At 48.9% G+C, this 282,861-nt stretch overlaps 5 protein-coding genes, 2 long non-coding RNA genes and 1 pseudogene across 32 annotated transcripts; 4 read left to right on the top strand and 4 right to left on the bottom strand.

Moving 5' to 3' along the window:
- Nucleotides 1–26,471: 26,471 nt before the first annotated feature.
- Nucleotides 26,472–38,181, bottom strand: LOC135968772 (uncharacterized). The gene is made up of 3 exons (XR_010583740.1): nt 38,151–38,181; nt 27,646–27,699; nt 26,472–27,480 (listed from the first exon to the last, which is right to left on the bottom strand). It is a non-coding gene; the product is annotated as an uncharacterized lncRNA (long non-coding RNA).
- Nucleotides 38,182–45,361: 7,180 nt separating this feature from the next.
- Nucleotides 45,362–46,324, top strand: LOC102144113 (heterogeneous nuclear ribonucleoprotein A1-like; annotated as a pseudogene).
- A 4,170-nt stretch (nt 46,325–50,494) lies between these two features.
- ACOT11 (acyl-CoA thioesterase 11) lies at nt 50,495–152,152 on the top strand. 15 transcript variants are annotated; one of them, XR_012419812.1, is made up of 16 exons: nt 50,495–50,832; nt 91,030–91,237; nt 92,210–92,279; nt 99,289–99,349; nt 100,701–100,799; nt 101,282–101,417; nt 103,943–104,099; nt 105,887–106,006; nt 107,836–107,980; nt 109,226–109,281; nt 110,421–110,487; nt 110,655–110,967; nt 111,543–111,676; nt 113,614–113,745; nt 114,421–114,547; nt 115,422–116,793. XR_012419812.1 is itself a non-coding variant. In XM_074005949.1 (16 exons), the coding sequence occupies exons 1-16, from the start codon at nt 50,569–50,571 to the stop codon at nt 152,133–152,135; spliced, it is 1,878 nt and encodes a 625-aa protein (XP_073862050.1). In that variant the 5' UTR covers nt 50,495–50,568; the 3' UTR covers nt 152,136–152,152. The 15 variants fall into 15 exon arrangements, 10 of the variants coding, with proteins under 10 accessions (XP_073862050.1, XP_045226467.2, XP_045226473.2 ...); XM_074005949.1 differs by lacking the exon at nt 115,422–116,793 and adding an exon at nt 152,118–152,152 and having other exon boundaries at nt 110,884–110,967; XM_045370532.3 differs by having other exon boundaries at nt 110,884–110,967.
- On the bottom strand, nt 76,118–81,561 carry LOC102116185 (uncharacterized). 2 transcript variants are annotated; one of them, XR_010578314.2, is made up of 3 exons: nt 80,844–80,955; nt 79,315–79,540; nt 76,118–76,661 (listed from the first exon to the last, which is right to left on the bottom strand). It is a non-coding gene; the product is annotated as an uncharacterized lncRNA (long non-coding RNA). The 2 variants fall into 2 exon arrangements; XR_012419845.1 differs by lacking the exon at nt 76,118–76,661 and having other exon boundaries at nt 77,392–79,540; nt 80,844–81,561.
- On the bottom strand, nt 115,642–130,588 carry FAM151A (family with sequence similarity 151 member A). 3 transcript variants are annotated; one of them, XM_074006000.1, is made up of 9 exons: nt 130,339–130,588; nt 128,652–129,722; nt 126,886–127,029; nt 122,178–122,330; nt 120,835–120,994; nt 118,917–119,141; nt 118,033–118,172; nt 116,875–117,018; nt 115,642–116,406 (listed from the first exon to the last, which is right to left on the bottom strand). In XM_074006000.1, the coding sequence occupies exons 3-9, from the start codon at nt 126,992–126,994 to the stop codon at nt 115,733–115,735; spliced, it is 1,605 nt and encodes a 534-aa protein (XP_073862101.1). In that variant the 5' UTR covers nt 126,995–127,029; nt 128,652–129,722; nt 130,339–130,588; the 3' UTR covers nt 115,642–115,732. The 3 variants fall into 3 exon arrangements, with proteins under 3 accessions (XP_073862101.1, XP_005543336.3, XP_005543335.3); XM_005543279.5 differs by having other exon boundaries at nt 128,652–128,761; XM_005543278.4 differs by lacking the exon at nt 128,652–129,722.
- An 868-nt stretch (nt 152,153–153,020) lies between the features above and the next one.
- On the top strand, nt 153,021–212,462 carry MROH7 (maestro heat like repeat family member 7). Of its 5 annotated transcripts, XM_015435470.4 has the most exons (22): nt 153,021–154,325; nt 168,985–169,058; nt 172,704–172,787; nt 174,307–174,386; nt 174,577–174,706; nt 176,868–176,963; nt 177,481–177,585; nt 177,796–177,931; nt 181,351–181,463; nt 181,869–182,045; nt 182,512–182,666; nt 185,861–185,999; nt 189,452–189,642; nt 194,876–195,013; nt 197,418–197,532; nt 202,255–202,395; nt 203,077–203,256; nt 204,021–204,176; nt 204,554–204,676; nt 208,647–208,749; nt 211,222–211,284; nt 212,142–212,462. In XM_015435470.4, exons 1-22 carry the CDS (start codon nt 153,095–153,097, stop codon nt 212,381–212,383), a joined length of 3,972 nt encoding a protein of 1,323 aa, XP_015290956.3. In that variant the 5' UTR covers nt 153,021–153,094; the 3' UTR covers nt 212,384–212,462. The 5 variants fall into 5 exon arrangements, 4 of the variants coding, with proteins under 4 accessions (XP_015290956.3, XP_073862045.1, XP_015290949.4 ...); XR_012419788.1 differs by lacking the exon at nt 189,452–189,642; XM_074005944.1 differs by lacking the exons at nt 172,704–172,787; nt 174,307–174,386 and having other exon boundaries at nt 154,006–154,325.
- Nucleotides 212,463–217,972: 5,510 nt separating this feature from the next.
- TTC4 (tetratricopeptide repeat domain 4) lies at nt 217,973–246,736 on the top strand. Of its 2 annotated transcripts, XM_005543273.4 has the most exons (11): nt 217,973–218,130; nt 218,724–218,841; nt 219,601–219,762; nt 223,397–223,474; nt 224,911–225,035; nt 231,818–231,904; nt 232,763–232,846; nt 234,999–235,213; nt 237,065–237,146; nt 241,409–241,491; nt 245,848–246,736. In XM_005543273.4, the coding sequence occupies exons 1-11, from the start codon at nt 218,020–218,022 to the stop codon at nt 245,948–245,950; spliced, it is 1,248 nt and encodes a 415-aa protein (XP_005543330.3). In that variant the 5' UTR covers nt 217,973–218,019; the 3' UTR covers nt 245,951–246,736. The 2 variants fall into 2 exon arrangements, with proteins under 2 accessions (XP_005543330.3, XP_005543331.3); XM_005543274.4 differs by lacking the exon at nt 232,763–232,846.
- A 9,466-nt stretch (nt 246,737–256,202) lies between these two features.
- PARS2 (prolyl-tRNA synthetase 2, mitochondrial) lies at nt 256,203–267,865 on the bottom strand. 4 transcript variants are annotated; one of them, XR_001485079.4, is made up of 3 exons: nt 267,336–267,865; nt 260,447–262,213; nt 256,203–259,486 (listed from the first exon to the last, which is right to left on the bottom strand). XR_001485079.4 is itself a non-coding variant. In XM_005543272.5 (2 exons), exon 2 carries the CDS (start codon nt 262,182–262,184, stop codon nt 260,757–260,759), a length of 1,428 nt encoding a protein of 475 aa, XP_005543329.2. In that variant the 5' UTR covers nt 262,185–262,213; nt 267,356–267,865; the 3' UTR covers nt 259,918–260,756. The 4 variants fall into 4 exon arrangements, 2 of the variants coding, with proteins under 2 accessions (XP_005543329.2, XP_005543328.2); XR_012419844.1 differs by having other exon boundaries at nt 267,822–267,865; XM_005543272.5 differs by lacking the exon at nt 256,203–259,486 and having other exon boundaries at nt 259,918–262,213; nt 267,356–267,865.
- Nucleotides 267,866–282,861: the final 14,996 nt, after the last annotated feature.

Genomic DNA, 282,861 nt, shown 5'->3' with positions numbered 1-282,861 from the left:
ACACTGTACGGCCCCGCCTCTTTGGTCTGCCATGCCCGCTCCTCTCCTTCCCTTCTAGGTTGGGGTCTGCAGGCTAGCTTTCTCCTGCCCTCCCTTCCTCCCTCCCTGCAGGGCTCCTGCGGCCGCCCCTCCCTCCTTCCCCTCCCGTCTCCCCTCCCCTTCTCTCCTCTCCTGGCAGGCGCAGAGCTGACTGCGGGAGGGAGCGGTGGGCACGGAGCCAGCAGAGCGTCAAGTCAACCCCTGGGGAAGACGGGGCGTGGGGGGCTGCTGGCTGCTGCTGAGGCGCTGTCAGAGGCTGCAGCTCTGCGCTGGCGGGGGCAGAGTCCCTAGGGGTTATTTGTGTCCAAGGTAACTGGTGTCCGAGCTTGCTGCTAGCCTCCTCCCTGTCCCTAGAGACCAGGGGAACTGCTCTGGGAGTCATCTGGAGACCTCCCTCTCCCTCACTGCCCACGAGCAGTCAGGCATCAAGTCTGGGCCTTTCTCCCCTTAAATATCTCTCGTCCGGTTTCCTCAGCCACTGCCTTCTGATCTCCCAGGGGCTCTAAACTGTCCCCTCCAGGCCTTCCTCCAACACTGGGAACCTCTCCTGTGAAGCCCGGCCTTCTGCTGCCCTCATGGCCAACCCTCTGGCACCTGGGCCTGCCCGCCTGTGCAGCCTCATTTGGAGTCTCTCCCTGACACAGATGTTCTGTCCTGGTGACATTGCATGTGAATTCTGGAGCCTGCCATGCTCCCTGGGCTCACACACGTCATCGGTCAGGTCCTGCCCAGCCTTGGGGACACTGAGGTGAATAACTCCAGTCCTTCCCTGCAAACAGCCCACAGACCTGTGGGGGAGACCCCCGGCCTGGTCACTGAATGATTATAGCAGAATGGGGTCTTAAGAGGACCCTTACCCACCCTGGGGGGAAATCAGGGAAGACTTCCTGCAGGAGAGGGGGCTTGTGCTGAGTGCAGAGAGAGGAGTAGAGGTAAATGGGGAAGACTCCAGAGAGAGGGAGCGTGGTGGGTAGGCATAGTTCTGAGAGAGCATGACTCCTAGGGCAGTGATAAGAGTGTAGCTGAGGTGTAGAGAGAGATAAAGCTGGAGGGAGGCAGGTCCAGGTGGTCCCTGTGTGTTGGCCTAAAGCACCGGGACTTCCGTGTGCAGATCACTGGGAGCCACAGCGGGCCCTGAGCCCTGGGCTGGACTGCATGTTGGGAACACTCTCCCTCTGGTTTCAAGAGGGAGAGTGTTCTGGGGATACAGAAATGACTTTTTTTTTTTTTTTTGAGACAGAGTCTTGCTCTGTTGCACAGGCTGGAGTGCACTGGCATGATGATTTCAGCTCACTGTAACCTCTGCCTTCTGGATTCAAGCAATTCTCTCCTGAGTAGCTGGGACAAAGGTGCCCGCCACCATGCCTGGCTAATTATTATTATTATTTTATTTTTATTTTTTTTTTGAGACGGAGTCTCACTGTGTCACCCAGGCTAGAGTTCAGTGGCGCGATCTCGGCTCACTGCAAGCTCCGCCTCCTGGGTTCGCGCCATTCTCCTGCCTCAGCCTCCCGAGTAGCTGCGACTACAGGTGCCCGACACCATGCCCGGCTAATTTTTTTGTACTTTTAGTAGAGACAGGGTTTCACTGTGTTAGCCAGGATGGTCTCGATCTCCTGACCTCATGATCTACCCGCCTTGGCCTCCCAAAGTGCTGGGATTACAGGGGTGAGCCACTGCGCCAAGCCTAATTTTTTTTTTTTTTTTGATATGGTGTTTCACACTTGTTGCCCAGGCTGGAATGCAGTGGCACAATCTCGGCTCACTGCAACCTCCGCCTCCTGGGTTCAAGTGATTCTCCTGCCTCAGCCTCTCAACTAGCTGCGATTACAGGCACTGCCACCACACCTAGCTAATTTCATCGTGTTTATTTATTTTTTTGAGACAGAGTTTTGCTCTGTTACCAGGCTGGAGTGCAGTGGCATGATCTCGGCTCACTGCAACCTCTCCCTCCCAGGTTCAAGCGATTCTCCCGCCTCAGCCTCCCAAGTAGCTGGGACTACAGGCACGTGCCACCACACCCAGCTAAGTTTTTTTTTTTTTTTTTTTTTTTTTTTTTTGAGACGGAGTCTCGCTCTGTCGCCCAGGCTGGAGTGCCGTGGCCGGATCTCAGCTCACTGCAAGCTCCGCCTCCTGGGTTCACGCCATTCTCCTGCCTCAGCCTCCCGAGTAGCTGGGACTACAGGCGCCCGCCACCTCGCCTGGCTAGTTTTTTGTATTTTTTTTAGTAGAGACGGGGTTTCACCGTGTTAGCCAGGATGGTCTCGATCTCCTGACCTCGTGATCCGCCCGTCTCGGCCTCCCAAAGTGCTGGGATTACAGGCTTGAGCCACCGTGCCGGGCCAAGTTTTGTATTTTTAATAGAGATGGGGTTTCACTTTGTTGGCCAGGAGGGTCTTGATCTCCTGACCTCATGATCCTCCCACCTCCACCTCCCAAAGTGCTGGGATTACAGGCGTGAGCCACCGCGCCCAGCCTGTATTTGTTGTTGTTGTTGTTGTTTTGAGACAGAGTTTCGCTCTTGTTGCCTAGGTTGGAGTGCAATGGCACGATCTCAGCTCACTGAAACCTCCGCCTCCTGGGTGATTCTCCTGCCTCAGCCTCCTGAGTAGCTGGGATTACAAGCGATTCTCCTGCCTTGGCCTCCTGAGTAGCTGGGATTACAGGCATGCACCACCACACCTGGCTAATTTTGTATCTTTAGGAGAGACGGCGTTTCTCCCTGTTGGTCAGGCTGGTCTTGAACTCCTAACCTCAGGTGATCCACCCGCCTTGGCCTCCCAAAGTGCTGGGATTACAGGCGTGAGCTACCGCGCCCGGCTATACCTCAATTAAAAAAAAAAAAAAAAAAAGCCAAGGGAGCAACTAAAGCTTATAATATTCCTTATGTCTGAAAAAACACTGAGAAATAGTTATTTCGTTATTACAAAACAAAAAACAGAAGCACAGTTGGTGAGGGGCGGGCCCCTCAGGTACATACTTGACACATGTAACCTGTCTGTAAAGCCCTTGTTGGCCAGACCTGATTCTAGTCCCCTGTGCCATCTGGAGGGCCCAAGGAGGCCTCCCAGGGAAATGTGGTCCTTACAGGATGGGGGGCCCATCATGCTGAGAGAAGGTGTTCAAGGAAGGTTTTGTGAAAGTCCACGGCGTGTCAAGGCCAGAAGCTTAGTCTAACATGGTGTCATGGTTAGAAGCATGAAGGCTTCTATGTGGTGAGGCAAGACTGCCCAGATCAGCTGGGTCCAATTGTGGAGGGCACTGAATGCTCAGATAGAGTTGGAATTAGTGTCCAGAGCCAATGACTCCCATAGAGCACTGACCTGAGCTGGTTTTACAGGAATCAGTGCTTTGGGGGTGGAGGGTGCTGATTGCCGGCCAGTATTTGTTGGTCTGGATTTGGAGGGGCCAGAGCTGAAGGTGGGGGGCAGCCAGAGGCTCACAGAGGCTCACAGAGGAAAGGTGGAGGCTGCGGCAAAGGCTAGGGTTGGAGTCCCAGCAGGGCCAGTGGATACCCGAGGCCACAGCATCAGATGGAGAAGAAAGGCTGGCTGGTGTAGCCAAATCCAGCATTCAGCAGAGATGGTATTGGGGTGAACTCAGGTAGGGAGGAGGCCAACAAAGTAGCCAAGGCCTGGGTCAACACCTGGCCCTTCTGCTCACTTCCACAACGGTGTGACCTTGGACAATATAAGCCTGTTTTCTCTGAAAAAGTGGACATACTAATAGAACCCACCTCATAGAATTATTCCAAAGATTAAATGAGCTGATACAGAGCTCTAAGTGCTATGCCTGTCTCATAGTAAATGCGTAACACATACTGGGTTTTTACCTCTTCTCACCCCCTCCCATCCCTAGTCTCCTCTTTCTATGAGCGCTCACTCCAGCAAATCTCACTTATGACCTTAAATATGCATGCATCTTGGTAAAAGATGTTGTGTTGTTTTGGGTGCTATAGGTCTCCTGTAGCATTTTCCCCCCGACTCAGCTCCGTGTGTTTGAAGATCTCAGTGTTGCTTCCCGTTGCTGTAGAGTTTCCCGCTTGTACATTCACTGCATTTTACTCATCCATTCCCCAGGTGATGGACATCTCGGCAGGTCATGGTGGCTCATGACTGTTAGTTATCCCAGCCCTCTGGGAGGCTGAGGCGGGTGGATCACTTGAGGTCAGGAATTCAAGACCAGCCTGGCCAACACCACAAAACCCCATCTCTACCAAAAATACAAAAATTAGCCAGGCGTGGTGGCATGCACCTGTAATCCCAGCTACTCAGGAGGTTGAGACAGGAGAATTGCTTGAACCTGGGAGGCGGAGGTAGCAGTGAGCTGAGATCACGCTATTGCCCTCCAGCCTGGGCAACAGAGCGAGACTCCGTCTCAAAAAAAAAAAAAAAAAAAAAGATGGAGATCTCTGTTGCCTCCAATGTCCTCATCTCACTTGGCAGAACACCCTTGGACGTGGCCCCTGCGGACCTGTGTGAGAACTGCCCTGGGATATGCAGGGGCGCAATTGCTACGGGTGGGACATGCACATACTTAATTTTACTCAATATTGTTAGGCTGCTTCAAGAATGATGGAATCATTTTGCACCCCACCAGGAGTACATGAGGGCTCCCACCACCCCACATGGCTGTCAGCACTTAGTATTATCCACTGTTCTAATTTCTGCCATTGTGATGGGTATAAAGTGCTAATACATTAATTTGTGTTTCTTGGTTTATTACTGAGTATTGCCCAACAAATGTATGAAGAGGCACTTACACTCACTAAGAATCCAGAAATTGCTTGTTATTCTGTGAATTACTTTTATGTCCTTCGTCCACCTTCTGTTGGGTTTCATCATGTTTTCCTGTTGGGTGCTCCACAAACAATTGCCATTGAAGGCAGTCTCTGGCAGCTGCCTCAGAGCAGGTCGGTCCTCTGGCTACAGGGTGGTCAGGTTGGCTTCATGGGCCTGAGGTCGGGCAAATGATCCACCTTGATCCAAATGGCATCTGCCATCTGAATTGCTGTTATGAAGAGTGCCCTGTGTAGGCCCCCAAGACCCAAATAAGTCAGACTGCCCTGCTGCTATGAATTCACAGTGCAGTGAGGGAGACAGACTAGACAGAATAGAGTTACTCTAAAGATTAAATGAGATTATGGATCCAAAGCACTTCTCCACTAGAGACCCTGTCCTACTAGATGGTTCTGGCTCGGGCAATGGAAGAAAACATGTATCACTGCACCAAGGAGTCCACACCAACCTACTAAGGAGACTAAGGAGGCAGCTCTGAACTTGGAAGACCTTCGGTTTATGCTGAGCATCCTGAAGGGTGCCTGGGGCTGAATTCAGGGCAAGGAACCCTGGAGAACTGCTTAGCTTAGCTGACAATAATTTGAATTGGGGTTGGAGTTGGGAGGAACAGGTGGAGAGAGGAGATAAGAGCTAGGGTGAGGTATGCGGAGTGAAGAGATCCAGGCATAAACCTCGGCCATGAACAGGGATGTCTAATATTCCATTTCAAGTCACTTGAGTTGCTCCTCTGTCTCCTTAAGTCCTTAGCAGAGCCCACATGCCCTCATTTGCCTTAGGTGAACATTTTGTGGAAACTGAGGAAGGGATTGAGTTTCTGTGGAGGGCATGTGGCTTGTGACAGAGTCAGCCCCCACAGGATGGTGAGAGAGTCCAAAAATTGATCAAATACAGCAGAAGTAGGAATTTGGAATCAGAGGTGATCATGGAAATATAAGTCAGACCCTGGGGGACTTGCAGAAATGGGGAGGCGTTAACTTGTAAAGGTGAAGGGAGGGTTTCAGGTGGTCTTATTTAGATCTAAGCGGGTTTTGTAGCAAATTGTATTTTCCCAAAATGGTCACAATAATGTCTCTCATCTCACATGGCTCCTCTTTCAATGTGACTTTGACACCACCATCAAATCAAGAGGCCGGGGCTGTGTCTCCTCCCTTTGAACCTGGGTGGAACTTTAAGATTGCCTTGACCAACAGAGTGTGGCAGAAGTGGCACTATTTTTATGACTGAGGCTGGGTCATAAAAACGCTCTGTACTTCTGCTTTGTTCTTTTGGGAAATTCACTGTGGCGGAAGCCAGCTTCCAGGGAAGCACTTTGACTGCCCTGGAACCGCCATGCTGTGAGGAAGCCCAAAGGAGTTTAGAGAGATCACATGGAGAAGCCCAGAAGCTAACCAAAGAGACAGTGCCCAGCCTTCTCCAGCTGCCCTGGCCTCTGCTGTGCCGTCTCCAGTCACTGTCTGACTGCAGTGCATGGGAGACCCCAAACTAGGGCTGCCCAGCCATGCCCTTTCCCAGTTCCTAACCCACAGAAATCATGAGGGATTCAAAAACGACTGGCTATTTTAAGCCACGAAGGTTTGGGATATTTATTATACAGCAGTAGATAATCCAAATATGTTTATATTTATTCTGTTATCAGCCTTTCCTAGTAGACTCTGGTTACTGTTTTCCACTCTATTTCTAGCACTTAGTTTGAAACATACTAAGTGCTCCACCTATATGTGTTGTATAAATGAACGAAAGTGAACAGACTATATCATATGGTGTTAGGGGGAACCAAGGGGGCTGTGGGAGCCATAGGGGTCTCCTAACTTGCTGGAAAGATCCAGGGAGGCTTCCTGGAGAGAGTGGTGCTGCTCCAAAGCCCTGGGTAGGAGAGGCACACAGGAATACCTGTTTCTCTTCTCTAGGTGCTGCTTGTTTGTTTATGGCCCACATGACACTTCCCAGCGTGGTGTGTGTCCAACAGGCCGGTCCCCATGTCCCCATGTCCACAGGGGCTCTCCTTCCCTGCTGCTTCTCCTGCTCTCTTTTCTCCCTCCCTCTCTGGGCCTGCAGCTCACTCCTCCTGCCTCCTCTGACTCTGGGTCTGGCTAGAGAAAATTAAGTCAATGGGGAGGGAGGAGTTGACAAATAGACGTCCAGTAATTGAATTTTTTTCTCTCTCTCCCCCTCTCTCCACCCCTCAGAGAGCAGGAAGAATTAGCTCTCTAGACAGTGGTTTTCCACGCATAAGGAGCTCTGGTGGTTGCACCACCCCCTCCCCCACCTAGACCAGCAGGAAGGAGAGTAGAATGGCAGGCAAGAGCCTTCTTAGGCTCCTCCAGGGCTAAGCCTTGTACAGAGGAGGAAACTGACGCCCAGGGAGGGGCGAGACTTGCATCAGGCACTCAGGAGTTTAGAATTTGGTTGGGACTAGAAGGGAAAGGCCACCTAGGCCAGCTCTTGCACTGCCCCGGGAAGGCAGGGAGCAGAGACTGGGAAGGGTTCACTGTCCCACAGAGACACAGGGTTTGGCCAGTGGCAAAGAACCTGGGGCTCCTGAGTCCCACGCAGGAGGCAGCCCTTTTGCCACAGCAATTGGTTGGGGTTTCTTTGGCTGGGAGCCCTTGGATTTGGTAGGCGCCAGCCTGTTGCTCTGCACATCCAGCTGCCCTGCAGCATCTGGCTGTGAACAGGTCTTTTTTTCTCACAGAGCACCCTCTAGGGGCACAGGTGGGGGCAGCCAGCTCAGTACTAACCATGGGCAGAGGGTACCAGGACTGAAAAATAATTGGCCACAGGCTCCAAGACTCATTATGGTGAAAAATGGAGATGGCAGTTTGGATCTCACCGGGCTGCAATGAGTCAGGGAGGGCACCGGCACTTAGTTGGCCCTCAGTCAACGGTGTGTTATTGGTTCATCGTGGAGATGAAGATACCGAGGCTCCGAGGAGACCCCGGTTCTAGGTAGCAATCTAGCCAAGTGACAGTGCTAGGATTCCGGCGTCCTGGGGCTCCCAAGGCCTCTCTCCATATGGGCAACTTGACTCGGAGCGAGGAGGTGGGGGACGAAGGCGGCGGCGGGATGGGGGTGCAAAGCGTGGCTCCGCAGGGCAGGAGGGAGGCAGGCATTCTGGACCCGCACCCCCAACCCCGCCTCCGCCACAGTCCCAGCAGGGGTGGGCGCCGCGGCCCCGCCTCGCTGAGCGGCGGCGGCTGCCGGGCTCCGGGAGCGCTTGATTTATTAAGCTAATGTTCTAGCACATTTTCTCCATCCCGTAATGAGCTGTTTCCACCAGGGGGTGTCTGCAGAGCGACTGCGGCTTCCGGCTGCTCCAGGAGGGAGCAGGGCCGGAGGGCGGGCGGTCTGCGGGAGGCTGGGGGCGTCTGGTCGCCCGGGGAGGATTGGGGTTGCAAGGTCTGGGTAGAAAAATCACCTCTGGTGGGGCGCCTGTGAGGGGAGGTGGGAAGCGGAATGCCTGTCCCTCCGCGCTACAGCCTAGGAGCGAACCCCACACTTACCCCTCTGCCATCCTGCCAGCTTCCCACCAACCTCAGGGGACCTGAGAGGGACCCCTGCCGGCATCCTGGCCTGGTGCTTTCCGTGCCCCCTCCCCCGCAACGACCCCTCAGCTTGTGAGGATGCTGAGCTCAGCCTGCCTGCCGCGTGCTTGTTATCTCCCCAGAGCTGGCATTTCTGTGCCTTCAAGCGTCAGTTATGTCCTTTGCAGTCAGACAGATCTAGGTTCAAACCCCAGCCCAGCCACCTGTGACCTCCGGGGAACCTGTAACTGTGACCTCCGGGGAATCTCTGGGCCTCAATTTCCCATTTGATGGGGTTGTTGTGAGGATCTGTGATAATGTATGTGATAATGTATGTGGTAATGCACAGTGATAACCCTGTTGATGTTGGTTGGGGTGGATCTGCTGGATGCATAACTCCGCCCTGGCTCCTGGGGTGCACAGCAGAGACACCTGGGCACCATATCCCAACACAGGCAGCCTGCGCCTACAGCCCTTAGGTGCTGACAAGCCCCACTCCAGAGGCTTTGCTTTCTTCATGCCGGGCAGGGACAGTAGGTGGTATTTGGGCTTTAAAAGACCAACTTCATTTTTCCTCAACAAATTCACATCCCCCAGAATCTGGACTTGCTGGTGGATTGGGGGACCTGCTCAGTAGTAGAACTATTGCACTTAGTGCTCGTTCTTTTTTTTTTTTAAATTTTTTTAAGACGGAGTTTCACTCTTGTTTCCCAGGCTGGAGTGCAATGGCGCGATTCTCGGCTCACTGCAACCTCCGCCTCCCGGGTTCAAGCGATTCTCCTGCCTCAGCCTTCTGAGTAGCTGGGATTACAGGTGAGCACCACCATGCCCGGTAGTTTTTTGTATGTTTAGTAGAGATGGGGTTTCATCATGTTGGCCAGGCTGGTCTTGAACTTCTGAGCTCAGGTGACCACCCGACTCGGCCTCCCAAAGTGCTGGGATTACAGGCACGAGCCACCACGCCTGGTCGGTGCTCTTTCTTGTGTTTTTAGTTTTTTTTTTTTTTTTTTTTTTTGAAACGAGTTTGGCTCTGTCACCCAGGCTGGAGTGCAGTGGTACGATCTCGGCTCACTGCAGCCTCCACCTCCTGGGTTCAAGCAATTCTCCTGTCTCAGCCTCCCAAGTAGCTGGGACTACAGGCGCATGCCACCACACCCGGCTAATTTTTATATTTTTAGTAGAGATGGGTTTCACCATATTGGTCAGACTGGTCTTGAACTCCTGACCTCAGGTGATCCACCCGCCTCGGCCTCCCAAAGTGCTGGGATTACAGGTGTGAGCCACTGTACCTGGCCTGTGTTTTCTAGTCTTTATTGCTGTGTTTTCTTTAGCATGTGCCTGACACCTAGAAGGTGCTCAGCAAGGGGTAGCTGTCACTGCTCTTCTCATTGGAGAACATACTGACTGTCCCACTGACCCCATCCCCCAAGAAGGACAGTAGGATGACTATGGGCCTCTTGGGATTCATACCCCATTACACAGTGCCAAAGTCCACTCACCCTTCCTAGGAACTGTCACTCTATGGTATAGGGCAGAGTGGTTGAGTGCCTTGCCCAAGCACCCAGGATATAAATGGGAGAGCAAGATTGAAACACTGTCTGCTCAACTGACGCCCAAACCAGTGCTACCCCCACTCCTCACTGGAGGCCACTGAGGGAGACTCCTGGCCGTTAGCAGGCCCTTAGGACAAAAGTGACTTCTGTCAGCTTCTTCCTTGCAGAGGGCTAACCAGTCTTGGCCCCTGGATGAATATGGACTTTTGTGGAACCTTTTCAGGAAGGGCTAAGATTGGAGTCGGATGGGCTTGCAGGGGCCTGCCCGGGACCCCACTGTGTACCCACATCTGTTCTTTGGTTTTTGTTCTTCACTGAACTTCCCTGACTCCTTTCCCACAAGAGAACTGAGCCACCCAAAAGCATTAATGAGCAAGTGGGATGAACTGAACATTACAGCAAAGATGGACAAGGCCATTTCTGTTCATGCCCTACAGCAAAGAACCTAAAGATAGCCACCTTTGTTTTTTTTGTTCTCCCATTCTCCTGCTCAGCTGCCTGTCCTGGGGTGGCTCCCCTGACCTCACACACCACTCCCTGCCTTGCTGGGCTCTTTCTCTCCCGCCTCCCTCACCAGCCTTTGGTCTCTCCTTGTGGCTTCCCTCTGCATGGCTGGTGCCTTTAAGCATTTAATCCTCTCTTGGCCACCTCCTTCAGGAGGCCTTCCCTGACCGCCTGATCCAGAGAAGCTTCCAGCCAGCCCCCATCACATTACTAGCATCTGTTGTCTTTGTGGCATCGTCTGAAGGTTCCTTATTTATTGCCTGTTCCCCTCTAGGATTGAAACTTTGCTGCCTGGTATCCAGAACGTGCCCTGAAACACAGTAGGGGGAATATTCCACTTTCAAGCTCTTTCTTCTCAACTTCACCTGTGCCTCAGCTCCTGGCTTCAGACTTGCATGCCTCAGTTTCCCCCAGGACTCCAGTTAACAGGGATTTTGTGTCAACAGCGTCGTTTTCTGACTCTTGCTAACACTTGGGTGTTTGCTAGTTAACAGGCACTAAGTCCTTCCCATCTACTAACTCAAGTGAATCCTTTCCACAGCCCAGTGAGGTGGGTACAATTATCATCATCCCCACTTTACAGATGAGGAAACCAACAGCAGAAATAACCAGCCCAGTCTCCAAGCACAGTCAGTAAGTGGCAGGGATGTGGCTGAAACTGAGATGGCTGGTTCTCAGGAGCCCCCACTCCAGACTACTGTTAGAAGCAGCACGGTGCTCCTATCTGCCTCTCAGAAGGTAGCCTCCCCACTTTGTGGAATGTGGACAAGCCCTTGGAACTTGTTCTCCCACGTCCCCATCACACTCCAAATGGCTTTTCAAAGTATTTCTTCCAGATACATATGGTGTTTCTTCCAAACTAGACATGTTTGGGAGAACAAAATGTCCTCCATTTTGTTACACATTTAACAGAAAGCAGCTTAACTGGCCAGGCATGGTGGCTCACCTCTGTAGTCCCAGCGACTCAGGTGGCTGAGGCTTGCTTGAGCCCAGGAATTCCAGGCTGCAGGGAGCTCTGACCGTGCCACTGCACTCCAGCCTGTGTGACAGCAAAACCTTGTCTAAGAAAGAAAAGGAAAGAAAAGAAAGGAAGGAAGGAAGAATGTGCCAGAGGCATGTGAACCAGAGCAACTCTGTCTTGAACAGGAGCTGGGTAAAATGAGGCTGAAACTTATTGGGCTGCATTCCCAGACGGTTAAGGCATTGTAAGTCACAGGATGAAATAGGAGGTCAGCACAAAATACAGGTCATAAAGACCTTGCTGATAAAACAGATTGCAGTAAAGGAGCCGACCAAAACTCACCAAAACCAAAATGGCCACGTGAAGAAGGTCATCTTCACCGCTACACTCCCAGCAGTGCCATGACAGTTTACAAATGCCATGGCAACGTCAGGAATTTACCCTATATGGTCTAAAAGGGGAGACTTGAATAATCCTCCCCGCCTCATTTAGCATATCATCAAGACATAACCATAAAAATGGCCAACTAGCAGCCCTCTGGGCTGCTCTGTCTATGGAATAATCTTTTTTTTGAGATGGAATTTCACTCTTGTTGCCCAGGCTGGAGTGCAATGGCGTGATATTGGCTCACCACAACCTCCGCCTCCCAGGTTCAAGCGATTCTCCTGCCTCAGCTTCCCAAGTAGCTAAGGTTACAGGCATGTGCCACCATGCCCAGCTAATTTTTTATTTTTAGTAGAGACAGGGTTTCTCCCTGTTGGTCAGGCTGGTCTTGAACTCTCCTTTTTTTTTTTTTTTTTTGAGACAGAGTCTTGCTCTGTCACCCAGGCTGGAGTGCAGTGGTGCGATCTCGGCTCACTGCAACCTCCGCCTCCCAGGTTCAAGCAATTCTTCTGCCTCAGCCTCCCGAGTAGCTGGGACTACAGGCACCTGCCAACACGCCCGGCTAATTTTTTGTATTTTTAGTGGAGATGGGGTTTCACCGTGTTAGCCAGGATGGTCTCGATCTCCTGACCTCGTGAGCCACCCGCCTCGGCCTCCCAAAGTGCTGGGATTACAGGCGTGAGCCACCGCGCCCGGCCCTGGTCTTGAACTCTCAACCTCAGGTGATCCGCCAGCCTCGGCCTCCCAAAGTGCTATTACAGGCGTGAGCCACTGCACCCGGCTGCCATTCTTTTATTCCTTTACTTTCTTAATAAACTTGCTTTCACTTTGCACTGAGAACTCGCCCTGAATAATTTCTTGTAAGAACCCTCTACTGGGGTCTGGATGGGGGCTCCTTTCCTGTAACAAAGGAAGTCGGGAAGGAGGGAGGGAGAAGGAAGGGAGAAGGAAGAAAGGAAGAAAGAAAGGAAAGAAAGAAAGGAAAGAAAGGAAAGAAAGGAAGAAAGAAAGAAAGAAAGAAGGAAAGAAAGAAAGAAAGGAAGGAAGGAAGGAAGGAAGAAAGGAAGAAAGGAAGGCAGGCTAGGTGCTGTGGCTCATGCCTGCAATCCCAGCACTTTGGGAGGCCAAGATGGGCTGATCACTTGAGACCAGGGGTTTGAGCCCAGTCTGACCAACATGACTCTACTAAAACCCTATCTCTACTAAAAATACAAAAATTAACTAGGCATGGAGGGCACAGGGCTTATAATCCCAGCTCCTTGGGAGACTGAGGCATGAGAATCACTTGAACCTCAGAGGTGAAGGTTGCAGTGAGCCAAGATCACACCACTGCACTCCAGCCTGGGTAACAGAGCTAGATTCTGTTAAAAAAAAAAAAAAAAAAAAAAAAAGAGGCCAGCCGCTGTGGCTCACACCTGTAATCCCAGCAGTTTGGGAGGCTGAGGCGGGTGGATCACGAGGTCAAGAGATCGACACCATTCTGGCTAACATGGTGAAACTCCGTCTTTACTAAAAATACAAAAATTAGCTGGGAATGGTAGTGTGCATCTGTAGTCCCAGCTACTCGGGAGGCTGAGACAGGAGAATCGCTTAAACTCGGGAGGCAGAGGTTGCAGTGAGCCGAGATTGCGCCACTGCACTCCAGCCTGGCTACAGAGCAAAATTCCATCTCAAAAAAAAAAAAAAAAAAGAAAGCCAAGCTGGGTGTGGTGGCTCACACCTGTAATCCCAGCACTTTGGGAGGCTGAGGTGGGCAGATTACGAGGTAAAGAGTTTGAGACCGGTCTGGCCAACGTGGTGAAATCCCCGTCTCTACTAAGAATACAAAAATTAGCCAAGTGTGGTGGCAGGTGCCTGTAATCCCAGCTACATGGGAGGATGAGGCAGGAGAATTGCTTGAACCTGGGAGGCGGAGGTTGCAGTGAGCCGAGATTGCACCACTGTACTCCAGCCTGGGTGACAGAGCAAGACTCCGTCTTGGGGGGGAAAAAAAAGAAAGAAAGCTGGGCACAGTGGCTCATGCTTGTAATTCTAGCACTTTGGGAGGCCAAGGCAGGTGGATCACCTGAGGCCAGAAGTTTGAGACCAGCCTGGTCAACATGGTGAAACTTCATCTCTACTAAAAATACAAAAAATTAGCTGAGTGTGGTGGCAGGCATCTGTAGTCCTAGCTACTTTGGGATGCTGAGGCAGGAGAACTGCTTGAACCTGGGAGGCCGAGGGTGCAGTGAGCTGAGATCATGCCACTGCATTCCAGCCTGGGTGACAAGAGAGAAACTCCATCTAAAAAAAGAAAAAAAAAATTTGCCAGCTGTGGTGGCACACACCTGTAGTCCCAGCTACTTAGGAGGCTGAGGCAGGAGAATTGCTTGAACCTGGGAGGCAGAGGTTGCAGTGAGCCGAGATCATGCCACTGCACTCCAGCCTGGGTGACAGAGCAAGACTCTGTCTTGAGAGGTCGGGAAAAAAAGAAAGAAAGAAAACTGGGCACGGTGGCTCATGCCTGTAATCCCAGCACTTTGGGAGGCCGAGGTGGGCGGATCACCTGAGGTCAGGAAGTTCGAGACCAGCCTGGTCAACATGGCAAAGCCCCATCTCTACTAAAAATACAAAAAATTAGCTGAGCATGGTGGCAGGCACCTGTAGTCCCAGCTACTTTGGGAGACTGAGGCAGGAGAATCGCTTGAACCCAGGAGGCGGAGGGTGCAGTGAGCTGAGATCATGCCACTGGACTCCAGCCTGGGTGACGAGAGAAACTCTATCTCAAAAAAAAAAAAAAAAAGAAAATTTTGCTGGTCGTGGTGGCACATGCCTGTAGTCCCAGCTACTCAGGAGTCTGAGGCAGGATAATCACTTGAACCTGTGAGGCGGAGATTGCAGGGAGCCAAGATTGCGCTACTGCCCTCTAGCCTGTGTGACAGAGTGAGACTCTGTGAAAGAAAGAGAGAGAGAAAGAAAAGAAAAGAAAAGAACTATGTTTAAAGGGGACAAGAGCCTCCTGGATCCAGGGGAACCAGGTCTAGAGAAGGCATGGAATAGGCTGGCAGAGCCACCTGAACGCGTTTTGTCTCTCGGTGCCCCTCTTTCTTTTCTTTTCTTTTTTTTTTTTGAGACAGAGTCTCTTGCTCTGTTGCCCAGACTAGAGTGCAGTGGCACAATTTCGGCTTACTGCAACCTCTGCCTCCTGGGTTCAAGTGATTTTCCTGCTTCAGCCTCCCGAGTAGCTGGGACTACAGGCGCCTGTCACCTCATGCCCAGCTAATTTTTGTATTTTTAGTAGAGACAGGGTTTCACCATATTGGCCAGGCTGATCTTGAACTCCTGACCTCACGATCCGGCCGCCTCGGCCTCCCAAAGCGCTGGAATTACAGGCATGAGCCACTGAGGCCGCCTGGTGCCCCTCTTTCTTTTCCTTCTTCATGCTCGTCCCTTTTATTTGCCTCTCTGCAGCCCAGTTTCCTCTGTATTTTCTGGGCTCCAAGGGGACCATAACCTCCCCTGCAGCATTTACACATTCTGCATCTTGGAAGCATTATTCCCAGGGTAAGAGAGAAAGTCCGATTGGCAGAGTGTGGACCAGGGCCATCTGAATCCCCTGTGATGAGGGAGGGTGTGTGGGGTACACACAGGAAAGTGGTGGTGGTGAGCTGAGCAGGTAGCTCTGCAGGCACCCACCATGGGCATGAAGAACCTGGGCACCAAACTAAGGAATTGATTTTTGAGGTGAGGAGAGTTTTAAGCCAAGGAGTAGCAGAATTCAGCTTGCAGTTTTGCTAGTTCTGGTGACTCAGTTAGGGTGGAGGAGGGCTGGAGGGGCCAGCAGGGACACAGCAAGAAAGCTGCGCCTCCTGTGTAATGTGGTGTTTGGGGGCACAGAGTCCCCTGAGGAGGAAGCAGTGGCCACCCTGCCTCCCCTCTGGGCCATTTTTGCTTCCCCCACCCAGGCCTGCTCTGACTCATTCATCCACTCATTCTGAGAACTTGCTGCGCACCAGGCCCTGTGCTGGGGCTGAAGCCTGCCCAGGAGCTCACTGCCATGGGGGAGACAGGACAGGGACACAAACTTCAAGCACGTTAGGAGGTTGGTGTGCGAGAAAGGAGGGTCAGAGGAAGCGCCACAGGAGACCCAAGGGGGCCAAAGTCAGTCGGGGGTGGGAGCAAGGGTCTGGGCCATATCCCGCAGAGTTTTGATGCAGGCCTGGAAGAACAGGTAGAAGTTGAAAGCATGGAGCTGGGATGAAAGGCTTTCCAGGTGGAGGAATGGCACAGGCCAAGGAACGGAGCTGGGAACATTTGAGGCGCGGCTGGGGACGCAGGCAATTCTATTGCAGGGTGTGTGGAGTGGAGTGATGGAGACGAGACTGGAGGAAGGTAGGGAGCTTCTTCTGTGGAAGTTCATAGGCACAATCATAGTGGCTATTCATAGGCACAATCATAGTGCACTATAGTCTTGAAGTTCAGAATTCTCCCACCTCGGTCTCCTGAGTCACTGGGACCACAGGTGTGCACCACCACGTCTGGCCTATGCTGTGGCAGTGGGGAGCCACTGGCTGTGAGCAGAAAGGGATGTAGTCGGTGTTTCCCTTCAGGACGCTGATGGCATGGGTTCTATACATTAAACCAGGGGGAGAACCCTCGGGCCTTCAGAGTGCCAGGGTCTTGGGGAGATGCCCACAGAAATGCCCATTGCTGTGTCCCAGGGCATTTGGCAGCACGACTGGGGGTGGTCGATGAGGCCAGGAGTAGTATGTGCAGGTACAGGGTAGCCGTGGCAGCCGTCACATGGCGGAGGACCTGCAGAAGCTGCTGATGGCTGGAAGGTAATTAACAATTGTAATCACTCCTGTCATGACATCATTAAACTCCAATCGTGCTGGCTGGGTGGCTGATAGATGGGCCTGGGAGTCACAGCTGGGGGCGGGGGACAGTCAGCATCATTTGTCAGCAGGCAGAAGACCAGCAGTGGGGGCCAGGTCTCTCTATATGGGGGCGCTGGTGGGCCCTGAGGTGCACCCTCTACAGGCCCAGACTCCATAGTGTCTGATAGTAAGTCTGGGCTGGACGATTTTGAGAAATCATGTAGTAGAGGTGTCCTGGGTGGGGGTGCTGAGGGAGGGCAGAGGTCGTGGGGCTCCAGGCATATTCCCTTGCTTCAGACCTCTCAGAATTCTTTTTACTTTTTTTTTGAGACACGGTTTCACTCTATTGCCCAAACTGGAGTACAGTGGCACGACCTTGGCTCACTGTAACCTCCGCCTCCCAGACTCAAGCGATTCTCCTGCCTCAACCTCCCAAGTAGCTGAGATTACAGGTGCACACCACTACCGCCTGGCAAATTTTTTTTTTTTTTTTTTTTTGAGACAGAGTCTCACTCTGTCACCTAGGCTGGGGTGCAATGTTATGCAATCTCGGCTCACTGCAACCTCTGCCTCTCAGGTTCAAACGATTCTCCTGCCTCAGCCTCCCAAGTAGCTGGAATTACAGGCACCCAATGCTACACTCAGCTAATTTTTTTTTTTTTTTGAGATGGAGTCTCGCTCTGTCGCCCAGGCTGGAGCGCAGTGGCCCGATCTCGGCTCACTGCAAGCTCCGCCTCCCAGGTTCATGCCATTCTCCTGCCTTGGCCTTCCGAGTAGGACTACAGATGCCTGCCAACATACTAATTTTTTGTATTTTTAGTAGAGACAAGGTTTCACCATGTTAGCCAGGATGGTCTCCATCTCCTGACCTCATGATCGGCCCACCTTGGCCTCCCAAAGTGCTAGGATTACAGGTGTGAGCCACCGCGCCCGGCTACACTCAGCTAATTTTTTAGTTGAGACAGCGTTTCACCATGTTGGTCAGGCTGGTCTTGAACTCCTGACCTCAGGTGATTCACCTGCCTCAGCCTCCCAAAGTGCTGGGATTACAGAGGTGAGCCACCACGCCTGGTCCACATCTATTTTTTCTTTCTCTCTATTTTTCTTTGGGAAGGGAGACAGAGTCTTGCTCTGTTGCCCAGGCTGGAGTGCAGTAGCATGATCTCAGTTCACTGCAACCTCTGCCTTCTGGATTCAAGCAATTCTTATGCCTTATCCTCCTGAGTAGCTGGGCCTGCAGGTGCGCACCACCATGCCTGGCTAATTTTTGTATTTTTGGTAGAGATGGAGTTTCACCTTGTTGGCCAGGCTGGTCTCAAACTCCTGACCTCAAGTGATCCACCCGCACTGTAACCCCAAAGTGCTGGGATTACAGGCGTGAGCCACTGCACCCACCCTCCTCTTTTCTCTTTCTAAATGGAAATATCATTCCTGTTGATTTTACATAATTATTGAGAAAGAACTCCAGACAATATGAAGGAAGCATAAGTCCTCTATGATCCCATTCCCTAGCCATAACCATTGTTAAAAGTTTTGTTAATGTCCCAATTCCAAGGGTTCCCGGAACTACCATCCAGATTCATGCCAAGATCCTTACTGTTCTGTGGGGCTATCTCAGTAACCTCGCAAGAAATCTCCCTGTTCGGTTAAAAATAGGTTGATGCTTTTCCTTCCAGGTGTGGTCAAACTCAAGAAATAGGAGACTTTCCCTCCAGCTGCAATCTACCCACTTCCACCCTATCCACACGAGGCTGGTTGCATAGGTCGAAGCCTGCTATTTTCATTCAAGATAAGCTCAGGAACAAGCTGTAATGTCCCAGCTTCATGCTGGTTCTTGGTGTTGCCAAAAGTGGAAGCTGGACAAGAAGGCTCCGTTTCGCCAGGTTCCTGGCTTGATTGCTTGGGTGGTGGGGAGGAAGGAGAAAGATCTAAATTGCATAAAGAAGCAGCAGGAAGGCTGAGTGCAGTGGCTCATGCCTGTAATCTCAGCCCTTTGGGAGACCAAGGCGGGCAGATCATGATGTCAGGAGATCGAGACCATCCTGGCTAACATGGTGAAACTTCGTCTTTACTAAAAAATACAAAAATTAGCTGGGCATGGTGGCATGCACCTGTAGTCTCAGCTACTTTGGAGGCTGAGGCAGGAGAATTGCTTGAACCTGGGAGGCGGAGGTTGCAATGAGCCGAGATTGCACCACTGCACTCCAGCCTGGCAACAGAGCAAGACTCCGTCTCAAAAAAAAAAAAAAAAAAAAAAGCAGCAGGAATTGGGGATCTGTACCCAGCTGGGCAGAGGGTAGAAAGAAAAAAGGCATAGGTATGTAAGCGTGTGTTGCAGGGGTGTCTCCTCCTGCCTCTATTTCCCCTTCTCGGCCCATAGTTGAAGGTATGTTGGAATGAACATTCTCAGTCTCTCTCTCCACTACTCTTGTTTATTCCACATTTCATTGATAAAATCACAGGGAGGCAGGTGAGCTTGGGGTAGAATCACTGCTTTAAAATGTGGTGTATTTGGGCCAGCTGTGGTGGTTCACGCCTGTAATCCCAGCATTTGGGAGGCTGAGGCTGGTGGATCGCAAGGTCAGGAGTTTGAGACCAGCCTGACCAACATGGTGAAACCCCATCTCTACTAAAAATACAAAAATTAGCCAGGCGTGGTGGTGGGCGCCTGTAATACTAGCTACTCAGGAGGCTGAGGCAGGAGAATCGCTTGAACCCGGGACGTGGAGTTTGCAGTGAGCCGAGATCATGCCACTGCACTCCAGCCTGGGTGACAGAGCGAGACTCTATCTCAAAATAAATAAATAAATAAATAAATACAATAAAATAAAATGTGGCGTATTTGGAGCCAGGCGCAGTGACTACGACTGCAAACCCAGCACTTTGGGAGGCTGAGGCGTGCGAATCATTTGAGGTCAGGAGTTTGAGACCAGCCAGGCAACATGGCGAAACCCTGTCTCTCCAAAAAATACAAAAATTAGCCGGGCGTGGTGGCGTGCACCTGTAATCCCAGCTACTGAGGTGGGAGGATCACTGGAGTCAGGGAGATCAAGGCTGCAGTGAGCCAAGATTGTTCCACGCACTCCAGCCTGGGTGAGAGTGAGACCCCGCCTCAAAAAAAAAAAAAAAAAAAAAAAAAAGAAAAAAAAAAGCCGGGCGCGGTGGCTCACACCTGTAATCCCAGCACTTTGGGAGGCTGAGGCCGGCGGATCATGAGGTCAGGAGATCGAGATCATCCTGGCTAACACGGTGAAACCCCGTCTCTACTAAAAATACAAAAAATTAGCTGGGCATAGTGACAGGCGCCTGTAGTCCCAGCTACTCCGGAGGCTGAGGCAGGAGAATGGCGTGAACCCGGGAGGCGGAGCTTGCAGTGAGCCGAGGTGGCGCCACTGCCCTCCAACCTGGTGGACAGAGCGAGACTCTGTCTCAAAAAAAAAACAAAACCAAAAACCCCAAACCAACCAACAAACAGAAACAAACAAAACAAAATGTGGTGTATTTGGAGAGAGGGGGTATGTGGTTATTTTGTGCTTTGTATCAAGTTAGCCCAAAACTTAGTGGCATAAAACAATCAAGCATTGTTCTCGCAGATTATGTGGAACTGCTAGCTGGGCAGTTCTTACTTGGAGTCTCTCCCTTTGATTTATAGGCCTTCAGGTGAAGTGCAGGCAGCCTCTAGACGGCAGATTCTGTCCTTTTTTTGACGGTTGTTGGGGTCAGAGGACTGTTGTCCTGCAGTCTGTGCCAGTAGCTGGGGATAGGTAGAAGGCCCCCATTGACCAACCTAGCCTGATTAATAATACAGCCGATTGTTCCCTGCAACCTTCCCAGGGCTCCAGAGGCCCATGGGCAGCAGGTAGGTGATGGGGCTTCCCTACGGACAACATGGGTGAGGAGGGAAGGGTTAGCAGAGTCCTGTGAGCTTGTGAGAGGAACATGGCCTGAGAGAGGGACACTGTGAGGGGATGGCTGATTAATGTTCCTGACAGTGACATCTGACAAGGGCTTTGGAGACATTTCCTGCTGCAGACCCGTGTGCTTCTTACTGCCCTGAATTCTCAGAATACATGACTACACACAGTAGTCCTGAGGACTTAAATTACGCTTCCTGTGGTAGCCAGCCTCCAGGATGGCCCCAGTGACCCACACGTCCTTGTGTAGTTCTGTCCAACACTGAATCAGGGCTGGCCCTGTGGGACCAATAGCATAAGATGAAAGTGAAGATGTAACCCCCAAGACTGGGTCATAAAAGGCATTGTAGCTTCTTCTTTGGATCCTTGGGTCTCTTGCTCTGGGGGAAACCAGCTACCATGCTATGAGAACACTCAAGTGACCTTGTGGAGAAGCCCCCAGGGAGAGTAGCGGAGGCCCTTGGCCAGCAGCTGGCACCTTCCCGCTAGCCATGTGATTGGGTCACCTTAGAAGTACATCTTCGGGTCTGGTCAAGCCTTCAGATAACTGCACACCTGGCTGACATCTGCCTGCAGCCGCATGAGAGGCCCCAAATGAGAAGTGCCCAGCTTCCTGAAGTCCTGACCCACAAAAATTTGTAAGCATAATAAACAATTGTGTTATATCACTCAAATTTGATATTATTTGTTGCACAGCATGTGATAACTGCATACCCCCTTAGTTCAGGCTGCTATAACAAAATAGAGTAGGGTAATATATAAACAATAGAAATTTATTGCTCAAAGTTCTGGAGGCTGGGAAGTCCAAGATCAAGGGACCAGCTGATTTAGCATCTGGTGAAGGCTCTTGGCTTTTTTTTTTTTTTTTTTTTTTCAGATAGAGTCTTGCTCCGTCGGCTGGAGTGCAGCAGTGTGATCTTGGCTCACTGCAACCTCTGCCTCCTGGGTTCAAGCGAGTCTCCTGCCTCAGCCTCCTGAATAGCTGGGATGACAGGCACGTGCCACCATGCCCAGCTAATTTTTGCATTTTTAGTAAAGACAGGGTTTCACCATGTTGGCCAGGATGGTCTCGATCTCCTGACTTCGTGATCTGCCTGCCTTGGACTCCCAAAGGGCTGGGATTACAGGCATGAGTCACCATGCCTGGCCCAGCTCTCTGCTTTAAAGACGGTGCCTTCTTGCTATATCCTTACATGGTTGAAGGGGCAAGCTAACTGTCTGGGGCCTCTTTTTTTTTTTGAGACGGAGTCTCACTCTGTCACCCAGGCTGGAGTGCAGTGGCGCAATCTTAGCTCACTGCAACCTCTGCCTCCCAGGTTCAAGCAATTCTCCTGCCTTAGCCTCCTGAGTAGCTGGGATTACAGGCGCCTGCCACCACATCCAGCTAATTTTTATATTTTTAGTAGAGACGGGGTTTCACCATGTTGGTCAGGCTGGTCTCAAACCCCTGACCTCGTGATCTACCCACCTCGGCCTCCCAAAGTGCTGGGATTACAGGCATGAGCCACTGCGCCTGGCCAGGGGCCTCTTTTATAAGGGCACTAATCCCATTTATGAGGGTAGAGCCCTCATGACCTAATCACCTCTTAAATCCTCCACCTCTTAAAGTTATCACACAATATTAAGGATTCTGTTTTAACATACGAATTTTGGGAGGGGACAAACATTCAAACCACAGCACCCCTGTTTCCAAATACCCCAGAGGAAGATTACCCTTGAGAGGGAGAGGGAGGGGAGGCAGATGAAGGGGACAGAAGGATAGAGTTCCCATATCCCCCATGATGCTGGGGGAGAAATCCAGTACTCAATCAGCCTGGACCCCTTTGACACGGTCCTCTCCAATGTTGGGTTCATGCAAGAGGGTTCTGTAAAGTTTCTTAGGATGAGAGAGGGGTGAGAATTCCTGCAGCACAATTAGGCCAAAGTTACATTATCAGAGAAAATATGTAGACACAGTGAGGGTTTTCAGCAGGAAACTAGTTTTTGAGGTGTGGGATGTGTCTGATTTTTTTTTTTTTTTTTGAGACGGAGTCTCACTCTGTCGCCCAGGCTGGAGTGCAGTGGCCAGATCTCAGCTCACTGCAAACTCTGCCTCCCAGGTTTACACCATTCTCCTGCCTCAGCCTCTCAAGTAGCCGGGACTACAGGCGCCCGCCACCGCGCCCGGCTAGTTTTTTGTATTTTTTAGTAGAGACAGGGTTTCACCATGTTAGCCAGGATGATCTCGATCTCCTGACCTCATGATCCGCCCGTCTCGGCCTCCCAAAGTGCAGGGATTACAGGCTTGAGCCACTGCGCCCGGCCAAGGGATGTGTCTGATTTTTTAGATGCATGCAGAGAGAGCCAACTGCAACCCATACTCCATGGCCTCCTCCATTACCACCCACAGGACCCAAAGCTTCTGCCTCCCCTCAGTAGACAACCTGGCAGAGGAGAAAATGCCTTTGACTTAGAAGATGCCAGGGACTGTGAATTCACAAGATTTAACAGGCGATCTGGGACATTTGGGACTTAATGGGAGCAAAGGAGAGGAAAGGAAGAGTCCTGGAGTGCAGGAGTGGGGAGGGGTAAAAACAAAAGAGACAGGGAAGAAAGGCATTTGAAAAAAGGGTTCTACTAGAAACATACTTGAAAATCATCTATCTAGATGAATCCCTTCAGGCTTCCCCTACCCTCGTTTTGTAGAAGAATGGGGGGTGCCTTAAGTTGTGTTTTCCCATAAACAGATCCCACTACAAGGATTAGAATGCAAGCTTGTTTGGGACAGAGAGGGGCAAGTAAGACGAAGGGAAGACAGTGATGAAGGGTGTGTGATCAGGCTCATTACCATATTGGGGCTCTGGGTAAAACAGACCCTACCTTGTAATCCCACCCAAGAGGCAAAGAAGCTGGGGTATATATCCTCCAACTGCCACTCGTCATTGCTGAGAGCTGATTCTGGACCCTTCTGGCCTGCCCTACAGCATACCTGGGGCAGAGAGAAAGCCCCCTGGGAGATGTGAGTTGCAGGCTTTCAGCTTGTTCTGGAGTGAGGACAAGATGGGATCCTGATGCTTTGTACAGCCAGCTGGCTCATATCCGTGTGCCCAGCCTTGGAGGTCTTTCTCATGCAGTCGGTAGGCCCATATCCTTGGCTGCAGAAAGCAAAGCCTGAAGAAGTTGGTGTGTCAAAGATTGGATGCCTGGTGAGTATTGCTGGATGCTTGCTGCGGGGAAGGGCTCAAGGTGGAAGTTAAGTCAAATTGGCTCAAACCCTGACTCAATTCCTTCCTCTGTAATTCGTATTAGGCATATCTCCTTTCTCAGCCTTAGCTGCAAAATGGGGTCGATAATCCTTACCCTGCTTGCCTTTAAAACTTACAACACTTGGCTGCTCATGGTGGCTCACACCTGTAATCCCAGCACTTTGGGAGGCCGAGGCAAGCGAATCACTTGAAGTCAGGAGTTCAAGACCAGCCTGGCCAACATGGCGAAACCCCGTCTCTACCAAAAATACAAAAATTAGCCGGGCATGGTGGCGTGTGCCTGTAATCCCAGCTACTTGAGAGGCTGAGGCGCGAGAATCACTTGAACCCGGGAGGCGGAGGTTGCAGTGAGCTGAGATTGCCCCATTACGCTCCAGCCTCGCGAGACAGCAAGACTCTATCTCCAAAAACAAACAAACAAACAAACAAAAAAAGAAAAAAAGAAACCTTAGAACACTGTAGTGGATATTGGTAGTTTGCCTCCTGGTCCCTATCCAGTCCTCCTCCTTCTGACATTTAGGGGTCGCCACTCCGTATTGTCGGTCCAAGTGGTTTGGGTGGGAGTCCACCCCTGGATCCAACCAATCTGAACATACCATTCTGCTGGCTGTGGTGATTGGCTCAGAGATAAGCATGTGACCTGAGTCCATCCAATCAGAGTGAGTCCCAGTGCTACCTTAGGCACTCTTGGAAAAGCCCCAGGCCAGGCTCCGTGGCTCACATCTGTAATCCCAGCATGTTGGGAGGCTGAGGCAGGTGGGTCATGAGGTCAGGAGGTTGAGACCAGCCTGGCCAATATGGTGAAACCCCATCTCTACTAAAAATACAAAAATTAGCCGGGCGCGATGGCGGGCGCCTGTAATCCCAGCTATTCGGGAGCCTGGGGCAGGAGAATTGCTTGAACCAGGGAGGTGGAGGTTGCAGTGAGCTGAGATCGCGCCACTGTACTCCAGCTTGGGTGACACAGCAAGACTCCATCTCGAAAGAAAAAAAAAAGAAAAGCCCCTCTTTCCTGGTGGACTTGACTGAGATGTGATGTGAAGCTGGAGCCGCTGCTGCCCTGTCATCATTATGTGGATCCTTAGAGTGAAGCCAACACACAGGGGCCAGTAAGAGAAGGGGTGGAGAAAGACGGCTTGGTGACTTGGCTGGAGCCCCTGAATCAGCCATGCCTGAAGCAGCACAACACCCCTGGGCTTCCCAGTGATGTGGGCCGGTGAATTTCCTCTTTGTTGAGGCTTGCTTGTGTTGGATTTTCTGTTACTTACAACAAAGATTTTTAACTGGTAGTAACGGACACCATGTTTCTTTGTTTTTGTTTTTTAAGAGATGGGATCGGCCGGGTGCAGTGGTTCATGCCTGTGATCCCAGCCTTTGGGAGGCCGAGGCAGGCGGATCACCTGAAGTCACAAGTTCGAGACCAGCCTGGCCAACATGGTAAACCCTATCTCTACTAAAAATACAAAAAAAATTTAGCAGGGCGTGGTGGCACATGCCTATAATCCCAGCTACTCGGGAGGCTGAGGCAGGAGAATAGCTTGAACCCAGGTGACAGAGGTTGCAGTGAGCCAAGATGGCGCCATTGTACTCCAGCCTGTGCAACAAGAGTGAAACTCCATCTCAGGAAAAAAAAAAAAAAAAAAAAAAAAAAAAAAAGATGGGATCGCACACCTGTAATCCCAGCACTTTGAGAGGCTGAGGTGGGTGGATCACTTGAGGTCAGGAGTTCGAGACCAGCCTGGGCAACATGGTGAAACTTAGAACTTTAAAATTTAGTACTTTAAAACTCTATAAAAAATACAAAAGTTAACTGGGTGTGGTGGTGCATGTCTGTGGTCTCAGCTACTCAGGAGACTAAGGTGGGAGAATCACTTGAGCCTGGGAGGCAGAGTTTACAGTCAGCTGAGATGGTGCCACTGCACTCTAACCTGGATGACAGAGCCAGACCCTGTCGCAGAGAGAGAGAGAGAGGGGGAGAGAGAGAGAGAGAGAGAGAGAGAGAGAGAGAGAGAAAGAGAAGGAGAGAGAGATGGAGTCTTGTTCTGTTGCCCAGGTTGGAGTATAGTGGCACGATCATAGCTCACTTCAAGCTTCATCTCTCCTGAGTAGCCAGGGCTACAGGTGTGTGCCACCATACCTGGCTAATTTTTGTGTGTATGTATGTATGTATATGTGTATATATATATATATATATATATATATATATATATATATACACACACACACACACACACACACACACACACACAAATTTTGTATATATATATATACACACAAAATAGTAGAGGCGGGAGTCTCACTATGTTGCCCAGGCTGGTCTTGAACTCCCGGGTTCAAGCGATCTGCCTGCCTTAGCCTCCCAAAGTGCTGGGATTACAGGTGTGAGCCGCCTCCCCCAGCCATGTTGATGTGAGCTAAGACTGGAACTGCAGGGTTTTTCTTTTCTGTCGAAACATGATCTCATTCTGTTGCCCAGGCTAGAGTGAGGTGGTGCTATCACAGCTCACTATAGCCTCAACCTCCTGGACTCAAGCAATTCTCCTGTCTCAGCCTCCTGAATAGCGTGCCACCACACCTGGCTAATTTTTGTATGTTTTTGTAGAGATAGGGTTTCTCCATGTTGCCCAGGCTGGTCTTGAACTCCTGAGCTCAAGTGATCTTCCCACTTTGGCCTCCCAAAGTGCTGGGATTACAGGCGGAAGCCATTGTGTCTGGCAGGTTTTTTTTTTTTTTGAGACGGAGTCTCGCGCTGTGTCACCTAGGCTGGAGTGCAGTGGCGCGATCTCGGCTCACTGCAAGCTCCGCCTCCCAGGTTCACACCATTCTCCTGCCTCAGCCTCCGAGTAGCTGGGACTACAGGCGCCCGCCACCACGCCCGGCTAGTTTTTTTTTTGTATTTTTAGTAGAGACGGGGTTTCACCATGTTAGCCAGGATGGTCTCGATCTCCTGACCTCGTGATCCACCCGCCTCGGCCTCCCAAAGTGCTGGGATTACAGGCTTGAGCCACCACGCCCGGCCGTCTGGCAGGTTTTTTGTTTTATTTTTTGCTTAGAAGATTGTGTATGAGACCCATCAGTCCTAGGCCAGAGGAATGCTCTGGAGTGTTTATTGAATAGGTGAATATGTGAGTCATCTGACTTGTGGTCTTCTATTATCACTTTGGTGAATGGACATGAGAGTAGCTAAAAGGAGAGGCTGGAAGAGATTGTAGAATTTTGTGGAGAAAAATTCATTCTTTTCCTGAGGGAAGGCCAAAGCCTGCAGTCATGATGGAGTTGGAGAAAGGTGTGAAGGGCCAGGCCAGGAGCCCAGGGAGAGGAGGCCTGAGAGAGGAGGGCTGAGAGAGGAGGTGAGAGTTCCTTGCAGGCAGCCCAGCCCCTCCCAACTGCAGCAGAGGGAGGGAACCTAGAACAGAAAGAGCTTGGGCTCTCCATCTGACAGCCCGTTCAAATGCTTGCTCTTTTGGTGACAGAGCCTGTGTCACTCTGCCTCACATGGCTGTGAGGTTGGATCAGTTCACCTTGTGTCCCTAGCTGCCTGGCACAGAGGGGGCCTCAGAACCAACTCATGGAGTAAGGTGGCTGCTGACTGGGCTAGTCCCTTCCCAGGGAGAACGGCATTTGTGTTAGAGTCCCAGTTGCATGTCTCTCTCTTCTATCCATCTTCTTTCTCATCAGTATTCAATTTTTCTTCTCAGCCCTGTGGAACAAAGCCTGTGAACAGCCCATTTTCACTCCTGAAGCAGTTGGTCCCCCACAAAAAAATTATTTTCTCCAAAACAGATGAAAATCCCCCTTCCCTTCCCCTGCTCCTGCAGCATATGGTCATGGAGGCAAAGAAATCAGCCCTTCCTCTGCCACTTACCAGCTGTGTGGTCCTGTGCAAATGTCTTAGCTTCTCTGAGCCTCTGTTTCCTTTCTGTAGAGTGAAGATAATTCATTATTTGTGAGATTATGTAAGGATTAAATAATACTGTATGTGGAAGGGCTGAACACAGTACTTGGCACAAAGTTGGGTGCAATAAGAGAATTCCCTTCTTCCAGCCTCCATCAAGCATAGCACTGGACTAAGAACGCTTCTGTGAATTGATCTCACATGATCCCACATGTCCATTACTTGTGTGTGTCCATGTGTGTGCACATCCATGTACATTGTACCTATGGGTATGTGCGTGCTATGTTTGTGTGCATCTGAGTGTGGGTATGTGTAATCAGACACATGCTTATGTATGCTTGTCTGTGCACATGATCGTGTGTGTGTGTGTGTTTTCCCAGCACTATTAGTAGGAAGCTGTAATTATACTTTATGGCAGCAGCAGCAGCAACAGCAGTGGCGGTGGCAGCTCTGTTCCCCCAGCCATTAAGCTGCCTCCCTCCACTCATCTGGGGGTGGGGAGCTGGAGCCACTGCCCGCCCTCCCCATCCCTGCATGCTGCATGAGCACCCAGCCACCCCACTTTCTCACCATATGCCTGTCTTTTACAGTTCTTTGGTGTGTGGTGCTCATCAAGTGGCTAATTAGCTAAATGAATTAATTGACATCCATACGTGTAATTAGCAAATGGTTATAAGCAGCTATTCTCCTTGGGATGTCTAAAATTCTAAGGGTCAGATGCTGGGAGGGTTACTTTAGTGAGTGAATAAGAGATAAGAGCAGCCAGTGTAAGTGCCTGGGGGGCTCTATGAACTTGATGGCCTGGCTGTGGGGGGATGGGACCCAGGAAGGAGGGAGGAGGTGCTTATGAGCCTGGTAGGGGGAAACTGACTCCATTCACCAGGAATCAGGAGCCTCAGGTTCTGGCCCTATTTATGCGACTTTCTCTATGACCTTGAGTAAATCCCTTCCCTGCTCTGGGTCACAGTCTCTGCTTCTGATGGGGATGGACGGGACCAGCTGATCTCAGCACTCTCCCTGCTCTGATATCCTTCCTTGCCTTAAGCCAAAGTTTCTAATAAGAAACAGGGCTGTGTAGAGATGGGGCGAAGTGCCCCCTTTCTTTATTCCATGGCATACCACTACTGTGCTCTCCCACTTGTAGGTTTTGGTACATGCTGTGCCCCAGCTCCTAATGCCTGGTCCACCTTCTTTGCCTTTAAGATCATGTAGAGCAGCGCTGTCCAGTAGAATGTCCTGAATGACGGATATGTTCTGTATCCCTACTACCCCATATGGCAGCCATGAGCCACATGTAGCTGCTGGGTCCTTGAAATATGACTAGTGCAACTGAGGGGTGGAATTTTTAATTTATTTACTTTTAATTCATTTAAATTTAAATAGCCACATGTGGCTTGTGGCTATCGTATTGGGCAGTGCAGCTCGAGCTCCTTTAAGATCCAGTTCATTCATTCATTCATTCATTCATTCATTCATTTTCTAATTAATTCATTCATCCAACAAATATTTTTTGAGTATCTGCTGTGACAGGCACTGGGGAGACTATTGAGAATAAGCAGGCATGACCCTTGCCCTCATGAAGCATTTGTCGTGGGAAGGGATAGGAGAGACAGGAGAGAGAACAAGAACTAGACAAAATAATTGGAAGTTATAATAAAAGCTAGAAAGAAGCAAGGGGCTGAGACAGAGAATAGAAAGCCTGGGGCAGCCTTTTTCTTTTTTCTTTTTTTTTTGAGATGGCAGCCAGCCTTGGTCAGAAAGGTGTCTCTGAGGAGGAGCCATTAAGCTGAGACCCAGGGGTGAGAAGGAGCTTTCCAAGGACGGTGTGTGTGTTTATGTTGGGGGGTGCAGGGGCTGCTCCAGGCAGAGGGCCCAGCAGTGCTGCGGTGGAGGCAGGAGAGAGCTGGGTGAGTCTGAGGAAATCAGTGGGGTTGGAGTGTAACGAGTGTGGGACGAGGCCAGGAAAAGAGGGGCAGGGGCCAGAGGAAAGACCATGGGGAGGACTATGGATTTTGTCATAAGGGCAGCAGAGGTCACTAAAGGGCTCTAGACAGGGGCACATCTTCGGAAGCTGACCTGGCCGCTTGCTAGGGCTGGGTTGGAGGGAGCCCTAAGTGAAGGTGGGTGATGGTCGTCTAGGGAAGGGGAACTGGCCAGGGTGGTACAAGATGCCACTACAGGGGCCAGGCGTGGTGGTTCACACCTATAATCCCAGCATTTTGGGAGGCCAAGGTGGGCGGATCATTTGAGGTTAGGAGTTCGAGACCAGCCTGGCCTACATAGTGAAATCGTGTCTCTACTAAAAATACAAAAAAAATTAGTTGGGTGTGGTGGCACACACCTGTAATCTCAGCTATTCAGGAGGCTGAGGGGAGAATCGCTTGAACCCGGGAGGCAGAGATTGCAGTGAGCCGAGATCGTGCCACTGCACTCCAGCCTGGGTGACAGAGCAAGACTCTGTCTCAAAAAACAAAACAAAACAAAACAAAAAACTTTGTTGGATTTGTTTCAAAAGAAAAAAAAAAAAAAGATACCACAACACCTCTACCTGGAAGCTTTCCCTGGCTTCCCCGGCCTGGACCAGGCTCCTCTCTGTGCTCCTGCCACCCCCAGGCCTGACTGTGTCATGGCACTTTCACCCCTTGCTATCACCATTTATTAAGGTCAGACCCACCACATGTGGGCCTTCCCCCACGTGGCCATGTCTGATTCTCTGTCTCCACCTCGGTCAGCCCCGGCTCTGGTGCAGAGCAGTGTTAAGCAGACACAACCTCTCCCCAGCTCGGCCTGGGGGTCCTGCATCTGCTGGGAAGAGGCTGCCTGGGAAGCTAGCAGTGATGATGGGAGAGAGGCCTGGGTCTTTGCCAGCTCTGCAACCCTGGGCCCCTGCCTTCTCCGCTACCTCACCTGCCTTGTGGCAGCACTGTAGAGCTTATAGAGCCTCTTTTCCATCTGTGGCCTTAGCGACTCTCCAAAAAGCCCTGAGATGGAGGTGAAGAAGTAATCCTTTTCCCCATTTTACAGATAAGCAAACAGGAGCCCAGAGAGGCCAAGTGCCTAGGCCTAGAGCAGGGCCCCTCCAGCTCTCTGAAGGCTACCAAACACAGAGGTTAAGTGTACAGCTTTGAGGTCAGAAGCCTGATTTGAATGCTGGCTGTTACTTTCTTAGCCGTGTGGCTTCAGGCAAGGTACTTAATCTGTGTGAGCATGAGTGTCCTCATTCAGAAAATGAGTTTTTTAGTAAAAATACAAAAACATTAGTTAGGCATGGTGGCACAAGCCTGTAATCCCAGCTACTCGGGAGGCTGAGGCAGGAGAATCGCTTGAACCTAGGAGGCAGAGGTTGCAGTGAGCTGAGATTGTACCACTGCACTCCAGCCTGGGCGACAGAGCAAGACTCCGTCTCAAAACAAACAACAACAAAAACCAGTGCTAACCATAAATGATTGGTATAAGCTGGGCATGGTGGCTCATGCCTGTGATCTCAGCCCTTTGGGAGGCTGAGGCTGGGAGTTCAAGGTTACAGTGAACAGTGAATTATGATAGCGTCACTGCACTCCAGCCTAGATGACAGAGCAAGACCTTGTCTCTAAAAATACATACATACATACATACATACATACATGCAGACATACATAGAAGATTGATATAGTTGACTACATTAAAACCCAGAACTTCTTTTTCTGAAAAGGAATCTTAAAGTACAAACACTCCAGAGGGCTGGGTGAGGTGGCTCACACCTGTAATTCCAGTATTTTAGGAGGCTGGGGCAGGAGGATTGCTTGAGCCCAGGAGTTTGAGAACAGCCTGGACAACATGGTGAGACTCTGTCTCTACAAAAAAAAAAAAAAAAAAAAAAAAAAAAAATTAGCCAGACCTAGTGGTGTGTGCCCGTAGTCCCAACTACCCAGGAGATTGAGGTGGGAGGATCTCTTGAGCTTGGGAGTTCCAGGCTGTCCTGCACTGTGTTATTGCTACTGCACTCCAGCCTGGGAGACAGAGAGAGACCCTGTCTTAAATCAAACAAACAAACACCACAAAGAAGATGTTTGTAATGCATACAACCAATAACAGATAGGTATCAAGAATATGTAAAATTATGTCTAGCCTTGAAAAAAAAAAGACTGGCCGGGTGAGGTGAGTCACACCTGTAATCCCAGCACTTTGGGAGGCTGAGGTGGGCGGATCACGAGGTCAAGAGATCGAGACCATCCTGGCCAACATGGTGAAATCCCGTCTCTACTAAAAATACAAAAAAAAAAATTAGCCAGGCACGGTGGCGTGTGCCTGTAGTCCCACTACTCGGGAGGCTGAGGCTGAATAATCACTTGAATTCAGGAGGTGGAGGTTGCAGTGAGCCAAGATGGCACCACTGCACTCCAGCCTGGGTGACAAAGTGAGACTCTGTCTCAAAAAAAAAAAGACTATAGTAAGAAAAAACAACCAGCCCAGTCAAAAAAAAAAAAAAAAAAAAAAAGACTATAGTAAGAAAAAACAACCAGCCCAGTCAAAAAAAAAAAAAAAAAGAAAAAAGACTATAGTAAGAAAAAACAACCAGCCCAGTCAAAAAAAAAAAAAAAAAAAAAAAAAAAAAAAAAAAAAAAAAAGGCAGTGGGGGAAAAAAATGACCAAATAGTTCAATATGTATAACCAATAAACTTCTGAAGAGATGCTCACCTTACTAGTAATCAGGGAAATGAAATTCAAGACAATTAAATACCATTCTACATCTGAATGGCCAAAATTGAAAAGTCTGACAATTAAAGAGGCTGTGGATCAATGGGACTGCTTATACATTGCTGGTGGGAGTATAAATTGGTACGACTGCTGTGAAAACCAATTTATCATTATTATTTTATAACACTGGACATTTTTATATATCCCAGGAATTCCACTCTAGATGTACTCAAGAGAAACTCTTGTACAGCACCAGGAGCCATGTATAAGAATATTCCTTACAGCAATCTGTGGTAGCAAAACAGCAATAACAAAACTCCCAACTCCATCAGGGAAAGAGAATAAGAAATATGAATTCAGGATAGTGATTCCTTGGGGGTGAGATGGGGAGAAGAATATAGGTAGATTAAATTTGTCACTGATGCTATAAAATTTTGGTGGTAGGTTCACAGATCTTCATTATATTATTAAAAATAAATGGGGCTGGGTGTGGTGGCTCATGCCTGTAATCCCAGCATTTTGGGAGGCTGAGGTGGGAGGATCACTTCAAGCCAGGAGTTTGAGACCAGCCTGGACAACATAGTGAGACCCTGTCTTTACAAAAAATCAAAAATTAGCTGGGTGTGGTGGTGTGTGCCTGTAGTCTTAGCTGCTCAGGAGGCTGAGGTGGGAGAATCACTTGAGCCTGGGATGTTGAGCCTACAGTGAACTGCCCTCCAGCTGGGACAACAGAGTGAGACCCTGTCTCAAAAAAAAAAATAAATAAAATAAAAATTAAAAATAAATGGATGCAGGCCGGGCGCAGTGGCTCATGCCTGTAATCCTGTAATCTCAGCACTTTGGGAGGCCAAGGCAGGTGGATCACAAGGTCAGCAGATTGAGACCATCCTGGCTAACTTGGTGAAACCCCGTCTCTACTAAAAATACAAAAAATTAGCCAGGCGTGGTGGCGGGCACCTGTAGTCCCAGCACTTTGGGAGGCTGAGGCAGGAGAATGGTGTGAACCCAGGAGGCAGAGCTGGCAGTGAGCCGAGATCGCGCCACTGCACTCCAGCCTGGGCGACAGAGCAAGACTCCGTCTGAAAAAAAAAAAAAAAATAAATAAAAAATAAAATAAAATAAAATAAAATAAAATAAATAAATGGATGCAGATGGTTGTGGAGAAGCTCTCTTGACAGGATCCGCAAGTTTGCCGCTGACGCAGTGAAGCTGGAGTGGATGCTGACAGAACAAATGTTCAATGCACAGAATGGAAAGTAGTGCAGCCCTGAGGCTGGACTCCAGTTCTGCACTGCCGGCCAGCTGGGGTCTGACTGCACATGGCTTCTGATGAATCTTGTGTTTTTTACAAATTGGAGCAGGGACAGATCATAGATTTCCGATTTTATGTAAAATTTTGCCATACATTAAAGCAGTCACTTAAAAAAAATGGATGCTTGTCAAAACCCAAAGAATGTATAAGAACCCTAATGTAAGCTATGGACTTTAATTAATAGTAATATATCAGTATTGGCTCATCAATTGAAATAAATGCACCCTACTAATTCAAGATTTTAATAATAAGGGAAATTGGAGTGGGGAATAAGGGTATATGGGAACTCTGTGTGCTTTTCACTCAATTTTTCTGTAAACCTAAAACTGCTAAAAAAGTCTATTAAATAAATTAAAAAGTGGATAAACAAATGAAGAATAAATAAATATAAAAGACAGCTATGAGTGTGTTGAGCCAAGGATTATGATTAATCCAATTCTATGCATCTGAGAGTTATTAAAAACAAATAAGTAAATCAAAGACAAGCAGATTCCCAGAATGGAACCCAGAAATATCTAACATTATGAAATAAAAGTAAGATCCTATGCTTTGCACTCAGATATCAATTATGTAAACAGAATGTGGAGATTAACAGGGATTCATATAGGAAGAGTTCTAGAAGTTTTCATTGATAATGCAATGATCTTTTGTTGTTTTTATTTTTTAATTTTAATTTAATTTTATTTTATTTTATTTTTTGAGACGGAGTCTCGCTCTGTCGCCCAGGCTGGAGTGCAGTGGCCAGATCTCAGCTCACTGCAAGCTCCGCCTCCCGGGTTCCCGCCATTCTCCTGCCTCAGCCTCCTGAGTAGCTGGGACCACAGGCGCCGCCACCTCACCCGGCTAATTTTTTGTGTTTTTAGTAGAGACGGGGTTTCGCTGTGTTAGCCAGGATGGTCTCGATCTCCTGACCTTGTGATCCTCCCGTCTCGGCCTCCCAAAGTGCTGGGATTACAGGCTTGAGCCACCGCGCCCGGCCTTAATTTTTATTTTTATTTGAGACAGGGTCTTGCGCTGTCGCCCGGGCTGGAGTGCAGTGGCGTGATTGCAGTTCACTGCAAACTCTGCCTCCCAGGCTCAGGTGATTCTCTCATCTCAGCCTCCCGAGTAGCTGAGACCACAGGTGGGTGCCACCATGCCTGGTTAAGTTTTGTATTTTTTTGTAGAGATGGGGTCTTACCATGCTGCTCAGGCTGGTCTTGAACCTCTGAGCTCAAGTGATCCACCTGCCTTGGCCTCCCAAAGTGTTGGGATTACAGGTGTGAGCCACTGTGCCTGGCCTGTTGTTTTTAAAGATGACAAAAATATAGTCTTAGGCTGTTTGAATATTATTACTAATTGAGTTTAAAATGGTGTTCTGACAATATTTATTTATTATTATTTTTTGAGATGGAGTTTCACTCTTGTTGCCCAGGCTGGAGTGCAATGGCGTGATCTCAGCTCATTGCAATCTCTACTTCCCAGGTTCAAGCAATTCTCCTGCCTCAGCCTCCCGAGTAGCTGGGATCATAGGTGCCCACCACCATGCCTGGCTAATTTTTTTGTATTTTTAGTAGAGACAGGATTTCACCATGTTGGCTAGGCTAGTCTCAAACTCCTGACCTCAGGTGATCCACCCGCCTCGGCCTCCCAAAGTGCTGGGATTACAGGTGTGAGCCACTGGGCCCAGCTGACAATATTTATTTATTTTTAAAATTTCCCCTTCTTAACAAGACTACACTAAAATGACAGCAAAGAAAATAAAAAGGTACAAACCCACAATAATGAAGAGGCTGGAAGGGAAAGATATCAGTAAATAAGAAATTTCAACAAATTGTAGCAGTTAACCAATATAAAAGACATAAAAGAGATAGAGGAGTAGCCTAGCATACTGCGGAGGTGGATGCAGCTAAGGAGGAAGGTGGTATGTCTTGCAGAACTGACTGACATGGTTTGGCTCTGTGTCCCCACCCAAATTTCATCTCGAGTTGTAATCCCCGCATGTTGGAGGAGGGGCCTGGGGGGAGGTGATTGAATCGGGGGGTGGTTTCCCCCATCCTGTTCTCATGACAGCGAGGGAGTTCTCATGATATCTGGTTGTTTGATAAGTGTTTGGCAGTTCTCCCTTCACTTTCTCTCTCCCGCCACCATGTAAGACATGCCTTCCTTCCCCTTTGCCTTCCTCCATGACTGTAAGTTTCAGGAGGCCTCCCCAGCCATGAGGAACTGTGAGTCAATTAAATCCCTTTTCTTCATAAATTACCCAGTCTCAGGTAGTATCTTTACAGCAGTGTGGAAATGGACTAATATACCAATAGTCACAGGACTGAAGGTGAGGATAAGACTTGGGCAGAGAGTTAGGGATTCAATGAAGGTCCTGTTGCATCTGAATGCCCAGAAACTAGGTATCTACCACACAGGAACACCATTTGAAGACTCTCCTCCAAATAAATTGGATAGTCCCAGAAAAAAGACCTTTGTAAAAAGCCCTCTGGGGTCTCCCAGCATCATGACCTGTTTCCTACCCCAAATCCTGAATCTGCCTACTAGTAAGCCTCACCCTATTCAGACAGAGCTCCCAATCTATTGTCTCATTCTGAAATATGAACTGACAGCTCATCAGCATACATTTGAGAAAAGTCTGCATAAAGCAAAGGTCAGAAATAACCCTAGAGGAAACAGAACTCATTCAGGAGACAGAAGAGAACTCTAAAATACTTAATGTCTTCAGAGAGATTCAAAGTCATGCTTGCTTTGGCAGCACATATACTAAAATTGGAGATTCAAAGCCATCTTTGAATAGATGCTTTGAAAAAGGAACAGACTGGCTGGGCCCGGTGGCTCACGCCTGTAATCCCAGCACTTTGGAAGGCTGAGGCGGGTGGATCATGAGGTCAGGAGTTCGAGACCAGCCTGATCAACATGGTGAAACCCTGTCTCTACTAAAAAAAAAAAAAAAAAAAAAAAAAAAAATTAGCTGGGCATGGTGGCACTCGCCTGTAATCCCAGCTACTCAGGAGGCTGAGGCAGGAGAATTGCTTGAACCCGGGAGAGGCGAGGTTGCAGTGAACAGAGATCACGCCACTGCACTCCAGCCTGGGCAACAGAGAGAGATTCCGTCTCAAAAAAACCCAAAAAAACAAAAACAAAAAAAAACCCAAAAAACAAAAACAAAAGAAAAAGGAACAGACTGGCCAGGTATGGTGGCTCACACTATCCCCAGCACTATGGGAGGCCAAGGTGTGTGGATCACCTGAGGTCAGGAGTTTGAGGCCAGCCTGGCCAACACGGTGAAACGCCATCTCTACTAAAAATACAAAAATTAGCCTGGTGTGGTGGTGTGTGCCTGTAATCCCAGCTACTCAGGAGGCTGAGGCAGGAGAATCGCTTGAACCTAAGAGGCGGAGGTTGCCGTGAGCCGAGATTGCACCACTGGACTTCAGCATAGACGACAGAGCAAGACTCCGTTTCAGGGAAAAAAAAAAAAAAGATAGAAAAAAGAACAAACTAAACAAGAATGGCAACCAAAAGAAAGTATCCTTGAAAAGTAAAAAGTATGACTGCTAAAATAGAAAAGTAAAATCATCTTTTAATGAAAATCAAATATTCCAGAAATTAAAATGAGACAAAACAATGGAAATAGCAGTGGAAAGATAAGAGATATAAAGAGTTCAATAACAAAGCCGGGTGTGGTGGCTCACGCCTGTAATCCCAGCACTTTGGGAGGCCGAGGCGGGCGGATCACAAGGTCAGGAGATCGAGACCACGGTGAAACCACGTCTCTACTAAAAATACAAAAAATGAGCCGGGCGCAGTGGCGGGCGCCTGTAGTCCCAGCTACTCGGGAGGCTGGGGCAGGAGAATGGCGTGAACCCAGGAGGCGGAGCTTGCAGTGAGCCAGGATCGCGCCACTGCACTCCAGCTTGGGCGACAGAGCAAGACTCCGTCTCAAAAAAAAAAAAAAAAGAGTTCAATAACAAACTAATAGGCATTCAGGGATAGAACAGAGGAACTTATCAAATAAATAATATAAAAGAATTTCCAGGCCGGGCGCGGTGGCTCAAGCCTGTAATCCCAGCACTTTGGGAGGCCGAGACGGGCGGATCACGAGGTCAGGAGATCGAGACCATCCTGGCTAACACGGTGAAACCCCGTCTCTACTAAAAAATACAAAAATCTAGCTGGGTGAGGTGGCGGGCGCCTGTAGTCCCAGCTACTCGGGAGGCTGAGGCAGGAGAACGGCGGGAACCCGGGAGGCGGAGCTTGCAGTGAGCTGAGATCCGGCCACTGCACTCCAGCTTGGGCGACAGAGCGAGACTCCGTCTCAAAAAAAAAAAAAAGAATTTCCTGGACATAAATCTATAGTTGGAAAGGGCCTACCAAGTGCCCAGAAGAATGAATGAAATGAGGCTCACATCTAGAAACATCATCAAGACTTCAGAAAACCTATGATAAAGAGAAACCCCTAAAAGCTTCTGGAGAGAAAAAAATAATCCAGATTACTTACTGTGTTAGGATTAGTTTCAGTTGCAAGAGACAGACTTCCTCAAATATCAATGGCTTAAGTAAGGCAAATGTTTACGTAATAATAAGGCAAATAAGGTAAAAGTCTTCCTCTTTCTCACATGCAGTAAACACAGGCAGTTCAGGCTGGTATAACATCTCCATGACCACCAGAAACCTGGCTGCTTCTTTCTTGAGTTTCCACCATCCCCAAAATGCTGCTTTCACCTATGGTCCAAGATGGCTGCTTGGGCACCTGCCAACATGTTTATATTCCAGGTAGCAAGGAGGAGATAGCAGGGGAGAAAGGCATGACCCTCCCTGCTTTAAGAATGCATCCCAGAAGCTGTATACACCACTTTCATTGACATCCTACTGGTCAGATCTTGCTTATCTGCATATCTTCTGGTCACACTTAGATGCAGGGAAGGCAGGCACATGCAGTCTTTATTTTGAGTGACATATGCACGGTTAAAATTCAGGATTCTAATAGTGAAGAAGAAAAACAATAGATATTAGGGGATGATCAGAAGTCTCTGTGTCACATTTACAAAGGAAAATAGTCAGAATGGATTTTTTTTGGAGGCAGAGTCTCACTCTGTCACCCAGGCTGGAGTGCAGTGGCGAGATCACAACTCACTGCAGCCTTGACCTCCCAGGCTCAAGCAATCCTCCTGTCCCAGCCTCCCAAGTAGCTGGGACCACAGGTGTGCACCATTATGACTGGCTAATTTACAAAAAAAATTTTTTTTGTAAAGATGGAGTCTCCCTATGTTTCCCAGGCTGGTCTCGAACTCCTGGGCTCAAGAGATTCTCCTGCCTTGGCCTCCCAAAGTGCTGAGATTACAGACGTGGGCCACTGCATTTGGCCCCTCCTTGATTTAAATGTGTGTATCTTGGTCCAGCAGCCTTTGTTGGGTGTGCTGGTTGTTTTCCTATAGTCTCCCAGCTCTAAGCTCACCCTTGTGTATTATGGTCTGTTTTGACCAAAACTCAGCAAACCACCATTTCCCAGGTATCCTTGCCAGTTGGCTTTCTGTTAGATTCTTCCACTGGGAGGAACTGGCAGATGATCTTGAGGTAAGAGGAGAAACAGGACTTCCCTTCAGCAACAAGGGACAGCGATGGCTTCAGCCTCTGGCTTCTTTTGGCTGTCTCAGCACCAGCCATATCCAGTCCCCTCAGAAGTTTCAGTGCCATCTGGCCACACCTCTAAGCGGTGTGAAGACCATTTCCCCAGAGGTCACATCCCCAGCTACTCAGATGTCCACACACCAGCCGTGTGATGCCCCTTCAAGGTCTGTAGCAGCCATCCAGGGCCTCCCCTCCAAGCACTTAGGTTCTGGTAGCCACACCTCTTCCATTTTATTCCCCTGATTTGGCACTTACTATTATCTGACTACTTCAGTCCCAGGAGTGGCAGCTGCTTTTTGCAGTTACTAATATCAGGGTGATATTGATATCCCCGTTTTGTTTTTGCAAACTCCCAATATCTGTGTAACACCAGTTCCCTACATTAAATCACCTGTGTCTGAGATTCCTTAGTTTCTGTTTTCCTGGACCTGATACAGTGGGAAAGCCACCTCTTTAGCTCCCTTTCTCGGAATTATTTTGTCAGTTGAAAGATTTACTGGATGCTATACTCTTTTTTTTTTTTTTTTTTTTTTTTTTTTTGAGATGGAGTCTCGCTCTGTCGCCCAGGCTGGAGTGCGGTGGCCCGATCTCAGCTCACGGCAAGCTGCGCCTCCCGGGTTCACGCCATTCTCCTGCCTCAGCCTCCTGAGTAGCTGGGACTACAGGCGCCCGCCACCTCGCCCGGCTAGTTTTTTGTATTTTTTAGTAGAGACGGGGTTTTAGTAGAGACGGGGTTTCACCGTGTTAGCCAGGATGGTCTCGATCTCCCTCATGATCCGCCCGTCTTGGCCTCCCAAAGTGCTGGGATTACAGGCCTGAGCCACCGTGCCCGGCCGGATGCTATACTCTTAACTGGACCTTTACTGTGAGATGCTGTAATGCATTTAGAGGTTTTATTTTATTTTTTTGAGACAGGTTCTGCTGCCCAGATCATGGTTCACTGTAGGCTCAAACTCCTAGGCTCCAGGGGTCCTGAGTAGCTGGGACCACAGGTATGCCACCATGCCTAGCTAATTTTTAAATTTTTTTGTAGAGATGGGGGTCTCACCATGTTGCCCAGACTGGTCTTGAACTCCTGGGCTTAAGTGATTCTCCCACCTTGGCCTCCCAAAGTGCTGGGATTACAGGCTTGGTCCAGTGTCTGGCCACACTTAGAGGTTTTAACAAGAGGGTGACGGCAATACTTCTGCTTCTGCTTAGGCTTTTTTACTCAAAAATCCCTTCATGTTCATCTGCTACAGATTGAGATTGAGAAGTAATCCTATAAATCCTGATTTCTGGATTCTTTCTGTTTCATTTCATTCTTGCTGGTAAACTGGCCAATTATTTTCTGAGGCTAATAATTTTTGGAGTACCTTGCCAAATATAGCCAACAGCAACCAATACACACTACTAATGTTCTGTTGCTAGCCCCCCCCCTTTTTTTTTTTGAGGTGGACTCTCCCTCTGCCATCTAGGCTGGAGTGCAGTGGCATAATCTTGGCTCACTGCAACCTCCGCCTTTGAGCTCAAGCGATTCTCCCACCTCAGCCCTCGAGTAGCTGGGGCTATAGGTGTGCACCACCATGCTTGGCTAATTTTCATATTTTTAGTAGAGACAGCGTTTAACCATGTTGGCCAGGTTGGTCTTGAACTCCTGACCTCCAATGATCCGCCTGCCTCGGCCTCCCAAAGTGTTGGAATTACAGGCGTGAGCCACCATGCCTGGCCATATTTCAGGTTTGGTTACAGTGCCACTCCACTTCTGGTACCAATTTCCACATCAGTTGGGAGAAGCTAGGTTATGAAGAGTTAACAAACACCCCCATAATCTCAATGGTTTACCACCAACGAAGGTGGTAATGAATGAGGGTATTTGTGAACAGCACTGATGATCACCATACCAGTAAACTTAGAAAGCAACCAGGCCAGATTGATTAGGAGGATGGAGGGCTCTGAGAAGATAAAAAGGGGATCCATTAGACCATCTGACATGATAGAGCACAGAGAAGTGCAAGTGTCCAGACCTAATGAATGAGAATAACTTAAGGAAAACAGTACAAGAGAAAAGAAAGTGGAAACTCTGGGAAAAACAAACTGCTCTATAAGAAAGGAAGGGAAATGATAGTACCTAATTTGTCTCTGAAGTAAATTAGTTATTTATCAGCTATTCTCGTAGCTGATAATAATGTAAATGCTGCCAGGTGTGGTGGCTCGCGCCTGTAATCCTAGCACTTTGGGAGGCTGAGGCAGGCAGATCACTTGAGGCCAGGAGCTCGAGACCAGCCTGGCCAACATGGTAAAACCCCATCTCTACTAAAAGTACAAAAATTAGCTGGATGTCGTGGCACACACTTGTAATCCCAGCTACTCGGGAGGCTGAGGCAGGAGAATCACTTGAACTCAGGAGGTGACGGTTGCAATGACCTGAGATTAAACCACTGCACTCCAGCTCTGTGCAACACAGCGAGACTCTGTCTAGAAAAACAAAAAACAAAAAACAAAAAAAAAACTAGCCGGGCATGGTGGCGCACACCTGTAGCTACTCGGGAGGCTGAGACAAGAGAATTGCTTGAATCCAGGAGGTGGAGGGTGTAGTGAGCCAGGATCATGCCATTGCACTCCAGCCTGGGCGACAGAGCTAGACTCTGCCTCAAAAAAATAAAAAAAAAATAAAAAAAGAAATAAAAATTAAAATAAAAAATAAAAATAAAATAAAAGTAACATACATTTTGTTTTGTTTTGTTTTGTTTGAAACAGGGTCTCACTCTGTCATCCGGGGTGCAGTGGTGTGATCATGGCTTACTGCAGCCTCGACCTCCGTGGGTTCAGGTGATCCTCCTACCTCAGCTTCTCAAGTAGCTGGGACTACAGGTGGGTGCCACCACGCCCGGCTATTTTTTTGATTTTTTTGTAGCGACGAGGTTTTGCCATGTTGCTCGGGCTGGTCTCAAACTCGTAGGCTCAAGTGTAGTGAGCTGGTTAGTAGCAGAACTGGATTCAAACACAGGTCTTTTGACTTTCAGTCTAGGTCTCGTCTCGCTTGCTCCACAAGCTACTCAATAAACATTTATTGAGCACATACTTTGGTCGGGATATGGTGCCAGTTGCTAGGGCCAAGATGAATAAGTCCTCTTGTATTGTTCATAGATTGCACACAGTCTAGAGCCTATTTTTTTAAATTGACCCATAAAAATCATATGTGGCCTGGCATGGTGGCTCATGTCTGTAATTCCAGCACTTTGGGAGGCCAAGGCAGGCAGATCATGAGGTCAGGAGATCAAGACTATCCTGGCCAATATGATGAAACCCTGTGCTAGTAAAAATACAAAAATTAGCTGGGCGTGGTGGCATGTGCCTGTAATCCCAGCTACTCGGGAGGCTGAGGCAGGAGAATCCCTTGAACCAGGGAGTCAGAGGTTGCAGTGAGCCAAGATTGTGCCACTGCACTCCAGCTTGGCAACAGAGCAAGACTCTGTCTCAAAAAAAAAAAAAAAATCATATGTATTTATGGTATACTACATGATAGTTTGAAATATATATACATTGTGGAATGGCCAAATAAGCTAATTAACATACATATTACCTCACATATTTATGTATTTGTAGTGAGAACATATGTCATTGGTATTTTGATAGGGGTTGCATTGAATCTGTAGATTGCTTTGAGTAGTATGGACACTTTAATAATATTAATTCTTCTAGTTCATGAACATGGGATATCTTTCAATTTATTTGTGTCTTCTTCAATTTCTTTCATCAATGTTTTTAGAGTTTTCAGTGTACAGCTCTTTCACCTCATTGGTTAAATTTATTCTTAAAATAAAATAATACAGTTAGAAATAATGCATGGGTCAAGAAGTCATAAGAGAGATAAGAAATTATTTCAACCTGAGTGAAAATACAATGTTGGCCAGATGCAGTGGCTCACACCTGTAATCCCAGCATTTTGGAAGGCTGAGGTAGGCAGACTACTTGAGCTCAGGAGTTAGAGACCAGCCTGGGCAACATGGCAAGACCCCGTATCTACAAAAAATGCAAAAATTACCTGGGCCTAGTAGCATACATCTGAAGTCCCAACTACTCAGGAGGCTGAGGTGGATCACTTGAGCCTGGGAGGTGGAGGTTGCAGTGAGACAAGACTGCACCACCGCACTCCAGCCTGGAAACAGAGCCAATATGGTCTAAAAAAAAAAAAAAAAAAAAAAAAGAAGAAGAAGAAGAAAAAAGTTAATTCAGCTAAGGCAGTGTTTGAGGAAATTACATAGCATTAAACACTTAAATTAGAAAAAAGGAAAGGTCTCTTATAAATTACCTAAGCTTCCATCTTTACAAAACCAGAAAGTGGCAGAATAGAGGATATAATAAAGATAAATGTAGAAATTAATAAACATAAGACAAAAAGGCAATAGGAAAAATCAATGAAACAAAAATTGGGTACTTTGAGAAGACTAATGAAATTGAGCAACTGGCTGATTAGGAAAAAGAAAGAAGACATAAATTATCAATCTCAGAAATGATAGATTTCTACAGATTGATGGACATTAACTAGGTAATAAGGAAATACTGTGAGTAACTTTATGCCAATAAATTTGAAATTTTTGATGAAGTAGAGAAAGATACAAAGCACCAAAGCTCATTAAAGAATAGGTAACTTATATAGCTCTATATCTATTAAATAAATTGAACATGTAGTATAAAAATTTCCCATGAAGCTGGGCGTGGTGGCTCACGCCTGTAATCCCAGCACTTTGAGAGGCCGAGGAGGGCAGATCGTGAGGTCAGGAGATTGAGACCATACTGGCCAACATAGTGAAATTTATTTTTAGATTTCATAGTCTCTACTAAAAATACAAAAATTAGCTGGGCGTGGAGGCTCGTGCCTGTAATCCCAGCTACTTGGGAGGCTGAAGCAGGAGAATTGCTTGAACCCGGGAGGCGGAGGTTGCAGTAAGCCAAGATCATGACACTGCACTCCAGCCTGGTGAAAAAGCGAGACTCCGTCTCAAAAAACAAACAAACAAACAAACAAACAAACAAAAGTTTCCCACGAAGCTTACTTCACATAATGATGACTTCGCTGGTGAATTTTATCAAACATTTAAGGAATAAATAATAACAATTCACAAACTCATTTGGGAAACTGAAAAGAAGGTAACACTTTCCAACTCATTCTATGAGGTTAGCATCACCCCAATACCACAACCAGATAAAATTATTACAAAGAAAAAAATCTGCAGAACAATATCCATAATTAAATAGATGCAAAAAATTTTAACAAATCAACACCACTAATATATAAAAAGTAAGATACATCATTATACAATGCATAATCCCAAGAGTGAAAGATTAGTTTAGTATTTGAAAATTATTCAGTGTAATTTACCATGTTAATTTACTAAAAAGGAGAAACCACATGATCATCTCAATAAATACAGGAAAGCATTTGGTGAAATCCAATATCTATTCATGACAAAAACTTGCAGCAAACTAGGAATAGAAGGAAGGGAACCTCTGAAACCTGATAAAGTGCATCTACAAAAAAATCTCTCTCTAATGTTATGCTTAATTATGAAAGAGTGAGTGCCCTTCTCCCTTAGATCAGAAACAATGCAAGGATGTCCTGCTTTTCCCACTTCTGTTCAACGTCATGCTAGAGTGTGTAATCATACTATGGAACTGTGATAATGAAATCCAGAATAAAGAAGATGCTATCCAGAATAAAGAAGGGAGTTAATCTCTACACAATAAATAAATTTCTAAATTGGGAGAAATCTAAAAATAAATAAATGAATAAAAATAAAGGCATACAGAGTGGAAATGAAGAGGTAAAACTGTGTTTGCAGACAACATGGTCATCTATAAAGAAAATTCCAAAGAATGTACAAAGTACTGCTAAAAGTATGTGAGTTTAGTAAGTTTCAAGACACATACTCAACATACAAAAATCAATTGTATTTCTACATGCTGATAACCTTCTGCTTGAAATTGAAATGTTAAAAGTACATTTATGATAGTATTAATATGGGAAATACTTAGTGACAAATTTGCCAGAAGATACGCAAGACCTGGATCATTAAATTCTCTCTTCCCCCTGCCATCATGTCTAAGTCAGAGTCTCCTAAAGAGCCCAAACAGCTGCAGAAACTCCTCACTGGAGGGTTGAGCTTTGAAACAACTGATGAGAGCCTGAGGAGCCACTTTGAGCAATGGGGAATGCTCATGGACCATGTGGTCATGAGAGATCCAAACACCAAGTGCGCCAGTGGCTTTGGGTTTGTCACATATGCCACTGTGGAGGAGGTGGGTGCAGCCACAAATGCAAGGCCACACAAGGTGGATGGAAGAGTTGTGGAAACAAAGAGAGCTGTCTCAAGAGAAGATTCTCAAAGACCATGTGCCCACTTAACTGTGAAAAAGATGTTTGTTGGTGACATTAAAGAAGACACTGAAGAACATCACCTAATAGATTATTTTGAACAGTTTGGAAAAATAGAAGTGATTGAAATCATGATTGACCGAGGCATTGGCAAGAAAAGGAGCTTTGCCTTTATAACTTTTGACAACCATGACGGCGTGGATAAGACTGTCGTTCAGAAATACCATATTGTGAATGGCCACAACTGTGAAGTTAAGAAAGCCTTGTCAAAGCAAGAGATGGCTAGTGCGTCCTCCAGCCAAAGAGGTTGAAGAGGTTCTGGAAACTTTGGTGGTGGTTGTGAAGGTGGTTTTGGTGTGAATGACAACTTTGGTCGTGGAGGAAACTTTAGTGGTCATGGTGGCTTTGGTGGCAGCCAGGGTGGTGGTGGATATGGTGGCAGTGGGGATGGCTATAATGGATTTGGTAATGATGGAAGCAATTTTGGAAGTGGTGGAAGCTATAGTGATTTTGGCAATTACAACAATCATTCTTCAGATTTTGGACCCAAGAAGGGAGAAAACTTTGGAGGCAGAAGCTCTGGCCCCTACGGTGGTGGAGGCCAATACTTTGCCTAACCACAAAACCAAGGTGGCTATGACAGTTCCAGTAGCAACAGTAGCTATGCCAGTGGCAGAAGATTTTAATTACTGACAGGAAAGAAAGCTTAGCAGGAGAGGAGAGCCAGAGAAGGGACAGAGAAGCTACGGGTTACAACAGATTTGTGAACTCAGCCTAGCAAGGCCTAGCTGCTACAAAGAAGACATGGTTTAGACCATACTTATGTGTATGGGTGAAAAACTTGAGGACTGTATTTGTCACTAATTGTGTTAACAGGTTATTTTAGTTCCTGTTCTGTGGAAGGTGTAAAGCATTCCAACAAAGGGTTTTAATGCAGATTTTTTTTTGCACCCTTGCTGTTGATTGCTAAATGTAATGGTCTGATAATGATGCTGAATAAATGCATCTTAAAAAAAAAAGATATGCAAGACCTGTAGCTTGAAATCACAATACACTGCTGAGAGAAATTAAAGAAAATCTAAATAGATAGAGAGATATACCATGTTCATGAATCAAAATTATTAATCTCAGTTCTCTCCAAATTAACCTATAGATTCAACATAATCCCAACCAAAATCCAAGCAGGCTTTTAAAAAAGAAATGGATGAGCTGATTCTAAAATTTAAGTAAAATGCAAAGGACTCAGAATAGTCAAAACAACTTTGAAAAAGAAAAACCAAGTTGGAGGACCTACACTACTTGATTTCAAGATGATAGAGTAACCAAGGAAATGTAGTATTGGCTTAAACATAGACATATAGGGCCAGGTGACGTGGCTTACTCCTGTAATCCCAACAGTTTGGGAGGCCGTGGCAGGTGGATCACCTGAGGTCGGGAGTTTGAGAGCGGTCTGGCCAACATAGCGAAACCCTGTCACTACTAAAAATACAAAAAAATTAGCCAGGCATGGTGGTGCACACCTGAAGTCCCAGCTACGTGGGAGGCTGAGGCACCAAGATTGCTTGAACCCAGGAGGCAGAGATTGCAGTGAGCTGAGATTGCACCACTGCATGCCAGCCTGGGCGACAGAGCAAGACTCCATCTCAAAACAAAACAAAACAGTAGACATGTAGATTAACACAACCAAAATACAGAGTCCAAAAACAGACCCAAGCAATTGAGTCTATTACTCAAGACTTGAGCTCTGTGCTTAAGCAGTCCTTGTGCCTCAGTCTCCTGAGTAGCTGGGACTACACGCCACTATTAGGCACTTATTTAAGACAAATAAAAGTACACGTCTGCTGGGCGCAGTGGCTCATGCCTGTAATCCCAGCACTTTGGGAGGCCAAGGCAGGCAGATCACCTGGGGTCAGGAGTTCGAGACCAGTCTGACCAACATGGAGAAACCCCATCTCTACTAAAAATACAAGATTAGCCAGGCGTGGTGGTGCATACCTGTAATCCCAGCTATTTGGGAGGCTGAGGTGGGAGAAGCACTTGAACCTGGGAGGCGGAGGTTGCAGTGAGCCAAGATCATGCCATAGCACCCCAGCCTGGGCCACAAGAGTGAAACTCCATCTCAAAAAAAAAAAAAAAAAAAAAAAAAAAAAAAAAAAAGCGCACGCCTACACACAGATTTGAACACAAATGCTCATACCAGCTTTATTTGTATGCTAGCCAGTAACTAGAAAAAACCAAAAATCCATTATCAATAGGCGAATGGATAAGCAAATTGTTATATTCATACCATGGCATTCTGCTCAGCAATAATAAATGAGAACAAATTATTGATATATGCAACAAAACATATGAATTACTAAATAATTATGCTGAGTGAACAAAGGCAGACAAAAATAATACATACTGTATGCTTCCATTTATATAGAATTCTAGAAAATGAAAACTAATCTAGGGAGAGAAGGCAGATTGTTATTTGCTTGGGGATGTGGGGAAGTGGGCAGTGTAGGGCCATGAGGAAACTTTGGCAGTGATGAATATGTTCATTACCTTGACATGGTGACGAATGAGATGACGGAGATATATACATATATATACACACACACGTATATATATGTAATTTATATGCATATGTATATATTATATAAGTATATCAAAACTCAAATTGCACACTTTAAATATGTGCAGTTAATTAACTATATCTCAATAAAGCTATTAAAAACAAAACAGGCTGGGAGTGGTGGTTCATGCCTGTAATCCCAGCACTTTGGGAGGCCGAGGTGGATGGATTACGAGGGCAGGAGATCGAGAGGCCGAGGTGAGTGGATCACGAGGACAGGAGATCAAGACCATCCTGGCCATCATGGTGAAACCCCGTCTCTACTAAAAATACAAAAATTAGCTGAGCATGATGGTGAGCACCTGTAGTCTCAGCTTCTCAGGAGGCCGAGGCAGGAGAATTGCTTGAACCCGGGAGGCGGAGGTTGCAGTGAGTCGAGAAAGAAAAGGAAAGCGATTGGCTAAATAAATGGAAATAAATCCACATAAAGAAATACTGTGTAGCAATAAAAATCATGGAAAGGCTCAGCATAATGGTTCACGCCCATAATCCCAGCACTTTAGGAGGCTGAAGAGGAAGGATCACTTGAGGCCAGGAGTTCAAGTCCAGCCCGGACAGATGGGTAGATCCCATCTCTACGATTGAAAAAAAAAAAAAAGAAAGAAAATCATGAAAAGATAATTGTTTAATATTTGATAATTAAGAGAAAAAGCAGATTACAAAACAGTATACCCAATATGGTTAATCTGAGTATTCTCAGGATTCACCACTTGATGAGAGTGGCACATTAAAATTAAATCATGGTTTATGCAGACCAGATTCATCTTGCCAGTGTGGGAATTCCCCTTCTCAGCACAGTCCACCTGCCCCATATGTTTCTGGGTGTTCCCACATGTGCCTCACTTGCACTTGGAAAGTGATCTAAGATGTCCTTTTGTAACAGAACGAGCCACAGACAAAACTCCTTAGGCACCGGATTAAAGAAGGAAGAGGTTTTTATTCGGCCCGGAGCGTAGGCACTTTGTTGTTGCTGACACCTGGGGCCTCTGCTGAGTTCAGACTCCAACACTGATGAGGACAGCTGAGCAAGAGATGGCTGGAGTGGCCATCCAGGGTGCTGCCAAAGCCCTGCGCACGGGGTGTTCATCATTCTGCCATGACACTGAACCCTTACCGTGCTCTCAGAAGATGGTGGAAGCAAGTGACAAAGGCAAGGCCCCCGTTTTGGTTACACTGAGAGGCCCTCCACAGGAGGACTGCTTGGGCCCCAGGTGGCCAAGCTCAGAACGGCTGCTCTCTTTGTACATAAATTGCCCTTTTCTCCCCAGAGTTGCCAGGGCAGGATGAATTCAGGTGCCAGCCTCTGTGGGTGCCTGGAATGCCTAGCCCCCTCTGAATCCCTGGTTCTGGTGTGTGGAATGCACTCTACTTGCCAAGTGTCTCCTCCTCCGGGGATTCACTTCCTTCTTAGAAGGGATCACCACTGTGTTTTGTCAGGACCCTTCTAAGTTTGCCAGCTGAGCCTAGATCCCAAACATGACAATGATGGACGTTTTTCTTTTTCTTTTTTCTCTTTTTGAAACAGTTTTGCTCTTGTCGCCCAGGCTGGAGTGCAGTGGCGCGATCTCAGCTCACTGCAAGCTCTGCCTCTCTGGTTCAAGCAATTCTCCTGCCTCAGCCTCCCCAGTAGCTGGGATTACAGGCGCCTGCCACCACACCCGGCTAATTTTTTGTATGGTTAGTAGAGATGGGGTTTCACCATGGTTGCCAGGCTAGTCTCGAACTCTTGACCTCCGGTGATCCACCTGCCTCGGTCCCCCAAAATGCTGTGATTACAGGCGTGAGCCACCGCGCCCGGCCTGATGGACGTTTTTCTGCGCGGCTCTTTTGAGACGGTGATCACACATTGTAGATTTCATATCATCTCTTACATAACAATACATACACGGGGGAGGGAGGGGTACCACCGTCTCTTACCAACCGCGTTTGCGTCTGCCAGCTCTAGTCTAGCTTCTCTCTGAGGAAAGACATGGGCGGTATGCATTTGTTTTGTGCTGTGCAAAACTATCCACTTTTTTTCCCCCTTTCTATCAACACCCATGAGGGCAAGGACGGTGCATCCTGCTCGGAACGTCATCCCAGGACACAGTGCAGGGTCTGGCCCATAGTAGGTGCTCAGTCAAGGTGTGAACGAATAGCAAATATCCCTTTGGAAGGCTGAGTGGCCGGCTCCGCATCGCAGAAGGCGGCTCAGGGGCGCTCCGCCCGGACCTTGCCTGGTGCGGCCGCCCGCGTTTCCGCCTGTGCCCAGCGCCCGGGGATTGACGCCTTGCGGGTGGGGAGCCTGGCGCCGGCGGGGCCCGGGCCTGTGTGATGTGCAGGCTGGGCAGCACCGGGTGCCGCACCCGCGCCGGGGAGGGGCCGGGAGGGGCAGAGCCGTCCAGGAACTCTGCAGCGCCGCCGCCTCCGCGCCTCCCTTCAGCCTGTCCGCAGCTTCCTGCCTCAGGCTGTGCTCTGGGACGTCGCACCGGGCTTGTTTCTGAGCCCCTCCCCGCGGACTCGCTCCCCCGACGCCCCCAGCGGGCTCCCTCGGCCTCTGCCCTGCACGCCGCCGGGGCGGAGCCTCCCATCCTTTGGGTAAGAGCCGCTTCCCTGCCCACCGCCGGGGAAGGGCCACGTTTCTTGGGCTCCTCCTCCGCTCCAGCACGCTGCCTGGGAAGATCAACCTGTAACCTGGCGCTGGCCTCCAGACAGACAGGTGCTGCCTTGCACGGTCTTGCTGTCAGGCTGGGGCATGAAGCACCCTGGGATTTACGCTGGGATGGGTCTCTCACTAGGGTTGGGGCGGGCTGGGGTCACCCGGCACGACGCGCTGCAGAGGCTAGCTCCGGAGAGGACCTGGGGGCGCAAGACTCAGAGGCCAGAGGGTGCAGCCTCTGCTGACTCATCTGGGGACGGGACGGCTGGGAGGAGTGCTAGCCCCCGTTGTGAGCAATTCGAGAGCCAGTGCCAAATCTGGGAAGTCACTCTGGATCCAGAAGGCCAACTGGGCCAGCGAGGGGATTCCAGTCCCCAAAGGAGGAGGTGGTGAGAGACGGAGAGGGAGGGCATATCTGAGGCCCCTAGGCAGGATGAGTTCAGGGCTGGGCCCCACAGCCTGCTCATCCATCCTGAATCTGGCCTCCCGGACTTGGCGTTCCCGCCCTCCATCCCCACCAGGCTGTATCTTCTTTCCCCCTCCCCTGGCTTCTCACTGCTCTCCTTGCCCCAGCTTCTCCATAAAGAAACGTGGCTGTGAGGAGCGCCAGGCTTTGAAGCCAGGTCACCTCCACTTCCTCTAGTGCTGGTATCACTAACCCCTTCCTCTATCCTTCCTTCCTTTGTCCCCCTCCCCCACATTTATCCCACAACTTCCTTTATTCTGTCATGCCATGCCTAAGGGGCCCCTAGGAGGGGGCCAGGGGCAACTGGGAGTTTTTAGTTTGGAGAACAGGAGGGAATGAGAACGTTGTTGCGTCCACACATTCACTTGAGCATGCATTTACACATGCATTTACTTCTTTTCACTCACACATACATTCCTTCATTCTTTTGCAGTTACTCATTCATTCATTTTCTGGACACTTACTGAGCCTCTACTATGTTCAAGGCCCTGAGTGTTCAGGCGGAGGGGCCAGGATACTCTGATGGGTCAGTCCCATCCCTGATGCTGGCTAGCTCAAGGTCAAAAAGGGGGAATTACCACAAATCAGTCCAATTTAAGAGAAAATGCTCCGAGAAAGGGCTGTGAAGTGTGTGTGTGTTGTGTGTGTGTGTCTGTGTGTGTGCACAGGCGTTGGGGCACATAGCGGGAGAATGTAATTCCACTTGGGAGGGGCCAAGAAGGCTTCCTGTAGGCAGTGGCATTTGAGCTGGCCTTGATGGTGGGCAGGGTTTAGATGTAGACTTATTAAATGGGCATCGGGGTGGAGGGAACAGAAGAAACAAAGGACACTCCAGGGGTGTGAGGGAGCAGTGGGCACTTCTATTAATGGCATTAGGGGATCAGAAGAAAGAAGTCTGGACAGGGAGGCCAGGGCTGAGTGGAGGACAGGAGAGAGGAGCAGCCTTGTTCTGAGCAGCCCAGAGCCACAGTCATGGCAAGACCCTTCTGGCCCTTGTGTGTGTGTGGAGCTGTAGGTTCTGGTAGGAGCTGCAGGAGTTCGGCTAGGACAGTACTGTAAGTGGAAGTTGGTGTAGATGGTGTCAGAGGTCCCTCCTCCCCAGAGAGTCTGTGGTCCTCTCTGGGAAGGCCAAAGACCCAGGAGAGGGAATTCCTGGGAGTTTGGTTATTTATTCACTCATTCATTTCCTCTTTTGCCCTTAAACCCACTCATTCATTCATTTATTCTTCACTTAGTCACTAAACCCTTCCTCTGGGCAGGCCTTGTGCTGGAGACTCAGATGACTCAGAAGAGGTCCCTGCTCATGTGAGCTCCCAGTCTGGTGGGAGAGACAGACCCGTGCCTGACAGCGACAACCCAGAATCACTGTGGAATATAAGTGGAGATAATTTCTTTGTGTTTTGTCACTGAGTGGGGAGGCAGAGTTAAGACATGGACCAGAAGAATTAATGCAGATGTTTGGCCTCCAGCCAGAAAGGCCTGATCCGTGGGGCCAGGTGAAGAAGGTTGTAGTCTGGGAAAAGGAGTGTTTGAAAGAGAAAATCCTCTGGGTTCACAGGTGTGAAGAGGCAGGCTTTCTCTGGATGTGAGACTCCCCAGAGGCCCACTCAGGGACTGGGCCTTTGGGCTGAGGGCACCACAAGCTCCCCTCACACTAGAGATGAGCCTGCGGGATTTGGGAGCCCCTAGAGAATTTTTTTGGCTGGTCAGCATAAGCTGTAAGCAGGTTGAGGAGGGTGGTGGTAAATTTGTGGGCTTTGGACTTAGGTCAGGGTTCAAGTCCCGATGTTCCCTACCCATTGATGTGACTTTGGACAAATGACTTAATACTCTTTGCCTCCATTTTTTCCTCTACAGGAAAATAATAATCATAGTATCTTCCTTTTAGGGTGAGGCCTAGAGGCAATAACATACACGATGTGCTTGCACAGTGCTGAGCATTGAAAAGGGCTGTAATGACAGGGTTATAATGACAGTGACTATGATGATGACAGTGACATACCATCAAGTGCTGCCTTTAAAATCTCTGGGCCTTGGCTGGGCATAGTGGCTCATGCCTGTAATCCCAGCACTTTGGGAGGCCGAGGTGGGCAAATCACTGAGGTCAGGAGTTCGAGAACAGCCTGGCCAACATGGTGAAATCCCATCTCTGCTAAAAAATATTAAAAAACAAAATTAGCCAGGCCTGGTGGCACGTGCCTGCAACCCCAGCTACTCAGGAGCCTGAGGCAGGAGGATCGCTTGAACCCAGGAGGTGGAGGTTGCAGTGAGCTGAGATTGTGCCACTGCACTCCAGCCTGGGTGACAGAGTGAGACTCTGTCAAAAAAAGAAAAGGAAAGAAAAAAAAATCTCTGGGCCTCATTGTCCCCGTGTGTAAAATGGGAGGGCTGACCTAGCTCGCCAGTTCTCCAAGCGCGGTCCCTGGATCAGTGGCATTGGCATCCTTTGGGATCTTGTTAGAAACACAAATTCTTGGGTGCTACTTCAGTTCTACGGAATCAAAAACTGTGGGGACAGGGCCTAGCAATCTGTATTTTAACAAGCCCTCCAGGTGATTCTGGTGCAGGCTGGAGTTTGAGAACCACAGACCTCTTCTTGATCCACTGTTCCGGACTGTGATCCAACCATGTGTGTTTCATGCCTCTTGCACAGAGTGTCCGAGTCTGCAGTGTGGAGGCAAGGGGCACAGAGATGGGTAAGATGTGGTCCAAGCCCTTGGGAGGTTCCTGGAGGAGTTGGAAAGGAGTGAATATACCCATGGGAACATTCACTGGAGTAACAGACTGCACAGAGCTGTTGCGGTGACACAGGAGTGAGCTCTGTAATAGACAGCGGAGAGAGAAGAGGGACCTTCGTGGGCTGCAGGGGGCCCTGTTGAAAGATCTAGCTCTCTGCTGCTTGTTCCTGACACTAAGATTGATTCAGCCTTTCTGGAAGTCCTCTTGTTAGTCTAACGGAAGCCTCTCTCATTTCATACCTTGCTGTGTGGGGGGTGGACAGGGCTCTGGACTTGAGTTCAGGAGTGTGATTCTAGCCAACTTCCTCACTGTGTGTCTTTGGGAGGCTCACTTTCCTCCGGACCTCAGTTTAGCCATAAGTAAGATGTGGGGGTGAGCCAAATCCAGTGAGTGTGAGGCATTGCAGTTGTCTGGAGAGAGGGTAGGCTTGGGGGCCAGGAGCTCTCTGGGTTTTCGTTCCTCCTTCTGCAGAGGGAGGATTCTGAAATTGCCCTGGCTGCCTGTCAAGCTATCTTGGGGACCCAGTAAGATGAACTGTCCCCTCTTTGGGCTGGTTTCCTTACCATCCAGGGAAGTCTCATGATACCTGTCCAGTCTACCTCACATGGCTTTCCTCATGTCGAGTGTACTCATCATTCCGTCATTCTCAGAGGCTCCTTGATGCCTAAACCCCAACGTCTGGCATTCGAACCCTCCATGACAGGTTCCCAGCTTTCCTGCAAGGCGATGCTCCTCACAGCCTGTGACTGCCTCCTGTTCTGTGCCTGTCAGGCCTTCCACCTCACCCCTCTTCTTAGCCTATCCAAGCCCATTCAGTCTTCAGGCCAGGTCTAGCACTACATCCTCCAGGAAGCCTCCAGGATTGCCCCAATCCTCAGGGCCATCCATGGGCCATCTTGCAGTCTTTTAAGGTGTGACTTTAATTTCTCATTTGTAGACACGGAATGGCTGACCACTGACAAGCTGTTTGAGGGCAAGGCCTGAGCTCATGGGGATGAACATTATTAAAGTCCTTGACTTATGGAGCAGGGAGGCCCAGAGAAAGGAGGGAACTTGCTCAGAGTCACGTGGTACATTAGTGAAAGAAGGAGAACCCAGGCCTCTTAGGCAAGACAGGCCCGGAGGAGGCATGATTAGATCTGTGGTGAATGAGCGAGAGGCCCTGAGGATGGAAGGAAGGCTGTGGCCTCGGAATCCAGCTGGGCTGTCTCAGCTGGGCTGTGCACTCACTGGCTGTGCCACCTGGGGCATGTTACCTACCCTTCCTAAGGAATCTTGCCAGTGGGGTTGGAGGAGGACCAGTCCAAGGCCTGGCACACGGCAGGTGCTTGGTTATTACGGGGTGCATGCTATTACTTTCCATGTACTTGTCCATCCCAGCCCCCATGCCTGAATCCTTTCCCTGCCCCCCTCCCCACCCCTCACTTCCCTTAGCCACCAAGCACTCATTGTCCTGTCCTTAGTCCAACGTGAGTGTCAGGACCTCCTGATCAAGCCTGTGGGCAGAAGTCAGAGAGAGAAGGGAAAACGCTGGTGGTCTCTCAGTTGGTGGTGGCTACAGAGAAACTGGAGTGGGTGTCCCAAGGGGCTGAAGCCTGCATGGCCCCTGGGGTGGAATTTGGCAGGTGCCACTTTTAGAAAAGTCACACTGCCTATTTAAAGGAAGTGAGGGGTGTGTCCTGTCCCCAAACAGCAACTGCTGGATGCCTGCAGCCTGGAGCTGAGAAGCTGGTGGGCAGCGCTCCCAGGGTGAAGAATCCTAGCAGATGGGTCTGGTATCTCTCCGGGAGGTTGCTGGCAGCTCCCTGGCCTCCTGCCACCTTCCAGCCTGACCCCTTGTGGATGGATGGAAGCCTCATGGCTGTTTTGCCTATCTGCTGGCTGGGATGAGGGACCTGGACCCCCCCGCCAGCCCCCTTCCCCGGGAGTGATCACAGAGCCAAGAGACACTGTTGGCAGGATGATGGGCTTTGGGATTGGGGGTGCCTGGAGTTTGACTGGGGCTGGGTGCCCAGTGGGCGGGCACAGGCTCCTTGACGTGTCTGTGGCCTAGCTGGCAGCCCCGTCCTTCTTCTCCGCTAGGCGGGCACTGGAGCTTTCTGTGCAGGGCTCCTAGGAGAAGGGGGGCTGAGGGCAGTCTGAAGAGAGGCGGGACGCGGGGTGATAACAGCTGGCTCTGGTGGGCGGGCAGGAGCTGGGGAGGAGGAGCAGGAGAGGCCCACAGGCTTCATTTGGAGCGGGGCCTGGCTGTTGCTCAGGTGACCAGCTTTTGTCTCTGGGAGGGTGCTGCTTTCCCCGGCCACCCGGCGCGATGATCCAGAATGTCGGAAATCACCTGCGACGGGTATGGAGGGTGGGCTGGGGCAGCGGGAGGGCTCTGGAGGCTGGGCACCCAGAAAGAGATTGACGTTTCCATTTTAACTCATACGCTCTGCATCTCCTCACACTCTCCACGGGCCATTTTCTAGCTCTTTTGGAAGGAGAAATCGCAGAGCCCCTGGGCTGGTTTATTATCAGCAGCAGTCTCCAAACAGGCCCCAGGGGCTGTCAGATCCCCTACGGGCTGGCTGTGCTCAGTGGAATCACCTTCAGCAAGTGTTGGCCTCTGGAATTCTATTTGGTGGGCGTATGTTTCTCCCTGCAGAGTTCTGTACGTGTTTCTGGGGAACATCTGAGCTCCATAGCCTTGCGGTGCTTCATGCTCAGAGCTCAGGACCCCCAAAGCTACAGAGCTGGTGGGAGAGACAGGGTGTGAGGTATGTGTGGGAGTGAGTATGTGTGGTGGGGTGAGGTGGGCGTTCTCGGGGAGTGGAACCTCTTTGGGAGAGCAAGCACAGGATCACATGAGGGCTGCGGAAAGCTGTCCTGCAAAGTGACCTTGAAGAGAACTTTTCTCTGCACTTTGGAGCTGAGATTAGGTGCGGAGGCACACAGCAGACCTAAGTGCCCAGCAGCGCCTGGCAGTGGATGGAGTGTATGGAGATGGGCTCAGGACAGACTGCCAGAGGTTGTAATGGGTGTAGTGTGGCTGACCTCTGAGGATATTTCCAGGAAAAGCCTTTTTATTTATTTATTTATTTTTTTTTTTGAGACGGAGTCTTGCTCTGTCGCCCAGGCTGGAGTGCAGTGGCCGGATCTCAGCTCACTGCAAGCTCCACCCCCGGGTTTACACCATTCTCCTGGCTCAGCCTCCCGAGTAGCTGGGACTACAGGCGCCCGCCACCTCGCCCGGCTAGTTTTTTGTATTTTTTTAGTAGAGACGGGGTTTCACCGTGTTAGCCAGGATGGTCTCGATCTCCTGACCTCGTGATCCGCCTGTCTCGGCCTCCCAAAGTGCTGGGATTACAGGCTTGAGCCACCGCGCCCGGCCGAAAAGCCTTTTTTTTTAAAGGGGCTGGAACAAATAAATGTCTTATCCGTCCCCTCCCTCCATCTGCACAGCCACTGCAGAACTCAGCATCCGCACCGGACCCTGTGCATCTTGTCTCCCGTGGCTGCCCCATCCCATGTCAGCCCCTTTCAGTCCACTCTCCACACTGGAGGGATGCTTCTAAAAGGTAAATGTGCTGACTCCTCACCTGCTCAGACAGCTACCTGAGGATGATTTTCACATTCCTTACTTGAGACAAAGGGATATTGGCACTCTGGCCCCTGCCCACACCTCCATTTTCCTTCCACCATCCCTACCCCTCTGTTGTCTCTGCCTCAGCCATATCAAGCTGCTCTCCGTGGCCTCGGTGTCCCACCTTTGTTCTCTCCTCCGGGATGTTGTACTTGCTGTGTCTTCTGCTGGAGCTACCCCCAGCCTTCCTGCATCTCCCCAAACTTGTCTCCCTGGCAAGTTCCTTCTGAGTCCTCAGATCTCAGCTCAGGTGCTGCCTCCTCTGGAAGTCCTTCCCAGATTTCTCATGGCACCACGAGCCTCTGCGTTAACTCGTTTTCACACTGGATTGTGTGCTAGACTGGCACATACATTCCTCCCACCAGCCAGGGAGCAACACAAGGCTGCTCTTGGTGTACCCAGCACAGGGATGGGTGTGGCCAGAGGCCAGGGAATGCTTAATGAATGAATGGGGACAGGCAGCTTTTCAGCAGTGAGGCCAAGGGTGGGATCTGAGTAGCAGGGCCGCTTGCTCTTGTCATCTGAGTGCAGGGCAGAGTGTCTCCCAGGTGGGAGGGGCTGCTCGTATCTTCTCCTATGCCTTGTTGTATTTAACCCTTTATGACTTTTTCCTTCATCAGTAAATGGGGGCAAGGCGCTGGGGAAGAGACATATCATTATCACTGTTTTACAGAGATAACAATGGTAACCAATCTTCACATAGCTTTTTTGCATATATGAACTCATTCAGTTCTCTATGAGGTAGGTGCAGTTATCATCCCTGTATCCCAGATAAGGAATCTCACAGAGGGTAAGTGACTTGCTCAAGATCACACTGGTAGGAAGTGGCAGAGCTGGGATCTGAACCCAGCAGTTTGGCCCCAGAGTCTGAGCTCTTAAGGAATCTGAGGCTCAGCCAGAGGAAGGCGCAGATGTGGGATTCCAACCCACATGTCCCGACTCTGAGCCCAGCTGGCATTCAGCTTCCTTGCACTGCCTCTATTGAAGGGGGTGGAGGTGGGTGTTGGGGGTGGAAGTTGGGCTCTTGAGGACACAGGTGGCCTCCTGTCAGCTAAGAACACTCTGGCCTTGATTGCCACCTCTGCACCACTGCCTGGATGGTGGATCTCTTTGGATTTCTCTCGAATTCCCTTAGTTCCTCTGGAATACAAGAGGGTTTAGGAACATTTTCTGGCTTGGTGCCAAAGCTGTTTTTAATGAAAAGCAAACAAGCAAACAAATAAACAATCCCTGGCCAGGCATGGTGGCTCACACCTGTCATCCTAGCACTTTGGGAGGCTGAGGCAGGTGAATTGCTTGAGCTCAGGAGTTTGAGACCAGCCTGGCCAACATGGTGAAATCCCATCTCTACCAAAAATACAAAAAAAAAAAAAAAAAAAAAAAAAAAAAGCTGGGCATGGTGGCATGTACCTGCGGACCCAGCTACTCGGGAGGCTGAGGTGGGAGGATCACTTGAGCCTGCCTGGGAGGTGAAGGCTGCAGTGAACCAAGACCATGCTACTGTACTCTAGCCTGGATGACAGAGTGAGATCCTGTCTCAAAACAAAAACAAAAACAAACAAAAAGCCCCACCAAGCCGGGCGTGGTGACTCATGCCTGTAATCTCAGCACTTTGGGAGGCCGAGACGGGTGGATCACTTGAGGCCAGGAATTTGAGACCAGCCTGGCCAACATGGTGAAACCCTGTCTCTACCAAAAATACAAAAATTAGCTGGGCATGGTGGCGCGCTCCTATAGTCCCAGCTACTCGTGACACTGAGGCAGGAGAATCGCTTGAACCCAGGAGGCAGAGGTTGCAGTGAACCGAGTTCGCACCACTGCACTCCAGCCTGGGCAACAGAGTGGTCTCAAAACAACAACAACAATAACAACAACAAACTCACCAAACTGTCTTTAATAGGGACTAAACTGGAAACAGAAGAGGGGGTGTCAGATAATCCACAAACTCCACTTTGCATGGTTGGGGGCCATTTTCAGTGTCCTATGGCACTGTAGACAGAGTCAGCATTGGAGTTCGAGGGCTCTGGTCCCTACTCGTCCCTGGGTACCCAGCAAGTGAGTGGGTGACTGAATGAAGTGGCCAGCCTGCTGCCATGCTCGGGGCTGGGAGAACTGCTGAGTGCCAGTGTGGTGGTGCCAGAAAGGTCTCCCTGTCCTGCTTCAATCCTTGCCTCTCCACGTGGAGAACTCTTCTCCTTTCCCTATGCAAGACGTCAGTCTACACTGGGCACTGAGTCTCACATTTCTGGGCTAGCAGGGACGCACTGGTGCCCTTGTAGGAGGTGGGCAGGGGTCCTGGGAGGTCTGGGAGCCTCTGCCCAGCCTCAGGTCTAGCCTGGCCCAGGTCAGCTCTCAGTGGGGTTCAGAAGCTTTTTTCACTCCAGAAATGGTGATGGGGCTGGTTGTTTTTGTTTTTGGTTTAAGACGGAGTCTCACTCTGTCACCCAGGCTGGAGTGTGGTGGTGCAATCTTGGCTCACTGCAGCCTCCGCCTCCCAGATTCAAGGGATTCTCCTGCCTAGCCTCCCGAGTAGCCTCCCGAGTAGCTGGGATTACAGGTGCCCACCACTATGCCTGGCTAATTTTTGTATTAACCTCCAACCGCACAATGCAATCCTACTGCTTTACCTTGAACCTGAGGACAGCTGGAGAGCTCGCCACAACCTCCTCAGCTTCATAAGGGGTCTAACTCAGAGTGTGGGGAGGTTCAGGGCACAATGATTGGATGTTCACCCCACTGCTCACTGTGTGACCTTTGGCCAGGGGTTCCTCTCTCTAGTCCTTAGGGTGCTTGGGTGATCCCTGAGGTCCTCGCCAGCCTGGACATCCTGGGGCTGTGAAATGTTTGTGAAGGGTTTGTCTGCCACCATGAGGTTGATCCTGACAGTGAGAGGCAGGGTCCCGTCTCTCCTGAGGACCCTACTCTGTGTTGGAGATGGGGAGACCTTAGACATAAAATGATGGACCTATCATATACAAGGAGTCCCAAAACTGCTGAATGAATGAGTGACCACGGGTGCTCAGAAGCAGATTGAGTTGGTCCCAGAAGGCTTCCTGGAGGAAGAGGTGAGACTTGAACGTGTAGCATCAGCCTGTTCAGGAGCCATATGTGAACCCCAGGCTCAGCTATGGGCAGACACTCTTAGTGTTTTTTTTTTTTTTTATTTGGAGACAGAGTCTCACTCTGTCGCCCAGGCTGGAGGGCTGAAGTACAGTGGTGCCATCTCAGCTAACTGCAACCTCCGCCTCCCTGGTTCAAGCGATTCTCATGCCTCAGCCTCCTGAGTAGCTGGGACTACGGTGGGTGCCATCACACCTGGCTAATTTTTTGTGTTTTTAGTAGAGATGGGGTTTCACCATGTTGGCCAGGCTGGTCTCGAACTCCTGACCTCAGGTGATCCGCCCACCTTGGCCTCCCAAAGTGCTGGGATTACAGGTGTGAGCCACCATGCCCGGCCCACTTTTAGTGTTCTTAATTTATTTAGAGGACTCTTTTTTTTTTTTCTCTCCAAAATGTTATTTTAATATGCATAGCATAAGCGAATGATTACCTTATTAAAAAAAAAAAATTAAAATGGGCCAGGCATGGTGGCTCATGCCTATAATCCCAACACTTTGGGAGGCCGAGGCGGGTGGATTACTTGAGGTCAGGAGTTTGAGACCAGCCTGACCAACATGGAGAAACTCCATCTCTATTAAAAATACAAAAATACGCAGGATATGCTCAGTTGAACCTGGGAGGTGGAGGTTGCAGTAAGCTGAGATTGCGCCACCGCACTCCAGGCTGGGTGACAGAACAAGACTTTGTCTCAAAAAAAAATTTTTTTTAAATAAATGGACAGATAACAATCTATGTTTTTATCATGTACAAATGATGTTTTGAAGTATATATACATTATGTAATGATTAAACCTAATAGATGCATTACCTCACATCGTTTTCATTTTTTTGGTGATAGTGCAGAACATCTACTCTACATTTTTCAAGAATACAATATGTTATAATTAACTATATCACCTTACTGTATAATAGGTCTCTTGAAATTTATTCCTCCTAAGTGTAATTATGCATCCTCTGACCAAGATCTCTCCATCCCTGCTAACAACCCCTGCCTCTGATAAGCAGCATTATACTCTATTTCCATGAAATCAACTTTTTAAGATTCACATCTGAGTGAGGTCATGTGGTATTTGTCTTTCTGTGCCTGGCCTTTATTTCACTTAACATAACACACTCGGGGAGGCGGCTCATGCCCATAATCCCAGTACTTCGGGAGGCTGAGATGGGCGGATCGCTTGAGTGCAGGACTTCGAGGCCAGCCTGGACAACATGGCAAAACCCGATCTCTACAAAAACCACAAAAATAGCCCGGTGTGGTGGCATGCGCCTCTAGTCCCAGCTACTTGGGATGCTGAGGTGGGAAGATGGCTTGAGCCTGGCAGGTGGAGGTTGTTGTGAGCTGAAGTTACTGCATTCCAGCCTGGGCAACAGAGCCAGACCCTGTCACACACAAGAACAAAACAAAACAAAAGAAAACAAACAAACAAAAAACCCACCATAACATACTCCAGGTTCATCCATGTAGTTGCAAATGGCAGGATTTTATTTTATTTTTATGGCTGAATAGTATTCCATAGTGTGTGTGTGTGTGTGTGTGTGTACATACATACATACATACATACATATATATATATATATATATATTTTTTTTTTTTTCTTTTTTGAGATGGAGTCTGGCTCTGTCACCCAGGCTGGAATACAGTGGTGCAATTGTGGCTCACTGCAGCCTTGAGCTCCTGGGCTCAAGCAAGCCTCCCGCCTCAGCCGCCTGAGTAGCTGGGTGTTAGAGGTATGCACCACTGTGCCCAGCTAATTTTTTTTTTTTTAAGTTTTTGTAGAGGCCGGGCGCGGTGGCTCAAGCCTGTAGTCCCAGCACTTTGGGAGGCCGAGACGGGCGGATCACGAGGTCAGGAGATCGAGACCATCCTGGCTAACACGGTGAAACCCCGTCTCTACTAAAAAAATACAAAAAACTAGCCGGGCGAGGTGGCGGGCGCCTGTAGTCCCAACTGCTCGGGAGGCTGAGGCAGGAGAATGGCGTAAACCCAGGAGGCGGAGCTTGCAGTGAGCTGAGATCCGGCCACTGCACTCCAGCCTGGGCGGTAGAGCGAGACTCCGTCTCAAAAAAAAAAAAAAAAAGTTTTTGTAGAGATGGGTTCTCTCTATGTTGACCAGGCTGGTCTTGAACTCCTGGCCTCAAGCTATCCTCTCCCCTTGGCTTCCCAAAGTGTTGGGATTGCAGGTTTGAGCCACCACACCCGGCTTTATACTACATTTAAAAAATTCATTCATCCACTGGTGGACCCTTAGTTGGTTCTGTATCTTGGCTATTGTGAATAGTGCTGCAATAAACATGGGAGTGCAGGTATCTCTTCAACATACTGATTTCATTTCCTTTGGCTATATACCCAGTAGTGGGACTGCTGGATCATATGGTAATTCTATTTTTAACTTTTTGAGGAACCTCTGTACTGTTTTCCATAATGGCTGTACCAATTTACACTCCCATCAACAGTGTCAAAGGGTTGCCTTTTCCCCGAATCCTTGCCAACACATATTGTCTTCTGTTTTTGTTTGTTTGTTTGTTTGTTTTTTGAGACGGAGTCTCGCTCTGTCTCCCAGGCTGGAGTGTAGTGGCGCAATCTTGGCTCATTGCAACTGCTGCCTCCCGGGTTCAAGTGATTCTCCTGCCTCAGCCTCCCAAGTAGCTGGGATTACAGACATTGTGACACCACGCCTGGCTAATTTTTTGTATTTTCAGTAGAGAAGGGGTTTCACCATGTGGGTCAGGCTGGTCCTGAACTCCTGACCTCGTGATCCACCTGCCTTGGCCTCCAAAAGTGCTGGGATTACAGGCTTGAGCCACTACTCCCGGCTCTGGTTTTTTGATAGTAGCCATTCTGACAGGTGTGAGATGCTATTTCATTATGGTTTTGATTTGCATTTCCACGATGATTAGTGATGTTGAGTATTTTTTTCATATACCTGGTGGACATTTGTGTATCTTCCTTTGAGAAATGCCTATTCAGGTCTTTCGCCCATTTTAGTTTTTTGTTGTTGTTGTTGCTATTGAGTTGTTTTACTTCTTTGTATATTTTGAGTGTTAACCCCTTGTCAGATGTATAGTTTGTAAATATTTTCTCCCATTCTGTAGGTTGTCTCTTAACTCTGTTGATTGGTTCCTTTGCTGTGCAGAATTATTTTAGTATAAAGAAATCACATATATTTTTGCTTTTGTTGCCTGTGCTTTTGACACCTTATCCAAAAAATTCTTACCTAGCACAACGTCATGAACTGTTTCCCCTATGTTTTCTTCCAGTAATTTTGTAGTTTGGGGGTCGTACATTTAAGTCTTTAATTCATTTTGAGTTTTTATTTTTTATTTCTTATTTATTTTTTTGAGATGGAGTCTCGCTCTGTCGCCCAGGCTGGAGTGCAGTGGCATGATCTCGGCTCACTGCAACCTCTGCCTCCCAGGTTCAAGCGATTCTCCTGCTGCCTCATCCTCCCGAGTAGCTGGGATCACAGGCACATGCCACCACACCTAGCTAACTTTTGTATTTTTAGTAGAAATGGGATTTCACCATGTTGGCCAGCCTAGTCTCGAACTCTTGACTGAGTGATCTGCCTGCCTCAGCCTCCCAAAGTGCTGAGATTACAGGGTGAGCCACCACACCTGGCCTGAGTTGATTTTTTATACAGTGAGAGATAAGGGTTTGATTTCAGTTCTTGATTTCATTTCATTTGATTTTTTACATGTGGGTATCCAGTTTTCCCAACATCAATTGTTGAATAGACTGTCCCTTCCCCAGTGTGTGTTCTGGCACCTTTGTTGAAAATCAGTTGGCTGTAAATGTGTAGATTTATTTTGGAGCTCTCTATTCTGTTCCATTGATCTATATGTCTGTCGATTAATGTAGCTTTGTAGTATATTTTGAAATCAGGTAGTATAGTATGATGCCTTTGGCTCTGTTCTTTTTGCTCAAGATTGCTTTGGCTATCTGGGGTCTTTTGTGGTTTCATATGAATTTTAGACTTGTTTTTTCTATTTCTGGGAAGACTGTCATTGGCATTTTGATAGGGATTGCATTGAATCTGTAGATTGCTTTGAGTAGTATGGACATTTTAACATTAATTCTTCCAATCCATGAATGTGGAATCTTTTCATTTATATCTTCTTCAATTTCTTTCATTAATGTTTTATAGTTTTCATTGTAGAGATCTTTTTTTTTTTTTTCTTGAGATGGAGTCTCACTCTGTCACCCAGGCAATCTTGGCTCACTGCAACCTTTGCCTCCTGGGCTCAAGTGATTATCCTGCCTCAACCCCCCGAGTAGCTGAGATTACAGGTGTGTGCCACCATGCCTGGCTAATTTTTGTATTTTTAGTAGAGACAGGGTTTCACCATATTGGCCAGGCTGGTCTCGAACTCCTGACCTTAAGTGATCCACCCACCTCAGCCTCCCAAAGTGCCGGGATTTCAGACGTGAGCCACAGTACCTGGCCTTCACTGTAGAGATCTTTCATCTCCTTTATTTAGTTTTTAAGAGACAGTGTTTCCCTCTGTTGCCCAGGTTGGAGTACAGTGGTCTGATCATAGCTCACTGCAGCTATGAATTCCTGGGCTCAAATGATACTCCTGCCTCAGCCTCCCAAGTAGCTGAGACTACAGGCATGTGCCACCACAACTGGCTGATTTTTTTTTTATTTAAAAAAATTTAAAAAAATTTATACTTAGGCCGGTGGTGGTGGCTGACGCCTGTAATCCTGGCACTTTGGGAGGCCTAGGCGGGTGTATCACAAGGTCAGGAGTTTGAGACCAGTCTGGTCAACATGGTGAAATCCTGTCTCTACTAAAAATACAAAAATTAGCTGGGCATGGTGGTGCGTGCCTGTAATCCCAGCTACTCAGGAGGCTGAGGCAGGAGAATTGCTTGAACCCGGGAGGCGGAGGTTACAGTGAGCCGAGATCGCGCCACTGCACTTTAGCCTGGGCGACAGAGCAATACTCTGTCTCAAAAAAAAAAAGAAAAAAAAGAAAATTAGAATTCTTTATCTACCCATGTGAGCACTGAAAAAAAAAATTTTTTTTAAAGAGATGGAGTTTTGTATGTTGCCCAGGCTAGTCTCATACTCTTGGGCTCAGCAATCCTCCCACCTCAGCCTCCTGAGTAGCTGGAATTACAGGCATGAGCCACCACTCCTGGCTTTTTACCTCTTTGGTTAAACTTACTCTCAGGTATTTTATTTTATTTCATTTTATTTTATTTTTGGTAGCTATTGTCAATGGGATTGTTTTCTAGATTTTCTTTTTTAGATAGTTTGCTATTAGTATATAGAAAGACTACTGGCCGGGCGCCGTGGCTCAAGCCTGTAATCCCAGCACTTTGGGAGGCCGAGACGGGCGGATCACGAGGTCAGGAGATTGAGACCATCCTGGCTAACATGGTGAAACCCCGTCTCTACTAAAAAATACAAAAAACTAGCCGGGCGAGGTGGCGGGCACCTGCAGTCCCAGCTGCTCGGGAGGCTGAGGCAGGAGAATGGCATAAACCTGGGAGGCGGAGCTTGCAGTGAGCTGAGATCTAGCCACTGCACTCCAGCCTGGGCGACAGAGCGAGACTCCGTCTCAAAAAAAAAAAAAAAAAAACAAAGACTACTAACTTTTGTATGTTGATTTTGATCCTGAAACTTTACTGAATTTATTATTCCTACCAGTGTTTTAGTGGAGGATTTAGGGTTTTCTGTGTATAGGATTATGACATCTGCAAACCGGGACAATTTAAATTCCTGCTTTCCAATTTGGATGCCCTTTATTTCTCTCTCTTGCCTAATTGCTCTGGCTAGGACTTCCAGTATTATGCTGGATATAAGTGGTGAAAGTGGGCATCTTTGTTTTATTCCACATCTGAGATGAAAAGCTTCCAACTTTTCCCTGTTCAGTGGAGGACTCTTCTTCATCCTTCAAAAGCCAGCTCAGCTATCATTTCCCCTTTGAATCCTCATCTTGCCTGTCCCTATAGTTGATGACGTCTCCTCAGGATGGTGTACACGCTTCACTTGTTCCCTCCACAGGTACTTACTGTACCGGGGGATTAATAGGTAGCAGGTGCCGGGTATGCTGTGGCCGATGATGCAGCCTGTCTCCTGGAGCTGACAGCTAGTGCAGGGGAGATAGGGAGAAGGTATTCAAATAAACAATGCTGAAAATCTGCAATAAATGCTGTGAATAGTAGTAATAAGAGTAAATGCCATACAAGTGCTAGCTGTATGCCATGCCTGCATTAACTCATTATTCCTTATAACAACTCTGTGAAGTAGATAATTGTGTCTGTGTTAAAGATGAAACTGAGACAGACAGGTTAAGTAAGTTGCCTGAGGTCGCACAGCTAGTAAGTAGCATTGCTGGGATTAAATTGAGACTGTCTGGAGAACAGGGAACTGTGAGAGAATGATGAGGGGGCCAGCGGGGAGCTCTCTGAGCAGACGACAGCTGAGCAGAAACCTAGCAGCTGAGAAGGCAGCCTCGGGACGATCTGGGGGAAGAGCATTCCAGGCAAGGGGAACAGCATCCATTTGCAAGCTCCAAGGTTGGGGCGAGCTTGGTGCATCTGATCAACTGAATAGGGGCCCAGCAGCCCCTGCTGCTGACTCCTCACTCCACTTGGAGTGGAGGAAGCAAAGGGAACAGTTGGAAGAGGCTGAGGGGAGGCTTCCAGGACCTGCAGGCTGGGGGTCCAGGCCTCGTAGGCTAAGTTTGGGCTTTTGAGCGCTGTGAGTCATGTTGTCCTACCTACCTGACTGTGAGAGCCATGAGGGCTCTCTGGTCCCCAGGCTTAGTGCCAAGGTATGCAGTCCCTGCGTGCTGGGCTCAGCGACCCAGGGAAACACATCATCGTGGTTCCTCTTCTCTGTATGGCCAGCACCTTGAAGGTCTCAGCTGCCTCCCCATTCACCCTGACTCCTCACAACAGGGAGGTGGGTGGAAGGCTCAGCCCCCATGAGAGACGAGGCACAGAGAAGTGAGGTGATGTGCCTGGGCTCACACACCTGGCGAGAGACCCAGAGCTCTCATCTGCTAGACTGGGTCCCCCTTTCCAGCCCTTGTCTTGGCTAGGGGGCATCTGGAACTTCTGTGCACCCAGAATGTGGCCTCACTGTTACATGTGGACCCACCCCATCCCAGCCTCCTCTGCCCACCCTCGCACACTGACAGTGTAGATTGAGGGCCCCAGGCTGAGCTGACCCCACCCCACACACCTCAGCGTCGAGGGAGGCTGCCCACTGCCCCTCACCTGTGCCTGGGCTGGAGCGGGGCCAAGCTGGCATCCCGGGAGCCTTTGGAGAGCTGCTCATCACTCAGCCTGACGATGAAAAGGGTGCTGCCTTAGAGGCACTAACTCACCTCATCTCTGTGGGCATCAGTTTCCTAATATGAACCAGTTCTCTTCCTGCAGATCATGCCAAATTGTTGGCAGGATTAGAGATGTTGGAAAAATGGAGAACTCGGCACATAATTGGCCATGGTGAATATTTTTTCTTTCTTCCTTTCTTTCTTTCTTTTTTTTCCATCTCATGTGAACCTCAGTTTTCTCAGTGGTTCAATGGCAGGGTCAGTTGGTCAGATGAGATGGTGAAAGCAAACTTTTCTGTTGCGGACCTACTAAGTGTTGGGCATATTTAAACTTCCCAACAGCTTTGCAAGGCTTCTGGTATTTATCTGGCTTTACAGGTTAGAAAACCAAGGCTCTGGTATTAAGCTACTGTGATCTAATTAGAGAATTCAAAGCCTTGTCTGACCCCACGCCCCAGCTGGGCAGGGGCCCTGGGTGCTGAAGCTCCTCTCCTTGTCCTGGGCTGACCTGGCTGAGCCAAGGAACTGACACCTCTGCCTTATGCCTGCTCTGTCTCGTGGCTCCAGGGACAGATGGTGCTGCTGGTTGGGTCCTCTGCCAGCTCCCTGGCTGCAGGCCTGTGTGCTCCTGCCATTCCCAGGGGCAGCCTTGCAGGTTGGAGGTGACATTGGGGCAGTGACGGACTGGGGCAGACCACAGTCTGACACTTTGGGGACACAGGGATGAGCCAGACTAGACCTGTCCTTAGATGCCCTCAGGTTGATGGAGAGACAGAGGGAGATACAAACCTACTATGGCAGCACAGCACGGCCAGGATGTGACAGAGGGAAGCACCAAGATAGCCCCTCACCAGCTCAGTGGTCAGGGTGGGCTCCCTGGAGGAGATTATGGGTTAGGTCAGCCCTAAAAGCTTTTCTGGGTTTGGAAGAATGATCCAGGCAGAGGCACCTGTATGTGAGAGATGTGCCAGGTCCACAGAGAAATGAGGGAGTTAAGGGCACCCTCCTTGACCCCCTTGGCCATGTAATATGTATATCCTGCCTAGTGCTTCTTCAGTAGTAATAATTTGTCCTCAGCAAATGATGCATTAACCAATTATTATCAGTGGACATGAATTATTAAGCATCTGTTTTTGTTTTCCCAAGACGAGGTCTCGCTGTGTTGTGCAGGCTGGAGTGCAGTAGTGTGATCATAGCTCACTGCAGCCTTGAATTCCTGGGCTCAGGTGATCTTCCTGCTGTAGCTTCCCCTCTCAGCCTCCCAAGTAACTGGTACACCTGACCTAGCAACCAAAAGAACAATGTGTCAACTATGCTTGTCTACTTTTTCTCTTTTTTTTTTTGAGACAGAGTTTCGCTCTGTTGCCCAGGCTGGAGTGCAATGGCCCGATCTTGGCTCACTGCAACCTCTGCCTCCTGGGTTCAAGCAATTCTCCTTCCTCAGCCTCCTGAGTAGATGAGATTACAGGTGCCTGCCACCATGCCTGGCTAATTGTTTGTATTTTTAGTAGAGACGGGGTTTCACCATGTTGGCCAGGCTGGTCTCGAACTCCTGACCTCAGGCAATCTGCCCACCTTGGCCTCCCAAAGCACTGGGATTACAGGTGCGAGCTGTGCCCGGCTGCTTGGCTAATTTTTAAAAAATGTATTCCAGAATGGGGTTTCACCATGTTGCCCAGGCTGGTCTTGAATTCCTGGCTTCAAGTGATCCTTCTGCCTTGACCTCTGAGTGCTGGGATTATAGGTGTGAGCCACTGCACCCAGTTTAAGCAACTTTTGGAGAGGCAGCCCAGTGAGTAGAAATGGCTTTGGTATTGAGAAAAGCAAAATCTCAGCTCTATCGCTCACTGGCAGAGTGCCATTAGACGAGTCTTTTAGAACCCAAGCCTCAGTTCCCTTTTCTGTGCAGGAGGAATAATTGTCCCTCACAGGGTTTTGGTGAGGATGAATGGTGTTATGGATACAAAGCAATTTTATATAATGTATAGAAAGGCCTGAAACCTAGTAGGTGCTTAGTAAGGACGCACCAGGATTCCAGAGACACATGAGACACGGCCGCTGTCTTCAAGGAGTTTCTTATTACTATATGTGTGTATTCTTTTACAGCCTAGAAAGGTCTATGGGCCAGACTCAGTGGCTCATGACTGTAGTCCCAGCACTTTGGGAGGCAGAGGCAGGAGGATCCCTTGAGCCCAGGAGTTCCAGACCATCCTGGGCAACACAGGCCTCGTCTTACTAAAAATACAATTTAAAAAATTAGGCTTGGTGTGGTGGCTCATGCCTGTAATCCCAGCACTTCGGGAGTCTGAGAGGGAGTGGATCACTTAAGGTTATTAGTTCGAGACCAGCCTGGCCAACATGGTGAAACCCCATCTCCACTAAAAATATAAAAATTAGCTGGGTGTGGAGGCTTGTGCCTGTAATCCCAGCTACTCGGGAGGCTGAGGCAGGAGAATCGCTTGAACCCAGGAGGCAGAAGTTGCAGTGAGCTGAGATTGTGTCACTGCACTCCAGCCTGAGCAACAGAGTGAGACTCCGTCTCAAAAAAAAACCAAAAAAACAAAACAAAAACAAACTTAGCCAGGCGTGGTGGTGTGTGCCTGTAGTCTCAGCTACTCAAGGGGCTGAGGTGGGAGGATTGCTTGAACCTGGGAGGTAGAGGCTGCAGTGAGCCATGAAGGTGCCACTGCCCTCCAACCTGGGTGACAGAGCAAGACCCTGTCTCCAAAAGAAAAAGAACAACAACAACAACAACAACAAAAACAAAAAGGAAGAAAGCTGTATGCAACGTTACCTCATCTGCTATTCAGAAGCCTGGTAGGTCGGAGCTTGGCTAACAGCACCTGGGCTGTGGCCTAGGGAGGATCACATTCAAGTTGCTTGCTGCGGGTGGGGAATCTCAGGTCTCTCCACTCCTTGGCATTGTCTTATTTACGACCTCTAGAATAGGCTGTGATCTGCCCTGGGGTGTAGCCCTGCCCAAGTGTGGCCCTGTTCCAGGCCTGGACTCGGTGAGAGGTCGGAAGGGGAGTGGCCTTGGGACTTCCTTTAAGCAGCCTCTGGTTTCCAGCACCACACCTGGGCTGAGCTGAAGCAGGTGGGTTTGAGTTTTCTTTTGATCTCTTAGGGAGGGTATGGAGAAACCCAATTCATCTTTTTCTTCTCCAGGGATACAGCCCCATGAGTGGTGGGAGGGATGAGTGGGAGGTCTGAAGCCGGAAGACTCTGGCTGGTTCTTGACTGGCTCTCTTCCCAAGCCTCAGCTTCCTCATTCATAGCATAGAGATGTGGGGGTGATAATGGTCCCTCCAACTGGAGCCTCTTCGTGCCGGGTAGCTTAATGCCATGGCAGGTATTTACAGAGACGGGGTGTTAAGAGATCAGATGTACATGTGCCTATAGGCTTTGAGAGCAGGGCGAACATGGGAGAGGAAGGGACCCAAGCATTAAATGACTTTGGGGCCAAGGGAGGGGCCCCCTCTGAAGAGAGTCCGAGGGGAAAAGCACAGCCTTGCATCTCAGCACCGTCTTCCCCCATACCACCCCAGGCCCTCCTTGGCCTTTGAGTTTACTTGGTCCCCACCCTCCCTTTGCATTTGAAGACTGAATTAGAGCTTCCAGGCAGCAAAGTGAGGATAAGGTGTGTCTGTGCAGACTGGTTCTCAGCTGGGCAAACAGGAAGGCAGGCCTTCTGGATGGGGAGTGGTGGCAGTGATACTCTTTACCCGGCGGATCCCACTGCCTGGATGGGATCCACAGGTCAGAAACCACTTCTGCAGTGAGCTCTTTTCCTATAGGCTCATGTCGCGTAGAAGGTAGGAGTGCGGGGAGGCAACTGATACAAGGTGTCCAAAGTCCCAGGCTGTGTATCAGAAGTTCCAGTTGTTGGGTGACCTGATCTCCCTCCAGCTGATGTCCCTTCTGCCGCACTCCTGCCAGGCTCTGGAGTCAGAAGGATCCAGGTCCAGTTTCCCCTTTGCCTTTTACTGGCCAGGAGTGCGTGGGTGGCCCATTCCTTGTTCCCTGTCCATTTCCTTTCTCTCATCTGTAAAATAAGGAATGAGGATTCCTGCTTCAGAGTGAGAATTAAAGGCCCCCAAGTACGAGACCTGGCATACAGTAGGTACATGATAAATAGCAGTCATAGATTTCTGAAAAGGGATCTTTGAGCTTCTGCGAAGGCAATTCTTAGACGGCCCCTGTCCTGTAGAAAGCTCTCTGTCTCAGTAGAATCCCTCCTACTGTATCTGTCCCAGGACCAGATGAACCAACCAGCTCTAGTATCTTGCAGCCTCTAGGCAAACAAAGCCCCTTCCAGCTGCTACCTTGTTTCTTTGCTCCCTGTTCCCACACACATTTTGGAAAGAGTTTTCTCTGTTCCCACTGTATTACCTCTCATTCTTTCCCTAATTCACTCTAACTGGACTCCTTTCTTCCCCCTCCCTCCTTCCTTCCTGTCAAAAATCAGTGATAGCTTGTTTCCCCATCTGCCTTGACTCAGAGCTCATGCCTCAGCAGGGCCCCCTTCCCTCTGGAGAGCCAGACTCTTCTGGGGTCCTCCCACCTCACTGACTGCTTCCTCGCAGTCTCCTTTGCAGGTTCCTCCTCCCCACCTGACTTCTAAATAGCCGAGTGTAAGGGCAGGCATGGTGGCTCACACCTGTAATCCCAGCACTTTGGGAGGCCGAGGCGGGCAGATCACTTGAGGTCAGGAGTTTGAGACCAGCCTGACCAACATGGTGATACCCCATCTCTACTAAAAATTCAAAAATTAGCTGGGCATATTGGCACGTGCCTATAATCCCAGCTGCTTGGGTGGCTGAGGCACGAGAATCACTTGAACCTGGGAGGTGGAGATTGCAGTGAGCCGAGATTGTGCCATTGCATTCCAGCCTGGGCGGCAGAGCAAGATTGTCTCAAAAAAAAAAAAAAAAAAAAAAGCTAAGTGTGAATGTCTCTGTCAACCCATCTTCTTGGATGATATCTGTTCTAGTTACAGTGGCTGTGTAACAAACTACCCTGAACCTTAGTAGCTTAAAGCAACAACTGTTTTATTACATCTTGTGATTCTGTGGGTCAGGAATTCTGGCAGGGCTGGGCTGGCTGGTTCTTCTGCTCTATGTGGCATTGATGGAGGCTGCTTGGTGGCACTTAGTGGTGGATGGGCTGAACTGGGGGCTCCATGATGCCTTCACTGGCACCTCAGAGGGGAGGGCTGAAAGGTTGGGCTTAGCTGGGACTGTCATTTGGAGCACCCACGTGTGGCCTCTTCAATATGATAGTCTTGGGATAGTTAGATTTTCTACCTGGCAGCTGGCTCCACCAGAGCAAGAGTTCTAAGAGGCCTGGGGGGAAGCTGCAAGGTGTGTCATGATCTAGTCTCAGAGTCACTGTTGAAATGTCACTAAAAATGACTCAGATTCAAGAGGAGGAAGTTAGATTCTACCTTTCAACGGGAGGAGTAGCAAAAATTGGCAACCTTCTTTCATTTACTACAAGGTCTCAAAACCTTGTGGATCTTTTTTTTTTTTTTTTTGAGACAGAGTCTCGCTCTGTTGCGCAGGCTGGAGTGCAGTGGCACGATCTCGGCTCACTGCAACCTCCACCTCCCAGGTTCACACCATTCTCCTGCCTCAGCCTCCCGAGTAACTGGGACTACAGGTGCCCACCACCACGCCCGGCTAATTTTTTGTATTTTTGGTAGAGATGGGGTTTCATCGTGTTAGCCAGGATGGTCTCGATCTCCTGACCTCATGATCCACCCGCCTCGGCCTCCCAAAGTGCTGGGATAACAGGCGTGAGCCACCACACCCGGCCCCAATCCTGTGGATCTTAAATACCCATATATGTTAGTGTCTCCAGGTGTAGCCTCTTCTCCAGTGAGCTCCAGGCCTGAGTTCCTTGACTTCTCTCTTTAAATGTTCAATAGGATCTCACAGATTCTTGTCCCCTACTTATTTCTACACTGATCTCTCCCAACTCAGTAACCAGTACCACCATCTGCCAGTCACTCATTCTAAGCTTGGATCCTCCTTTCTTATTTATTTATTTTTACTTTTTTCCTATTTATTTATTTTTTGTGATGGAGTCTCACTCTGTCTCCCAGGCTGGAGTGCAATGGCGCGATCTAGGCTCACTGCAACCTCTGCCTCTCAGGTTCAAGTGATTCTCCTGCCTCAGCCTCTGGAGGAGCTGGGATTACAGGCACCCACCACCACACCCAGATAATTTTTGTGTTTTTAGTAGAGATAGGGTTTCACCATGTTGGCCAGGGTGGTCTTGGACTCTGAACATCAGGTGATCCGCCCGCCTCAGCCTCCCAAAGTGCTGGGATTATAGGCGTGAGCCACTGTGCCTGGCCTTTTTTTCCTAATTTTTATCCTGCCTACCGCCTCCCATCATCTCCACCACCAAGTCCCCTAACCCCTCGCAATCCCTCCCTCTACACTGCCCGCAGCTGTAGCTGCTGCTTCCCTCAACCACCCACTCCAACCGGCACCACCCCGTCCCTTCTCACACACGTGGAGTCCTTCAGCAAGTCCTGTTGCCTCTACCTCCCAAATACATCCTGGCTCCACCTCTTTGCCCAGCCAGCCCTCTCCCCTGACTGCGGTGGCCTGCTGAGGAGTCTGCCTGCTGCTTCTCTCCATCCTAAAGTTCACCTGCACACAACAGCAGAGTGATCTTACAATGCAGGCCAGACCACCACCCTCCCCTACAGCCTCCAGTTCTTCCCCTCACACTTGGAATAAAATCCAAGCTCCACTGGGACCTACAAGACCTTAAGGGATAGGCGCCCTGTCTGCTCTCTGCATTTCTTAGGTGCTTCTCTCCCAACACCTCCTCGTTCTTCCTCTGACAGCGGGTCCCCGCGCTTCCTTGGGGTTTTTGCACTCTCTGTTCTTTTGCCCGCAACCCTGCACACAGTCTTGTGAAATTGCTCCTTCTCGTCATTCCTTCGGATCCTAGCCAGGAAGCCTCCTTGATTACACAGCCTAAAGAAGCTCCTCCCCGTCCACCACCTTCTCTCTGTCACATCCCATTTTTTCTTTCTCATAGGACTTTTCACTCTTCTTGTTCCTCTTTTGTTTATTGTCTGTTCATGTGAGAAGACACTATGTCTGTTTAAGGTGTTCCCAGCACCTTTTCTTTCTTTTTTTTTTTTTTTGAGACAGAGTTTTGCTCCTGTTGCCCAGGCTGGAGTGCAATGGCGTGACCTCGGCTCACTGCAACCTCCACCTCCCAGGTTCAAGCAATTCTCTTGCCTCAGCTTCCCAAGTAGCTGGGACTACAGGTGCGCACCATCATGCCTGGCTGATTTTGTATCATTAGTAGAGATGGGGTTTCTTTATATTGGTCAGAATGGTCTCCAACTCCCGACCTCAAGTGATCCACCCACCTCAGCCTCTGAAAGTGCTGGGATTACAGGCATGAGCCACTGTGTCTGGCAGTGGGAGTTTTTAAAAAGATCTATGTTGATTCCCAGCTAGAATCAGCCCCTTCCAAACCTTGTCCACCCCTTTGAGGTCTTGGTTTTACACTTTACTAGGCCTCTTTCTGTCCTCTAATCCAGCCAGCCTTCGGATTTGCAGCCAGAGGCCTGACACCCAGGCCACACGCAGCCTGGCCCACTCACTGTCCGTCTGACAGCCTGGTTGTCATCCTAAGCCACTCCTTGTTCCCTCTGTTTTCCCTTTCACAGGACTGGGCCTCATGCTGCCTGCCAAATGCCAGTCTTGGGCTGTCTCCTCCCTGCGACTGAGTCATTCCTTCCCTAAATGCACCCCCTTCGCCTCCCAACCCCTCACCACAGGGTGAAGCCTTCAGCAGCCACAGGGTGCCCATTTGGTTACAGCAGGAATTGTCATTGTTAAGTGTGTGGACAGATGAAATAATAAGGCTGTTTTCCCATAAACAACTATTAAACTGGAGCCACCCCAGCATGCGTACAACTTAAAAAGTGATAGCAACAGAAAAGCCTAAATGCAGGTTGATAGAATGAGTCTTTTTCATTTTCATCTGCTTGGTTTTAAGTTTATATTTTATAACCTTTCAAGTGGTCATCTAGGATCAGGTGCATCTTCAGGTAAGCCATTTGATCACATGTTGAATGGAGCAGGCACATGTGGTACATAGTTGGAGACAGCTCCCAGGTTCCATTGAACACGTTTTTACTGAGCACTTATAATGTTCTGGGTCTATGCAAATGCAAATATGTCCATTCCTAACCCAACGGTCTGCTCCTGTGTGCCCAGCATGCCTTGTTCTCAGTGAACCCGAGCTGCTTTCTAGTGATCATTGCCTTCTATCCCAAGAATCCATTTCCCTCATGAGGTGTCTTGAGCCTCTCGGGGGTCTGCGAAATGCAAAGGCTTCCCAGCAGTCGTGGAGTCTGGTTAGACCATATGTGGGCGTCTGTGGGAGTCTTCGTGGAGTGCCACAGACTCTGTCCTATTCAACATCTTGATTGTCGGTTGAAATGAACCGCGAACCAGTGAATTCTGTCTTGGTAGAGAGGATGTGTTCACCTGCAGTGCCAGGAGGGAAAGCAGATGCCATTGTCATAGCCCAGGGCTGAAAGGCTCCATCTGACCCTCACTGCTCTGCAAAGGCCATCTGGCCAGTCACAGCACTTACCCTTGGGACCTGTTTAGGCCCTTCCTCACTGGAATAGTTTCCTGGGTCTTTCTACAACACCTTGCTCTTTTTATTTTTTGAGATGGAGTCTCGCTCTGTCACCCAGGCTGGACTGCAGTGGAGTGATCTCAGATCACTACAACCTCCACCTCCTGGGTTCAAGCGATTCTCCTGCCTCAGCCTCCCAAAGTGCTGGGTGGGAGTACAGGCGTGAGCCACCATGCCCGGCCTTTTTTTTTTGAGACAGTCTCACCCTGTTGCCCATGTTGGAGTACAGTGGCATAATCTTGGCTCACTGCAACCTCTACTTCCCAGGTTCAAGCGACTCTCCCGCCTCAGCCTACCGAGTAGCTGGGATTACAGGCACCCGCCACTACACCCAGCTAATTTTTTTGTATTTTTAGTAGTGACAGGGTTTCACCATGTTGGCCAGGCTGGTCTCGAACTCCTGGCCTCAAGTTATCTGCCTGCCTCGGCCTCCCAAAGTGCTTGGGTTACAGGCCTGCCTTGGCTTTTTCACAACATGAAGGGTTGTAGTTTTGGGCATTTCCTATGAGTCAGATCCTGTTCTAAGCACTCTACATGTATAACCTCATTGAATCTCAACTATGATATTCTCTCTCTCTCTCTCTCTCTCTATTTATTTATTTTTTTAAGAGACAGGGTCTCACTCTGTCACTCAGGCTGGATAACTATGATATTCTTATTCCCATTTTACAAATGTGGACATTGAGGTTCATAGTGGCTCAAGTAAAATGGCTTAGGGTTATCTGGCCAGACAGTCTGAAGCCCTTGGGCCTTGCTGCCCTCTTTGCCAGCCCCCATGCCATCCTGTTTTTTTCTTTCTTCTCTCTTTCTCTTCACCCTTCTGATTGTTTCAATAAACCTTTTTGTAGGCTCAAATTCCTCTGAGACAGTGTAGGAAAATATGGGGATGGGAGTAGAATTGGGACAGGTCTGATAGGGCTACTTTGCAGCCAGAGAGCTTGAGGCTGAAGGCGGCATCTGGAGTGTGGATGGTGCCCCGTAGAGAGTTGCTGGCACACCTGCTGAGCGCAGCTGCTTCTGCCAGAGACTAGGCTGTGCTCAGCTCTGGACCTCCTAATGCCCAGATTTGGCAGCTTGGGGCTTAGAAGCAGCCCCACTGGTCAGTGTTTCTCTGCTAAACCTTGTTCTGAGACCTGCTCTGCAACGCCTGCAGTGTAAGGGCTTGCATTCAGTGAGGAGAATCGCAGCTCCTCTCCCACCACTCTGCTCTGCCCAGGAATGTTTTCTTGAACACTTCTGGGAAAATGAAAATGTTGTTGTGTTGTGCAAGGGGAAGCTGGGTAAGGTGGGAAGGAAGAGAGCCAGAGGATGGCAGGCCTGGGCAGGCAGGAGGGCCCTGGGAACCAGGGGGAGTGAGGGGGGTGCTGAGTGGGGAGGTGCTGCTGGAGGGGCTGGGAGAGGGGGCCCCACTTTCTGGGGAGCAAGAGGACATCATCCCCCAGCAGGAGGGGCCCGCAAGACCCTGGAACAGCCGCTGGGGCCTTGAAGGGGCCCACTGGGCTGCTGGTTTCTTGGGGCAGGAAGTCCTGGCTGCAGCCAGAATTTGGCCAGGGAAGCGCAGCTCAGGCAGGAGGAATGTGCACAGTGGGAGAGGTCTGGAGCCTCTCCTCCCTTCCTGCTCACCTCTCTTTTACCAGCTTTGTTCCCTGCCAGCCTCTAGTTTTCTCTCACTCTGACCTCTGCATTGTTCCTTCCCTCCTGTCTTTGCCGCTTTTCCTTTCTCTCTCTCTGACTCTGGTTTCTTCTCCCTTCCCTCTGCTCTCTCTCATTCTCTCTCTCTTGCTCTCTTGAAGGGGAACTGTGATGCCTGTAGCTGCTGTGCCCAGCTCCAGGGTAAATGGAGTTGCTTGCAAGATGGCGGGGCCCGGGTCCATTGCCTGGCCACCTGTTGCCATGGTGACCCAGAGGCAGCACAGGCAGCAGCCTTGGCTGTCTGGCAGGGAGGGTAGGAAAGGGGTCTGAGGAGGGGAGAGGCCAGATCTGTCTTCACAACCCCAGAACGGCTCACCCCACTGTCAGGGCCTGTGGCATGGGGGTGACTGCCTGTGAACGTGGGTTCTGTACTGGGTGCTGTCAAAGCAGCTCCCCTGAGGGGGGTCACACGGGAATGTGGGGTCATTCATACTTGGGATCAGACTGCCTGTGTTCTAATCGCTTCTGGTCACTTTCTGGGGTCTGCTGGAGGTAGGGGGTGGGAGGTGGCAAATAACCCCAACGGAGGAAGCCACAGGGAGGCAGCTAGTGAGTGGGACAGAGGGAAGAACCGGCAGATTTACTCTTCAGCAGAAGGGTCTCCCTTGGAAGGGAGTGAGCCCTCTGCTTCTGGGAGCAAACAAGCTCATGCTGGACAGCCACCAGAGGTAGTGTGGCGGCTGAGATTCCTGCACTTGAGAGGGGCCCATCTAGCTGAACGTGAGGTTTCCTCCCACTCTGAGAGCTGAGGATTTATAAAGCACAGTTTTCAGCTCCTTCAGAGTTTGCAATTTCCTCACTGACCGTGGCCCAGTGGGACAGTGTTCTGGAAAGTGCCTTGACCCTGGACCATGCTGGAAAAGGGTGCTGGCACCATCACGGCCTCCTGCAGAGGACATGAGGGTACACGGGGTGGGGAGCTTCTTGGAAGTCCTGGCTCCAGGTGTGGGTCTTGGCCTGGCATGTCTGGGTAAGGAAGGGCCGGTGGCTGTCACAGATGCCCGGGACGCAGCAGCAACTGTCAAACTGCCTGCCAAATGAGAGAGAGACAGTTGTACAAAGTGGTCAAGAAGCCTTAGCTTTTGCGGTAAGCAGACTTGGGTTGATGTCCCAGCTCTGCCCTTTCCTGGCTGTGTGATTTTGTGTGTGTATATGTGCAAGTTAACTTCTGAGATTTTGTTTCCCCATCTGTAAAATGGGAATAATAACAACATTCAGGTATTAAGGCTGTGTGATGATTAAAAGAGATAATGCATAAAAATATTCAATACAGGGTAGGCACAGTGGCTCACACCTGTAATCCCAGCACTTTGGGAGGCCAAGGCAGGAGGATCACTTGAGGCTAGGAGTTCGAGATCACCCTGGCCAACATGGTGAAACCCCATCTCTACTAAAAATACAAAGAGTATCCGGGCATGGTGGCACACACCTGTAATCCCAGCTACTTGGGAGGCTAAGGCAGGAGAATAGCTTGAACCCTGGAGGTGGAGGTTGCAGTGAGCCCAGATGGAGCCACTGCATTCCAGCCTGGGTGACAGAGTGAAACTGTCTCCAAAAAGAAAAAAAAAAACAGTGGCTGGGCGTGGTGGCTCACACGTGTAATCCCAGCACTGTGGGAGGCCAAGGCGGGTGGATTATCTGAGGTCAGGAGTTCGAGACCAGCCTGATGAACATGGTGAAAACCCGTCTCTACTAAATACAAAAAAATTAGCCGGGCGTGCTGGCGCGTGCCTGTAATCCCAGCTACTCGGGAGGCTGCAGCAGGAAAATCGCTTGAACCCAGGAGGCGGAGGTTGTGGTGAGCCAAGATTGTGCCATTGCACTCCAGCCTGCGCAACAAGAAACTCCATCTCAAAAAAAAAAAAAAAAAAGTTCAGTACAGTGCTTGGCTATATTAATTAAATATACAAGGGAGAATGATTGTTCTCAATCTTACCTGTACACCCACAACTTTCAGTTTTATAAACTGAGGAAGCTGAGTCCGGAGAGGTTGAAACACTTGCTCCTGTTAGGTTGTTAGTTCTGGGCATGCTGCAGGGCAGCGCCCAAACAATATGGAGGAGCTAAACCCAGGGCCACCCAGCCTGACCCCTGTCCTGCAGGTTCCTGTCCATCTGCACACAGGGTCAGACTCTGCTCACACTCTGCAGCCCTGCTGCCCCTTGGCACAGCAGATCTCCTAGGGAACTTCTTGTTCAGTGGCTGTCTCCCCATCTAGACCTTGGCTCTGTGAGGGCGGGGCTCGGGCTTGCCCACACTCCCCGCTCCCTGCAGGCCTGACAGTCTCTCAATACGTGCTGGCATAAAAGGAAGGCAGGACCATGGCAACTTACAAAGCTGTTCACGTTCCCTCCTCTGCACCTCACGATGGTCTGCAAAGTACTTGGGATTCCCATTTTACAGATGAGGAAACTGGTCGGGGGGGGGGGGCGTTGCTCACTTGCTGAATGAATGAATACAGAGAGGGGAAGCAAGTTGCCCAGAGACCTCCCCACCATCCCCACCCACCTCCCCGTACTGAGGGTGGGGCTGGGATTCAAATGCAGTCTACCTGTCTCAAGAACCCACTGTCCCCCCGCAACCCCTCTTCCCACATTTCCGTTTCCCAAAGTGAGAACAAACGCTGCCAGAGTCTGGTTGTTTAGGAAAGACAAGTCCCCATCCAGCCCAGCTGCTGCGTGCTCTCCAGCCTCCTTGACACCGCTCCCTCACGTGTGCACAGAACTGCACAGTTAGCCAGGTGCCTTTAGGTTCTCTCCTTTCATCCGCATGCAGCTCTTGCATGGAGCTGGGTGGGAGTGCTTGTCCTTCTTTAACCAAGGAGGAAACAGCTTCTCAATAACTTGCCCAAAGTATGCCTAATTAAGCCCTTTCACTTAAGACCTTAGAGAGCTCCCTGGGCCTCAGTTTCTCCACCCATACAACCAAGCAGGTGTAATCAGTCTGCAAAGCCCTACTCACCTCATAGTGCCGAGGAAAGGGCTGCGCTCAAGCTCTGGCTGGGGACCTTAGGCAGGACTTGAGATGTCTCCGAGCGCGGGTTCCCTGTGTACCTCACCAGTGATAGCACCTCACCAGTGATAGCACCTCACATATTTGCTCATGGGTCAAATGAGATGTGAATGGGAAAGCCTTCAGGAAATGCCCTCCCTACTCCCCCAGGCCCCTGGTGGTCACCTCTGGGACAGGGGTAGTTCTCAAGATGACCTGCAGAGGGTAGGTGTCAGGTTTCAGACAAGGTTATTTTTACCCTTGGGGGTGGAGGGAGGCAGGTGACATTTGGACTCACAGTTCTAGAATGGGGTGAGGGGGCAGGGATGGGAGCAGGGCCTCTAGTGGATAACCTTGTCTGACCTCAAGGTCCATATTCTCCTTGCCAGCATGGGATGACACTAGTGAGAACTGGGAACGCACTGAAAAAAATCTCATGCGTTTGGTCCACAGCGACTAGGCTCTGTCCCCTCTGGGCCCTGGAGATACCAGAAGTAGAAAGAGAGGGTTTCTGCATTGTAGATCTTCTGGTCTGGTGTCAAATTCTCCCACAATTAATTGAACCTTGTCACAATGGAGAGCACTGTAGAAACCAGGTACACAGGTGCCCGGGGTGCTGAGGGATAAGGAGCATTACAGAGATGGCAGAGCAGGACAAGTGTTCCAGGCAGAGGGAGTGGCACAGGCAAAGGCCCAGTGCTGGGAGATGGCAAGCTGCACTTGAGGACCTGAAAGAAAGCCAGTATAGCTGGGTCACACCGTGGTGCTATATAGGACCACGAGGTTCATGTCTGCTGTGTGTGCAGTAATGGAACAATGCACCAAAACAGCAGGAACTGTAGCAGAGAAAGTTTCATAATCAAAAGGCAGCCAAACAAGGAGGTGGGAGAGAACCTCAAATCCACCTTTCTGGGGAGTTTCTTGGACTAGGGTATTTAAAGGAATTTGGAGGAGCTGGGGGTTGCTTATTGGCCGGGGAGTGAGGGGTGGAGTCATGAGACAGGGAAAGGAAGAAACTGCATTCTTGTGTTGAGTTGCTTCTTTGGACGGAGTCTTTAGACTGGCTGGTGACAGTGGACCCATTGAAATGCAGGATTTGGGGCTGGGTGCAGTGGCTCACGCCTATAATCCCAGCACTTTGGGAAGCTGAGGTGGGCAGATGGCTTGAGCTCAGGAGCTCCAGACCAGCCTGGGCAACAAAAAATTAGCTGGACATGGTAGCACGTGCCTGCAGTCCCAGCAACTCTGGAGGCTGAGGTGGGAGGATCACCTGAGCCTGGGAGGTGGAGGCTGCAGTGAACTGAGGTCACACCACTGCACTCCAGCCTAGGTGACAGAGCAAGACCTCAAAACAAAACAAAACAAAACAAAACAAAAACAAAGAAAAAAAAACAAGGCAGGATTTTGTAAATATCTCAAAATAGAAACTTTGAGTTTTTTTTAATGTTAGAGATGTTATCTGTAAAAGTTAGGACCTTGTGGCAGGGGCTATGTGACTTTTAAGCAATAAGCAGCTATAAGAAAGTGGGCTATAGGGTAAGCTGGTTAATGCTTAGCTATGCTTTACTTACAGCTTACATTCTTGTTAAAAACTTAGCAATTCAGCTTGATTAATTTTGTGAGGATGGCTTCAGTGTGAGCGAGACTGGAGGTGTGGGCAGGGGTGGTCCATGAAGGGCCTCAGAGACCTTGTTAAGGAGTTCTTCCTGTAAGCCAAACCCTTTTAGGATTGGAAAGAATCTTAGAGACTCTCTGGTTAAATACCCTATTTGACAGATGAGGAAACTAAGGCCTAGATATCTAATAATAAAACTCACCTTTTTACAATCACTTACCATGTGTCAGAGACCAGGCTATACACTCTGCTTTCTGCTTTCACCATATTTTGCCCTTAAAATATAACTGGCATTTAACATCTTATTTAATTTAAATTACCAGACTGACTTGATATGTGCCAAAAATATTTTCTCTTAATAATTAAAAAATTAATTAATTGAAGTAAAATTCACATAATGTAAACGTAACCATTTTAAAGTGGCCAGTTCTGTGGTATTCAGCACATTCATGGTGTTGTACAGCCACCACCTCTGTCTAGCTCTGAAAATTTCCATCACACCAAAGCCCTGCAATCCCTTACTCATTAGGTAGTTCATTTCCCTCTGCCCCCAGCCCCTGGCCACCACCAGTCAACTTTTTGTTTCTGTGGATTTATCCAATAATATGGATACACAGAATATATGACTTTTTGTGTCTGGTGTGTTTCACTTAGTATATGTTTTTGAAATTCATCTATGTTTTATCATATATCAGTACTTCATTTATTTTTATGTCTGAATAACCATTCATTAAAGATACATATATAGATATACACAAATACCACAATTTGCTCATATATTCATTTATTAATGGATATTTGGGCTGTTTCCAACTTTTGCTTGCTGTGGATAGTGCTGCTGTGAACATGTGTGTGCATGTATTTGTACTTGTTTTAGTTATTTTGGGTATATAACTAGCAGTGGAATTGCTGGGTCATGTGGTATTTCTATGTTTCACTTTTTGAAGAACTGCTAAACTGTTTTTCATGGCACCTCAACCATTTTACATTCCCACCAGTAATGTACAAGGGTCCCGTGAATTTCCTGGCAGCAGGCCCAGGCCAGAGACCTCACGTGACTGTGAGGCTGGAGCAAAGCCGCCTGGGTACTGCCCCACGCAGCTCTGGTCCTGTTCCTCTTTCCAAGTTTTTCAGTAGCAAACAGCCCTGTGTACTGGTTTTTCTCCCATTCTACATGTCCTTGGTTCCTTGGGATCCCTCTCGGGGCTGCATGAGCCAGGCACCAGGGGTCATGATGCTTCAGCCTATCCAGGCTGTGCAGGGAGAGCTCTCTCCTTCCTTTGACACTTAGAAGTCCTGTGTCAACAGTACCAGTTCTATGAGTGGGGCTGTCACATATGGAGACTCCTTTCTGACCCCCATACCAAGGAAGATGCCAAGGTGACAAGGGGAACAAACACACTGGCCTGGCAGTGCTGGAACAAACACACTGGCCTTAAGAATCGGGCTCAGCCTTAGCCTGGTGACCCTAAACAGCAATGGCAGGGTCTGGGTCAGCAAGACATAGCTGTCTCCATGCAATGTTGGAATGAGTGTCTCCAGTCTCTTATTGCTGATGGGAATCTTGTGAAAGGACCTGCATCTCCTGGACAAACCGAGATACCCGTGGCAGTGCAGGCCCCACCGCCTGAAAAGCCATCACACTACTTGACTGACCACGTCAGCACGATGGATAAACCTCAAGCCTTTTAGGTTAACTCCTGTCTGCCACAGATTCTTGGGAAAAGATATCATCTTTCTAAATCCAGATTCACAGGCAGATGACAGTCCATGACCTGAATAACCTCTTAGTGAAGATTTTCAGATTCTCACCAGGAATTCAGATTTAGGTGGAGAAAGTTTTTTTTTTTTTTTTTTTAAATTTTATTTATTTATTTTTTATTATGACCTCTATCCAGGCCTTCTTTCCTTGGATGCAAAATCAGTGTGGTAGAAAGGAGAATGAACAACAAGCATATTGTGGTACTAGTGAAAGAAGCACCTACCATTTGGAAGCCCAAAGGGGAGTGTTTATTTTTTTAATTTTTATTTTCACTTGTAAAAATAAAATATTTAATTTATGATCTTGAAAAAAAAAAAACCAAAAAAACAAAAACAAGAATTGCTGGGGTAATACATATGAGAACTGCTAGCATAGGACCTGAGACTTAGTAGGTGTTCAATAACTGTTCACCAAGTGAATACATATAGGAGGAGCTTCATAAAAATGTTGGTTCAATTCTCTACCTTTCCAGCTCCCAAATCTTGAAGAATGTTAAGTGTGAACACACTCAGTAGCTAAAGGAAAATTAAGATTTTCCCTTTTTTTTGAAAAATCTATTTTTTTAAAAAAATAGAATGAAGATATGATCTAATATTATATGACAATCAGAAGCCTGTGAAACAGCCCCCTGATATCCTTCCTCTTACCCCTGGGGCTAGCTTTGAGGACATATGCTCCCTCTTTTACCCATAAGTTTGCTGCCCACCACTACTACCCTTTTTTGCCTTGTCTGCTGGGAACCTCAAGGCCAATGTAGCTCTCTTTGGCAGCATCTGGATTCATAACAATCCTCTTCTCTCTTATTTGGTTCCTTAACTTTATTTGTTTGCATTTTGGTTCCTAGTGCACGTGCATCCTGTGTGTGTCCCGGGTGTGTGTGTAAGCTGCTTCAGAGCCTTTTTTGGGACGAAGGTAGAGAATAGGCCAAAAGAGGAGATTTGGAATGTTGACACATACTCCTGCCTTGCTGGTGGGGAAAGCGCCAGGAGGCTGCCCTTCGGTTTCTCTGAGAGGCTGGGGGAGGGGGAGGGGGCTGGGGCCACCTTTGTGGGGACAGAGCATGGAATTTAGTCAGCTCCCTCACACTGCTCAGAGTGACCTGGTTCAGACAATGGGGCCTTTCATGGGGCCTGGCCCACAGCTCCGGGGTGGGTGCAAGGCCCCTTCTCCCTGCCCGCCCCTGGGGCCCGCCCTCTAGTACCTTGTGAGAGGCAGGGGCGGGAGAGTGGGAGGAACAGGGGCTTTGCAGTTTTGCACCCTGGGTTTGAAGCCCTGCTCCATAATCACCGGCTTTTTGAATTCTCACAGAACCTCTCAAACAAGCTCGTAATTTTGCCCTGCACAGGGTTGCTGTGAGGCTCTGGTGAGCTCATGGGTAGAAAGCACTGTGGCAACAGTCTACTTTGAACTATGTTTGGGTCCCTCCCAGCTGTGTGTCTGTAGGAAGCACAGACTCAGCTTTGTAATGCTAATTGTAAGCACTCAATACATGTTAACCACAGGGTATATGTGTGCTAGGAGCTTCATATACTTGGTGTTGTTTAATTTCCTCTCTATGATGATTCTTGGAAGTGAGTATAATAATCCAATTTTTACAGACAGGAAACCGAGGCCCATAGAGGTGGAGCAGCTTGCTCAAGGTTATCCAAGTTAGTTGTGGAACTGGACTTGAACCCAAGCTAGGCTGATGCCCAAGGCCTGTGCATAGCCTGTGTCATGGTGGGTTACTCCAGAGGTCACCCAGGCCTGCTCCTCCCCTTCAGGGCAGGTAGGTCTCCTTTGCACCAGGCCTGTTGCTCCAGATGGAGCCTGCAGTCACTGTGATCGCAGCCGGCTTATCACTGTAGTCCATGCCTTCTCCAGGAGTCTTCCATGGTTTCTGGGGACCTCTTGGCCTGGCCCCCAAGCCCCTCTCCCTCTGTCTCTGCCCATCCGGGTATGTGGAGCATTTTCCCACCTGCTCTCATTTGCCCCAGTGTTCACATCACCTGAACCCTTTACCCTGACATTCCCATCACCTGAACCACAGCCGTTCTGTTTCTCCTTTTTGCTGTTCCTATGGCCTCTCTGCACCTCAGACTTTCCTCCCACTGCGAGTCTCAGCTCTCAGGCCATTAGTCTTTTCCTTTCTGTCTTCCATGGGCATTTATTTAGCTCTGACTCTGTGCCAGGCCTGTGTCCCTGTCCTGTGGAAGCATCTGTCTGATGGGGGTGGCAACTATGAGGACAGTGACTACCCAGCTTGGTCAGTGCCGTGATGGAGATGGTGAGGCTGCAGGGGCATTGTAACTCTCCCTGGGGAAGAGAGACGCAGCATGAGGAAGGGCTCACTTAGCAGACGGGGAAGATAAAGGGATTCTAGGTGGAAGCGGCACCTTCGTGGTGGGGGAAGACAGCGGGAGTGAGAGTGGTGCTCTCAGGAAATGCATATGGTCTGGAGCTGAGAGAGTGGCTGCTAGGGTGAGTGGCAGGAGCTACAGTGGCTGGTTCTTGATCCTGAGAGCAGTGGGGAGACATCAAAGAGTCTTGAGCAGGGGAAGTACCTGGTGAGGCTTGCTCTTTAGAAAGGTCTGTGTGCGCCTAAGGGGCAGAGCAAAGTCCCATGGGGTGGAGTTATGAGGACCAGGTCTCCCCGAAAGGCAGGACGTAGTAAGCAGTAGTTGTTGAGTTGGATTTGCTTTTTGGAAGGATCCCTCTGGTGCTGTGTGGAGGCTGGAAGGAGTTAGACCAGAGGCCTGTTTAAGGTCGAATTATTGGGACTTGGATACTGGGCAGAGGGAGGATACCAAGGTGAAGCCTTGGGCCTGTTTCCAGCCCCAGTAGCCTGCGGGCCTGTTGTCAACTTGCCTAGAAGGAGCCATGACCCAGGGGGGCTTATCTTGGCCCCCCCACAGCTGGGTGGCCCTGGGCCAGCTTTTCCCTCTGTGCCTTAGTCCCCCAGGCTGTGAAGGGATTGGGTGAGGGGGTCTCTCCTGCCCTGACCCCGCAGGTCTGTGACATGACTCTGGCTCAGGAGGAGGGACACAGAGCCCATGGTGTGGCAAGCTGGGGCCTAGTCTAGCATGATCAACTCTGGCCAGGTCTGCCAGGGCCTGGGGCCAGCACTTGGCACAGCTGCTGTCTGAGAGGGTGTGTCTCCGACCTCTGGGTGCCCTCCTACCCTTGCAGTAGTTCAGCCCCCGCCACCCTGGCAGCTCTCTTGGCTCAGCCTGCCTGTCCTCCCAGGCCATGACTCCATGCAGGGCCTCTGCTCTCCCTGTGACTGGCCCTGGGAGGAGTGGCCCAGCTCTGGAGCCCCATTGGCCAAACCTTGCCCGGGCTGCACACATCCCTGCCTCCCAGGCTGGCTGCCTGCCCACCTTGGGACTAAGAGGCCTGGCCTGGCCTGCCCTAATGTGGGCAGACTGCCTTGGAGCCCAAGGAAGGAGTGGAGTCTGAAAGGCTATGCCTGGGGCCACCTGCTGCCCTGTCTCTGCCGCCTGTGCTCCAGCCCAGGGCTTCTGCACCCCTCTCTTTGAGGGGAGTGGTGGGGACAACAACTGCGAGGCTTGTCTCTCAGTGTGCTTCAGGGGCCCTGCTCAGAGGCGCACACAGTATTTCCATTCTGACAGGGTTCTAGAGCTTCCTCACTGGGAATCTCAGCTGGGTGTGCAAATTCCAGGCTGAGTTAGGTCCCAGACTCCTGGAACCAGGGGTACCTTAGGGACTAGCAATTCTCTGTCCTACCTGGTGAGTGACAGATGTAGCTTGGGAAGGGAGAGACCCTGCTCAGAATCACACAGCACCCGAGGGACACAGCTAGAATTTGAACTCAAGTCCGTCTCTGGTTGTCCCTCCACAAACCTTTGACAATGTCCTCCTGTGTGCCAGGCCCCTCTAGGCCCAATTTGTCGTTGTATTCTCCATGTTTGGCCCAGGGCCCCGTACGGAGGAAGTGTTTGGTGAATGAATAAGTGAATGAATGAACCAGTGAGCAGGGCACAGATCTTGGCTCCTATGGCATAGGGTCCAACAGAAAGGTAAGGACTCCTGATTCACAGAACAGGAAACAGGAGCGCATGGGAGGAGGGGTCGACCAAGTGAGAAGCAGAGAGAGGACCAGAGCTCAGGCATCATGACTGCTGGTCCAGGGCTGTGTCCATGTTCCCTTGTTGGTGAAATGGGTCAGTAGTTCTCATTCTCATCCTTGTGAGGACTCAGAAAGGTGGACGTGCCCAGGCTGGTAAAGCGGGGACATTGTGTGTGGGCGTCCCTGTGTGTGTGTCCAGACTGCCCAAAACCCCAGGCAGTCTACCCTAGGCGGTCTGCCCCAGGTGGTCTGCCCCAGGCAGTCTGCCCCTTTTGGTCTGCCCAGGTGCCCTCTGCAAGTGGGCATTGTCTCCCCATTTCCTCAGCTCTCTCTAGGGCTTCTTTCTGGAATTTCTTCCCAGTACCCCTGACTGTGGGAGGGGTTTGGGAAGAGTGTGGGCAAATGGAGTCTTGCCTACCTCCTCCCTCTACCCGCTCCCACACCCGGAAAGCCAGCCACCCGTATCCATGCAGTCCCCCAGTGCACCACCAAGCAGGAAGTGCCTTGGCAGTGGTTACCATGGCGACGGGTCCTGCTGCTTGAACCACATCAGCCTTCCAGCTACCTGTGAGAGCCTGTAAGCCAGGCAGCCTGGCACCCTGTAGGCCTCCACCCAGGCTGAGAGCTCCTGGGATGGCTGCCCTCCTGTCTCCCCTTGGTGCCCAGCCTCCTGCCCAGGGGCTCTTGGGAATAAACAGTGTTTCTGGGAACCCATAAGCCGTTCTGGGTCAGGCAGGCCTGGTTCAAATCCTGGTTCTACCACGTAGGGGTCAGTGACCTTGAACAAGCTACCTCGGTGCATTTGGAATTGATTGAATTAGCTACGGGAGGCTCATCGGTGGGAATTGTCTATGGAGTATAGACCAGGTGCAAGAGCTGCCACGGCCATCATCCTGCAGCCGTGGCAGGCTCGCCATTGGGCCATGGTGCTCTTTGCCAGTACAGTCAAGCCCAGGCCCTGGACTCCTCATCTCAGCCCCAGGAGGTCCTGCAAGCAGTGTAGTATTGGGGGTAGGAGTTCAGACTGCAGCAGACCTCTGGGGTCACAGCTGAGCTTTGTCACTTACTTGGGCTCCTCATCTGTAGGATGAGGATAATAATGCATCTGTCTCATAGGTTTGTTGTGAGGATAAAATTGGATTAGTACACATATAGTGCTTGTAAAAATATGTGACACCTAAGTGCTATATAAACATTAGTGGCAACTGTCATCACCACCACACAATTGGCATTGGCCATGAGAATCGGAACCCATATGCCTGTCCCTCCTCATTTTTCTCACACACGCAGGTGTGCCCAGCTCTTGAGTTCATGGTCTACTTAGGGATGGCAGGCTGCTAGCCCCTTCCCTCTTCCTCCCTTCCAAAGGACTGATGGGCACACCCCACCTCTTCTGCCTGCAGAGTAAGACATGCTGGCTCCAAGCAGAAACCCCGGCTCTAATTCATGAGTTGGAGAATTTTCTCAGCCAGTTTTCCAGCTGGCAGCTGCTGTACCCAGCCCTGGATCAGACAGCTGGTCAGTGACTGCCCACGGCCCTCCCCGTCAATAGATCCAAGTGCTAGACATTAGCAGGCCACAGAGGCTGTCCTGATGGCCTCTGAAGATGGAGGGAGCCCAAGAAAGGAGCCCTTTGGGGATGAAATCAGAGCAGCTTCTTGAAACACTGTATTAGGAACAGTTCCCTGGGCTTGACCGCTAAGGAGCTCTCTAGGCCTCCCTGCACCGAGAGGGGACTCTTTCCAGAACGAAGGTAAATCTAAGGCAACACTTTAAAAAGTTGGCCCAGGAGCTGAAACGAGGACTGACTTCTCCGCATGGTTTTGTCTCCACCGCCCCACTCGGGTGCAAGGCCGTGTTCATGTGCAGTTCTTGGCCAAAAGGAAACTTGGCAGAAGCAGCATCCACAGATTCCCTGGGATCCAAGACCATGGGCTGCAGGGTGGTGACCACTCTCTCGTTGGGGTCTGGTGGGAGGTGGCTCTAGGTACTCTCTTTCCCCCAGACCCTGAGTTCTCAGGGCTGGACAGACCTGGGAGACCTTGCAGCAAGCAGACCTCTCTGTCCCCATCTGTCCCCCAGGGGTTGGCCTCTGTGTTCTCCAGTCGCACATCCCGGAAGTCAGCCTCACGTGCAGGGAACGACAGTGCCATGGCAGACGGCGAAGGATACCGGAACCCCACGGAGGTGCAGATGAGCCAGCTGGTACTGCCCTGCCACACCAACCAACGCGGCGAGCTGAGTGTCGGGCAGCTGCTCAAGTGGATTGACACCACGGCCTGCCTGTCCGGTGAGGCTGCGCTCCTCATGGCTCCCCACCTGCCCCTCAGGCCCATAGCAGGGGCTGTGCTTTCAGAGATGGTCACTGTCCACCTAAGTGCCACACTTGTTTCTCATCTTGGCCTTTGCTCATGCTGGTCCATCTGTCTGAAATGCCCTTTCCGACGTCTCGACGCTCAGCACAGCCCACCTCTCTCTTACTCAGACCCCCTCAGCCCTGAGTGTTGGTCCCAGGCCCTAAGTCCCTGCCTCAACACAGTGCGGCCTTTCACATGGCTGCTTCAGATTGGCTCGGAGATGCTGTTGAGCAAAGCCCATGACTGCCTGCCTTGCGGCGCTCCTTCCCTTGAGTTGAGGTGCACCAGACCAAGCCCATTTCATTTCATTCCTTTTGTTGCACCGGTGTTCTCCAACCCACAGAGCTCACAGCCTGGTGGGGTGGGGGTGAGGGACAGGCACGTGACCTGACTGTCCCCCAGCACTGTTTCAGAGGCCCTGACCCAGGCCTGGGGGCAGGGAAGGGATTCCTGAAGGGCTAAGGCACCTGAGTGGAGTCCTGAGGGTGAGAATGACTCAGGCAGGGAACAGGTGGTTGAAGGGACGGGGGCTCCAGAAGGCTGAGAAGCAGGCCAGTGTGGCATGATCACTCATTCAACAGCTACTTACTGAGTGTATACTATGTGCCAGACACTGTTCCAGGACTGGGGTACTGCAATGAACAAGACAGGCAAAAATCCTCGTCCTCAAGTAATTTACACTCTAGTGGGAGGAAGAGAAAATAGACATGAAAAGCAGATATACAGAAAAGGGTCAAGGGTGGTGTCCATGGTGAGGGAGCGTAAGGAAGGGTGGTGGCAGGATGTGGTGGGAGTTGTGGCCTTGACTTGGGCGGCTGGAGAAGCCTCTTGAGGAGGTACCATCTGAGCAGAAGCCTGTAGTGGGGGGAGGCTACTAATGTCTGGCTTTCTTCTCCTGACACCAGCGGAGAGGCACGCTGGCTGCCCCTGTGTCACAGCTTCCATGGATGACATCTATTTTGAGCACACCATTAGGTAAGTAGCCCCTCTGCGTTAGGGTCCTCTGGTCTCTCTCCCATCAGCCTGGGGCCCGTGCTCCTGACTCCCTGCCTGGTCAGCCTGTGTGCTGCCTGGAGCCTGACTCAACTGACTGAAAATGAGATGGGGGCAGCCTCTGGGGAAGCATGAACACCTCTGCAATGTTTCTGGGGGCTAGGAGTTGACCGGCTGTTCAGTGCGGTGGGTGGGTGGGTGTTCCCTCAGCCAGGGTGTGGCCGAGATAGCATTGTGGGGTGCTGCGTGACTTTGGGGAAGTCAATCTCTCTCTCTGGGCCTCAGTTTTCTCATCTGCAAAATGGAAGGGGTTAGACTTAATCAGTGAATGCCTTTTTGAGCTTGGGCATTCTCTTTGGGTCCTTGGTCATTGGGCTATAGGGAGGCCCCTAGACAAGGTGCGTTGGCCAAGTCTGAACCAGAAGCTTGGGCCATCAACCTCTGCTCACATACTTCCAGGGATGAGGAGCTCAGTACCTCAATAACAAAGTAGCCTTTTTTCTTTCTTTTTTTTGGAGAAGGAGTCTCCCTCTGTCACCCAGGCTGGAATGCAATGACATGATCTTGGTTCACTACAATCTCTGCCTCCCAGGTTTAAGCAATTCTTGTGCCTCAGCCTCATGAGTAGCTGGGATTACAGGTGCCTGCCACAAGGCCCAGCTAATTTTTTTGTATTTTTAGTAGAGTCGGGGTTTCACCATGTTGGCCAGGCTGGTCTCGATCTCCTGACCTTAGGTGATCCACTCGCCCTGGCCTCCCAAAGCACTGGGATTACAGGCATGAGCCACCGCACCTGGCCTTTTCTTTTCTTTTTTTTTTTATGGCTGTACAGAATAGAAGAATATTCATCACACACACTGGGCTTTGCCTCCCCATAGCTTTGCCCATAGATCCTGCTTCTGGGATCCAAGGAGCAGGCTGAGCCCTTGGCTCAGGACAGGCTGCAGGGCCACACACAGAGCTCTTGTCTCTGGACCTGATCCTAAACTCATTAGCACTACTAGGATGTCAAGTGCCAAGGGCTTATTTGGGACTCACTGGGTGCTCAGTGTGTCACCATTAAGGAAGAAGACTGGCCAGTCTCTGTACTCACTCATTCAGTCGTCAGTCATTCCCTCACCACACACTTAACATTAGATGAGCACCTTTTCCGGACCAGGGGCCTTGCTGAGACTGGGCATGCAAAGTCCGCTGGAGCACAGCCTCTTCCCCGGAACTCCCAATCTTCAGGGAAGGCAGATGTAGGAACGTTATTCAATTCGCAGTGAGAAGTTCTGTGCAATAATGGGCTCTGGGCCAGGTGGGGTGGCTCACGCCTGTAATCTCAGCACTTTGGGAAGCCTAGGCAGGTAGATCACGAGGTCAGGAGTTCAAGACCAGCCTGGCCAACATGGTGAAACCCCATCTTTACTGAAAATACAAAAACTAGCCGGGTTTGGTGGTGGGCACCTGTATCCGAGTAGCTGAGGCAGAGAATTGCTTGAATCTGGGAGGTGGAGGTTGCAGTGAGCTGAGGTCACACCACTGCACTCCAGCCTGCCAGCTTGGGCGAGAGGGCGAGCGAGCGAGCCTCTGTCTCAAAAAAAAAGGGCTCTGCTTTGTAATTTTTTTTCGTTGTTGAGACAGAGTCTTGCTCTGTTGCCCAAGCTGGAGTGCAATGATGTGATCTTGGCTCACTGCAACCTCCACCTCCCGGGTTCAAGTGATTCTCCTGCCTCAGCCTCTTGAGTAGCTGGGATTACAGGTGTGTGACACCACACCCAGCTAAGTTTTGTATTTTTAGGAGAGACATGGTTTCACCATGTTGGCTAAGCTGGTCTCGAACTCCTGACCTCAAGTGATCTGCTTGCCTTGGACTCCCAACGTGCTGGGATTACAGGCGTGAGCCACCCTGCCTGGCCTTCTTTGTAATACCTTTTATTTTAGAATAGTTCTAAATTCATGAAAACATTGTATCTCTAAAGATAGTACCAGGCCGGGTGCAGTGGCTTGTGCCCGTAATCCGAGAACTTTGGGAGGCTGAGACAGGCAGATTACTTGAGCTCAGGAGTTTGAGACCAGCTGGGCAACATGGCAAAAACCCTGTCTCTACCAAAAATTAGCTGGGCATGGTGATATACACCTGTGGTCCCAGCTACTTGGGAGGCTGAGGTGGGAGGATCACTTGAGCCTGGGATGTAGAGGTTGCAATGAGCCAAGATCACACCACTGCACTCCAACTTGGGTAACACAGTGAGACCCCATCTCAGGCTAAATAAAAAAATAAAAATAAAGATAGTACAGAGAGTTCCCATATACCCCACACCCAGGTGCCCCATGATTCACATCTTACATTTGTAGGGTACCTTTGTCACAATTACTGCACCAATACTGATACATTATTTTGATACCTTTTAAAATATATTAACTTATTTGATCCTCAAAACAATACTATGTGGTCAAAGCTATTAGTATCCTCATTTTACAGATGAGGAAACTGAGGCACAGAGAAACGAAGTACCTTGTTGAAGGTGGTACATCTAATGGAGGACCCAGGATAGGCAGTATGGCCCCAGAGCCCTTGCTCTTAACCAGTGGGCTGTATTTCCTATATGTCTGGGGGTAGGTGTTGTGGCACTGAGGGTAGTCAAGGGGGGACTTCCTGGAGGAGGCATTTGAGCTGGCTTCAGTACTGTCAGCTCTGTACATAGTGATACTTTGAAGCCAGTGGAGCTGTGTCTGGGCCAGCTCCAGGTTCCCGTAGCCAGCACAAGTTCTTTTACTTAGGGGAGCAAGGAATAGAGAGGGCTAGGGGTACATGCACGATGGCTGGACCTGCTGCAGGGCACAGCGGAGTGAAGGTGAATCTGGGCGGAGGAGGCTGTGGGTGGAAGGGAAAGCCAGAGAGGATGCCGGGAAGAAGGACAAGCTGAGGAGGGGCCTGGAGCATGGTTGGTGGCCAGGGAAGGCCTGGACACACCTGAGGAAAGATTAAGAAGTTTTTTTGTTTCTTTGTTTCTGCTTTTGCCACTTAAAAATATTTCCAAATGTATCTCTAAGGGCTAAGAACTCTTTTTATATTTATTTATTTATTTATTTTTTGAGATGGAGTCTTGCTCTGTCACCCAGGCTGGAGTGCAGTGGCGCAATTTTGGCTCACTGCAACCTCTGCCTCCAGGTTCAAGCAATTCTGTCTGAGTGTACCGAGTAGGTGGGATTACTGGTGCCCGCCACCAAGCTGGGCTAATTTTTGTATTTTTATTAGAGATGTGGTTTCACCATATTGGTCAGGCTGGCCTTGAATTCCTGACCTCAGGTGATCTGCTTACCTTGGCCTCCCAAAGTGATGGGATTACAGGTGTGAGCCACCATACCTGGCCCTCTTTTTTTTTTTTTTGAGAGAGGGATTCTTTTTAAACAAAACCTTAACATTAACATCATTACCACATCTAAAAAATTAACAATAATTTTCACCAACATCACTAGTCAGTGTTCAAATGCCCAAACTGTCTCATGAATTTGTTATTATTTTGTTTGCTTTGCAGTTATTTATTTTTTCAAGATGGAGCATTGCTCTGTTGCCCAGGCTAGGATGCAGTGGCACCATCATAGCTCAATGTGGCCCTGAACTTCTGGGCTTAAGCGATCCTTCCACCTTAGCCTCCCTAGTAGCCGGGACTACAGGCATGTGGCACCATACCTGGCTAATTAAATTTTATTTTGTTATTATTATTTTGTTTTTGTAGAGACGTGGTGTTGGTCTCACTATGTTGATCAGGCTGGTCTCAAATTCCTAACTTCAAGTGATTCTCCCACCTCTGCCTTCTAAAGTATTAAGATAACAGGCATGAGCCACCACACCCAGCCTGCAGTTATTTTTTTATTCAAGTCAAGATGCAAATAATTGTAATTGGTTGCTTCTTAAAAAAACTCTATAGGGAGGCCGAGGCCGGCGGATCATGAGATCAGGAGATCGAGACCATCCTGGCTAACATGGTGAAACTCCATCTCTACTAAAAATACAAAAAATTTGCCAGGCATGGTGGCGGGCGCCTGTAGTCCCAGCTCCTCGGGAGGCTAAGACAGGAGAATGGCATGAACCTGGGAGGCAGAGCTTGCAGTGAGCTGAGATAGTGCCACTGCACTCCAGCCTGGGCGACAGAGTGAGACTCTGTCTCAAAAAAAACCCCAAAAAACCAAAAAACTCTATAGATACCCACCAATCCTCCACCAGCTCTCTGGCACGCTCCGTCTCTCTCTCAAAATGTATTTGTTGAGGAAAGCTGGCCATTTGACCTCTAGAGTCCTTCATCATCTGGGTTTTCTGTTTGAATTTCTGTGGTACAATTAACATGTTCCTCTGTCTCCTAAGAGTAAATTGGTCCTAGGGAAGGTCTTGATGGAGGTCAGATTTGTTTATAGGGGGTTGCTTGTCTGCATTGTGAAGAACACCTGGAGGGGTGTCTGGGAACTCCGGGGCCCCTGAGGAGGCTGGGCAGTGGCCCTGGGGAGGGATACGATTTGGGCCTGAGCTGTGGGGACAGAGGGCAGTCAGGAAGGAGGAGGAGCTTAGCAACCTAGATGGGTGTCTGGTTGACTTTGGGGGAAGGTAGAGAGAGAAGGAGGGAGAGGAGGAAAAATCACAAATTCCTCTCAGCACCAGAGAAAATAGACTTTTATTTTTATTTGGGGGACCACAGAAATTTTTTGCCCTAATGTTTGATCATGAAAGCTTTCAAACATATAGAAAAGTTGAATAGTACAATGATCACCACCACTGAGACCCAATAATTAACATTTTTCTAAATTTGCTTTATCTATGTATGGACAAATAAATAAATACATATACTTTTTTTCTTGTTAAGAGACAAAGTCTCACTCCGTCACCCAGGCTGGAATGCAGTGGTGCAATCTTGACTCATGGCAACCTCTGCCTCCTGGGTTCAAGCGATTCTTGTGACTCAGCCTCCCAAGTAGCTGGAATTACAGGTGTGCCCTACCATGCTTGGCTTATTTATTTATTCATTTATTTTTATAGTTTTAGTAGAGTTTCATCATGTTGGCTAGGCTGGTCTCGAACATCTGAACTCAGGTGATCTGCCTGCCTTGGCCTCCCTAAGTGCTGGGATTACAGATGTAATATATATACACTTTCTCTCTCTCTCTCTGCTAAATGATTTGAAAGTGAGATGCAGACATCGTGATGCTTCATCTGTCACTATGTCAGCATAGATCTCCTAAAAATGACCTTCCCCTCCGTGATCATTAGTGTTACTAAAAAAATGAACAGGAATCATATCAACAAATGTCTGGCAAATGTGAGCTTGTGGTATTTATTGAGCTCCTGCTGTAGGCCAGGCCTGGTGCTTGGCTGAGTCCCACTGTCTCTCACTTGACCCTCAGAACCACAGGCAGTACTTTACACAGGAGGAAAGGGACTCAGAGAGGCAAAGTGACTCACCCAAGTTCACACAGCTCTGTAGTGTGATGGTCAAGGTGGAGCTTGACTGGAACGCAGGCCTGTGTGGCCATTCCCACTGCGTTCATGGTGGCCCCTTGACCAGCAGGCCCCTTGGAATGGACCATTCCTAGACTTGGCCAGGAGACTGTCATTTGAGAAAGAAGTCGGCATGGCACTCTCCATGTTCATGAGCCAAGGCTGACGAACCTTGAAAGTGAAAGGACCTGCTGGAGATCACACAACCATTGAATGGGGCCAGCCTTTAGCCTCCTGCCCCTCCTCCCCACAGTCCATCAGCTGGGCACCCTCTGCCGCCTCCATGAGGCACGGCCCAGGCTAGGAGGCTCGCCTGGGGATTCATTTGGATGTGGGGATCATTCTAGAAGGACAGGTTGCAACTGGAAAGAGTGGGGCTGGTGCAGTCAACAGAGTCAGTCTGGAAGCCTGGTGCTGCCAGTTTTTAGCTTGGTGACCTTGGGCAAATGACTTCACCTCTCTAATGCTCAGTTTCTCCTAAACCTACCTGCCAAGCTTATTCTGAGGCTCCAATGGGGCAGTGCACAGTGCCTGGCACCTAGCAGGCATTCTTTAAATGTTTCCATTTCTCTCCCCGCCCTTTGTTTATAGCATCTTGCCCTCACTAGACATTCAGTACATGTGGAATGCGTTAATTCAGTCAGCTACCCTTTATGGGACACCTACCCTGTGCCATGTGCTAGGCCTTGGAGAGTCAATGGGGAGCAAAACACATGGCCCTTACCCTAGTAGAGCTTAAGAATTGTGGGGGACTTGGCCGGGCGCGGTGGCTCAAGCCTGTAATCCCAGCACTTTGGGAGGCCGAGACGGGTGGATCACGAGGTCAGGAGATCGAGACCATCCTGGCTAACACGGTGAAACCCCATCTCTACTAAAAAATACAAAAAACTAGCCGGGCGAGGTGGCGGGCGCCTGTAGTCCCAGCTACTCAGGAGGCTGAGGCAGGAGAATGGCGTAAACCCGGGAGGCGGAGCTTGCAGTGAGCTGAGATCCGGCCACTGCACTCCAGCCTGGGCGACAGAGCAAGACTCCGTCTCAAAAAAAAAAAAAAAAAAAAAAAAAAGAATTGTGGGGGACAGAGGTCAGTCTGCCAGGAGAGTGCTGCAGGGTGGGCCTCTGCAGGGCCTCTGTTGGTGGGTGGGCCTCTGCAGGGCCTCTGTTGGTGGGTGGGCCACTGCAGGGCAGGGAGGGCTCCCCTGAGGAGGGGACCACTGAGCCAAGTGCAGAAAGAAGCACAGGCATTAATTGGACAATAGGGAGTAGGGAACGGGGGAGCAGATGAGTGCAATCATGCTACTTCTCTCTGCCTCAGCTTCCCCATCTGTGAAATGGGGTGCTGACACTATCTTGCTGGCTGGCTTTGAGGACTTGGTGACATCGCAGATGTGAATATGCCCTGCAAACCATGAAGTTCTCCTGCCAGCTCCCCACAAGAGAGGCGCTGCAAGTATCTGAGGCCCCTGTTCCTCACTCTGGCCCCTCTGGAAGGCTCACCTCCTGCTTTCCTCTCCCCAGTGTTGGACAAGTGGTGAATATCAAGGCCAAGGTGAACCGGGCCTTCAACTCCAGCATGGAGGTGTGTGGGGTGGGCACTGCTTGGGAGTGGGTGCGTGGGTGGGTCCTCTACCTCCTCTATCCATTCTTCTCCCTGCAGCCCAGGGCCACTCACCCTCGCAGGGCCCTGATTAGAACAGCAGAGTTCTGTAATGATTGGCAGAGCAAGGGGAATCCCAAGGATCTTCCTGTTCCAAATCCCGTAACACAGACAGGAAAATCGAGGCCCGGGAGGGGAAGGGACTTGTCCCAGGTCACTGAGCTACACAGATTCCAGCATGTGACTTGACTTCCAGGCCCCTGAGTCTTCACATCCAGCCTCCGCAGCCTAGTGTTTGTGGGAATGGAGGGAAGGCAGCAGGAGCACCTGATTTTGGAGGAGGAGCTGGGGCAGGAGCGTGCTGGGTTGGCCCATGAGCTTGCCTCCCACAGCCCGTCTCCACATCTGCAAAAGGGAACGTGATTCCTATGTGGCAGGGTTGTCGAGTTAATGGACTGCTGGTGATGCCCAGGGCTCTGTGAGCTGCGGGGGAGGGCTCTATTTCCTGCCTATAGACTTCAGGCCCAGGCAACTTCACCAGCTGGGCCCGTGGTTCCTGACGGAGCACTGAGGCTGGGTGACGTAGTCCTGAGTATGCCTCTGGGTACCCCATAAATGCTCAGGTACTCCCAGGTGCCTGTTCTTGATCTTTTATTTTTATTTTTATTATTTTTTTGAGATGAGGTCTTACTCTGTCACCCAAGCTGGAGTGCAGTGGTGCAATCATAGCTCGCTGTAACCTCGAACTCCTGGGCTTTAGCAATATTCCTGCCTCAGCCTCCTGAGTAGCTGGGACTACAGACATGCGCCACCACACCCAGCTAATTTGTGTGTGTGTGTGTGTGTGTGTTTTTTTCTTTTTTTTTTTTTTTTCAGAGACAGGAGTCTCACTGTGTTGCCCTGGCTTGTTTTGAACTCCTGGCCTCAAGTGATCCTTCCACTGCAGCCTCCCAAAATTCTAGGATGACAGGCCATTGAGACTGGCCTATCCTTTAAATGTAGCCAACATTCTACCTATAGTAAGCCCTGTTGTAGACATAGTCTCATTTTAATCCTCTCAACAATCCCACAAGGGTAGGTCTGATCACTCCTACCTTGTAGATGAGGAAACTGAGTCCCAGAGAAGGGAAGTGTTTTGCCCAAGGTTTCCTGGGGACCCAAGGGCAGAGTCAAAACCTACCTCAGATCTCTGGCCTCCCAGACCTGGTAGGTGGTGCAGAAACTCCGGAGGCCTGGGCTGGGCTGGGACTTGCTGTCTGGCGGAGCTGCGGGCCTTCTCGCTGGTGAGTGCAATGTTGTCCCTCATTCCTTCGCCCTTACTGTTCCTCTCCAGGTGGGCATCCAGGTGGCCTCGGAGGACCTGTGCTCTGAGAAGCAGTGGAATGTGTGCAAGGCCTTGGCCACCTTCGTGGCCCACCGAGAGATCACTAAGGTAACTGGGTGCACCTGGCTGCTGGACGCTGCTCAGTGACCTGGGCACCTGCCATGGCAAGTCTGGATCAGGGTGGTGAGGTTGGGGGTTGGCAGAGGGGATGGGGAGGGACACAGCAGGAATCCACAGCTCCCAGAGGAAGGCCCACCCCCCATTGCATTCGGACCCCCAGCCACCTCCCTACTCCTTTCCCCCACCTCTCCCTGTGCTTCTCCAGCAAAGATTCTTCTGGTCTCACCATTCTGCATGTCCTACAGTGACACTCCCTATCCTCTGAGCCTTTGCCCAAGGAAGGGACCTAGGTGGGAGCTAGAGGATGAATATGTGTCAGGTCATCGTGGAGGCAGGAAGCCTTGGAACTGAGCAGCAGCCCAGGCCTGCCGTGTGCTAGCCTTGGGCATGGGATGGTGCTGGGGACAGGCCCTTGTGCTATTTCAGGAGACTTGCCCTGAGTATCCCCCACCCTGTCCCCTGGCCGACAGGTGAAGCTGAAGCAGATCACGCCACGGACAGAGGAGGAGAAGATGGAGCACAGTGTGGCGGCCGAGCGCCGGCGCATGCGCCTTGTCTATGCGGACACCATCAAGGATCTCCTGGCCAACTGCGCCATTCAGGACGGTGAGCAGCTGCCAGCCGTGCATGGGGAGGGTAGCTGGAGTCCTGCATGGCCTCTCTGCCCCGGGCCCCCACTGGGCAGAGGCAGGAAGGGAGGCTCCGGGGACTTCCACCCACTGGTGGCCCTGGGCCTCTCTAGCCCTCTTGGTCCCGAGGTCTCCTCTAGGGAAAGGGAGTGTTTGGGCCTCTCTACCAGCTCCCAGGAACCATGAAGCTGCAGTTAGGTCATGTGGAAATCCCTTTTTTGTCCACAAAACACATTTGGGTCTCCAGAAGCCAAGGTGTTTGGGAAGATAGTATCGAGCTACACCTTGAAGACTCTGTAGGATTTTTAAAAAAGCATATATATATGCTTATGTATATGCATCTATAAAAAAAGCATATATAGGCCGGGCGCAATGGCTTATGCCTGTAATCCCAGCACTTTGGGAGGCCGAAGTGGGTGGGTTGCCTGAGGTCAGGAGTTCAAGACCAGCCTGGCCAACATGGTGAAACCCCGTCTCTACTAAAAATACAAAATTAGCTGGGTGTGGTGGCAGGCACCTGTAATCCCAGCTACTTGGGAGGCTGAGGCAGGAGAATCGCTTGAACCTGGGAGGTGGAGGTTGCAATGAGCCGAGATTGTGCCATTGCACTCCAGCCTGGGCAAAAAGAGCAAAACTCTGTCTCAAAAAATAAAATAAAATAAAATAAAAAGCATATAAAAAACATACGTAAAAAGCATATATATATGCTTATGTATATGTGTGTGTATATAAAGATATAAAATAAAAAGCAAGACTCCTTTCTATCCCAGAATCTAGGTCCTCTCCCCAGAAGCAACTACTATTACCCATTTTAGGGTATCTTTCCAGAAGTATTCCCTGCATATCTAAGCATAGCATGTATTATTTAGCCCCTGAAAAGGGGCATTCAGTACATACTGTTCTGTATCTTGTAGTTCCCCTTAGAAATATATCTTGGGGGTTGTTCTATACCAGTACAGAAAGATCTACTTTGGATTGGGTGGGATTTTGACAGGTGGGATATAAGGAAGGGTTCTTGACAGAGGGCACAACCTGGGCAAAGGCCCAGAGGGGAGACCTTGGACTTGTTTACTCATCTCCAGAATGTTCAAATTTGGGTCTTCCTTGAAACCAAAAGCAGGCGACTTTAGGAGAAAATCTCCTCGGAGTGGGGAGAGAGCAGGCAGAACTTGCAAAGCCCAGTGGAAGCAGCAAGCTGTGCCCTGAGTTCCACGTGCCCTGGTTATGCTGGGCTTGGAGGCTGGAGCTGGGGAGGCCCAGCTCTTCCTACAGTCATCAAGTCCCCCTTGATCCATCCATCCCCTTGCAGCCTTCCTAAATATCTTCTGTCCTAACAGCCCTCCCACCTAAGAATCAGCTCAAGTGCCTTTGCCTGGCACTGGGCCTTCTGGCTGGCCACTCAGCTTCACTGGGTACTGTCTCTTGACCCACTGCTAAGCCACAGGCCCCATTGCCCTGTGAATACCCTCCCCGTCCTGTCTCCAGACCTTGGCTCAGGCCACCCTCAACTTCCCCTCCTGTCTGCCCTGACCCTGTCTGTGGCATCTCTGAGAGTCTGCAAGCCAAGCCAAGGGCAATGCCAGCTCTTTGATGGACCCTCCCTGAAGAAATCTCTCCATGGGAGATGGGAGACAAATGACACCACCTTGGATTTGGTGGAGCATGCCAGCATCTGCTGCCCTGAAGCCCAAGGCCCCATTCACTGCCTGGCCTCTCCTACTAAGGATATCCTAATGCCGTTGCTGCCAAGGATACCAGGGCAGAGGGCGGGGAAAACCTGTCCTTTTTGAGAGCATATTTACTGGAGCCAAGCACTTTGTGATTATTATTATTTTTTGAGACAGAATCTCACTCTGTCACCCAGGCTGGAATGTAGTGGTGTGATCTCGGCTCACTGCAACCTCTGCCTCCCAGGTTCAAGTGATTCTCATGGCCCAGCCTCCAGAGTAGCTGGGATTATAGGCGCCTGCCACTATGCCCAGCTAATTTTTTTGTGTTTTAGTAGAGACAGAGTTTCGCCATGTTGGCCAGGCTGGTCTCGAACTCCTGGCCTCAAGTGATCTACCCGCCTTGGCCTCCCAAAGTGCTGGGATTACAGGCATGAGCTATTACGACTGGCCTTGAGTCAAGCACTTTGTGACAACAATAACATTTCATCTTCACACAGTCCTGTTGGGTCAGCGTTCACATCTGCCTTTACAAATGAGGCAACTGAGGCTCAGAGGGATTACTCGATTTGCCCACTGCCATGCAGGCAGTCTGGAGTGGAGCTGAGACTCAGACCAGCTGTCTTGTCTCAGAGCTGGTGATGGGTCCACGGCACTGAATGGGCTCATCTCTCACCCAGGGCCACCCTCTGCCTCATGTGCACTTGGTGCCGAATAAATAAAAGAACCTGAGTGGGGTGGAGTGGTGGGGGTCTCCGGGCTGCCTGTGGGGAGGGGCTGCCCTTGGGAATGTTCTCACCTCCCCGCTTCCCTCCCTCACCCCATCCCTGGTCAGATCTGGAGAGCAGAGACTGCAGCCACATGGTGCCGGCCGAGAAGACTCGTGTGGAGAGCGTGGAGCTGGTCCTGCCTCCCCATGCCAATCACCAGGGCAACACCTTTGGGGGCCAGATCATGGCCTGGATGGAGAATGTGGCCACCATTGCAGCCAGGTGAGGGCAGAATGTACTGCCTCTGCCTCCCCTCCTTTCTCCTCCTCCTCCCCTTGGCCACCTCCCTCTGGAGGGGAAACCCCAGCTTAGGGTTGGCATTCAAGGCTTCAGAAGCTTGGCTGTTCCAAATCAGATAAAGAATTTTTGTGAACTGACTATTTCTTGTTCTACTCAAAAAGCTCTCATCTTTTACGTGGGAAACAACAGCTCTCTTGGCCTGGCACTAGATCCTCCCCTTGATCTGGCCCTACCTGTACTCCTTCTAGTATCTATGTTCCCTTCACATCAAGCCATTTGCTGCTCTGTGTTGCCATCCTCCACTTTCCCAGCCCCTGCCTTTGCCCCTGGTGTAGGCTCCTGCTGTGTTTCCCCTACTCTTCTTTGTCTGCTAATATCCTGCCCACTTCCTCCATAAAGCCATCTCTCACTGTTCCCTTCCTCCAAGGGGTGAAAATTGTTTTCTCTCCTATAACCTCTGTGCCTGTCTGGGGCTTGTTCTACCCTAAATATCAGGGTGTTTTTTATAGTTATGGTAACTGACCTTCACTAATTGACACTCTCACACCTCCATGACTTTGCTTTTGCTGTTCCCTTTACCAGGAGTGCCCTTCCCAACCCATGCCCTTCCCAGCCAGGCGGATTCCTCCTTATTCTTTAGAGCCTGGCTTCGATGGCCCCTCTTCCAGTTTAACCTGTGGGAGACAGTGCATAAGCAATGCTCTTTTGGGCAGCCTTGGCTATAAGTGCAGGAAGATCCCAGAGGAGGGTAAGAGGCTGATGGTCAGGGAAGGCTGCCTGGAGGAAGAACACTTCAGCTGGGCCTTGAATGCCAAGTAGCTTTGGGTTAGGGGAGGGCTTCTAGATAGTAGGAACAGCAGCTACCAAGGTGTAAAAGTTGGAAGGAAAATGGGAAAGGGGTTTACCCCAAACCCGGCTTTCTTCTGTCTCCTCAAACTTGGCTCCTTTCCCACCATGCATAGACCTCAGTATTCTAAGCTATGAAATGAGACTTCAGTTCTGTGCCTCTGAGCAGAACTGCCACTGGTTTGGGTGGCAGTAGGTGGATCAGAATGTGTAGTTCCAGGCTGGGTCTGGGGATGGGACTAGGGTAGAAGGCCGGCCCAAGCTGGCCTAGTGTGGTGGCTCATGCCTGTAATCCCAGCACTTTGGGAAGCCGAGGCCACTTGAGGTCAGGAGTTCAAGACCAGGTTGGCAACGAGGTAAAACCTCATCTCTACTAAAAATACAAAAATTAGCCAGGTGTGGTGGTGTGTGCCTGTAGTCTCAGTTACTTGGGAGGCTGAGATGGGAGAGTTGCTTGAACCCGGAAGGTGGAGGTTAGAGTGAGCCAAGATGCACCAATGCATTCCAGCCTGGGCAACAGAATGAAACCCTGTCTCAAAAAAAAAAAAAAAAAGGCCGGGTGCAGTGGCTCATGCCTGTAATCCCAGCACTTTGGGAAGCCAAGGTGGGTAGATCACCTGAGGTCAGGAGTTTGCAACCATCCTGGCCAACATGGTGAAACCCCGTCTCTACTAAAAATACAAAAAATTAGCCGGACATGGTGGTGGACGCCTGTAATCCCAGCTACTCAGGAGGCTGAGGCAGGAGAATTGCTTGAACCTAAGAGGCAGACGTTACAGTGAGCCGATACTATGCCATTGCACTCCAGCCTGGGCAATAAGAGTGAAACGCCGTCTCAAAAAAAAAAAAAAAAAAACCTGGCCCAAACTAGTGGCTAAAGCACTGAGGGCATTCCTTCTGTCTCCCCCTCCAAACCTCCTCAGTCGGCTCTGCCGTGCCCACCCTACGCTGAAGGCCATTGAGATGTTCCACTTCCGAGGCCCGTCCCAGGTCGGCGACCGTCTGGTGCTCAAAGCCATCGTGAACAATGCCTTCAAACATAGGTGAGGGTCTGGGATGGGCGCGGCCAGGGCCATTCGGGGCTGAGGGCTCTTTCTGACCCTAGAAAGGACCCTACTGCAAACCGTCCAGGAGCCCTTTGGCCTGCAGACAGGGTCTAAATCCTCGCCCGGCTCCTGGGTTCCTTCACTGTCTCTGAAATTCAGCTTTGATGTTCCCTTCTTGGAAGCCTTCCCTGGCTCCCAGTCCTGCCTATCCCTGGCTGGGTCAGGGACCCCTCCTGTGGGATCCCCTAGCCCCTGTCTCCCACTGTCTCCCATCAGTGTCTCTGTCCCTCTCCTTGGCTCCTGGCTCCAGGCCTGGACCGCTATATGCTCAGATCACAGGGCCACTTCTTGCCAGTGTTTGGTTGTTTATCAAACCCTTTCCCACACATTTCCTAAAACAATTAGTCTACAGAGTCGTTGCCTTTGCGATGAATTCTGATACCTACTCCCATGAAAACTGACTTTAAATAAGTAAATTTTTTGAGAATTTCAGAGATCATTATTTAATCATTAAAAGTGAGGGATCAGAGCCAGGCTGCCGGGTTCGAGTTTGGCTCCACCTCTTACTGGCTCTGTGACCTTGGGAAGCAACTTAACCCCCCTGAGTCTTGGTTCTTTCACCTATAAAATGGGGCTCATCACAATGACCTCAGAGTTATGAGGATTCAATGAGCTGTTGCTAGTAGAATGCCAGAGAAAATGTCCAGTAAAGATCAGCCATTGTGGCTGCTCTTACTATTACTGTTGTTATTTGCAGTCTGACTTCACACATTCTGCCGTGGTGCAGGGGAAAAGCCCTTTCGTAGGAGCTGTGAAGCCTGGTTTTTAGCAGATTCCAGGAATCTGGAATCCTTGGAAAAATTATTGCCCAGTTCTAGGCCTTGGTTTCCCCATCTATATAATGTCCACATTCTGCAATTATAGAACTTCCCAAGTGAGGGGGAATGGTGGTGGCTATTTTATAATTAATAAAGATGGTAAGTGACTGGGTGCAGTGACTCATGCCTGTAATCCCAGCACTTTAGGAGGCCGAGGCAGGCAGATCACTTGAGGCTCAGAGTTCAAGACTAGCCTGGCCAACATGGCGAAACCCCGTCTCTATTAAATAAACAAAAAATGAGCCACATGTGGTGGCACACACCTGTAATCCCAGCTACTTGGGAGGCTGAGGCACAAGAATCCCTTGAACCCAGGAGGCAGAGGTTTCAGTGAGCCGAGATTGTGCCACTGCACCCCAGCCTGGGTGACAGAATGAGACTGTCTCAAAAAACAAATAAAGGAATAAAGAAATAAAGATGGTAAGATACACATGAATAGCAGCAACTGAGCTGTTGGAAGCCAGGCTGCCACAGCACTTGTAAATATGCACATGATGAACATTTTCTAATTAGGCCGTGCACCTCCACCTCCTGGTTTATGTCCTCATGCCCCTTCGCGGTTTATGATGGCATATTTATACCTTTGCTTTCTTGTTGGTTGCCTCCTCCCCTGGCCGTTAGCCCACGAGGCATGGACTAGATGGGTTTATTCACTCCCGCATCCTCACAGGGCTGGACACACACAGGAGGTGCTCTGTAAACATTAGTGGAGGGTGTGGTCCCAGGTATCCTGTCATTGGGACTCTGATCCAGGTTGCTGGAAGAACTGCAGGAGTGTGTGTGCATACGTGTGTGAGTATGTGTGTGCATGCGTGTGTGTGCATGCATGTGTGTGTATGTGTGTGCATGCATGTGTGTGTATGTGTGTGTGTGAGTGTGTGTGTTGGGGAGGAGGCATGGCCCATGGGAAGGTCTGTCCAGGTTGGAAGCCGCACTCTTTCCCCTCAGCATGGAGGTGGGCGTATGTGTGGAGGCCTATCGCCAGCAGGCTGAGACCCACCGGCGCCACATCAACAGTGCCTTTATGACCTTTGTGGTCCTGGACGCAGATGACCAGCCCCAGCTGCTGCCTTGGATTCGGCCCCAGCCCGGGGTAAGTGGGACCAGCGCCCTGCCCCACCAGCAGCTCCCCTCCCCTCCCTCTCTGCCTGCCAGCCCCCTGCAGCCTAGAGGCGTGAGGGGCCCACCCTACCCCTGTGCTGGGGCACGGCCAGCTCTGAGTGTCCTGGCTGTGAGCCCCGGGATGCCCCTTGTGCAGGGCGGGCTTGTTCTGCCTGACAGAACTTGGAATATGTGTGGGTCTGGCTCGAGGTTGGGGATTAATGGACTGTCATGAGCCACAGGGTTGGGAGAGTACTGGCTTTGGAGTCAGATGTGGGTTGGAACCTCGCCTCTACCACATTCAAGTGATGTCCCCTTGAGCTTTCAGTCCCCATGTGTAAAATGGGTGCGTCTGCAGTCCCTGCCTCACAGGACTGTGGGGCGATAGATGCAGTACTGACTCCATGCCTGGCTGCGTCCTGGGAGCGGTTAGGAGGATGGTGAAAGCGACGCAAGGGGCACGGGAAGACAGTCAGGAGCCTGGTGCAAAGGTCCTCTCTAACAAAATGCTCCCTGTGCCTCCTGTGGGCCAGGCCTTGGAGAGGCCGCTCCCTCCCTCGGGGGAGGTCCCCTGCCTTCCAGAGCCTAGTGTGAGCTGTGGAGTTGGGCAGAGCCTCGGGATCGGGAGCTGGGGGTCACAGCCACAGCCGCTTCCCAGGCATTTTCTGTGTCGTGCTTGGGACTGGGGGGCGTTAGATGTGGTGGTAAAGAGGGTGGGCTTGAGGCAGGCCACTGGGGTGCTGATCCTGGCCTCGGCCCTTACCCCTGTGGCCTTGGCAAGCCCTCACCCTTCGTTGTCTCAGGTTCCTCCTCTGTAGAATGGACACAGCACTAGCCCCAGCCTCGGAGGGTTGTTTTAGGGATTTGGTGCAATTCCGCATGGAAAGGCCTTGAAAAGAGTGGCTGGTGTGTAGCAAGTGCTCAATAAATGTGGACTGTCATTACCATTGTAAGGGGCCTGTAAGGATCCCCATTTTACAGAGGAGGAAACTGAGGTCTGGCCAGGGGAGATGGTGTTCCCAGGAGAATCAGAGTTTGAGGGGAGCTGGGGCTACAGCTTAGTTTCCCACTTTCCTGGCCAGGAGGTTTTGATTCCAGCTGCCCCAGTGACACCTGAACTCCACGTTAGGGCTGCAGGATCTCCTTGGGCCCTGGGGGATGGAGAGGGGACAGGACAGAGGGTTGGGGTAGCTGGTTACTCCTCTCACAGCACAGCCTATCCCGACTTCTTCCCCAGGATGGCGAGCGGCGGTACCGAGAGGCCAGTGCCAGAAAGAAGATCCGCCTAGACAGGTGAGCAGGGGCTGAGTAGTGGGCAGAACGCTCCACTGACCCCAGGGTGCTCGCTTTTCTTCAGAGCTGCCTGTGCGCTGGGCCCTGGGCCAGGCCCTTTTCATCCTCTCGTTTCGGTCTCATTACACAGCTATCTTCTGGCCTGTTGTACAGGCGAGGATGCTGGGGACAGAGGGGTTAGGTGGCTTGCCCAGGGACACACAAATAGCATCAGCAGAGTCAGAATTTGAACCTGCCGATTTTAAATCCTGTGTTCTTCCCATTGATTCTGATGCCCACTTGGCAGATGAAGAAACATTCAGAGAGGAGATGCAGTTGTTCAAGAGGTACAGCCACTTTGGGAGGCTGAGGCAGGCAGATCCTCTGAGGTCAGGAGTTCGAGACCAGCCTGGCCAACATGGCAAAACCCCGTGTCTACTAAAAATACAAAAATTAGCTGGGCATGGTGGTGGGCGCATGTAGTCCCAGTGCACCTATAGTCAGGAGGCTGAGGCTGAGATAAGATAATCGCTTGAACCAGGAGGTGGAGGTTGTAGTGAGCCGAGATTGTGCCATTGCACTCCAGCCTGGGCAACAGAGCAAGACTCCGTCTCAAAATCAATCAATCAATCAATCAATCAATCAATCAATCAGTCAATCAATCCAGGTGTGTCTCACTCTGCTGTGAAAGCATTTACGGACTTTGGAGGCTATAAGCACACCAGGGATCACAAGCTGTTGTTAATAAGAAAGCGTGCATCTATAGCATTTACTGAGCATCTACTGTGTGCCAGGCACTATTCTCCTTGTGATGACCCCTGAGGCAGGGGTGACTGCTGATCCCATTTCACAGATGAGGACACAGCAGCATTAGGGTGAGGTCAGTCAGCCAGGATGTGGGGTGTGGGGACCGAGCCTTAGACGCCACACCCTTCCTTGCTGGCTTGCTCCCGCCTCCGAGTTTTCCCTGGTGTAGGAGCCGAGCTGGTGTGCTCTCAGCTGCTGTGTCCTGTGTGACCATCCAGCCTCCCTAGACAGACAGGAGTCTCCCCCTCTGTCAGGCTCAGCACAGGGCCTAGCACACAGTAGGCCTGCAGTAGAGTCTGTGGAAAGTGCTGGACGTCCAGGGGACCCAGGTTGTCATCTTCCCTCCTTCCCAGGAAGTACATTGTGTCCTGTAAGCAGACAGAGGTGCCCCTCTCCGTCCCCTGGGACCCTAGCAACCAGGTAAGGCCCTCTGCTCCAAGGGAACAGTCTTCAGACCCACTGGGGCCCCCACCCTTCCCTGCCTGTCAGAACGGGTTTGGGGGAAGGCCGGGGAGAACAGAATATGAATGACACACCTCATGGTTGCTACCGTTAGCAAAGAGCTTGCCTGTGTCCATATTTGGCAGGTGGAAGCGGAGACCTTGAGAGGCAGAGCAGCTTGTCCAGGGTCACACAGTGGGTCTAGCCAAGCCCAGGACTGGACCTCCCTTCCCAAAGTCCAGGACTCTTTCCTCAGCACTGCCCCCCATGCCCCCCATTCATGGTCCAGGTTCCTCTTTGGCACACCCTTGGCCTCGGCTCAGGGGCCTTGGAGGAAGGGGGCATGGTAGTGGTAGCACCTGTGTGCTCCTCCAGGTATACCTGAGCTACAATAACGTCTCCTCCCTGAGGATGCTCGTGGCCAAGGACAACTGGGTGCTGTCCTCGGAGATCAATCAGGTAGCTGACCCCACCCACCCAATTTTCCTTTCTCCTCTGAACCAGAGGTGGCTGATGGCAAGCAACAAGAACTCTCCTATACCACTTATGTCAAAAAAGGATCTCTTCAAAGAATTGGGTGAGATCAAGAAACCAGTCCAGTTATGGAAACGTACCCACCTCTGCAGGGCCTGGAGTTGAGAACCCCTAGATCCTTCTCTCCTGCCTGCCCCACTTCCTGTTCTCAGCCACTCAGGTCTGCTCCTGTCTGACCAGGCACTTCCTCTCTGTTCTTCTGCAGTGATCGCTGCAGGGATGGGGGCAGCCAACAGGCACGGGCTTACAGGAGACCTAAGCTCTGCCAGCTGCCTGTGCCCTTGGACAAGCCGCCTCCTGCCTGTGACGCTAGGGCTTGGATTCTCAGCACAAATGTGCTGAATTCATGGGGATGCAGCTGAGACTCAGAGAGGCTGAGCTGTGTATTCACAGTCACACAGCAAGTCAGCCATAGCCCTGAGCTTCCAGCCTCAGCCTCCAGCATCCCCATCAGTCCACTCCACCACCCAGCAAATGAGGCTGCCCTGTGTCCCATGCAGGTCCGCCTGTACACTCTGGAGGATGACAAGTTCCTCTCCTTCCACATGGAGATGGTCGTGCATGTGGATGCAGCCCAGGCCTTCCTGCTGCTCTCGGACCTGCGTCGGAGGCCAGAGTGGGACAAGCACTACCGGTGAGGGGCCAGGGTGAGGGCAGGGCAGTGTCCCTTCTCCAGCCTGATGAGGGAGAGGGTGTCTCCTTCTGCAGGTCATCCTCCATGATGCTCTGCCCTGCTGGCCATTAGCAGGGGCTGGCAGTGGGTTGGAGTTCCATGTTGGGTGGGGGGTCAGGGTCGTGGGTATTTTGAGCCCTTAGGGAAGAGACTGAGCATGGAATTGGAGCTGGAGGCTTGAGTTGAAGTCCTGCTTCTGTCCCAACCAGCTGTGTGATGCTGGATAAGTCAAAGTCACTTCCTTTCTGGCTTCAGTTTCTCTCTTCTTAAAACGCATGCTTTTTAAGAAGAGTGGGTCATGGATTCACACTGAGAGATACTGATTTTCAAACCATGTGCTCTGGAGTTCTGTGTTTCCAAAGGGGCTTCCAGAACTGCTTGGGGTGGAGTCAGAAGGCTGAAGGGTGAGTGGGATATAGCATGGCCAGTTTGCTGAACTTACTAAGTTTGCTGATTTTCCTCACAAATATGTTATTTTTGAATATAATGAATGATTATGAATAGAAATATATTATTCCTTTACATACATTTGTTCCTCCAAATTTGTTAATTGTTCGGCTGACAATCTTCTCGAATTTAGTCAAGGAAGATAAATATGTTCTTAGGAAAATAGCAAAATTTGTGTTTTTCAAGTCCCCTTAAAGTCATTTTCTATTCTGCCAACACCCTGGCTTGGGGGGGTTATTTGATAATCGCTTGTTATGAGGAGCCTACATTCTGGAGGATTTCCATAAGGAGGTTCTGTGTGTTTGGAAACTCAGTGTGCCGGTCGTTTGGCGAATTGTATTTTGACAAACTGGCCTTCCCCTTCCTACCCCATCTGTCTTCTCCCGAGCAGGCTTGTAGCTCTTTATACACGGGCTTCCTGCTGAAGGTTTCTTTGCAAAAAGGGCCATGTTGCCTTAAAAATCCCTGGCCCAGCTGACTCAGGCCTGCTGGTTGTCCCCTTCCAGAAGGCAGAGAGGTGATGTGGTGGTGGGTGTTGTGTAGGGGGAGGGCGGTTGTACATGTGATAGGTGGGCTTCTTAGAGGGAGGCTGGGGTGGGCCTTGAAGGCCAGACCAAATCTTGATACTTGATCGGATTTGTGGGGGAGTGGCCTGAGGGGAAAGAGAGCCCCTAGTTTCTTCCCCATACCCTGCCTACTGCTGAGTACGGGCAGGGGATTGGGGAGGAAGAGGTGGGTCTGGACATGGCCATGTCTGCCTCTGTGTGGGTGTCCTTGTGTGGATGCACGTGTAGATATGAACCTGTGTATGCCCATGCATGTATGTGTCAGGTGCCTGGGCCTGGGGATACATCTCTGCCACCTGATAGCCTGAACACACCCCAGCCCTGCTTCCTTATTAGCTCTGTGGCCGTGGGCAGGTTATCTTCCTCATCTATGAGATGGGAACACTAAAAGTGTCTACAGCATGGGGCTGTTATGGAGATTAAGCAACACATGTAAAGCACTTAGAACAGCACCTGGCACTCAGTGGGCGCTCAGTAAATATTAAGAACAACTGCTAAATCATCACACATCCTTGTGGTGTCTGTACCTGCGCAGACATGTACAGACACACGTGGGTCTCTCTGTATACTGGTGTCTGTCCATGTGCCTGTGCACATATGACCATGTGTGTTCATGTATGTGCACATCTTTGTTCCCGTGTCTGTGTGTATGTGTTCATTTACTTGCATGCACATCTACGTGTGCCTGTGTGTACACACGCACATGTGTGTCCATCTTGACTGGGCCTTGCTGCCTTCCTGCTGGTCCCTGCTGAGCAGTACGGGGGGTGACATCCCACCACAGAAGCTGCTCAGGCACTGCACTGTGGCAGGGCCTGGGCAGACCGGCTGCCTACATGGGAGCTGGAAGCTTCCTGGGGCCCTGAGATCCCGACCTCCCCACAGGAGCGTGGAGCTAGTGCAGCAGGTGGACGAGGACGATGCCATCTACCACGTCACCAGCCCTGCCCTTGGAGGTCACACAAAGCCACAGGACTTCGTGATCCTGGCCTCGAGGCGGAAGCCTTGTGACAATGGGTGTGTGCCTATCTGCTGTGGGGTGGGAGACACAACTGGACGGAGTGGTAGGGTGGCCGCATCTCCCTCCCAGGGAAGGCCATCAGCCTGGAGCCAGAGCTCTGCTTCCCATTGGCTGTGGGGCCCCAGGCACCACTAGACTTTTCTGGGCTGCTGTGGCTTTACCATGGGTAAAATGGGGGACAGGGGCACACGCTTCCCTTCTTGTCACATTCCCTACAGCAGGGCTGCCCTTGCCCAGGGTGGCTCAGGCTGCCTCGATGCAGGCCTTGGACAGGATATTTCTCGGGTGGCCACGTCCTTGGCCTCCTCCCTCTAACAGCCCTGTGTGGGCTGGAGGGCCTAAACATCTCTTCTGCTGGAGAGACAGGGACAGAAAAAAAATCCCAAAGCCCACGAGTCTTCCCCTGAGCGTTGGAGTAGAGTGACTTTTCCAGAAAGTCCACCGTGGAGGCAGGTTGGCTCCTGGTGAATTTGGTGCTAACCCACAGGTGCCTCCTCCCTCCAGCCTGGCCCTGAGCCCCGCATCGGGGCTTTAAGAGTCGATGTGCCTTGCATCCCCTGGTGAGGAATCTGTGCCAGAGGGGGCAGGGTCTGGGCTTTGGTTGGGCGGAACAGGCCCCCACTTTCTTCTGTGGCTGACCCCTGTCCCCTTGCTACCCTTCCTTCACTCAGGGACCCCTATGTCATCGCGCTGAGGTCGGTCACGCTGCCCACACACCGAGAGACGCCAGAGTACAGACGCGGAGAGACCCTCTGCTCAGGCTTCTGCTTCTGGCGCGAGGGGGACCAGCTGACCAAGGTGAGGCCGGTCCCCCTCACCACGCCCCCAGCCTGGCTCCACCCCAACACCACACGTATATTGAGCTTAGCACTGCTGGGCTAGGATAGTCCCAGAGCTGGGCCCCCCAGCAGGCTCCCCCTTCCAGCCTGGGGGAGCCTGGAGTGTCAGGGGCTGAAAATGATCTCATCTGTGTAGAGGTAAGTCAGAGGCTGCTGCATGGTCTTGGAAAAAGCTCTGGGTGCTGAAGTCAGAAGGCCTGGTTTCTGAACTGAAATTCCATCTCACTCGTCATTCCCTTGGATAGCCCTTCTCATCTAGGAAGGCTTTATATGGGCTCTGAGGGCCCATAAAACCCAGCAGTGCAGTCTGTGTTGATGGGCAGGAGGCTGAGGGAAAGTGAGGGTGGGGTACTGCAGCCTCCCCACTCACAGCTTCTATTAGGGCCCTGCCGCCGGGCCCTGAGACTCACCCAGCAGAGACTCAGCTGGTGTTTGCTGAATTCATATGCTTGAACCCATGAGCACCTCAGAACCATCCCTGGGCTAATGTCTAACGTGTCTCTATGGCCAAGATTCAGAGCTGGGCCCTGGAGACGCAGCCGCTGCCCTCCAGGGCCTCTGGCTGGTGGGGAAGATGCACGATGACAATGTCGTGTGTGGTGGTGGGAAGCCAGGGTTGTCAGCGCCCCCGGAAGGGTTGGGGGAGATCAGCTGGAGGAAGCCATGCTGGCCAACTGTGTAATCTAAGACCCTGGGGAGTTGGGTTGAATTTTCTGCCCTCCCAGAAGACAAGCAAGGCTGACTCACCACCAGCCTGTGCCCACTGGGCTCCCACCCCTTCCCAGTACCCTCCCCTAGCTCAGTCCCCCTGAGCCTGGCTTCCCACCCTGCAGGTGTCCTACTACAACCAGGCTACCCCAGGTGTTCTCAACTATGTGACTACCAATGTGGCCGGCCTCTCCTCTGAGTTCTACACCACCTTCAAGGCTTGCGAGCAGTTTCTCTTGGACAACCGGAATGATCTGGCCCCCAGCCTCCAGACCCTCTAGATGCCCTCAGTGGCCACATCATGTCCACTCCCACTCCATCCTGCCCCCAAGGACTCACATACAGTGCCTGGAGAAAGCCAAAGGCCTTTATTTCTTCCTGCCTCCCCGTGGGAAGCCTCCGCCCTGGAGCCCGCTGGGCCACCACCCCGGGGTGCTCAGTTTCTGCCAACATCGGCCAGCAAGTCCTTGCGGTGCCCCTGGGGCAGCCTGTAGTAGACTCGGGTCCTATCCACAGCCCTGGCTGCCAGCAGCGCTGTCCTCACAGAGGCATAGTCGCCCCCCGCTGGGCTGTGCTCCACTGTGACGGTGGCCCGGGGGGAGGATGCCAGCAGCCTGGCTATGGCTCCAGCTGTGCTGTGGCCCAGCAGTATGGCCTGCATCTGGAAGGACACAGGTTGCCAAAGCCCCTGGCACAGCTCTAGCATATCTGTGAGCAGATGTTCTCTGTAGCCACTGCCCAGCACCTCCTCAGGCCAGCCTGGTGCCACAGTCACATGGGGGAAGACCTCAGCCACAGCTGTAAGCAGCTCTCTGCCAGCCACATGGCCAGGGACCGAAAAACTCCCGTGGGAGATTTTGGCCCCAACCCACACAGGCCAATGCAAGAGGCCAAGGCTGGAGAGGTGTGCCAGCAAGGCCAGGGACGGCCGGAGGGCTGTGGGCTCTGCTATTTGCAAATGGATGCCCCAGTGTCCGGGACGTGTGGCCAGCTGTTGCAGGCAGGACTCCAGCGTCAGGATGCTGCCACTTGGAGCATGAACAATGGGCACGGGGTTTTCAGCCACAGTTCCCTCGAGGCCAGTGTTCAGCAGGATCATGCCTTCTGTGTCTGGAAGAGGCGGCAGGGGCAACAGGGTTTAGGATTTGGGTTATCATAGGTTTTAGAGTCCCTTGTTAAAGGGGCAGTGGGAGTTATGGAGTCATCAAGGATCTTGCCTTTCTGGAATCTGTCAACCCATTTTTGGGCTCCAGGTGGATGGGTTGCTTTATAAATGTGCCTGGTGCGTGAGAAACTCTTGCTTCAGCTCTTGGCCTTTACCCATGACTCAGTCTGGGGGCTGGTGCCGGCCTTGCCCGTAGCACTGTGGCTGAGGACTGGTCTGAAGGCCAGGAGCCCTGTGCTCTTGACATCACTGTAGTCCCTCGCCCTCTCCCGCAACCCTGCCCCACCTTGCATCCAGGGTATGGTGTAAATAAACCCGTGTTGTCATGGCAACAGAGACTGGCGTTACCTGCCCCAAGCAAAGGACACCCCTGCAGATGAGCTAGGAGCACCAGGGTTGAAGGTGCTCCTTACCTGGGAGGGTCATTGTTGCTGTTTGACCACTGCCCTGGACGTCAGGAACCAGCCACTCCACATTCAGACCATCATCCCCAGGCAGCTGGAGAAGAGGGATCAGGCTGCCTCCCGTGTAGTACATTGGTTTCCGTGTGGCATTCACTGTGGGGCCCCAAATTGCCAAAGTGAAGTGGCTGCCATTCATGGAACACCTTCTATAGGTCACAGCTCTACAGGCATCCTCTCTAAACCTCATGGCACCCTGCCAAGTAGCTATCCTTTCCTTGTTTTGTAGACTAGAAGAAGTGACTTGCCCAAGGTCTTATAAGCAGTAAGCAAAGTTGCTGGGAGTGGAACCTGATGGGGCCAGGTCTGCCTGGCCCCAGAGCTGGTATCCTTCCCCCTCGCTTAGGTGGCTTCCATGGCAGGAATGCAGAGTCTTGTGGGGCCCCTTTGAGATGGCTTAACTGCGGCTCTTCTGGGTTCGGGGACAAGGGAATGAGGGGTTTGGATGGTGGCATCTGATCACTGTTTAGCAAATACAGTGGAGGCCTCTGAAGCATTAGAGTAACCCACAGTGGAGCTGTGCACCAAGGGAAATAATGGGGGGTTTGGAATTTGCTGGTTTCCTGTCTGCTGGGCCACATACAAGCTGAGTGACTGTATTGAGCCACTGTTTCTCTATAAAATGGAATCCCTCAGTTTCTCTATAAAATGAATGTGTGGGTCAGGCAGGTGGCTCACGCCTGTAATCCCAGCACTTTGGGAGGCCAAGGCAGGTGGATCACCTGAGGGCAGAAGTTCAAGACCATCCTGGCCCAACATGGTGAAACCCTGTCTCTATTAAAAATACAAATTTAGCCGGGTGTGGTGGTGCAGGAGAATCACTTGAACCCGGGAGGCGGAGGTTGCAGGGAGCTGAGATTGAACCGCTGCACTCCAGCCTGGGTGACAGAGCCAGACTATGTCTCGAAAAAATATGTAAATAAAAATAAAATGTATGTTTGAAGCTTAGCATACCATCCCAGGGCCTGGCACACAAAATGCAGCTGCCTCCTGTCCCATCCTGGCCTTCCCCCTTCGATATCCCTTCTGCCCAGCTCTGCTCTAGTGCCCACCAAGTGCTGCCCCATGCCGAATCCAGCCCACACCGCCCTTCCCAGTTTCTCTCCTTACAGGCCAGCTGCTTGAACTGTGACAGGAGAGGCTCAAAGATATCATAGTAGACTTGGTGGACAGCAGTGTTATCCCGGACGTAGAGCAGATCCTCCACCGACAAGGGGTCCGAGGCAGCCTGCCACAGTGTCAGGCTGTACCTGGGGCCACGAGAGCTGACTCAGTGCCTGTCTGAGCCCAGCAGACCCTCAGCCCCGCTCCTGTGCTCAGAACTGGATGTCAGCTGGGCCCAGGGTAGAGCATCTGTCCTCCAGTCGCCCACCCGCCGCTTCTCCCTGAGTCCTACCCCTTCCCAAGGGCAGGAGCCAGAAGGAATTCAGGAAAGATGACAGAAAGCAGAGGCCCAGGAGGGAGGGGGAGCCTGTCCTGCCTCCTCATTTGCAGTGTCTATTTCTGAGTCCTGTCTTAGGAAAGGGGCAGGACAGATGGGGCAGGGTGTGGAAGGGTAGATCAGGCATCAAGAGGGGGAGGGGGCAGATTTGGGAGTACTGTGGAAGGTAGGGGGGAGTAGTGGGGGCAGAGAAGTCTCTAAATTCCTGTAGGGCTATCCTAGGGCAGGGGTTGAAGGCACAATCTGTGTAGCCCCAGGGGTACAGCTGGCTCCTATTGGAGGAAGCTGTGGGGAGACAAATTGTGTCTTGGTATAAATATTTTCCAGAGGGCAGAGAATTACCCACCAATGAAAAGCCTCCTGCAGGAGGTAGTGAGTAGCCCGTCACCAGAGGTATGCAAGCAGAAAGCAGGGACTCTGTAGACGGTATGAGCACCAGCAGGGGTTGGACGAAATGACCGTTAAGACCCTTCCAGCTATGAGCTGAGCTTCTGGGATCTTGCTGGGGGTATCAGTGCCTCCAGGAGGGTGGGGGTGGGTTGGTGGTTTTCACCTTTCAGATTGGCTCAGCAGCCAGCTGAAGTGGGGCCAGGCGGCCCGCACCATGGAAGACCGCACAGGGAAGGTGACCCTCTGGGGTACCACTCCCACCAGCTCGTGCATCTTCTCCACCATGGCTCGGGTGTAGGTCCTGTTCGGGAATGTGGACATGTAGAAGGTGGTCCAGCCTGGAGACAGGGTAGCCTTGGGATACTTCTCCTGGACCAGGGCCAGGAACCTGCAAAAAAAATCAGAGACGTTGGTATCACGGAGCTGCGGCGGCCCCTTACTCTCCTCTGGGCTCTCATCACAGTGTTAGGGAGTGGCAGGGCCTATTGGATCTATGATAAGGTCAGAAGCAGAGTCCCAAAGAACAGAATGGCTTGTTTCAGGTCCCATAAATTGGGCGTGGACTTTGGAGTCAGGGAAGTCTGGGTTCAGATCCTGATTCTGATCTTGGGCAGGTAACTCAACCTCATAGACAGCATCCCTTCTAGCAGGGCCGGCTTCTTAAACATCCACATATAGACAGGAAACTGACTCAGAGCCCCAGCCTGTGGGAATCTGAGCTCTGCCAGCTGGGAGTCTCTGAAGTTTCTCAGGTTTTCTTTAAAAATTTCCCTCCTGCTGGGCGCGGTGGCTCACGCCTGTAATCCCAGCACTTAGGGAGGCTGAGGCGGGTGGATCATCTGAGGTAGGGAGTTCGAGAGCAGCCTGACCAACATGGAGAAATCCCATCTCTGCTAAAAGTACAAAATTCGCTGGACGTGGTGGTGCATGGCTATAATCCCAGCTACTCGGGAGGCTGAGGCAGGAAAATCGCTTGAACCCAGGAAGCGGAGGTTGTGGTGAGCTGAGAGCGCACCATTGCCTTCCAACCTGGGCAACAGAGTGAGACTCTGTCTCAAAAAAAAAAAAAAGTTCCTGCCTTCCTGCTTTCCTTCCTCCCTTCCTTCTTTTCTTCCCTTCATATATTTCTCTCTTTGCTTTCTATATGGGGTCTCACTGTGTTGCCCAGGCTGGTCTCAAACTCCTGAGCTCAAGGGATCCGCTCACTTTGGCCTCCCAGAGTACTAAGATTATAGGTGTGAGCCACTGTGCCCAGCCTAAAATTGTATTTGAACTTTGCCTTGATGAAAATATTTTAATTTTTTCTTTGTACTTTTCTTCTTCAAAAGATGCAAATTTTAATAGGCAAATTATGTTGCCACCCACTGCCCACCAAAAAAAACCTACTGAGTAAAATTAGCACTCCAAGAAGACAGGTCATATTTATCTTGGGTCATTGATTACATTTTCCAAACTGCTACTTTGGGAAGGCACTTCAGCTTGAGAAGCGCAATAATAAATACTAGATGGATGGATTGCTGGCTGGTTGGATGGATGGAAGAAGAGATGGATGGGAAAGAGCCTGGAGCTTAGAATCAGAAAGGCCTGGGTTTGAATCTTTGCTCTGCCACTTCCTAGACTTAGGCAGGTCTTTTAACTTCTATATATAGTTCTTGCATTAATAAAATGGAAATAATAGTACCTACCTCATTCTCGTAAGAGTTAAATGGTGTTCTGCGAGTCAAGTGCTTAAAACGCTTCTGGGACACATAATATACATTGAACGAATTGAGCTTCCACTATTGTTAGCTTTATTATCTGCAAAATGGGGAGAAAGCCTTAACCTGGCAGTGCTATGTAAGAATCAGATCAAAGACATTCTCTTCTTTTATGTGGTCTCTTTGTAAACTGTAGAGCACTGTGCAACTACTGTATGTGAGTGCTGTGAGCAGCGGTGCTGGAATTCATGAGGCCTGGGGAAGGAGTCAAGCTATATATAGTATGACTGGAGACAAACTCAGAGGTCCGCTAAGATCCCCATCCGTGGTAGGTGTTGACAGAAGAGGGCTGGACACAGCTGGGACAGAGAAGCAAACACTCACTGTGTGGCATTGACCTCAGTTGAGATGAGCATGTTGGGGCCCTTTAAGATGTCAGCGTTGATCCACACGGGCCGCCGGACTTTGCCTTCCTCTGTCAGCCGCCGCAGGAGGTCCAGGGAGGGGCCCACGGCCTTGATGTTCTTGAAGTCCAGTTTGATGCCTGTGATGAAAGGGACAAGGGCTTGGGGAACTGGCGAAGGAACCAGGAAGATGTGACTCCCTGGGCAGAGAGCAGAGAGGGTGTGTGTGTGTGTGTGTGTGTGTGTGTGTGTGTGTGTGTGTGTGTGTGTGTGTGCGCGCGCGCGCTGTGGAGTCAGGGGAGGGTGGAAGGACAAGCACCACATCCCTGCAGGGTGTGGGGAAGGCCTTTCGAAGAGACAGAGCTAACTCAGAGAAGAAGGGCCTGCCTCTAGAGGAATTCCCATCTCCTGCGGGGAGGAAACAGAGGCCGGGTAGGGACCTGGGCTTGTGGCTGCTGCAGCTGCTGAAAAGGGGCTGTGGTTCCTGAGCAGGGTAGACTCAGAGGGTCCTAAACCACCAGAGCCTGTAGGGAGGTCACGCAGCGTCCGGGAAGGTGCATTTGAGTAGAGGAGGAAATCTCTGCAGAGGAAGGACCCGGTACTTTTCAGGGTGGTGAGGAGATGAGGCTGGGAAGATAGAGAGGGATGTTGAAAGCTAGGCCAAGATCATACTTTTTCCTGAGGACAATGGGGAGCCATGGAGGGTTAAAACAGAGGTGTGGCGTGACAAAAGTGGTGTTTTGAAAAGATCCCTCAGGTGTGTGTGTGTGGTCATGGTAGTCAAGGGAAGCCTGGAGGGGCTGAATTTGGGGCAGGAAGCCGATGAGGAGGGAGGTCCTGGAGAGATACAATGTGGCTGTGACTAGATGGGGGCAGGGTTAGGGGTTAGGATTGGTGGATGCAGCAATTGAGTGGCCGTGAGGATGAGGGAGAGGGAGGCATTATGGTGACGCCTGGATTCTGACTGTGACTGGTAAAGGGGTGCAGAGGGGAAGGGTGGGGCTGGGCTTTGAACATGTTATGTCCAGTTCTGTGGATACAGGGGGAAGCACTCTGAGCATGCGTGACACTTTGCAGTTCACACTGTACTGCCCGCTGTCTCCCCTGTGTGTCCAGGAGAGAACACCAGGACCTGCACTGACACGCTCCCCATCTCGCCTAGTCCTCACTGAGCCTGGGCATCTGTAACATTGTGATGAGAAAGCCAAGGCAGTGAGCACCTCGTGTCAGGGCTGGACTTGCTTCCCAGGGAGGGATCTCTGCACATGCTGCCCCAGGGCCAGAGGGCTGGGGGCCGGGGAGGGTTTCCAGAGAGACCCTTACCCTTTTGGGAAGAGCCCAGCACAGCATCCAGCCACTGCTCCAGTGTATTGTCGCTGTAGATAGCCGGGGGGTGTGCCATGATGGGAACTCCTGTCTCATTGGCTGTGCCGAGCCCTTCTACATTGACGTCAGCCTCCAGGACCGTGATGTTGCCTGTGGAAGAGGCAAAAACTCAGTTCCTTTTTTTAAAAAAAGAAAACTTTTTTTCTCATCATGAAAGCATTACAAATTACAGAACATCTGAGAAATACAGAAAAGCAGAAGAAGAGAAAAATATTCACCCACACTTCCATCATAGTTTCACATTCTGATGGATTTTCCTTCCATTTTTTTCTATGCATAGGTTTTTTTGGATACAGAGTCTTGCTCTATCGCCCAGGCTGGAGTGCAGTGGTGCGATCTTGGCTCACTACAACCTCCACCTCCCAGTTTCAAATAGTTCTTGAAATTCTTCTGCCTCAGCCTCCCAATAGGGGTGTGCCACCACGCCTGGCTAATTTTTGTATTTTTAGTGGAGACGGGGTTTTACCGTATTGGCCAGGCTGCTCTCAGAACTCCTGACCTCAAATGATCTGCCCACCTCAGCCTCCCAAAGTGCTGGGATTACAGGTGTGAGCCACTGCTCCCGGCCCTATGCATAGTTTTTACACAGTTGAGATTCCACTGCATTTATAATTTTTTGATGTTTTTTTCCAACATTATCACACATTTCCAGATCTTTTTTTATACATCTCATTGGAGCAAACAAGGCAAAGAAACAAAAAGCTTCAAAAGCCCTGGTTGATGGTGTTCACTACCATGTAGCTGATCATCCCCCATTCCTGAGATGCTTTGGTAGTTTCTGATTTTTGCTATTAGTCTTGCTGTGTTGCCCTGTCTGGTCTTGAACTCCTGGGCTCAAGCAATCCTCCCACTTTGGCCTCCCAAAGTATTGAGATTACAGGTGTGAGCCTCAGTGCCCAGCCCACGGGGTCATTTTTAAAGCTCATGTTATCAAACTATTTTCCAGAAAAGTTGTTCTGATTCCTGTCCTCGCCTGTAGTACACAAGGCTGCCCATCTCAGCACATCATCACCAACACAGAATTATCCTTTAGCTTCACACAGTTAACTCAATCGGGCGGACATCTGACTCCTGCCTTCGAGAATTCAGTCTTGTAGGGAGCGCAGACCTTTCTAATGGGAAGCAGTCTCTAGAAAACCATGCAAGGGGCACTCACACTTGAAGAGTGTAGTGGAGGGGAGAGGGGTCGCTTTTGGCCCTTGCGGCATTACAGACAACTGATGCCAGAAGGGGCCTTTTCTCCTGCTTTCTCCCCGACTCCTGACCATTCTTCTCACCTCTAGCACTGCTTCCCTGCAAGTCTATTCTCTATAGAGCCACCAGAGTGAGTGTCCTAAACATGTACCTGATCATGTCACTTCCTGTTACAAAAGGCCAGAAAACCTCCCCATTGCTCTGAACATGAAGCCCAAACTCTTTACTATAGTCTTTGAGGTCTGTACAATCAGGGCCTGCCGGATTTTCCAATTTCATCTCACGTTCCACTCTCCTTCATTCTCTGAGTTCCAGGCACCCAGCTTCTCCAACTTTAATGTGCACATACATCCCCCAGCGACTGTAAAAATGCATGTTCTGATCACTAGGTCTGCGGCACAGCCTGAGATTCTGCTTTGTCTTTTTTTTTGAGACGGAGTCTCGCTCTGTCGCCCAGGCTGGAGTGCAGTGTTGCAATCTCGGCTCACTGCAAGCTCTGCCTACCGGGTTCACGCCATTCTCCTACCTCAGCCTCCCGAGTAGCTGGGACTACAGGCACCCGCCACCACGCCCGGCTAATTTTTTTGTATTTTTAGTAGAGACGAGATTTCACCATGTTAGCCAGGATAGTCTTGATTTCCTGACCTCGTGATCCACCTGCCTTGGCCTCCCAAAGTGCTGGGATTATAGGCATGAGCCACTGTGCCCGGCTTTCTTTTTTTTGAGATGGAGTCTTGCTCTGTCGCCCAGGCTGGAGTGCAGTGGCACGATCTGGGTTCACTGCAACCTCTGCCTTCCGGGTTCACGCCGTTCTCCTGCCTCAGCCTCCCAAGTAGCCGGGACTACAGGCGCCCACCACCACGCCTGGCTAATTTTTTGTGTTTTAGTAGAGACAGGGTTTCACCGTGTTGGCCAGGATGGTTTCAATCTCCTGACATCGTGATCTGCCGGCCTTGGCCTCCCAAAGTGCTGGGATTACAGGCGTGAGCCACTGTGCCTGGCCTTCTTTTTTTTTTTTTTTTAGATGAAGTCTCACTCTGTTGCCCAGGCTGGAGTGCAGTGGCACGATCACAGCTCACTGCAACCTCTGCCTGCTGGGTTCAAGCGATTCTCCTATCTCAGCCTCCTGAGTAGCTGGGACTACAGGTATGCACCACCATCATGCACGGCTAATTTTTGTACTTTTAGCGGAGATGTGGTTTTGCCATATCAGTCAGGCTGTTCTCGAACTCCTGACCTCATGTGATCCACCCGCCTCAGCCTCCCAAAGTGCTGGAATTACAGGCATGAGCCCAAGATTCTGCCTTTTTAACATACTCCCCAGGGGTGCGCGTGCTGCTGGTCCACGGACCACATGTTGGGTAGCAAGGCTTTAATTTGTTTTGTCCTCCCCATCTCTGGGCTGTTGCCTGGCAACACTCTTCTCTCAACTTTACTGCGGCACCTCCTGCTCATCCTTTAGTGTTGGCTTCAAAAAAAAACTTCCTCAGCCGGGTGTGATGGCTCACCCCTGTAATCCCAGCACTTTGGGAGTCTGAGGTGGACAGATCACTTGAGGTTAGGAGTTCAAGACTATCCTGGTCAACATGGTGAAACCCTGTCTCTACTAAAAATACAAAGATTAGCCAGTCGTGGTGGTGGGCTCCTGTAATCCCATCTACTTGGGAGGCTGAGGCAGGAAGAATCACTTGAACCTGGGAGGCGGAGGTTGCAGTGAGTGAATATCATGCCACTGCACTCCAGCCTAGATGACAGAGAGAGATCCTGTCTCAAAACAAACAAACAAACAAACAAACAAACACTCTCTTCACCTTAAACGTTGTGACTTGCCTTCCAGAGGCTGAACCTGGGGGCTGACTTGCTTGAGGCTGGGAAGTGAAGAAGGAGCAAGAGATGAGAGGAAAGGATTGGTTTCCTATGGCCATAGCAGCAGCCCTGGTCCTCAGGGAGCCACATAGTCAGGAGGGAAGGGGACATGCAGTCACTAGCCTTCCTCGTGCCAGCTTTACCCATCTGCAGGAGAGCATGGTGGCTGTGTGCGGACTGTGAATTGACACTGCTGGCTTCCAGTCCCCACCCTAACGCTTTCCAGCAGTGTGATCTTGGGAAGGTTGTTTGACCTTTTTGTGCCTGTTTCCTCATCTACAAGAATTAAACAATAAAATATCCCTGGTTAGGCATTTACTAAGTGTTAATTATTTATATGGAGTTGCTTGCTTAACTAGTATAAGGGGCTGTCTGGTGTATTTCTGTTGCTTCAGCATAATTATTAATAATGACCTCAAAAGATCCCTGCTTTGGTTGATTTGGTCATTCTACTAGCCCTCAGACCCCAGTTTCCTTGTCTGAAATAGAAGGAGTTTGCTTGAGCAGTGATTCTCAAAGTGTGATCTCGGGACCAGCAGCCTCAGCATCACTTGGGGGTGGGGCCAGCAGCCTGTGTCTTCTGAAACGTGTCCTGGTTTGAGGACTGTTCCCTTCATCTTTTATAGCTACTGCTTTAAAGTTCACTAGCACGTTCATGAACGTTATCTACTGAGCTTCCCAACAGCCCTGAAGGAGGGGGTGGGGGTCAGTGGCTTGGAGTGTGCACTCTGGGGCTGACCACTCTGCGCTCCAATGTTCGCTTAACTGCTTTCAGAGAGTGTAACCTTGGCTAAGTCACCTAACTTTTTTTTTTTTTTTTTTTTTTTTTGAGACGGAGTCTCGCTCTGTCGCCCAGCCTGGAGTGCAGTGGCCGGATCTCGGCTCACTGCAAGCTCCGCCTCCCGGGTTTACGCCATTCTCCTGCCTCAGCCTCCCGAGTAGCTGGGACTACAGACACTCGCCCCCTCGCCCAGCTATTTTTTTTTTGTATTTTTTTACTAGAGACGGGGTTTCACCGGGTTAGCCAGGATAGTCTTGATCTCCTGACCTCATGATCTGCCCGTCTCGGCCTCCCAAAGTGCTGGGATTACAGGCTTGAGCCACCGCGCCCGGCCTTCACCTAACTTTTCTGAGACTCTATTTTTCTCCTGTGAAATGGTACCCATGAAACAGGTTGCATGGTAGTTCCAGGAGAACCTGTGTGAAATGTGCATACCGTGAGCCTTGGCCAACTGGTTACTATAACCATTTTTGAAGTGCAGATTTCTGGCTTCTTGAGGCTTTGAAGGCAAAGGCTTCCTTACAGGTCGGTCCCTGACAGGTCGAGGAAAGGGTAGCTGGGAGAGAGGGCAGTATAGTCATGACTTCGGAGTCAGACATGTGGTTTAAATCTAAACTCAGAGTTTGTCAGCTGCACAACCTTGAGCTGGCCACTTAACCCCTCTGAGCCCCTATTTCCTTGTGTGGAGAGACATGTAAACAGCCATCATGCCACCACAGTGACCAGTGGCTGATCCTCGCTTCTCTCCCTCTGTCTTCTCCATCCCCTGCCCTGGCCTGCCTCAGTCTTGGCAGCTGGACTTACTGTTCAGGGCAGCTGTCATGGCTTCCTTGCTGTTGGCTGCGTGGTACCAGGTGACCTCCAGGGCATCTCGGCGGCTGATCTGGCCCAGGCTCAGCAGGTAGTCCAGCATGTCGGCATCGGGGCTGCAGGCCTCCAGCTCACAGCCTGGAAGGAATCCCAAGGGGCTGTTAGCGTCTGTCCTCACGCCAGCCCAAGACTCATGTTGTTCATCCCATGACCCTCCCTGGGCTCCCACTGTGTCCAATACCCCATCTGGCAGAGGGACGGTGAGGCTCATACTCACTGGTACTGCAATAGAGGGAAATGAACGGGCTCCTGGGGCCCATGGAGGCCTCAGTACCAGGCTGGCAGTCAGGAAAGGGGGGTAGGTTCACAGAGGAGGGAACACTTAAGGAAGACTTGAAGGATGGGTGTAAATTTCACAGAAAAAAAAGGAAGAATAGGTTATTCCAGACAGAGAGAAAGCAAAGGCTTGGCTTCAGGAGAGTGCCGTTGCCTGAAGGAAGAGCCATTGACCTGGTAGAGATGGAACATAAAAGTGGAATGTGGAGAGATTGGAAGAGGGGGCCGGGCGTGGTGGTGGCTCACGCCTGTAATCCCAGCACTTTGGGAGGCTGAAGCAGGTGGATCACCTGAGGTCAGGAGTTGGAGACCAGCCTGGCCAACACGGTGAAACCATTTTGTATGTGGTGTAACCACATACAAAAATTAGCTGGACGGCTGTGGTGGCAGGAGCCTGTAATCCCAGCTACTCGAGAGGCTGAGGCAGGAGAATCACTTGAACCCAGGAGGTGGAGGTTGCAGTGAGCCAAAATCGCACCACTGTACTCCAGCCTGGATGACAGAGACTGTCAAATAAAAAAAAAAAAAAAAAAAAAAGGCTGAGTTTGGTGGCTCACACCTATAATCCTAGCACTTTGGGAGGCCGAGTTCAAGACTAGCCTGGGCAAAATGGTGAAACCCCATCTCTACTAAAAATACAAAAATTAGATGGGCTTGGTGGCATGTGCCTGTAATCCCAACTACTGGGGAGGCCAAGGCAGAGAATCACTTGAACCTAGGAGACAGAGGTTGCAGTGAGCCGGAGATCATGCCACTGCCTGGTTGCACTCCAGCCTGGGTGACAGAGTGAGGCACTGTCTCAAAAACAAACAAACAAACAAACAAACAACTCTTCTCAGTGGCTGAGGCCTGTAATCCCAGCACTTTGGGAGACGGAGGCAGGCAGATCACCTGAGTTCAGGAGTTCACGATCAGCCTGGCCAACATCGTGAAACCCCATCTCTACTAAAAATACAAAAATTAGCTGGGCATGGTGGTCCATGCCTGTAATCCCAGCTACTGGGGAGACTGAGGCAAAAGAATTGCTTGAACCTGGGAGGCTGAGGGTGCATTGAGCCCACATCATGCCACTGCACTCCAGTCTGGGCGACAGAGCAAGACTCTGTCCCAAAAAAAAAAAAAATTATAAGATTGGAAGAAGGTTGGGATCAGGTTGTGAATGGCCTTGAACTTTAGCAAAGGAGTTGGTGTGTGCTGAGGGCAGCGAGCGAGGGTTGCTTGGAAAGATCTGGGTTGCAGAGCTAATATGAGCTGACAAAAGCAGGCAGAGGGACCTTGTAAGAGGGGTCCAGGAGGAGACTTTGAAGCTTCTCAGAGGGCAGGGCCGGAGGGATGGAGGACAGAGGGTGGAAAGGCAGAGCCCTCGAGGCTCAGGACTGAGGAGCACAGGCATGAGGTGGGGGCATGGTGGCTACTCCAGGTACCTGTGTGAACGGAGGAGCCCTTCACTGAGAGGCTGCAGGGGTGAGCATCTGTTGGGGCTTAGAGATGAGCTCAGCCCAGCCTGCTGAGTTTGAGGTTGCTTGTGTGACTCCTAAGAAGGGCACAGGAGGAAGGTCTGGGCTGAAAGCCAAGATCTGATGGTCTTCAGGCAACTGAAGAAAAAAAAGTTAGAGGGGGCCAGGCACAGTGGCTCATGCCTGTAATCCCAGCACTTTGGGAGGCCAAGAAGGCAGATCACCTGAGGTCAGGAGTTTGAGACCAACCTGGCCAACATGGTAAAATCCTGTTTCTACTAAAAATACCAAAAAAAAATTGGCCCAGCCCAGTGGCTCACGCCTACAGTCCCAGCACTTTGGGAGGCTGAGGCAGGCGGATCACCTGAGGTCAGCAGTTTGAGCAGCTTGGCCAACATGGCGAAACCCTGTCTCTAGTGAAAATAAAAAAAAATTAGTCTGGTGTGGTGGTGCCCACCTGTAATCCCAGCTACTTGGGAGGCTGAGGCGGGAGAATTGCTTGAACCCAAGAGGTGAAGGTTGCGGTGAGCCGATATCATGCCACTGCACTCTAGCTTGGGTGACAGAGTGAGACTCTGTCTCAAAAAAAAAAGAAGAAAAAAAGGACCGGGATTGGTGGCTCATGCCTGTAATCCCAGAACTTTGGGAGGCCAAGACGGGCAGATCAGGAGGTCAAGAGATCAAGACCAACCTGGCCAACATGGTGAAACCCTGTCTCTACTAAAAATACAAAAATTAGCTGAGTGTGGCAGAGCATGCCTGTCATCCCAGCTACTTGAGAGGCTGAAGCAGGAGAATCGCTTGAACCTGGGAGGTGGAGGTTGCAGTGAGCCGAGATCTCATCACTGCACTCCAGCCTGGCGACAGAGTGAGACTCCATTTCAAAAACAAAACAAACGAAAAAAACCCCACAAAAAATTAGCCGTATGGTTGCACACGCCTGTGATCCCAGCTACTTGCAGTGCTGAGGCAGGAGAATCGCTTGGATCCGGGAGGCGGAGGTTGCAGTGAGTTGAGATTGCACCATTGCACTCCAGCCTGGGGGACAAGAGTGAAAACTCCGTCTCAAAAAAAAAAAAAAAAAAAGTTAACGGGACTTTCTGCTGGGGATGAAGTCAACGGGACTTTCTGCTGGGGATGAAGTCAACGGGACTTTCTGCTGGGGATGAAGTCACGTAGGGTTGGGGGATGGAAGAGAGAAAAAACTGCGGGTGGGGAATGAGGCTTGGTAGGGACGAGGGCTCAAGAAGAGCTGGTTGGCCTGGCGTGATGGCTCACACCTGTAATCCCAGCACTTTGAGAGGCTGAGGTGGGTGGATCACCTGAGGTCAGGAGTTCACGACCAGCCTGGCCAACATGGTGAAACCCCATCTCCACTAAAAATACAAAAAATTAGCTGGGCGTGCCTGTAATCCCAGCTACTTGGGAGGCTGAGGCAGGAGAATCGCTTGAACCCGGGAGGTGGAGGTTGGAATGAGCCGAGAATCGCGCCATTGCACTCCAGCCTGGGGCAACAAGAGCGAAACTCCGTCTCAAAAACAAAAACAAAAACAAAAAAAAAATGGAAAGCTGGTCAGAGCTGTAAGTCAGAAGTGGGGATAAGGAGCGAGCGATGCGGGAAGCCATTTAGGATGGGATGGGGGGAGGCACCTACCTGGCCGCCGCAGGGTGATGGCAAGGACTGTCGTGGCAATGACCACCACAGACACACAGGTAATGCCAGCAAACACCCAATTGACCTGATTCTTTGATAACTGCTCCCTCCAGGCCATGGCGATGCTGTCTGGGGAATGCCCCCAACTCTGCACGGCCCAGAGTCCCTGAGGCTCCCTGCAGCTGGGATGCTGTGGAAGGCAGGAGCTCCCAGCAGCACCTAATTCTCCACCAGGTCTGGTCCACTCTGCAGCCCTGTAATATCTCTGACTGGAGATAACCCCTGAAGCCCCTCCTCCCTCCCCACCCCACTCCTCTTTCCCACACCCTCCCAGGATCTTAACAGGCTAACCAGAAAGTCTGCCATCCCTAAAATGACCTTTGAGCACAGTAAGAGGCAGCAGAGAATGCTGAACCAAGCCCCGACCCCTGGCTGTCTGCCCCTGCCTGGGAATCAGGAGACCAATCCCAGCCCCTGTTGCTTTTCTGGAGTCCTGGAGCAAGTGTCTGCCCCTCTCTGGGCCTCATTTCCTTCTGTGTAAAAGGAGACACTAGACTGGGTGATCTCGAACATTCTGTTCTTCCCTTTCTAACTCCAGGCTTTCTGCCCTGCCCTCAGGGAATCCTGTATTATCAGGCAAGGGTGGTGACAAAGACAGATTAGATCTGCATAAGGGGCAAAATCTTCCTTTCATCTGAGATTATGGCTAATAGATTATCTACCTGGGATATAAATTGGTAGTCCTGGCATGCTGGCATGGGTTACCGCAGGCCGGTTCTGGGGCAGCGAGTCCACGGGGAAGGGACTGAGTCACCACTTCATGCAGGTAGAGGGAGTTCTGGGGGCCCTGGTATGGGAAGTGAGTTAGAGGCTGCCCCTATTCTGAGGACCCCAGAATTTAAATGAGTCCAAGAATCACCTGTAACCTGTACGGAGACTTCAGCGTCTACATGCTGGGGCTCACGGAGAGATCCAGCCTGTGAGGCTGTGATAGGCCACCCGAGGCAGAGCAGGGCACTTGGTGGCTTTGATTGTGTGTGTGAAAGGGTGTCTAGAGTGATGTCCAGGTGGCCAGACGTCAGGGACTGAGGGTGGAGGGCAGGGCGGGAGGGATTTTGGTCATGGGGCTTGTCGTGGATCATTCCTGAGTCGATTTTCCTGCCTCAGCCTCCCCAAGGAGAGAACTGGATATAGAGGCTGTGGGCTCAGGACTGAGATCAGGGCCAAAGACAAGGGCATGAGCATCATTTTCTGGCCAAAGCAAAGAGAGAAAGGGACGGAGGCTGACTTCTGGGGACCACCGACAGGAGGACAGGTGGAGGAAGAGGCATCAGTAGAGGAGAGCGGACAGCAGAGGGCGGTGGGGGGTGTCAATGGAAAGGTCAAGAAGAAAGGAGTGGTTAGCCAGGCCGGGAAATGGAGCCCAATAAGGACAGCAAGGCCCCTGATGCTGGCCTGGACCGTTTCCCTGGATCAGTGGGGAGGGCAGAGGTCAGAGCAGAGCCTGTTTAGAGGGGCCAGGAAAGACCAGAGAGGATGAAGGTACGGGAGGGAGAGGCCCTGGGACAAAGTGAGGATGGGAGCAGGAGGACCTGGTGCTCAGGGGGTGCTATTCCACAGGATGTGGGGAACAGTGGGCATTGTGAGTGGTGAGTCTGGGGATGATGGTTGGGAGGTGATGTGGTGAAGGGGGACAGTGAGGGAGAGGTTTGGGATAGGCAGTTTCTGTTGGCTGGTTGGGGCATGTGTGGTATGCCTACAGGGATCCAAAGAGACCCAAGCTGTGGGCTGCTAGATGGACAGGACCCCACTGAAGACCCGCTCCCCACCACTGTACATTGGGAAATGTGAGGCTGTGATGGGCCACCCGAGGCAGAGCTGGCCCTGGAGCCCAAGCTCAATTCTCGGTTCTTGGAGCCTCTGGAGAAAGGGAGATCTAGTCTCTCTGGGCTTCTGGTTCATTCTCCAAATCAACTCAACAAACTCAGCAGCTGCCAGGAGCCAGGCCCTGGTGGGGTGTCAGGACTGCTGGCTGGAATGGAGCAGGGTCAGTGCTGTGGGATCTTCTCAGGAGACAGTAAGGGGGCTGTAGACAAGCAGGAACATGTCTTGTGAGTCCCCTTTCTTAGGGGGGCTGCCTTCTCAGGCCACCCACTCCGGATTCCAGAATCTACATGGTAATTGGGCCTCACCCAGATCCCTTCTGTAATAAGGCATGGAAGGGTGTGTTAACTGGAATATTATGACAGCCGCAAAAAGCTAACAGAATGACAGAAGCTACATCTTGAGTAACAACCACATATGCTTTACTCTATAGTTAAAGTCTAGAGGAAATTTCTGTGTAAGAGCTGGCCATAAAAAAAAGAAAAAAGAAAAGGCCGGCAGGGTGGCTCAAACCCATAATCCCAGCACTTTGGGAGGCTGAGGCGGGCGAATCACTTGAGGTCAGGAGTTCAAGACTAGCTTGGCCAATACAGTGAGACCCTGTTTCTACTAAAATACAAACATTAGCTGGGCATAGTGGCACGAGCCTGTAATCTCAGCTACTCGGGAGGCTGATGCAGGAGAATCGCTCGAACCTGGGAGGTGGAGGTTGCAATGAGCCGAGATTGCACCATTGACCTCCAGCCTGAGCGACAGAGTGAGACCCTGTTTCAAAAAAAAGAAAAGAAAAGAAAAGAAAAAAAGTCTAGAGGAACACCAAACCACCAGAATTATACAATGTGACTCCAGGGTTGTCCCCAAGCCCCATAATGATAAGTCTCACCTAGTCTGGCTTGCATTTTTTCTGCTTTTATTAATAATATTATTTGTGATTTCCTACAAAGTGTCCCACATTTTAATTTCATCCACGTGTCACACAACACTGCCAAATGACTCTCATGTCCCCATGTTGCAGGCAAAGAAATCAAGGCTTGGAGAGGTCGAGACTTGTCCCAAGTCACCTCAGTGTTAAGTTCAAATGCAGGTCAGGCTGACTGTGGGCCTGTCTGCCTGATTTTATCCATCTACTTGTCCCTTCTTATTCACACCCATTTACAATGGGACAGTCACTTATTTTGGCAAGAATATTTAACAGTAATGCTGGACAAATCTGTTTTTGAAAGAAAAATCAAGAACTTAGTTCTTACAGTTCATGAGGGCACCCCCCGCACAAACCATCCTCATTTTGGAGCTGCTGCTCATTCAGTGTTCGTGACACACTTATGAGGGAGGCATTCCTGTTTTTTTTTTTTTTGGCAGAGTCTCGCTCTGTTGGCCAGGCTGGAGTGCAGTGGCACGATCTTGGCTCACTGCGACCTCTGCCCCCTGGGTTCAAGCGATTTTCCTGCCTCAGTCTCCAGGTAGCTGGGATTACAGGCACGCACCACCATGCTCAGCTAACTTTTGTATTTTTAGTAGAGACGGGGTTTGACCATGTTGGCTAGGCCGGTCTCGAACTCCTGAGCTCAAATGATCCACCTGCCTCAGCCTCCCAAAGTGCTGGGATTATAGGCGTGAGCCACCGTACCCAGCCAAGGAAGACATTTTTATGCCCCTTTTTCACAGAAGGGAGCCAGAGTCAGTTTGCAGCAGAAAGGGATGCCCGTGCCCCGTCATTCTTACTCCACAGGCCGTGTGTCACTTATCGTCCCTGGGAAAGAAGCCGGGGAGCCGAGCTCTTAGGCGCGGAGCTTCGCCACCTCTCTTGGCTCCGAAGAGCTCTGCAGACTGTCTGGGAGGAAAGAGACTTCATCTGGCTCTGGTTTTTGGCAGGAGGAACAGCCTTGGAACCGACTCCAAGCTGCAAAGACTCCTCCATTATCTGTGATACTTCTCGTTGGGTTATAAATCACTAAACAAGTTACTGAGCACACATTCTGTGCCAGGCACTGTGCTAGGCTCTGGAGATCCCTCCCATGGCATACTGTGGGAGAGAAGAAAGCAGGGGCTGTCAGGAGGCTCCAGCATTTCAGATGTGAAACAGCTATTTTATTAATAGAGTTGGTGCACATCAAAAACACAGAGCAGGCTTATAGTCTGTAAGGATGTCAGACATGGAAAGTGGCAGTAGGCCCAGGTTGGGACATGCAGGATGGAGAAAACACAGTTTAGAAACCCCAAACTCCTGGGTGGGCCAGGGGGCTTTCAGAAGAGGCTTGGCTGACTCAGAGAACCATCAGGGACGGGGGCTAGGGAAGACCTTCCAGACAAAGGGAGTGTGTGTGGGAGAGGGCCCAGGCATGAGGGAGAAGAGCCTGTTTGGGAGTGTGAGCAGTGTGGCTGGAGCACCAGGTGGGAAATGGGGGGAAACAGAGTGGGAGAGAGATGAGACTGGGGATCCCTGGAGGGTTGGGTCACCCTGATGAAGAATTTGGCTTCAACCTGGAGGGGTGGGGGAGCCCTTACCCATGGAATAAGCAAGGAGCGCCACACTCAGCTTTGCATTTGGGAGGTGGCTGGAGGCTGGAGTTGAGAAATGACTCCTGGAGGCCTGACTGCCTCTGCATCCAGGCTGTCCTGTTTAGCACTACCCACCCCTGCACCCCCGAAGAGCCACAGGACTTCCCACACTGCATTGCTCAGAACAGCAAATGGCCGAGGGAAGTGTGTGCCTCAGGCTGTGTTATGTGGGTTACTCTGATACTCTCCCCACTTCCACACCATGACGTGTCATAGGGGAGATGAAACCAGGGGTGGTTCAGAGACTCCAACGTTTCAGATATGGAGCTGTCATTTTTAGAACTGGTGGTTCACACCTGTAATCCCAGCACTTTGGGAGGCTGAGGCGGGAGGATTGCTTGAGCCCAGGAGTTCGAGACCAGCCTGGGCAATGCAGGGGGATCTCGTCTCTACAAAATAAAAAAATAAATTAGCGAGACGTGGTGGTGCATGCCTATAGTCCCAGCTACCCAGGAGGTGGGAGGATGGTGCCACTGTACTCTATCCTGGGCAACAGAGCAAAACCCCATCTCTAAAAAAAAAAAAAAGAAAAGAAAGAAAGAAACCCATTTGCCTATTTTGACACTATCATGTTGTAGGAGAAAAAAAAAAATTCCTTTAAAAATTAATGACCACAAACTGGCCCTCACACAGCTATTTGGTCCTAATTTGTACTGCTTAGGTGGTCTCAACACTCTAAACGGTGGAATTTTATTTAAAGTAGTTTCATGGTGGTGGTGTCCCAAGATAACTACTATAAGCAAAAACAAGTTTTCTCCAGAGGAACATAGAGGCTGGGCGCAGTGGCGCACACCTGTAATCCCAGCACTTGGGGAGGCCAAGGCGGGCAGATCACTCAAGGTCAGGCATTCGAGACCAGCCTGGGCAATATGACGAAACCCCGTCTCTACTAAAAATACAAAATTACCGGGGTGTGGTGGCTCATGCCTGTGATCCCAGCTACTTGGGAGGCTGAGGGAAGAGAATCACTTGAACCCAGGAGGTAGAGGTTGCAATGAGCCAACATTGCACCCCTGCACTCCAGCCTGGGCAACAGAGCAAGACTGTCTCAAAAAAAAAAAAAAAAAAAAAAAAAAAAGAGCATAGCTTTACTCCAGGCCTTAAGGAATTCTTTTTTTTTTTTTTTTTTTTTTTTTTTTTTTTGAGACGGAGTCTTGCTCTGTCACCCAGGCTGGAGTGCAGTGGCCGGATCTCAGCTCACTGCAAGCTCCGCCTCCTGGGTTTACGCCATTCTCCTGCCTCAGCCTCCTAAGTAGCTGGGACTACAGGCGCCCGCCACCTCGCCCGGCTAGTTTTTTTTTGTATATTTTAGTAGAGATGGGGTTTCACCGTGTTAGCCAGGATGGTCTCGATCTCCTGACCTCGTGATCCACCCGTCTCGGCCTCCCAAAGTGCTGGGATTACAGGCGTGAGCCACCGCGCCCGGCAGCCTTAAGGAATTCTGAGACAAAGTTTCAGGGAAAATAAGCGGTTCCCAGTCAACAATCCCAAAAGTCATAAGAAAATAAGGCACCATGGGTGAAAACCAAGAGACAATGTAAACAGCAGAATCAGACCCACAATTTTGTTCAGAATACAAAATTATCAAAAGCAAAATAACATGGTTTTTTTGTTTTTTGTTTTTGAGATGGAGTATCTCTCTGTTGCCCAGTCTGGAGTGCAGTGGCGTGATCTCGGCTCATTGCAACCTCTGCCTCCCAGGTTCAAGCAATTCTCCTGCCTCAGCCTCCTGAGTAACTGGGACTACAGACACATGCCACCACGTCCACCTAATTTTTTGTATTTTTAGTAGAGATGGAGTTTCATCGTGTTAGCCAGGGTGGCCTCAATCTCCTGACCTCGTGATCCACCCGCCTCAGTCTCCCAAAGGACTGGGACTACAGGCATGAACCCCCGTGCCCAGCCTGTTTTTTGATTTTTTTGAGACAGTGTCTTGCTCTGTCATCCAGGCTGGAGTGCAATGATGCGATCATGGCTCATTGCAGCCTTGAACTCCTGGGCTCAAGTGATTCTCCCGCCACAGCCTCCCAAGTAGCTAGGACTACAGCTGTGCACCACCATGCCTGGCTAATTTTTGTGTGTGTGGAGATAGGGTGTCACTATGTTGCCAGGCTGGTCTTGAACTCATGGACTCAATCTATCCTCCTGCCTAGGCCTCCCCAGAGGGGAGGGATTAAGGGCTGGGATTAAGGCATGAATTACCACACCCAGCCTGTTTAATATGTTTAAAGAAATAAAAAAAACAAGCCAGGTGTGGTGGCTCACACCTATAATCCCAGAACTTTGGGAGGCCGAGGCTGGTGGATCATTTGAGTTTAGGAGTTTGAGACCAGCCTGGCCAACATGGTGAAACCCCTTCTCTACTAAAAATATGAAAATTATCCAGGCCTGGTGGCACGACCCTGTGATTTCAGCTACTCAGGAAGCTGAGGCACCAGAATTGCTTGAACATGGGAGGCGGAGGCTGCAGTGAGCTGAGATCATGCCACTGCACTCCAGCCTGGGCAATAGAGTGAGACTCTGTCTCAAAACAAACAAACAAACAAACAAACAAACAGCTTTAGGCCAGGTGTGGTGGCTCACACCTATAATCCCAGCACTTTGGGAGGCCAAGGAGGACAGATCACCTGAGGTCAGGAGTTTGAGACCAGTCTGGCCAACATGGCGAAACTCCATCTCTCTCTACTAAAAATACAAAATTTAGCCAGGTATGGTGGTAGGTGCCTGTAATCACAGCCGCTTGGGAGGCTGAGGCAGGAGAATTGGTTGAACCCAGGAGGCAGAGGTTGCAGTGAGCAGAGATCGTGCCACTGCATTCCAGCCTGGGCGAGAGAGTGAGACTCTTACCTTAAAAAAAAAAAAAAAAAAAGAAAGAAAGATGGAAGGCTTAGTGTGTAACTCATCAGAGTTACACAGGGCAGAGAAAGAATGGGAAAAAAGAAATTTCTAGAAAATTTTTCAAAATTTCTGATCAATACCAAATATTCCAAATAGAAAAAAAGTCCATACCTATATGTGGCATAATATGATTGTAGAACACCAAAGTAAAAGATCTTATTTATTTTTTAGTAAAATTAAAAAAAATTGAAACAGAATTGGGGTCTCTCCATGCTGCCCAGGCTGGTCTTGAACTCCTGGCTTCAAGCTATCCTCCCACCATGGCATCCTAAAGCGCTAGGATTACAGGCATGAGCTGCTGCATCTCGCCCAAAGTAAAAGATCTTAGAAGCGGCCAGAAAAAATAGAGTCGGGCTGGGCACGAATAGATTGATCACCAAAAAGGTGGCAGACTAACTTCTCGACAGAATCCACAGAAGCCAGAAGGCAGTGGAACATTAGCTTTGATGTACTAAAATAAGATACCACTCTAGGCTCCTACATACAGTAAAAATGTTTCGAGAATGATAATTATAATTTTTTGGCAAACAAAACTAAAGGAGTTTACTACTAAGAAACTCTTTTTTTTGAGATAGCCTCGCTCTGTTGCCCAGGCTGGAGTGGGCTGCAGTGATGCAATCTCGGCTCACTGCAACCTCGGCCTCCCGGGTTCAAGCGATTCTTGTGTCTCAGCCTCCTAAGTAGCTGGGATTACAGGTGTGTGCCACCAGGCCCAGCTACTTTTTATATTTTTAGTAGAGATAGGGTTTCACCATGTTGGCCAGGCTGGTCTCAAACTACTGACTTCGAGTGATCTGCCCACCTTGGCCTGCTAAAGTGCTGGGATTACAGGCGTGAGCCACCGTGCCTGGCCAGTCCCTGTGTTTTTCTTTTGTTTTTGGAGGTAAGTGATCCTCCTGCCTTGGATCTCCCAAAGTGCTGGGATTACAGGTGTGAACCGCTGTGCTCAGCCCATTTTTTAATTTGTTTCTTGAAGGAGGGTAGCAGTATTAATTAATTTTGGACTTTGCTAACTAAAATTTGGATGTTAAGAATAGATGTATACAGGCCAGATGCAGTGGTGCATGCTTGTAATTTTAGCACTTTCGGAGGCTGAGGTGGGAGGATTGCTTGGGCTCAAGAGTTTGAGACCAGCCTGGGCAACATGGTGAAACCTTGTCTCTACAAAAAAATTTTTAAAAATTAGCCAGACATGATGGTGTGCACCTATAATCCCAGCTACTTGGGAGGCTGAGGTGGGAGGAGGTGGAGTTGAGGCTGCACTCCAACCTGGGCGACAGAGTGAGACCCTGTCTCAAAAGAGAAATAAAAAAGAATAGACATGTAATATGTAACTTCCAAACAAATGGAAAAGGAAGGAAAGGAGTATGAGAAGAAAGGCAAATTCAATAATCCAAAACAAAGTGAGAAAAGAGAAAAACAAAACGAAAAAGGAGATGTTCTGCTTGTAATAATGGCAGAGTAGCTCCTAACAGATCAATTTTCATACTGGTAAAAATTATGAGCTCTGAACAAAACAAACAAACAAGCAAACAAAAAAACCTCCTGAAGACTCTGGAAAGAGAGCAAAAACAGGGAGAACCTAAAGGGAAACCGACAGTTACAAGAAAAGAAGAAATAGCTACTGGGTGCAAAATATATTTAAAATCTCACAAACATAATATTGAACCGAAGAAGTCAGAAGAAAATAGTTTGTGCTGTATAATTCCATGTATATGAAGTATGAAAACAGGCAAACCATATTAAAAGTCAGGATAATGGTTCCCCTGATGAGGAGGAGGATAGCGATTGGAAGGGGGATGTGAGGAGGATTTCTGGGGTCCTGGTAACGTTCTATTTCTGGGTCTGGGTGCTGGTTTCATGGGTGTGCTCACTCGGTGAAAATTCATGAAAATAGACATGACATATGCAATTTTTTGCTTCAGTACAAACTTAAAAATCAAAAGGGAACAGAGACAAGAGGGACAGGCAGGCAGGGCAGACTGTGAAGGGGCCTCAATGCCAGACTAAGGAGCTGGACGTGACCCTGGCAGCAGTGGAGGACACTGAAGGTGTTAAGAGGGGAAATGAGTTGTCAGGGAAGCGGCCTCTCTGCCTAATGTGGGTGGCTCGGAGAGGGGAACACCTGCCCCATGGGACATTATTTACAGGACTGGCCAGAATCTGGGCTTTCAGTGACGAACACCTGAGCTAGGATGGAGGGTGTGAGGTTGGAGGCCAAGAGTGGATTTGGAGGTAAAATTGGAAGGACTGGCTGGGCGCAGCCGCTCAGGCCTGTGATCCCAGCACTTTGGGAGGCCGAGGCGGGTGGATCAAGAAGTCAGGAGACCAAGACCATCCTAGCTAACACAGTGAAACCCTGTCTCTACTAAAAAAATACAAAAAAATTAGCCGGGCGTGGTGGTGGGCTCCTGTAGTCCCAGCTACTGGGGAGGCTGAGGCAGGAGAATGGCATGAACCTGGGAGGCGGAGCTTGCAGTGAGCCAAGATCGCGCCATTGTACTCCAGCCTGGGCAACAGAGCGAGACTCCGTCTCAAAAAAAAAAAATATTGGAAGGACTTGGGAGTTTACATGCAGGAGGCCAGGGAAGAAGAGGGAGGAGTCAAAAACGATCCTTGGGAGAGGCTTGTCACTGGAGCTAAAGAGTGAGGGAGGGGACGCTGGAGGAAGAAGCAAGTTTAAAGGAAGAATTTTTTTTTTTTTTTTAACAGGGTTTTGCTCTGTTGCCCAGGCTGTAGTGCAGTGGCACCATCACGACTCACAGTAGCCTCGATCTCTCAGGCGCTGGTGATTTCCCTCACTTCAGCCTGCTAAGTAGCTGGGACTACAGGCGCATGCCACCATACCTGGTTGATTTTTAAAAAATTTTTATTTTTACTAGAGATGAAGTCTCACTGTGTTGCCCAGGCTGGTCTTGAACTCCTGGGCTCAGGCGATCCTCCTACCTCAGCCTCCCAAATTGCTGAAATTATAGGCATGAGCCACTGCACCCAGCCAAAGGAAGGATTTTTGCTGGGGAAGGAGAAAATGAAGGAGGAATCCTCAGTGACGCAAGGCCTCTGAAGCAGCGGAAGGAAACTAGGGGTACAGGGATCCTCCTGCTCAGATGTGGACGGCAGAGGAGAAGAGCAGAAAAGGTGAAATCCGAGGTGGACTGGAGGGAATTCAGGAGAGCCCATCAGCTGCTCGCTAATGAGAAGTCGCGGTCAAGTGTGGGGAGTGAGTCTGATGAAGCTGACTTCTAGGCAGCTTGCCTGAGAACAGGTTATGCAATGTATCTAAGGACATCCTGACCTGGGGGAACAGGAAGACAGGAAGACTCCGTTATCATTTTGTAAATGGTGCCCAGGGAAGTTTCTATTAATATCTAGTCTCCAGTCATCTTAATTAGCTGAGCTATTGCTTATCATTAAAAAGATTTTCTTTAGAAAGACAGCCGTAGAGTCCTGCTTTTCTTATCAAAAGATCTAGGTGACACTGCTATGCCCCGGCCCGCCCTGCCCTCATTCCTGCCCTGCTCCACACACTCTTATCGGTACCTGGAACAGGAGCCAGGGTGGGGTAGGAGAAAGATCAAGGATTTGGGTGCACAAGGACAGGCAGGCATCCCAGCTCCTGACCTTGGGCCAATATTTTCTCACTATGGGTCTCAGTTGCCTCGTCACAGGCCACCTGATTTCAAAGCCCTTGTCACCCTGAAATAAACAGAGGTCCAAGGTCATATGGCGAGGGCTTTTATGGGAAGACTTGAATTCTGGATGAGAAACTCAGTGTTTATTAGCAGTGAAGTCCTTTCCGGGAGGCTGAAGAGGGTCTCAGGGCAGGTTGTTGTTGGAAAGGACCGCATCCCTTCTCCCACTGTATAGGTGGCAGCAGGGGTCTCATTGGCTGAGGGACTTCTGGGTCATGGTGACCTCATAAAGCCCAGAACACTGGCCTGGGCTGGGGAAGCCTAGGTAAGCTGAGGGGCAGCTCTAGGAAAGCCCTGGGGGTGGCGGCAGCCTCCACAGCCTCCACAAGGGACTTACCACCTTCCCCTACCTCTGGGTAAAAGCCTCCTGCTCTGGTTGTATTTCCACAGTTAGAACTTCATACCTTTGGCTTAGAGCTGAATTTTCTGTTACCATGTGGATGCTCCAGGTGGAGGTAACACATTGAACTCTACATGAGCAGCTCAAGGCTCACAGAGCAAGTTTAGGCTCTCAGGTCCTGACAGTGTAGTGGCTGGGAGTTGGGGGGAGGGGAAGGGGAGGGAGTGAAAAGATGCAGGGAGGGAATGCCATAGATCTGGGGAAAGAAGAGGCTTGGAGCCTGGAAACCAAACTTTGTCTTTTTTCCAAGCCTCACCAGCCTGCCCTCACCCAGAGGGAGGAAGGGATGGTGGGGATGAACATTTATTGAGGGCTTTCTGTGGGCCAGGCCCTGCGATCATCACTTTATGTGGGCTATCCCACCTGGAATATTAAGATAGAGGCTTAGAGTGGTGAGGGCATCTGTCCAGGTTCACACAGCTGGTGAGACAGAAGGTTTTGAATTCAGGTCTGCCTGACTCCAAAGCCTTGGATTTTGGCATTATAGCTGGGTATCAGGAAAGTTGCCTTGTTTTCGCTGAATTTGTCCTTTAGGATAGGGACCTAAAAGTGGCAGAGGGAATGGGGAATAAGAAACAGGAAGACACGATTCCACTGAGTGATTCATGTCTTGGGAATCTCTGTGGTATTATAGGGAAAACTGTGGGTTGAAGGAACCTGGATTTGAATCCAGCCTCTACCACTTGCTTGGGACTTAGTAGAAATCAATTTATTTTATTTTTTGAGACAGAGTCTCTCTCTGTCACCCAGACTGTAGTGCAGTGACATGAACACAGCTCACTGCAGCCTCAACCTCCCTGGCTCAAGTGACCCTCCCACCTCAGCCTCCCGAGTAGCTGGGACTACAGGTGCACACACCATGCCTGGCTAATTTTTGTATTTTTTGTAGTGACAGGATTTTGCCACGTTGTTCAGGCTGGCCTTGAATTCCTGAGCTTAAGCAATCCTCTTGCCTCAGCTTCCCAAAATGCTGGGATTACAGGTGTGAGCCATTGTGCCTGGCCAGAAATGATTTTAGATCCCTGCACAGTCTGAATTAACATGCCAGCAAATGAGATAATGATATCTCTCTTGAAGAGTTGTCATTCATTCATTCATTCATTCATCCTTCCCTCACTCCCTGAATGTCTTCTGAACCTTCCCTGTGTGCCATGTGCTATGTGCTGAGAAAATAGGGGTAACAACATAGCCAGACACTCACCAAACTCATTTTCAGAGTAGACGCATATAAGTAAACAGACTGATCCTCTGATACAGAGTGATCACATGAGGAGGGTGCCTCACCCACATATGGGGATTCCAAGAAGACTTCCTGGAGGAAGGGACATCTAATCTAAGCTGGTGTCTAGACTAGATGTTAGCTAGAGGGAGCAATTGAAGTTTAGGTGAGTAGTCTTGGGGAAGTTTATAGGAAGAGGAAAGAGTATTTGCAAAGGTCCCAAGGCAAGAGGGAGGCCAAAACATTGAGGATCCTGGGAGAAGTTGAGAGTGGTTCAAACATGTGGTGCAAGGCCAGGGAAGGGAATGAATGTAGCTGGAGAGATGGAGGGGCTAGGCCTGTGGGCTGAGGACTCTGACAGAAGAAACACAGATATCAGACTTCAGATTAGGGTGTCTTCACTCCTGGCCTGTCCACCAGTCATGCAAAAGTCACTTAGGAGAGGCGGGGTAGGGGAAAGCTTGATGAAAGGGTGATTCCTGGATCCCTTCAGAACTATAAAGCAGAGTCTCTGAGAGTGAGGCTTGGGAATCTATCTTTTTAAAAATATAAGCTACACCCGCACCCCACCATTTGGGAACCTACAAGAAGTCGCAGAGGGGTTACAAGAGGGGAATGTCATAGTTAGACTTACATGCATTTTTATTTCATCTGAGAATGTCTTTATTTCCCTTTCATTACTCAAGGATAATTTTGCCTAAAATAGAATGTGTGGTTGAGAGTTCTTTTCTTTCAACTCTTGAAAAATGTGTGCCACCTCCTTTTGGCCTCCATAGTTTCACATGAGAAATCTGCTGTCATTCATATTGGTCCCCCTATAGGTAAGGCTCTCAGGTTGCTTTTAATGTATATATTTTTAAAGTCTTTATTCTTCAGAAGTTTAATCATGATGTGTTTTGGCATGGATTCCTTTAGATTTATCCCATTTGAAGTTTCAGCAGTTTTCTGAATCTGTGTATTTATGTTTTTCACTAAATTTGGGGAGTTTTCAGCCATGACTTGCTTGTAATGCTTTTTCAGCACTCTTTCTTTTCTCCTTCTGGAACTCTGATGATATAAACAGTATTTTCTTATTGTTCCTGAGGTTCTGTGCTTTTTTTTTTTTTGTGGGGGAGGTCTATTTTCTCTTTTCCTTTCCTTCCTTCCTTCCTTCCTTCCTTCCTTCCTTCCTTCCTTCCTTCCTTCCCTCCCTCCCTCCCTCTCTTTCTCCCTCTCTCCTTCTTTCTCTCTCTCTCTTTCCTTCTCTCCTTCTCTTTCTTTCTCCTTCTTTCCTTTCTTTTCTTTCTCTTCCCTTCCTTCCTTCCTTCCTTCCTTCCTTCCTTCCTTCCTTCCTTCCTTCCTTCCTTCCTTCCTTCCTCCTTCCTTCCTTCCTCCCTCCCTCCCTCCCTCCCTCCCTCCCTCCCTCCCTCCTTCCTTCCTTCCTTCCTTCCTTCCTTCCTTCCTTCCTTCCTTCCTTCCTTCCTTCCTTCCTTCCTTCCTTCTTTCTTGTTTTGCTCTGTCACCAAGTCTGGAGTGCAGTGGCACGATTTTGGCTCACTGTACCCTCTGCCTCCTGGGTTCAAGCGATTCTCCAGCCTCAGCCTCCTGAATAGCTGGGATTACAGGTGCCCCCCACCATGCCTGGATAATTTTTGTATTTTTAGTAGAGACGGGGTTTCACCATGCTGGCCAGGCTAGTCGCAAGCTCCTAACCTCAGGTGATCTGCCTGACTCAGCCTCCCAAAGTGCTGGGATTTCATGCATAAGCCACTGTGCCTGGCCTATTTTTGTTTCTTCTTTTATCTTTTAATGTAAAAACAACAACAACAACAAAATAGAGATGAGGTCCCACTATGTTGCCCAGGCTGGTCTAGAACTCCTGGGCTCAAGTGATCCTTGGCCTCTCAAAGTACTGGGATTACAGGCATCAGCCACCATGTCCAGCCAAATAACTTTTTTTTTTTTCTGAAATGGAGTCACATTCTGTCACCCAGGCTGGTGGCTGGAGTATGGTGGTGCAATCTCAGCTCAATGCAACCTTTGCCTCCCAGATTCAAGCAATTCTCATGCCTCAGCCTCCCTAGTAGCTGGGACTACAGGCACCTGTCACCATACCTGGCTAATTTTTAAATTTTTAGTAGAGACGGGGTTTCACCATGTCAGTCAAGCTGGTCTTGAACTCCTGGCTTCAAAAGATCTGCCTGCTTCAGGCTCCCAAAGTGCTGAGATTACAGGCATGAGCCACCGTGCCCAGCCAAAGCATTTTTATGATGATTGCTTTGAAATCCTTGTCAAAAATTCCAACATCTGATTCATCTCAGTGTTAATGTTGGTTGGTTGTCTTAAGATGAGATTTTCCTAGTTTTTGGTATGATGAGTGATTTTTACTGCATCTTTGACATCTCAGGTATTACAATAAGATTTTTTTTTTTTCTTTTTTCTGAGACAAAGTCTTGCTCTGTCACCCAAACTGGAGTGCAGTGGTAGTGGTGCAATCTTGGCTCACTGCAACCTCCACCTCCCCGGTTCAAGCGATTCTCCTGCCTCAGCCTCCTGAGTAGCTGGGATTACAGGTATGCACCACCATGTCCAGCTAATTTTTTGTATTTTTAGTAGAGACAGGGTTTCACCATGTTGGCCAGGCTTGTCTTGAACTCCTGACCTCAAGTGGTCTGCCTGCCTTGGCTTCCCAAAGTACTGGGATTACAGGTGTGAGTCACCGTGTTAAGGTTTAGCTTGTAGGTTCTGGCCTACTTTTGTGGACTGTAGCTCCAGTGATTCTTCTTTTCTTTTCTTTTCTTTTCTTTTCTTTTCTTTTCTTTTCTTTTCTTTTCTTTTCTTTTCTCTTCTCTCCTCTCCTCTCCTCTCCTCTCCTCTCCTCTCCTCTCCTCTCCTCTCTTCTCTTCTCTTCTCTTCTCTTCTCTTCTCTTCTCTTCTCTTTTCTTCTCTTTTCTTTTTTTTGAGACAAGCTCTCTCTCTGTTGCCCAGGCTGGAGTGCAACAGCAAAATCTCTGCTCACTGCAGCTTTGCCTCCCGGGCTCAAGCAATTCTCCTGCCTCAGCTTCCCAAGTAAGCTGGGACTATAGGCACACACCACCGCACCTGGATAATTTTTGTATTTTCTGTAGGGATGGAGTTTTGCTGTGTTGCCCAGGCTGGTCTTGACCTCCTCAGCTCAAATGATCCACCTGCCTCCGCTTCCCAAAGTGCTGGGATACAGGCATGAGTCACCGCATGCAGCCAAAAGTTATTTTAAAGTAGAGAAGTTCTTGGCACTGTTCTGTACTCTGACAGTCCTGGTACAGGCCTGGTCTCCAGTGATATATTTATGAGTCCTAGTTTGCTTCATTTTTCTGGTAGTGCTGGGGCTCCTGTTTATTCCTGCTGGTGCTGTCTGCAGAGGTAGAAGGCACTTCCCTAGGCCACTTGTTATCACTGGAGCGGGTAGGGGAGGCCAGAGCGGGTGGTGGAGGCCAGAAGACGTAGGGTCTGGTAAAATGTCTGATGCTGGGTGGAGGGCCCAGAGATCCAGGGTTCTGCTGACATTGCTGCTGCGGGTTGGATTGGTCTGTCACTGCTCCAGGTATGGAGAAGGGATTGAGGCTCCCTACTGGGAGACCCTCTCTGTTGGGATTCTTCTTTCCTGGTCTTTTGGCTGGAGAGAGCAGGTTTTTCTTCTACTTTTGAGTATGTGTTTATGCTGTCGGTAGATCTGTGTGGCAGGCTTCTTCGGGTTACGTGAGTGATAAAACGAAAACTCCAGGGAACTCACCATAGCGTCAGCCTTTAAGTCCTGAGATGCCTAGTCAGTCACTGCCTTCTTTCTAGCCGTCAGAGTCCTTTTATGGTTGTCTGTTGAACTGTTTCCAGAGTATTTAGTTATTTTTAGAAGGGAAGAACAGAGAAAAGTGAATTGACAACCTTGTCTATTACATGCATTAAAAAACATTGTGGTATAATGCACCCACCATAAAGTTGACCATTAGTGGCAATTAGTGTGTTCATAAGGTTGCGCAACCGTCATTACTATCAGACATTGTTCTGGTCCAGAAGGAAACCCTATACCCATTAAACAGTCGCTTCCCATTCCCTGCTTTCCCCTTCCCCTGGCAACCTCTCTCTGTCCTGCTTTAATCTACTGTCTCTGTAGATTTGACTATTCTGGATATTTTAGATAAATGGAGTCTATAATATGTGGTCTTTTGTGATGGGCTACTTTCACCTAGCATAATGTTTTCAAAGTTTATCCATGTTTAGCATGCATAAGTACTTCGTTCTTTTTAGTGGCTGAATAATCCACTGTATGGACATACCATATATTGTTTATCCATTAATCAGTATGTGGCTATTTGGCTTGTTTCCACCTTTGGCTCTCATAAGCCCTAGGGCCTGGCTGGCAGTGTCTTTTGAAGCAAAAAAGTTTTAAATATTGCTGATGTCCAATTTATCTATATTTTTCTTTTGTTGCTTGTGCTTTTGGTGTCATGTCTAAGAAACCATTGCCAAATCCAAGATCATGAAGGTTTAATCCTATGTTTTCTTCCAAGAGTTTTATAGTTTTAGCTCTTCTATGTAGGTCTTTAATGCATTTTGAGTTAATTTTTGTATAGAATGTGGGATAGGAGGCTAGGTGCAGTGGCTCTTGCCTGTAATCCCAGCACTTTGTGGAGGCTGAGGCAGGAGGATCACTTGAGGTCAGGAGTTTGAGATCAGCTTGGTCAACATGGTGAAACCCCGTCTCTACTTAAAAAAAAAAGGCCAGGCATGGTGGTTCATGCCTGTAATCCCAGCACCTTGGCAGGCCAAGGCAGGTGGATCACCTGAGGTCAGGAGTTCGAGACCAACCTGACCAATATGATGAAACCCTGTCACTTCTAAAAATACAAAAATTAGCTGGGCCTGGTAGCATGCACCTGTAATCCCAGTTACTTGGGAGGCTGAGACAGGAGAATCACTTGAACCCGGGAGGCGGAGGTTGCAGGGAGCCAAGATTGTGCCGTTGCATTCCAGCCTGGGCAACAAGGACAAAACTCTGTCTTAAAAAAAAAAAAAAAAAATTAGCTGGGTTTAGTGGTAGACCCCTGTAGGCCCAGTTACTTAAGAGGCTGAGGCATGAGAATCACTCGAACCTGGGAGGCAGAGGTTGCGGGGAGCCGAGATTGCGCCATTGCACTCCAGCCTAGGCGACAGGGTGAGACTCCCTCTCAAAAAAAAAAAAAAAAAAAGAGAATGTGGGTTAGGAGTTCAGCTTTATTCTTTTGCATGTCAATATCCAGCTGTTCCACTGCCATTTGTTGAAAAGACTATTCTTTTTAAATATATAATTTATTTAATTATTTTATTATTATTGTTTTTGAGATAGAGTCTCATTATGTTGCCCAGGCTGGTCTTGAACTCCTGGCCTGGGCTCAAGTGATCTTCCCACTTCGGCCTCCCAAAGTGCTGAGATTATAGACATGAGCCGCCTACTGAAGAGACTATTCTTTCCCTATTAGTGGAGGAGTTATCACCCTTGTTAAAAATCATTTGACCATATATGCATGGATTTATTTCTGGACTTGCAATTCTATCCTGTTAGTCTATATATTTATCCTTATGTCAGTACCACACCATTGCATGCAATTTTATTTATTTATTTATTTATTTATCTATTTATTTATTTTTTGAGGTGGAGTTTCGCTCCTGTTGCCCAGACTGGAGTGCAATGGCGCAATCTCGGCTCACTGCAACCTCCGCCTCCCAGCTTCAAGCAACTCTCCTCCCTTAGCCTCCCAAGTAGCTGGGATTACAGATGTGTGCTGCCACACCTGGCTAATTTTTTGTATTTTAGTAAAGACAGGGTTTCACCATGTTGGCCAGGCTGGTCTCAAACTCCTGACCTCAGGTGATCCACCCAGCTTGGCCTCCCAGAGTGCTGGGATTACAGGTGTGAGCCACCGTGCCTGGTCTGCATTCAGTTTTAAACGAAGATCTCTATGGCTTACTTTGGAAAATGGTTTGTTGGAAGCTGGCCTAGATGCAGGGACCCCTGTTGAGTAAGCAATTCCAAGATCCAGCCCCAAAACAATGGGAACTGGACTAGGGTCTGGTAGTGGTGATTAAGAAATGGGGAGAGATTTCAGAGCTGTTCTGGAGCCAGAATGAGCAGAACTTGGCCAAAATTGGGTGCGGCAAGTGAGAAAGAGAGCACTCAAAGAGGATGTTGTTTCTGGCTTGGATGATGGATGGTGCCAGCTCCTTGCAATGGAGGAGAATAGAAGAGTCCTATTTGGGGGAAAAATGGAGAGTCTGTTTTGGATGCTCTGGGTCTGAGGTGTCCCAATCTCAGGTGTTCTGTGTGTGCACACGTGTGTGTGTGTATAGGTAGTTGTACAAATGCCTAATACATTCCAGGCCCTTACATCTGATAACAGTGTGTTCTCAATGATGAACTGGACAATCTATTGATAGTTCCACCCCCGAAGGCTCTAGCAACCCTTGTCCAGGGCCTGGAAGGGTTAATTGAGGTGGAGAAGGGAGGATGGCAATTGGTCAATGATTCTCTCTGTCTTAGACAACACTAGCTGTTTTATGGCTGTGCTCTGCCCTTTCCATTTGGGGCCCCAGGATTGTAGAGCAAAGGCCAATAGGCAGTTTGTGGCTGTCAGCAGGAAGTAGTGAGCTCCTTTAGCTCCTGTAGATCCCACCCAAGCCCCTCAACAGCCATGGCTCCTCCTAACACACAGTGTCTGTTTGGTAGAGGGCAAGCCATGGGCTACCCCAGTCACTACAAGGCAGCTCTGAAGCCTTGCCTGTCTATTGCAGGAGGGAGGAGGAGGATTGAGGGCAGGGCAGCTGGGGTTGAGATCTGTGGCCTTCTGCCCAGTGACCTGGTATTGTGCATCTGCTGGGTTGCTGGGGTAGAGATGAAGTCTTTCTTCCTCAGCCCAAACAAGTTAGGTCTTTGAAGATCTTACTCACTGACTCATAGGCTGCAACAGCCATATTTTCCAGGTTAAAAATGCCTCCCTTTGGTAACTATGGTCCATGTGTGTGCATGTGGCACGTTTACACATGGGCAGGAGAGATCATTAAGGGAAGATTCATGCTCCTCAAGTAAAAAGAGACAAAATTATGGACATGAAATTAAGTACAGGGCTTTGGAAAGGGACTGTGAAATCAAGGAACAATCAGAGTTTACATTCAGGGTAAAATTGCCTCTGATGCTGATGGTAAGTGAGCATTTCTTGCTTCCAAGGCAGATGCAAAGCTGTGCAGGAACTGCTTGCTTGGAATGAAGGCAACTTCCACAGGGTGCTGAGTGCCTTATTCCTCTCTGCCCACAGTGCCTGGCAGAGAGGACTAAAACAAGTAGCTACCATTTAGGTAAGGGCTTTGGTGGGCCATGTACTCCATGCCAGGCACTGTAACTACAATCATGGAAGGCTTTCCAGATGGGGAGGACAAGGACCAGAGGGGAAAAGTCTCTTTCCCAAGTTCACCCAGACTAGCAGAGGTTGAGCTGGGCTTTAAACTCAGGACTACATGAATACAAATCTATAGTCTTTCCAAAGCCATGCTATAAAGATACACAGCAAAATTTGTGGAGTGAGTAAATGATTCACTGAATGAGTTAGCACATGAATGAATGATAAATGAAGAAATGATGAAATGAGTTAATGAAAGAATACATCATCAAACGAAGAAGAGTCTCCCCTCACCACCCATTGCCCTTCTCTTATTTCCTCCTCTCCCTCCCTCTGGCCTTCCTCTTCCCTCTCCTCTTTACTGCCTCTTGTCTTCTCCCTTATCCCTCCCTTGTCTTCTCTTACCTCTCCTTTCTTCCTTCTTCTCTTCCCTCTTGCATTTCTCTCTCCTCCCTTCCTTCCTTGTTCCTCTCGTCTCCCTACTTTCCTTACCACTGTTTAGTATTTCTCCCTATGCACGTTCATCGCCATCCCACTTTTTTTTTGAGTCAAGGTGTCACTTTGTCACTCAGGCTGGAATGCAGTGGTGCGATCACAGCTCATTGTAGCCTCAACCTCCTGGGCTCAAGTGATCCTCCCACCTCAGCCTCCTGAGTAGCTGAGACGGCAGGCACATGCCACCACACCTGGTTAATTTTTGTATTTTTTTTTTGTAGAGACAGAGTCTCATTATGTTGTCCAGGCTGGTCTCAAACTCCTGGACTCAAACAATCCTCCCGCCTCGGCCTTCCAAAGTCCTGGGATTACAGGCATGAGCCCTGCACCCAGTTGCACTCCCTATTTCTTGCATTTTTTTTTTCTCTTCCCCAGCTGTCTCATCTCCCTGGTCCTTCCCCCACCACCGCTGTGTGGTTCTGTCCTCACCCCTTACCAAAAGAAATTAAAAACAAAACAAAAACTACAAACAAGAAGAGAGGAAAATAATGAAATAACACAAGCGGGCATTGGACATTTACTGGTGTCAGGTGCTACACTAGACATTAGAAACTGGCAGAGGACAAGGCACGTGCAGTTCCTGCATCCATGGACCTCATCAGGGAAGCCAAATACTGTGAGCCAAGAGGTGGGAAGGAACAAGGTGGCCTGAGAACTTTCAGGTGGCCCCCACCTGTCTAGGGGACCTGGAAGGCTCTTAGCATTTGAGCTGAAACCTGAAAGGGTGAAGCAGCAGGCATCAGCTGGGGAAGGGGAGTGGAGATGGATGCCCAGCCTGTGGAAGACCCAGACCTAACTGGGAGAGCCTTCCTCTTTGGAGGAAGTCAAAGGAACCCTGCAAGGGTGGAATGGAAAAGGAAAGGGACATATGGAGGGGCAAAAAGGGTGAAAAGGGGTCTGGGACCAGATACAGAAGGGCCTTTTGGGTCTGCTAACAACTGGAGGACTCTATCCTAAAGATAACGGGAAGCCATGGAGGGGTTTATCAGGGGGATGGCTTAGAGATGGTGCTGGCTGCCCAGAGGGCCAGTGGGGTGAGTGGCCTTCCTCTCTTTGACCTTCACTTCCTCATGTATAAATATCTAACTTACTCTGTGTGTGTGTGTGTGTGTGTGTATGTGTGTGTGTGTGTGTGTGTGTAGTGGGGAGCTTGTTAACAGATGTGCATGCCTGGCCTGTGGACTGTGCAGTAAGTGTTGATAAAGGCACTCTTCCCTGACTTGATTTCCTTCTGCATCTCCTCCCAGGGGCCCACTCCTGCTTAAAAACACCATGCATGCAGGTGAGCTGTCCCCATGATTCCCACAGGGAGGGTGGCCCCAGATTGAGGGTGGGGGTGGTGGGAGGACTGGGGAGTTCATCCAGCAGTTAGATTGCTGTGTTGAGGCAGGTGTTTGACAGCTGCCCCATGGTCTCCTCCACATAGCCCGCTTCACCCAGAACAGGCAAACTGTTAAGGCTATAGGCAGCTTTGCCAGGGTTGCTCTGAGAACCTAATGCCATGTGTACTGGCAGAGTAGTTCTAGCAACTTACGAGTTTGTCTCTGACTTGGAGCACCCCAATTCTGCAAGGCTCAGGGCTCCTTGTTGGTACACTTAGGTTACCCTGTCGCATGTGGCCAGCTGGAAGTGAGGTAACTCATAACGAGGCTCTTCCTTCCCTTTTTCTGCCTTAAAGTGGAAGAGATTCCTCATTTGTCTGTGTGTAAGCTTCCAATTGTGTAACTGGCACTGGGCTAGGAGCTGGGGTTGCCCCAGGGGCCAAGGTATACACAGTTTTTGTCATTGCAAAGTTCATCTCTAGCAAGAGCTAGACCACTAAATGAGTCACTGGAATGAAATGTGCTGAGTATTTTGCTAGAAGTAGGATTAAGCAAAGGATAATGAGAATTACCCCCATGCAATTTCACAAGCCGAGGGGATTGAGTTTGTTCAGGATCATGAGCCAGGAGGGAGCAGGTTGTGGTCAAAGAACGGAACTGAGAGACCGCGGAGGCAAGTGGCGAGTGATGGGATGGAAAGGTGGGCTGGGCACAGTCACCAGGGCCTTGTAAGTCACAGCAAGGGGCTTTCATCCTAAGAATAGTGGGAGCCCTGGAAAAGCCTTAACAGGTGTGGTATGGCTGCATTTGTCTTTTCTCTCTCTCGAGACTGCTTCTGGGAGCGTGACAGTTGGCTGCTGGAGAGAAAGGGGCACTGGCACTGAGAGACCTCCAGACTGGACATGGCCCTGAGCCCAGGGGCTAACCTGGTCTTCCATGAAGACCCAAAGATGACACCAAGTCTCCCCTCCTGTGGGGCCCCAGGATTAGGGTCTGGTACCATCCCTCGGCCCCACCCAGACACGGCTCATGTGCCTATGTTGAATCTACTCCCAAGTCCTGGCTTGGCTCTCGTTCCAGATCTTAATCCTTCTCTGAGTCCTGTCTCAGGGGAGGCCTCGGGCATGGTGCCTGAAAACACCCCTAGACCTGATGACAGCAGGGCCGTAACTCCAGCCTCCCTCCACATCACCAGTTCTTGCTCTGGTGAAGCCCTGGACCTGGATTCCATGGATGTCTCAAGGCCTGAATCACAGGGGCACCTCTGTCCAGCCTCAAACCCCATTCTGAGTCCCAGCTCTACTGAGGCCTCTGGTCTGAGCTCCGGGAACCACCCTCAGTCAAATTCTGAAGATGCCTTCAAGTGCCTCTCAAGTAAGATTTTTGAGTTGGGTCAGAGAAACTCCAACCCTTCTAGGCATGAATTAAACCCATTTATAAGGCACCATTCCAGAGAAGGCCTGGTTCTGGGTCACTGCATCTCTAGGCCAAGCTCAAAAGCACTCCTTATTCCAGCCTCCAACTCTTCTCTCGACCTTGACTCCAATCCATTGCTCAACATGGGCTCAAGAAACACCTCCAAGCTGAACCTGAATGTAGCTCCAGATTCTCGTGGGACCCTAATCCCAGACACAAATGAGACCATCACTTTGGCTTCACATAACATCTCTGGGTCTGTTTCAAAAGGAGCCTTTAGTACCACCTGGAGCACAAGTTCCAAGGGAACCATGAATGTGACTTCCACCGGCCACCCCAGATCTGATTTGAACATGACCATCACTCAAGCCTCATATGTGACCCTGATTCCTGGCTCCAGTGATGGTATCAGCCTCCATTCCAGCACCCATGGGCCCAACTCCACCATCTCTCCACCCTCATGCATGACTCTAATCCTGGGTTCCAATGAGACTCTGAGCCTGGACTCCAGCCTCGTGTTCAGTGACACCTCCACCTTGACACTGAGCAGTCAGCAGGATGATGCCGAGGACAACAGCATCCACACTGTACCCCTGGAGGAGAATCTGGAGAGCTGGAGTGAGATGGCCAGCATTAAGGTGGACCAGTTCCCGCTGGGACTCCCCACCTCCAACCCCACAGGCAAGGATGCCATGACCTTGCAAGGCATCCCTGAGGGTAAGGCCAGGGCCGCAGCCCTAGAAAAAGCACTGTCCTGGGGGAAGTCTGTCTTCAGATTCGTAGGGCAGGGAGAGGAGAAGGAAGGAAGGAAGGGGACAGCAGGCAGTTGATAACATATGATCTATTAATTCTATATTAGACATCTAATAATCGGCCTCTGCTAGCAGTGTGACTTGGGACAAGCTACTTAATCTCCCTGAGCTTCAACTTCCTTAACTGTAATATCAGTATATAGCCGGGCGCAGTGGCTCACGTCTGTAATCCCAGCACTTTGGGAGGCTGAGGCAGGTGAATCATCTGAGTTGGGAGTTTGAGAGCAGCCTGGCCAACATGGTGAAACCCCGTCTCTACTTAAAATACAAAGAATTAGCCAGGCATGGTGGTGCATGCCTGTAATCCCAGCTACTCGGGAGGCTGAGGCAGGACAATTGTTTGAACCTGGGAGGCAGAGGTTGCAGTGAGCTGAGATCTCGCCATTGCACTCCAGCCTGGGCAATAAGAGCAAAACTTGTCTAAAAAAAAAAAAAAATCACTGTATAATAATACTTGGACTCTGTCCAAATTATAAGTCTATTGTATCAACAGACTATCCCTTCCATTCAAAATGTATGTCTCTTTCTTCCTTGATATATTTCAGACCTGGCTTCTCAGGTCTGAGCAAAGCCTTGGGGTCCTGTCTGGAACCTGTGCCTCCCTCCTGATATGTAGGATTTCTGTAAATTAATCCCCTGTCAGTTTCTGATGCTATAAATATCTTTTCTTAATCAATTTTTATTTGTCCATTCACCAATACTGTATTAAGATTTTTTAAAAAGGACCATGGTTTTGTAAGTAGGTGTTCATATCTAATGAGAATCCCTTTTTTTTTTTTTTTTTTTTTTTGAGAGGGAGTCTCATTCTGCAGCCCAGGCTGGAGTGCAATGGCTCGATCTCGGTTCACTGTAACCTCTGCCTTCTGAGTTCAAGTGATTCTCCTGCCTCAACCTCTTGAGTAGCGGGAATTAGAGGCACCCACCACTCTACCCAGCTAATTTTTATATTTTTACCAGAGACAAGGTTTCGCCATGTTGGTCAGGCTGGTCTTGAACTCCTGACCTCAGGTTAGCTATTAGTAAATAACATTTTATTTTATTTTTTGAGACAAAAGTCTCACTCTGTTGCCCAGGCTGGAGTTCAATGGTGCGATCATAGCTCCCTGCAGCTTCGAATTCCTGGACTCAGGAGACCTCCTGCCTCGGCCTCCCAAGTAGCTAGGAGTACAGGTGCACACCACACCACCACACCTGAGTAATTTTATTTTTTATGTTTTGTAGACATGGAGCCTTGCTATGTTGCCCAGGCTGGTCTTGAACTCCTGGCCTCAAGCTATCCTCCCAGCTCATCCTCCCAGAACTCTGGGACTACAGGCATATTCCACCACGCCCAGACTCTGCACATTTTAGAATGCATTTCTAGGGTTTCTTAAGGATTTTTTTTAGGGCCTCAAAAAAGTCTTGTTGGCATTTTTTAAAGAATGTTATCAACTTATTTATGGATTCATGTTTTCCTTTACATAGGATATATGCTTTACTAGGATTTAAAAAATTCTTCTTAGAAGTCTAGTGCACCCTGGGATGGGTTAATCGTAGATACTTTACAGTATTTTTTTTTTTTTTTTTTTTTTTGGAGATGGAGTCTTGCTCCGTCACCCAGGCTGGAGTGCAATGGTGCAATCTCCACTCACCACAACCTCCACCCCCTGGGTTCAAATGATTCTCCTGCCTCAATCTCCCGAGTAGCTGGGATTATAGGTACGTGCCACCACGCCCGGCTAATTTTTTGTATTTTTAGTAGAGATAGGGTTTCACCATGTTGGCCAGGATGGTCTCTAACTCCTGACCTCGTGATCTGCCCACCTTGGCTTCCCAAAGTGCTGGGATTGCAGGCATGAGCCACCGTGCCCAGCCTATAGTATCTTATTTTCTAATAAAATTTTTATTTGGTATTGATGATGCTGGTGATCTAGAGGAACTTTTTTTTTTTTTTTTGCAAGTTTTTCTTTTTTTGAAAAAAACTTTGTGGAAATATAACTGTAAATACAATTTGCTCTTTTAAAGTATGTAATTTAATGGCTTTTTATATACACAGAATTGTGCAACCATCACCACAATCAATTTTAGAACATTTTCATCATCCCTAAAAGAAACCCTGCACCCCTTAGACATCATCCTCAACCCATGCCAGCTCTCAACCCAGCCCTGGGCAATCACTAGTCTACTTTTTGTCTCTATAGTTCACCTATTTTGGACATTTTATATAAATAGAATCATATAATATGTCATCCTTTGTGACTGGCTTCTTTCACTTAGCAGAAGGTATTCAAGGTTCATCCTCTTTGTAGCATGTATCAGTACTTCATTCCTTGTTATGGCTAAATAATATTCCATATATAGACACACCACATTTTGTTTATGTCAGTTGATTGCCATTTGGGTTGTTTCTATCTTTTGGCTATTTTATTTTGTATTTTTATTTTGTATTTTTTTGGGACAGGGTCTCACTCTGTCACCCAGGCTGGTGCGCAGTGGCATGATCTCGGCTCACTGCAACCTCCACCTCCCAGGCTGAAGCAATCCTCCCACCACAGCCTCCCAAGTGGCTAGGACCACAGGCATGCACCACCACACCTGGCTAACTTTTGTATATTTTGTAGAGGCAGGGTCTCACTGTGTTGCCCAGGCTGGTCTTGAACTCCTGGGATCAAGCAATCCTCTCTCCTTAGCTTCCCAAAGTGCTGGCATTACAGGCATGAGCCACCATGCCTGGACAATTTACTAATATTTTTCTTCTATTCTGTTGATTGCCTTTTCATTTTCTTGATGGTGTCCTTTGAAACACAAAGGTTTTAAATTTTGACATTGCCCAATTTGTCTAATTTTTCTTTTATTGTTTGTGCTTTTGGTGTCATATTTAAAGAAACCATTGCCTAGTCCAAGATCATGAAGATTTATGCCCATGTTTTCTTCTAAGAGTATAATAATGTTAGCTTTTACCTTTAGGTCTTAGGTACAATTTGTGCTAATTTTTGTTTATGGTGTGAGGTGGGGGTTCAGCTTCATTATTTTGCATGTGGATGTTCAGTTATTATTGTCATATAATTCACCCATTTAAAATGTGTCAGCCAGGCGTGGTGACCCATGCCTGTAATCCCAGCACTTTGGGAGGCTGAGGCAGGTGGATCACTTGAGGTCAGGGGTTCAAAACCAGCCTGGTCAACATAGTGAAATGCTGTCTCTACTAAAAATACAAAAAATTAACTGGGGCTGGGTGCAGTGACTCATGCCTGTAATCCCAATACTTTGGGAGGCTGAGGCGAGCAGATCACAAGGTCAGGAGTTTGAGACCAGCCTGACCAACATGGTGAAATCCCGTCTCTACTAAAAATACAAAAATTAGCTGGGTGTGGTGGCACGCACCTGTAATTCCAGCTACTCAGGAGGCTGAGGCAGGAGAATTGCTTGAACCTGGGAGGCAGAGATTGCAATGAGCTGAGATTAAGCCACTGCAGTCCAACCTTGGTGACAGTGCGAGACACCATCTCAAAAAAAAAAAAAAAAAAAAAAAAATTAGCCGGGTATCGTGGCACATGCCTATAATCCCAACTATTTGGGAATGGCTCGAAACTGGGAGGCGGAGGTTGCAGTGAGCCAAGATTACGCCACTGCAGCCTGAATGATGGAGTGATACTTTGTCTCAATAAATATATAAATAAATTAATTAATTAAATTAAAAATAAATAAAAAATAAAAATAAAATGTGTCATTTGCAGAGTGTAGTGACTCATGCCTATAATCCCAGCATTTTGGGAGGCTGAGGCAGGAGGATTCCTTGAGCCCAGGAGTTCAAGACCAGCCTGGGCAACATAGGAATACCCTGTCTCTACAAAAAACAAAAATAAATTAGCTAGACATGGTGGTGTGTGCCTGTGGTCCCAGCTACTCAGGAGACTGAGCTGGGAGGATTGCTTGAGCCCAGGTACTGGAGGCTACAATGAGCTGTGATTGTACCGCTGCCCTTCAGGTTGGGCGATAGAGTGAGACCTTGTCTTTTCAAAAAACAAAAACAAAAAAACAAAAACAAAAACAAACCAAAGTGTGATTCAATGGTTTAGGTTATATTCCATTTTTTAGTGCCTCTGTTTTTGGTGCCATATCCAAGAAATTGTTGCGAAATCCAGTGTTATGAAGATTTTCCCCTGTGTTTTATAGTTTTAGCTCTTAAATTCTTTGAGTTAAATTTTATATATATATATAAGGTAAGAGTCCAAATTTATTCTTATTTTTTATTTATTTTATTTATTTATTTTTTGAGACAGAGTCTTGTTCTGACACCCAGGCTGGAGTGCAATGGCATGGTCTCGACTCACTGCAACCTCCACCTCCAGGTTCAAGCAATTCTCCTGCCTCAATCTCCCGAGTAGCTGGGACTACTGGCAGCCGCCACCACACCTGGCTAATTTTTGTATTTTTAGTAGAGATGGGGTTTCACCATGTTGGCCAGGCTGGTCTCAAACTCTTGACCTCGTGATCTGCCCACCTTGGCCTCCCAAAGTGCTGGCATTACAGACGTGAGCCACAGTGTCCAGCCCATTTATTTATTTGTTTGTTTGTTTATTTATTTATTTATTTATTTAGATGGAGTCTTGCTGTCATCCAGGCTGGAGTGCAATGGTGCCATCTTGGCTCACTGCAACCTCTGCCTCCCAGGTTCAAGCCATTCTCCTGCCTCAGCTTCCCAAGTAGCTGGAACTACAGGCACGCATCATCATGCCTGGTTAATTTTTGTGTTTTTAGTAGAGATGGGGTTTAGTAGAGACCATGTTGGTCAGACTGGTCTCCAACTCCTGACCTCGTGATCCACCCACCTCGGCCTCCCAAAGTGCTGGGATTACAGGTGTGAGCCACAGTGCCCGGCCTATTTATTTATTTATTTATTTATTTATTTATTTATTGAGACAGAGTCTTGCTTTGTCATCCAGGCTGGAGTGCAATGGCACGATCTCAGCTCACTGCAACCTCTGCCTCCCAGGTTCAAGCCATTCTAATGCCTCAGCCTCATGCAGCTGGGACTACAGGCATGCATCATCATGCCTGGCTAATTTTTGTAGTTCTAGTAGAGACGGAGTTTCACTATGTTGACCAGGCTGGTCTTGAACTCCTGACCTCAAGCGATCTGCCTGCCTTGGCTTTCCAGAGTGCTGGGATTACAGGCATGAGCCACCACACCCGTCCCAATGTATTTTTTTTTTTAATTGGAAAGTTTTTTGTTTTTCTTTTTTTCCGGCTGAGTGTGGTGGCTCACGCCTGTAATCCCAGCACTTTGGGAGGCTGTGGTGGGCAGATCACCTGAGGTCAGGAGTTCCAGATCAGCCTGGCCAACATGGCAAATCCCCATTTCTACTAAAAATACAAAATCTGCTGGTGCGATGGCACACTCCTGTAATCTCAGCTACTTGGGAAGCTGAGGCAGGAGAATTGCTTGAACCCTGGAGATGGAGGTTGCAGTGAGCTGAGATTGAGCCACTGCACTCCAACCATGGTGACAGAGCAAGACTCCATCTCAAAAAAGAAAAAAAAAGTTTTTTTTTTTCAGGTTGGGTGTGGTGGCTCACGCCTGTAATCCCAGCACTTTGGGAAGCTGAGGTGGGTGGATCGCCTGAGGTCAGGAGTTTGAGACCAGCCTGGCCAACATGGTGAAACCCTGTCTCTACTAAAAATACAAAAATTAGCTGACGTGGTGGCCAGGGCCTGTAATCCCAGCTACTCGGGAGGCTCCCACTTGAACCTGGGAGGCAGAGGTTGCAGAAAGCCAAGATCATGCCACTGCATTCCAGCCTGGGTGACAGAGCAGGACTCTGACTCAAAGTAAATAAATAAATAAAATTAAATTAAAATTAAAAAGTTTTTTTTTCCAATTTTTAAATTGTGGTAAAATGTACATAACAAAATTTACCATCTAGGCCAGCACAATGACTCATGCCTGTAATATCAGTGCTTTGAGAAGCCAAGGCAGGAAGATCACTTGAAGTCAGCAGTTTGGGACCAGCTCAGGCGACATAGCAAGACTCTGTCTGTATAAAAAACAAAAAAATCCTTACCATCTTTTTTTTTTTTTTTTTAAGAGATGATCTCACTCTGTTGCCTGGGCTGGAGTACAGTGTCATGATCTTGCCTCACTGCAACCTCCACCTCTGGGGCTCAAGTAATCCTCCTGCCTTAGCCTCCCGAGCAGCTGGGACTACAAGCACGTGCCACCATACTTAGCTAATATTTTTGTATTTTTAGTAGAGACAGGGTTTCACCATGTTACCCAGGCTGGTCTTGAACTTCTGTGCTCAAGTGATCCACTGCCTCAGCCTCCCAAACTGCTGGGATTACAGGCATGAGCCACCATGTCCAGCCAAACCTTACCATCTCAAACATTTTAAAATTATTATTATTTTTTAGGGTCAGGGTCTCACTCTGTCACCCCAGCTGGAGTGCAGTGGAGTGATGATAGCTCACTGCAGTCTCAAACTCCTGGGATCAAGTGATTCTTTCACCTCAGCCTCCCAAGTAGCTACGACTGTAGGCACACACCACCACATCTAGCTAATTTTAATATTTTGTAGAGATGAGACCTCGCTATGTTGCCCAGGCTGGTCGTGAACTCCTGGCTCAAGAGATCCTCCTGCCTTGGGTTCCCCAAGTGCTGGGATTTCAGGCATGATCCACAACACCTGGCCCTATCTTAACCTTTTTTTTTTTTTTTTTTTTGAGGTGGAGTCTCACTCTGTTGCCCATGTTGGAGTGCAGTGGTATGATCCTAGCTCACTGCAACCTCTGCCTCCCATTTTCAAACAATATTCCTGCCTCAGCCTCCTGAGTAGCTGGAACTACAAGTGTGTGCTACCATGCCTGGCTTATTTTGGTAGTTTTAGTAGAGATGGGGTTTTATCTTGTTGGCCAGGCGGGTCTTGAACTCCTGACCTCAGGTGATCCACCTGCCTAAGTCTCCCAAAGTGCTGGGATTACAGGTGTGAGCCACGGTAACTGGCCAGCCATTTTTAAGTGAACAGTTTAATACAGTGGTACGAAATATATTCATAATGTGCAACTGTTGGCACCATTTCTTCTCCATAACTATTTTCATCTTATGAACTTCAAACTCCATATGCATTAAACAATAGCTGCCCATTTTCCAGTCCCCCAGCCCCTAGGCACCACCATTCTATTGTTTCTATAATTTTCACTACTCTAGGTACCTCATATAACAACTTCATTTGCATGTGGATAGCCAGTTTTTCTGGCTCTATTTGTTGAAAAAACTGTCCTTTCCCCAGTGAATGTTCTTAGTATTCTTGTCAAAAATAGACTTACCATAAATGTGTTTATTTCTGGGTACTCTACTTTGTTTCATTGGTCTATATGTCTGTCCTTATGCCAGTACCATGCTGTTTTGATTATTATAGCTTTGTGGTATGTTTTGAAATCAGGAAGTATGAGTCCTTCAGCTTTGTTCTTCTTTCAAGATTGTTTTGGCTATCAGGGCCACTCTTCACTTTTTTAATAGGAGCATTTTGTCCATCAGCTCAGTTTAAAACAATGTATTTTCAAATTATAGTAGCCTTTTAAAAACTTTTTTGGGGTATAACATGGATCAGTAAAATATGTAAAGTGTGCTAGTCATCTCAAATGTATAGCTTAATGAAAATTTATGTAAGTATACACTGTGGTAGCTACCACTCAGATCAAGTCCCAGAAGCCCAGAAGCTTCCCTTGTGTCCCTTTTCAATCAGTATCCCTTCTTCTGGGGCAAGATTTCTCAGCTTTGGCACTATTGATATTTTGTGTTGGGAAATTCTTTGTCGTGTGTGTGTGTGTCTATGTTGGTGGCGGGGATGGGGGTGCTGTTCTGTGCATTATGAGATGCACTTATCCCTGGACTCTACTTAGTAGATGCTAGTAGCAACCTCCCATTGCCACCCTCAAGTTGTAAAAACCGAAATGGTTTCCAGACATTGCTGAATGTTCCATGGGGGTGGGGGGGGGACAACTGCTCTTGGTTGATAATCACTGCCCTGGAGGTGACAATTCCGATTTGCGTCACCATAGACTAGTTTTGCCTATTCTTGAACTTATTGCCAATAGAATACTACTGTATTTACTGTGTGTGTGTGTGTGTGTGTGTGTGTGTGTGTGTGTTTGAGACAGAAGTTCGCTTTTGTTGTCCAGGCTGGAGTGCAATGGTGCCATCTCGGCTCACTGCAACCTCTGCCTCCCAGGTTCAAGTGATTCTCCTGCCTCAGCCTCCTGAGTAGCTGGGATTACAGGCATGCACCACCACGCTCAGCTAGTTTTTTGTATTTTAATTTTGATTGATTTATTTATTTTTTGAGACGGAGTCTCACTCTGTTGCCCAGGCTGGAGTGCAATGGCACAATCTCGGCTCACTGCAACCTCCACCTTCGGGGTTCAAGTAATTCTCCTGCCTCAGCATCCTGAGTAACTGGGATTAGAGGTGTCTGCCACCACACCTGGCTAATTTTTGTTGTTGTTGTTGTTTTTTGTTTGTTTTTGAGATGGAGTTTCACTCTTGTTGCCCAGGCTAGAGTGCAATGGCATGATCTGGGCTCACTGCAACCTCTGCCTCTGTGTTCAAGCAATCCTCCTGCCTTAGCCTCCTGAGTAGCTGGAATTACAGGTGTTAGTCACCACATCTGGCTAATTTTGTATTTTTAGTAGAGACAAGATTTCTGCATGTTGGTCAGGCTGGTCTTGAACTCCCGACCTCAGGTGATCCACCTGCCTCAGCCTCCCAAAGTGCCAGGATTACAAGCATGAGCCACTATGCCCGGCCATATTTACTGTTTTGACTCTGGCTTTTTTTTTTTTTTTTTTGAGAAGGAGTCTGGCTCTGTGGCCCGGGCTGGAGTGCAGTGGCCGGATCTCAGCCCACTGCAAGCTCTGCCTTCCGGGTTTACGCCATTCTCCTGCCTCAGCCTCCCGAGTAGCTGGGAACACAGACGCCCGCCACCTCGCCTGGCTAGTTTTTTGTATTTTTTAGTAGAGACGGGGTTTCACCGTGTTAGCCAGGATGGTCTCGATCTCCTGACCTCGTGATCCGCCCATCTCGGCCTCCCAAAGTGCTGGGATTACAGGCTTGAGCCACCGCGCCCGGCGACTCTGGCTTCTTTAGCTCAACATTATGTCTGTTGGATTCATCCATATTGTATATTTCAATAGTAGATTGTTTTTTGTTATTCTGTAGTATTCCATTGTATGGATATACCACAGTTTGTTTATTTATTCTGCTGCTGATGGACATTAGAATTTTTCCTATTTTTTTGATGTTATTAATAAAGTGGCTGTGAACGTTGTTGACCATGACTTTTGGTTCAGAGATACACTTATTTATCTCAGAGTAGAATTTCTGGGTCATAGTGCAGGCATATTTATAGCTTTAAGAGATACTGCCAAACAGTTTTTCGAAGGGGTAATCTTAGACTTTTTGTGCTGCCATAACAAAATGCCTGAGACTGAGTAATTTATAAACAACAGGAATTTATTTTCTCACAGTTCTGGAGACTGGAAGTCCAAGATCAAGGCAGCAGCATTTGGTGTCTGGTGAGGGCCTGCTTGCTGTATCCCTACATGGTGGAAGGTGGAAGGACAAAAAGGGGCTGAACTCTGTATGAAGCCTCTTTTATAAAGGCCTTAATCCCATTCTAGACGGTGGAGCCCTCACAATTTGACCACCTCCTAAAGTCTCTGCCTCTTAATACTATTGCATTGGAGATTAAGTTCAACATGAATTTTGAAGGGGACATAAATATTCAAACCACAGCAATGACTGAATTAATTTACGCTTCCATAAACTATGTGAGTTTCAATTGTTCCACATTCTCACCAACATTTGGCATTATCAGTTAAAAAATTTGTCGTCAGGCCGGGTGCAGTGGCTCACGCCTGTAATCTCCGCACTTTGGGAGGCCGAAGCAGGTGGATCACCTGAGGTCGGGAGTTCGAGACCAGCCTGACCAACGTGGAGAAATCCTGTCTCTACCAAAAATACAAAAAATTAGCCGGGCATGGTGGCACATGCCTGTAATCCCAGTTACTCAGGAAGATGAGGTAAGAGAATCACTTGAACCTGGGAGGTGGAGGTTGCGGTGAGCCAAGATTGTACCATTGCACTCCAGCCTGGGCAACAAAAGCGAAACTCCATCTCAAAAAAAAAAAGAAAAAAAAGAGAAAAATAAAAAATAAAAAAATAAATAGTTGTAGTCATTCTAGGGGGTTTCTGTCTAGTGATAGTTCATTGTGGTTTTAATTTGCATATCTTGATAACTACTGATGTTAAGCACTTTTTTACATGATTATTGGCAATTTGCATATCCTCTTTTGTGCAGTACCAGTTCAAATATTTTGCGCTTTTTTTTTTTTTTAATTTCAGAAGGGAACAACATGTACATTTTGCTTATTTAAAAACATTGGGGTGTCTCTTTTTCTTATTGGTTTGTGGGAATTCTTTATGTAATCTAGATATGAGTTCTTCGTTAGATACATGAATTTTGACTATTTTTTCTGAGTCTGTGGCTTGATGAAGCCTTTTATTTATCTTTAAATTAAATTAAAAAGTTTTTAAAGAAATGAGGTCTCATTCTGTTGCCCAGGCTGGAGTGGAGTGGAGTGGTACAATCATAGCTCACTGCAGACTCAAACTCCTGGGCTCAAGTGATCCTCCTGCCTCAGCCTCCCAAGCAGCTGGAATTACAGGCATGTGCCACACGCCTGGCTAATTTGTATTTTTAGTAGAGACGAGATTTCTCCGTGTTGATCAGGCTGGTTTCGAACTTCTGACCTCAGGTGATCTGCCCACCTCGGCCTCCCAAAGTGCTGGTATTACAGGTATGAGCCACCACGTCTGGCCCTGTTCACTTTTATTAACTGTGCTTAGAACAGTACTGGTCATATAGTAGGTACTTAAAAATATTATTTATTTATTTATTTATTTATTTATTTATTTATTTATTTATTTACTTTGAGACAGTGTTTCGCTCTTGTCGCCCAGGCTGGAGTGCAGTGGAGCAATCTCAGCTCACTATAACCTCTGCTTCCTGGGTTCAAGTGATTCTCCTGCCTCAGCCTCTTGAGTAGCTGGGATTACAGGCACCTGCCACCATGCCCAGCTAATTTTTGTATTTTTAGTAGAGACGGAGTTCACCACACTGGCTAGGCTGGTCTCGAACTCCTGACCTCAGGTGACCCACCTGCCTTGGCCTCCCAAAGTGCTGATATTACAGGTGTGAGCTGCCACCCTCGGCCTTAAAAATATTTTAAAAATGATTTTTAAAAACCAACCTAGGGTTGGGCATGGTGGCTCACACCTGTAATACGTAGCACTTTGAGAGGCTGAGGCAGGAATATTGCTTGAACCCAGGAGTTCACAACCAGCCTGGGCAACAAAATGAGACCCTCATCTCTACAAAAAAATTAACAATTGGCCAAATGTGATGGCATGGGCCTGTAGCGCCAACTAGTTGGGAGGCTGAGGTAGGAGGATCACTTGAGCCCAGGAGGTCGAGACTGCAGTGAGCCATGATTGCACCACTGCATTCCAGCCTGAATGACAGAGCAAGACTCTGTCTGCAAACAAAACCAAACAAAACTTAGAGAAAAGTTGAGCTGGGTGTGGTGGCTCATGCCTGTAATCCCAGCACTTTGGGAGGCCAAGGTGGGCAGATCACTTGAAGCCAGCAGTTCAAGACCAGCCTGACCAACAAGGTGAAATCCTGTCTCTACTAAAAATACAAAAATTAACCAGGCAGGGTGGCACACACCTATAAACCCAGCTTCTCAGCAGGCAGATGTGGGAGAATTACTTGAATCCGGGAGGTGGAGGTTGAAGTGAGCCGAGATCGGCACCACTGCCCTCCAGCCTGAGCAACAGAGTGAGACTCCATCTCAAAGAAAAAAAAAAGTTGAAAATGTACTATAAATTTTTTTCCTTGAATCATTTAAGAATCAGTTTCCAAATGATGCTCCATCACCCCTGAATTTCAGAGTGTACTTCTTACAAAAAAGGATAAAATATAACTATCACTATCAAGTAATTAATATTGATACACAGCTACCATGTAATCCTCAGGCCCTATTCAAAAGTCACCAATTTTCCCAGTAATGTTCTCTACAGCAAGAGGATCCAGTTCAGAACCACTCATTGTACTTTTTTTTCTAGTCTGATCTGTCTCCTGCAGTCCTCAGCCTTTCTTTGACTTTCCTGTCCTTGATATATTTGAAGATGACAGGCAAGCTATTTTTGTAGGATGTGCCTCAGTTTCAATTTGTCTGATGCTTGCTCATGATTAGATTCAGGGCATGCATTTTTGGCAGGAATAGCACAGAAGTGATGCTGGGTTTTTCTCATTGCGTCCTGTCTGGTGCCTTATAATTTTGATTTGTTCATTACTGACGCTGTTTGCTTTCATCACTTGAGTAGGATGGTTGCTGCCAAGGTTTTCTATTGTGAAGTCAATATTTACCCCTTTGTAGTGAATATCATGTGGTCAGGTACTTTGAAACTATGTGAATATCCCATTCCCATCAAACTTTCAATTTATTTATTTATTTATTAGTATTATATGGACTCAATTAGTTTATTTAATGGGCTATAATCCATTTTCTTAGTTTATTTAATGGGCTATAATACATTTTTTTTCACAATTTATTGTGATACTCAAATTTTCCTCAATTTGATCAGTGGAATTCCCTTCAAGCAAACTTTTGTAGAGACCAGCCTGGCCAACACGGCAAGACCCCCGAGCTCTTTCTTTTTTTGAGACGAAATATTGCTCTGTTGCCCAGGCTGGAATGCAGTGGCACAATCTTGGCTCACTAAACCTCTGCCTTCTGGGTTCAAGCGATTCTCCTGCCTCAGCCTCCCTAGTAGCTGTGATTATAGGTGTGCACCACTATGCCCAGCTAATTTTTGTATTTTTAGTAGAGGTGGGGTTTCACCATGTTGGCCAGGCTGGTCTCAAACTCCTGACCTCAGATGATCCACCTGCTTCAGCCTCCCAAAGTGCTGGGATTACAGGCATGAGCCACCGTGCTCGGCCCCCATCAGCTCAAAACAAATAAAACAAAAAAACAACGAATAAAGCATGCTTTTGTATTCCTTTGATATTTGACATGTCTTTATCATTCAGGTGTCTCAGGTTCATCCTGAGCTTTCCCTGTTTGAGTCCTGGAATCAAACATTTCTCCAAGGAGCCTTGTTCCTTTTAGTGGAGAATGGTGTTTAGAAGCTAAGATCTTGGTGTTCACTACAATTGGGGTATCTGTACTTCTCCATCCTCTAGCATCCTCTGGTGGTCGAGAATCTGAAGTTCCAGGTTTTCATAGGCCCCAGTGACCTTGTCCTCAGAAGGAGAAATATCCTCTCTCCTTTGGTGTTCCCCTCAACCCCCTTAAATAAAAGACTCTATTGGTCCTGCCCAGTCAAGTTTTCATCCCTGGACCAATCGCTGTGGCTGGTGGCATGGGACACTCTTAGGAGTGGAGCTTGGGTTCCAGGCCCACCCCTGTCTGAAGAGTGGGTGCTGGGTGTGTCTTGGGGAATCCAGCTTCACTTAGCTACATGGAATAGGGTGCACACAGGAAAGATGAGGCTCTTTCACCAAAAGAAAGTGAAGAGATGGGGGGCTGACAGAACGGCAGATGCCTCTCATAACAAGTAGGTGTTTAGCTATGAATTATGATAACTGCTGAAAGAAGAGATTCGGACAATGCGCGACAAGACCATATTGGCCCTTGCAGAGCCAGAGGGTAGGGGTTGCCTTTCTCAGGACTGGCAGGCAAGCCTAGGCCTGAAGGAGAGCCTTAGCGGGGCAAGGAGGTATGGCGAGCAGTGGCCCGGGTAGAGGGAACCACCATGCAAAGGCCCTGAGGGGAAATGTGCTCAGTTCTGGAAGGAAGCTGGTGTGGCCAGAGCATAGTGAGGCGGGCAAGTGGTGGGAGATAGGGCCGCAGAGGAGGGCAGGGCACAACCGACCAGGCAGGGCATTGAAGGCCTCGGCAAGGATGCTGGCTTTGTGCTCAATGAAATGCAGTGTCACTGAAAGGTTTTAGGGAGGGGGTGACATGAGCTGATGTACACTTAAAAGCTCAGTGTAGGCCAGGCGTGGTGGCTCACACCTGTAATCCCAGCACTTTGGGAGGCCGAGACGAGTGGATCACTGGAGGTCAGGAGTTCGAGACTAGCCTGGCCAACATGGTGAAACCCTGTATCTACTAAAAATACAAAAAATAGCTGGGTGTGGTAGTGGGTGCCTGTAATCCCAGCTACTTGGGAGGCTGAGGCAGGAGAATCACTTGAACCCAGAAGGTGGAGGTTGCAGTGAGCCAAGATAGTGAGCGCCATTGCACTCTAGCCTGGGCAGCAAGAGCGAGACTCCGTCTCAAAAAAAAAAAAAAAGAAAAAGAAAGAAAGAAAGAAAAAAACTCAGTGTGGCTACTGGGGTGCTGGGGTGGGGTAGGGATTGGAGGGGCCTAGAGGGGGAGGAGAGAGATAGCATGACGGCATCCTAGGTACATCACAGCTTTATCCATCTTCTCATTGAAATTGTGCCCTGTAGGAGCCTTTGATGAAGTGACCTCATGCCTGGTGAAGGTGCCAGAGAAGACAGAAGGTGGCAAAAACATGGCTCTGGTATGCCTCCTGCCCAACCCCTAGCTGACTGTCCTGGGGTACTTCCGTGCTGCCTACCCCCTCTCCCCTTCCCCCACCCAGCCCAGCAGTCTCAGCATTCCCCATGCCTTTGCCCGGCTCTCCTTTTCTCCACAACGTTCATTGCTGTCTGATGTGCCATATGCTTTGTTTATTCATCTTCTTTCTTGTTCATCTGCCCCACAAGGATATATCCTCCATTACTCGGGCATTTTTGTCTGTTATTCACAGCTATAACTTCAGCATCTAGAACAGTGCCTGGCACATAATAGATGCTCAATAAAATATTTTTAAACAATTGAATGAATTGTGGGAGGGGCTCTGAAAGGGGCAGAAAGTCTAGAAGTGGCCTTTTTTCAGGACAGTCAGGCCCAACCCAGGTCTGGGCCATGCAGCAGGCCTAGGAGGCCCAAGAAGACCAGTCCAGCAGGTGAGGCACACTTGCATTTGCAGGACTTGGCAAGGGCCAGTGGGGAAGACTAGACAAGCTGGTGGACGTGAGTGTGACACAGGGAGTGTGGACAAGCGTGCTTGGTGGACAGAATGTGAAGGAGGTGGGGTATCCATCCAGGCCCAGACATGCAGGAGGCAGGCCCTGCCTCCAGGCTGCTTCAGGGCCAAGCTTCAGTCCTTGGGGCAGTGCAGGGTGGGGATGAGGAGAGGTGACTGGACTAAGAGGAAGCCCTGCATTTGGGGAGCATTTATCCTCATCCCATGGTGTCCTTCTAGTTGTCCACTGTGTTCCTGCCACGCTGGCCTTTTTCTGTTTCTCACACACGCCAAACTCATTCCTGTCCCAGGGCCTTTGCACATGTTTCTGCCAGGAAAGTTCTATAAAATGAGCACAACAAAGCTGAAGTGAGGCCCATGCCAGGTGATATGTACAGCAGCTACCATGGCGCCTGCAAAAAGAAGACTTTTTATTGCTGTCACAGGGGCCAAGGGAAAACGTCCCCTTCATCCTCTGAAGGTTTGCTGAAAAAAAAATCAACTAACAAAGGCAGATCAATTGGAGAAAATGTACATGCATTTATTAATGAGTACACGGAGAGAAGCACAGAGTGATTACCTGCCCCCAGTGAGGGCCCAGAAGCTTATATACCATTTTGAGGTTACAGAAAAATGGGGGCTTGGATCCTGGCAAAACAGGTTATAGGAGGCAGGAGAAGAGAATTTTTTTTTTTTTTTTTTTTTGAGGCAGGGTCTCACTCTGTCACTCGGGCTGGAGTGTAGTGATGCGATCTTGGCTTGCTGCAGCCTCAACTTCCCAGGCTTAAGCGATCCTCCCATGTCAGCCTCCTGAGTAGCTGGGATTATAGGCATGAGCCACTGTGCCTGGCCCTGGACTTTTTTTTTTTTTTTTTTTTTTGATGTTTTGCCTAGAGGTGAGGTCTTATTATGTTGCTCAGGCTGGTCTTGAACTCCTGAGCTCAAGCCATCTTCCTACCTCAGCCTTCCAAAGTGCTGTAATTATAGCTGTGAGCCACCACACCCAGCAAGAGAAGAGGAATTCTGTTGAGGAGCAATAAGGGATTAGTAGCAAGAATTAATGGATCAGGAACAGAGATTATTTTGTGAAAGGGTCTGTTCAGATGTGGTTACATTCTTGGTCTTACAGGGAAGGGAAGGAACAACAGTTGATCTCCTTGGTAGATCTGGATCTTAGGCAGATCAAGGAACTTCAACTTCATCTCATACTTTGGGAGACATCAGAGAGACCTGGAAGCTTATTCAATTCAGCATGTCCAAACACCATATTGTGGGGTATGGGTTTCTGAGCCTCAATATTGTCATTCAACACATTTCATTGAGCCTCTACTATGTGCCAGGCACTGTTTTAGGCACTAGGGATACAACAGTGATGTGATCTGACATTCTAGTTTGGGGAGACAGACAGGACTTCCCCCTAGTTCTCTGCATAGCTAGTTCTTTCTTGTCATTTAGGACTCAGCCCAGGTGTTAACTCCTCTGAGTGGTCTTCTCTGACCATTTGGATTAAATTAGCCATCGCTCTATCATCACTCTTACCGTTTAAGTTACCTATTGCTGTTTAACAAACCACCCCAGAATTTAGTGGTTTAAAAGTTCACTCTGGGATAGGGATGGTGGCTCACACCAGTAATCCCAGTACTTTGGGAGGCTGAGGTGGGAGGATCACTTGAGGCTGGAAGTTTGAGACCAACCTGGGCAACATCGTGAGACCCAGTGTCTACGATTTTTTTTTTTTTTTTTAAGTTGGAGTTTTCGCTCTTGTTGCCCAGGCTGGAGTGCAATGGTATGATCTCGGCTCACTGCAACTTCTGCCTCCCGGGTTCAAGCAATTCTCCTGTCTCAGCCTCCCAAGTAGCTGGGATTACAGGCACATGCCCCCATGCCTGGCTAATTTTTGTATTTTTAGTAGAGACAGGGTTTCATCATATTGGTCGGGCTGGTCTTGAACTCCTGACCTCAGGTGATCTGCCCACTTCAGCCTCCCAAATTGCTGTGATTACAGACGTGAGCCACTATGCCCAGCTACAAAAATTTACAAAGTAAAAAAAAAAAAAAAAAAAAAAAAAATTAGCTGGGCATGGTGGCCCAGTAGTCCTACGTAGTCCATGTAGTCCTAGCTACTCAGAAGGCTAAGACCAAAAAATTGCTTGAGCCCAGGAATTTGAAATCGTAGTGAGCTGTGACTGCATCACTGCATCTCAGCCTGGGTGCTGGGGGCATTAGAATTGGAGAGGCCCGATTTCTCATGATTCTGAAGTTTGACTGGGCTTAGCTAGGTGGTTCTTCTGCTCCACAGTGTAGACTGATATTACTCAGTGGGACTGGAATATTCAAGATGACCCCCTCATTTTCCAGGGCCTCTCTTCACATGGTCTGTAATCATTCTGTCTTCTAGCTTGGGCTTCCTTGCAGCACAGTGGCTGGGTTCCAGAGGGAAAAAGTGGAAGCTTCCAGTTTCCTTAAGGACTAGTCCAGGAACTGGCCCAGCGTCACTTCCACATTACTCTACTGGTCAAAGCAAGTTATAAAATGAGCCAAGATTCAAGAGAAATCTGTGTTTTGGATAGGAGGAGCAGAAAAGAACTTGCAGCCATTTTCAATGTGCTACACTCCGCATCAAATTAACCTGTCTTTTCTTCTTTACTATATGAAGTTAGTTTTCTTATTTCATGGTCATTGTTTATTTTCCTTCTTCTCCCTTAAGATGATGAGAATGGAGAGATTAGTTGGATATTAGTTAATGTGTTCTCTCTCTCAGGTAGCAGAATGCCTCAATCTGACTTGTATGTACTGGAAGACCCATATGAAGCGTTACTAATGGTGCAATTTCAGGTTGAGGGATTGGGGCCCTTTCTGTCCCCTCCTTAGTTGACTGGAGAAGGGGCAGTACTTTGCAGTCCCTCATATCTGGTCCTCTTCCAAATGCTGGCATTCAGGATTAACTCCTCCAATCCCTCAATATTCTCCAATCTTTACCCCACTCCAAGTTCCCCTTGTGGGAACCTCTCATTTCTCTTGCGCCAATTCTGGCTTGCCTGCAGGTGTCGGGTGGTTAACAGTGCTGTATGGGCAACCCCTGAGGACTGGGCTTGGTGGGGCTCTCACTCCGAGGTTTTGCCCTCTGCTGTCCCCTAGGTTGAGAATGTCACCACCCTTCAGAAGAGCCAGGATCTGTTGGAGGCAGAAAGAGAAAAGAAGACCATGATAAAGAAGATGATGGTGGGGGAGCCACGGGCGGGTCTGCGGCATTGGGGTGGGAGGCAGCAGAATTCCTGAGTCCACCCACTGATGAGACTGCAGGGGTGGGAGGCTGAGGTGGGAAGAGGACAGGATGAGGAGGCAGGACACCGGGAATTGAGTCTCAGCTCCACTTCGAACTGCCTCCCACCTACACGGAGGGAGCTCAGGCAAGTTCTGAGCCTCACTCTTCTCATCTCACAGATGGGTGTGATAATACCTGTGCCATTGGCTTGTTGGGAGGACACAACCCAATGCTTAGTCTACAGTAAAGCCTTGCACACCCAGAAGCAGTTCTTATTACTTAATACATTCTTTTCCCAGCCATTCCTTCTGGTAGGCAACTTTAGACAGTTTCCTCATCATTTTGATAAATACAGCCACTCCACCAGAATGGATTGGGCAGGAATAACCACTGAAGCTGTGTACTTCACAGAGACAACCAAAAAAGTCTTTGCTTTTTTTAAAAGTCCTTGCTTTCATTAATTGAGCATCTGCTGTGTGTAGGTGCTAGATCAAAATGAGAAACAATTAGAAGGACATCCTTTATTTTGAGACAGGGTCATGCTCTGTCACCCAGGCTGGAGTGCAGTGGCGCCATCATGGCTTACTGCAGCATCAACCTCCTGGGCTTACGGGATCCTCCCGCCTTAGCCTCTGGAGATTTGGGACCACAGGTGTGTGCCACCATATCCAACTAATTTTTTATCTTAAAGAAATGGACATTTGGCCAAGTGTGGTGGCTCACGTCTGTCATCCCAGCACTTTGGGAGGCCGAGGCAGGCAGATCCCTTGAGGTCAGGAGTTCGAGACCAGTCTGACCAAAATGGTGAAACCCCATCTCTACTAAAAATACAAAAAAAGCTTAGCTGGGGATGGTGGCATGTGTCTGTGGTCCCAGCTACTCAGAAGGCTGAGGCGGGAGAATTGCTTGAGCTAGGGGGGCAGAGGTTGCAGTGAGCCCAGACTGTGCCACTGCACTCCAACCTGGGCAACAAAGCAAGACTTCGTCTCAAAAAAAAAAAAAAAAAAAAAAAAAGAGAGAGTTCGAGATGAACCTGGCCAACATCATAAGACCCCATCTCTAAAAAGAAAAAGCAAAAAAAAATTTAAAGGAATGCAACTGGGCGGTTTTCAAGGGCCACACATGGTGGTTTTTGCTTTGGGCCAGTTCCATGGTTTGAATATGCCTCCTGGAGGCCAGGCATGGTGGCTCATGTCTTTAATTCCAGCATTTTGGGAGGCCAAGGCAGGAGGATGGCTTGAGCTCAGGAGTTTGAGACCAGCCTGAGCAACACAGCAAGACTCTGTCTCTAAAAAAAATAAAAATACTTAGCCAAGTGTGGTGGCATGAGCTTATAGTCCCAGTTACTTGGGCAGCTGAGGCGGGAGGAGCACTTGAGGGGCTGCTGTGACCTGCTCCTTGTGAGGGGGGCAGCCTTGGCCCTGGCGGCCTGCAGTAGCCCTGTCCTCATCAGCCCTTCTGTGGCCCCCTGTCCAGAGGCAGATCCAGGAGGAGCCACTGGATTCTCTCTCAAGCTCCGTCCGCAAGCAGGCCATGGAGATCCTGACCCAGCTGAGGTGTCCATGGCCCTCTCCCTGTCCCCACAACCCCTCTCCTCTCTTCCTCCACTTCTGCCTCCCTCCGTCTCTCCACTGTACCCTCCGCCAACCCGCCTCCACCTTGCCCAGTCCCTGCTTCTCAGCTCAGCTCCCGTCTTTAGCCGTAGGGCCCCTTTCTCACTCCCTTTGTTTTCTGCCTCTTCTCCAGCCACGCCCAGCCCACCCTGGGCGTGCGGGAGAGGTCGGAGCTGATGAACATGTGTGTGCAGAGTGTGTTCTCCCTGCCCTCCGTGCAGGCCATGCAGGAGAAGGATGAGGCCAAGGCTGAGACCATCCAGGTGAGACAGGCCTTCCCAGCAGGGCCTCAGGGCTGGCCCAAGTTCTGGGAGGAGATCTGGAGCTGCATCCTCCAGCTCATTGGTCTGTGGCCTTGGGCAATTCAACTCACTTCTGTTGGTCTGAGTAGGTACTTGATAAATGGTGAATGGATGAATCATTCAAATAAAGACACCTGGCTGGGCGCGGTGGCTCACGCCTGTAATCCCAGCACTTTGGGAGGCTGAAGTGGGTGGATCACGAGGTCAGGAGATGCAGACCATCCTGGATAACACGGTGAATCCCTGTCTCTATTAAAAAAAAAAAATTAGCCGGGCATGGTGGCGGGCGCCTGTAGGCCCAGCTACTCAGGAGGCTGAGGCAGGAGAATGGCTGGAACCCAGGAGGCAGAGCCTGCAGTGAGCAGAGATGGTGCCACTGCAATCCAGCCTGGATGACAGAGTGAGACTCCATCTCAAAACAAAACAAAACAAAACAACACCCATCCTGTCCACTTCTGGGCCCTGCCCTATGGGAGGGATGTGGGCAGATGATGGCATGGCCAAGGGAAGCGGCCAGGATTGGGAGGGGCAGGGCTGAGGCCTAGGCTATAACGAAGACAGACTGGGGGAACTGGGGCTGAGGCCTGGAGAAACAGAACCTCTGGAGGCTCACGCGAGCATCTTCAAACCTCTCCAGGCGTTCCTGGGAGGAGGAGTGGAGGTGACCCTCAGGGTAGGATGAGGGGTAGAGAGGGTCAGTGGGGAAGGTTAAGGCAAAGGGTTTCAGCCCAGCTTGCAGCACATTCATTCATCACTTCATTTAGCAAATAGTAACTCAGTACCTACTCCATGCTGAACTCAGCACAGGAACCTTACAGCCGAGGTAAGCGTGGGGGAGATGGATGGTATCAAATAAATAAATACGAATAAATGCAAAATTACACCAATCATAAATCCTGCAAGCCGGAAGAACTTGGTGCTATAAAGAGCCTGTAATGGTGGGGTGGGCGGTGGGGGAGGGGAAGGCCTAGATAAGGGTCAGGGGTTGTGATTGTGAAGCTGTGAAGTTAATAAAGAACTAATTAGCTGCAGAGGGTGGCAGAAGGAAGAGCATTTCAGGCAGAGAATGACAAAGTGGCAGTGTGACTGGAACCCAGAGGGTTAGGCGAGAGTTCTGGGAAGTGAGGCTGGAGAACCAGGGTCCCGGAGGTGGTGCCCTTGTAGAAGACTGGGGTGGAGCGGGTGAATGAAAAAAGCAGGCAGCCCTTTTGTAGTACCAGATTTAGCCAGCAGAGGACAGTGCTGCATAGTAATCTGCAGAGATGGGCGAGAAGGAGGAGGTAGGTAGGTGGTGAGCCAGGCTTTCTTGGTGGTTATGGTATATCCCCAAGGACCACTGGCTTCACGGTGTGTGCAGACTCAGGAAGTTGGACAATAACAACCTAGGAGGCACACTTAGGGAGCTGGCAGGAGGAGGGGAGGCAAAAAAGAGAGGGTCTTCTCAGAGTAACTCAAACCCACTGCCCAGCCTTGTGTACATGTAATGCCCGTACCCATAAGACAATTCCAGGATGGTGGTGTGGTTAAGGAATGAGAAACCTGGTCAGGGGAGAGATGGCTTCCTTAAGGGGCAACTTGGAAAATCTATTTGGGTCTAGGAGAAGCAATTCCAAAAAGAATCAGAGCATTTCCCTAGAGATGATGAAAGTAAGATTGGCTCTTTCATTGATCCAGCTCTTGCAGTTCCAGAGCATTTTCCCATCCATCCTCTCATTTGCTCCTCATGACTTGAAACTTCTTGTTCTGTGATCTTGGACAAGTGTCCCTGTCCCTTCATTTGTAAAATGAGAGAAACAATTTGTGGACAAGGTGATATGGTTGTGCAAATCACCAGGTCCACGGTCCACGGTAGATTCTCAGTGTATGCTGGATCTCCGCTTCCTCCGTCTTTAAGGAGAAAGTGCAGAGATAATAATTAGCAATTGTTGATAAGGAAACTGTAATCCATGAGGGGAAGTAATTTGCCCAACATTACACATCAAGTTAGTCTCAGAGGTGGGACCAGAAAGCAGCTCTCCTGGGTCCAAATTCCCCCTCCTCCCCTGACCCACACCAGGGGATGCCTGGGGCTGATGTCTACTCCAGAGGTGCCCTAGTGGCTTGGTCCTCCTCCTGTCCACAGACTCTTTACCATCAGACCCTGGAGGCCCTGCAGACACTGCTCAAAGCCCTCTTTATCGAGGACCCCACTCCTGCTGGGCTGAAGAGCATCTTGCAGGTGCGGCGGAGATGGGAGGGGCAAGGAAGGGAGGGGGGGAAGGGTGGAGGGAAGAGAGAAATTGGCTCAGGAGCAGTGGAGGCCAGACCCAGGAGTGATTTGGCTTTAGGATGTCATCTTGTGTGAGTGTTCTGCCTCTCTGTCTGTCTCACAGGCCCTGTCCCAGACTCCTGCCTCTCCCCACTCTCTCCCCATCCTCCCACTCTCTAAATGGCTGCCCATGGTTATAGCTGCTACCATATCTGTGCTCTTTCCATGCTTGTCCCTGCATCTCTCTTCTGTCTTCATGACTCTTCATCTTTCATCTCTCTCCTCATTGACTTCCTTCTTCCCTATAGTCTGTCGGTCCTATTCTGAACTCCATCTCTCCCTAAACCCCAAGAAGAGGAAGAGGGCTGTGGTGACCTTTATGCCCTCTCTGGAAGCTTCCTGCTGATGGGTGAAGGCTGGCCTGTCCACCCAGCAGCAGGGGCTGGCATCTAACCTGTAGTTCTGAGTCTGTCTTTTGATCCCACAGGCCCTGGGGCCTTGGATGAACTCTGGGAAGGCCCATGAGCGAGCACGGGCTGTGAACAGCCATGTCTCTGTGTTGAACTACATGCTTCTGACTCTGCCTTTCTTTGTGAGTGGCCCCTGGGAGGGGTAGAGACTCTTAGGGAGAATCTTCCCACTTCTGAAGGAGCCTGTGCCTCTGTTCAGGGATTCCCAGGTGGCTCTTGCCATCTTCAGAGGGCTCTGTTTTCTGGGCCAGACTATCCACCTGTGTTCACCATTTAATGTATAGCATTGTTGAACCTATAACACTCAATCCCTAAGATTGCAATACAAACAGATGCCCTTGGGGTTCCCGGCGCTGGGGCTTCTGCTGGGGAGACTCATCCTTCGCATTGGGGATCCTGATGAGGAGATTGGCCGGGAGGCTCTGGACGGCATCATCATCCTCTACACTATCCTGGAGCTCCAAAAACGTAAGCCTTATTGCTTCTGAAGGAAGTCTTCTGAGTTGTTGCTCAGTCTGGATTCAATAAAGAATCAGCTGGAGCCTTGGCATGAAGACCCTGGTGGGAGATGGGGGAAACCAGCACAGGGTCAGATGGGGACTTTGGAAACTGGTGTGAAGCCCAAGACCCCATAGAACAAGGGGACAAAGACTACAAACAAAACTATTTTGATTTAAGCAGTCTTGCTTTTTCTCACCCTTCCAAGCTTAGTTTGTGACTATCATTTTCATTTTCCCTTAATACTAGGTATACCTAAGCATAGTTCCCCTAACACCTTGTTTTCCTGTCTGTTTTCCCCACTAGAGACTATAATCCTATGAGGGAAGGGCAGGGCTGTATCTTGGTTAGCCCTGTATTCCCCAGAGCCATCTCTGGGCTTGGCACATGGTGGGTGCTCAGTGAATATCTATTGAATGAATGAACAAAGAACAGCTTCTATCTTAGAATCCAGAGCAGCTAAAGCTTGTAGTTGAGAGAACTTTCCTTGATTCAGCTTCAGGGAGCAGTTAGTGATGTGGTATGGGCTGATACAGGTATCCAGAGGCACTGTACCTAGAGGTGCACAGTATCAGCTGTCACTTGCCTCCTTCCTTTCTCCATCACCCTAGCTCTGCCCTAAACCAGGGGACCTTGGTATATGGTTTAAACTCTCCTGGCTCTGGGGGTAGAGTGACCTGTGCGTAAGAGCTGGTTCTGTCCCTGCTTAGTGGTATGACCTCAGGCAAGCGCTTTGTATAGGCCTAGATTTCCTCATCTGTGAAAAGGGTGCACTCAGATATAGTTCATAATTCATGCTTTTTTTTTTTTTTTTTTTGACAGAGTCTGGCTCTGTTACCTAGGCTGGAGTGCAGTGGCACAATCTTGGCTCACTGCAATCTCTGCCTCCTGGGCTCAAATGATTCTCCTGCCTCAGCCTCCCTAGTAGCTGGGATTACAGGCACACATCACCACACCCAGCTAATTTTTGTAATTTTAGTAGAGACAGGATTTCACCATGCCAGGCCAGTCTTGAACTCCTGACCTCAAGTGACCTGTCTTCCTCGGCCTCCCGAAGTGCTGGAATTATAGGTGGGAGCCACCGCACCTAGCCTAAATTCATGCTTTTTGAAAGATTAAGTGAGATCTTTTGTAAGAGCGTATGTAAAGGTACTAGCTCAGTGCCACACATTATAGGCACTTGTCATATAGTTCACCTTTTCCTGTCCCTTCAGGCTTTTGGGCTTTATCTGGTATCCTCACTCTTCTTGATCTCTAGCATTTGGGACAAAGATTTGGTTGCTGGGAGATTTACCCTGTTGACCAGGAGCCACTCACATCTCTGGAGGGTGGGTGAAGGTGGTATAAACCATGTTAATAACCGGCTTTAGGGGAAGGAATAGGAGCCTCTGTGAGTCTATTCTGGCTCGGGAGGCTGCCTTTTTTTTTTTTTTTTTTTTTTTTTGAGATAGAGTCTTGTTCTGTTGCCCAGGCTAGAGTGCGGTGGCATGATCTCACTGCAGCCTCAATCTTTCAGGCTCAAGCAATCTTCCCACCTCAGCCTCCTGAGTAACTGGGACTACAGGAGCCCGCTATCGTGCTTGGCTACATTTTTTTTGTATTTTTGGTAGAGATAGGGTTTCGCCATGTTGCCCAGGCTGGTCTTGAACTTCTGGGCTCAAGTGATCCACTTGCCTCAACCTCCCAAAGCGCTGGGATTACAAGTATGCAACACTGCACCCTGCAGTGCGGTGGCTCACTTTGTGTATTTCCAGCACTTTGGGAGGCCGAGGCAAGTGGATCAGCTGAGGTCAGGAGTTCAAGACCAGCCTGGTCAACAAGGTGATACCCTGTGTCTACTAAAAATACAAAAATAAACCAGGTGTGATGGCGCACACCTGTAGTCCCCACTACTTTGGAGGCTGAGGCAGGAGAATCGCTTGAACCCGGCAGGCAGAGGTTGCAGTGAGCCAAGATCACACCACTGCACTCCAGCCTGGGTGACAGAGCGAGACTGTGTCTCAAAACAAACAAACAAAAAACAAAACAAAACAAAAAAAACAAAAAAGCAACAACAAAAAACCAAAACCAAAAACAAGCAAACAAACAAAAACTCCCGAAGTGCTGGGACTATAGGCGTGAGCCACTGCACACGGCCACTCTCAGGATTTAATCTCAATGAGTGAAGTGGTCTGTCCAGGCCCCCTGACTGTAGGAAGCAGCACGGCTGGGATTTGAACCTGAGTCTGCCTGACTCCAGGTCTTAAGCTCGACTCCAGGTCTTTGGCTCCTCTCCTTTACAAACAGCACACACACTTGGTCCATGTGATCACTCTGCCTCAGTGGCCCTTTCTTGTGCCCAAGTCCTGTATTTCTTGAGGGGATCGCAAGCTGGGCTGCAATAAGGGCTCAGAAAGTGCACCTGAAATGTGTTCTCTTCAACTGAAAATATGAAGCCGCTATGTGCCGGGTACTATCATAGGATATGGGGACACAGGAGTGGGGAAAAGAGATTAAATAATCCTTCTTTGGTGAGAGTACCTTCTTGTTGTCGGGAGATAGACAGTGAACAAAATAAACAAGTAAAACATATAGCAAGTCAGATGATGATAAAAACTAAAGAAAAGTAGATAAGGATTGGTACTACCAGGGGTAGGGGATAATTTAAAAGAGGTATTGCTGCACGTCCACCAGAATGGCATAAATGAAACAGACAGACAATGACATGTGCTGCCAAGAGGTGGAGCAATGGGAACTCTCGTGCGCTGCTGGTGGGGTACGGTTGATTTCCCATCATAGAAAACTGTTTGGCAATATCTCCTGTAGCTGAATCTATGCTTAGACTACGACCCAACAATCCACTCCTAGGTATCCAACTAACAACTGTGTAGATATACTCACCAAAAGACACACTAGAATGTTCTTAGCAGCACGACGCTTAGTAGCTGGCAATAACCCAAATGTCCATCAATAATAGAACTGATAACTAATCATAGTCTTTCATACTGTGGGAAATTATACAGCACTGAGAATGAATGAAAGAACTAATGCTGGTGCAACTATGTGGATGAATCTTATCCGTATAACGTTGAGTGGAAGGAGACAGACATCAAGAATAACACGTGTCCATTTATATCAAGTTCAAAAGCAAAGACATCTCTCTAGGGGTTGAGAAATTAGAATAGTATTTAGCCAGGGTCAGGGAGAGGGCTAATGATCGAAAGGAGTGCACAAGAGGGGCTTCTGGGGTGCTGATCAGGTTCTGCTTCTTGACCTGGGGGCGGCTACAATGGTGTGTTCACTATGTGAAAATGTATCAAGCTGGTTCCTTATGATGTAGGGACTTCCTACATGTATGTTTAACAAAACTAGGGAGATCTGGCCTCACTGAAAAGGTTCTCTTCTTGCAGGAGCCAGAGATAAGGAAGAGACCAACAAGAAGGAGCTATATGAGAGCAACAAGCATTTCCTGGGGCCCTACAACCCTGTGAGCCCGTGCCAGAACATCCTGCGGGTGATCGCGGTGACTGCCTGGTGCCCATCCAGCAGCAGAGGGTGGGGGGTGAGGAGGGGCAGCACCACCTGGCCCCAAAGCCTTCTTCCCTTCCAGCTTTCCAGGCTTTGTAGGACGCCTTCCCAGCCACCCACATCTGTCCTGAGTGCCCTCCTCCTCCGGTCTGTGCCACAATGCATGGACTTCCTTTTCCCTTACGCATGTCACCCTGTGCTGGGTGCAGGACGTGTTGCTCCTACATTTGTAGCTCCTTCCCTAAAGGTTCAACACTTATCTGTTAACTGAATATTCCTGGCCCTCCCTGCTGACCTCTGCATGTGGGTGTCAGGCAGTGTTTGTGCCTCTGTGCACAAAGCTCGAAGCTCAAAGCTTGGTCTACCCATCAGTGTCATGAACTCAGCACTTTTGTTTCAGGAATTTGGAGACTTCCTGGGACCCCAGCAGATAAAGGACCTGTTGCTGGCAGCCCTGGAAGGGTTGAAAGGCAGCTCAGAGGCTCCAGGGAAGGACTCCAGGGAGATGATGCAGCTGGCCTCGGAGGTCATGCTCAGCTCGGTGCTAGAGTGGTACCGCCACAGGGCACTGGAGGTGGTAAGGCCTCCTGGGGGCAGGGACTGAGCTGTCACTGGGGCTTGGGAGCCCCCTGCCATGGCCTGCTCATCACTGGCCTACCTGACAGTGGGCAGGGTGGGGAATACCTGAGCCCCCTAAGCTATGGGGCAGGGAAGGGGTGCTGGTGGCTCAGTTCTAGGTGCTCCCACCTTGAAGATTTTCTCTTACCAGCCCTGAAGGAGCTCAACTGACTTGGTGGTGGGTGGAGGTGGGTTTGGCGGTAGAAGAGGGTGTAGGGAAGCATAGTAAAGAGAAACTAGCTCACTCCCAGGGAGGGCCAGGCGCTCTGCTTGCCTCTTCCTCTCTCTCTCCTTTGGGCCTTCTCCCCTGTCTTCTAGTCTGTCACCCCCTTCCCTCTCCTCCCACCTTCCTGCTGCCCCCATGCCTCCCTTGGCTTCTCCATTGGGCTGTCCCCCTGCTCATGGCTGCCCCGGCTGTGCCCCAGATCCCAGAAATCATGCAGGGCATCTACATGCAGCTGAGCCACATCCAGGAGCCTCGGGCCCGCCAGGTGGCCCTGCTGCCCGTCTCCCTCCTGGCCAGCTCCTTCATGACCGAGGTGGTGGTGGCCCTGCTCATGTGCCCCCTCCCACTGAACAGGTACCAAGTGAATGGGTTCCCAGCCACTGCATCTTACAGGGTTCAAGCAGCCCCCATCCTAGGTTGGGGACCCCCTTCTGCCCAGATAAGCCCCTCGCCCTCCCAGACGGCCCCTCTTCTGTGATCTGGGGTGTTTATGACAACCATTAAGTACTTCCTGAGCACTGCTGCTGTCAGTGCCAAGCATTACAATAGTCTCTCATTCTCACAACATCCCATTCTGCAGATGAGGAAACTGAGGCTTAGGGAAGTTTCTTGCCCTAGGTACTTACTGAGCAAGCAGTAGAACAGAGGACCTAAACTCAGCTCTAACTAACTACCAGCCCAGAACTCTTTAACAATGCCATTGAAAGGAGGTCTGAGTGCCTGTCCTGGCTCTGCGTCCAGTTGCCATTTGGGTCTTGGGTAGCCCACTTGTCCTGTCTTTCCTCCATATGCAAAAGAAGGAAATGATCCCTGCAATCCCAGGTGGGTGGTCATGACAGAGTAATGCAGTCAGCCGTGTTGAGAGCCTGCTCGGGCCTGGGCCAGTGCGGAAGGGTGCTCCAGGGAGCTCATGATCTGATGGGCAGAGGGGACTGTGGTCAGATGGTGAGCTCGTAGGCGGCAGAGGTCAATCTGGCTGACCTCAGCCTCCCAGCCCAGGAAATGCTCCCATGTCTTCTTTGAATGAGTAAAACAAGGCAGTGAGTGATCCACACCTTCGGGTGGTTGTTTGAGAGCCAAAGAACTGTGCAGAGCTTTACAAATGGGGTGTGCTTCAATAAGGACAGTTGATGTCATTCATAGAAACCAAGAAGGTCAGTCGGGAAGGTTAGGGCCCATCTGGCACATCCCAGTCTCCCACTTGGAAGAATTAAACCCTTTCTGGCTGTACTCCCCACCAGGGTTTTTTTTTCTTGGGTCCGCTAAGCAGTCAGACTCACAAGACTACCGGGGGCCTCACCTGACATCCGTCACTCAGGATACAGGACAGGGCAGGGTCAGGAGCTCCTCTTTGTGGGGGTCCTTGCAGCAGCCCCCACAGCAGGCCAGACAGAGGCATCCAGGGCACAACATTTAAGGAGATAGGCTCAGGTGCCAAGTCTGCACTTGTGTGAGCCGGAGAATGAGGGCTTCCTTAAAGGTGGCACCCTGGATGCCTCACTTTCCTTACCCTAGTCTTGGCCCTGAGTCTAGGAGCTGGTCTCTTGGGCCTCCCAGGTGAAAGCTCAGGTGTGATGAAAAGAGACCCATAGGGTGGATATGGGAGCTGCCCTGGCTTAAATGGCACAGGCCTCACAGGGACCACTATCTTTTACAATATCTTGGCTTTGCTTCCAGGGTCCCCACAGGGACAAACCCAGTTACAAGGGTAACTGCATCCTGGGAAGCTCAATGCTATAGTGTCCCCATCAGTTTTTATAGATAATTTATAGTTCCTCCCAGTCCAGATGTAATTTACCAGTGGAGTCATTATTACCATAAGTAACGTTGCCTAGCAACATAGTTGATATACTATATCAGGTTTCCAGGGGAACAGAGCTAGAAAGTGAATGGAGGGTTGAAACACTCTCATAGAAGGGGAAAGGTTTTTGTTAACCCTTTAGCACGCTGGCCTCCAGTGTTTTCAACACCCCATGATAGGAGTTTGGTTGGGTGCAGATGCTTTTCCTTGCCTGGTGTACTGCCTTTTAAGGGATGGGAGCAGAGGCTCCCTGATATTATATGACAAGTTCAGGATCCTAGCCCCAGGCTGCTCAGCTGCCTCCATTCTTGCTCCTTGGTTAGAGGAATGAGCACAGGCTTTGAAGACATCCGACCTGGCCACATCTTGACTCTGCAGCTGTGTAATCTTGGACTGGTAATTTCACCTCTCTGAGCCTCAATTCCTCATTTGTAAAACGGGAATAACAACACTCACATTAGGGTTATTGTGAGAATTCAGTGATCTTGAGTGTCTTGAATTCTTGTTCATATCTGTATTCCGCAAGATTTGCCCAGGGCCTGGTGTACAGTAAATGCTTAGCTAATATCTGCCGAAGTAATACATTGCATGTGAAACATTTGGCATGATACCTGGGAAATAGGGTTTCTTTGTTTTTTGTTTTTTTTTTTTTTGAGACGGAGTCTTGCTCAGTCGCCCAGGCTGGAGTGCAGTGGCACGATCTCGGCTCACTGCAAGCTCTGCCTCCCGGGTTCACGGCATTCTCCTGCCTCAGCCTCCCAAGTAGCTGGGACTATAGGCGTCCGCCGCCACACCCAGCTAATTTTTTGTATTTTTAGTAGAGACGGGGTTTCACCGTGTTAGTCAGGATGGTCTCGATCTCCTGACCTTGTGATCCGCCCGCCTCGGCCTCCCAAAGTGCTGGGATTACAGGCGTGAGCCACTGCGCCCGGCCTTTTTTTTTTTTTTTTTTAAGACGGAGTTTCGGCCGGGCGCGGTGGCTCAAGCCTGTAATCCCAGCACTTTGGGAGGCCGAGACGGGTGGATCACGAGGTCAGGAGATCGAGACTATCCTGGCTAACACGGTGAAACCCCGTCTCTACTAAAAAATACAAAAAACTAGCCGGGCGAGGTGGCGGGCGCCTGTAGTCCCAGCTACTCGGGAGGCTGAGGCAGGAGAATGGCGTGAACCCGGGAGGCGGAGCTTGCAGTGAGCTGAGATCCGGCCACTGCACTCCAGCCTGGGCGACAGAGCGAGACTCCGTCTCAAAAAAAAAAAAAAAAAAAAAAAAAAAAGACGGAGTTTCGCTCTTGTCTCCCAGGCTGGAGTGCACTGGCGCGATCTCGGTTCACTGCAACCTCTGTCTCCTGAGTTCAAGCTATTCTCCTGCCTCAGCTTCCCGAGTAGCTGTGATTATAGGCATGCACCACCATGCTCAGCTAACTTTTTTTGTATTATTAGTAGAGACGGGGTTTCACCATGTTGGCCAGGCTGGTCTCGAACTCCTGACCTCAGGTGATCCACCCACTTTGGCCTCCCAAAGTTCTGGGATTACAGGCATGAGCCACCGTGCCCGGCCAGGAAATAAGGTTTCTCATCCTTCTAGACCCTGACTTTTTGGGAGTGTGTTCTGGACTATTCCTTGCAAGTGTGCCCATGGATGCCATTTCATTGGCATCTTACCTTCCCCCTCCTGAAACCATTTGGAGGCTGGGTGAGCCCCACTGCCTTGGCCACCACTAATTGCCCCCATCCCTGACCTCTCAGCAATGGAGCAGAGATGTGGAGGCAGCTGATACTGCGCAAGCCCAGCTGTGATGTCCGAGACCTCCTGGATCTGCTCCTGGGCAGCCTGAAGGAGAAGCCTGTCACCAAGGAGGGCCGGGCTTCCATCATGCCCCTGGCGGTGAGTGCCCAGTCGGCCAGTCCCTATCACTGCCTGTCCTGCCCTTCCTCTCTCCTTCCCTCCTGCTGAGCTCAGCACACTCGGCCTCCAGTACCGCATTCTGCCAGTAACTAGTTGTGTGGTCTTGGGCAGGTCTCTGGCTCTGGCTCTTGTTTGTGGTTCACTGGGGACAATAACAGTAGTGTTATCTATGGTGACAGCAGCAGCCTGAGATAGGGGAAGAAGAGTGACTTGGAGTCACAGACAGTCTAAATCCTCGTTCTGGCTGGGCATGGTGGCTCATGCCTGTAATCCCAGCACTTTGGGAGATGGAGGCAGAGGATCACTTGAGGCCAGGAGTTTGAGGCCAGCCTGGGCACTATAGCAAGATCCCTTCTTTATTTTTATTATTATTTTTAAATCCCACATTACCATTTTGTGGCCTAGGTAAGTCACTTCAACCTCTGAGGCGCAGTTTCTACATATGTGAATAGAAATAATATATTTCTCATTTGGTGGCTGTGAAGATTATGAGATAACACATTCATTCATTTAGGTGACACACAATGTTTAAGCACTTCTTGCTACCACACGCCAAGCTTGATGCTGGGAACACAGAGGGAAAGGCAACTCTGACTCAGGAAGCCAGCTGGGCTGAAGAGATGGATTTCCCTCTGCCTCTATCACCACCCTGGTCCATGCCAGTTGGGTAATACCCCTGCTCACCTTCCTGATTCTGCTCCTGCCCCTCCAATCTGTACTGCAGCCAAAAAGTCTTTGAGAAATGCACATCTCCTTTTCTCAGCCCCCTTGATGGCTTTTCATTGTCCCCAAGAGTGACACAGTGCTCCTACCTGTGGCGAAGGCCCTGCATCCCTGGCCGGCTTCCCCACCCTCCATGGTCCTCTTGTTTGCTTTGCTCCAGCCCCTGGGTCTTTGTCAGAACTTCATCCAGCCATGCTATCTGGTCACAGGGCCTTTCACATGCTGTTTCCTCTACCTAGAATGCTCTCCACCAAGCTAGCTTCTGCTCATCCTTCGTCTCTTAACTCCAGCATCACTTCCTCAGGGAAGCCCTCCCTGATCTCCCTGACCTGGTCAAATCTGTACATATTGTATTTTGCTTCACATACTTTGTATGAAAAGAGTTTACACCAGTTGTCATTTGACAACACTGCAGGGGATCCTTTGGTTAATCTGTGAGATGCATGAAGACAGTGCTGTCCCGCTGTGCTCACCACGATATCCCCAGCATCTTGCATACACCTGGCGCATAGTAAGCACTCAGAAATGTTTTTGTTGGGCTGATTTATTTATTCAACAAATGTTTAGTGAATACCTCCTATACTATGTGCCAAGCACACTTGTAGGTTCTGGGGATTCAGCAGCGAGACATTCTGGTGAAGGGAAGCAAATAAAGATACAGTAGATGAAGGAGAGGGTAGTATTATCCCATTACAGAGGAGGATGCTCCTGCTTACAGACATTCCATGTCACCCCCAGGTCACCTAGCTAGCAGTGGTGGTGCTAGGACTCAAACCCAGCAGATCTTCTGCTTCCAAATCCTGTGCTTCACTCCCATATCTCTCTGCCTTTGTCCTCCAGCACTGAGTTCTGTGCATCAGGCACCAGCACTCCTTCCCTTGTAATTTGGGCATTCATCCTCTTCTACAATTGGTGTATGTTAGCGTATTCTTTAGTCACTCATTTGTGCTTCTTGTCCAGCAAGCATAGTTTAAGCGTGGATACAGCCTGAACTCATTCTTATCTTACGGCCCTGATAAATCATTTGAGCAAGATAGAGCCAAAAGCAGAGCCTTACGACACATCACTAGAGACTTTTCCCTTACACCACAGACTGTGTTCTTTGGATGTAATCATTAGCTTTGGGCTGCTGAAAAAGTACAAGGGCTTTGAGTTCAAGAGACTTGTCTTAGCTCTGCCACTGCCTCACTATATAACCATGGTCAATCACTTCCCCTCTCTAGCCTTGGTGCTTACATCTGTAAAACGGGCTGTGATAACTCCTGCTTTGTCTATCTTACCTGTTGAGAAAGGGGAGATAGTGTGTGCGGAAGAACTTCTTAAGCTGTAAAGCGCAAATTAACTGCCATTTATTGTTCTCATCCAGCCCATGTTAGGTCACTTTTCTCCAAGGGAACGTGTCAGGGGTTCTTCCACTTTGCAGTTAAATGCTTTCCTCTTGGCCCAGATGCATGGAGTTTTTTTTTTTTTTTTTTTTTGAGACTGAGTCTTGCTCTATCACCCATGTTGTTGGAGTGCAGTGGCACGATCTTGGCTCACTGCAACCCTTCCACCTCCCAAGTTCAAGTGATTCTCGTGCCTCAGTCGAGACTACAGGCGAGTAGCTGGGACTACAGGCACCGGCCACCACACCTGGCTAATTTTTGTATTTTTAGTAGAGATGGGGTTTTCCCATGTTGGCCAGGCTGGTCTCAAACTCCTAACCTCAAGTGATCTGCCCACCTTGGCCTCCCAAAGTGCTGAGATTACAGGCATGAGCCACTGTGCCTGGCCTGCATGGAGTCCTAATGGCACAGCTCAAACCATTGATGTATAAAGCATGCTTTCCTTCGCCCTCTCATTCAGACTCTAACACTCCTGTGGGACTGGATGGATGATGATCAGTGACACCACTTTTCAGAGATCTGAGGCCCACAGGTGCCAGGGAGTGGCAGAGCCAGAATGAGTCATGAGTCTTGTGATACCAGCCCATCATCCGCTCCCCACCCCCTAGTATTGCCCTTCTGCCAGTTAGAGAGGACTTGGTGGGCCAAGTATGAGGGTGGGCCCAGGCCAGGTCCAGAGCTGGACTGGCAGGTGGAGAAGTTGCCCCAGGTCACCCGTCCTTGGGGGTAGAGCTGGCACTTGAGCCAGGCTCTTGCTCAAGGCATGGTGTTGTTTTTCTTGGCTGCTGGTCTCATGGGGATGGGAGTGAGGACAGCCTAGTTTAATGGCCTGGGGTGAAGAGGCCAGCCTGGTGCCCCTTACATTCTGTGTGCCTGTGTTGTGAGTGAGGAAGAGGCACAGCATGCTATAGTTGGTATCAGAAAACCTGGGTTCAAGTTCCAGCTCTGCCCCAAGGGGCTGGTGACCTTGAGCTAGCAGCCTCACCCCTCTGAGTCTGTCTCCTCACCTGCAAAATGGGATCAAGACTCTTTACCTCTCAGGAGGTAGAAGCGATTCTTCCACCATGATTCTTCCAAGGTTGCATAAACATCAAAGCCCTAGACCAAAACTAAGGGGTGAACTGTTGTCCTTGCTCTGGGACAGGGCCTACCCAGAGAGTCAGAGGTCTGGGTCTGTGGGGTGGGGAATCCTAGCTTCCCCAGGCTGGGCCAGAGGACAGCAAAGACCCAGATCCTACCTCCCAGAGAGGCAGTCCAGGCCCCAGCCAGGAGTGCTGGGAAGATGGGCCACAGCATCCCAGCTCCCTCTCCTCTGCCCCATAGGCAGCCAGCGGCCTGTGCGAGCTCCTGTCCGTCAATAGCTGCATGGGCCGTGTGAGGCGCATCTACCCGCAGCTGCTCCTGGCCCTGCTTATTCAGGTCCATTACCACATTGGCCTCAACCTGCCTGGCTACGTGGCTTTTCCCAAGGACACCAAGAAGGGCGCACAGCCCTCTGCCTTCGTACCTGTGCGGTATGCTCTGCCGTCTCTCTTGACCCTGCTGTCCCCGGCGGTGGGAAGGACCATCCAGCTCTCCAGGCAATCAATCAATAGAAATTAGCTTTGGGACTAGAAGAGAAAACAGAAGCACACTTTTATTAGAGCCAATAATTCATTCAGCAACTGTTTTTGAGCACCTGCTCTGTGCATTACACACTGTGTTTAGTCTAGATCACAGGAAAGAATCAGCCCTCCCCAAGGAGTTCACTCTTTTTCTTCCTTCCCCTCTAGAGATATTATTTGTATTAGGTTTGTATCCAAGGCCCAAATACTTTATTTTTTAGTATTAATTGGAGTAGATAATATAGGCACATGGGTAAAATACTCAAAAGACATTAAAAGGAAGCTTCCTTCCCTGTCCTTACCCCCAGTTACATTCCCAAAGACAACCAGGTTCTTCATGCCCTCCCAGAGGAGGATTATGCAGGGATAAACACATTTGCTCATATTCTGTACTTTTACACCAATGGCAGCACGTCACATTTTTTGCCTTCTTTGCATACTATGTCTTGGAGACCATTGTATTGTAGAGCTGTCTCCTTATTTATTTATTTGAGATGGAGTCTCACTCTGTGGCTCAGACTGGAGTGCATTGGCGGGATCTCAGCTCACCTCCGTCTCCTGGGTTCAAGCAATTCTCCTACCTCAGCCTCCCGAGTAGCTGGGATTACCAGTGTCTGCCACCATGCCCAGCTAATTGTTTTCATTTTTAGTAGAGACAGGGTTTCACCATGTTGGCCAGACTGGTCTTGAACTCCTGACCTCAGGTGATCCACCCGCCTTGGCCTCCCAAAGTGTTGGGATTATAGGCGTGAGCCACTGCACCCGGCCAAGCTCTCTCCTTATTTTTAACAGCTGCATAGTATCTCTACGTATAGGATCCCAGTGCACCGTAATTTATTCAACCAGGCTTCTCTGGATTTCACTGATTTCCAGCCTTTGGCAATTACAAGGCTGCAGTGAGTTTGCTTGTTTATATGTCTTTATGTGTACGTGCGATTGCATATGTAGGACAATTCCTGAAAGTAGAATGCGCACATCAAAGGGCTTCTGCATTACATATTAAGGTGATAGAAAAAAGCTCCTGACCATTGCATGATAAAGGATAAAATGGAGTGAGTCCTAAAACATCCAGTTTGCCAAATTGCCTCTCACAGAGGACACTGCCACCGGCAGTGCATGAGTATCTATTTCCCCACACCCTTGCCAACACAATGAGTTATAAAACATTTTTATCTTTGCCAATATTAGAGTTAAAAAATGGAATTTTGCTGTAGTTTTAGTATGTGTTTCTCTTATCATGAATGACATTGAGTTTGCTTTTTTTCTTTTCTTTTTTTTTTTTGAGACAGGGTCTCACTCTGTTGCCCAGGCTGGAGTGCAATGGTGCAAACATGGCTCACTGCAGCCTTGACCTCCCAGGCTCAAGCAATCCTCCCACTTGAGCCTGACTTCACTGCTTGAAGTCAGGAGTTCAAGACCAGCCTGGCCAATATGGTGAAATCCCATCTCTACTAAAAATACAAAAATTAGCTGGTGTGGTGGTGGGCGCCTATAATCTCAGGTGCTCAGGAGGCTGAGGCAGGAGAATCGCTTGAACCTGAGAGGTAGAGGTTGCAGTGAGCCAAGATCGCACCAGTGCACTCCAGCCTGGGCATCACAGCGAGATTCCGTCACATCGTTTGTAGAGATGAGGGTCTTGCCATATTGCCCAGGCTGGTCTCAAACTCCTAGGCTCAAGTGATCCTCCAACCTTGGCCTCCCGAAGTGCTAGGATTATAGGTGTAAGCCACCATGTCCAGGCCAGAAATGTTTAATTTTCATGTAGCCGTTTATCAGTTTTTACTTCTATGACTCCTATTGTGTGTTATGCACAGAAAGGTGCATTTAGAGAGGCAGAGGGCAAGCAGTTGTGTAGTGGGCTTCTGTCTGAAGGTCTTGGATTCAAATCCTGGCTTCATCACCTAGAACGTTGTATTTTGGGTAAATGAATTTTATCTCTTGGCAGTTGGTTTCCTTGCCTATGAAATGGATAAATGATTCCTGCCCCACTGGTGTGCTGTGAGGACCAGATGGGGTTGCATCCCAGCAAGACACCATTTGCCAGCAGTGCGGCCAGTTCCCATTCCCCTCCTGCTCATGCTTGTAGACGCCGCCCTGAGAGCATCGCCCAGAAAGCTGACGGGCTCTAGGGAAAAAAAGGAGGCTCTGGAGGGGGAGGAGGAACACATATGGGAAACAGTTCTTGACCTTGGAGTGATGAAAGGTGTGACCTGCCAATGCAGAGGCTGTGGCTCAACTGAGGACATCAAGGAGAAGCTGGAGGAGTGCCCAAGTATCACCTTACCTCAGCATCTCAGAAGCAGCCTGAGAGGCAGAAAAAGCAGAGGCAGGCATGTGCCAGGCTGAAGGGGGGCCAGAAAAGCCATGAGATGTAGTGGTCTAAATGGTGGCCCCCAAAAAACATGTCTGTCCAGAACCTATGAAGGTGACCTTATTTGGAAAAAGGGTATTTGCAGATATAATTAAGGATCTCAAGATGAGGTCCTCCTGGATTAACCATGTGGGCACTGAATCCAATGCCAAGTGGCCTTATAAGGAGAAGAGAGGCCCAGACAAAGGGGAGAAGGCTGATGAAGACAGAGAGTGAGTGATGTGGTCACAAGCCAAGGAGGGCTGGGAGCCACCAGAAGCCACAAGAGGCAAGGAAAGATTCTCCCCTGGGCTCTTCAGAGGACTGTGGCCCTGCTGACACCTTGATTTCGGATATCTGGTCTCTAGAACTGCGAAAGAATTTGTTTCTGTTGTTTTGAGCCACCCAGGTTGTGGTGATTTATACAGGAAATGAATCCTCTGGGGTATGGCACCGGAGCAAATTGTGGGTGCTCCAGACTGCAGTGATGAGGTGGAATAGCTCCACGGAACGACAGCACACAAGGTGGTCACATCCTCCCTAGAGGAGAGGCAGGCTCTGGTAATGAGTGCAACAATTACCTCTGCAAACAGCTTGGGTTTGAAGGAGGAGGAGGGAGTGGCCTGAGAGCTTGTCCTGTGAAGCCCAGTTTCTGTGCCTTCCAGGAAGGTGAAACTTTCAGCAGCCCTGGGCTTTAAAGCAGCTCCAGCTGGGTGCAGTGGCCCACGCCTGTAACCCTAGCACTCTGGGAGGCTAAGGTAGGAGAATTGCTTGAGGCCAGGAGTTTGAGACCAGCCTAGGCAACATGGCGAAAACCCATCACTCCAAAAAAATAGAAAATTAGCCAGGTGTGTGGTCCCAGCTACTCGGAAGAATAAAGCAGGAGGTTCGCATGAGTCCAAGAGGTCAAGGCTGCAGTAAACCATGTTCATGCCACTACACTCCAGCCTGGGTGACAGAGTGAGACCCTATCTTAAAAAAAGAAAGCAACTCCATGTCAAATCAATCATTGGCTCTGGTGTCCCAGTGCAGGGACAGAGAGTGAATATTTCAAGGTGTCCCTTGCTCCACTTTGCTGAGAACGCCTTTTAGAAGGGTGAAACTTGCAGAGTGAGTGTTTGGGGACACAAAAGCCACCCCATCACCCATAGCACAGCCCTCCTCCCAAGAGTTTCCACTCTATTTTTCCACCAAGCAGCATGGGCGCCATCTGGGCTGTCGCAGGTATAACTTTGGGAATGGGGTGAGAAGGGAGGGAAGTGAGGCCTGGGACCACCTTGGGGTCAGGGTGGGAGGGAGGGGGAGGGGAAACCCAGGATCATTTTTGTGAAAATATGAAGCCTGATTGAGGGAGTGAGGTGAAGTGACAGAGAGGATCAACTACGAATGATGCAGTTCTGAGTTCAGAAGTTTTGGCCCAAATACATATTCGTCACACAACAAATGAGGACTGGGAGGGCTGGCCAAGCCGTGGCTACCTAGAACCTCTAAGTCAGGTCATTCCCTTCTGAGCTCCGGAGCTCAATCTGTGCCCAAGCCAGTTTGTAAGAAGGTGTCCAAAACGATGACCCTGGAGATAGGGACACACAGGGAGGGCAGGGTGGTCCGGTCACCGGAGGAACATATGCAGGAGGCTCATTCTGTTTTAGGTGAAGGTGCTAGTGCCCGAACTCGAAGAGAACAACCTTTCTTCAGACAAAAACCTGTACATCTCAGCTTAGCCATTCAGCCAGCACTTGCAGAGGGAAGAGAATGGCGATGGGGGAACTGGACAACGCTCGGAGCCTGCCTGTCTTTCTCCCTCCCTTTTGTTTGTAACTCTGAATGCTGAAGGCATTGCCAGTGGGAGACTATCATTGATAGCACACATTTCAAACAATAAGCACAGAGGTTGAATGATTCTAAAATTCTGGCCTCAGGAGAAACTTTTATTTTCACACCGGATCAATATTCATTACAAAAGCAAAAACCTGAAAATGAAGGGCAAATTTCTGAGGACTACCTGATTACTTAAGTCCTTTCTTTGGAATCATGAGAGCCATCAGCTCTCAGTATCATCTGAGGTATGTCCACAAAGTGCACCATAAACTCTTTCAGCAAATGTTTAGGTTTCTGGAAAACTTTGTTTAAATGTAAGCTGTGTTCTATACAGTGTCAGCTTTTATTTTAATAAAAGTGTATGTAGGCCAGGCGCGGTGGCTCACGCCTCTAATCCCAGCACTTTGGGAGGCCGAGGCGGGCAGATCACTTGAGATCAGGAGTTCAAGACCAGCCTAGCCAACATGGGGAATCCCCATCTCTACTAAAAATACAAAAATTAGCTGAGTGTGGTGGCGCAGGCCTGTAATCCCAGCTACTCAGGAGCCCCAGTCTGGTCAGTTGGTGGGTCATAAAAGCTCCCCAAGGGCTGCTGCTGGGCATCCAGTTTGAGAATCACTTCTTAAGTGTCCTGAGTTGGAGAGGGACTCGGCCCAGTTAGGAGACTGTGAGTGAGCAGAGAAGTTGCCTGCCCAGCCCATGGCTGATGTGGAGTGGAGGGTGAGAGAGAGGCTGGTCCCAGAGGTAAAAGCACAGCCTTCATAGGGAGGTGGACTTTGCTTCTGTTTCCTCTCTTGTTCTAAAAGCTAATGATTATTTGTAAAAAGTCACCCTTTGTGGATACACTGGATACCCCTACCTAACATGGTGAAGAGAAGTTTGTCAGGCCAGATGGCAGGAACGGTCGGGGTGGGGGGAGGCTCGGCCTGCTGGAGCCCTGCTAGGCATGAGGTCTCAATTGCCTTGTCTTGGCAGCTGGGTGGTGAAAGTGGTGAAAACCCTGCTGCTGAGGATGGGCTGCTCTTATGAGACCACCTTTCTGGAGGACCAGCGCGGCTGGGAGCTCATGGAGCAGGCGGAGAGCCACCACCGCGGAGTGGCCCTGCTGGCAAGGTGAGTCCCAGGACCACCTTGGGGTTGGGGTGGGAGGGAGAAAGAGGGAGACCTCAGGATCTTCTGATGGACTTGGGTTTGCATCTCTCTCTGGGCTTTCCTCAGTCTATCACCTCTTCACTACAGCGGAGAGGGTGCTGTCTTCCTCAGCAGGTGGACAATACAAATGTTAAAGATGGCACTCACTCTTCAGAGGGTCCTGGCCATTGTGGAGCACTTAGACTATCCACAAAGCACCTTTCCTTCGTGCATTATGAATTTAGTTCCCATGCCAATACAGAAACGGTGGTATAACCGAGTTGTTGAGGTGTGGCCTTGCAGATGGCCTGACTGCATCTGAATCCCAGCTTGCCACTTGCCACCTGTGTGACCTGGGACAAGTTCCTTCCCTCTGAGTCTCCACTCTCCCTCAATAGCGTGGAAATAATAGTCAGACCCACCTCTGAGGGTTGGGGAGAGGATTAATTAAAGTACTTTGAACAGCCCCTGGCATATGGTAAGAGCTCCACACAGGCTAATTTTTACTACAGTTATAGTCACTGGTGGGGCAGGGGTGATTAATACATATTTTGCACAGGAACATGCCAAGTCTGGGGAGGAATTGTCATGTGCCCAAAGTCACACAGACAGGAAGTGGCAGAGCTGAGAAGTGACCTGCTGACCAAAGCTCTTCCCTAGGCCACGCACAACTTCCCATGGGGTCAAGAGGGAACACCTTGATTCCAACGCTGTGGCTCCTGCAGGAGAGCCTGCATCTTAGCCCTGCACCCTGAGTGCTCCTGGTGGTGCTTTCCCCAGGATCTCAGGACACAATCACATTTGCTGAGCACTTACTATGCTTTAGGCACCATGCAGAGAGCTGTCGCATGGATGATCCCATTTAATTCTCACCATGACCGATGAAGTAGCATATTTATTTATTTATTTTGAGACAGAGTCTTGCACTGTCGCCCAGGCTGGAGTGCAGTGGCGCGATCTCTGCTCATTGCAGCCTCTGCCTCCTGTGTTCAAGCGATTCTCCTGCCTCAGCCTCCAGAGTAGCTGGGATTACAGGCATGCGCCACCATGCTGGGCTAATTTTTGTATTTTTAGTAGAGATGGGGTTTCACTATGTTGGCCAGGCTGTTCTCAAACTCCTGAAATCAGGTGGTCTGCCTGCCTTGGCCTCCCAAAATGTTGGGATTACAGGCGTGAGCCACGGCCCTCAGTGAAATAGCACTATTATTATCCCAGCATTATACATGAGGAAATGGAAGCCCAGAGAAGTTAAGCATCTTTCCCCAAGTGACACAGCTAGTGCTGGGGCCAGGATTTGAACCCAGCTGTCTCATTCCAGACTCCAGGCATGGTTGCCAGACTGCACTACATTCACTGATGGTGGAGTGTAACGCAGTGCTCCTCAGACTTAAGTGTGCAATGGAATCACCTGCCGGGCCTGTTAAAACACTGGTTGCTGTGCCCCCGCCCTAAGAGTTCCTGCTTAGTGGATCTGGAATGGTGCACTTCTTTTTTGAGATGGAGTCTCACTCTGTTACCCAGGCTGGAGTGCAGTGGCACGATGTCGGCTCACTGCAACCTCTGCCTCTGGGGTTTTAAGTGATTCTCCTGCCTCAACCTCCCAAGTAGCTAGGATTTCAGGCATGTGCCACCACACCCAGCCAATTTGTTTTGTATTTTTAGTAGAGACGGGGTTTTACCATGTTGACCAGGCTGGTCTTGAACTCCTAACCTCAAATGATCTGCCCGTCTCAGCCTCCCAAAGTGGTCAGGCCTGAGCCACCACGCCTGGCCTGGGATGGTTCACTTCTAACAAGCTTCCAGCTGGTGCTGATGCTCTGGTTGGGTGGGGGTGGCACTTAGAGGACCACTGGCTTAGTAGAATGAACCAGGCAGCTGGAACGTGAGCCCTCGGTTGGGGCTCCAGCTCTGCCATTTTCTAGCTCTGTGACCGTGGGCAGTTCACACTTAGAGCCTCTGTTTCCTCACCTATGAAATGGGGATAATAACAGTAACCTGCTTCGAAGGATCAGATGGAGTAACAATGTGAAAGCGTGTGCCTGCTGCCTGGTGCTTGGTGAGTGGGCCTTCACACCCTCTCCTTCCTCGCTCTGCTGCCTGACGTGGTCCTGTGCAGCTGAGGGTCTTCAGCCTGCCTCTCTTATTGATTTGTGCTGTGCCCTCAGGCAAGTCTCTTTCCCCTTCTGGGCTTCAGTTTCTTCATCTGTTAAATGAAGCAGTGAAACCAGATGACCTCTGAGATCCCACCCAGGTGGAAAATCCTGGGAATGCCCGAATCCAGGTGATCCTGGCTTACCCAGGATTTCCAGTGTCACAAGCAACTTCCCCCCACAGGTCCCCCTGGGGCTGGAGACCTGAGGGGACTGCTCCTCCTCCCCACCCCCAGGGCCATGGTGCACTACTCCTGCCAGGAGCTGTGCCGCATCCTCTACCTGCTCATCCCGCTCCTGGAGCGAGGCGACGAGAAGCACAAGATCACGGCCACCGCCTTCTTCGTGGAGGTACCAACAGGGGCAGCTGGTACACAGCGGGAGCTCCTCCCGGGTCTCGGTTCACGTCACTGGTCATTTCTCCTATGTAAACAGTACTTTATAGTTTACAAAGCCTTCCCATGGGCGTGATTTCTCTTGACTATGATGACCTTGTTAGTCTCCCTCCCTCCTCTCCCTGTCTCTCCACCCTTTACCCCATTCCACTCTTAACCAGACTCCCCTAGTGCCCAGGGAACCAACAACCTTTGCTGGGCACCTCTGTGTGTCAGGCACCAGACATATAAAGGTGAATTTGACTCTACCCTGCCCTCAAGGAACTTTTGGTGTGGCAGAGGACACAGAGGACACCCCAGTTATAACATGGGAGTGATGCCAGTGAGTGACTTGGGCTATGATGGGGCCATCCAGACTGTGGTAGGGAAACAAGTGACTTGAGGGAGGGAGGCATCAGGGAAGGAGGGTTTCCTGGAGGAGGTGACATCTAAGCTGAGTGTGTGTTGGGGAGGTGCTGGGGAGAGGTGAGTCAGGAGCAGTTGGTAGGGACAGACCTGGAAGAGAGGGACTTGCTAACAATAATAGCTAATATTTATTGAGCACTTACTGTCTTCCAAGCATGTTCTAAGAGCTTTACACACACTGATTCATTTGGTCTCACACTAATCTTATGACTCGGATACTATTCTATGCCCCATTTTAGAGAAAAAAACCCCGAGGCATCAATTTAAGAAACTTTCCCAAGACCAGACAGCTTGTAAGTGGCAGATCCAGGATTCAAATCCAGACATTCGGGCTCTAAAACCCTCCCCTTTCCTTTTAGTTTTTAAAAAAACATGGTAAAATTATACGTAACATAAAATTTGCCATTTTAACCGTTTCAGGTGTACAGTTCAATGACATTAATATATTCATATTGTTATGCAACCATCACTACTATTCATCTCCAGAACTTTCGTATCTTTCACTACTGAAACTCGACACCCACTAAATGCAAACTCCCTGTTCCACCTCCCCCAGCCCCTAGTAACCTCTATTCTACTCTCTATCTCTATGAATTTGCCTTTTCTAGGTATCTTATGTAAGTGGAATCATACAATATTTGTCCTTTTGTGCCTGACTGTTTCCCTAAACATAATGTCTTCAAGATTTATCTATAATTGTTGCATGCGTCAGAATTTCCTTACTTTTTTTTTTTTTTTTTTTTTTTGAGATGGAGTCTTGCTCTGTTGCCCAAGCTGGAGTGCAGTGGCGTGATTTTGACTCACTGCAACTTCTGCCTCCCAGACTCAAGCAATTCTTCTGTCTCAGCCTCCTGAGTAGCTGGGATTACAAGCAAGCGCCACGATGTCCGGCTAATTTTTGTATTTTTAGTAGAGACAGGGTTTCCCCATGTTGGTCAGGCTGGTCTTGAACTCCTGACCTCAAATGATCCGCCCGCCTCGGCCTCCCAAAGTGCTGGGATTACAGGCGTGAGCCACCGCCCCTGGCCAAAATTTCCTTTCTTCTTAAAGCTGAATATTTCATTTCATGTACATACCACATTTTGTTTATCCATTTGTCTGTTGACTGACAGTGTAAAACCCACTCTTTTAACCACCATGCTTACCTAGCTCTTGTGACCTGATAGTTGTCATGAGGCAGGTCTGGGCTATCACCAGGGTCTGTACAGTGAGGGTCAGAGGCAGGAGGCTCATTGTCTGCTTGGATAGTGTGAAGGTTAAGGAGGGCTTCCTGGAGGAGATGACATTTAAGCTGAACCTGAAAGTTTGCCAAATGAACAAGAGGCAGCATCGACATCCTAGGTGCTTTTGTCATTTTTTCTGCCACTCCAGGTGGGCTGTGAGTTGGGAGAAGGGGCCATGTCACATTGGCATTGCACCCCCAGGTGCCCCAAGAAGTGGGGATGGGATGGATGAATAAACACTGCCTGGCTCTGCAGGTACCAGCAGAATGTGTCACCTCCAGGGAGAACAACCCTGGCCCTGGGGTTGGGAGTCCTGGGTTCCAGCCCCAGCTCCACCCAGTTCTAACTCCAATTTCCCTGACCATGATGAGGGAAAGAGAAAGGGAAACTACCATTTCTTACAGGCCTACAACGTGCCAAACACTTGTGTTGACCTCTTTCAAATGTTCTCTCACTAATCTGCACAGCAACCCTGCCGAGAAGGATTTGTGACACCCATGCTTAGGGGAGTTAAGGGGAATTTTTCAAGGTCACAGAGCTCAGAGAGTCCAGAGAGATTCAGAGCAGGCCTGCCGGACACAGTCCTCTATTTTGGTCAGCCTCTTGGGAGAGGCACTTCTAAGTCTGTTAGTGGCTACCACATGGGTTTTTGTATGAGAGGAGGGAGGTTGGATCTTGCCAGACCTTATGGGGCATTCCTATGTCCACCACAAGGTCAGGGACTCTAGGTTTAACTTGTCCCCAGCATTCCCTGGACTCCTGAGCAGCGGCCCTTCCTCCCTGCAGCAAGGGTCTTCGTCCAGGTTCAGTCTTCTCCACCTCCCCAGAAGAGGTGCCTGCTCCTGGCCAGAGTCAGCCCCCCATTAAAGCCGTGGTGCTTTGATGTAGCTCAGACGCTGCCCCCCACCCGCAGCTCATCCCCTCTGCCCTGGCTTCCTGTCACCCTCTCTGCTGTGATGGTGTGTGTGCTCCCTTCTCCCAGTGGCAGTGAACTCCTTAAGGGAGCTGTGCCACCTTGGGCAAGTCACTTAACCTGCCTGTGCCTCAGTTTCCTCACCTGTAGTATGGCAATGATGACCATCTCCTAGAGTTTTGATGAGGATAGTGAGTTCACATAAAGCACTTAGAACAGTGCCTGGCACATAGGAAGTGCTATCTGTGAGTCAGTTAAATTGCTGTTAGGGTTCTTGTGACTCTTTTCCGTGTCTCCAGTGCCCAGCCCAGAAGCTGTGCACAGCAGGCCTGAATATTGGTGGTGTAAATTGGTGGAGGGCGGGGGATAGGTGGAGCCCCTCCTTTTCTGCCTCCTCCCCCTGGTGACCTGTCCTGCCCCCTCCTCCAGTCTGCCTCTCCCCAGCTCTTTCCTCCCACAATGCAGACCCATGGGCCCCACAGTCACAGGAGATGTCAGGCAAGAGCATGGAGGGGAGAAGCGTTTATGAGAGTGATGCAGTGGGCATTGAAGACCTGTTGGCTGCTGTGGGTGCGGAGGCCAGTGGGGGAGAGGAGGCAGATGAAGGTGAGGCTGGTGTGCAGCTTGGACGATGGGGGGCTGGTAGTGCTAACCCTGCCACAGGGAGTGCAAGAGGAGGGCACGCCTAAGGAGGAAAGGAGTCAAGTTTCTTTTCTTTTTTAGATGGAATTTCGCTCTTGTCACCCAGGCTGGAGTGTAGTGGGGCCATCTTGGCTCACTGCAACCTCCACCTCCCAGGTTCAAGTGATTCTCATGCCTCAGCCTCCTGAGTGGCTGGGATTACAGGCACCCGCCACCACGCCCAGCTAATTTTTGTATTTTTAGTAGAGACGGGGTTTCCCCAAGTTGGCCAGGCTGTCTCAAACTCCCGACCTCAGGTGATTTACCTGCCTCAGCCTCTCAAAGTGCTGAGATTACAGGTGTCAGCCACCTCGCCCGGCCGACCTTCTTTCCTTCCTTCCTTCCTTCCTTCCTTCCTTCCTTCCTTCCTTCCTTCCTTCCTTCCTTCCTTCCTTCCTTCCTTCCTTCCTTCCTTCCCATTCCTTCCTTCCTTTCTTTTATTTTCTCCAGGTGGAGTCTTGCTCTTGTTGCCCAGGCTGGAGTGCGGTGGTGTGATCTTGGCTCACTGCAACCTCCGCCTCCTAGGTTCAAGTGATTCTCCTGCCTTAGCCTCCGGAGTAGCTGGGGCGCATGCCACCACACCCGGCTAATTTTTTGTATTTTTAGTAGAGACGGGGGTTTCACCATGTTGCCCAGGCTGGTCTCGAACTCTATACCTCAGGTGACTCACCCACCTTGACCTCCTGAGTTGCTGGGATTACAGGCATGAGCCACCGTGCCCAGCCCGAGCCAAGATTCATGTTGGACCTGAACTCATGCAGCAAGCAGTCCCTAAGCACATATTCCGCACCAGAGTTGATGTCAGTTAACAGGGGCCCATGGAGGAACAACTCGGGTTTTGTCCTCAGAGAAGCGCCCCGTTGGACAGGGGAGGCAGATGGAGGCACTGAAGGTTTCCAGGTGTTGCTTCGGGAGGAAGCCCAGGGCACCTAGGGCCCCAGGGAAGAAGGCACTCAGCCTAAATGAGGCCAGGGGCAATGTCAAGCCTAGCTTCAAGGCTCTGAGTTTTGGTTGGAGCCCTGTGAGGTGGCAGGGGTCAGAGTGGAGGTGGCATCCCAGCAGAAGGGCATTTTGCCAGCACAGAAGGGGTGGAACAGCCTGGGTAGTTCAGGGAACAGGGGACAGCTTGGTTGGAAGCTGGCTGACTGGTGGTGAGGGTGTGGGCTGGGGGGTGGGCATGCTGCTGTTAATGAGGCCACAGGGCAGGCAGAGGCCTGACAGTAAAGGCAACAATGGGCAGTCATAGGGGCTTGGAGCTGGAGAGTGACACACTCAGCTTTGCTGCACGGTGCTGAGGGACACCAGACGGAGACTTCCAGCAATCTGTTGGTTTCGCAAGTCTGAAGCTCTGGGCAGAGCTGAGCCTGTTATCCAATGTGCAATCCCAGTGCATGGGAGGCCAGGGGGCTGCCCTGCCCGCCTCAGCCTGGGAAGTAATGACCCTTTGCTCCCTCAGCTCCTCCAGATGGAGCAGGTGCGCCGGATCCCCGAGGAATACTCTCTGGGGCGGATGGCAGAAGGCCTGAGCCACCATGACCCCATCATGAAGGTGCTGTCCATTCGAGGCCTGGTCATCCTGGCCCGCAGGACTGACAAGGTGAGTGGGAGGCGGAGCAAAGCCTGGCCCACCCAGGCCCCAGGCTGGAGGAAGGACAGAGCTTGGCCATTATAGTCCCTGAGAAGCCCACAGCTGGAATCAGAGACCATTTCTATCTCAGCCTCAGTTGCTCCATCTCTAAAATAGATATCCTTTAAAAATCTATCTATTTTATTCCTTTTGAATAGTTTCTAATCTAGGTTTTTCACAATGATTCTAAAGGCAGTGTGTATAGGAAGGGCAAAGGGTGGCACAAGTATTCCTATTTTACAGATCAGGAAACTGAGCCCAGATTGTTGGTGCATCATTAGCATTTTTAAAAGTGCTTTGTTTTTCTCTACCAGGCATTGTTGCAGTTCATGATGTAGCTGCTATGAAAGGACAGAACATAGACTCAGAAAGCTAACTAATGACACAGCGTGTCATCTGCCTAGAACCAAGGAAGGGGGTAGGCAGCAAAGGGCCTCAGGGGTCCCAGCCAAGGAGTCAGTGAGGCCAAAGAGGGCTTTGAGGAGCAGCAAGAGGTTGGGTGAGGGTATTCCAGGAAGGTGGGACGGCATAGGCCAAGGCCTGGAAGTGGGGGTTGGGTCACCAAGTTCATTTCAGTGAATCAGAGGCTGGGTCTCTTCCTACTTGCTAGCTCAGGTAGGAGCCCTCATCCCAAATGTTCCTGCCCCGCAGACTGCCAAGGTGCAGGCCCTCCTGCCCTCCATGGTGAAGGGCCTGAAGAATGTGGATGGGATGCTGGTGGTGGAAGCAGTCCACAACCTCAAGGCCGTCTTCAAGGGGCGGGACCGGAAGCTGATGGACAGTGCGGTCTATGTGGAGATGCTGCAGATCCTGCTACCGCACTTCAGCGACGTGAGGACCCCACAGAGCGAAGGAGCGGGAGGGATCGAGAGGGGGTCCTTTCTACCTTGGGGGCTGCATTGCCTCCTGTGCCCCCACTGGGACCTGGGCAGGGATGGGTCAGCCTACTGGGAGAGGAACTTTGTCCCAGCTGGTCCACATCTTTTTGTAAAGGTTCCTTATTCTAACTGGTTCTGACGGAGGAAGCCCTTTCACAATCGAGTCTCCCCAGAGAGGATCATCTTATTGTGACTGGTTCATCTAGAGGGGGTACTTTTTGTTTTAAAGACAGGGTCTTGGTCTGGCACCCAGGCTGGAGTGCAGTGGCAAGATCCCAGCTCGACCTCCCTGGCTTAAGCAATTCTCGCACCTCAGCCTCCTGATAGCTGGGACTATGGGCATGCACCACCAATGCCCAGCTAATTTTGCATTTTTTGTAGAGATGGGAGTCTCCCCATCTTGCCCAGGCTGGTCTTGAACTCCTGGACTCACGTGATCCCCCCGCCTCAGCCTCCCAAAGTGCTGGGATTACAGGCATGAGACACAGCACCTGGCCAGATTTTTTTTTTTTCTTTAAACTGCCCCTAGCAGAGGAGGGGAGGAAGGCATTTTCCTACTTAGCACTCAGGTGCCTTTTAGGTTAGTGGGGTCCTGGCTGGGAAGAGTCAGGAGAGCTCCAGACCTAGGCTTGAGTGAGGGGAACAATGGCTCTGGATCAGCCGCAGTGAGTGGTGTCCCAGAGGAGGGACTCCCTCTGAGCCTTTGGTCTTCCCCAGTCACGAGAGGACGTGCGCTCTTCCTGCATCAACCTGTATGGGAAGGTGGTCCAGAAACTTCGGGCACCACGCACCCAGGCCATGGAGGAGCAGCTGGTCAGCACCTTGGTGCCCCTACTGCTGACCATGCAGGAGGGCAACGCCAAGGTGAGCCAGGTGAGTGTGCGTGAGCCCTGCAGCCTCTAGCCCTCCCTCGGGCCCTGTGGGTGCACCTCTTTTTACCTTAACCAAGCCAGAGTCGCAAACAATCCTGGGGGTGGTTATGTATGTCCAGCCATGTCTGTTTTCTAAAGGTGCCCACATCAGGATTCTTCCTCAACATGGCCAGCTTCTGGTCATAGCTGATGTATAAAAAAAGAAAAAGGTCCTAAATCATGTGCAAAATAAAAATAAAATAATAGTAATTTAAAAAATTAAAAATGGTCAGCTTCACTTGTACAATTTCAAAAAGAAACTGAGTTTTCAAAATCCCTTTTTCTGGACCATAGTCTGGCTGTCCACAATTCTGATATTGTCTTCCTATTGGTTCCCAGAAATGTGTGAAGACCCTGTTACGCTGTTCTTATTTCATGGCTTGGGAGTTGCCAAAAAGAGCTTATAGCCGGAAGCCCTGGGACAACCAGCAGCAGACAGTGGCCAAAATTTGCAAGTGCCTTGTGAGTGCTCCCAGAGAGTAGAGTGGTTCCTTACAAGCATGTTGGAGGTGCTTAGTTCTGTGTCTCTCTCTTCCTTCTTTTCCCACCAGCATCCTATTTCCATGACCAACTACAAGTTGTTGGCTCTGGAATGTTCATCTCCACCTCTGGCTTCTCTCCCGACTTCTAGTGTTCTCTGTTCAGTGGCTTCCTGCATACCTCACAGGCACTTCAAGCTCAGTTTGTCTCTTTTGAGCCTGTGCCTTTTCCTTTCAATTCCTCCTTTTCCCTCTATATCCCCCAAGCAGAAACCTAGAATCATCTTGGGCTCCTTCATCTCCCTTACCCTCCACACTTGATCAATCTTGAATATCCCGAGTATCTTGGAATCTGCTTTTCCCTCCCCACCCTGCCGCTGTCATTGCCCTTAATTCAGGACACCGACATCCCTTGGTTAGGCTAATTGGCCCAGCCACCCAAGGGATCTCCCAGCCTTTAACTTCATCCGCTCCAATCCATTTCCCACCCAGGCCATCAGAATGGTCTTGTTAAAACACAGTCTGCTTGTATGAGATCTCTGCCTCAAGGGCCGCAGTGGCTCCTTTTCTACAACATCAATTCCCAGAGTGTATTACCTGCAACACCAGTCTCATAAAATACGCCCCAGAGGGAGGAAAAGAAGTTTGAAGACAAGTAAGTTTGGGAAATACTGAACTGACATTCTGCTCTTGGAGATTTGCAGTGACATCAGGATACTAAAGGCTCTGAGATGTTTTGTGCTGAGGAAATGTGTTCATGGTTGTCTATATAATAGTTTCCCAAACTTATTTAACCACAGAGCTTCCTTTCTCGGTAATACCTGTGAACATCATGAGGTAGGAGCAAGCTGCGCACATGCACATACACACACACACACACACACATACACACACACACACACACACACACAGAAGCACAACTCTGCAGGATAAAGCCTAGTCCTCCACATGTCATTTGGGAAGCTTTGCCTGCGGTCTCAATCTGCCTTCCCTGTTGTTGTGGGCAGCAGTGAGCACATGAGGGAGTGCCCCTGGGACCAATACCCGTGGAAGGGAGCGGAAGAAACAGGAATAACAAAGGGAGAAGTCAAGTTGCAATGTAGCTTCAGCAGAGGTCTCAGCCAACACTGCCAGGAGATTCCCAAATTTGGTCTGGGGGTCAGGTCTGTACACTCCTGTGTTCATCTGTCACTGGATGCCAGTCACCCTGGGAAGGACTTGACCTTGGGCCAGGCAGTTCTCAGTCCAGGTGATGCCCAGAGCTGGGGGAATTAATCCCTTCTGTGTGAAGGGACATCTGACTGGGGAGTCCATCACTCCCCACACCAATCTAACATAAATACACAAAGCCACAAATTGTTACTGGACTGAGAAAAGCTCCTTGGCCACCACCGTTATCAGTAATGCTCAAAGCCTCTGCAGTTGAGGGTCTAATGATATTACCATCACATTCCAGTGGGAAATAGAGGTCTGGAGGAAGTGCCTGCCAGGGTCACTAATTCAAATGCTTACGGTGGCCAATGACCAGGCAGATAATCATGAGTGGTGTGGAAGTGGTGGTCCCTGAGCAACCTAAAGAGCCCAGGCCCCATTGAAGGTAGGGGTGAAGAGCTCAAGCTCACCGTGCAGGCCCCTCTCTTGCCAGCTCCTCTAGTTTCATGAGAAAAACTAGAAACCTTTTTTTTTTTTTTTTTTTTTTTTGAGACAGACTCTCACTCTGTCATTCAGGCTGGAGTGCAGTGAGTGGTGTGATCTCGGCTCACTGCAACCTCCACTTTAGGGGGCTCGAGAGATTCTCCTGCGTTGGCTTCCCAAGTAGCTGGAATTACAGGGGTGCACCTCCACACCCAGCTAATTTTTTTGTGTTTTTAGTAGAGATGGGGTTTCACCATGTTGGCCAGACTGGTGGTCTCGAACTCCTGACCTCAGGCGATCTGCCCACCTCCGCCTCCCAAAGTGCTGGGATTACAGGCGTGAGCCACTGCACCCAGCCTACATTTTTATAGGACATGAATTAGCATTCAATGTAGCTCCTTTTTTTTTTTTTTGAGACGGAGTCTCGCTCAGTCACCCAGGCTGGAGTGCAGTGGCATGATCTCGGCTCACTGCAAGCTCCACCTCCTGGGTTCACGCCATTCTCCTGCCTCAGCCACCCAAGTAGCTGGGACTACAGGCGCCCGCTGCCACGCCTGGCTAATTTTTTGCATTTTTAGTAGAGATGGGGTTTCACCATGTTAGCCAGGATGGTCTCGATCTCCTGACCTCGTGATCCACCCGCCTTGGCCTCCTAAAGTGCTGGGATTACAGGCGTGAGCCACTGCGCCCGGCCTTTTTTTTTTTTTTTTTAATGGAGTTTCACTCTTGTTGCCCAAACTGGAGTGCAATGGTGTGATCTCTGCTCACTGCAACCTCCAACTCCTGGGTTCAAGTGATTCTCCTGCCTCAGCCTCCTGAGTAGCTGGGATTACAGGCATACGCCACCACGCCCTAATTTTGTATTTTTAGACGGGGTTTCTCCATGTTAGTCAGACTGGTCTCGAACTCCTGACCTCAGGTGATCTGCCCGCCTTGGCCTCCCAAAATTCTGGGATTACAAGCATGAGCCACCACACCTGGCCAGATGTAGCACCTTCTAAACACTGTGCCTGTCATTGCTCTGCAGGCTACTGTGGCCCGTGGCTGCCAGCTTGTGACCTCTACAGGTCCTCAGTTTCTTCTTTGAGTCCGCAGTTTCTTCTTTGCTCTTCAGGCCATCAAGAGCTTGCTCATTTGAAGGTCAATCTCCAGGCTTAGCTTTAAGAAGGGGCTGGTAACCAATTCATTCATTTGTTTATTCATTCATCTGACACTTTTTGGGCACCTGTTGCAAGCCAGGCCCTGTCCAGGGTGCTGAGACTCTGAGCTGAGTGAAACGGCCCTTCTCTTGGGGGAGCTCCAGATACAGTGAGGGGAGATAAATATAGATAATTACAGCATGGTGTCATAGGTGTCATGAAGAAAGATGAGCAAGATCTGCTAGAAACATCAAGGGTGGTGGGATGGAGCTCTGCCTAAGGGCTGTGGAAGGCTTCAGGGAGGAGGTGGCATCTGAGCTGAGGTTTAAAGAGTGAGAGGGAGTTTATGATGTGAAGAAGAGTGGGAAGGGCACTCCAAATAGGAGCAATTTCTTGTAGAGGGTGCAGATCTGGGGATAGCTGGCCATGTCCTCAGAGTGCAGCATGGTGGGCATGACAGGTGGAGTCAGTGGAAAGAACTGAGACTTGGAAGGAAGGTCAGACCCAGAATATGATCATGAAGCTTTGCATGCCAGGCCTAGGAGTTTAGACCTTGATATACATAGGTCATCAACAGGAGAGTTATCAGATCAGATTTCTCATCTTCTCCCTCAACAGCTCCTTAGCTGGACAACTTTCTCCCACTTTCTACCTGTCAAATCCATCCTGACTACCTCTGTCAGACTATTTTACCCAAAACATGGCTTTCTCACTGTCCTATTAAGAATAAATCAATGTTGTCTTCCTATTTCCTAATGTACAAGTAAGCCCTATTTTTGTCTGGCTTTTAAGGGCTTTTAAGACTCCCTAACTCTCCAGTTTATCCCCATTGCTCTATACCTTGAATCCCTCACCCTTGTCAAACTATCTCCTTACCTATGTCCCTCACATGCCATGTCCATTTCCATCTCTGGCTGGTTCTGCATTTTAGAACTTTCACTCTGACTGCAGCACGGGGACAAATTGGAAGAGGAGACACCCAAGGCAGGAACATCATCGAAGTGATTGTTCTAATCAGCTAAGAGGAGATAAGCTCTGGCCTCTGGGGGGCTCATGCAGAGGCAGCAGATGTATTTAGGAGGCAGGGGGCGAGGGTCACCATTCCTACCTTCAAGAAGGGTGGATGGGCAATTGGTTCCTCTGAGGGGCCAGCACTTTTGGGGTTTCTTTTTGTCCTAGGTGAACACCCACCAAGACAGCGCCTTCATATTCCTCAGCCAGAGCCTGGAATATGCCAAGAACTCACGGGCCTCCCTCCGGAAGTGCTCAGTCATGTTCATAGGTAACCTGCCCCGGCATAAGTCATCCTGCTGCCAGGGCTCTGCCTGCTCTCTGATTTGTTTCCTCCCAGGCTGCTAGCCCTTCCAGCACTTGGGTGGATGCCCCCCTTTGGGTGCAAGGCTTGGCCAGCAGACAGCCATGGTGCAAACTAGAATGGTTTTCCCCGCTCTAAGATCATGGCTTAGGAAGTGAGCCACAGGCTGGGTTCAGTCTGAAGTCTTTGTGCAGGTCACAACCTTGGCAACTGTACATGGCAGAACTGCTGCTTTTCTCTGGAGTACAGCATGGGTACAAGCCTAGCAGGAGCCTGGGCAAATCCCCCATTGCCAACAGCAGGAGGAGCCAAGTACCATGGTGAAAAGAGTCAAGTAGAATCTCAGTTCCATGGTTCCCTTCCTGTGTCACGCTAACTGGATCATTTACTCCTACTGAGCCTCAGTTTCCTCATCTGTAAGACAGGGATCACCTCCTGTTTCACAGACTGAATGAGAATATTTTTTAAAAGCGGGAGAGGGATGGCACATACAGGTGCTCAATGTTAGCAATCTTCATTCTTCTATTTCCCATATTCCCAAACTCTGCCTTTTTGAAACAAACAAACAAACAAACAAACAAACAAAAGCACGTTCCCCTTGACCAGAGGCCCCACAGGACCCTTCTGATGGCAAGTGGGTGTGTCTCCTCCCATTACTCACCCCTCCGTCCAAATAACCACATGCCCTTCATCAAGGGCCAGGAGACCTTGTTGCAAAGAGGCTTGGAAATGATCCCATTTGTGAAGTGATATTTCTTTTAGTACCTTTCCCAAGTTAATTTGCTGTTTTCACCCATCCAGTCATCCATCCACCCATCTGCTGGTTTATTTAGCAAACGTTGATTCCCTACTCTGTGAGAGGTATGATGCTTAGGCTAGAACGACAAAGAGCCCTTCAGGAGGTGATGCTGATGAAGGTGTGTGGTGATAGGGGGTGGCTGTTAACATGATCGTGCTGGGGCAGAAGAAAAATGCCCAGGACTGGAGGCATCCCTTAGAATGTGAAGGCTTCACAGAGACATCTACTTCCTATGTGCTGATTTCTTTAAATCTTGCTCCAAATTAATCACTTCTAAAATGGAGGGTCGAACACCCTGGGAATCATCTCTATGTCAGGGCCTGTGCTGGGGAAACAGAGTTGAGTAGAGCCTGGATCTGCCCATAGATAACTCCCAGAGCAGTGCAGTGATTATTAACCTTTTTTGAGTTATGGCTTTTTTGTGAGACTCTGAAGAAAATTATGAATACTCCCCTGAAAAAAGTGCACGTATGTATACAATTTTGCCTGCAATTTTAGGATGCTAAGATCCTTGCCCTCGCACTCTCACCCCTCAGTGGATCTAAGATTAAGTAACTTCTGGTCTGGTGAGAGATAAAATTAATAAATCACAAGTAAAATACAATATGGTATGAACAGATAGAGAAAAGCTCACAGATACTCAGGAAACTTAGAGAAGCACCTAACTTATCCGGAGCAAGGAAGGACTTCCTAGAGGAACCACTTATTAAATTGAATATTCAAGGACAAATAGGAATTACCAGGAAACGAAGTGAGGGGCCAGGGAGGGTGGCTCACTCCTGTAATCCCAGTCCTTTGGGGAGTCAAGGTGAGAGGATCATTTAAGGGCAGGAATTTGAGAGTAGCTTAAGCAATATAGCAAGACCCCATCTCTACAAAAAACAAATACTAAAAAAGTTAGCTGGGCATAGTGGCAAATGCTTATAGTCCTAGCTACTCAGGAGACTGAGGCAGGAGGACTGCTTGAGCTCAGGAGTTTGAGGCTGCAGTGCGCTATGATCATGCCACTGCACTCTAGCCTGGGCAACACTGTCTAAAACAAACAAACAAACAAACAAAAAACAATAGTGAAGGAAGGACCTTCTGAGAGGTACAGCCCATTCAAGGACCTGCAAGTACTGCAGGAGCCAGGCTCACAGGCTGGGAGCAAGGGAGGGATGAGCAATGCCTCAGAGGAGTCATCAGAAACATATCCTTGACCTAGCATAGCTGAGTCTCAGCCCTCCGGGGCCCTGCTATAGCCATGCCTGACAAGTATGCAAGGTGCTCAGTGTCTTACATGTTATTACTGCTCAAATTCCCCATAGAGGTGGACAGCAGAGGCAGCACTTCCCTGTGTCACAGATGAGGAAACTGAGCCCCAGCCTGGGTACTGGGCTAGCCTGAGGCTGCACTGTCAGAGTCAGCTGCAGCCCAGATACTGCCCCTATCCTGGTGCCATCCTGCCCACTGGACCAGCCATCCTTTTCAGGACCCCTCTTGGGGAATGTGTCCCAGGGTTCAAATGAAGTTTTGTGTCCTCATGTGTGGGGTTGGAGGATAATGGGAAAAGCATCTCTGAGGAGCTCTGGTCTAAGAGTGGGTTGGGATGGGGTCGAAGTCAGAAGACAAATGCCCTCACTTCTTGGATTACACTCAAGGGTCCCTGGTCCCCTGCATGGAGAGCATAATGACAGAAGATCGTCTGAATGAAGTGAAAGCTGGTAAGTCATGCCCCGCGTTGGTGAGATTTCAGGGGACAGTGAGAGAGCGAGTAGAATCACAGTGGATAATAGGGAAAGGGAAGGGATGTGTCCCAAGACAAGGGTCTTCAACTCAGTTCAGTTGTACTAGTTTTTTGTTTGTTTGTTTGTTTTGAGATGGAGTCTCACTCTGTTGGCCAGGCTGGAGAGATGTGGCACGATCTTGGCTCACTGCAACCTCCCCCTCCTGGTTCAAGTGATTCTCCTGCTTCAGCCTGGCAAGCAGCTGGGACTACAGGCATACACTGTACCTGGCTAATTTTTGTATATTCAGTAGAGACAGGGTTTCACCATGTTGGCCAGGCTGGTCTCAAACTCCTGACCTCAAGTGATCCACCTGCTTCTGCCTCCCAAAGTACTGGGATTACAGGCATGAGCCACTGCGCCTGGCCAGTTTTACTCGTTTTTAATCCAGGATGAGTATAGCATTAAGTACCACTGGGTTACCAAGAGACAGAACACAGCCTTACCCTAGGGGAGCTCACAATCTCATTAAGGAAATGAGGCTCAAAAGCGAGACCGAAAGCCGTTTAGTGCAGGGTGACTCTTAAGTGGGGACTGACTCACTTTGTAACCAAGGAATATGATGACAGCATTAAGGTAGGTTGGGACAGTCCAAGAAGGCTTCCTGGAGGAGGCGGATTTTGATTCAGGCTCTGAAAAATGTGAAGAATTTGAAGTGCCAGGAGGAAAGTGAGATGAGGGGATGCCAAGCAGAGGGTGCTTAAGCCAAGGCACGGAGATGGAAATAATTAGGTATGAGACCCACATGGGGCCCTGGATCTTAACAGGAGGCTTCTCCCTTCCCCATGATGCAGCTCTGGAAAACTTGAGACATGACCCAGAAGCATCAGTGTGCATCTACGCGGCCCAGGTCCAGGACCACATCCTGGCCAGCTGCTGGCAGAACTCCTGGCTGCCGCACGGGGACTCGTGGGTGTGTTACCCGGCCACCACGCACCACTGGAGCTCCAGCTGTGAGAACCTGCCCACTTCCCACCAGCGGCGCTCCTGGATCATGCAGGCACTGGGCTCCTGGAAGATGTCCTTGAAGCAGTGACGTCCCTGAGCCCCCAACCCTCCTCAGGGTGGTTGAGCTCCAGCCATGCTCCCTATAAATGTCATGTGGCTTACCTCTCTATCTTGATTGTTTCCTTTTGGGACATCCCCCAGGCTCTGGAGCAGTCATCACTTTGAGAGGAGTTTGCGTTGGTTTGTTGGCTCAGTCAATAACTATTGACCTACGTAGTCTGTTTTGCCCATATTGTATAAGTGAGGAAGCAGAGGGATGAAGTCGCTTCCCCAGGGCCACACAGTGAGTCTGCTGGATGTCTCAGTTTCCCCTGCCCCATATTATAAGAACAAAAGGAGATGATGATTTGGGTGGCTGTCGGGGAAAGGGAAAAAAGGGAAAGAAGAGACAGCCCCACTCCCACGACATCATGCATATCCCAAAACCCTGAATTCTGAGTCCCGCCCTTGGGTCTCTGCCCAGTAATTGGCCACCACAGATTCTAGCAGCATTTACTGAGCACCTAATCTGGGCCAGCCCTGCTCTGGGTGCCACGATACACATATGAATAAGACCCAGTCCCAGGCCCTAGCAGTTCATAGTCTGATACAGTGGTTCTCAGCCAGGGGTGATTTTGATCCCCAGGTAATATTTAACAATGTCTGGAAATGTTTCTGGCTGTTACACTTGTGGGGGCTGGGGGGTATGCTATTATCATCCAATGGGTAGCAGCCGGGGATGCTGCTAAACATCCTACTCTGCTCAGGACAGTCCTTCAACAAGGAGTTCCCCATCCCATTTGTTGAAAGTGCCATGGTTGAGAAACTTTGGTCTAATGAAAGTGTCAGAAACATATACAGACACCAACAGCACAGCAGGTCAGTATGGGGGCTGTGGCGTCCCAAGGAGGTACATAGACCATCTGGTGGTGAAATGTCAGATAAGGCTTCCCAGGGAAGAAACTCCCCTGCAGGGGGTTTGGAAAGAGCATGTATGGAAGGGAGCAGGACACATGGGACCAAGGAACAACTGCAGTCCTGCAGTGCACAGAGCCCAGAGAGAGAGGGGAGAGGAGTTCCAGGCTAGAGCCAGGGAAGCCCTGCAGGCTGTGTTAAGGAGGGAGACTTCATCCAGCTAGGAGTGGGAAGGCACTGTGGGCTGCTAAGCAGGGGAGGGGTGTAGGCAGATGCCTGCTTTAGAAGGCGCCTCCTCCTAGGGATACAGGAAACCTCAGGCACTGCTGGTGAGATGGTAAATTGGCGCAGCTCTTCTGCAATCTGTAGACATCTGTCATTATTCGGTCACTTCAGTCTTACTAAGTTCATGCATACCCACGACTGAGCAGTTCCACTTGTAGATACATAGCTCGGGGGAATCTTCCACAGGTCCATAAAGAGAGATGCACGAGGAAGTTCATCAGTGTTCTTTGTGGTGGTGGGGAAAGGAGGCAGCCTGGGTATCTGTCCCTTGGGAGAAGATGTGTGCCGTGGGGCCCTGCACAGCAGTTAGGGGCTGCTAGATGGGACCTAAAACCCAGTGCTGAGGGGAAAAAGTGTATCAAGAATGTATACACAAAAGTTGACCAGGCGCGGTGGCTTACTCCTGTAATCCCAGCACTTTGGGAGGCTGAAGCAGGTGGATCACCTGAGTCAGGAGTTTGAGACCAGCCTGACAAACATGGTTAAACACCATCTCTATTAGAAATACAACATTAGCCAGGCGTGGTGGCACATACCTGTAATCCCAGCTACTTGGGAGGCTGAGGCAGGAGAATTGCTTGAACCTGGGAGGCGGAGGTTGCAGTGAGCCAAGATTGTGCCATTGGACTCCAGCCTGGGCAACAAGAGTGAAACTCTGTCTAAAATATATATATACACATACACAAACACACACACACACACACACACACACACACACACACAAGAATTCACATTTTGCAAGAACACTTAGAAACTGAGAAGACACAGTAAACACACTAGAGGCCAGGTATGGTGGTTCATGCCTATAATTCCAACACTTTGGGAGGCCGAGGCGGGAGGATCGCTTGAGACCAGGAGTTCAAGACCAGCCTGAGGCAACACAGTGAGACCTCCATCTCTATAAAACAAAACAAAACAAATGCTAATAAAACATGCTAGAATGACTGATTAGAGTAAGGAGGAGGGCTTTGGGGCATAAAAGGGAGTAAACAAAAAAGGAAGCAGAAGAAGCTCACTATGTCGTGGAGTGAAAGGACTGGATGGCAGTGTGGACAAGAGCACCATCAGGGAGACTTAGCCAGAAACTGCTGAGGGAACAGTGGCCGGACCTTGCAGCATAAAATGGAGAGGATGGCAAGGCCTGCAGGAGACTGAGGAAGGGGACTTTCAGAGCCTAGTAATTGACAGAATGGAGGAGGGAGGAGGGAGAGGGAGGCGCTGAGTGTGGCACCCAGGTTTCTGGGTGGATGACTGAGCCAATGGAGCCCACATCGAGTGGTGAACCCAGGACCAGGAGCAGGCTGTGGGGCAGGGGATGAGTTCAATTTGGACATAGTAAGCTTAAGGGACTGTGCAGCAAGCTACTGGAGATATCCACAGGGCCGCTGGCTGCTGCTGTGGTCTGAACACTGTGTCCCCCCCAAATTCATATGAAATCCGAACCCCCAAGGTCATTATATTAGGAGGTGGGGGCCTTTGAGAGTTGATTAGGGATTAGTGAATGGGATTAGTGCCCTTATGAAAGAGCCTTCACAGAGCTCCCTCACCACTCACACTATGGGAGGACACTGAAAAGATGGCATCTGTGAACCAGAAAGCAGGCCCTCACCAGACACCAAATCTGCCAGGCCTTGATCTTAGACTTCCCAGCCTCCACAACTGGGAGAAATAAATGTTTGCTGTTTACACACCACAGAGTTGATGGTATTCCATTATAGCAGCCTGAACAGACTATGGCGGCCACAAAGGGACACGGATGGAGCTCAGTTGAGGGACCTGAGACGGAAGCAGATTTGGGATTCATCTGTGTGTAGGGGCTGGGGTACAATTTCCCTGGGAGAGTATGTAGAGTGAGACATCAGCCTGTGGAGCACCTAACTTAAGCTCCTGTTGGGGGTTAGGAGCCCATGATATTGACCACACAATCATCTTCTAATAAATGGTAGCACAGGCCATTGGTATTCTGGGACTGGGAGAGAGCGTAGGAAACGGGGGAGATTCATTTGCGCAATCCTTCCCATCAGGGAGAATGTTCCCAAACATTGCCTCCTTGGAGTCTTACAGTAGCCCTGTGGATTATGGGGAAGGCAGACTGGCTTTATTGCCCACATTCCACAGATGAGGACACAGCTTAAACAGGGATGGGCCTTGCCCAAGGTCCTGCAAGGGAACTAATGGAAGTGTAGGTCCCAAAGATCTCAAGACTCCTATACCTGAATCCTTTCCACCCAGAACCACTTCTGCTTTCATGGGCTAGGACCCAGGTCTAGGGTGGCCCTGACAGATGACAGCTGCTATATTTTGGGTCTGGGTGGCCCCTAAGCACAGCAAAGGCTGATTGACTCAATTATCGGCCAAGACCCCTAATTAGTTTTGAGTTGGAAGGTTCAGAGTGTGCTGGGCAAGTTACTTCGCTTCTCTTAGCTTCCCCTATTGTTACCTGTAAAATGGGTTCATACCTCACAGTGTTCTTACAGGAATCAAATGAAAAAAAAAAAATGAAAGCAAAAAGACTCTGTAGGCTCTGGACTCCATAAAGGAAAAGATGATGAAGAGGAGAATAAAGGAGGAAACCAGGGTTAGGGAGCAGGGCTGGAGGAGGAAGTGTGGAAAAGGAGTTTGGATTTGGAGGAAAGGGAGCACTAGGACCAGGTGTTCTGCTGGGTGTGGGAGAATCTGAAGGGAAAAGATAAAGTCCCGGCACTGGAAGGCTCATGGTCCCCATGCACCACCCTTAGCCCTGCTGTCTCCATCCCCGTATCAAAGAATAACCCCCCTGCCAGCCCCACTGCTGGGCTTCAGATCTCTCCCTTCCCTTGGTCTCTTATCAGCATCCTCCTTGTCAATCTCCTAACCAACCTCCCCCATCAGTGCTTCACCTGGCAGCCCAGGCCTTCCTAAGACAAATGTGCTCACGGCCCTTGGTCCTTTTAGGTGTTTTCAGCGGCTCATTATCCTCTGCAGGACCAAGGCTAGTAAGGTAGGCAGGCCTTCTGGCCCCTACCCACTTGCCTGCCACACCTCTTTTTTTTTTTTTGAGGTAGAGTCTTGGTCTGTTGCCCAGACTGGAGTGCAGTGGTGTGATCTCGGCTCACTGCAACCTCCGCCTCCCGGATTCAAGCGATTCTCCTGCCCCAGCCTCCCCAGTAGCTGGGACTACAGGTGCGTGCCACCATGCCCGGCTAAATTTTTGTATTTTTAGTAGAGACAGGGTTTCACTGTGTTAGCTAGGATGGTCTCGATCTCCTGACCTCATGAACTGCCTGCCTTGACCTCCCAAAGTGCTGGGATTACAGGCATGAGCCACCGGCCACACCTCTTAACACTTGCAGTACCCAGCATGGTGGGCCGGTACACACCTCCACGCTTCTCTCCACATGTGAGCTCCCACTGCCTAAAACGCTGAGTCCTCTACCCATCTGCAGAGACCTTCCTCAGCTCTGATCTCAGCCCTGCGTCACCTTGAATCCCACCCCTCTGAGCCTTCACTGAGCAGACCTGTGACCCAAGGCCAGTTTAGATTGGTGTGCTTCCTGTCTGCTTTTCATTTCAGACCAGGCTAGGAGCTTCCCAAGGCTGTAGCCCCGGGGAACTTCAGCCATTTGCTGGACGGTAGGGCAGCTGCAGGAAGCCACAGGGGCTGCCTAACCAGGCCTGCAGCACCTGGACTGGACACCCTGTTTCTGTCTGAGCTGTGGGAGTTAGGGGTGGCTAAGCTCAGAGACAGAGGTCTAGTCAGACTCTCCTTTCCTCGAAACTCTCCAAAAGGTCCCATCCCACTCTGAGGAAATGGCCAGATCCTCATAGTTACAGCCCCTTTGTCCTCCCACTTCATCATCTCCTTGTCCCCTTCCTCACTCTGCTTCAGCTCCACTGGCCTCCTTGCTGTTTCCCAAGCACAGAAGACCCTCCTTCATCAGGGTTCCGGCCTGTTCCCTGTTCCCTCTATGGGAATGCCTTTCCCAGACCCCTCCTGGTCACTCCCAGGCCTCTGGCAGAATGTCTACCCATCCTGTTTAAAACTTTTCCCCAGTAGCTCTTGCTACCCCTGACAAACTCTTACATCTCAACTGTCTATTGTCCTTTCCTCCCCACTGCCTTAGCAACTCCTAGAGGGCAGGGATTTCATCCGCTCTGCCCACCACTATATAGCCAGCCACTAGAACAGGCCGGAAGCGCAGAAAGAGCTAAATAAGTATGTGTTGACTGACTGACGAACAAATGAATGACGTGAGATGGGGGCTTTGGGGATTCGGGCTTACGCACCACTCCAAAAGCATTCGGGGCAGGAGAGGCCAGGCACCGCCGAGGAGGGCGGGCCGGGGGAGGAGCGTATTGGCTACGCCTGGTCACGCTCCCAGGCCGGCGGAACCCAAGGCGCGCGGGCATGCGTCGCCGGGAGGATTGAGGAAAGGGCACTCGCGCCGCCGGAAGGGGTGCTCGCTTCAAGGCGCCGGGACCCAGGCTGGAAGCAGGGTATCAGCTATGGAGCAACCTGGGCAGAATCCCACCTCGGACGACGTCATGGACTCCTTCCTGGAAAAGTTCCAGAGCCAGCCTTACCGTGGGGGCTTTCATGAGGACCAGTGGGAGGAGGTGGGCTGTCCGGGGGTCTCCGCATGTGTGTAGGGGCGTGGGGCACGAACTCGTGGGGCACCCGGGTTTTGGGGCGCCTCCCTCAATTCCAGATCCCTGGCGCTGCCAGCTGATGGCTGGTTTCTAGTTGAGTATTGAAAATCGGCTTCGAGGTTTTGAGTTGCTTCTTAAGCTGTCAGTACATTTGAGAACCTAGGTCTTGGAGTCAGGCCTGTGACTCCACCACTTACTGGCTCTGATATGGGTCAGTTACTTAACTTCTCTGAACCCGTTTCCTCATCTGTAAAATTGCCCGAACTATATCACCAATAGCAAAGATGAAATGAGACAGTTGGTAAAGTGTCAAGACCATAAGGGCGTTCAATTAATGGTAATTCCTGCCGCTCTTGTAGAATATGAGAACTAAAACAATCATTAGAGACCATTACACCACACTCCCATTTTACAGAAGGGAAGCGGAGGCCTGAATGGATACAGCTAGCTGTGATGATTTGCAAATCATGATGAGTAAAAAAACTTTGATAATGAGTCATGGAATTGGATCTGCTCAGTAGAAAAGCTTATTCATGTAGTTCATTCTTAACCATTTCCAGGAATTTGAAAAGGTCCCCCTATTTATGAAGAGAGCGCCATCAGAAATTGATCCCAGGGAGAATCCTGACTTGGCTTGTCTCCAGTCAATTATTTTTGATGAGGAGCGTTCTCCAGAAGGTATCTTAACATGACTAATACTTGTTTTGTGTTTCCACTGAATTAAGTGTGGGTTAGAAGGGTTCTGATTGATAACAAGAAGTTAGCCTGAGCTAACTTGTCATTATTCATTCCAACATACTTCTTTGTGTACCTACTAAGTGGTAGGAATTGGGGATACAGGGATGAGTAAGACACAATTCCACTCTCCAAGGTCAGGCTCAGTGAGAAGCCTATTGTCTTAAAGAATCAAGACAAACTTGTGTTATAAGTGTCAAATGTAGGTGTATACTACAGCGGTAGCGGGTCCTGTTGGAACACTTTAAGGAGCAGGAGTGGATTCACAATAGATAGGAAATTTGAGCTGAATCTTTGTAATTTTGTAGGCTTTTGCTAGGGTGAGGAGGGGAATTTGCACTCCACAGAATAAAAAACATAAGCAAAAGCAGAAGTATAATCAATCTCCCTGTCCCTCACTGATTTCTTCAGTGATTAAAAAAGAATTCTTTTCTTCAGTAGCTAGGATGAGTATACTTTTTTCCTTTATGCTTCTTTTTTTGGAAAACAGTAATCTACCTTGTAAGATATTTGGAATTAGCATTAAATTTGTGTGACTTTGTCCATGTTGATACCCACTTTTATCGTAACATTGAGTTTCCTTTCCCTATTGGTTTATTTCCTTTGGTGTATCATATAGTACATTATTGTGTGATTTAGAATCTATTTTTAATGAGCCTTTTAAAAGTAGGCAATAGTGATTATTTTTCCTCTTCTTTGCAGAACAGGCCAAGACCTATAAAGATGAGGGCAATGATTACTTTAAAGAAAAAGACTACAAGAAAGCTGTAATTTCGTACACTGAAGGATTAAAGAAGAAATGTGCAGATCCTGATTTGAATGCTGTCCTTTATACCAACCGGGCAGCAGCACAGTACTATCTGGGTAATTTATAAGTGCTTTCTGAAGAATAAACTTATGATACAAGCCATTATGATGGTTAGTGGAGGTTTGAGAACATCAGAGGATGAGGGGCTGTTATCACAGAAACCTAGACTAAGGATAGTTTATTCTGATTGAACTCTGTTCTTCCAAGTTTACATGATAAAAAGAGAAACAGAATGGATTGTGTAATTCTTACTATCTGAACCCAAAAAGTGACTTGGTCACTCTAGTAAGGTGTTTGATGTATGAGGCAGTATGTTCTGAGATTTTTGAGCCCAAGGGCTTCTACTCTCTCAAAAAATGTGTGTTTCTGCCTTTTATCCTCTTTTCAAGGATGCTAGCAGGATTAAGGCAGTAGAGATCTTTAGGTGAGAGAAGCCATTTTAATCTAAGGGAGAATATCTCAGAGTGTTCTGTGGGAGGTAAAAATATTTTTTGGTTGGGTGCAGTGGCTCACACTTGTAATCCAAGCACTTTGGGAGGCTGAGGTCAGGAGTTCAAGACCAACCTGGGCAACATAGTGAGATCCTGTCTCTACAAAAAAGTTAACTGGGCATAGTGGTGTCTGCCTGTAGTCCTAGCTACTTGGGAGGCTGAGGCAGGAGGTTCGCTCAAGGTTGCAGGGAGCCATAATCATGCCACTCCGCTCCACCCTGGGTGACAAAGCGAGACCCTGTTTCTAAAAAGTTGCTTGGATGAGGAATTTTAACTCTTTTATTTATTTATTCATATTTTTTACTGTATTACATTTTTTTTGTAGAGACAGGGTTTTTCCATGTTGCCTGGGCTGGTCTCGAACTCAGGCTCAAGTGATCCATCCGCCTCAGTCTCCTAAAGTATTGGAATTACAGATGTGAGCCACCAGTAATTCTGGTGGATGAGGAAGTTTGGAGGAGGATGAGGAAGTTTGGAAAATGCTGCTGCTTAGAGATTTGCAGTACACATTAACATGTTAAAGACACTGAGATAGCCTGCAAGAAAATAAATTTACCCTGGGTTTCTCAAATTTTGTAAGCTTCCTCTTCAGTTAACACTAACCTCATGCAGGTTCTGTAGTGTTAAATTTGGGAAATGATTATTTAAGTAGTATTGCTGGTGACTAGCCTTGGTTATGTTAGACCTGTGGGTTTTTTCTTTTTTTTTTAATTATTTTTTTTAATTGAGACAGGGGTCTTGCTATGTTGCTCAGGCTGGCCTTGAACTGCTGAGCTCAAGCGATCCACCTGCCTTGGTCTGCCAAAGTGCTGGTAATACAGGCTTGAGCCACTGCACCCAGCTTAGACCTGTGTTTGTTATCACAGAATTTAGAGAGGACCTAGGACTCTGGGGCTGGTGTGCTGAAATTTCATAACATTGTGCCTTGTGTTGGGTACTCGGTAGAGCTTTTCAGTCTGGAAACTCATGTTTCTAGGAAATTTCCTTGAATTCTTTGATATTTTTCTTTTTCTTTTTTACTCTTTTTTCTCTTTTTGGAAATCCTGGCCGCTGATACTTTGGGAACCAAGTAGGAGAAGAGGACCAAGGGCTCAATCTTTAATATTTCCTTTACTGAATCACCCTTGTGCCTGGGGGTTCCAGTCCAGAGACCCACTGTTTTGTTGTCTGCTAGGGTCTGTTGTCTTCCAGCCTTCCACCTGGTGGAATAGGGGAGGAGTAGGTCACTGGTGCAGCAGAGGGGTAAGGGATATGGGACTCTGATTAAGTAGATTTTCAACCCACCTTCACCCCCACTTCCAGAGGTACCTGGTGCCATCAGTTCCTGAGTCCTGGGTACTTTGTAGTTTCTGCAGTACAGCTTTGTAGCTTTTGGGCTTTCCCTCTGCTGGTTTAGAATTCAGTTTCCTTAAGCCTGATACATCAGTTACTTGTCCCTTTGTTTTCCAGCTTTCAGACTGTGTTCTGTGTCCTTCTCATTTTCTTTGTCTTCATGGGCCAGAGAGTAGAGATTGAGTTAAATGTATGTGTTCAGTCTGCCTCCTTTAACTAAAAGTCCTTGGATCACTTTCATGTGCATTTTTTTCCATGGTTGAGATCCTGCTGTTCTTCCAGTTTGATATTCAGTTTTTTCACTTAATTTTATAACAAAACAATTTCACCCGTCATTAAAAATCATTTTTGAATGTTATTTCAATAGCTAAAGTTGCATCATATGGACATGCCACTATTTATACTGTTTGCTTTATTAGTCTAGTATTGTTGACTATATAGGCTGCTTTTTGGTTTTTATAAATAATGTAAAAACAAATAAAGTCATAATATTTTTCTAATAGTTCTGATTATTCATTAGGCTAAAGCAGGATTTGGCAAACTGTGACTCAGAGTCCACCTCTGGCCCCTTGGCTTGCCATGAACTGAAAATGTTCCATACTTTTTTTTTTTAATTTTTTAAATTTTTTTTAAAGAGACAGGGTCTTACTCTGTTCAGGCTGGAGTGCAGTGGTGTGATCATAGCTTAGTGCAATCTTAGACTCCTGGGCTCAAGCAGTTCTCCCACTTCTACCTCCCGAGTAGCTAGAACTATAGGCATGTACCACCATGCCCAGCAAATTTTTAAATTTTTTTTTGTAGAGAGAGAGTCTTGCTATGTTGTCCAGGCTGGTCTTGAACTCCTGGTCTTAAGCAGTCCTCTCACCTTGGTCTCCCATAGTACTGGGATTGCAGGAGTGAGCCACCTCCCCAGATGTTTCTGACATTTTTCAAGAATTGTAATAAAGAAGAATGTGCAATAGACCACATGTGGCCTGCAAAACCTAAAATATTTATCTGGCCCTTTACAAAATATTTTGCTGACCCCTGGGCTAGAGATTTAGGTAAATACTAAACCATTAAGTAATAATTACAGTATACTCCAGAAAGTTAAAGTATACCTCATGGCTTCCTACTTTGGATAACTGGTATGTTTGTGATTGCATACCTTTTTTTTTTTTTTAATGCACTTACAAATATATACATGTGTGTCTAGATATTTAGTTTGGTTTGTTTTTTTTTTTAAAATAGGCTTCTTCTGTACTCATAGAACTACCACTTAAAACAATATAGAACAGACATCCTACCATATCTCTTACATGAGGATTTATCTCATTCTTTTTAATGGCTGCATAGTATTCAATAGTATGGATTTACCATAATTCATGTAATCATTACCAAATCGAGTATATTTGGGTTATCTCCAGCTTTTCACAATTAAAGTAATGCTGTAGTTAACATGCTTTTACATTTATCCCTGCACATTTGTTCAAGTATTTTTGATGATTTTCCAGAAGAAAATTGTTGGGTCAAAGTATATGCACAAAGTACATGCTAATTTGCTTTCTAGTTTACCCTGAGAGTGCCCCTTTTTCATATCTTTTCTAATACTAGATATTATTTGTCTAACTTTTAGCAATTTCTTAATTTTAATTTCCTAATCAATAGTGATCTTGAACATCTTTTCATGTGCTTACTAGTCATTTACAGTTCTGTAGATTGCCTGTTACAGACATTTCTAAGGCTCTTGATGAGTACAACCAAAAAACAGTTGCTTTCATTTGTGTTTCCCCAAGATTGTACAACAGTGTCTTTGTCACTATGTATAAAATTTTGGAAACATTTTGATCTCAAAACTTCTCTCTTTTACTAAATGGTGTTTTGTTAGGCAATTTTCGTTCTGCTCTCAATGATGTGACAGCTGCCAGAAAGCTAAAACCCTGCCACCTCAAAGCAATAATAAGAGGTAAGTCTTGTAGAACTACAGTATGACATTTAAAGCTTTGATATGGAGGTGCTAGGGTGCTAATAAAGTCATCTTATTTTTGCAGTCTGGGTATTAAGTTCCTGTTCCTTATCAGCAGCAACATGCCACTTTTAAAAGAATTCCTCAGAGAATGACTTAACCCTTTATGTTTTTAAGAATTTGTAGAGAAATAGAAACCCGTCATTTTAAATTAATAAATAATAAAATTAATTAAAACAAAGCAGTTGCAAAGCCACATTCTGATATTTTTTTCCCCCCAAATTAGCTGATCGAAAGCAAAGGTCTTCAAATGCCATGTTAATGTTAATTAAAAGATAAGTTGTGGGACCTTTGCTGATGACTGGTGCTGAGATGTTCTCAGATTATGTTTTCTCTTGTAGTCTGACCTTTCTATGTAATAATAGTGCTTTTATTACTTTTATACTTCACCTTTTCTTTGAGAAGCTCGTAGGTGCTTTGCAAACTTTAATTTATTCATCACATACTAATCTTCCCTGCATCCCCATGGACCAGCTTAGAATGCTTTATCAAAATTATGCCTCTTTAAATGTTCATGGTTAAGGGCAGTAGGCAGATCCATGTCCCTCAGCTGTAGGAAAAGAAGATACTGAACAAAGATTGACTGATAAATTGAATCTAGGTAGTCCTGTGGAATTTACTTCAGGCTGGAAGTGTGTAATCCTTGATTCAGTTGTTGGTTTAACTTACAGTGTGACCTTGGCAAGACACCTACTTTGAATATCAGTTTGCTCATCTCTAGAAGATGGGGTTAGATTCTATTGACATCTAAGCCCTTACAATTCTTATATTTTGAAATTCTGTGGAAAACCTAAAGAGGCTAAATGGAGAAAGATGTACATGATAACATTATTATTATTATTATTATTTTTGATGGGGGAGAGGCAGCTTCAACTGGTAGCCGTAAAGAACAAAATTAGGAGAGACCTAATGTCTTTGGCCTTGCCGCTGCCTTGATGAATAGCTGAAGCAAATTCTGCTTTTTCCTCCTTTAAAAAATCATCTGGGAAGGACTTTATTCTTCCTGTTTGTAGATGAGGAACCTAAAACTTGGATATGCTTGGTCCTTTGTCTAAGGTCTAGCTGGTAAATGACACAGCCAGATTTCTAGCCTTGATCTATATGGTTTGCCACTAAGTTACAGCTTTTCCTACTTTAAGAGCCCTTAATACCAGGGAGACTTACAGGAGTTTTGAACTAAATGGACCTTAGGGATTTTTCTGATTTAGGACACAAAAAATATTCTTCCTTGTCTGGGGACTGCAGTATAAGGGGCATTATCCTCCATTTTGACTTCAGGGTACTGGCTAGTAGTTGGTAGGGGTGGGAGATCTTGCTCAAAGCAGGCTGTTTCCATGCATGTTGTTCTTGGATCCTAAGGGTTCTGGGTTCTGCAGGTGCCTTATGCCATCTGGAACTGAAACACTTTGCCGAGGCCGTGAACTGGTGTGATGAGGGACTGCAAATAGATGGCAAAGAGAAGAAGCTTCTGGAATTGAGGGCTAAAGCAGACAAGCTGAAGGTTGGTGACTGTCAGCAGCCAATTAGCATTTGCTAAGTAGCATTAATTAGCATTCCCAAGATTGTGTCTCTCAAGTCATTGTAACTTTTTAAAAACAAAACCCAGGCGGGGCGCGGTGGCTCAAGCCTGTAATCCCAGCACTTTGGGAGGCCGAGACGGGCGGATCACGAGGTCAGGAGATCGAGACCATCCTGGCTAACACGGTGAAACCCTGTCTCTACTAAAAAATACAAAAAACTAGCCGGGCGCGGTGGCGGGCGTCTGTAGTCCCAGCTACTCGGGAGGCTGAGGCAGGAGAATGGCGTGAATCTGGGAGGCGGAGCTTGCAGTGAGCTGAGATCGGGCCACTGCACTCCAGCCTGGGCGGCAGAGTGAGACTCCGTCTCAAAAAAAAAAAAAAAACAAAAAAAACCACAAAACCCAAAACTAGTCCCTACTCTTGGAACTCTATGGAGAATACAGACAAGTAAACAGTTATAGTGTGATACAGAGGTAAGCAAGGATAGATGGTGTGTATAGTGGTAGTACAGTCATGTGCCACATAACAGTGTTTCATTCAATGATGGAACTCTGCATATATTACAAGTTGCCTACAGTATTCAGTGTAGTTATGTGCTATATAGGTTTGTAGCCTGGGTGCAATAGGCTGTACCATATAATCTAGGTATGTAGCAGGCTATACCATCTCAGTTTGTGTAAGTACATTCCATGATGCTTGTAAAACAATGAGTGCATTTTTCAGAATGTATCCCCATCAATCTGAATGGAGATATGTCTTGTCCAGGGCAAAATTAGATACCTTTACTATATACAGTCACATAACAATGTCACATGTTCAGGGCCAGCTAAAGACTCCTAGTATATATTATATACTTCCATTCCATAGTATAAGCCATGAAGAGAGACTGAAACCAGGAATTAAGAGACCTTAAGACTAGTTCTGGCTTTCTGTTAACAGGCATGTAAGGCAGTATTGCACAGTGGCTAAGAGCTTAGACTCTGGAGCCACTGCCTGAATTTGAAGACTCCCTTCATGAGAGTTGTGTGACTTGGACAACTTGCTGATATTTTTGTGCTTTAGCTACCTCACTAGTAGGAGGAGGATTAAAATACTTCCTACCTTATAGGGTTATTATATAGTTTAGATGTTTTAACATAAGTAATGTTTTTTAAATAGCACCTGGAACATACACAGTAATGCTATTTAAATGTTGGATATTATTTTGGGTAGTGATGGTATTCTGTTATTATTACTGTTTTTAATCATTATTTTAGCTATTAAGTGCCAGAAATGTCACATGTCATCAGCAATGACCAGAGGTCATTCTGGTCATATGAAATGGTAGAAAAGGTAGATCTCTATGGACCCACATGGCTCAATAACAGAATTCTGAGCCTAGGTAATTGGGTGTGGCCAGAATTTCTGAAAGTGGTATATACAGGAATGAATGTCTAGAGGGCTACTGGGGACAGTCACAATTAAAGGGAGATTTCAAGGCCCAGAACCCTGATATTAGGTTTAGGTGACACTGCTTGCTGAATAGCTGAATTATTCCCCTATGTCTAAGTACAAGTTGATTCTGGGTTCCTGTGTACTTGGCATATAGCCAACAGACTCGTGGCTATATTAATATCAGACAGAGTAGACTTCAAGGCAGCAAGTATTACCAGAGATGAAGTAAAGCCTTTTTTCTTTTTTTTCTTGAGACAGAGTCTTGCTCTGTTACCCAGACTGGAGTGCAGTGACATGATCATGGCTTACTGCAGCCTTTACCTCCTGGGCTCAGCTGATCCTCCTGCCTCAATCTCCTGAGTAGCTGGAACTACAGGCGTGCACCACCATGCCAGGCTAATTTTTTTTTTTTAATTGTAAATTTGTAGAGATAGGGATTCACTATGTTGCCCAGGCTGGTCTCAAACTCCTGGGCTCAAGCAGTCCTCCTGCCTTAGCCTTCCAAAGTGCTAGGATTACAGGCATGAGCCACTGTGCACAGCCATTGAAGCATTTTTTTAAATGATAAAAGGACCAGCTTATAAGAATATTTAACAATTCTAAATGTGTAGCCACCTAATAACAGCTTCAAAATGCGTGACACAAAACTTGACAACTCGAAGAAAGAGACAAATCCACAAATAGGTGGATATATCAACTCTCTCAGTAATTAATAAAACCAGTATTTAAAAAATAGAGAGGGGTAGTGTCAGTCACAGTGGGGGACTAAAGACCTTCAAAAATTTTCTCCAGCTGGGCACAGTGGCTCACGCCTGTAATCCCAGCACTTTAGGAGGCCGAGGCGGGTGGATTACGAGGTCAGGAGATTGAGACCATCCTGGCTAACACGGTGAAACCCCATCTCTACTAAAAATGCAAAAAATTAGCCAGGCGTGGCAGCGGGCGCCTGTAGTCCCAGCTACTTGGGTGGCTGAGGCAGGAGAATGGCATGAACCCAGGAGGCGGAGCTTGCAGTGAGCCGAGATCGCGCCACTGCACACCAGCCTGGGCAACAGAGCGAGACTCTGTCTCAAAAAAAAAAAATTTTTTTTCTCTATAAGATCAATGAGGAAACTGGCAAAAATGGTCAGAATTAACTTTTCTAGGACTCTGGAAATGAACCAGAGGTTTGCAGCAATCTGGGGCATGTTTATTCAAGAAAAATGATGGCACCTCAGTAAGAACAGCAAGCTTTGTGACATTTTAACTCGCTCTATTTTCATCTCCCTCCTCCCCAGTTCCACAGTAGCCTTGAAAGCCAATAGCTTTGTGACATTTTAACTTACTCTATTCTCATCTCCCTCCTCCCCAGTTCCACAGTAGCTTTGAAAGCCCATAGCCCACAGTCACGGTGAAAATGAGCAGCCTGCAGCCACCAGAGGAGGCAGAACAGGATTGGAGCTCTTTCAAAGCCTTTCCCCAGAGAATTGTCATGATTTGACCATCTGGTGGATCCCTGGAAGACCCAGCTCACAGGGCTATTTTTATATGACCTGACTTGGAGCTTACCCAGTATAAAAAGCTTTTTTACATAGGGCCAGAAAATAGGGGGAATGAAAAGGTGGGAGAGAATTTGTCAAAAACAATTAGAGGCAATTGTTAAAGACTGTAGAAGCTGAAGCAGTGGATAACACTTGGAGCAAACAATAGGTGCATCATAAAGCTTAAAAGGAAAAACTGGGGAATGAAATTCTGTGGAGGCTCCAAGAAGCTCCAGTATTCCTGGAGATCTAGATGGTCACACGTGTGCATAGGGCTATACATGTGCTCAGGAAAGACCTGAGAAGATCTTAAGCTCTTAGAGTCTCTGCAAGCAGGAGGTGAAGTCTAAGGTAGAATTGTAAACGGCTTCGGTGAATGATAAAAGTGTGCTTCAACATGTACACAAAGCCTCTTGACAAAGATTGGAAGACATACTGTCTGGTCATTAGCTAGAGGAAGCCTAGATGTGGGACTTACTAGACAAAGACTTTAAACCAGCTAATTTAAATATCTTCTCAGAATGAAAGGAAATAGTGTCTAAAGAACTAGAAAAAGTATGAGAATGATGTCTTCCAAATAGAGAATATAACAAAGAGAAGTTACTAAAAAGAACTTAACAGAAGTTCTGTAGTTGAAAAGTACAATAACTGAAGCGAAAAATTCACTAGAAGGGCTCAACAGCACATTTGAGCAGGCAGTAATAAGAATCATCACACTTAAGATGTATCAGTTGAGGCTGGGCACGGTAGTTCACGCCTGTAATCCCAACACTTTGGGAGGCTGAGGCGGGTGGATCACGAGGTCAGGAGATCGAGACCGTCCTGGCTAACATGGTGAAACTTCATCTCTACTAAAAATACAAAAAAATTAGCCGGGCGTGGTGGCACATGCCTGTAATCCCAGCTACTCGGGAGGCTGAGGCAGGAGAATGGCGTGAACCTGGGAGGCGGAGCTTGCAGTGAGCCAAGATCGTACCTTTGCACTCCAGCCTGGGCGACAGAGCGAGACTCCATCTCAAAAAAAAAAAAAAAAAAGATGTATCAATTGAGATTATCCAATCTGAAGAACAGAATGAGAAAAGAATAAGGATGAAGAGAGACTTGTACTATGCCATCAAGCATACCAACAAAGGCATAATGGGGGTCCTAGAAGGAGAGAAGAGAGAGAAATGGGCAAAAGAATACTTGGGGAAATACTGGCCAAAAACTCCCCAAATTTGGTGAAAAACACTAATGTATACATCTAAAAAGTTTTAACAAACTCTAAGTGGGATAAACTTAAAGTGATCTATACCTAAACACATTGTAATCAAACTGTTGAAAAACAAAGAAGAGAAACTTAAAGGTAGCAAGAGAAAAATGACTCTTCATGTACAAAAAATCCTAAGGAAAATTAACAGCTTTCTCATCAGAAGCCATGAAGGCCAAAAGGCAGGTAAATGACATACTCAAAGAACTAAAAGAAAAAGACTGTAAGAATTCTATATCTAGCAAACCTATTCTTCAAAAATGAAAGAGTGGCCGGGCATAGTGGCTCACGCCTGTAATCCCAGCACTTTGGGAGGCCGAGGCAGGTGGATCACGAGGTCAGGAGATCGAGACCATTCTGGCTAACACGGTGAAACTCTGTCTCTACTAAAAATACAAAAAATTAGCAGGGCGTGGTGGCAGGCACCTGTAGTCCCAGCTATTTGGGAAGCTGAGGCAGGAGAATGGCGTGAACCCAGGAGGCGGAGCTTGCAGTGAGCCGAGATCGTGCCACTGCACTCCAGCCTGGGCGACGGCGAGACTCCGTCTCAAAAAAAAAAAAAAAAAAAGAAAGAGTGGAAGAGAAGTAGTAGTAAAACCATCTATATGCAGACAACATGACATTATATAGAAAATCGTAAGGGATCCACTAAAAAACTCTTGGAACTAATAAATAAGTTCAGAAAGCTTGTTGGAAACAACATCACCATTACACAAAAATCATTTGTATTCTATAGATTTTTAATGAACACTCTGAAAATGAAATTAAGAAAACAATTCCATTTTCAATAGCATCAAAAAATACTTAAGAGTACATTTAACAAAATCAGCTAACACTTGTACTCTAAAAATACAGAAAACATTGTTGAAAGAAATTAAAGAAGACCTAAGTAAGTAGGAAGACATCCCATGTTCATAGATGAGATCTTAATATTGTTAGATGGCAATACTCCCAAAATTAATATATCAATTTAGTGTAATTTTCTTTTTTGAGACATGAACTTGCTCTAATATTCAGGCTGGAGTGCAGTGGCAAGATCATGGTTCACTGCAACCTCAAACTCCTGGGCTCAAGCAGCCCTCCTGCCTCAGTCTCCCAAGTATCTGGGACTACAGGCATGTAATGCCACATCTGGCTAATTTCAGTGCAATCTGTATGAAATGTCCAATTGGCTTCTCTGTAGAAATGGACAGGCTAATCATAATATTCATATAGAAATTCAAGGGACTCTGAATAAGCAACAATCACAAAAGACAAAAACAGAATTGGAAGACTCACACTTCCCAATTTCAAAACATACCACAGAGCTACAGTAATCAAGGCATTGTGATGCTGGCATAAGAATAGACATATAGGTCAATGTAATACAATTGAGAGCTCAGAAATAAACCCTCACATTTATGGGAAATTTATTTTCAACAAGCGTGCCAAGACCATTCAATAGGGAGGTAATCTTTTCAACAAATGACAGTGGGACAACTGGATATTCACATGTGGGAGAATGAAACTAGAACCTTACCTCATACTATATAAAAAAGTTACCCAAAGTGGATCAAATACCTAAATGTAAGAGCTAAGACTACACAACTCTTGAAAGAAAGCATAGATACAAATCTTCATGAACTTGGATATGACACAAAGCACAAGCAACAAAAGGAGAAGTAGATCGATTGGACTTCATCAAAAGTAAAAACTTTTTGCTTCAAAGGATACCATCCAAAAAATGAAAAGGTTAAGATAAAGGTGAAGAAAACAGTGAAAAGGGCCCGGGTGCAGTGGCTCGCACCTGTAATCCTAGCACTTTGGGAGGCCAGGGCAGGAGGACCACTTGAGGCCAGGAATTCGAGACCAGCCTGGGCAACAAAGTGAGACCTTGTCTCCACACACACACACACAAAAAAAAAAAAAAAAAAAGAAAGTCCACAGAATGGAAGTTAATATTTGTAAGTCATAAGGGAGTTTTATCTACAATATATAAACAACTCTTATCATCTCAATAAGACAGGTAACTCAGTTTTTTAAATGAGCAAAGGATGTGAATAGACGCTTCTCCAAAGACACACAAATGGCCAAAAAGCACATGAAAACATGTTCAACATCATTAATTATTAGGAAATGCAAATCAAAACCATAGTAAGATACCATTGCATACCCACTAGGGTGGTTATAATTAAAAAAAAAAAAAAATCTATAGCGTCTATAGAGACAGGGTCTCTATCACCCAGGCTGTGTTTCATAGCACTCGGTTCACACCACCAGAGTAGTACATAATCCACCTGTTACACTTGGCTCTTTACTTGTCTGTACCCCTCAACCCTTCAGTAGACTGTGAGTTCCTTGGGTACATACAGGAAGTAAATTTAAACTTTTGCTGCCACTGGGTCTGACATCTAGGCATGTACTTTGTAAATGTTTATTGAGCTAAAATCTGGCCACTGGTATTCCTTAACACAGGAGCTTGGGTTGGATAGAGATCAGAGATAATAATTTAGGAGCAGGCTGGGGCAATAGAAGAGGAAGCCAGGTCTCTAGAGCTGATGCATCTAAATTTCATTTTTAGCGAATTGAACAGAGGGATGTGAGGAAAGCCAGCTTGAAAGAAAAGAAGGAGAGGAATCAGAATGAGGCTTTACTTCAGGCCATCAAGGTGAGTTTTCAAACCTTAGGTTTTTATGGTCCTGCTAAATCCACTAATCCTGTGAAGCTTGTTGGGAACCTTTCTTGGGATGCTTTACCTGAAGGAATTTGTTCATTTTCTTTCTACTTTGGTAAAGCAGTGTGACAGAGGAGACCAGGCTGTGGAGTCAGGCCACCCCAGTTCAGTCAGCTCTCTCACTCGTGTGCATGTGTTGGTCTCAGTAACATATACAGTTATCTCCACTTATCTGAGGCAGATGTGTTCCAGGATCCACAGCGATGCTTGAAATCTCAAATAGTACCAAACCTGATTGCCATCAGTCAGAACACATTTCTGTTTGTGTCTTCCACCTACAAATATTATGCCTTTTCCATCTTAGCTAAAGCACTTATCACACATTGTGGCCATAATTTTTGCAGTTTGAGGTACATCAGCAACAGCAAAACTAGCATTAATTTCTTTTTCCTTTTTCATAATTTCACAGATAGAAGGTTTCTCTTACCATAGATCTTAGCAACCTCAGCATACAATTTTTCTTTTAATTAAGCTGAGAAGTTTCACCTTTTTACTTAAAGAAGGTAGTTTATAGCTTCTGTTTGGCATATCCATATTGCCAGCATCGGTACTCTTATGCTTTGGGGTCCTTATTAAGTAAAATGAGTGTTACTTAATACAGGGACTATGATACCATGACAGTCAGTCTCATCATTGAGATGGGTACTAACTCACAGGTGGGTATCATCTACAGCATGGATGTGCTGGACAAAGGAGCAGAGCCTGTGATTTCATCATCTGCTGCTCAGAGCAGTGCATAATTTAAAACGTACAGGTTGTTTATTTCTGGAATTTTTCATTTCATATTTTCAGACCATGGTTGACCACTGGCAACTGAAACTGCGGAAAGCAAAACCATGGATAAGGGGATGCTACTGTACTGAATACCTGCTTTGGGTTAAGTGTTATTTAATCTTCACAATGGCCTTCTGAGATAGGTTATCTTGCTTCTGTTTTGCTGGATAATAAAATAGTTTCAGAGAGGTAAAGAAACCTCACACAGCTCACATGTGTTAGAGCCAGGTCCTTGCTCTTAACCACTGGGTTATACTGCATCTTGAGAAAGTTTGACATTTTTGGATGTTGCTCCTATAACAACAACAACAACAATAATAAAATCCTACCTTCCCTTTCTCTTTTCTGTATTTTGAAATGTATGTAGTCTGACCCAAATCTTGCTTTAACCTTGATACCTAGGGAGTCACCTGTTTGAGCTTGTTTGGTTTTCATGAAGGAGAGAGTATCTGCTGGGAGATTATGGGATAGGTTTTTTTGTTGTCGTTGTTGTTTTTTGTTTTTGTTTTTGTTTTTGTTTTGAGACAGAATGTTGCTCTGTCGCCCAGGCTGAAGTGCAGTGGCGTGATCTTGGCTCACTGCAACCTCTGCTTCCTGGGTTCAAGCAATTCTGCCTCAGTCTCCCGAGTAGCTGGGATTACAGGCACACACCACCATGCCCAGCTAATTTTTGTATTTTTAGTAGAGACGAGGTTTCACCATATTGGTCAGGCTGGTCTCGAACTCTTGACCTCAGGCGATCCACCTGTCTCGGCCTCGCAAGGTGCTGGGATTATAGGCGTGAGCCACCATGCCCGGCCGGGATAGGTTTTTTATTATTTGTTTAGTTAAATTATGCACCATTTATATTACTTGTTGACTGTAAGAAACTTAACACTGCTAAAACATACTCCACTATTCCCTCCCCACAACAGTCTGTTTACATGTATTAACACATCAAACAGATCAGAATACTCCAGATTTTTCATCTAATTCTCATTCACAGTGAGGGATTTGTTCATTTTCTTAAATGTAGAATATGGGATGCCCAGACACCCAGATATTTGCATACACACTTTTTTTGTTTTTTTGATTCTCTCCTTTAGTGTAACCCTTCATCTCAAACTTAACATACATAAGAATTACTCTCAACAGTACACAAAGCCATGCATGCTGTATTTACTAATGGTTTAAGGGAGGAGTCAGCAAATTGCAGCCATTGGAACACAGCCCTGCCTATTTGTTTGTGTACTTACTACTTATGGCTGTTTTCACACTACAGTGGCAGAGTTGAGTAGTTTATTTTGACAGAGACCATTGTCCAGAACTCTTAAAATATTTCATATCTAATGCTTTAAGAAAAAGTTTGCTAACCTCCAATTTAGGGAATATCATCAAATCTAATTTTGGTTGCATGTCATTTCCCCTCATGTGCTAACCTTAGGAGCCCCTGCACGCTTACATAAGAGGTGACCCTACTATTTCAGACTCTTGCTTTATGCCCATGTCTGAGAGACAGTCAAGATTAAGTCAGTGCACAGTCTTTCTAATATTCCATGTCCCAGCTAAACTGAAACATTTGACATTTCTGTACAGGCTACCTTCTTGATCTTTTCTGTGCTTTTGCACAGGCCGCTCCTTGGAGTGGAATGCTCTTCCTCCCTTCTAAGTGCCCCTCCCTTCCAACTTCTCTGCTTTTCAAAGTCATTGTTCAAGGCCTAGCATATCTTAGTCACCTCCAGCCCCCAAGGCTGAATTAATTATTCCATCATCTGTGGTTCCCCAACTCCACTTCTTACCTTATATCATCATTATTTTCATAGCTGTCTCACCACTTGATATTGAGCAGAGGCTTGAGGGCAGGTAACCATGTCTAGGTCTCTGTGACACAGGGTCCAGCACAAGGTAGATGCCCAATGAAGGTGAGTTAAGTAAGTGGTACCTACTATGCGCCAGGCCTCAGGGATAATGAAGATGGATTGTGTGTAGCGTTGTCCCTCGGAGCTCCCATTGTTACGGTTTTTTTCTTTTTTTTTTGGTGTTTTAAAGATGTCCATGTTCATTCAGGGTATGGATGGGGAAAATTAAATTAAAAATAAAGTTAATTGTGCAGCCTGGACGATATAGTGAAACTCTAGTCTCTTCAAAAAATAAAAATAAATAAAAAATAAAAAAATTAGCCAAGTGTTAGGGTTTCTTTACTTCAGTAAAATGGGTTTGCATCCTCCCACACAATAAGATGTGCATTATGTGTGTGTTTCTGTCTTTAACCCAGGCTAGGAATATCAGGCTCTCAGAAGCTGCCTGTGAGGATGAAGATTCACCCTCAGAAGGTCTAGGTGAGCTTTTCCTGGATGGACTCAGCTCTGAGAACCCCCATGGAGCCAGGCTGAGTCTAGATGACCAGGGCAGGCTGAGCTGGCCTGTGCTCTTTCTGTACCCAGAGTATGCCCAGTCGGACTTCATCTCTGCTTTTCATGAGGACTCCAGGTACTGACTTGCCCAGGAGCCCTCTGCTTTTACTTGCATGCTGTCTCTTTTTGTGACAGGAGGGACAAGTGGATTTTTGGTTGAGAAGGGAAGATAATGGTTTAGAGGGTTTCACACAATCTGGTGTGAAATCTCTCTATCCTGTAGCTGACTGAACCTTGACTGACTAGGTTTGCAACGACAGACAAAAGTCTCATCATCGTACTGACTGGGCTAGTATGTGTAACACCACAGTATTGTGTTTGCCAAAGAGTGGTATACATCACTGGTGAAATATGAAGTCATTTTAGGTAATACATGCATAGCAACTTAAGTGAATATTAATTAGAAAAAAAATAGAGAGACCGGGCGCTGTGGCTCATGCCTGTAATCTCAGCACTTTGGGAGACCAAGTCAGGCAGATTACTTAAGGCCAGAGTTTGAGACCAGCCTGGCCAATATGGTGAAACCCAGTCTCTACTAAAAATACAAAAAATTAGCTGGGCGTCTGTAATCTCAGCTACTCAGGAGGCTGAGGCATGAGAATCACTTGAACCTGGGAGGTGGAGGTTGCAGTGAGCCAAGATCATGCCACTACACTCCAACCTGGGTGATAAAGCAAGACTTTGTCTCAAAAAAAAAAAAAAAAAAAAATATATATATATATATATATATATATGTATGTATCTTGTGATTTCATAGGGTTAATGCATAGAATAAGTCTAATTGTAAGACAATTTTTTTTTGTAATCTTTTTTTTTTTTGGAGACCAGGTCTGGCTCTGTTGCCCAGGCTGGAGTCCAGTGGTGTGATTATGGTTCATCATAGCCTCCATCTCCCAGGCTCAGGTGATCCTCCTGCCTCAGCCTCTCAAGTAGCTGGAACCACAGGTGAACACCACCACATCTGGGTAATTTTTTAATTCTTTGGTAGACACAGAGTCTCTCTATGTTGCCCAGGTTTGTCTTGAACTCCTGGGCTCAAATGATCCTCCCACCTCGGCCTCCCAAAGTACTGGGATTACAGGCATGAGCCACTGCACCCGACCAGAAATGTTTTTAACCCTGAATCTGTTTAAAGAAAATTATGTCAGCTGGGCACGGTGGCTCACGCCTGTAATTCCAGCACTTTGGGAGGCCAAGACAGGAGGATCACTTGAGGCCAGGAGTTCAAGACCAGCCTGGCCAACATGGCAAAATCCCATGCCTACTAAAAATGTAAAAAATTAGCCAGGCGTAGTGGCACATGCCTGTAGTCCCAGCTGCCTGGGAGGCTGGGGCACGAGAATCGCTTGAACCTGGGAGGTGGAGGTTGCAGTGAGCAGAGATCGTGCCATTGCACTCCAGCCTGGGTGACAGAGCAAGACTTTGTCTCAAAAAAAAAAGAAAAGAAAATCCTGTCAGTCAGGTGCAGGGCTCACACCTGTAATCCCAATACTTCGGGAGGCTGAGGCAGGAGGATCATTTGAGCCCAGGAGTTTGAGACCAGCCTGGGCAATATAGGAGACCCCCGTCTCCACAAGAAAAAGAAAAAAATTAGCCAGGCATAGTGGCATGTACCTGTAGTCCCAGCTACGCAGGCGGCTAAGTTAGAGGAATTGCTTGAGCCTGGAGGTCGAGGCTACAGTGAGCTATTATGCCACTGTAGTCTAGCCAGGGTGACAGAGTGAGACCCTGTCTCAAAAGAAAAAAAAAAAATGTCATAATAGGACAAGTGATACATATGCACATTTTGGGTATTGCTGTCAAATAGGTTAAGCCTGCATTTCATGTTTTACACATGCTAGATAACTTTGAATTAGTGTCTGGGGACTGATGTGGGAAAATTGGTCATGAGTTATTGATACCCAGAAAGTACACATTTTATCTTTAGGTTTATTGATCATCTAATGGTGATGTTTGGTGAAACACCCTCTTGGGACCTAGAGCAAAAATATTGCCCTGATAATTTGGAGGTAAGAGAAGTTTTATTTCATTCCTCTATGGAATTAATTTTTTTTTTTTTTTTTTTTTTTTTTTTTTTTGCGGTGGGGGGAAGGCTGGTAGAGGGAGGAGAAACTGACTGCTTTTTTTTTTTTTGAAAATTATAGTAAAATATACATGACATAATATTTACCATTTTAACCATTTTTAGGTATATAGTTCAGTGGCATTAAAGAACATTCACATTGTTGTGCAACTATCACCACCAGCCATCTCCAAAACTTTTTCATCATCCCAAATTGAAATTCTAAGTACTTCATATAAGTGGAATCATACAGTATTTGTCCTTTTATGTCTGGCTTATTTCACTTAACATCGTGTCTTCAAGTTTCATACATATTGTAGCATGTGTCAGAATTTCCTTTTTTTTTTAAATTTTTGAGACGGAGTCTCACTCTTTCACCCAGGCTGGAGTGCAGTGGTCTGATCTTGGCTCACTGCAACCTCTGCCTCCCAGGTTCAAGCGATTCTCCTGCCTGAGCCTCCTGAGTAGCAGGTATTACAGGCACGTGCCACCACACCCAGCTAAGTTTTGTATTTCTAGTAGAGATGGGGTTTCACCACATTGGCCAGGCTGGTCTCGAACTCCTGACCTCAAGTGATCCACTCATCTCTACCTTTCAAAGTGCTGGGATTACAGGTGTGAGCCACCACACCCAGCCAGAACTGTCTTCCTTTTTATTTGCTTTTATTTTTTGAGACAGAATCTTGCTCTGTCACCTAGGTTGGAGTGCAGTGGTGCAATCTCAGATATTGCAGCCTTGCCTCTAGGGTTCAAGTGATTTTCATGCCTCAGGCTCCAGGTAGCTGGGATTACAAGCATGCGCCACCATACCTAGCTAATTTTGTTTGTATTTTTAGTAGAGATGGGGTTTTGCTATGTTGGCCAGGCTGGTCTTGAACTCCTGGCCTCAAGTGATCCACCCTCCTTGGCTTCCTAAAGTGCTGGGATTACAGGCGTGAGCCACCATGCCCAGCCAGAATTTCTTTCCTTTTTAAGGCTGAATAACATTCCACTGTTGGGATTTTTTAAATAAAAAAATCACAATTTCCAGCATAAAGAATTTTCTTTTTCTAACATTTGAGAGTAGGATGCCAACTGATGTCCCATCACCCCTGAATACTTTAGTGTGCATTTCCTACACGAAAAGACATTTTTCTAATAATACCCATATAGCTATCAAAGCAGGAAATTTACTTTAATTCACTGCTACCGTCTAACCCTCCGTTCGGGTTTCACAAATTCTTTATAGCAAAAGGGTTTTGTTCAGAATCACATACTGTATTTAGTCATCATGTAGCTTTAGTCTCCTTTGGTATGGAAGAGCTCCTCAGTCTTTCCTCCACTTTTTTTTTACTTAAAAAGTTTGCATTCATATTTTTGTGATCATGTGACTCAACTGCAGTACACTTTCTTGATCTTAACACCTTTGAAGATTACAGATCACTTATTTTGTGGAATGTCTGTCAGTATGGGTTTGTCTCATGTTTCCTTCTGGCTAGATTTGGATTATACATATTTGTTTGTTTGTTTTGAGACAGAGTTTTACTCTTGTTGCCCAGGCTGAAGTGCAATGGTGCGATCTTGGCTCACTGCAGCCTCCGCCTCCAAGGTCCAAGCGATTCTCCTGCCTCAGCCTCCTGAGTAGCTGGCATTACAGGCATTTGCCACCATGCCCAGCTAATGTTTTGTATTTTTAATAGAGACGGGGTTTTGCCATGTTGGCCAGGCTGGTCTCACACTCCTGACCTCAAATGATCTGCCCGATTTGGTCCCCCCAAAGTGCTAGGATTTCAGGCATGAGCCACCGCCCCTGGCCTGGATTATGCATATTTGGCTGGAATATTACAGAAGTGATGCTGTATTCTCATTGCACCTATCAGGTGGTATGTGATCTCTCTTTTTTTTTTTTTTTTTTTTTTTTTTTTTTTTTTTTTTTGAGACGGAGTCTGGCTCTGTCACCCAGGCTGGAGTGCAGTGGCGCGATCTCGGCTCACTGCAAGCTCCGCCTCCCGGGTTTACGCCATTCTCCTGTCTCAGCCTCCCGAGTAGCTGGGACTACAGGCGCCCGCCACCTCGCCCGGCTAGTTTTTTGTATTTTTTAGTAGAGACGGGGTTTCACCGTGTTAGCCAGGATGGTCTCGATCTCCTGACCTCGTGATCCGCCCGTCTCGGCCTCCCAAAGTGCTGGGATTACAGGCTTGAGCCACCGCGCCCGGCCGGTATGTGATCTCTCTTTGTCCCATTACTCATGATGTTCTCTCTGATCACCTGATTGAGGTGGGGTCTGCCAGCCTTTTCCACTGTACAGTTACTTTTTCTTTATGATTGATAAGTGTTTTATAGAGATGCTTTGAAATGGTGTAAATATCTCATTGCTTGTCAGACATTCTACATATTTATTTATTTGGTGGATTTATAGTTTCCTGTTTGATTTAGTGAATTTTAATCTGTTACTATGATTGTTTCTTTTATGCTCAGAATATCCCAGATTTGGCCAGTGGGAATCTCTTCAAATTCGTTTTTGTGTCCTTTTGACTGTTGTCTATTTTTAAAGTGGTTGCTACACAGGATGTTCTAGGTTCAAATTGTGCTTTCCTTGCCCCAGCTCTGGAATCAGCTATTTTTTCCCAAGGAGCCCTGGTTCTTTCTAGTGAAGAATGGTATTTAGAAGCCGAGATCTCTGTGCAATAAGTGTATTGATTAATACAGTGGGGGTAGACAGGCAAGCTTACTGCCTCAATGCTTTCTCAGTGCCTCAACTGAGGAGTGTGTGTGTGTGTGTGTGTATGTAAAACCATGATGTCTCATTGGTATCTCCAACTCTAATCCAACATCCACAGGATTTTTTCTCCCTTTCTACATATGTAACAATGACTTTCTTCTTCTTTTTTCTTTTTCTTTTTTTTTTTTTTTTTATCTTCTGTTACTGGTAGAGATGGGGTTTCACCATGTGGGCCAGGCTGGTCTTGAACTCCTGACCTCAAGTGATCCACTCATCTCGGCCTTTCAAAGTGCTGGGATTACAGGTGTGAGCCACCACACCACAGCCTGACTGTGTTGCCCAGGCTGGAGTGTGGTGGTGAGATCTTGGCTCACTGCAGCCTCAACCTCCTGAGCTCAAACGATCCTCCCACCTCAGCCTCCCAAGTAGCTGGGACCATAGGCGTTTGCCACCGTGCCCAACTAATTTTTGTATTTTTAGTAGAGACGGGGTTTCACCATGTTGCCCAGGCTGATCTTAAACTCCTGGACTCAAGTGATCCACCTGCCTCAGCCTCCCAAAGTGCTCAGATTACAGGCATGAGTCACCATGCCTGGCCTGACTTTATTATTTTTAATATAGTTATTTGTTTGATCAGTTCCCCTCCTGTCATCACCGCTGGCCTCTCTCCTATGTGGAGCCTTCCTCACCCTACTTGGACTCTTGACTCCACATGTTAGGCTACTGCCCCCATGTGGGTGCCTTCCTCACCCTGCACAGACTCTGACATCCTGCACTGCTCAACGACCCTACATGGACACCCTCCTCATCCTGCTTGGGCTCCCCCACAGCAGGCCACCCCCTGCCATGAGTGGTCACCCTCCTTACCCTAGTTGGGCCTGTATACTCCATCCATATTAGTTGTCCCCATACATGGATACCCCCTTTTCACCCCACATGGCCTCTGACACCCCACCTTGGACAGCCATCTTACAAGGGAGCACTTCTTCCCCTGCTCAGGCCTGCTGGCCCCCAGCATGGATACCCTTCTCCACTGGTCCTGCTCTGACACCCTCGGTAGCTTCCTGTGCAGACGTCTTCCTCACCCTGCTTGGGCTTTGACACGCTGCACAGACATCCTTCTCACCTTCCTCAGGCTCTTTCCTGCTCTGAGCCACCACAGCTTTCTCCTCCACATACCTGATGGCTTTAGTCTGAATTGTTAGGGAAAGGAGGGCTACATAGGCCTGGCCCTGAGTCTTAACTCTTCTGTCTACTAGCCAGGTAGTGTTGGCAAGTTGTTCTCCTTCTCTGAGCCTTGATTCTGTCTTTGGAAGATGGAACTGATAATAGCCTCTCTTACAGTGGCATGGCGGGGACTAAATGCAAAGCACCCAGCTACACAACCATATAAAGGAGACATTCAACTGCTAACAGTTGCCATCTTTTAAATTTTCCCTGGGCTTAGCCTTAACTAAGGCTGCCAAAGCGCTTTATCTCTGACTCTTGCCCTTCTGTTAATCTTGCAGGTCTACTTTGAAGATGAGGACAGGGCAGAACTATACCGGGTGCCTGCCAAGAGCACCTTGCTGCAGGTTCTACAGCACCACAGGTGAGTTACCTCATGGCACTGAGTAGACTGGGAAAGATGCTCAGTGTATTAGTCCATTTTCACACTGCTGATAAAGACATACCTGAGACTGGGCAATTTACAAAGAAAAGAGGTTTAACAGAGAACTCATAGTTCCACATGGCTGGGGAAGCCTCACAATCATGGCAGAAGGCAAGGAGGAGCAAGTCACCTCTTACGTGGATGGCGGCAGGCAAAGAGAGAGAGCTTGTGCAGGAAAACTCCCTTTTTTTTTGAGACAGAGTTTCGCTCTTGTTGTCCAGGCTGGAGTGCAATGGCGCGATCTCGGCTCACTGCAACCTCCACCTCCTGGGGTCAAGCGATTCTCCTGCCTCAGGGCCTCCTGAGTAGTTGGGATTACAGGCGCCTGCCACTACGCCTGGCTAGTTTTTGTATTTTTAGTAGAGACAGGGTTTCACCATGTTGGCCAGGCTGGTCTCGAACTCCTGACCTCAGGTAATCCACCTGCCTCAGCCTCCTAAAGTGCTGGGATTACAGGCATGAGCCACTGCTCCCGGTCAAGAACTTCCATTTTTAAAAGCATCAGATCTCGTGAGACTTAGTCGCTATCACAAGAACAGCACAGGAAAGACATACCCCCATGATTCAGTCATCTCCCACCGGGTCCCTTCCACAACACATGGGAATCATGGAAGCTACAAGATGAGATTTGGGTGGGGATACAGAGCCAAACCGTATCACTCAGGCACCATCCCAGGAGTACAGCCAGGTTCTGATTCCGCTGCTGATCGATTGCCTCATACTCCCCTCCTTTCTGCCCTGAGCACAGAGCTGTATGAGACAGCAGCCATGGAGTCTACCCTGGCCCATTAAACTTAGCCATTAGTCAAACATGCTCTAGTGTGATGATAGCCCACTGCACCACAGCCATAACACTCCAGACCAGAGGAGATAAATGGGGCTGGTCTGAGAATGGAAAAGCTGCCTCGCTTTTGTATGTGAAGGCTGCTAGGGTGGCCTTCTTTCTTTTTTTTTTTTTTTTTTTGAGACAGCATCTCGCTTTGTCACCCAGGCTGGAGTGCAGTGGCACGATCTTGGCTCACTGCAACCTCCACCTCCCCAGGTTGAAGCGATTCTCCTGCCTTAGCTTCCTGAGTAGCTGGGTTTACAGGGGCCCGCCACCATGCCTGGCTAAGTTTTGTATTTTTAATAGAGACGGGGTTTTACCATTGTCCAGGCTGGTCTCAAACTCCTGACCTCTGGTGATCCACTCACCTCGGTCTTCCAAAGTGCTGGGATTATAGGCGTGAGCCATCGCACCCGGCCAGCCTTCCATTTCCTAATTGTACCTATACCTATGTCTCCTGATGCTCTTTCTTTCTTTTGTTTGCTTTTTCTTATTTTTAATTTTTTTTTTAATAGAGACAGGGTTTTACCATGTTGGCCAGGCTGGTCTTGAACTCCTGGGCTCAAGCAATCCACCTGCCTCAGCCTCCCAAAGTGCTGAGCCACCACACCCAATTTATTTATTTTTTTTTTGAGATAGAGCTTCACTCTCTCACCCAGGCTAGAGTGCAGTGGCATGGTCTTAGCTTACTGCAGTCTCTACCTCCTGGGTTCAGGCAGTTCTCCTGCCTCAGCCTCCCGAGTAGCTGGGACTACAGGCATGCACCACCAAGCCCGGCTAATTTTTGTATTTTTAGTAGAGATGGGGTTTCACCATGTTGGCCAGGGTGGTCTCAAACTCCTGACCTCAAGGCATCCACCTGCCTCAGCCTCCCAAAGTGCTGAGATTACAGATGTGAGCCACCACACCCAGCCCCCAAAATTTTTTTAAAATTATTTTTATGATAGAGACGAGGTGTCTTCTCCAGGCTGGTCTTGAACTCCTGGGCTCAAGCAGTCCTCCTGCCTTACTCTCCCAAGTAGCCGGGATATTGAGTGCATGCCACTGTCCCGGCTCCTGATACTGTCATGTGAAGAGAGCATTGGCTCTTGAAGTCAGACCCATCATCATTGACTGGCTGCGTGACTCTGAGCACACGCTGCCTCTAGGACTGCCGCCTCATCTCTGGAACGGAGTCATACATGCTTACACATTTCTCAGGTATTTGAGAGCCAATGAGAGGATAGGAGTTGAAGTGCTGTTGTGAACTGCACAGGGCAGTCCTGCTGTAGGAGGGCATCTTTGTCATTAGCAGTGGCAGCAAGATGGATTTGGCAGTTGTCTCAGAGAAGCTGTGAGGTGTTCCTGGGCTATAAGGGAGTGCCCTCAGCAGATTTGCAAATTGACTCTTGGACTACTTTTCCTTAAGCTTTGACCAAAGCAAAGAAGAGAAAAGCAGATGCTTTTGCACTTAAGCTAAAAGAGCCCAATGTATTAGTGTAAAGAGAATGGTTGGATGTGGTAGGAAATGAGGCTAGAAAGCTAAGTTAGGGTCATACATCTGGACGCGGTGTCTCACGCCTGTAATCCCAGCACTTTGGGAGGCTGAGGCAGGTGGATCATGAGGTCAGGAGATTGAGAACATCCTGGCTAACATGGTGAAACCCCGTCTCTACTAAAAAAAAAATATATTAGCCGGGCGTGGTGGTGGGTGCCTGTAGTCCCAGTTCAGGCCATTCTCCTGAACACGGGAGGGAGAGCTTGCAGTGAGCTGAGATTGCACCACTGCACTCCAGTCTGGGTGACAGAGCGAGACTCTGACTCAAAAAAAAAAAAAAAAAAGGAAAGCTAAGTTAGGGCCATACAGGAAGGCCTGAATGCCCTGCTAAGGAGCGTAAACTTTATCCTGATTGTGGTGTACACCAGGGTTGATTTTTTAAAATTAAAAAGATTTTAAAAGATGTACACAATAGGCTGGGTACAGTGGCTCACACCTATAATTCCAGCATTTTGGGAGGCTAAGGCATGAGGATCACCTGAGCTCAGGAGATCATCCTGAGAAACATAGCGAGATCCTGTCTCCACAAAAAAAATGTTTATGGTGTTGTGCACCATAAACGTAGTCCTAGCTATTTGGGAGGCTGAGGCAGGAAGATTGCTTGAGCCCAGCATTTCAAGGCTGCAGTGAGCTATGATCACACCACTGCACTCCAGCCTGGGTGAGAGTGAGACCCCATCCTCCCACCACACAAAAAAATTACAGAGTAATGTAAAGATTTGAAGTGTACTGTCCAGTGGCGAGGCCTGAAGTAGGAGGAGGTGGATTAGAAAGAGGTTTAGGAGGCAGATTGGATGGGAGCTGGTGTAGTGTTGAGTGATGTGATAGAGGTGTCCAGCTGGTCTTAATGCTTTGGCTTTGGCTTGGTAGGCAGGAAGGAAAGGTTTTTCCAGATCTAATTGATACCTTTGGTGGTGTTTTACTGTGGTCCCAAATCTCTCTTCTTCTAGTTTGTAGACACATTTTTAGCTGCTCATTTTCTCAGTTGTTAGCAAATTACCCAGAATTCTTTAAAGGCCTGAGTTCTGCCCTACACCAGAGGAGAAATCTAAGTAGAAAGCAGAATGATGCTTGGAGGAAACCAGATTCATGCTTCTCAGAAAATGTAAATGCTGTTGGAAGTTACTACCTTTAAAATTATTACCATAGGCAAGAGCCTACCCAGGACTGGTTTCTGGCAACTTCAGACCCTAAACTGGGTGGAGCTACGAAATAGGCCCTTTGTCCCAAAGCAGGCACACTGAGTAATGCAACGCCGCTATCCCCGGGAAGCCAAAGCCCTCCCTGCCTCTCCAGCCTGCCTCACTCCTTTTACTTTGTGCCCTAGCCACAGCAAACGTTCGGGTTACTTGCGCCTCCTGGCTTTTACTCCCCAACCCCCATCACCACTCCTTCCCCAAATTAAAGCCAAGTTCAGACATGGCATCTTCCAGGAAGCCTTTTTTGATTCCTTTCCTCATAGAGGGAACCGTGCTTCCTTGGGATAATACTGTGCCTCACAAATGCTTCTGCAGTTGTACCTTGCTGTCATTAATTGGTTCTCATCTCCCTCCCCTCCAGGACTGAATTTGAGAACAAAGATGATGATGTGTGGGTGTTTGTTTTTTAATCTCTGTGTTTTCAGCATAGGGCCTGGCTTACCACTGAATGTTGAATGAATGAATGAATGAAACCATGCTTTATAGTTTTATTTCATATTTAGCCACAGACATGCATGATGCCAGAGGACTGGCCTAAAGGTTCTGGCAAGGTTGTAAGGATGAGAATGTCATGCTAATTTGCCAGATTTATGAACAACTAAATAACTGTGCTAAACTTGCATTTTCATGTTGACTCCCATCCAAAGGCTCACCTTGAATGTTGTTAGGAAGGTGCATGGATGGTTAAGATTGTAATTAAATTAACACCCTCTCTTTTGTTGTGTTCACGGCAGGTACTTTGTAAAAGCCCTGACACCAGCATTTTTGGTCTGTGTAGGATCTTCTCCTTTTTGCAAGAATTATCTCCGGGGGAGAAAGGTGTACCAGATACGATGACTGAGCCAGGGCCCCTGGATCTCCTCCCTCACCCTCCTCTGCTGGGAACCTAGCACACCTGAATCAGCTGGACATACTGCTGGAGTCCAGTGCTTTATTTCTGTCACCCTGGGGATAGTCCTTCCTAGCATCATGGTAGGGGAGGAGCCGCTGGATTCCCCAGACTGCAGCCTCTCTGGCTGGTCTTCACTTTCCTCAGTTGATGTAAAACTCTGTGCCTTGGCCATGATGTCCTTGGACTCCATCTCTCAAGGGACCATCTGCCGCAGTTACCACAGCAACTGACCTGAGCAGCACCCTGGTCTGTGGAGATGGACTTAGGATCCAGTGACATGATTCTGAACTTCTGTGGAGTTTGACACCTTAGAGAAGCTACCCCTCAAACTGCACATATACACACAAACAATGCATAGAATTCCAAGGCTTTAAAGCTGAGAGACCCTGGCCTCAAGTTACTTCACGAGCACAGAGGGGAGCCATGTGGGGTTGCTGCAGATGCCTTGAGGTGAAATGAGGGCAGGAAAGCCACATCTTGCTCAGCATTTATAAAGACCATGTAAACTGAGATCCTTGGTACCCTAAAAAGATTGCCAGTTTTCTTCATCTTTGTCATATGGAGGACTGTGACAGACTTGGACAGTGGCCTCTGAGTTCTTCTGCAGTTTTAACATTTTAGGATTTTGTCTTTTAAACTGGAAAACCTTCTAGCATGTTGGGTGGTATAGGGTATATTTTTGTCTGCAGCTGTTTGTTGCCCCATTCCTAAGAGGAGTTTATCCATCCTCACCTGTAGCTGTGTGACTTCCTGCAGTGCCCCCACCCCATCCCCCCAGGAGAGTGTATTTCCCTGCTTCCGATGCAGAGGGATATTCGCAGGCATGAGCTGTCCTGTGTCTGACAGAAGCCTGAAGAGTCATGTGTGGTTGGCCCATGCTCTTCCCTCTGCCGTGAGAACACGTTTCCCACAGAGGAGCCATTCCATGGAGCTGAGCTACAGCAGCTGGCCTGCAGCCACTGAGTGTCACAGGAATGAGAGAGCAGTGTTTGCTGTAGTAAGCAGTGAGATTTGGGGGTTGGTTGTTACTATAGCAGAGCTAATGCATCAGTAAACTGAAACCAGCTGCTGTCCTTAAAGTGGACTAATTTGAGGCTGGGTGCGGTGGCTCATGCCTGTAATCCCAACACTTTGGGAGGTGGAGGCAGGTGGATCATCTGAGGTCAGGAGTTAGAGACCAGCCTGGCCAACATAGCAAACCCCATCTCTACTAAAATACAAAAATTAGCCAGGTGTGGTGGCAGGCGTCTGTAATCCCAGGCGTCTGTAATCCCAGCTGCTCGGGAGGCTGAGGCAGGAGAATCACTTGAACCCAGGAGGCAGAGGTTGCAGTGAGCTGAGATCGCGCCATTGCACTCCAGCCTGGGTGACAAGAGCAAAACTCTGTCTCAAAAACAAACAAAAAAGTGGACTAATTTGAAGTTTTGCATAGTGTGCCTCACTGTTTTTGAAAGGAAATTGGCTGTGGAATATTTACAAAGAACCATGCAGCTTCCAGGTGCCGGTCCCTGTCTGTGGCTTGTGGCCAGGAAGCTGAAGTTCAGCCTCCTTCCTATGCCTGGTTTTGGCCACTTAAGGACGGACCTGGGGACCACTTGAGGGCCTGGTTTTGGTAACCTAAGGGCCTGAGGACCAGGAGGCTGATGGACATGAGGTCCTCTGTGCACTCTCTGCTATTAGACCTAGGAGAGACTGAGAAAGTAATTTTAGGGATTGTTAGCACATAGGGATGGGAAAAGGAGAGAGCTCTGCCCCTGCTGAGACCTGATCCTGTATTCAAGTGCTATTAGCCACATGGGAACCTGGAATCTTGACCCTGCCCTGACCCATCATGGGGGTCACCTGACATTCCTTCTCTCTGAACATCTGTCAAATGGAGAGGGGACATGAAGGACTGAATGTTTGCTGTGTTCTTTTTGCAACCCTTTTTCATCCCCATCCCTGACATGGGAAACAGAGCCTGGCCCCTTATGGCCAAGACCTAGTGGGCAGTTCTTGCAGAAAAGCCAGAGGGGATGGGGCCTGGGACACCACTGTGTTGTGGACACGTGAGGTCCATGGTATGTCTACAGCTAGGGAGAAGCCTTTGTGGTTAAAAATGGGCCTACTGTGAACCCTAGGTCAGTTGGGAAAGTGGATGCCAGCCTCCTCACTGACCTCAAGTAGACAAGCAGTTTACATGGCCCAGCTGTGTGGCCTGGAGCAAGCTTTGTCGCATTATGTGCGTCTACCCCGGCTGTGTTACAGAGAGGGTTGGAGAGATCCCTGAGACCCCCTGCAATTCTGCATTCTGGGTTTAGGAACCTTGAATGTGGATTTGAGGCCTTTTCAGCACAGCAGGCTTGCCAAGGGAGCCCCCTCCCCCAGCAGGGCCAGAGGCTCACTTGGGAGACAGCCACGTGGGACCAGAGTGTGGAGAGGTGCATGGCCAGGTAGTACAGGCTCAGGCCGTTACAGGTGCAGCCCAGGTTGCAGAGAGGAGAGGCGATGGTAGTGGGATCCAGCTGCAGAGTTCCTGGTAGCAAGGCTTGGTAACGAGTGTAGGACTTCCTGGAGAAGGGGCCAATGTTGTGGCCCAGGCCATAGCTCTATTCATTGAGATGCATGTCACCCATGATGTCTGATGTTATCTGCCCAAACCACTGGGCACTCAACATGGCCATGGCCACACACACAAACAAGATGACCGGTGAAAGCATGACAGGAGAGAAAAGGTTAGAGCACGATCCTCCTGCTGTGGTCTCCCACCATGACAGGCACCTTGGGTGAGTTTTGTAACCTCTCTGAGCCCCAGAATCTTTTGCCAAATGACGTTAATAATAATAGCTGCACTTGGTGTTACTGACAGTGAAATGCTCCTGTCTGTCCTCCATCAGGAAGCACAGGGAGCAGCAACTCAAGACACTGCAAGTGAAAAGGCTTTGCCGCAGGCTGCAGGGCATGATTCCGTAAGATGGCCTCCTTGCCCTGTTGATGACCGCTGGAATCAGGGACACCTCCAGTCCATCGGGTACCAACGGTACTCTAACTCTTGGGCAGAACTGCCTCCCCACCTGCTGCTGTGGAGGTTGTTGGATATTTCCGGCCACACCAGGCTGGGGAGATCTGTTTGCTTCTGTCATTTGGTCACAAGCCTCACTGAGGCTGGCCCTGGGTCAGCTCCCAACCTGGGCCCTGCCCTTGAGGAGCTCCCAGGCCATCAGGGAGAGTGATTTGGAAACTAACCAGTATGAAATGAGGGTGCACAAAGGGGGCCCAAGCAGAATGATTTAGCTGAGCAGAGGTAGGAGTGACTGATCCTGATGGGATGTGGGGGAGCTTAGAAAAGGCTTCCCAGAGGTGACCCGAACTGGAGCTCAGGGATGAAGAGGCCCAAGCTGAGCATTCCTGGCAGAGGGCTTCGCACAGGCAAGGACATGGAAGCCTTTCCTTGACCCTCTGCCCTCCCCAGGTGTGGCTCCCCACATCTACATGCACTCGCAGGACTTCCTACCCCTTTGCCCCACCAGACTGAGCTCCTTGAGGACCAGGCCTGCATCTGGTGCTTGAACTCCCAGTACACCTCAGAGCCGGGCACAGAGGTGCTCCAAGAATGTGGTGGTGCCTCACTGGCATGTTTGAGGACTAGTGAGTGTGATAATGCTGGAGCAAAGAAGAGATGGGCCAGTGGCAGGAGCTGTAGCCTTCCTTGATCGTGGGCCCAGGTGTTTGTCCCATACACCCTGGGCAGCCATGGATGCATTTGGCTCAGGGAGTGGTATGTCCAAAGGTGTTTTCCAAAGCTCTGTCTGGCAGCCAGAGTACAGGCAGGGCCAGGAGGGCGAAGGGCCTGCATACCTGGGTGGCCTCCTCGTCGAGCTCCCTTGGCTGGCACATGACAAAACATTAGGTTGCAGAAGGCTCACAGAGCCGATGTGGAAGCAGAAGGGGAAGAGCCTGCTCCGGAGGTGAGTTCGCCAAGGTAAGCTGCTTTCCCAAAAAGGCCGTGGGACATGGTGCATGCAGGATCAGTGGCTAGAAGTGACTGGTGGGCCCAGGGCCCCTCTTTACCCTCCCCCCAGGGCCCACCGACATCCGGGATCTGTGGATGTTGACACTCTAAGGCAGTTGGAATATAATAGTTCACAAACTCTCAAACCCAAAGGCCAGGGTTCAAAGCCCAGTTCTGCCACTTAATAGCTGTGTGACTCTGGGCAAGTTTCGTAACCACCTTGTGCCTCAGTTTCCTTATATATAAGGAAATTTAATAATATATTTTCAGAGGATTGTTCTGAGGATTAAATGGCTGGCACCTGGCACACAGTAGGTGCTTAGTAAGCATTAGTTGTTACGGGTACCAGGCACTCTATTGCAGGGGTCCCCAACCCCTGGGCCGTGGACTGGTACCAGTTCATGTCCTGTTAGGAACCAGGCCGCACAGCAGTTGAGTGGTGGGCAGAAAAGCATTACCGCCCGAGCTCCACCTCCTTTCAGGTCAGTGGCATCATTAAATTCTCATAAGAGCGCAAACCCTGTTGTGAAGTGCACACACACGGGATCTAGGTTGCACACTGCTTATGAGAATCTAATGCCTGATGATCTGAGGTGAAACGGTTTCATCCCAAAACCATCTTCCTCCCCTGTCCTGTGGAAAAATGGTCTTCTACCAAACTGATCCCTGGTGCCAAAAAGGTTGGGGACTGCTGCTCTATAGGACAACTCTTTGCCTAGGACAATTCTCCCCTGACTTGACCCCAGATGAGGAACTGCCATGGCTCTAAGGCCCCATGAAGGGGGGGCCTCTCCACAAGTGGACTCAGCCCTCAGAGGCATCTCCCGAAATCCTGGATTCCAGAGGCATAGTCAGACTGAAAAGGATCCTGCCTCTTTTATTTTTATTTTAAAAAATTTTAGAAAGATTTTTTTTATAATGATGAAGTCTTGCTCTGTTGCCCAGGCTGGTCTCAAACTCCTAGTCTCAAGTGATCCTCCCACCTCAGCCTACCAAGGCGTTGGGGTTACAGGCGTGAGCCACTAACCTGTACTTCCCTGTTTTAGAGTGTCCTGGATAGAAGGCAGGAGCCCTAGGACCTGCTGACAGGGCCAGCGCCCAGGGACTGCCTAATCCTAGCAAGTCCCTGCCCTCCCTGGGTCTTGGTTTTTCTATCTAAAAAATGGGAACAATATACTAGATCCTGTAAGGCTTATTATTCCTTTTAAATAGCATGTAGCATGAGTCCTCACCAGAAAGGTAGTGTTCTGTTCCACAGACAGCATGGGTTGTGGTTTTTTGTTTGTTTTTCTTTCTATTCCTTTGTATGAGAGACAGCATGGTTCTTGATATCCAACAGATACTGGTTTGAACTCTGGCTCTGCTACCTAAAGGCTGTGTGCATGTCACTTAATCACCCTGAGCCTCAATTTGATCATCTGTAAATCTGGGCAAAAGTACTGCCGAATATGGGGGGTTAAGGAGTGCTGCAATGCCTCCAGGTGTTGCAGTCTATTCAGTACCTTTGCTTAATGCCTGGCATGCGATAAGTAGTGCTCAACAACCCTAGGAACCCAGCCAAAGTCATGGGCTGGACGAGTCCCTTCCCTGAGACATGCCTGAAAGAAATATCAACCAGATCTGCATGCCCAGAAGGTGGCAAGGAAAACCAGATGCAAGGTCTTGATGACGTCTGCAGGCTCCCTGTCCAAGGACATGGCAACTGCCACCAGCAGTCTCTCCATAGGTACTCCTGCTGCTTTAAAGGCCCAGAATGAGCCCTACAGCTGAATCCTCAGCGAATGGGGTGAGGGGCCGCCTCTGCCACCTAACAGCAGTCCAGCCACATACCCTGGCTCTGCCCAAACCTTGGCCTCCCCAGGCTTTCTCCCAACTGCCCACATCAACCTGATTACAGTTCCTCTAACACACCAGATGCTTCATATGTCCATGCCTTTGCTCCAGTTCCCTCTACTTGGAATGTCCTTCCCCTGCCTGGTCTACCTGCCAAAAACCTACCTATTTTCAGAGAAGTCCAAAGGGCACCTTCACTAGGACGTTTCCCCTGTCAGCAGGGAGCTGGCCCTCCCTGATGTGCATGCACACACTCCCATCCTCACCCTCCCTCTGTCCTGCCCCTGTAATACTGCATGGCACCCAGATGTCCAGGTGTCTGCCTCCCCTTCCAGCAGGTGAGTGCTCAGCGGGCAGGGGCCAGATAGGGATTCATCTGAGTGCCCAGTGCCTGACACGTGGTGGAAGCTCCATGCGTGTGAGTGTGCTGAGTAGATGGATGGATGAATCAACGAAGGAACTAATGAATGAAAGAGTAAAATAGGCCAGTGCCCTGTTCCCAGGCCCCCACTTGCATACACAAGCATCAGCAACAGCATTCCCAGGCTCAAGCCCAACGTGACCACCTTACATCTCCTCTAAGGAGACTCTCGGCCTCCCAGCCCGTGGGCTCTGCCTTTTTTGGCCTCTGCTATCCATCTATTCTGGTTGCCAGGACTTTGGACCCAGCACAGACTGGGGAGCCCTGGGCGGGGAGTTGAGGTTGTATGGCTGCACCTGGCACTCTGGTTCCGCCCACAGCACAGGGCTTCCCTCCGCCCTGAGTCCACGGAGGGAAGGACTAGAACTGGGCCAGTTCGAGCTCGGCTGGCTCGAGCGCAGTGCAGGAGGGTCCCGTTACTTACGGCAGCCGCGTGAAGCCTAGGCCCTGCTGCGGCGGTGTGTTTCCAGGAGCCAGGGTGAGCCAGGTGAAGGGCCCTGGGGGCTTCCCTTCCTCCGGGGGCTGGCAGGACAAGGAGCAAGGCCAATGCTCCCTGCAGGTGATGTGGGCCTCCCCCGCCACCGTACCCATGCCTGAGACTCTGGCAGAGCCAACCTCCCCTGCCTCATCGATGAGGACCAGGCTAAGGCACCTGCACTCACATCTGCACACCTGACCACAGGGCAGAACCTCTTGCACCCGCCATCCCTGGAGTTGAGTGCCGCCCTTCCTTCTCAGGGCCAGGGGTCTGTGATGGAGGTGGGACCACCTGACTTCTGTCTGGTTACCTCTATGGATTTGGGGTGGCAGCTGAAGAAGTGGGTATGGGGAAAAAAACCCCTGAAATATACTGCAGGCAGGAAAGGAAAGGCGCTGTTCACATTGAATTCTGGAACCGAGCTAACCGCTGTACCTGGATTATCTTATTTAATCCCAACGGCCACCCTCTCAGGTCCGTTATCCACTTTTATAAATAAGGACATGGAGGCACACAGTCACCCCACTAATGAGTGCCAAGCCAGGAATTGAACCCAAGCACCTCACTCCAGAGCCTGCCTGCCTCCTCTTTTGTGTTCTCTATTCCGTTTGCTTTACAAACATTTATGTGACACCTGCCATGAGCAGAGCATCGAGGCTGAAGTGCATCAGGCAGCCTCTACCTTCAAGGTTATGCTGTTAAATGGATGCAATAAATCTAATGGTCTGGGAACTGCTCCGATGAAAAGAAATACAGCCACAACAAGTAAGTCTGTCATCAGCCCTGCTCTGAGCCGCCAGTGACTCTCCCTTCCCTCATCAGCGCTCTTGGTGTGGCATTCAAGGCCGTTCAGGATCTGGGCCCTCACCACCTCTACAGCTCCCACTCTCTGACCTCCTTAGCCCGGCCATCCTGAATGGTTCAGCTATGGGGCAGGAGGGTGCAGTGGCTGAGTACTGATTGGCTGTGGAGCCAGGCGCCTGCATCCCAATTCCAGCCTCACAGCTTACTAGCTGGAGGAGGCCTTGGGCACTTTGCTTAGGTGCTCTGTGCCTCAGTTTCCTCATCTGCAACATGAGCAGGATAACAGCACCTACCTCATACAGGCGCTATGCGAATTAGATGCATTAATCTACATGAAGCATGTGGAACACAGCTTGCCTCAAAGTACGTGTTCAATCTATGACATTGTTATTTTCTGTTCCCTAACTTGTCATGCTCTCTGAGCTTTGGGCCTTTGTGCACCCTGTTCTCTCTGCCTGGACCATTCTTCCTTCCACTTGTTCCCCTCCTTCCACCCCCAACTGTTCCTCCCTTCACTAACGAGTAGCCTTCAATCAGGCCTAACTGCCTCCTTCAGGAAGCTCTCCCTGTCTCCTTATCCCACATGTCCCCATGGCACCTGCACCGCGGTGCATTTTTGTTTACTTCATGGTTCCCACTCTGTAAACTGAGTCAGGGACCCTGAGCTGTGCACTTTGATAATGCCAGGGCCTAGTACTGCACCTGCTCAGCACATAGTAGATGCACAACAAATTATTACCAGCTGACAATATAGAGCAAGGAGTGATTAATTCTGAATAGGTCAGGGATGGAAGCCACCACATACGATGGACTTGGGTCATGAAGTTGAAGAAGGAATTGGGGGGTGGGGTTAGGTGGGAGGGCCTTCTGGCATATTCCAGGGGTAGTGCCTGTGCTGGCCTGGCTCAGTAACGGCAGCTGCCACCTCCTGAGCACTTAGGATATGCCAGGCAACATTCTTGGTGTTTTATTTGGATTCGTTCACTTAATCCTCCCAACACCTCTAGAAAGCAGGTATCTTTCTAGCCCCATTTTACTGACAGGAAAAGTGGTGTGAAGAGGTTAAGTAACTTGCCCAAAGTCAGCTAGCTAATGAAAAATAGAGCCAGAACTTGAATTCAGGACTCTGCTAAGTCCCTCAGGAGATATCCATATTAACGAGACCAGCCCTCTGCCTTCAAGGAGTTTGCAATAGACCCAGCTGCCTTTGCCTTGCTCAGTCCAAGCTTATGGTAAAGTCTGAGCACTCACTGTGTCATGCAGTGTCCCCAACCTGTCTGCCTGGGTAGAATAATCCACTGTCTGTGGAAACCCCTGCCAGAGCCCACCGTCGAATCCCCATAGCACCCAATACCTTGCCAATGGGGCTCCCGTTGCCCTATGAGCTTTTCTTGGCAAGACTTGGCAGCAAGTGCTGCCCTGGAAAAAGGGCATCCTGAGTTACCATGAACTGGTGCCACCTTTTCACTCTCCTGGCCCTACACAGTTTTGATTAGCTAAGGGCAATTAAGCTTTAACCACAGGGGCTCATTAGCAGCCTTGGGCACCGCTGGCTTGACGGGAATGCCTGCACCGGGATGGTGCTTCAAGTTGCCACCCCGTTCTGCTGGCCATAGTGCCCCACCCACCTACCTTCTGTGCAAAGTATCACTTAATATACAGGCAGCCCCACTTGCCAGGCCTCTGCTGTGGGCCAGGCACTGTTATCCCCATTTTACAGATAAGGAAGCTAAAGTGGAGGGACTATGAGGAAGTGCCTTGCACAAATGTCATGGAGATAATGAGTGGCCCAGAGAGTCTGACTCCAGAGTCTGTAGCTGGGGTCACTATAAGCCTTTTATTTTAATTTTATTTTTGAGACAGGGTCTCTCTGTTGCCCAGGTTGGAATACAGTGGCAGGATCTGGGCTCACTGCAACCTCTGCTTCCTGGGCTCAAGCCATCCTCCCACCTCAGCCTCCCAAATAGCTGGCACTTGGCCGGGCACGGTAGCTCAAGCCTGTAATCCCAGCACTTTGGGAGGCCAAGACGGGTGGATCATGAGGTCATGAGATCGAGACCATCCTGGCTAATACGGTGAAACCCCGTCTCTACTAAAAAACACAAAAAACTAGCCGGGTGAGGTGGCGGGCACCTGTAGTCCCAGCTGCTCAGGAGGCTGAGGCAGGAGAATGGCGTAAACCCGGGAGGCGGAGCTTGCAGTGAGCTGAGATCTGGCCACTGCACTCCAGCCTGGGCGACAGAGCAAGACTCCGTCTCAAAACAAAACAAAACAAAACAAAATAGCTGGCACTACAGGTGCCTGCCACCATGCCCAACTAATTTTCGTATTTTTTGTAGAGACGGGGTTTTGCCTTGTGGCCCAGGCTGGTCTCAAACTCTAGGATTACAGGCGTGTGCCCAGCCTCATTATTTTAAATTAAGCAAAATACCTTGACTTTTTTCAGATGTTACTTAAGTTTGCAATAACATCATAAAAGTATTTTCCCATTTTACACGTTATAAGAAAACTTAAAAATCCTTTTCCTAACTCTAAAACAAAGCCTCACATGCCCTTGGATGCGTAACAACCCATTCTAAAAAGCACTCATGCATCTTGGTGTGGAAATGGATCATGAGAACTCTGGAGACCTGGCACTTAAGTAGTTAAGGAAATGACAGTTTCAACAGATTTCTGCAAAGCTCCTTTATGGATAGCCCAGCAGGTGTTTCTTCCATTAAAACACAGAATATTAATGGAGCCCTTGATTTACATTCTAAGCCTGATTTACACAATGGTTTTGTTATGCACCAGTCTTTGTCCCCAAGTATTAATTCTGCTAAATATTTCCCAGGCAGTCGCTGCTAGATCTCCCCAAGGAATGAGCAATGATAATACAGCCTGTACCTGCTATTTTGCCAGCATCCCATTTCATCAATTTATGGCAAGAGGTAAAATTGGCAAGTTCAGAAATGAGACAGCAGGGCACACAGTTTGAGTATTTCTGTCTTTTCTCTAAGGAGATGCAGCTATTCTGCAGGTGCCTCCTAATTCTTGTCCGTGGCATTTCCCAGGAAAGTTGTCAAGCATCTTATTAAGAAAACAAGATCCAGGTCTTGAGATAACAAAGTTAACAGCAGAACCTGAGCTCCCAGTGGGGGGATTTCCTAAGTCGTCTGGTGTAAGGGAAGTGTCTGTGAGTGCAGACTAAGGGGCAATTAAGCATTTCATGTAAGTGAGCTTGGTCAACCCCCAAACCACCTATAAGGTGGGTACCATTAGCATGAGTATCCTACCGATGGAGAATCTGAGACACACATAGGGCAAGTAATTTGTCTGAGGTCACGTCCCCAGTAAGTGAATCTAGGATTATGTCTCTTCAAGGCTCTGATCTTTTCGCCAAATCACACTGCCTCTGGCTACTAGAAGAAACACTGGCTTCCTGATTAGGACACAGGTTTCATTCAGCCTGACCTTGGGCAAATTGGTGTCCTACCTGTATTTCTCTCCTTCTTGTAAAATAAAGAGAATGGGCACCTGTTTCAAGCAGCTCAAAGGCTGATCCAGCCAGTCTTCTCTTCACTCAGCAGGACCAATCAGAGAGGAGGGGCACCTGTGCTGTCCTCAGGTGTCTTGCGAGTCAGATGACATGTGGCAGGTTCATTCCTGCTCCAGGCCCACTTCCCAGCTGAGAGCCAAGGCCAGCTTCAAGTTTACCTAAACTCTAAAGCTCCAGGATTCTATATCATCCTCAAGTCAGTCCAGGCCTTGCACATTAATCAAAAGTAAAATTCACTGGCTCTCTATTCCTGGAATCTGGTTTTTAAAAGTGCTTACATTAGGCTAACCTCCCATAAACAAACAAGCTTATGGGGCATACATTTAAAGTTAAAAAATTATTTAGCCAAAAAATAAAAATAAAATTTTTTTAGCCAAAGTGACACACTACTTGGGAGGCTGAATTGGGAGGATGCTTAAGCCCAGCCTGAACAACATAGCAAGAATCCTGCTTCTCTTTTTTTTATTTTTTGAGACAGGGTCTGGCTCTGTCACCCAGGCTGGAGTGTAGTGGTGCCATCTCAGCTTACTGCAACCTCCACTTCCTGGGCTCTAGTGATCCTCCCATCTCAGCCTCCCAAGTAGCTGGGACTACAGGCGTGTGCCACCATGCCCGGGTAATGTTGTCCAGGCTGGTCTTGAACTCTTGGGCTCAAGTGATCTGCCGGCCTCAGCCACCCAAAGTGCTGGGATAGCAGGCTTGAGCCACTGCTCCCACGCAAAAACGCTGTCTCTTAAAAAAAAAAATTTAAAGCACCCATTTGCATGAATCCTAATTTCTCACATACTTTAGGCTAACTTGGTTAGAGAAATACATAATTTAGTTTTATTTATTGAAATCACTTTTGCAGAGGCCAAGCAGTGTAGTGAGAAGGACAATTTTTGGCCAGTGCCTACAATCTAGTTGTTATTGTAACAGCTGTGCATCCTCGGGTAAGTTGCTGAACTAGATCCTCATGCTTCCTTATCTGTAAAATGAGTTAACAGCATCTGCCTTGCACAATTGTGAAATCTGAAAATGGTATATAAAGTGCCTAAGATTGGCCAGCTGCAGTGGCTCACACCTGTAATCCCAGCACTTTGGGAGGCCGAGGCAGGAGGATTGCTTGAAGCCAGGAGTTGGAGACCAACCTGGGCAACAAAGTGAGAGCCTGTCTCTTAAAAAAAAAAAAAAAAAAAAAAAAAATTAGCCACTGTGGGTGGTGGACACCTGTAGTCCCAACCTACTCAGGAGGCTGAGGCAGGATCGCTTGAGCCCAGGAGTTAGAAACCTGGTGCCTGAGCATCATAGTGAGGCCCCATCTCTAAAAAATAAAAATAAATTAAAAAATTTAAAAAGTGCCTCACACCACAGTGGCATATGGCAGTTCCTCCATAAATAAATGGCCAGCCCATTAAAAGCAGAGTGAGCACATCAGTCTGATAATGAACAACTGAAATTACTAAAAGAAATGCCCAGCTACAAAGTGGACCCAGAGGAGGCAGCTCTTGCACCAGGAGCTCTCAATTGACTTTGACTGCACATTACAATCCACTGGGAAGCTTTAAACTTCCCAGTGCCCAGGCCATACCCTACATGTAACCAGACCCTCTGGATGGGACCTAGGTGATTCCAATGTGCAAGGGTAAGCTCCTCTGCCTTGTCATCTAGCCTCACCAGGTTTGCTCTCAGAATGCACGTCTCCTAGCCTGAAAATCTGAGGTATTCCAAAGGAATCCTGGGCCCGGAGCTCCAATGGCAGGACTGGGAGCTGGTAGGGCTTGGCTACACATTCATTAGACCACCTGATGCTGGCCAGGCATGGTGGCTCAAGCCTGTAATCCCACCACTTTGGGAGGCCAAGGCAGGCAGATCACCTGAGGTCGGGAGTTCGAGACTAGCCCGACCAACATGGAGAAACCCTGTCTCTACTAAAAATACAAAATTAGCCAGGTGTGGTGGCGCATGCCTGTAAGGCTGAGGCAGGAGAATCGCTTGAATCTGGGAGGTGGAGGTTGTGGTGAGCCGAGATCACGCCATTACACTCCAGCCTGGGCAAGAAGAGCGAAATTCCATCTCAAAAAACAAAAAAAACAAAAACAAAAACAAGAAACCTGATGCTGTGTGCTTGGAGGCAGGCAGGGTTCCTCTACCAGTAACCAGCTGCCTGGAGGCTGTTTAGCAGGTGGAAAAACTGGTCAAAACAACTGCAGTGCACTGGGAATTAGCTCAGGGGCCTGGCCTCAGGGAGCTCACCATCAACAAGAGGCAGGACCACTGTACAATGAGCTGTGTATACACAAAACAAGAAGGGATGTGATCTGTGCAATGGGAGGCAGGAGAACCACTATTCAGAGCTGTCAGGCAGCTTTTTAGCAGGTGCTGGCTTTGAGCTTGGTCTTGATAGATTCTTGTCAGATGTGGACATGTAGAGAGCCTAGGGGGCCAAGGATGGAAAATTGGTTATGTTCCTTATCTAGGAAGCAGGAGCAATGAAAGTAGTTGGCATTGCTAGGGTAGTTCAAGCCTGCTCCATTTTCCATAGAATTCAGGCAGAGAGTAGCTTTTTCTTTTTTCTTTAAACCAGCGTCTACATTAAGGAAACAAGAGACCAGCTTTTAATATTCACCCCATTGTGGCTCTAGGATCCAACTCTGCACCTAGGATAAGGTCACCATGCCAGTTGAAGCCTGCTGCCCTGATACTTGAGGGGAAGAAATGGTTTAAACCACATTTTCCTAACCAACTGATTTTTTATGTGGGGGCTGGGGTATGTGGGAACAGTCAAAAAGGAAAGAAACGGAGTAGGAAGCTGTTGCACTGTTAAAATGGCAGATGTTGTCACTGTTTCAAATTAATGTGCAAGGCTCATTCCAATAGTTTGACTTTATTCAATCAATAGAACGTGATCTCAGTGGTTAAGCCATCTTAATAGGGCCAGGTCTCTTGAGGTAGTTTTTGGGCCATCTGTTAATTACATCAACTTTCCAGGAAGCAAGACTATGGAGAATGAGAGGAATCAGACTACCTGTCACAAACCTCTCGTGGAACCCTCTAGTGACACCTATAAGGACGTTACAGATCTAGTTCCAGACTTCATAGATCTAGTTCCATTATCTCAAGTTACAGATGGGGAAACTGAGGCTCCAGCAGAGGGCGGGGATGTATCTAAGTCACTAGTGAGTTGGTGGCAGTCAGGTCTCTTGATTCTTTTCCCCATACTCTCAGCCCAACTTCTCAGTGGAGGGGCACTGGCAGGCCTGCTCTCTGGACAGAATGTAGCAAAAGGCCCGTGGTCAAACTGATACGGGGTGGGGAAGGTTGGGGGGGCCCTCAGCCATCAGCCATTCTCATCCTACACGTGAAAAACTCAGCTGAGAGAAGGGAAGTGACTTACCCCCTCAGGGTAAGATCCAAGACTGGAGCTTGGCTCTCTTGCCTCTCAGCCTCCTAGTAGAAGTTTCCACAGTGGAATACAAAAGGAAAGGTATTTGGCAGCATGGCCTATCTGAAAAGGATCAAGTTAATGACTTTAAATACAAATAATCTGAACACATGACTGGAAAATTGGTTTCCCTAACGTGATCTCACCCTCCATGAGCTGTGCTGTTTCTGGAGAGAACAGTCCAGGAAAGGGGTGTAGGAAAAGGCAGCGTTAGAATGAACACCAAGGCTGCAAGATGGGGGCAGGGGTGGGCTGGGGGCATTTAGATGGTCTGCACTTGGGTCAATAAATCCATGACTCCATCTTTGGTGAGGAAGACCACCTCACCAGTGTTCTGACACCAAACCTCAAAATGTGCAGGGTCCTCCAGGGCCCTCTTGCCAGCAATGATCACAAAGGGGTAGCCAAACTTGTTGGCATCTTTCAGTCTGTTTCCGATGGTCAGATGGGTCCTGTCGTCCAGCAGCACCTCCCCGTGAAGCTGAGGCACTGCCTCTGTGATGTGGTCGCACAGCTGCCCTATGAGCTCAGAGGCCGCCTCCTCCTTACTGCCCTTCTTAGGGGGGATGAGGCAGGCTTGGTAAGGGGCCAGTAGGCTGGGCCAGCGGACACAGTCTTCTGTAGAGAGGACTTCAATGGCAGCAGCCAAGATCCGTGTCACACCCAAGCCATAGCACCCCATTTCAGCCAGGGATGGTTTGCCATAGATGTTGGTAAACTGGGCATTGAAAATGGATGAGTACTTGGTACCCAGGTAAAATGTGTGCCCCACCTCAATGCCTTTGGTTTCGGTCAGTGGGCCCTGGCAAGCAGGGCAGTTCATCTGTGACAAGTCTAGTGTCTCCAAGTTGGCTGAGAAGCTGCAGTGGGGACAGATGGCAAGCCGGTCCTCTCCAACATCCACAGGGAGCTGGAACTCATGAGACATCGTGCCTCCGATGCTGCCGACATCAGCCTGGACCTTGACAAATCGCAGCCCTAGCCTGTTGAACAGGCTGCAATAGGCATCACACACCAGGTTGTAGGTCTGCTGGGCAGCCTCTGGGGAGGAGTCAAAGGTGTACATATCCTTCATGTAAAACTCTCGGCCACGGAGAAGACCAAAGCGGGGCCTGGGCTCATCCCGAAACTTCCTTGTCACTTGGTACAGCAGGAAGGGAAGCTGCTTGTAGGACAGTTTCTTCTGCGCAGCAATTAAGGCTGTAATGGCTTCCTCGTGAGTTGGTCCTAAGCAGTATTCCTTGCCATGCCTGTCTCTAAGTCTTAGCAGCTCCTTGCCCATCAAGTCCCACCGGTTGGTGGCTTGCCAGAGCTCTGCCGGGCTGAGGGTGGGCATGTTGACTTTCTGGCCCCCGATGGCCTGCATCTCCTGGTCTATCACTCGCACGAGCTTCTCCATGGCACGGACGGTGTACGGCAGGAGGTGATAACAGCCGGGGCTTGCTGGGTAGATCAGGCCCACCTGCAGCATCAACCGCTGGCTCTTACAGGTCAGGTCACCAAATTTGTCCTGCAGGGAGAGCACCTGGTCTTCCCGAAGGTTCTGTGGCTGGAACACACGAGACAGCAGCAGGCGCCGCCCTCCTCTTGGGGCACAGTGGTGAAACCTGTGAGGAACATACCCAGAGAGCTGGCGGCTGCAGGTGGCCAGGGCAGGCAATGCTCTGCATCTTGTCAGCAGCCCTTCCATGACACCCTGGCACCGGGAAGCACGGGCACCTGGAGAAAAATGAGTTGTGTGAGAATGAGCATCGCCCGTGTTCCAACACCACGAAGCAGCCAACCCAGTCTGCTCTCAACAAACTTCGAAGACAGCCGCTGATTCTGCAGATACAAATCCTTCCATTTCTAATATCCTAGCAGATCAAAGCACTATTTCTCTAACCTCTTACTTCTGTTTTTGAAAAATCAGTATTTTCCTTATTATAAAAACATTAACAACATCCTGTGGAGAGACAGCGTTGTGTAGTGACTGCACAGGCTCTGGAATCAGGCAGCCTAGATTCCAGTCAGGCCTCCCACGGGCTGCACCCTGTGTAGCTGGCGACATGTGTCTTAACCCCTCTGTGCTATTTCTTCATCTGTCAATAGTAATAACAACAGGACCTACCTTCTAGGCTTACTGTGGACACAGAAGAGTTATAAAAAGTTCTTGGAACAGCATCTGGCATGTACCATGAGCTCAACTAATGTCTGCTATTATTATTATAGAAAACTAGGGGGGGGGGAATCTGAAAACAAATGGGCACGCTGGCTTACGCCTGTAATTCCAGCACTTTGGGAGGCCGAGACGGGTGGATCACCTGAGGTCAGGAGTTCGAGACCAGCCTGACCAACATGGTGAAACCCTGTCTACTAAAAATACAAAAATTAGCTGGGCACACGCCTGTAATCCCAGCTACTTGGGAGGCTGAGGCAGGAGATTCGCTTGAACCTGGGGGTGGAGGTTGCAGTGAGCTGAGACTATGCCACTGCATTCCAGCCCGGGAAACACAATGAGACTCTGTCTCAAAGGGAAAAAAAAGAAAGTAAAGAAAACTGTAATCCCTCAGCCCGGAGTCAACTGCAGCTGACGTTTTGTTGCAATCTGTCTGTTGCAAACCCTGTCCTTTGCACATCCCTCTCTTGTCCCTCTACCTGCCCCAACATTTATTTATTTTTATTTTTTATTTATTTTTTTTTTTGAGACGGAGTCTTGCTCTGTAGCCCGGGCTGGAGCGCAGTGGCCGGATCTCAGCTCACTGCAAGCTCCGCCTCCCGGGTTTAGGCCATTCTCCTGCCTCAGCCTCCGGAGTAGCTGGGACTACAGGCGCCCGCCACCTCGCCCGGCTAGTTTTTTGTATTTTTAGTAGAGACGGGGTTTCACGGTGTTAGCCAGGATGGTCTCGATCTCCTGACCTCGTGATCCGCCCGTCTCGGCCTCCCAAAGTGCTGGGATTACAGGCTTGAGCCACCGCGCCCGGCCTGCCCCAACATTTAAATGTCATGGGCCTCTTCCCTCTTCACAGCACATACTCCCTGGACAGCCCGCATGCTGAGGGCTGACTCAAAATCTCCACCTGCCTCCCGGAGAATACATCAGGCAGGTACTTCAAACTCCGTGTCCCAGAATGAACTCAGCATTCTCCCCTCAAACCCACTCCCCCTCCAGCACTGCCTGTCATTGTGAATAGCACCAAAAGTTGCACTTCGCCCAAACCAGAATGTGGGGTTCACCTGCTCTGCCCCTCTCTGTGTCCCACATTCACAGCCCTCTTGGCCCTGTCATTCCTACCTCTTCCTTTGCTGTTCAGTCTGTCCCTCTTCTCTCCACAGCCTCCACCCAGGTCCAGGCCACCCTCATCTCTCACCTGGACGGTTGCAACAGCCTCCCCACTGGTCTCCTGGTTTCCATTCCCGCCCTCCTTCAATCCATCCTCTATACTGCAGCCACAGGGGAGACTTCCCAAGCACAGATGCTAACAGCTTTTCTTGGTTACAATGGCCTCCTGCTACCCTTAGAATAAGGTCTAAGCTTCTGACCTTCAGGGTGTGCACAGCCCCACATGGGCTGACCCCCTTGGACCTCATCTCACCACTGCCCCCTCTCTGATCCGGCTTCACCATGCCCCCCTCTTTTTTTGAGATGGAGTCTCGCTCTGTCACCCAGGCTGGAGTGCAGTGGCGCGATCTCCGCTCACTGCAAGCTCCGCCTCCCATGTTCACGCCATTCTCCGGCCTCAGCCTCCCGAGTAGCTGGGACCACAGGCACCGGCCACCACGTCCGGCTAATTTTTTTGTATTTTTAGTAGAGACAGGGTTTCACCGTGTTAGCCCAGGATGGTCTAGATCTCCTGACCTCGTGATCCGCCTGCCTTGGCCTCCTGGAGCGCTGGGATTACAGGCATGAGCCACTGCACCCTACCCCATGCCCATTCTTAAACATACTGTCCCTTTTGCACAGAACACCCCTCTCCCCTTTTCCTGCCAACATCTAGTCATCCTCCAGGCCTCAGGATAACCATCCTCTCCCCAGGAAGCCTTTCTTGTCCCACTCCCCATACCCCCAAAGGGCTGGCTTTTCCCGCACAGCCCACTTGTCTCCTAGGGTTCCTGCCCATTTGGCTGCCTCTCTTCTCCCAGACACTTGGCTCAGTGCAATCAAGGACCTGTCTAGCTTGCTCACCACTGTATCTTCAGCACGTGACAGGGGCCTACTGGACATTGTCCAATGGGCAAGTATGTTTCTCTGATTTCACAAAATAATCACACATTTCTAATGGCAGTACAACATTCCATTGATTGACCACATCAAAAACCAGTAGTTGGTTTTCTCTGTTATACATAATCTACAATGAAGAGAAGGCTTTTTTTGTCATATATTTGGGAGAGGCATTGAAGAATGGAATTACTGAATCAAAGGCTATAAATTATTTTGAGATTTTTTATTTGTATTGCCAAATTTAGTGAGTACCTCTACTTTTCAGCACAGTCCATGCAACAAAGCTGCCGGCAGTACGCTGGGAATGGGTTACTGATTCCCCTCAGCTCTAGGGAGCTGGGATCTCCCAGCTGGTTACCTCTAGCAGCCTCAGGTCCTCCAGCTGGTTCTCTCCAATCTCAAGCAGCCTCATCCATTTCCCCTGTGCACTGTACAAATGTTTAAAGGTGGTGAGGCACTGCCACAGAGCCCTAGTGTGGTGCTGTAGGAACGTTCAGGCCATGGAGGCAAGGCACATGTGGATTCACCCCTGGCTCCATCACTTCCTTGTGATCCAACCTTACTTAGGCCAGTGGCTCCAGCCAGAAACTCATCCTTGATTCCTCCTAAAGCAAATGAGTCTGTCTCCAAGGTTTCCCTTAAGTCCACCCCCTCCTTTCTGGCCCTTACTGCCTCAACATTGGGTTAGCCCCTCAAAACCACTTGCTACATGACAGTTGCCCAGTGGTTCTGAAATCGAATCGAGCATCAGAATCACTGGAGGGCTTTTTTTTTTTGTTTTTTTTTTTTGTTTTGAGACAGAGCTCACTCTATGACCTAGGCTGGAGTGCAGTGGTACAATCTCAGATCACTGCAAACTCCGTACCCCCAGGCTCAAGCGATTCTCTTGCTTCTGCCTCCTGAGTAGCTGGGATTACAGGCATGCGCCACCATGCCCAGCTACTTTTCATATTTTTAGTAGAAACAGAGTTTCACCATGTTGGCCAGGCTGGTCTCAAAACTCCTTGACCTCAAGTGATCGGCCTGCCTCGGCCTCCCAAAGTGCTGGGATTACAGGCGTGAGCCACCATGCCTGGCTGGGCTTGTTAAAACAGTGATTGCAGAGGCCCATCTCCAGAGCTTCTGATTTAGTAAGTTTGGGGTGTGGGCCGAGAACCTGAATTTCTAACAAGTTCCCGGTGACACTGATGCTGCTGGTCCAGGGACCTCAGTGGGAGAACCACTGCAGGGGTCTAGCTGTGTACCACAGATGACTAACCTCACAAACTCCATGAGGATGACAGCTATGTCTATTTTATTCCAAGTTTTATCTGCGGCATTCAGCACAGTGCCTGGACACAGTGGACACTCAATACATGTTTTTTTTCTTTCTTTCTTAAAAAATAGAGATGGAGTCTTGCTATGTTGCCCAGGCTGGTCTTGAACTCCTGGCCTCATACTATCCACCTGCCTAAGCTTCCCAAATTGCTGGGATTACAGGCGTGAGCCACTGTGCCCAGGCTCAATACACGTTCTATCAATGCATGAACTGAGTACTTATTGAAGCCCGTCAGTCCAGTCTCCGTATTAGTCTCCAGCTAAAAAGACAGCTGACCCAACCACTCCCATTTACAATCCATTAACGGCTGGTTCTCGTTATTTTCTCAGAATGGCACCAAAGCTCTTCATATTTTGATCCCAACACACCTCTTCCAGCTTCTTATCCTAGCATTCCCCAAGTTGCTCATCATTCTTGAAACAGACTGACATCCCCAAAACCCCCAGCAATTCCAACTCGAATTCAAGGTTCACTTATTCTAAGAAACTTTCTCCAACCCCTCTAAACAGAGAAAGTCACCTCCTCTGTGCTCCACTGCACACACCTCTTTTTAGTATACTGTACTAGAATCATGTCCAAAAATATTTTTGAGGAACTGTTGTGTGCCAGGCATTGGAAGCAAATGATGTTTCACATACATTTTTTTTTTTCTTTCTGGGGGTGTGTACAGGGGCCAGGAGGGGAGGTCAGTGTCGATGTTTAACATTCTATTCCTTGATAAAATTACAAGTTCATGAAGTTTTATACATCTTTAAATTTCAGAGTCTAGCATAATGCCTACTATTTATTACTATTTGTTGATCAACATATTGATAAATTAAGAGCAAAGTAAAGGGGTGCAATGATATAATTATCTGGATAATGTAAACGAGAGCTTTGAGCCCTCCTCCTCCACGTTCAGCATGTCTGTCCTCAGACCCCTCAGCTTATACAAACAGGAGAATAAGTAGAATTATCTCAATTTTTCAGTTATCTACAGGGAATATCTAGAAAGCAATACAGTAACTAACGTATGCAACACTTTAGGCTCCGGGAAACAGCCTCTGAGTCATTCAGTCGATTTTTCTGAGTACGTACTCTGTGTGGGACACTGTCAGCCCTTCCAGCCCAGGCCTTTTCAAAGATTCTTTGACTCACTATTTCCTCCTAATCTAATCTGAAAAGTTGTACATAAAGCGTTTACAACGGTACCTGATACATAATATTAAGTGCCACAAAGTGCTATTATTATTATTATTATGATGCCCAACTCAGAAAAAGGAGGCTCTGAGATATAAAGTCATTTGTGTCAAGCCACACAGCAAATAAGCGCAGGGTCTGACCTGGAAGGCAAGGTCCCCACCTCCAAATCCTAGTTTCCATCACGAACTGTGCTACATTAAACAGCAACGGAACCCTAGGCCTAGTTCTAAGAACCGGCTCGGCCTTCACTCGCTCGGTGTCCCTGGTCCAATCACTTCGCTCCGGACCTCCGTTTTCTCCAACATAAAACGGGAAGGCTGGCTCGGGCAGCAGGTGGTCCCAGGGCCTTTCCAGAGCTGGCACTTCGAGAACACCGTGTGACTCTCACGACGACCGAGGGACAGACCAGGAAGTGCTGCCCTCATTTTACAACGGAGGACACGGAGACCAGGAGACGAAGAGTATCAAAAGTTTACGTGATTCTCAGCCCGCCCCAACACAAGGACGGGATGCAAGTGGGAAAATGAACAGCAGGGTCCTAGGTCTCCGCGCCCAGACCGCGTGCCCGCTTCACATCGCTGCCCGCGCCCGTCCCTCAGGTCTGGCAGTCACCCACGTTCACCTACCGCAATCCCCAGCCCACGCCGCCCGCAAGACTGCCGCCGCGCCCGCGCCAGCGCGCTTGCGCCTCGAGCAAGCCCGCCCTTAAGCCCTGCCTCCTGCCCTTCTCCCCAATCGCAAAGCCGCGCTCAGGGGCGGGGCCGAGTGCAGGGGCGCTCTGGCCCCGCCCCACGCTAGACACGCGTGAGAGATTTTCCGGAAGTGTAGCCATAGAGCGAGAACCCGGCTTTCCTCAAGATCGTTGATTGGCCAGAACCAGCCAAGAGTAAATCACCGTTCCGGAAGTACTTTCTAGGAACTTGGGAAGTGTAACTCTATGATGATTTGAGCGTGATGTTCCCGCCCACTGCCAGGCCCCGCCCACTCCCCAATAGGAGAACCGCTGGCGACAGTGTAACCATGACGACACACCGGGCAACGTAGTTTCTAATCTATCCTATGATTTTTATGGGCTTTCCATTTAAATAATATAAAATTGTGAAACAGTTGGAGAAAGACTCCTTTATTACAGTGCCCAAGACAGTCTTTAAGACACGAAATCAAACTTCCATTCACCAAATATTTTTTGAGCAGCTACCACGTAGATGCCACTGTGGTAGACACTGGGGACAGTGAAGTGAACCAAACAGACAAAATTAGCTGCATTCAGTATAGCTTGTGTTCTAGAGAGGACACAGTCAATAAACGAATACAGTGAAATCTAAGCAGGGCAGGGAATGGGAGCAAAGAACTCAGCAACCAAGATAAACAGTATTTTAATACAAGCGTTTTTTTTGTTTTGTTTTGTTTTTGTTTTTGTTTTTTTTTGAGACGGAGTCTCGCTCAGTTGCCCAGGCTGGAGTGTAGTGGTGTGATCTCGGCTCACTGCAAGCTCCGCCTCCCGGGTTCATGCCATTCTCCTGCCTCAGCCTCCCAAGTGGCTGGGACTACAGGCGCCCACCACACCACGCCCAGCTAATTTTTTGCATTTTTAGTAGAGACGGGGTTTCACCGTGTTAACCAGGATGGTCTCGATCTCCTGACCTCGTGATCCACCTGCCTCGGCCTCCCAAAGTGCTGGGATTACAGGCGTGAGCCACCGCGCCCAGCTACAAGTGTTTTTTTTTTAAAAAACAAAATTAATGCAAAAAATCCATGGCAAACAAAATATCAAAATTTAAAAGAATCTGTCAGTCAGATGGTGCTAAAGGCTATAAAGACAAAATTAACTAGGGAAGGAGAATGGAGTAGGGGGATTAAGTGTTTACAATTTTTTTGTTGTTCTCTTGTTCTTTTGAGACGGAGTTTTGCTCTTGTCGCCAGGCTGGAGTGCAATGGCGTGATCTCGGCTCACCACAATCTCCTTCTCCCGGGTTCAAGCAATTCTCCTGCCTCAACCTCCCGAGTAGCTGGGATTACAGGCTCCCACCACCACACCCGACTAATTTTTGTATTTTTAGTAGAGGCGAGGTTTCACCATGTTGGCCAGGATGGTCTCGAACTCCTGACCTTGGGTGATCCACCCACCTCGGCCTCCCAAAGTGTTGGGATTACAGGTGTGAGCCACCACGCCTAACCAAGTGTTTGCAGTTTAAAATAGGAGGATCAGGAAAAGCCTCATCAAGTAGGTGGCATTTTAGCAAAGACCGGAAGAGGGTGAGAGACAGAGCCTTGCAGGGGAAGAATTTTCCAGACACAGGAAACAAGAAATGCAAATGTCCTGAAGTGGGAACTGCATGTTATATGACTCTACCTAATAACAACTACAGTTATTGAATGCCTAAAACGTACCAGACCCAATACAAGACACTGGTGATTCTGATACTGGCCCCAAGAAGCTCTCAGCTCGCCAGGATCTTCCAGGAACAACTCCGTGTGATGACTGGTGTGATAGAGGCTGAGCAAACCCCTGTGGGAGGGTGGGGAAGGAAGGCTTCACTGAAGAGGTGACCTTTCAGCTGGACCTGAAGGATGAATGGGGTCTACCCAGACAAGAATGGCAGTGGGAGTGGAGTGCAATGTTCAGGCAGAGGGACCAGGACATTCAAAGGCACAGCTCAGGAAATGATGAGCCAGTGTGAGGGAAGCATGGGGTGTGGTGTGGTTTACATCTTTATTCTCCCAGCTCCTCACACAGAATTTGGCACACAGGCCAGAGCAGTAATTCTCAACCTTGACTGCATTAGAGTCAGTATATGCATCCACTCCCAACCCCTGTCCCGAGATGCAGGTTGTGAATCTGGGGTGGGCCCAGACATTATTATTTTATAGTTCCCCGGGAAATTCTAACGTGTAGCCGGGGTTAGATCTGCAGGCCTAGAGAAAAGGCATTGGACGACCTGGTGATGGAGGGGCAGGGGGTAGATGCCATGTTACTATTCTGGTCTTACAGTTGAAGAAAACACAGCTCGGTGGAGCACACGACTACATCTGCCCAGCAGCTAGGAGGCCAGGCAGGGCTGGGGTGGACCTGAGCTCTTTTGTCTCTAAGAGCCTTGCTCAGCCTCTACAGCCCAGTGCTGTGGTAGGGGCTTTCCCCAAGGAGTGCAGTCCCAGAGGTTTCACTGGGCTGATATTCCTCACTCCTCCTCTTTGGGGGTAAGGGGCAAATAAACTTCAGAATTTCTTGGATCTACATATCCAAAGTAGCCTTTAATTTCTCCCTGCTCCTGTGCACGTTATTACATTCTTTCCGATCCTGGAAAAGCCAGGCCGCTGTCCTCAGCGCCCTGAGGTGTTAATTATTTCTCAATTAACAGTCCCCAGGCTGTAGAGCATAGTGGTGTGGAGAGGCCTAATGACTTGCCGTGTTTATACACCCCCACATCTTCAGAGCACTTTACCAATGGTAACTACTTAATGCTCACAACCCCCTTGGGAGGCAGGCCAAGAATGCTGCGTTTTACTGTGAGATTGCAGGAGGCTCTGCAGCTCCAGGCTGCAGAGTCCTGTCAAGACGGCCACGGAGTAGATTTGCTCCCTATTGAGAAAGTCCAGGGTGGTGGAGATCCCAAGGTCATGGAAACCCGGAATCTAGCCCTGTTGCTGCTAGCGACTTCCTGTGTGACATTTCAATCAATCAATTGATCAGAGTTTATTGAATGACTTGATTTACAGGGCTTATTCATGGTTAAAGCCCCATGACACACCACCCCATCCCCTGCAAAAAAAAAAAAACACACACACACACACACATACAGAAAAAATCTATTCATTCTCTCATTTATTAATTGGTTATCAAAAAGAAATAAAGCAAGAGAAGGACTCCACACCTGCCTTGGTGCCCCACAGCTCTGGGGACACACCACACACTTAGCGATCTCCCCGGGCCAGATTAGGATCTGCTTGAGGGCAAGAACAGGTTTTGCTTTTTTCTCTATTCTCATCCCTGAGCAGAGGGCCTGGCCCAGTGTTGGGGCTCAGTGCAGGGTTTTGCTTTTCGGTTTATTTGTTGTTTTAATATAGCAATCAATAAATGAATGGATGACTTGTCTTCCCTCAGATCATGGGCTCCTCTGAGGACACACTGAATCGTCCTTGCATCCAGAGTCCCTCGCCTGGAATCGGGGCGGCTCCGAATGTGTGCTGAATAAGCAAATGAAGGCAGAGTTAATGATGAGCTCCCCAGCCTCATGAGTTCATGCCTCCTGGAGAGGCTGCCTCTGAAAGCGGTGACACAGCGCCCTATGGTAAGAAGCTGGGAGGAGGGAAGAGCTAGGTGCTGAGGGAACACACTGCAAATTGGGGGGTTGGGAAAGGATGTGACATTCAGCCATGAGGTGGGATCAGGGAGGGCTTCTCAGAGGAGGGCTACTTGGAATTGACCTTAAGGAATACATAGGAACTTCCCAAGCCAAAAATGGGATGGAAAGACATTCTGGTCAGAGAGGCAATAAATTGCTTCTGATAAGGAAGACGGCTAGAGATAGTTCTGGCTGGAGCACAGAGCACCCCCAGGTGTCATGGACACACAACTGGAGAGCCATCGGAAGCCAGGTGCAGCAGGGCCTGCTGGACCAAGCTCTGAGTTTATCTTCATCTTTGTGGCCATTGAAACCATTCTGATGAGGAACGATACTCCTCTCTGCCCCTCTCTTCCCTTCAACACGCACAAACTCCTGCTCTGAGCACAATCCCTGGACACTTTGAGTCCCACTCTGTAGCGTGGACTTGTCGTAACTTGAAAGTATAATTGGCGCCACAGGAAGGCAGCCTCCTCCTCTGCTGCATGCCCCTAGGCAGACACTGCTCATGTGAGAAGCAGGCCTGTGGGCAAAAGAGGGTTCTACACCAGGAGAGGACTGGTCCGCTGTGTTTCTTTGTCTGAAGTGAGAGCTCATATTGGAGGAGGAGGATGGCAAGAGAGGCCGGAAAGGAGACTCCTATAATAGCCCAGACTAGGGCAGTGGGTGGAAGGGGAGGAGACAGATTCCAGAGATAACTGTCCAGAGGCAGTCCACCTGATGGACTCCTGAGCCCACCCCTGCACCCTTAGTCCAGCTCAGCCCAGACAGGCTGGACTGTGAGGGTGGCTTTGCAGTCAGGAAGGCCTTGACTAGGAATCTGCCCAGGCTCTTCTCAGCTGCGTGACCTTGGTGAGTTACTTACTCATTTCTTTATCCATAAGACAGAAATCATAACAGCATCCCATGGGGGCGTTATGAAGGGACACTGAGCAATGTCATTGGAAGCATCCAGCCCATCCCTCAACACTTGTTTACTCACTTTCTCTCCCATGTTGACTCTGGGGACCTTATTGCTCCCTCATCCACTGTAAGGAAAGAACCCTTATCCTACTGCTGCTGCCTCTGGTTCGGAAGGACTCCCCACTTTTGCCACTGTGGAGGATGCAAATCTTTGGTCTTTGAGAGCCCTTTCTCCTCGGGCCCAGAGCACACCACTTGTTCATTTGTTCAGTGCCTAAGCCTAGAGGAGTGGAGGCCAGCAGGGATCAGGAAGGTAGGACTCCTGTTTTTATGAAGATTCCTCAGAATTAGAATGTGGCTATTACTATCATCACCATCCTCACCATCAGTAACATTTATGGAGCTCTTGCTATGTGCCAGGGACAATATTGACTACTTTATATCTATGTCTTTTCCTTTTTCTTTTCTTTTCTTTTTTTTTTTTTTCTTTTGTTTTTAAGACAGAGTCTTGCTCTGTCGACCAGGCTGGAGTGCAGTGGAGTGATCTCGGCTCAGTGCAACCTCTGCCTCCCAGGTTCAAGCAATTCTCATGCCTCAGCCTCCTGAGTAGCTGGAACTACAGATGTACACCATCACGCCAGCTAATGTTTGTTTGTTTGTTTGCTTGTTTGTTTGTATTTTAGTAGAGAGAGGGTTTCACATGTTGTCTAGGCTGGTCTGGATCTCTGAGCTCAGGTAATCTGCCACCTCGGCCTCCCGAAGTGTTGGGATTACAGGTGTGAGCCACCGCCCCGGCCCACTTTACACCTATGTCTGATTAAATCCTTACAACATCTCCATGAGGCATTAATATCACGGTTACATCCATTTTACAGATGAGGCAACCAAGGCTCAGAAAAGTTGGCTGGCTTCTCCATGGTCGACACAATTAGTAAAAGCGGAAGAAGGGAGTCTTACCCGGGTTTGTTGGATGCATAGCCTGATGTCTGCACTCACAGCTTCCAATAGCAACTTATTTGTATCAAGCATGTCTTGACCCAGCACCAAAATTGCAGGAGCAATCACCCAAACAGACCCTGTCTGACTTGGCCCCTCTGTCTGGAGGCCTGCTCTTCAGCTCAGTGGCACCCCCATCAGGAGCCCTTCCTTGAAGCCCCCATGGGCAGAGACTCTCCCTCTCCTGGCACCCCTTGTAATTTTGTCTTTGTATCCCATCTGACCGGCTCACTCTCTGAGATGGGTCACAATTGTGTGTGTAAGTGTGACAGGGCAAACAGACCTGAGTGCAAATCCTCATTTTGTTACCCACTTACCATATAGTCATTGGTGAGATATTCAACCTCCTCAAGCCTCAGATACCTTATCCTTAAAATAGTAGTGGTGATATCTCCCTCATGAAGCTGTAATGAAGATAAAATGAGTTTGCCCATGTAAAGGGCTTAGTACAGTGCCTGGTGCATAACCAGGGTTCAATAATGTTTGCTATTATTATTATTGTTGATGTTGATGACATTGCCCATGGCGGGCATGATGCCTGGCACACAGCAGGTTATGTAGCACACACAAGAAGTTCATCTCTCTATCCCACTAGACTGCAAGCTCCCAGATGGGAAGGCCCATGTTTATCTCTGGCCCCACTAGGTGTCATAATGAATCTCAGTACATATGTGCCAAATTAATGTATTTCTAAATAATTCCATCAATTCATAATAATGCCTGCTAAAAATACAACAGAGCAAAACCAGTAATAGTTAAGCTGCCAACCAACAACTTCTTTTGCTTTTTTTTTTTTTTTTTTTTTTTTTCAGAGTCTCTCTCTGTCACCCAGGCTGGAGTGCAATAGCACGATCTTGGCTCACTGCAACCTCCGCCTCCTGGGTTCAAGAGATTCTCCTGCCTTAGCTTCCCAAGTAGCTGGGATTACAGGCACCTGCCACCATGCCCAGCTAATTTTTTGTATTTTTAGTAGAGATGAGATTTCACCATGTTGGTCAGGCTGGCCTTAAACTCCTGACCTCAGGTGATCCACCTGCCTCAGCCTCCCAAAGTGCTGGGATTACAGGCATGAGCCACCGCACCTGGCCACCAACAACTTATTTTGGATCACCTCTTTAGGTTAGCTCTGCAGAGCACTGGGCACAGCCAGAAGTCTGGGGCACAGTGTGGGTACTCCAGGACAAAGGCAAAAATCAAATGTCTGTGTGTCTGGGTGTGATTCCAGCAGTTTATCTGGTGTCCCTCATCTGGAACAATGATGGGAATTCAGTTCCTTTTGACAAAACCCGCTTTTCACTTTGGTGCAGGCTTTTGGTTTAGGTGTGTGGGGTTGACGAACACAGTGTTAAACACGGGAGAGTCCGTGCCCTCCAAAGCTGGTGGCTTAGAGACGGGAGTGTGACATCTGGATCTAGACATACCTGGGTTTTCTTCCTGGCTTCAGTACTCACTGGCTGTGTGACCCAGGGCAAGTGATTAGACCTATCTGGCCTTCAGTTACTCTATGATGGGGTCGGTAACCCTCCTGAAATGTTTTAGGGATCAAGCAAACAACAGTATAAAACTTTGTAAACTGAAAGTACTGTATTAGTGATACAAATATATTAGTGATAGACATATATTCAGATCATCTGTTTGTAAAATTAAGGGTATAATGAGATAATGACTCTTAAGTAATTAAATGTGATTATGTACATAAAGCACTCAAAGGGCCCCTGGCACACAGTGCTCAATACAGCATTAACCATTGTTAATACTCCCTTGCGTCTGCTGCTCCTCTACCTGGTGGCTGTCCCCACAACCCCCATTTCCACAGAGCTCACTCCTTCGCCTCCTTTGGGTCTTTGCTTGGAATGTCATCTTTGAAGCCAGAACTTCCTGACACCCTGTTTTTCACTACAATCTACTCCTACTCCCAGCACCTCCAGCACTCCTGATACTCTCTCTCTTGCTTTATTTTTCTCCATAGCATTTATTGCCATTTAATATAGTAAATATCTTTCCCATCTTCTGGTTTACTTGTATTCTGTTCCCCACCCCACCCCTAGCCCCAGTAGAATGTAAGCTCTATGAGGGTAGGGATTTTTGTTTTTCTTCACTGCAGCATCCCGGTGCCTAGATTGAGGACACCAAAAATTTTCTGTAAATGGCCAGAGCATATTTTAGGCTTTGCAGGCCATATGGTTTCTGTCCTAACTACCCAACTCTGTCACTGTAGCACGAAAGCAGCCATAGAATATGTAAACAGATAAGCGTGGCTGTGTTCCAGTGAGACTTGGCTTAATTAGCCAGGCACTGTGGTGCCTGCCTGTAGACCCAGCTACTCCGGACAGTGAGGCAGAAGGATTGCTTGAGCCCAGGAGTTCAAGGTTGTAGTGAGCTAGATCTCACCACTGCATTCCAGCCTGGGCGACAGAGCGAGACCACGTCTCAAACAAACAAACAAAACAACAACAAAAAATAAACTTTTTTTTTTTTTTTTTTAAAGCAGCAGGCAGCAGCGAGAATTTGGCCTGTGGGTTGCAGTTTGCCAATTCCTGGCCTAGATCAACGCATGGCACATTGTATTAGCTTGGTGGAAAGTAATGGCAAAAACCGTGATTACTTTTGCACCAACCTAAGAGCTGCTCAATAAATATTTATTGACTGAATTAATTGTGAACAAATGAGCACAGGACTCCCAGAGACACCTGGTACAGTCCCTGGTACACAGCTGCACTCAGTAAATACATATTCCTTCCTATTTTGTGCTTAATAAATATGACAAGATAGGCTATGATAAAGTGTACTAGAGGTATGAAGAAAGTGTTGTGGGAGAATTGAGGGGGTGGCTCTGCCCCTTGGGATGAGGGAGGCCTTCAATGGTGTCTGTATAAGAGTTCTCCAGAGAAACAGAACCAAAAGACCAATAGGGTGTGTGTGTGTGTGTGTGTGTGTGTGTGTGTGTGTGAGAGAGAGAGAGAGAGAGAGAGAAGGAGCAAGAGATTTATTTTTAAGCAATTGGCTCACATGATTATGGAGGCTGGTAAGCGCAAAATTTGCAGAGTGGGCCAGCAGGCTGGAGACCCAGGGAAGGGCCAATGTTGCAGTTCAAGTCCAAATTCCCTCTTGCTTGAGGGAGGTCAGTCTGTTCTAGTTGGGCCTTCGACTGATTGGATGAGGCCCACCCACATGAGGGAGGCCAATCTGCTTTACTTGAAGTTCATAGATTAAAATGTTAGTCTCATCCAAAATATGCTCTCCAGGACCAACCTGGCTAACATAGTGAAACCCCGACTGTACTAAAAATACAAAAATCAGCCAGGCATGGTGGTACACGCCTATAATTCTGCTATTCAAGAGGCTGAGGCAGGAGAATCACTTGAACCTGGGAGGCAGAGGTTGCCGTGAGCCGAGATCATGCCCCTGCACTCCAGCCTGGGTGACAGAGCGAGACTCTGTCTCCAAAAAAAAAAAAAAAAAAAAAAAAAAAAAAAAAAAAAAAAAATTCAAAGACAAAAACACCCCAAAATATACTCTCACAGAAACATCCAGAATAATATATAATATTTAACAAAATATCTGGGCACTGGTTGTCTTAGTGTGCATGTGCTGACAAAATATCTGAGACTGGGTAGTTTATAAAGAACAAAAATGTCTTTTTTTTTTTTTTTGAGACGTGGTCTCACTTTGTCACCCAGACTGCAGTGCAGTGACACAATCTTGACTCACCAGCAACCTCCGCCTCCCAGGTTCAAGCAATTCTCCTGCCTCAGCCTCTTGAGTAGCTGGGATTACATGTGCACACCACTACCGCCCGGCTAATTTTTGTATTTTTAGCAGAGATGGGGTTTCACTATGTTGGCCAGGCTGGTCTTGAACGCCTGACCTCAGGTGATCCTCCTGCCTTGGCCTCCCAAAATGCTGGGATTACAGGCATAAACCACCGCATTCAGCCCAGAAATTTGTTTCTTACAGTTCTGGATACTGGAAAGTCCAAGATCAACTTGCTTTCAGTTTCTGGTGAGGGCTGCTCTCTGCTTCCAAGATGGCACTTTTCTGCTGCATGCAAACATGGTGGAAGGGGACAAAAAGGGATAATGTTGTGTCCTCATATGGCAGCAGAAATGGAAGGCTAACAAGGGTCAGGCAGCTCTCTGAAGCCTCTTTTATTGATTGATTGATTGATTGATTGATTGAGACGGAGTCTCACTCTGTTGCCCAGGCTGGAGTGCAGTGGCATGATCTTGGCTCACTACAACCTCCACCTCCTGGCTTCCAGTGATTCTCCTGCCTCAGCCTCCCAGGTAGCTGGGACTACAAGTGCACGCCACCATGCCCAGCTGATTTTGTATTTTTAGTAGAGACAGGGTTTCACAATGTTGGCCAGTCTGGTCTCAAACTCCTGACCTCAGGAGATTCACCCGCCTCCGTCTCCCAGAGTGCTGGGATTACAGGCATGAGGCACTGCTCCCAGCCCTGAAGCCTCTTTTATAAGGGCACGAATCCATTCCTGAGGTCAGAACCTTCATGACTTAATCACTTCCCCCAAAGCTCCATCTCTCAATACCATCACATTGGGGTTTAAGTTCCAACCTATGAATTTCAGAGGGACAGATACATTCAAACTATAGCAGTAGTCCAACTATGTTGACCCATGAAATTAATTATCACAGTGTGCAAAGTTGCTTCCCCCACAAGCAGACCCTAAGTCAAGGATTCAAGGGCAAGTAGTTTATTTCATAGTGATCCCAGGAAGCACTGTTTGGGAGTGGAGAAATAAGAGGCGAGGAAAATGAACACAAGGTGTGATTATGAGCAGGTCTTGCTGCAGAAAACTGGGCCTCAATCCCTCTGGGGACCGCAGTCCCTCTAGGAGACAATGCTAGACTGCCTCAGAATTATCCTACTCTCAGGGCTTAGGAGGCTGGGGTATTTATCCTCCAATGTCCATTCACCATTATTAGTGGAAGACTGCTCCTGGGGCCACCGACCACCCGGTGCTTCCCGTCTGCTTGGGCTAAGAGAGAGCCCTCGGTTGAGAGTGACAGATGCTTGCGGTAGGATGAAGGGCACGCACCTGGTGCATGAGGGCAGAGGGAATGTGGGCAGGGCACTTTAGTGATACTTGGGCTGACCTTGTAGGATAAGCCCCCATCTTGTTTAAGATACTGTTTTTCAAGTCTTTGACGCTCAGCGCTAAGACTAATCCTAAGTGGGGCGGTCAGTAACAGCTGTGCCAGCAGAAAGGCAGAGAGCATTTTCTTTCTCTTGCGCCCAGTTGGAAAACTCTCTGGGAAGGACTCTGATTGGCCCAGCTTGGGTCACGTGCATGCTCTTGCGGTCAGGGGGCGGGGTATTATTATTGGCAACCTCCACCGCCACTCATAGTGAGGGGAGGAGCAGTTAGTAGCCCACCAAGATGAGGTATGCCACTCCCAGCAGGGAGGGGGCTGGGCAGGTGAAACAATGAATCTCCTGTACAAGAAGAGTTCTTTCGCTTGTTTATTTTATTTTGTGGGTGACAAATAAAACTCACAGAGGAGCTGCAAGTTTAATGAAACAATTTACATGCCAAAATAGAACAAGCCTCACCACAGAACTATTGACTGGTTTGGAAACACAAGCACAAAACATCCATCCTAATTATATGTATTCAGTGTATAGAGCAACATATGTGATAGAAGAGAAAATAATCTAAACCCCAAGTAATTAAAAAGCCATTCATTAGTACTCTTTAGCCTGCCTGCCATTCAATGCTGTATAAAGGGACCTCAGGAGAGTTATTTAACCTCTTTGAGCCTCAGTTTCCTTGCCTGTAAAATGGGAATGATGCTAATCCCAGCACTTTGGGAGGCCGAGGTGGGCGAATCACAAGGTCGGGAGATCGAGACCAGTCTGGCCAACATTGTGAAACCCTGTCTCTCCTAAAAATACAAAAATTAGCCAGGCATGGTGGCATGCACCTGTAGTCCCAGCTGCTTGGGAGGCTGAGGCAGGAGAATCACTTGAATCCAGGAGGTGGAGGTTGTAGTGAGCCGAGATTGTGCTACTGCACTCCAGCCTGGGCAACAGAGTAAGACTCAACAAAACCAAACAAAAAAACAAAACACTACAGAGGTTGTATTCCAATAAGACCTGGGAGGCAGGAAAGGTGCCTTAGGTAGTGGAGCAGGGGGAGCAGAGGCAAGGAAGTGGGAAGTGAGAGCAGGTGTACAGCCGGCTGTGCAGCCTGGGGTGCTGTGCGGGAGGAGGAACTGGGGAGAAGGAGGGAAGCCGCTGTGTCTCTAACCCCATCAGCAAGCCCCGCCAGAGACTCCAGCCCCAGGAGCCGGGGAGGGTTTCTCACTGGAAGCATGCCCGCAGTGCTGGGGATCTGTTTCCATCTGCTCATTTTACTGCTGAGTTGTAAAGTGCTAAATGTCATTATCCTCCCCTTCCTTAAACAAGAAAAAAAGTTAACAGCCCGAGAAAAGGAGATATTTCACTTCATTTGGCATCCAGCCACCATCATCCACACAGGGTGCTCCCTTGGGGTCTGGCTAGGGATGGAGAGGAGCCCTATTCTGTTCTGCTTTCAGCTTCTAGCACCCACTCTGTGCAGGCTCCAGGCTGGGTGGCCAGGTCAGAGCTCAGCCTGGCTGTGGGCAGAGTAGCCAGCCACCCTCTGAACAGCTCAAACACTGCAATAGGTGCCAAAACAGAGGGAAAGTAACTTGTTCAAGGTCACTCTGCTTATTAGGGACTGTTCTATATGGCTTGAGAAGGTGAACTTGAACCAAGGAAAATTACGGATTTCAACTCAATAGAAGGACAAACTCAGAAGACTTAGACCTGTTGAAAAATGATTCCTTCATGAGGTAATGAGCTGTTTGTCTGCCAGAGGCATGCAAGTGTTGACTAGACCCTCCTTTCAGAAGACTCACTATAGAGAGGAGTCTGCTCCAGATGGGGGGTGGGGGGTGCAAAAAAGCTTATGATTAAGGTTCTTTCCAACTCTGAGACTCTAGAAACCTGTAACTAAGAAATCTCATCAATTTTCACGATCTTTAACATGCCTTGCCCCTGCTGTCTGAACAGGAGTTTCTGGCTGCCTGATGATGGCACGACATAGAGGGAGTGAGCAGGCAGAACAAGGTGTGATTCATCTTCATTATTCTGATTATGGGGTCACTAAGGCTTTCACTCTGTAGGGCTCCCTCGAGGACTTCCTGCTGCTTCCGCTGTTTGACAGTTGATCCTCCCAGCGGCCCAGTGGGCAGGGGTGTCCCACAGGGCTCAAAGCTGTACTTAAACATCACTCATCCATTGAAGCTGCAGTTCCTGGGGACTGCAAGGCCTGGCCTTAGCAGTGACTTGTTGAAGGCGGCAGCCATAGGCCAAATCCCAAGGTCTGGGAACAGCCATGCCCTCTTCTCCATTGGGCTGTGGAAAGGCCACTAACCCAGGATGAGTATGGCCAGTGTGGAGAGGGACTGGGGTTGCCAGCTAAAACCCTCAGTAGCTTCTCTTAGGCTTCCCACTGGTCCCTAGAGCCTAGCATAACTTGCTCACTGTGGCCTAGACTGTGAGCTCCTGAAGGCAAGGACAGGGTCTGTTTTGTTCCCCACTGTGGCTCCAGAGCTTGGCAGTATGCTTGGCACTTGATCAGCGCTTGGTAAACATCTGTTGAGTAAGCAAATGGAAAACCTGTAGTCTTTCTGAATGTGACAAAAGTGAACTTGGGAAGCAGGCACCCCTAAAAGGGCGGACAGCGCTGTACCATGAGTGATATGGTTTGGCTCTGTGTCCTCACCCAAATCTCATGTGGAATTGTAACCCCCAATGTTGGAGGTGGGGCCTGGTGGGAGGTGATTGAATCGTGGGGGAGATTTCTCATGAATGGTTTAGCACCATCCCCCTTGTGCTGTTGATATGATAGAGTTCTTACCAGATTTAGTTGTTTAAAAGTAGGTAGCATCCTCGCCCCTCTCTCTTGCTCCTGCTCTGGCCATGTAAGACGTGCCTGCTTCCCCTTCACCTTCTGCCATGATTTGAAAGTTTCCTAAGGACCCCCATGAAACTGAGCAGACGCCAGCATCATGCTTCCTGTACAGCCTGAGGAAAATGAGTCAGTTAAGCCTCTTTTCTTTATAAATTACCCAGTCTCAAATGTTAGTAGCCATGCAAGAAGGCACTAATGCAATGAGTCTGGCGGTTTGGACAAGTCCCTGCTCTTTGGGCCTCAGTTTCCCAATCACAGAATTGGGGAACTGGCGTGAGGCTGGATAGGAGGTAGGAAGTAAGGTCATGTTCCTTGGCTGACCTCCAGACTGCAAGGGTCCTTGGGCTGCAGAGCTGGCCCCAGCCTTGGTCATGTGGACCTGGTAACGGAACCACATCTTTGGGACTGACGTGCCACATCACTGCTGGGTGTTTACTCAGTTCAACATCCAAAACTAAACCTGTTTTATATGCCAAGTGCACTGTGGGCCATGGGGCCAAATGGGTTGTGGTTCCTGCTATGAAGAACCCAGAGTCGAGTGGGGGCAATGGACATGCAAAGAGAAGGAAAGAAATGCAACACGGTGGGACAAAATGCCCAAGAGGTCTCCATGCGTGAAAGGGAGTGATTAATGAGAGCTGGAAGGATGTGCGAGACTTCCTGGAGGAGGTGCCTTTGAGCTGACCATTTGGGGTAGAAATGACAGGAAAAAAGCCAGTCGAGTAAAAGGGTGGACAAAGGCACCAAGATAAGGCAGTGTGGGAGCAGTAATCAAGGGTAAAGTAACAGGTAGGGTTGGTGCTCACAGGGCATGGAAAAGGCCCAACTCCACACCGAAGATGACACAGCTCTTGCACAGGGCCGTGTTGCAGGAGGGAGCACTGAACGAGGCTGGTCTGGTTCAAATCTTGGCCCTTCACATACTTACCCGTGACCTTGTTCTGTGTCTCAATTTTCTCATCTGTAAAATGAGGATTCTAATACCTAACCTTCAGAGCTGTTGAGAGCATTAAGTGAAATTACAACATGAGATTACATTAAGTGAGATTACATGAGATTAGCACAGAGTAGGCAGTTTGGGAAATGGGGTTTCCTATCTCTCTTTGGCTTTTTGTTAATATGCAGATACTCCTGAGATAAGCTATAGTGGGCGTGTGTTAACCATTTATATAATTAGGATGAATGAAATGATCAGAAAGTTTACTGAAAAAGTTATGAAAGGACAGGGAGGCAATGGAGGGAGAAATACATACCTTTGGGGACAGGAAAGACAAGAAAGGAAACAAACAAACTGGGGACCTGGGGAAAAAGACAAACTTCATCAGCCTCTAAGTTTTGCTAGCAGACTGCCTTAAATTCAGTTTGTTTGTTTAAGGAAGGAGAAGAAAGAAATGGGATCCCATCCTAGGGACAGTCATGGTTCACAGTCTTGGGCAGAAGAGGGATGGGGGTGGTTGGGGG

Source organism: Macaca fascicularis, chromosome 1 (genome assembly GCF_037993035.2).
Source record: "Macaca fascicularis isolate 582-1 chromosome 1, T2T-MFA8v1.1".
Classification (NCBI taxonomy): Eukaryota; Metazoa; Chordata; class Mammalia; order Primates; family Cercopithecidae; genus Macaca; species Macaca fascicularis.
The sequence above is the reverse complement of the archived record's forward strand: the minus strand, read 5'-3'. Positions and strand labels throughout refer to the sequence as shown.

Coding starts and splice junctions, on each gene's coding strand:
- ACOT11 (XM_045370532.3), top strand. CDS start 50,569: ATGTGCAGGCTGGGCAGCACCGGGTGCCGCACCCGCGCCGGGGAGGGG. Junction 99,350..100,700: donor CCTTCAACTCCAGCATGGAG/GTGTGTGGGGTG, acceptor GTTCCTCTCCAG/GTGGGCATCCAGGTGGCCTC. Junction 109,282..110,420: donor AAGAAGATCCGCCTAGACAG/GTGAGCAGGGGC, acceptor CCTCCTTCCCAG/GAAGTACATTGTGTCCTGTA.
- FAM151A (XM_005543278.4), bottom strand. CDS start 130,456: ATGGCCTGGAGGGAGCAGTTATCAAAGAATCAGGTCAATTGGGTGTTT. Junction 122,331..126,885: donor CATGACAGCTGCCCTGAACA/GTAAGTCCAGCT, acceptor CCTCTTCCACAG/GCAACATCACGGTCCTGGAG. Junction 116,407..116,874: donor AGCAACAATGACCCTCCCAG/GTAAGGAGCACC, acceptor CGCCTCTTCCAG/ACACAGAAGGCATGATCCTG.
- MROH7 (XM_015435470.4), top strand. CDS start 153,095: ATGGCCCTGAGCCCAGGGGCTAACCTGGTCTTCCATGAAGACCCAAAG. Junction 189,643..194,875: donor TCTGCCTTCGTACCTGTGCG/GTATGCTCTGCC, acceptor TTGTCTTGGCAG/CTGGGTGGTGAAAGTGGTGA. Junction 202,396..203,076: donor TGGCCCGCAGGACTGACAAG/GTGAGTGGGAGG, acceptor CCTGCCCCGCAG/ACTGCCAAGGTGCAGGCCCT.
- TTC4 (XM_005543273.4), top strand. CDS start 218,020: ATGGAGCAACCTGGGCAGAATCCCACCTCGGACGACGTCATGGACTCC. Junction 231,905..232,762: donor CTTTACTTCAGGCCATCAAG/GTGAGTTTTCAA, acceptor TCATATTTTCAG/ACCATGGTTGACCACTGGCA. Junction 232,847..234,998: donor GTACTGAATACCTGCTTTGG/GTTAAGTGTTAT, acceptor TCTTTAACCCAG/GCTAGGAATATCAGGCTCTC.
- PARS2 (XM_005543272.5), bottom strand. CDS start 262,184: ATGGAAGGGCTGCTGACAAGATGCAGAGCATTGCCTGCCCTGGCCACC.